The following is a 269,194-nucleotide window of genomic DNA, read 5'->3' as shown; positions in this document are numbered from 1 at the left end:
GCTCACTTCTTAGCCAGGCAGCATCTAGCTTGTATTGCCTTCTCAAAAGTTCTCTCGTTTGCATTGAGGACAAATAGAGTCCCCTTTCTTGTATATTATCAATTGCTTAAAAATCATACCTCTTTAAGGACATAACTCCTCTTTAAATCAAGATTTTCTTGTCTCGATTTCGGGGCTTTGTTCTCATTTCTAACGGCCGTGTTTGAAGCAAGATTGCTGTGTAGTGATTACCAACTTGACTGAGTACAGCGAGAAAGAGTAAGTTGCATGAAGCAAATACCCTCCTTTGAGGCAGGTAGCAAGGAATAACCGATGCCCAGGTTCACTGTAAAGCAGTGTCTTAAGGCTCAGAAGCACTCTCTAGGGGAGATGGCACACTGGTACCACAACCTTAGAGCCCTAATGTAGCCCACACTGCAAGTACCCGGAACTGGAATCCAAGCATTTGTTGAGGAGGGATGCCCCAGGGAGCACGACTTGAACATGTTTTAATGAGAAAAGCTGCCAGTCATTTTGGTGTCTGGATATTTGCAAGAAGTCACCACAAGACAGATTACCCCAGTGTTTCTCCGTAACAAAGATTTGGCTGCTCTCTGGGGAGAGAATGTGCCGCTCAGTCCGGGTTCAGAACGTGGAGGTTTTAGTGGGGCCCACCAGAATTAAGGATTCTCTGAGACATCAGGACAGTCTCAAGACATCCAGAGCTGGAGAGGACAGAAAGAGTCCATGCTTTTCCAGCCAGTCTCCCTTGACTCGGGAAGCGGCATCCCAACTAGCTTCTTCAGTTCTTCTTGAAATGAGAACAAAGGAGAGAGCTGGGCTCCCTAATGGGCCCCTGGAGTCCCTTCCACTCAGGGTTCAGAAGCCGGAGGGATCGGAGGATCCGAGGATCATATCACCTGAGCCCAAGCCTGGAGAACAAATAAAAGTACGGGGGCCCGAGAGGGTGGGTGGGGGTAGGCATCCAAGATGAACCCCAGCAGTCCACACTGCACCATGGCAGCCCACACTGCGCCCCGGCAGTCCACACTGCACCCCGGCAGACCACACTGCACCTTGTCCCTTGTCTTTACTATTTTCTTAAGTAAAGAAGGGTGTGACTTTTCTCAAGCTTCCTCCCTCCAGTCATAGCGTGGGGAACAAGGCTCCTTCTCCGAGCTGCGTACCCCGTCTCATGTTGGCTTCTTGAGGTTGCCCTGCTCTGTTCTTGGGTTCTGTTGCTGGCATCCAAACTCATGTTTTTTCTCCCCTTGTTTTCTTTCTCATTTTTTTCTGAAGCACATTCTTCAGTAGCTTGAAGCAAAAACAGCCTTACTTTTCTGGAAAAGTCTCACACTTCCTGGCTAGTTTGACTCCTTTAAGAGTCAACATCTACAGCCTTGTACTCCACTATTAAACGGTTTAATTGGAACATGGATGAGAATGTGTTTGTAAACATTTTTCTTCCTCAAAGTTTTATAAGAAGACATAAAAAGAACAATTTCAAAGTCCTCCCTTGACGCCGCCCCCCGGAAAAGGTCCTCTCTTGAGTCTAGGGTCTCAGATGCTGTAGACGGCACTGTCCTAAGAACTGCTCTGTGGATTTGGAAGACAAACCCTTCCTGGGAGAGAAGAATTTCCAGGCCTGGGAACCGAGCACTGTCACTGAAGTGAAGGGAATGGAGAATGGGAGTGGGTGGAACAGCCGGAGCCCCGGGGGGCCAGAGAAACCCGGATGAAATAAGAAGGAGAGAGGGAGTATTCAGAAAAAAAAATTCTTCTTTGCCTTCCTTATCTTTAATGATTATGTTGCTACATTTATTTCTTCTTTTGGCAACCTATAGAACTTCAAATAACACATTTAAGATTGGAGAGATTGCTCATAGGTTAAGAGCACTTGTTGTTCTTTCAGAGGAACCGGGTTCCAGTCCCAGCACCCACATTCAGTGGCTTATAATGGCCTGTAACTCCAGTTCCAGGGGAATCTGACGCCTCTGGCTTCTGTAGGCACTGGCCCTTGTGCGCATAACCACATGCAGAAACACAGACATAGACATACATAAAGTAAGTCTTTAAAATACACTTTAAAATTTATATGACTTCAGAATTACTGATAGATTGAGGGGGGAAAGTGAAAAGCTCACGGCTTATATTAAATAATTGGACAATTTGTATGCATGCATGTGTGTGTGTATGCATGTGTTGCATGTGTACGTGCATGTGTATGTGTGTTGGTTTTCACAGGAGAGTACAGATGAGAGAAGAAGGGTTCCGGGGAGCAGGTGTAGGAAGAGTTAACAGCTTGTCTTCTCTATAGCCCATGGAGCCAGGAATCATAAGCAGCTGAGCTTGAAACCCTGAATGAGACAGGCATGAAAGTTCCTGCAGCATCCTTAGCTACAGAACACAGATGCAGTCAGGCTGAGGAAGCCAATGACATCCTGGTCTCCACTCTCCCTAAAGGTGCTTCTTACCAGGGATTTGATCACACAATAAGAAAAGTCATTCATGCCGGGGCGGTGGTGGTGCACGCCTTTAATCCCAGCACTCGGGAGGCAGAGCCAGGCAGATCTCTGTGAGTTCGAGGCCAGCCTGGGCTACCAAGTGAGTTCCAGGAAAGGCGCAAAGCTACACAGAGAAACCCTGTCTCGAAAAACCAAAAAAAAAAAGAAAGAAAGAAAAGTCATTCACACATGGACTCATTGCCCTTTATCCTCCTGCTCACCTCCAGTAAGGAAGGAAAAAAGATTGGGCTTGCTTTTTCAGTTCCCACATGACATTGACAAAAGCTGACCAGTGGACAAGAGGAGATGAAGAGCCTGAACAGAGAGCACTAACAAGAAAAGTACCAAGCCCTTGAGAAGAGAATGACCAATGTCCTTTGAATTTCAACACGGGGATATTAGGAAAGAAACCCATTGAGAAGGACAGACCTTGACGAGGAGCACTGGGGTAGACCAGGAAGGGTGGGGACTCAGGAAACAGAGGATCTTGGAGGATGGAAAGACAGCAACTGCAGAGAAGAGTGGGTGAGAGCCCAGAGAATGCAGCCCAGAGCCCCACAGGGTGGGGAAGGGAGAGGCCAAAAGGGCAGTCAGGACAGATAATGGCAGCCTGGGGAAGGTGAAGCAATCATGGGGTGGGGCCCAGCAGTGAGTGGACCAAGCTAGAGACTTAACAATCCATCTGGGGAGAGGCTGGAAGACAGAGTGGAGGAGGGAAATGAGGATGGCCTCCATCCAGAGAGCTGTGCATGGGGAATATTGGAGCCGTGACTCACTGTCCCACTTAGGAGGGCCCTGGGCTGGACAACTACTTGAAGTCACCAGGAAGCTTAACAAATTCAGAAGTTATTAAAAAATCTTCAGGGTAGAGCCAGCTATTGTGGCCAAATTTTTGTAATTAATGTTGGAACATTCCATTTCAGCCCTATGGAATCTTGTCTTGTCATTGAGAACTCACACAGGACAAGTGACTGTTTATTCCTCTCACGTAAAACCCTGTGGTTTCTTTTACTGCTCATCAGAAAGCAGCCTCCTCACATTATCTTTAAGAACCTTGACTAAGAGACAAATGCCATTGCTATAGAGAGTGACTGGTCCACGTCGTAGAAGATGGGGCCTCGGAAGGGCTATTTAGGCTGCAGCCTCTCCCTCTCCCTCAGCTGGATTCCCCAGTCACAACACAGGGGGGGGGGGATCGAGATAGGAAAAGGGAGTGAAGTCAGAGTCACAGAAGTGAACCGTAAGTCTCTTCTAGACTCTTGGAAATGGCTTTTCAGGATGTTGTGTTGAAAGGGATTCTGGGACTACATGTCTAACCAAGAAAATGTTAACATGGCTTCTGATTTGATCCATTTTGTGGATCAAAATTATCACGACACCCTGCTTCATTCATATGCCATAGGCTTGGGGCAAATTAGAGATGAAATAGAAAAAGGGCAAAATAGAGAAGCATTAGGCTTCCAACTTCCATGCCAGATCATCTCTAAGTACCTTCCTTTCTGTTTTGTCAAATGTACTGATCATTTTTGGACCTGCCTTGGGCTACTGCCCAAACACCTGGTTTTGTTTTTTGCCATCATTGTCCACCATTTCTCCAGGATCTTGAGTGCTTCTATCTGACCTCACTGAAGCCTCTGTGAGTTCTATGGTTCCTGTCATGTGGACCACCCAGGAGCAGTGCTGGAACACACCCCGCTCTCCCACAGCCCATTCAGGAGCTTGGTCAAACCCCTCTGCCGGTTATCTAGAAAGACACCATTATCCATGTGTGACCAAATATGTGAGCTTGTCAGCCTTTCTCTGCTGTTCAGCACGTTACTAAAGTAGGCATCTACCTTTTTTCAAATCTCCTGGTAGCACATAGATCAAGTGTGCAGGCATAGCGCTAAGAGATGCTGGAAACAGCTGCTCATTTCTTCACTGTTGTGACTTGCCTGTGTGTTTCTGGAGCTAACTAGGTATTTCATGATGATTGCAGTTCAATAGAAATTCAGTGTTATATCTTTAGTATCTGTGTTAATAATTTCAAAGTGTGCTTGATAATACTTTAATACTTTTATATAGCTATCTTATTTTCATTTTTCTTCACAAGGTATATACTAATATCTTCAGTGAAGCCAAGAATAAATCAAGGCTATGGACATTGGAAAGTCCCTTAAACCGGTGGAAAGATGTAGGAGTGGTATGGAACCTAATCCCTTTGATCAGAGGCTCACAAAGGGTTCAAGAGTAGGATTTTGCTGGGTGGTGGTGGGGCACGCTTTTAATCCCAGCACTCAGGAGGCAGAGGCAGGTGGATCTCTGTGAGTTTGAGGCCAGCCTGGTCTACAGAGTGAGATCTGGGACAGGCACCAAAACTACACAGAGAAACCCTGTCTCGAAAAACAAAACAACAAAACAAAAAAATAGGATGTCTTTGGGAAACATGAGCAGCAAATTGAGCAATGAAATAGGGAGCCAGTTTTGTTCTAGGTCAACCCCATCCTCTACTCTGAGATCCAGGAAGCTTGGGCGCAGGGGCAGGTCCTGCAGCAGAAGTTGTAATTACTAAGTGAACAGGTGTGGAAATAACCAGATGCCTTTTGATTCTCTCTTCCCTTCTGGAATCCTGTATGATAATGGCTTCTAGTACACAACAAGAGGAGAGTTTTGTAATGAATCATCAAGGTTAATATGAAAACCTGGTGGACATTGTCTGCCATGCCACATTCATCTGTTTCAGATATCAGGCATCTGCATGAGATTTAATTTGAAGGAAAAAAAAACCATTCTGTTACTCAGGAGAATTATTTGGAAGTCATTCTACAAGACTGTTTAACCTCTGGCTGTGTTTAGCTCTCCTGGACATCTGGATAATTTTTAGTCAAAGGATTGCCACTAGCAAGGTAAACAGTGATGCAGGAGATAGGAGTCAGGGTGATGATCATTCTTAAAGCATGGGATTAGACGTCTTGGGGATTCGGTCATCCAGGGTCACAGGAGGTGGCCCACCCAGGCTGTGACAGAGGAAAGCTGAACCAGCCAGGCCCTGTTCATGGGACGCGAGCTGTGCAGATGCCAAGTGAAGTGAATGCAGAGGGCCATGACCCAGAACTCATCTACACCCCTGCTGGGATTCTCCTCTTTGTGATCTGGGTTCACGCCACTCCTGGAAGTGACAATCACCCATCACATTACACAGAATTTGATCTTGTCATTTTAGCACTTCATAAGTGTGAGAAGTGCATGTTCAACCCTGGCTCTTGTCCACATTTGATAAACGCCATCCATTTTACTGGTAAGCCTGTCTCATTTCAAGGCAGGACCTGGGACTGGGTAAAGATTGGGAATAAGAGTGGCCACGGGTTAAAACCTAGTGCAACCATGATGACATTTATCTATAAGCTACTGTCCTCACCATGAACCCATCCTCAAAAGTCAATGAGCAATTCTTTTGTTCTGCACAGGGACAGTCAGAGCTGCTGTTGGAAATATCATGATGTCTCAAAGCATGAAAACAAGATCAGCCGAAGAATGGATGTTCTGCTTCTTGGACCTTCACAGAAACACCAATGTACAATGTTATCTCAGAGAGGAGAAAGGGACGGCTGCATGCTTAATCCCTGATAAACGTGGCCTGGGGCTGAATGCTTGGGTGGAGGGCTGGGCTGCCATGGCTTTTGCGCGGTAATCCACAGCACTGCAAACACTCAGTCTGAGTCCTCCTGGTATTTCCACCTCCCTGTGGCAGTGGTGATCTCAGCACTGTGGGGAGCTGGAAACTTGATAGCACTGCTGTGTGCAGTTATGTGGGAACTCTGGTTTCTGGAACCGAGTGAGGTTCCCAAGCTCTGCTCTTGTACTGTTTGGGCGTGTCTTTCACAAAACACTCTTCATGTGAAAAACAGACTCGGATGCTAGCTAGCATTGTCCGGGCCTATTTCTCAACAGTGACATGAAACTGACCCATTTCTTTCAACAGTTAAAAAAACAACAACTTTCTGATAACTATAAACAACTCCTTTTCTCTACCTGATCCTTGTCTCCTAGCTGATTTGAAAACTCTCCTCTTGGGTAAGCCAAATTATGAATTTGAGGTGACCATGCAGAGAATTAGGAATAAGACTATGCAGAACTGAGTGTCTTCATTATTCATTTGGAAACACAATGTCACTTTGTGCCTTACAAGCTATTCTCCAAGATCCTCAAAGTGAGGATCCAGGTGTTATGTAGCGACCCTTGAGATGGCCCTAAAAACTACTCCTAAAGTTAAGTTAGAGAAGCTGGAGAACATGAGTTTCCTCGTGAGCAGGAAGGAGTGGGAGGCTAAAGAGGAGGGTAAAAGGAGCAGATGGAGACAGAGAGAAAAAGCTGCTGGAAGAACTGGCTAGGGGAACTCAGAAAAGCCTGTGATTTTCCTGCACATCCCCTGCATGCAGGAAGGAGCATTCTGGCATGATCTGAAACATGCACATCAAATCTAAGGAAGACAATTTCAGACAACAGTGCATGTGTCAATTGTTGGGTTTGTCCCAAGATGCCTGAGTGCCAGGCATCTTCCTGGCCAATACCTCCTGGAGGTCCCAGGGCCAGCACTACTGTGCCTACGTATGACTGTGTGTTGGTGGCACATTAGAAGCCAGTTACTCGTCAAATGCCATGGACAGGTGAGCTGGCTTACTTTTGGCATGTGCCCTTTGGATATTTGGCCACTCCCTCTTAAGTGGGCCAGAGAAAAAACTAGTGATAGTTTTTTGTCATTGGCGTTTCCAGAGGTAAGATTTTTGAAGTCTTGGATGATGTCACTTTATAATTATTTGCAAATGGCTTTCACATAAAGAAAATTTCCAAAGGAAAGTGAGTGATTACTTGTCTAAATTTTTATAAAGAGAATCTGGGGGGAAAAAACACTTTGTATTGCAGGGTAGAAAGTCTGCTCCTGACATATTAGCTGTATTTTGTTTTAATTTTTGAAATTTCTTAGAGTCAATATCTCCATATTTACATTTGTTGTCAAATCTAGGCACTGTGTTTGAAACTAGGAAGCCTGCTTACTCTCTCCTCAATCACACTTTAGCCAGAAAGGGCAAACCCAGGAAGATGCAGAAGTCCCAAACTATGCTATTTTTCTGGACAATGTTTCCGTAGGACCAGGAGGGACATTGACAAATAAAAGCCAGTGACTAGCTTTAAAAAAATGCAAAATAGGGGGGGGGGTGTAGTTGCCAGTCATTCAAGAAACATCCTTCAGACCCACACAACCAGCACTTGGGCAAGTATTAATGCCCCTACCTAACAAAAACACTATTGTTCACATACACACTGGTGCTCTGAGAAGAAAATGTGTTGCCCTAGCGGTCTTCCGTGGAGGTGTCAGAGATGGTGCCCAGCGTGAAGGAAGTGCTTTCAGAGGGATGGATCTCTCACAGAGGGGTGGCTCTCTCACACAGTTTCCCATCTGAAAGTTTCAGCCACAAAGAGCTAAGGATTCTGGTCAACTGACTGTAGTCATTGGGACTTTCCATAAAGATGGGTTATTTTTCTACAAAACAAATCAAAGCCCAAGACATGATGACACAAAGGGTACAGCAGCTGTGGGGTGGGACTTGTTTGTAGCCTCATCTGAGGTCAGTGCTAAGCAAACAAGGGTCGGGCAAAAGGGGTACTTTGTAAAAAAAAAAAAAAAAAAAAAAAAAAAAAAAAAAGCCTTGGTGATATTTCCCAAAGGAAGGAATTGCTAAGAACATTATAGCAGTGGGTATGTACTAGATGTGGGGCATTCATTAACAGTGATGACCTTGCTGTCAAGGTACTTGGATCAAGGGCCTTGCTAGCAGTTAGGAAAACAGCTAGTTACAGAGTTTGAGGCATATCTAAGCCTTTTTTTTAACAGCTGGGCAAAAGGCTTTGGAGCACAAAGCTTTTTTATATCACTCTCCAAAAATGACGTTCCTTAAGATGTACCTATTCTAGAGCTGAGACAATTCTGAGAGCACAAAGGTGGGCATGAGCAGTGCCTGAGAGCCAGCGCAGGTCAGGCAAAGCCAGAGACCTGCATGTCCAGCCTCCCGGTCAAGGTTGCCTTTGGGTGCACCTAGTTTTCAACAGCCAAGGGACCTCAGATAGTCTCTTCCTTAGTCACTCATATGTCACCCAATATAATGAATGTCTGAGACATGACAGATTCTTGGCTAAGTGCTAGAAAAGTGAAAGAAGACTACAACACACTCTTCACCCTCGAGGGCAGTGTTTTCCATAGCAGCTCTTCATTTTAGAGCTAGAAAACGCCATGTCTACTTTCTCTGTTGCAGGAATGGGAAATAATAGCTTTTATATGCAACCTTTATGTGAACACCCAAGAATAAGCCAACGTTGATTGAGAGGAAGCAAAGAATGCAGGAAATGAGAAAATGGGATGTTTTTTAGGGAGAAAAAAAAAGTAGACCTGGCCACATACTGCAAGGATAGATAGTATGTGTGTGCAGCTACGAGGACAAGGAAGAGCTGTCATGTTTGGGAACTAGAAGGCAATTTCTTTGTTACAGATTTTTGGTTGAAAGGAAAAGTTACCAGAGATCAAGTGATAAATGATTTTGTGTCTGGATGTAGGGAAGTTAGAATTATTGCTGTATGCATGGTGCTTCTTGGTGGGAGTGATGCAAAGATATTCTAGCTTCCAAACTAAAAAATGTAGTTGCAATTCAAATTAAGCAAAGAAATCAAAAGTGAGCATTTATGAGGACTCTGAAGAAATCTATGGAAATGACGGTGAGGGCAAAGATGGCTGCAGAGGAGGACATCAGACAAGGGTTGACGGCTGCAGTTGGAAGGATGAAGAGACAAGAGAGAGAAAGGAGGAAGAGGAGGAGGAGAGAGAACAGGAGCTGGTGATTGAGCAGACTAGGAAATTCCCACAATGTGAAAGTCTAGTACAGCTAAACAATAGCAAATTACTCTAAAGGCCAGGAGTGGTGCTTCCCACTGCTCTTAAGGATGGGAGGAAGGGGAGGGGGCACTCAAGTCTACAGGAGCTAAGTTATGCAGCCCTCCTCCATGTCCAAACAAGTATCTCTCACTGCCCTAGTAGAAGGTGGTCATTTGCTCTCTGAAAATGCTGGACCAGCGGTGTTCCTCTCTCGGTGATGCCAGAGAACAGAGTGAGGGGCTGGACAGAAACCGAGAGGTAAAGTGAAGGGACCCATCCTCCCATCCTGCAGGCCAGCCTGTCAAATCTCCCCTCGTCTCTATGAACACCACCCCCAGGTTTACTCTCCCGTGGGAGACTGGCCAGCTTGAAAAGAGGTAGCCACCTGGACCTGATGTGGGAGCCCCTCTCATCATTCCACAGGGGAGCGTTCATCGTTAGGTCCAACCCACAAATACAGGGGTCCCTTCAGCACCAAAATAAAGACTGGCAGGCAAAGATTTCGAGTATATGAGAAAATTCTCTAATACAAGAGAGGAATTTTCTTAAAATGAGCAATTTAAAATAAACACCAAACCATAGAAAAAAGAAAGATGATACAAAAGAGGAAAACTTGAAAGCCATTTATTAATCAAGAATGAGTTTATCCATAAACTAGCAGGGTGCTCCATAATAATAATATACAAAAATATAAATCTCTTAAATATGAAAATAAAAATATTTTAAATCAACTAAATGATTGGAAAGTAAAACTGAGAATATTATCTAGAGAGTACAAAAAAGCAATAATGGTAAAAAAATAAGAAAATAAAATATACCACATGTTACTGTGAAATGTCAGAATACTAGGTAAAGATATAAAGAGGAAAATACTAAAAAAAAAAAAAAAAAAAGTTTCAAGGAGAAACTATTCCTACATAATGAATCACACTGGCACTGGACTTCTTAACAGCAGACAGGAAGCCAAAAGATGAGGGAGAAAAATCAAGATCCAGGGAAAACAGTTGCTTGGCTGTAGCTTTGACACCTGTCAAACTCATGCAGCGTGAAATCAGAAGCAAGGCTCTGCCAGAAGTGGGAAGTGTGGTCACATGACTTATGCTGGCCGACATCTGCTTCTCCTTTCTTTTAGTTACTCAGAACACCTCACTTCCTTTCAAATTAGGCGGCCCCTGTGTTCTGATCAAGTGACTGTGAATCAAAGTGACCTGTGACATTTCCTGGTCAAAACATCGAAGACAGAGATAGGAGCCCCAGGCTTTCTGATGAGGCCTGACGCTGAAATGAAGGGTGGACTTCACATGGAAGTAGTTTGAGCTTCGGGGGTAGCTTGGTGGTAGAATACACACACACACACACACACACACACACACACACCTGCACACACACACACACACACACACACACACACACACACACACACAGATGCAATCAAAGCAGTTTGAATGACTGAGTCACTGAGTGGAAGACAGTTGTCCTGTCGAGTTACCCCCATTTCAGACACTTGTGAGCCAGAGAGACATCACATAGTAAACCACTGAGAAATGGGGTGCGTTCATTTTGGTAGCATGTTCTAGCCAAGCCTGACATACAATCTGTAGAAAATATTTCTAACTACTAACTATTCCTCAAAAGGCTCATGGCCACTGTGTGACCCAACAGTTCCACTCCTAGGTGACGGCTCCTAAAACGCACAAGACTTTTTGTAATAGCCATGTGTACAGTATCCAAATATCTTGTGTTCATAAATTCACAATACAGCAAGAAGAAAGAAAGAAAGATTTGACTCCTGGAACAGGTACCAGCACAGATGCCTCAGGTGTGGTGAAGAACAAAAGAGAGCATGCCCTGTGAGCCCTTGGCATGACGCTCAAGAACGGACACAAATGTGGATGGTAGGATGAGGATGAGGATGAGGATGCACTTTGGGGGCAGAGGGTGGTAAGGGGTATAGACTAAGAGAAGTCTGAAGGTGCTTGAGCTGGGGGATAGAAATATTCACTATTCTAAATCCTGGCACAGTCTTCTAAAAATTAGCGTGAAAAATAATGGATTTCATTGTGGCAATTTCATATATACTTTGGCCAGACTTTCTTTGGACCACCAGCTCCCAAATACTGACACGGAGACTTATTAAGGATGAAGGTTTGGCCTTAGCTTAGGCTTGTTCCCAACTAGCTCTTATAATTTAAATCAACCTGTTTACATTAATCCACGTTCTGCCACATGGCTCGTTACTCTCCTCCATACCGTATATCCGACTTCCTCCTTGTCTCACCAGCAAATCCCACCTCTCTGGTTCCCCCTCTCCCCAGTTCCTCTCTCCCTAGAAGTCCTGCCTAGTCTCTCCTGCCCAGCTATTGGCCGTTCAGCTCTTTATTAATCCATTCAGAAGGTGCCTTAGACAGGTGAGATAAAACAGACACATCTTCACAGTGTACAAAAAGATTATCCCCCAACAATACTCTGCTCTTGTTCATTCCCTTCCCTGCTCCCCACTTGATGGTGGTGACAGGAATGCACTGGACACAACACGTTAATGGATTGGCCCCTTAAACTCAGTATGTCTTCTATGTCTGTCATTCCCCAATCGGAAATGAAGTTTGGGAGGAAGCTACTGAAGACTGCTTTACCAAAGCATAGGCATAACCCAAACCAGAAAAACGGGATATGAGAAATCCCACAGATCACAGAGGTGATAGCTCTCCAGAGAGGCTGCTCGTTGGTGGTGTTGAGACCATGGGTTTGATCAGTGACATTGCAAAAAATAAGAAATTCCTCAGGGCTGGCCACATGGTTCAGCGAGTAAAAGGGGATTGCTGTGAAAGTCAGATGATGTGAGTTTGATCCCCAGAACCCACAGTGGAAAGAGAGAAGAGACTTCCAAAAACTGTCCTCTGACCATCAGGTGTGCACTGTGGCACATTCTTCACACTCACACTCAACACACACACATCACAGATAAATAAATAAATATTTTAAAAAAGCAATTCCTGAGAAGATCTGGGTCCTAGCGTGACAGCTGAACAGGCTAGAGGGAAGCCACTGGTGCCTGGAGCTGCAGCTGGGCCTAGAAGAAAAGAGGAGGAAACTGACCACTCACGAGATGTCCTATTCCATCAAAGAATTTGAGGAGACAATAATGACAAACCTAGGAACAGCCAGGCAACAGGAAAAGAGCAAAGGCTGTTGACGCAGAAGCAACCCATGCAAAGTCACGCCAACAGATGCCCACAGTATACTCTATGGCTCAGCTAGAAACTCAGGCAAAACTTTCCAGTTCTACTAGGATCATGAGAGGCAGGAGACGGAAGGAGACAGGAGTAGCAAAGGTTCCTGTGAAGAAAGCAACACTCTCTTGGGCCAAGAGTCGCACATTTGAGGGGGTGAGCGGGGAGAAACGCTGGAGATGCATGCTATTGAGAAACGTGAAAGCAAAGAAAGTAAGCAGTTGAAGGTGGTTTGATCTGATGAGCAGGGTGACTTTTCATCAGAAGCCTTGTCACATTACTGGTTTCTACTGCTACATGCATGAACTCTTTGAGCACCACAGGGAAACAGTTAAAATGCAGTTCAGAAATGCCAAGAAATCTAAGATAAAATAGCTCATTTCAAAGCACATTTTGAACTAATTTAAAACATTAAATATAGGGTTTTGTCATTGTATGGGAGTTTATGTGAGCTATAAATCTCACTGTGATCCCCTTAGAGAGAAAAACAAAACAACCTCCCACCAAATTTAATTGGGTGAGTCAGAAGGGGGCTTTTGATTGCTGGACTTCAATACTTTATTAGCTGGACCTTGGTAGTCAACCTCAGGAGGAGGAAGTGGCCAAGTAAAGGAATAGACCTTGGTGGCTAGCTTTGGGAATGTAACCTAACAGATTAGCATGGAAGAGTGGATGAGGGAAGGGCAAGCCCTGCCAGAGCCATGTTTGCCATGCTTGTGTCTACTAGAGCCCTTCAAATATAGTTTTAGGTTTTTTGACCAAGAGAAAGGCCTAGTAATCTCAGAATAACAGGCAAACTAAGAAAGTCTCTGATTCAGTGTGTGATCAGTGGTAACTTGTGGTGGGAAGTTTTCCTGTGTCCTGCCCAGTCCTGCAGCTGCTCAGTCCCCAGTAGACACACAGAGACTTATATTAATTACAAACTGTATGGACTATGGCTCAGGCTTCTTGCTAACTAGCTCTTTCATCTTAAATTAATCCATTTCTATTAATCTGTATGTTGCCACATGGCTGTGGCATTACCAGTCTGCTGGCATCTTGTTGCTCCTTGGGTGGCAGCCTGGCATCTCCCCTGACTCCACCCTTCTTCATCTCCATCTTCAGTTTGAATGTACCACCTAAACTTATTCTGCCTTGCCATTGGCCAAACAGCTTTATTATCAACCAATGAGAGCAACACATATTCACAGCGTACAGAAAGACATCCCATAGCAGCAACTCGTGGCGTATCAAGCTGCAATTTGAGTATGATGTTACAATGGACAGTCTTTTCAAAGGCAGGAAGATGTAGGCCTAAATTTTCCCAAGATTCCTAGGTTGAGCTACTTAAGTTTTTTTAATTAACCAATTCATTGTTTTATTTGTACGTGTGTGTATTTGTATGAGCATATGCCACTCGTACCACACGTGTGTAGGTGCCTTCAGAAGCCAGAAGAAAGTGTCCTAATTCCATGGAAAAGGAGTTACAGGTAGATGTGGGTGCTGGGACCTAAACTCTGGTCGTCTGGAAGAGCAAGTGCTATTAACCACTGAGCCATCTCGCCAGCCCTTTGTCACATATTTTTAAAAAAGAAGCAATATTACTCACTGTACAGTAGTCATGAGAACTAAAACAGGTGTCAGCATGAGCACACCAGCAACCCTTGAAGATTTTTAAGGCTGCAATAGGAAAAGGATCAAGCTTACACTTAGTTGTAAATGTGAGGCCCTCAACAAGAGAAATTATGTGAGTCGATTATTATTAGATTGCTTTGATTCCTTTGATCTTGCCTGAGGCAGACCTGCCGGCATGCACACTGACTGCCCTCTTCCAAGGGACAAGGGGCATCCATTATACCCACCAGAGTTCACTGATAATACTAGTCTCGAAAGCTCAAATCCATGAGTGATGAAAAACGGCACATGGGAAGAAAAACATATAATTTTAACTTCCTACTTTCAACCAATGTTAAAAACAAAAACCCACTATCGTGACAGGCATTAAGTGTTCCAGAGAAATGCATGGTCATTTTATGATGTCTGCATTTTGTCACTGTGACTCTGTTTGCATTTCTTTGGTCATTGTGCTTGTTGTGAATGCAGTAAGGGAGTGTTGGGTAGGCTCCCGTACTTAGGCTAGACACCGCCACTGTAGAAGCACAGCACTTAGTGTGCTCTTCCACGAACAAGATTGTTTGTGGAAGTCAGACCATCTCTTGACCCATAGGAATTAAGTGATAAACAGGAACTGGAGAGATGGCTCAGCAGTTAAGAGCGCTCGCTGCTCTCCCAGAAGACCCAACTTTGATCCCATGTCAGGCAGCTCACAATTGCCTATAACTCTATTTCTACAGGATTTCTTTGCCCTCTTATGATCTTTGTGGGCACCCTCATACACATGACCAACATTAACAGACATGTACAAATAAATAAAAGTGAAAAGAAATATTTAAAGGATTCCTAAACAAAGCCACCACTGAGTGGTGGTGGTACACACTTTAATGCCAGCACTCAGGAGGCAGAAGCAGGAGGATCTCTGAGTTCAAGGCCAGCCTTGGTCTATAGAGTGAGTTCCAAGACACCCAGGGCTACACAGAGAAACCCTGTCTTGAAAACAAACAAATAAACACACAAAACCCAACTAGATTCCTAAACAATCTCAAGTGTGTTATGAAGCAGAGTGCTGTGTGGACAAGGGTTGCACGGTCCACTGCTCAGTGCTGTGCACAACACTGATGCTATTTCAGACTCAGCGGATGGACAGATACTTGGAGGCTTTTAAAGTAGAGAACAAGTAGCAAGTATGTTTCCTATTGATCAGCCTTATTTCATATTGATCAGCCTTTCCTTCTATTTTCTCTTAAGTGGGCAAATATTTAACAATTACTTGGAAATATGTCCTATGAGGGGCTGGAGAGATGGCTCAGCAGTTACTAGCCCTCACTCTTCCAGAGGACACGTTCAATTCCCAGCACCCACATAACAGCTCACAAGCATCTCTAGCTCCAGTTCCAGGGGAGCCAGTGCCTCTTCTGACCCCTTCAGGCACCAGGTAGGAATGTGGTACACACAGCTGCATGCAGGCAAACCACTCATACATATAAAATAGAAATAAATAAATCTAAATGCAAATTCATGTAGAGTAAAAACGTTTTAAAGCAATTTAAAAATATTTCCTACCCCATTACAAATATGAAGAATTTAAACAAAAATGTCAGAGTCTTACATTTGCATTAACGTGGTAAAACTGATCACAACACAAATTCACAAAGTATTTTCAGGTCCTTCGGCGATATGAAAAGTCTGAATTCAACCTCTCGATTCTTTACAAAATTCTTTACAAAGTTAGAATACACAACAAACTCCATTGATTCCAACAAGACAAGATTTGTAAGAACTTAATTGTATAACCTTGCAGTAATGATAAGGACAGTAGATTCTATCAAGCCTTTCTGGGGGAGCAGACTCTGGGCTAAGCATTTTGCAAAGAGGATATTTACTCTTTAAAGTTAATATCACAGCCAGGTGGCGGCCGGTGGCGGTGGCGGCGGCGGTGGCCGCCGTAAGCCTTTAATCCCAGCACTTGAGAAGCAGAGGCAGGCAGATCTCTGTGTTTGAAGCCAGCCTGGTCTACAGAGCGAGTTTCAGGACAGCCAGGACTACATACAGAGAAACCCTGTCTTAAAAAGCCAAATAATAATAATAATAATAGTAATAATAATAATAATAATGTCATAAACAATATAATTCTTTTCATTTTAACAAAAGCGCACACTGAAGCTAGCGAGGTTAGCTAGCTTTCTAAAATCTTCAATTAATGAAGGACAGGATTTGAATGCAGTCAGTCTGACGCTCAGGCCTGGCCAGCACCATTACCATTCTACAAGCTCAGACTGCCAGAAACTAACAAATTTTATAGTGGGTATTCATAGTTTTTTTTTTTTATTACTTGAAAGCTATTTCTTTTAATGAATGTTGGTTTTTACTTTAAAATATAATTTACATTTTATTATGTCACAGTATCACTTTTTATAGAAAGTAAAGACTGCAAAGTGTGTTATACTATATCTAACATTACCACACTTGATGTATTTCATATAAGGGGCAGACAGTTCGGCAGAGCTCTGCATCTGCTGTGAGAAATGTATGTGTTTGGTACAAATGAAGTAAATCCTCATAACACAATTCAAATCTCCTTGGATTTGGTTGTAGAAAAGAAGAAATACCTGGTGACTGGGAATGGTGACAGGAACCTTCACAAGAAGACTGAATTGAACAGCGCTGTTTCGGGGCAGTTTCATTCAGCTAGGATGATGGCTGACACATCTCCCATCTCCCTCACAGCTTGCTGTTACTCTGATCACAGCTCTTTGGTAGAAGAGGTTTTGTTTGTTTGTTTTTACAGGGTTTCTCTGTGTATCCCTGGCTGTCCTGGAACTCGCTCTGTAGACTAGGCTGGCCTTGAACTCAGAGATCCACCTGACTCTGCCTCTCAAGTGCTGAGTCTAAAGTCGTGCGCTGCCACCACTGTCCAGCTTGTAGAAGAGTATTTATTTCCAGGCTTAAGACCTGGTGGTAGGTCCTTTTCTCTACCAAGTCCTGCAGGTTCAGTTATTTGGAGTTTGGTTAGCTGAGACTTTCAGAAGAGCTGCATATGATTTTAAGAATGTATTCCCTGACAGCTTACAGTTGACCCCATCTCTTTTCTTCAGGCATAATTAGTTCTCAACATTTGGAGGCAAATAGTTTGTGGCCATCAATCTTTAAACTTAAGAGATGTCCACTACATTCTTATTGTTGAAATATTCACATTGAAAAAGAAAAGATAACCCAAAAGCTAGAGATACCAACTGCTTTTTAAATGGGGCTTTTGGTTTTTGATTGAGACTTTCGGTTGTTATGGCCTTATAGAACCCACTGGACAGTTCACCATGCTGGGTACTTAAAGAGCAGACAACAAAGGCCTTTCTTCCATTCTCTGACTTGAGTAGCATTGCAACCTTGGCCACAACATGGCTATTGGTTTTAATATATTTATAAACAATATATAAATATATTATATAAATATAAACAATATATTTAAAAGATCTCAGTAAAATGTCTGCAAATAAAAGCACCACATTTTGTACAGCCTAGCCAGTTGGGAGAATCAGAGGCCCAGCAGCAGCAGCCCAAGAGTTCACGGCATAATCATTTCAGTAACTTATTAAAAACAATTCCTATTTGTTGTTTGTGATGTTCGGGAGGGAGGGGGGGTCCCGCAGCGGGATAAAACAGGCTGACAATTCTTTCCCAGCTCCAATGCATCTGCATCGGGACACTTTTGAAGACTGGAACCCTGTGAGGCACGGAACTCTCTCACACTTGAGGTCCCAAAGTTTTGCAAGTCAAAAATGTTGGACATGCCAAAAACATCACGCTGCACACTACCAAATAAAAGAACACTGTTATTCTTACAAGGGAATGCTTGATGGGACGGGAAATAGGCAAGTCGGGGAAGTTTACTTAATACTGAGACTCATTTGACCATCATGAAGCCAAAATACAATGACAGCTTAAAAAAATAAACAAACAGCTGTTACACAAAACAAAACCACTGGGTACATGGCCTCCGCTGAAACTGGTTATTAGATTTTTTTTTATTTTATTTTATTTTTTTTTTTGGCAAATACAAGAAGTGGATAACCCCAGAAAACCCCCCGGGAAACTTCTAGAAGTCTTCTCTTACGTGTGCCACATGCTTTTCTCAGAGATCATGAAGATTAAAGTGGTTTTAATTTGTGGGTAGAAAGTTCAAACCAAGAAGACTCGTCTTAAAATGTTTCAAACAATTTCATTAAAGGGCAATCCTTTAAAAGTCATATTCTCTTTAAAATGGGCGGGGGTCCGGGTGGGGAGAAAAGAGAAAATGGAAGATGAGAGAAAATCTAGCCCTTCGGTACAATTTTCATTTTGTTTCAACACGGCAGGAGGGCAAGGCCTCTGGCTTCTCTAGGCCTTTTGAATGCCAGGAGTGATTATGCAAAGCCCACACCACCCAAATCTTTAAGGCCATAATCTCACTCTCTAATGACTCCTGCCTGCTTGCTCCCAAAAGTTGCTACATCTCATTGGCTGCCAGGTTTTGAATCCACTGGGAGTCTTCAATTTATAATTGCAAATACTTTTTCCCCCCCATCATTTTAAAATAAAAAACACAAACAACAGTGACATCTAGTGGGCGTCTGGGTTAGTAAAAGACTCCCGCGACAAGAATTTCAAGAATATCTTATTTTACAATTACTTAAAAATTTTCTTTCTCAAAAGCCTTTTCTTTTCCTAAAATGAAAAAGTATTTGATTTAAAAAAATGTCTGATACAGATGGCAAGTTGTGATTTTCTTTCCTTACAGAAAACATTCTTCTTTCCACAGACTATGAATAAGAACTTTCAAGATAAAGCACTAGAAATAGCTGAGGATTCTGTTATTGGACACTGGCGTTAGTGAGGGCGATCACCAACCCTGTAGGTGGGTCTGAAGACAAGGTGGCGTGGCAACCGCAGATTCCAGTTCATATGCCTTACGAGTTGACAAATCTAGCTCTACTTCAATTATTGCCCATCCTCAAATGCCATGGGAGAACCAGGGGAGTTAGCTGTCTGCTTTCCAGGCTGGTGGAAGCCTGTGCCAGCTTCACACATGACTAGATTAATGGGAGGCAGTGGAGATCTTGGTGGGGTTAGAATGGCTGAACCTGGCTCCTTTGAGAGTTTCAAGGTTCAAAAACTATCCTGGGGGATTCATACACTCGTGTCTGCCCACAGGATTGTGAAAGGGACAGAAAGGGAAATTGGTCACTAAGAAATTGAAAGATGGTGTTTAAATTCAGTATTTTCTTTCAAGAAAATGTTCAGCTGTAACCCAAATGCCAGCTGTCTACTCTCCCCCACGTCTTCAGGAATCTCCCTTTTTGTTGTTGGGTTTTTAATTTTTCGTTTTGTTTTTCCAAGACAAGGTTTCTCTGTGTGTAGCCCTGGCTGTCCAGCAACCCCTCTGTAGACCAGACTGGTCTTGAACTGAGAGATCTGCTTGCCTCTGCCTTCTGAGAGCTGAGATTAAAGGCGTGTGCCACCATCACCTGGCTAGGAATCTTTTTAATAACGTGCACACTCGCACAGGGCATAGGCTCTCCTGAAGCTCCCTACAAAACTCCTTGGATCTCCTCCCGATCTCGGCACTCACTGTCTGGATTCCCGGAGCTCTGTGCACCCAGAGCATTGTATGAAGTGTCACTTGTCTCTCTTCCCCCACTTTGACTGGAACCTAATTTTTTCCCTTCTTTTCATCCCCCTCCAAAGCACCACTGGTATGGAAAACAGTGATCGATGTGGCTGACTTGTGGGTAGGAGCAAGGAGCTACGGCACTAACGGCTCAACAGACAGATCAAAATGTCACCCGTGATGCTACGACGTGTGGGATTTGTTTCAAAATATGTGGGGAGGGGAAGGAGTGGGAGTGGGACATTATTAGAGTCACGCAGGGAAGCGATCACCTGCAGGGCCACTGGAACCATGGAAAGACATGGCACTTATGGGACCACTCTCACTTAGGCTTGGGGTTCCTCGAACTTTTTTGTTTGTTTGTTTGTTTTTTGAGACAGGGTTTCTCTGTGTAGCTTTGCGCCTTTCCTGGAACTCACTCTGTATAGCTCAGGCTGGCCTCGAACTCACAGAGATCCACCTGCCTCTGCCTCCTGAGTGCTGGGATTAAAGGAATGTATCACCACTGCCCGGCTTTCTTGAACATTGTTAAAGAAACAAGTCTCTTGGCACGACCCAAGGCAGGAAATTCTTCACTGGCCCTTCTCCCATCGGTTCCCTACCATGTCTGGAGGTCCCCTCTTTCATAACTGAGGAGTCCCTTAAAACTTCCTGCCTCTGCTTTTCAGGCTGCTCTTGGGCCCCATTCTAAGACGAAGGAGCTGATAATCACCCTTACCCTAAGGTTCATCCCAGGTTTGCAGACTATCTCCCTTAGGTAAAAGTAACCCTAAAAGACTCACACATGCTTTAAAAGGCCCCTCTCTTCCTGTGTTTTCTAATTCAAGAGCCCAGGATTGAGTCTTCCAAAAGTGGACATGAAGGACTGTCCCAGGGCAAAGCAGTCAGAAAGATAAGCTCTACAGAAGTCTTGAAGAGAAAGAACACATAGCAAATGGGCAATTATTTTACCTCCTTAACAAGATGATCAATATAGACACTCATGCTGGGCCCAAATAAAACAACCTTTAAAAGCCCACCCCTTAACCCTGCGGCCCTTTCCACTCACTATATCACAGCTCACACAGCCCTGGCTGACCTGGAAGCCTGGGGAATGAGTGCACAGGCAGGCCTGCACTGAGGGCTAGTGAGAGGCAGCCTCTCCATTCCTCAGCTTAGCTGGCCCCAGCACCTTTAACAGCGTTGTCTACTTGGAAAAAAAACACAAGGCCTTAGCAAAGGTCTGACTGAGATTGGGCTGTGGTTCCAACTCCCCAAAGGTGTGTTTCTCCACCAGAAACACTTTCTCCTTTCAAAATGTGCACAGAAGTGTGATCTCCCTCCGAACAGCTACCTAAATTAACACCAAGGTGAAAGCTGTTTCTGATAGATTCACAACACACCCCCACGGTTGGGCACTTCCGGCGGACCTAGACACTTCCGCCTAGCCAGTTCCGGGTCAAAATAGCCATTTCCGGGTCAAGGCGTCTCGGGTGACCAGGACCCCGTGGCTTTGCATGGTTGCGTAAGAGCGCGCAACGCAACCATGTGATCTATGCGCATGCGTGGAGTAGTCACATGGACCTGTGTATGCATGCATGCATGCGCCACCCAGCCTTTATAAGCCAGTGCCATATTCCGGCTTCCTTCTTCTACTCCATACACGCGTCACTTCCGCAGGCCTGAGTACTCGTCTGTCCTTTTTATCTCTAATAAAACTCTCGTTAGTGGATTCTGTCATGTTTCGTGACATTCGCAGGGTAAGAGCGCCGCCAAATAACTAACAGTTTCCACCTCCTCTTCTCTCCCTAAGGGGTAGGTGAGTGAGCTAGGGACTAGGGGGTGGGAGACTGGGCTTTCACCCGGTTTCTAAAATCTCCCTAAGCAACGGAAAAGTGGACATGCCACAGTTGGCATGTGTGATTGTCCCCAAATGCATGCACAAACTTTTTTTTTTTTTTTTTTTTTTGCCAGTACCGCTTTCTTACCCACTCTTCCCAGGAGACTGACAGTTTCCATTCCAGGGAGACTGGTAACATTCCAGGACAGAGCTGGCTGGCAGAGAGAGTTGGGCACAGGGATCAGTTAACTGAAACAAATGAAGACTTTCAACGCAACCTTCTGAAGCTTTATTGCCTCGTCATCAGACAGCTTCTTTGCTTTGGCTGTATATTGATTTTTTTTTTTTTTTTTTTTGGACTATGAAAAAGAGTTTCATTTATTCTGAGATCATCTCAGCCAACAGACAGCTTCTTTTCCGACTTGCATTATTTGGCTATTACAGAATCACCCCAGTCTCCCCCTGGCACAGGACCCTGGTGTGATGTTCAGCTTTTCCCGTCATCTCCCAGCATGCAGCTGTGGGGATTTTATTCCTATTTGCCTTTGCCTCCCACAATACACTTTCTCAGTTTCCGGTCACTTGTCCTGATTCCTCTACCACTTGTCAAAATAGCACCCCTGAAATGATCTGCTTCTCTAGGACGGTAAAAGAAACTCATTGAAAGCAGTTTGAGCTGGACTATGGTGGTGCATGCCTTTAATCCCTGCACTCAGGAGGCAGAGGCAGGAGGATCTCTGAGTTTAAGGCCAGCCTGCTCACAGAGAAGTTCCAGGACAGCCAGAGTAACTCAGAGAAACCCTGTGTTGAACTAAAAAGAAGAAAATAAAAAGCAGTTTAAGAATCAATGACCAGGTGTTTCAAAATGAGGAGCATTTGGGGTTTTTATTTCCTCTAAGTATAGTATCCTTTGTAGCTAGAGTTTTAAATGACAAAAATGGTCCTTCAGGTTCCTGCTTTGCAGAGGAAACTGCCAGACACTTTCTGCAGGACACAGAGAAAAGTGACTGAGAGACTCTAGGTCTGTGGGCTGAAAATGGATGTCCCAACATTGCAGAACTTTGGGTGACTGTCCAGGCAGCCAGATGTCTCTGTCTACTCTTGCAAGACTCCTGAAAGTTGCTTGCGTCCTTCTCCCATTTTTCAGGTAGTATTATAGTCTTCTGGGGTCTTTGATGTGGTTGAAGACTAGATAGTTATAATTTCCTCAGTTACGATAAAAGATAAGTTAGATATAAAACCTTAGACTCACAAATATAGGATAGACAGGATATCTTCTTTAATATTCTAACTAATTGTTTGATAATTGTTTTGTTATATGTAATTTTACTATGTTAAAGTTAAAACCTTCCTTTTTGAAAAAAAAGAAAAAGGTGAAGTGCTGTGGATGATTGACTGATAAATAAAACACTGATTGGCCAGTAGCCAGGCAGGAAGTATAGGCGGGACTAGCAGAGAGAATTGAGTAAACAGGAAGGCTGAGAGGAGGAGACACTGCCAGCCACTACCATGAATACCCACATGTAAGGTAAGCCACGAGCCATGTCGCAAGGTATGGATTTATAGAAATGGGTTAATTTAAGATAGAAGAACTAGATAACAAGAAGCCTGAGCCATTAGGCCAAACAGTTTAAATAATATAAGCGTCTGTGTGTTTATTTTGTAAGTGGGCTGCGGCACTGCCGGGGCTTGGCAGGAGCTGGAGAAGAATTCTCCAGCTACAATCCTTTTTAACAGTGAATGAGGCTATGGAAACACATTTTTGTCTTACTTCCCTCCCTTTGTGATAGCTGCAAAGCTTGTACGTGTATAGTGTGATATAAGTCGTCTTCTCTTTGATTCAGTGTTCATCTCATTGGAAAGTGGGGTTCACATCACCTGTGGAAGGGGGAAGGGATATCAGACCCAGGCAAGAACCCAAGGCCAGCATCACTACTCCTGCCCTTGGGCTAGCATCCCAGGGTCACGATTGCTGCACTTGGGCTAGTATGGAAACAAGCACACCTTGGCTTTCCCTTGTTCATTTGTAACCTCCCACTGTTCAAAGTTGTCTTGGGTTCATTCATAAGCATGGTTTTGGTTTCTGTCCATTTGCAGCCATCTTTCTTTGGTCAGTCCCTGCTCATGATATGGCTGCCAATGACAGCCTAAGTGAGTTGTCAGGCATTAGATTAGTCCTGGTGTTCAGCCCCAGTGATCTGTCTAAACCTCTTCCATGGCTTCACAGCTGGCCGTAGCTTCCCTGGCATTGTGTCCCCTCCAGGGTAGCCCTGCAAAATACCACTGAAAACAAGATATTCTACACATATTTAGTCTGGTTTACTTTGACTTTGCCATTTTCTGATCACGTCACTTGTTTTCATAGCACAATCATATACTTCTATTTGCCTCTCTGCACCACTCTTTCCAGGTTGGCCTCAACTTTGTGAGATCTTCCTGTCTTCGTGAGTGTTGGATCTCAGTTGTGCATCTCAATACACTCGTTTAAACTCTACTCTCCTGGGATGATTGCTACCAGTGACCAAGAGCTTTTGGCTGTGCATGATGTTAGCTACACCATCTCTACATTTCCTAGTGATATTCATCTTTATTTTACAGATTCAATATATTAAATGCTGACCATAGGGTCACAGGGGTAGTGTGACAGTTCATTACCTTAGTTGTCTCATTTGTATCATCTAATAAAAGGCCAAATTATAGTGAATGCCATGTTAGCACCCATACACTACAAACGGAAACATGAATGGATTTTGACCCCCAAATTCAGCCTTACTTTAGAAAGCTGCCACTAGGTGGCAGCATTTTGCCATGGTCACAGTCTGGTGTTCATAAAAGCTGGGACCTACCCAGACATGAGACATATTCTCTTTATGATTAAAAAACCCGGAGAACTGGAAGTTTATTGAATCTTTTTAGTAAGAGCCTAACTTAACTTTGGATGTAAAGTTCCCCATTTCAATTTTCTATGTTTTTTCAAAACTTAAGATACATTTTCCATCCATATTAAAAATACTCATAAGAACTGGCTCAGCACAGCCCTCTGATTTCACCTCGAATGGTTCCTAAGGCCCCCTGAGGTGACATGAGCCACAGACATCAACAGAGATCCCAGCTGCAGCTGGACCACAGACCCAGACATGGCTCTTGGTAGCAGCTTGGGCCAGGACGACATCCTAGTTCTGGATGTTAGCACTTGCTACTCAGGTAGGGATGGCTCTGGTGGCCTCATGGCCTCCAGACACCAATACCTCAGGCTGCAGTCCCAACCCTGGGCTCTTATGTGACCTTTGGTGGCAATATGGGACTCAAGACTTGAGCACAGATCCCAGTCGAGGTAGGACCATGACCCCAGACATGGTCCTCTGCAGCAGCTTTATCTGGAACTTACCATTGGAGGCCCTGGGAAAGAGGCTCTGTCTCTTGGCAGCACCGCAGAGGAGAGCTGGGCCCTGCTCTCAGGAGAGATGGTCCCGCCCCTCACTGCAGGTGAGGAGGCATGGGCCCTGGGGAGCTGACTCCACTGCTCACCTGAGATGGAGGACTCCAGTGGCCAGGACTGACCAGTCTGGTTACCATCCAGGCCCACAGCCAGGCCTTGGGTTGACCCACCCTAACATCTACCCCATCTAGAACCTCATGAAGGGACTGGTCCTGTGGAACAATACCCGCAGGATCTCCAAGACTCAGGGCGGCCACAGGATATCCCAGAGGCCTTGAACCAGACCAGTGACTCATGATTTGTTAGTAAAGCTGATAGGACAAAAGGGTATATACGAAAGTGTGTGTGTGTGTGTGTAATAGATATATATATCACCGAGGTCACCAATGCCACCAGGATGAATGAAGAGCTGTTGGAGAGTAGGGAAAGGGGAAGCCGAGAGTTTTTGTTTGCTTGCTTGCTTTTTTTCTTTGGAGTGGGGAGGTGCTGCAAGGGTGAGGGGAAGATATGGGGGGACTGGGAGGTAAGGGGGGGGCGGCACATGTGAAACTCCCAAAGAATCAATAAAGAAAATTTTAAAAAAATCAGAGGAAAAAAAAAAACTCATAGGAAAATGCAGTTTAAAAGGCACACATAAAAGTTTAATCTTTTTTCTTAGCCATTTTTAATCAGTTTATAGACAATACAAAAAGGAAAAAAAAACTTACCAACTTCAACAGGCAAAAATAAGCAATATTTTAGAGTGTGTTTTCCTAGAGATTTATATTTTTAAAAAAGTTTTACATTTGTGTGTGTGTCTGTATCTGCATGTGTCCATGTGCCCAAGGAAGCAAGAATGTGGCACTGGGTGCCTCAGCAGGAGTTAGATCATGACCAGTAACGACTATGGCATCTGCCCCACCCCCATAAACCCATCTGAAAATTAGGACCCAAACACAATGATCTTTTTAATCAAAACTTGTCTATGATCTTATATAGGTACTAGACTTATTCCATGAGATCTGCTAAATTAAAAAAAAAAAACAACAACAACACAAACTTCCCAATTTAGCCATATAGTGTCAAATAAACACCTTTTAAAGTTTTTCATACACTTTGTAAGGGATCTCTAAAACTGTCAGTCCATGCCTGTTCTTTTTCACTTAAAAAGAGCAACATGAGAACATCTGACTATACAGCCAGCCTCCCAATGGGAAGTCCTGAGCACACGAAGTTTACTTTCTGTTTGGGGAAGATGCCCTGCCACGCCCCTTAGGATGATAGAAAAGAGAGCATTTCTCAGCTAAAATGATCAGGTTGGTTACTGAGAGTGGGGGTGGGGGAGTATAATTTACACCAACAGGAAATGCCTGAACTGTCCAGCCAGATTACAGTGTTACCATTACTAATACTAAACTTGACTTGATCTTTAAGATTTCTATTCTATCACTACCTTAAGGCTACAGTGCAGGCACAGAGTAGGGCTGTGAGGGAGAATAACCAGAGCGGCAGATAATGCAAAGCAAACACCGGTCCTCTTGGGCCAGGGAACTGTGGGATGTGGCAAGGCAGGGAAGAGACCCCTCCCCCATCACACAGGCAGTGAAGCAGGAAGACCAGCTGAGCTGCCGACAAGCAGGTTGTGCTGCTAAGTTCAGGGCTTTAGGTACCTGAGTCATTTCTGTTCCTGTCTGTCACCCCTCCCCCACACTCCTGTACACTCACTGGCTCACCAGGTTGTATTTAGTGCTATCCTCACTCGAGTCTAGGGGGTTCCCAATCCAGGGTGATGAGTGAGTGAGTAGACCTTACAGTGCCAGTCACACAGCACCAAAGCAGAAAAGAACAAGGAGTAACTGACACCGACCCCTTCTTCAGACAGCATCTCACAGTAGCCCTGGCTGGCCTAACTCAGCAACCCTCCTGATTCAGCCTCCAAGTGATGTTACAGCCCTGGGCCATGCCTGACCTCCTTATGGTTCTTTAGTCAGCATATGTAAAAAAAGTATCTGCTAAAGACTTCAACTTTATTGAATAAAAACAAAAAACAAAAAAACCTTACAACCAAGAAAGCAATTAGAGCAAAGCCAGTACTAGGACTATAATTTAAATAATGCAATAGAAAAACTCAATTGTAGACTTCTTTTTACCAAGTCTGCATGTCAGCGCCAGCCCCACAATGCAGATTTACGGGTGACCACCAATCGCAGAAGAGAAAAGTTCCAATGTGATGTAACAAGTCCTCCTTCCTGTGTCCTAGAACATGAAACACTAAAAACTAAAGCTCCTCTTTGCAGTTGAAACAGCGAAATACTTGAAGCACATTTTTAATTCTTTCCAGTGGAGCCGAAGCCTCCTGAGCCCCTTTCAGTGACATCCAGTGTCTGAAGAAAGACAGGAGGAAGGCAAGCCAGTCAGTGTCACCGCCTCTGTACAACTCCCAAACCCTCTGTCCTGACCGGATCACCGCTACCATCCAAAATGCTGCATTCATCCAGATGAAAAACACTTACTGGTCCCCAACATTCCCAAGCATCCCTCCTCTCCACTTATGGCCCACTACCCAGTCTTACTCAGCGCTCACACCACTTACTTCAACTTCTTCTAAGTCCGGATAGAAGATCCGTTCACAAATGAGCTGTGCAATCCGATCACCTTTTTTTACTTCAAAGAAAAAACAAAACACAGATTATTATTGATATTTATTGATGTATTTTTCTATTCTGACTTATTCAATGAGAACTGGGGTCAGTTTTAGGCAACTTAAAATTTACTATATATGGAAATGTATATATTTAACTCACCTTCAAACTTCTCTTTTCCAAAATTAAACAGCACAACACCAACATTTCCTCTGTAATCTTCATCTATGACACCAGCTGGAGGAAGGAATAATGTTTTTTGATTTATGCCATCAGAATATCAGGTGTTTTAGATGATCTCAAAACCACTTTTTCAAACTTTTCCCAAACTTTCTCAAATTCTTATACCCCACAAAGTGAATCTCACTTAGGTCCTACTTGGTTTGAGAATAAATGATATTACTAAAATACAAGAATTTAAAAAGCATGTCCCAATTTTCCATCCTGAATGCTTATCAATCAGTGAGCATTTCATACTTCAAACTGAGTGGAGCAATTATCATCTCCAACCTCACAGCTGACTCTCAGTCCATATGCTAAACAAACTCAGAGAAAAAGAGCTGGGCTTTGAAAGTCTTTTCTGGCAACAGCTTCCATGATATTCTGATTAAATCACAGAGAAACAACACTCCGAAGCCTGGTGATCTGCAAGGGAAAAGCCAGGGTGATAAGCTAAGCAGCAAGCAGTCTTGCAGCTATTAGAATATTCCACTAGCATCAGAAAATGGGGCAGAACTGCCGTTTATTATTTTTCTTTCAAGTCAAAGCACTGTCCGTTTTAAAACCACGGCAGTTCAGTAAACACTGGCTGGTAAGCTTAATGAGTTGTTGTTGCTGGAACAGCACACGTGCGTGTGGCGGTCAGAGGACAACCATGGACGTAGGTTCCTGCCTTCCACCATGTGGGTGTGAACTCATTTGGCTTGGCGGCAGGCACCTTTACCTGACAGGCCATCTTGCCGGCCCAATTTTATCTGTTTGATATTATAAAATTAAATAGATTCTTACAGGAAACCTGAGCTAGGTCCTTGCCATGGCTCAGAAGATACAGGCCCCAGATTTGCCCCCAGCCGTCCCTGAGTCAGGAACTTGATGTGTTTACACAAGCACAGATAATGTGGCTAACAGCCCTCCGTTTCTGTTTTTAACATGGAGATCTAATACAGATGTCAAAGGCAGTTCATTCTGTCTAGACTAAGGGAGAGTCTATTTTTTTCCAGTAGAATGGCAACAAACCTTTCACCAATCCAAATGTTATATGAGGTTGCCTTTATTAGCAGTTTATTAGTTTAGTCCTTAATGCTCAGGAAGAGCTGATAGAAGGATTGGGCCAGCTGTTTTCATACTCTTTAGAGGAAGGTTAGTTAACTGCAGGAATAATGCAGCTTGCACTCAACAAGGAAACTCCTTAGGGTAAGAGCGTGTTTTTCCACGTTGGAATGAATGACCACAGAGGACTGGAGAATTTCCACTGTGGAAGACCTTTGAGGCACAGACTAATAAGCATATCGATTACAAATGAGTCTGTAAAGATAACCCAGACTGACTTCTAAATTCTTTTGGCTGTACTTTATTAGGAAACTATTAAATTACTCAAAACAAATATCACTATGCACAAGGTAAAAACCAGTATTACAGTAATAAAGTTTATAGAAGTAATTAAATTACTTTAATTCTTCCACTCCAAAGAATCAGTTATTCATTGAAACAGCATAAATTCTAGTGATTCCTTTTAGATATGTACATAGAAGGGAAGTTTCAGTATCTCTATGCAGAGAGTATCTTACATGCATAACACCAAACATCCATGCTGCTTTCATGGTTTTTCTATGATACACAAAACAACTCTTGATGTACATTATTAGTGTTATCTCAAGTAAGTCACAAAGAACTTTCCTGGGTCAAAGGATGGACACATATAAGTACTGCTAGATAATCGCAAAAAAGAGGCACAGCCATTCCAACTTCCAGCAGCAAGCAATATTTGAGTGTCTATGTATGCTCAGACCAGATGGCAGCCATCTTTTAATTACTGGCCAATATGATAAATAAAAAAGACATTCCATGGCCTTACTTTTCATTTCCCTATGGGTGGACATTTTTCTTTCCATATGTACAACTTGCATGTCATACATGTTTCTGTATTTTTGTCTATTTTTAATGTGTTTTTAGTTGCAAATATAGTAATTACATACTCACACACACATATACACTTCCGTTGTGTGTCTGTAAAGTTCTCCTGTTGAGAGTATTCAAATAGCTAGGTGTCTTGAATCCTACAAGGCCAGGTCATTTTAAATGCTTGGAACATGAAAATGTGAAAATCTTCTAGCAAGCAAATAAACCAAAACAATGTTGGCCACAGTAGCAAAGGCCTACAATTCCAACTATCTGGGAAGCTGATGCAGAACAACAGCCATGTTCAAGGCCCACCTGGTAACTTAATGAGATTTTGTCTCATGAAGATGTGAAAAGAGGAGCTGGAGACACCATCCAGCAGTTAAGAACACTGGCTGCTCCTGCAAAGCTGAGTTCAATTCCCAGCACACACAGGGCAACTGCAAATAAAGAGAGGACTAGAGAAAAGGGGTGGGGGTGAGGGGGAAAACTTGTGTGAGTTCTTGGGTTCAATCCTAGTACTACTATTACAAAAAAAGAGAGAGAAAGAAAAGGGCAAGCAAACAAAACCCCATAGACTGATCTTCTCTGCATAAAGATTAATGCATTCTACCATCTCTTCATGAAAGTGCACTGAGCATCTTGGAAAGCTATCACTGGAAAAACCAGGCACTGGAACTGGCAGTGGTTAATCGACTTCAGGCAAGGTTTTCTGTGTCAAGACTTTGGCATGTCATTGTTGGAAACCTCTTTACTGAGAACGCTCCACACCTACCAGATGTGAATTCAGAACACAATCTTGCACAGTCAACTTTTCCTTTTGACCCTCACTTCCAGCCCCAGGCTTCTAATAGCATCTCCCTTCAGTTGCCAACTATGATAAACTTGTACCTAACAGAAATTTCTTAGATACTCTGCATCCAAGAACATACCACAATGTGATTTTATGAATAACCTCATAGCAACCACCAGGAAAACTAACTTTCCAACTACATGATTTTCCCCCAGACAGTTGTTTTAAGCAGAGTAAAATTTAGAAACAAAGTTGGAGCGGAAAAAAGTTTCCACATAAAAAAATCCGTTACACCGTAGAAGACAGAATTGTTAACTTGAATTAATGTATGTGCCAAACACTGCTGGATGCTCCACACACATAACATAGCTCTCATACCCCTCAGAGGTAGGCACATTAATTTCTATTATACAGATGAGGACTGTCCCTTTAAAAACCCTTTGAAATTTCACTAAAAATATAAAATCTTTTATAACTTTAACTTAGATAATTAGTATCTCCCAAGTGACTATATTTGAGTTAGTAAATTTTTTAACTTTTATTTTATGTGTATGGATGTTTTGCCTGCATAGATGTCTGTGTACCACATACATTCAGTGCCTGAGAAGGTCATAAGAGTGTCAGATACCCCAGAACTGGAGTTACAGACAGTTGTGAGCTGCCATGTGGATGCTGAGAATTAAATCCAGGTCACCTGGAAGAACAGTCAGTGCTTTTAACTGCTGAACCATCTCTCCAGCCTGGAAAAAATAGTTTTGAAAATTAAATGTACTCACTAAGTCCTGGGAATTCTCAATCCAAGACAGGACTGTAAATATCACCCTCGGGCTACACAGAACAGAGGAACTATTTTGGGATATCTGCCTTGTCCCACAGCACCACCTAGTGACACCATGGGAGATAACAGTACTTTCCAAAACAGGAGGCCAATGGGTAGGCAGGTCTGGCTGGGCAGCCAAGATTCATCATGTACTTAATTAACCCCCACCACAGTGGCACAGAACAGTAAATACAGGACAGTGAGGGGATGGGGCAGTTTTTAATTCCACTGGTGAGAACAGTGTTATTAGAAACACATTTCTAAGCCAGTTTTCTCATTAAAAACAAAAGCAAAAAACCCAAAAATCCTCTTGACATGTTTCTGTAAAAATGGCTACAAGACAATCTAACATACCTATATATCTGAGGGTCAGTGTCTCTGGCGTGAAATACTGGATTAATACAATGAAAGGTCAAGATTTTGGCCCTAAATCAGTGAAGTTATGTGCCCTAATAAGAGATCAGAAACAACATAACCCTATCAGGAGGGCCTACAAAGATGGCTCAGTGATTAAAAGCTGCTCTTGCAGAGGACCCCTAGGTTCAGTTAACAGAACCTTCATGGCAGCTCACAACCTTCTGTAACTCCAGGTCCAGAGGATGATGCTCTCTTCTGGCCTCCAAAAGAACCAGGCATGCACACAATGCATCTATACACAAAATGCTTGCATATACTAAATAAATACACATATAAGAATCCTGTCAGGAAAGTGAAGATTCTTTACATATAGAGGCACAGTTAGAAACCCTGTAGCAAGGACGGCTACCACATCACACTGTCACAAAGGTAACAAGAGAAACAGGTGTCACTGAAGACACTTTTGAGAAATATAGAAAAGCACCATATTTTGTCCTCGCACTGTGGGGGAAAAGTACCTTGCTACATTTTGCAAAATGTTTAAGTATGGCCTTTCTTCCAAAGCTAAAAAAATTTTTATAAGCTAGATCTGTCTTTCTAGAACCTTTGACTTATTAGTTTAGCAAACTATAACTCAATAATCACAAAAGGTTTTCCTAGGCTAAGAATCAATTCTGCACTAAATACAGATTACCAGTACAGCAAGATGTAAAATACCATGCATTTCATGGAATATAATCAGTAGAGATTAGACATTATCAAATAGCATCTGAAACTATAGCATTATTGCCTATTCGGACTTAGAAATTCCTAGAGGTAAAGATACTACAAAATTACATAGAATAAAGAAATAAGTGTTACCTCCTACATCTATGAAGTATTTTACTGCCAAGCCAGAACGTGGAGCTAAAAACAAAATTGGAAAACAGTGGTTATTTTAAATGGTAAGGGGAAATAGATACATTATTTTTGATATAACTTAAGTACCATAGTCTCCTCTAAGATTTCTATTGTCACCTTAACTTCAGCGGATCACTCTTAAAGAACATATTTACCATACAATACCACCAAAGTTGGAAAGACTACTTTAGAAAAACCCAATGCCACTTTAATTCAAAACAAACCCAAAGCCCAGCCACATGACTGATGTGTAGCACAGAGGTGAGCAATGGATTGCTAGGATGAATTGGAAAGCGAACAAGTCCAGCCCAATCTGAAACCTTCTGCTTAGTGTTTATATTAACTTATTATGACGTGTGTGTGTGTGTGTGTGTGTGTGTGTGTGTGTGTGTGTGTATGTGCAGGTCAGGAGACAACTCTGTGGACTGTTTTCCTTCTACATGTGGGTCCCGGGATCAAACTGAGGTCACAAGGCTTTCAGAACAAATGCTTTTCTCACTGAGCCATCTTTCTGGCCCAACTTGTAGTTCAAGATGGGAGAGCTGACTGCAAATCCTAGACAGAAGAAGGAATACCTCAGAGCTTAGCAGAGAACCTTCTCATTATTCAGGTTAAGAGACATGTTTGCATGGAACATGAGTGAGTAATGGCCAGCGCTCTAATATCAGTGAACTATCTATAGAATTTCATCAAAAATTAAACTCTCCTGTACACTTTTTACTCTAGAAACGGGGAAAACATTTTATAGCTCAAACTTGCTGACCCAAGCCTCGGGTCTATCTCAATAATCCCGCTATCTAGTCACCACGCTTCCGAACAATCTAAAGCAGGCGCTTTGTCAATGAGCACTATCTCTTCTGAAATGTTCTCTCATTCCATCTCTTTGCTTTCCTGCTCTGGGACCTTAAAAATATAGTTGGTGATGCCACGGACCAGCAGAACCCATTTTCCTCTTTTAAGGGCCAAAGCAGTAGAGGTTCTACACACACATAACAAGAGTGTTAGTCCAGGTCTCTTATCTGAGGAAGAGTCTTGGTCTTTTCCTACTATTTAGTTTGAGGTTACAAAAAGCATTTATGTTCTTGACAAGTTTTGAATTCCCTCTCTAGACAAGTGACATGCCCCAGAAAAATTCAACCCAGACTCATAGCCCTTCTTTCTCAGCCATAACTGACACACACACACACAAGTGCTTCTCACTCTAATCTCCACGACCCAGAACAAGGCAAGGCCTCTCTACCTTAGAACACAGGCAAAGCATCAGCTCCTCACTTGGTGCCCACACGACACTAAGATGATGAAGGTTCCTCCCCATGAAGGACAGGCATGACAAATAGTCACCTGTTTCTTAAGTCACTCACCTACTCTTCCATAGCAGCCGGAAGGAACAGCTATCTGAATGTCTGTTTTCACAACGGCTTTCTCCATGGGTGGTACGGTATAATCATAGGCACTAAAAAGACATTAAATGAATTATTTATTAAGCTTTTCCTTTCTTCAAGACAGGGTTTCTCTGTGACAGCCATGGCTGTCCTGGAACTCTCTTTGTGGACCAGGCTGGCCTTGAACTCAGAGATCCTCCTGCTTCTGCCTCCCATGTTCTGGGATTAAAGGTGTACGCCACTACCACTTTATTAAACTGCTTTTAACATTCTTTGCTACGATAATGCCTGTAAAATGTATTCAAACATGGCCATCACTTCATATAAACTTGGATCCTATAAACAATCATGACAAATTCCTAACTCATCTAAAAAAGCTTCCACAGAAAGTAGTATTTCCTTTTAGCTTTAAAAAGACGGCTTTAGAGTGGAGGTGGTGGCACACACCTTTAATCCCAGCACTCAGGTAGAGAGAACTCAGTGAGCACCAGGCTATCCCAGAAGTACAAGGTAAGATGGGGGGAGGGCGTGTGCAGGGGGAGGGTGTATATGGACACAGCTTAGCTAACAGTTCTCTGAATTGGACAGTGGAACAAGGAGATGTCTACACTGTCGCTGCTGTATGTTTGGGGAATTAGCACGAGGGGCAGAAAAGCAGACAGAATTCACTAACTTTCTGGAAATAAAATGAAAAGCCAAGCTATCGGGCAAAGAACAGCTAACACTCACTAGGCCCTCTCCACGCCAGGCCCAGTTCTAAGAACCTGCAAATACATAGGGACCCATCTTATTTTTGCACCGATTCTCTTGAATGAGGGTGACCCTGCAGAAGACCAGGGTAAGACAAACACTGCAAGAGGCTGAGAGGCACTCCTTCTTAGGCAGATCAACAAGCCTCCCAAGCTAGGGCCGTGAACTTCGGTGGCTGGGGAGGAAACAGTCACTCACTCAGAGCAGCTCCTGGGCATGGACACTGCTGAGAACCCATTTCCGAAGGTCCACCTGCCAAAGGCTGCTACAGTCTCTATTACTGCAGCTCCCTTCCGGATAAGAACTTCAGACTTTGCAATGAGCAGCACTGGAAGGTACTCTGGAGGCCTGAATTCAGTCTGGTAGAACTAACTGTACGATAGCTCCATTTCTTCACATGGTATTTGCACTCCTCATACAAGAGTCACTTCCAAGGCACAGAAAACACCAGCTTATTTACAAGATGGACAAAATATCTAGTATCTCTCCCAAGATTCGCCATGCTAGATGCATACACACGGATCATCAGGCTTAGTAACCATGGCAGGTGCTTTTACGCTGAGCCATCTCACTAGACTGGGACCCGCTTGAAGTCCCCAGACCTTGCACGGGATGGCTGTATAGAGACGCAAGCAGCGCCACAGATCCCTTTCCTAGACCCCTACGTAGCTTTCCTAACGTGCACACTGCAGACGGTCACCCCTCTGTCAAGAACAAGCCTTGCTCACCGGACCTTCCCCCTTGGAAAGGGTGGCGTGCACGCTGCACAGTACTGCTTTGGACATGTCAGCCGTTTAGTTTCCTTCCGCCCAAACCCCTGCTGGGTCTGCTTAAGATGAACTGTTAAACGTTTGTTTCTGCGAGAACGCGGCGGAGCCACGGCTGCAGCAAGGCTCGGGTGTTTGCATCCATACAGCCCGGCCGTGGCTCTCACCTGTACAGGTCGTAGCCCGCGGCGCGCGCCGACCCGCGGGTGGGAGCCGTGGCGTGCTCCGAGAGCCGCACGAAGCGCAGACAAGCGCCGTCCTCGGCCCGAGCCCGCTTGCTGACGGAGCCGGCGGCGGCGGCGTCTTCCGAGCAGGGCATGGCGGCGAGCGGAGAGGAGCCGAGAGCGGTACGGAGCACGGGAAGGAGAGCAGAGGGCAGTGAGCAAGCGGAGCCCGCCAAGCCGAAAATAAGCTCCCGCCTGGACGAGCCCACCGCGCGGCCCGGGGGCGCGGCCTTCCGCAAAGGGCTCGAGCGCGGCCTAGCGGAGGCACCGAGCGCGCCGGGCTCCCCTGCTCGGGGACCCCAGTGGACCCGCTCCCGCGCTCGGAGCCCGCCCGCCCGCCCAGGCGCACGGCTACCTGAGCAGGCCCAGCCTCCCCCACCCGCGCAGCACGCGCTTCCTCCCGGCGTCCTCCTTCTTCTTCACCAACGCGCACGCTCCTCCCTCCCCGGCTTCCCCACCCCAACCGCCACCCGCGCGCGCGCCCCCCCCCCGCCCCGGGCCGGGACTTCACCGGCTCGGTCGCCGCTTCGGCTCTGCGCCGCCGGCGGGAGCGCGCGCGCGGAGAGCCGAGCCCGCAGGAGGCAGCGGCGCCCCGGGAGCGCTCGCACGCCCAGGAGCAGCATGGCCGGTCCCTCCCGGGGCCGCGGGCCGGCGCTTTAGGCCCCCGCAGGCCCTGAGCCCGCTGCCCCGCCCCGAGCTCCGCCTAGCTGCCTTCCTGCGCGCCGGTCCTCGCCCCGACGTTCCGGGGCGCAAACAAGAGGCCCCTTGCCGTCTACAAACGGACGGGCAGAACGTTTTTAAGTCTCTCGTCCTCTGCCAAAGCCTACGGGAGATCCCGTGGCTGGAGGTCAAAAGATTCTTTGACTTTACAAAGGGGATAATTAAGGAACTCAATAGACTCCCCGGTTTTGTCAGGGGTATACCGCAAACACATGGAACTCAGGTTGTTGACGAAGTTTGACTTCCAGAGTAAGTAGAAGGCCCAAGGCGCTTTTACAGAAATGCCAACTAAACATGTTAGGGGATCATCGCCATTTCCATGCCTTTTCTATAGGCCAGTGCGCTCGTCTGGTGGGTGTGCAACAAACACACTTGCTTCCTGAGGCTCTTTAAAGAATCTGTCGTTAGCCAGGAGGTAGTGCCCACGCCTTGGAGGCAGAGCCAGGTGGATCTCTGTGAGTTCGAGGCCAGCCTGCTCTACAGAGCGAGTTCCAGGACAGCCAGGACTGCTACACAGAAAATTCCTGTCTCGAAAAACGAAAGGAAGAGAAAGAAAAAGAAAATCTGTGGTTGTGCGAGTGCATGATGTGTATGTGTGGTCCTGCAGGCCATGCAGGGTGAGGTCAGCTCCTCTTCCTCCTTCCACATGTAGGTGGGTTTAGAGGTGGCCCTCTGGTGGCCAGGCTTCAGCAGCAAACTCACTTTCCCAGTGAGCCTTCTCTCTGGGCCCAGGCTTTCAATTTTATCTATATGCTCAGAACTTCCTCAGTTTCTAGCAACGGTGAGGCATTCTACTCATTTTCCGACTTGAGCTATTATCCTGCTGCCCTCTGGTTACAGTTAACGGTTTCTAGACCCAGCTTTGGCTTCAGCAAAACTCAATTTATATCCAAGAGGCCATTCTGAAAAAAACTTAAATTGTTGCCCTCCCTCCCCTCAGCACTGTTTACTATCAGAATATTTTTCTATTTACATTTCGTGTTACTACAGACTGTACGTGTATATTGTTAGGATTCTGCTCTCATTCCTCGGGGGCTGGCGTCTTATGTCATCAGCAGGCGCTGGCGACTACCCACCAGGCCTGGCTCTTCCCTCTTTACCTTTCCCTCCCAATAAAGCTCTAAGAACTAACCAGCGCCACCAACCAGCGCCGTTTTACTATCGTATATTTTTTCTGGTCCATTGTCTACTTATTGGTTAGATACAAAATCTACAAGGGAAGGACCCTATAGACTTTGGCCTTTCCTGGTGTCTGATGGTGGGTTTCAAAAGGCCATACCAGGCCCAGGGTCGATTTTTGCCTGCTGCCTGAGGATCAAGATGTAGCTCTCAGCTATTGCTCGATGCTGTGCCTGTCTGCTTCCTGCCATGATAATGGACTGACCCTCTGGAACTGGAAGCAAACCCCCAATTAAATGCTTTCTTTATAAGAGTTGCCTTGGTCATGGTGCCTCTGCATAGCATTGAACACTAAGACAGAGGTCTCGTTCAGTCAGCCAGACCTCTGTGTATTACTTCCTTTCACAAATCTTAGCATTTGTGTCCATTCCTTTACAACAAAATTGTTGTTGGGTTGGAGAGAAGGTTCAGCTGTTAAGAGCTCTTGGTGATCATGCATCAGACCCGGATTTGGTTAGCAGCATCCACACTGGGTGGCTCACAACAGGCTGTAACTCCAGCTTCAGGGGATCCAACTCCATCTTCAGGCTTTGGAGAGCACATGTACACACGATGCATGTACACACAATCAGGCCCACACAAACATATATAAAAAATATATTCCTTTCAATTTTGTACAGGAATGTGTATGTGCTTTGATCATATTTCTCCAATTATTCTGTCTTATCCCATCCCCTGCCACCAAATCCCTTCTCATGAAGTACCTCTCGCGCGCGCGCGCGCGTGTGTGTGTGTGTGTGTGTGTGTGTGTGTGTGTGTGTGTGTGTGTTCTTCTTTGTGGCCCACAGCATTGAACTAGATTTGCTTTCTTGAGCATGGCTGGGCAACCATTAACTGTCTTTAGTTCCTCAGGGGGAGCTGGGGCCTTGTTTGCCAATTGTATTTATTTTCTTAATTAATTCATTATGTGTTTGAGACAGGATCTCATGTATCTTCATGACCCACACTGGCCTTGGAAAGGGTGACTTTGGACTTCTGATTCTCTTGCCTCTACCTCCTTAGTGCTGGGTTGCAGGTGTGATCCCCTATGCCTAATTTAAACAGGAACTGAGGGTGGAACCCAGGGCTTTGTGCAGTCTAGGCAAGCAATTTATCAACTACACTGTATCTCCCACCCCCAGTTGCTCTAATTTTTATATTTATTTATTTATTTATTGGTTTTTTGAGGCAGGGTTTCACTCTGTAGCTCTGGCTATCCTGGAACTCACCCTGTAGACCAGGATGGCCTTGAACTCAGAGATCTGCCTGCCTCTGCCTCCCAAGTGCTGGGATCAAGATATGTGCCACCACCACCCAGCTCCTCTAATTTTTAATTGATTTTTCTTCCTTGTATTGCTTTTCAAAATAAGAAACAGGTATGATGCTTTCCCTAAACTTCTACACACACCCACTCCTTAAGGGAAATACTCCCAATGTTTGGGCTTTTTGTACTGGAATTTACTTCTCTGTTTCTAGATTATGTGTTGATATTTTTTTAAAAATGATATAGAACTTACCTTCTGAATTAGGATAATTCTTTTAAAAGTGTCCTAAACACAGTCCTGGGAATAGTTTCATAAGGATTTTTTAAGCAAGTCTTCTCTTGAAGGACCTTTATCATGGCTCTATCATTCACTACTGAGATAAATAGTGTGATACTTTTAAAAAATATCAGTTTCCAGCTAATTGTTTTTCCATTTGTTTTATAGGAGCTACATCTGATCTGCCCATTATTTTTGTATTGTTTTTCCAAACATGCTACAGGAAACACACATTTAATCTTTTCTCAGTTACGATTTCCCCCAGAGCCTCCTCCTCCATGGTCTGGCTCTGGTCTGTGGTGGTTGGGTGGGCTCTAGCAGGCCTGGGCATGGCAAACACAGGCCTGGGCATGGCAAACACATGTCGCCTTGTACCCTTCTCCCCATTCCCTTGCATTCCCAAAGCTAAGCCACCAAGGTCTCTGCCCTTATTTGGCCACTTCCTCCTCCTGAGGCTGACTACTAAGGTCCAGCTCTCAAAAGTATTGAAGTCCAGCAATCAAAAGCCCCCTTTTGGCTGTCCTAATTAACATGCTCAATCAAAATTAATCACCTCATCCTAACACAGGCAGGGCTTCTCCTGCTGCAAGCCGCAGGAAAACATAATGGAATTCAGCTGCTATCACAAAAGCTACTACTTGGAAAAGTCAAGGACTTCTCCAAGGTGAAGCCATGGCTTAAAGAGTCTTGGTGATATTTTAGCTTTTGTATATATATTTGCTGGTTCCTAAAATGATTTTCTTGTGTGCTTCCAAGAACTCCTAACAGTGTATTTATCTAAAATGCCTGTTAAGCATCCAAGGCCATATGAAACAACACCTGTCTCCTAGGTCAGGTGGGTAGCTTTATTTCTTTGCAATTTAGGGTGAGACCCTCCTTTCTTATACAACCTTACTAATAGACCCCTAACTTCTTACCTAACCACTTCTAGGAATGTAGACTGAGCACACAGACCCCCTTTTTGATATACTAACTGGTCATCAGCACTCAGTTGATCTCCTCTTTCACCACTCCCATTTTCAGGTTGTAAAAGAAAGCCTGGTGGTCATTGCCTGAGGAAAATTCTTACCTGCTGTTATGACCCTGTAGAATTCAAGCCTGGTGATCTTGCCTGACCAGGGGATTGCTATTGCTTGGGTTTATAACTGGATTCCTGGGAGACTTAGGGGGAACATGGAGAATGAATAGACCAAGAACGGAGAGAGATAAGGAGGATTTTGACCAGAGAGTATGTGTGGACGAGATGGAAGATGAGGAAGAGTCAGATGGGAAGTACTAGCTGGGTATGAACAAGATGAAAAGGACCTAGATGAGGCAGAATTAAGAAGAGAGACTTAAGATAGAACTTAGAAGGAGCAGTAGATAAATACAGAGAGAAATCGGGCAAGAAAGGAGCTAGGCATGAGAACAGAACTGAAGCTGTGTAAATAGGATGTTATGCCAGAGGAATTAAAGCAGGTAGACTATAGAGCTCGGTGTGCTGAGATTGTATTTCCCAAAAATAGTCCTCGAGGTTCGTAGTTCTCTCTCCTGAGCCCCTGGGATGTATAATATTAAGGCTGGTCTCACTAATATTATACAAGATTCTCCTTTCACCTTTATAAACTTACACTTGTCTGCTGTGGATTTTGTTGTCTTGAGAGCTATTCTTGGTTCCTATGACTTTACCAGCAGGTGCATAGAGGATGATTAGACATGAGTCTGAGTGCAGGTGTCTGAGTGGTCTGCACTTGGCGTGCTGGGGATGGTCTGTATGTCAAATGCTCTGAGGTCAATAAATAAAACTGATTGGCGTGGTTAGCAGGAAGTAGGTGGACTAACAGAGGGAAATAAAAGACAGGAAGCAGGGAGAGCTGCGCCGCCATGACCAGCAGCATGTAAGATGCCGTGAGCCGCCAGCCACAAGGTATAGATTTATGGAAATGGATTAATTAAGCTGTAAGTTCGCCTGCCCCTATAGTCTGTATGCAATATGTCTCCTGTCTTTTGGTCTCTCATGTCCTGCTGACCTTTGTCTGACTGTGGCGGCAGGAAAACTACAACTGTCTCCACTTCTGTTGTCAGAGAACTTTGTCTCTGAGGTGTCCTTGTGATCGTCATGTCCTTCCCCTTCAGTTGTGACTTTTGTTCTTTTGCTTTGTCCTGGCAAATAAGTCTTGTGCGAGAATCACTCTTGTTCTTGTGACGTCAAGGTCTTCATGTGATTTTTCCTGCTGAAGTGGCGTCATCTCTTGACATTTCATGGATGTCTCTTCATTTTGTCATTTTGCTGGAGTCCTTTCTCTAGTAGTTTCTGAAGAGATTCGAGTGAGAAATTGTTTGAATCCTTGCATCTCTTATCATGTAATAATTACAACTCCCTTTGCCTTGTCCCAGATCAAAATCTCACTTCACTCAAGACTCAGCCAGGAGTGACTTCTGCTCCCATCCTTATCTCCTGCAACACTTACTATATCATTTATTTGTCACTTAGCTCTGGTGTGTGAGCTCATATCTTATCTTCCAGATTAGCGAAGTCATATCATTTCATGAATGCTTCAAAGTGCTTACCTGAGTGTTTTACTCAAACCAAAATGTTGCTTGACTTATAATACCCACCACTTTGATTGTGTCCTTCCATATCTTTTGTTAATTTGGGTATAGGAAGTACTTATTGAGATCACTTTTCATCTGGCGTTATTTTTGACTGAACAGAGAAAGGGCCATTAGCCTAGTGAAAAAGAGTGTCAGGATTCTGAGGGAGGAAACAGGACAAATCATTGTTAATGACAGTGGAGATATAGTTCAAAACAAACATCGACTTTAAATCTAAGCTACTTCAGTTAAGAGCTAGATATTGTGGGGGGACACAAAACAGCTTGACCACATAGCTGCCGTGACAGGCTTAGAAGCCTAGACAAAGCTTCTGGCAGGCAACACCTGGACCCAGGCAGGAAAGGCCATAAGCTGACCCCACCCAGGAAGGCCTGCATCTAAGGGAAATACCTGACATTCCAAACATTCCCTATATCCTTAAACAAATGTCAGCCAATCAGGGTCCTGGACCCTGGAAATCCCCTCACTCCAACCTCTGCTATGACAAAACAAAACAAAACAAAACAAAACAGAACAAAACAAAACACAAAACAAAACACCAAACTGCCTGGGCTCAGGGCTCTGCTCTCACCAATGGCTGTGTAGGACAGAGTCCAAGCTCTGAGCTTGAAAATAAAGGCTCTCTGCTTTTACATCTGGGATTCAGTCTCCCCGGTGGTCTTTTGGGGGTCCCCGCGATCTGGGCATAACAATATCTCCCCACCACAGTTTTTCGGGCTGCAGCTATCGGTCCCGCTAGCTGATTTAATTGCATGTGCCCAGTGGCAGCTGGAGGACTGATAGGAGCTTTGGGAGCAAAGTTTGCCATGCGACCTCAGCTGCTCTAGTATCAGAATCCTCATCCTTCCACCGCCCCTGCAGGTTCTACACGCCCCCAGAAGACTGACAACTCAGTGAACCTGCCCATGCTCTCAGGTGCTAAGTGACTGCTAAATTAATCAGGATTCTTCATTTAGGAGTTGATTGGACCTTTCAGAAGTGCTTCATTCTCGGGGCTGAAGCTTCTTCCCTAGGCCACGCTCTCTAATTTCCCTCCTCCTCCTGGGCTTCCTTTTCCCAGATGCGGTTCTGATCCTTCTCAACTTCTTATGCTTCAAGCTTAAAACAACCTAAGAAAGTCAGATGTGATGGCACACATCTTTAAACCCAGCTCTTGGGAGGCAGAGGCAGGTGAATCTCTGAGTTCCCTAGCCTGGTCTACAGATCAAGTTCCAGGATAGCCAGGGCTACATTGTGAGACCCTGTCTCGAGAACAAACAAACAAAGCATTTTAAGAAGAGACTTTGTTTGTCTTCTTCTCGGGCCTTCCCCTCCTCTTCTGGACACCAGCTCATGCTTTGCCCTGTTTGATGGTTCTCCGTTGCATGGACCCGTATGTGAAATGGTAGATTTATTGTTTTTACCTGCTTGGGCTTCTGTCCTTCACTAGCATAGAAGCACTCTGGTGAGTTTAAAACTGTGATTTGGTGTGTTAGCCGGTGTTCTATTGCTGAGAAGAGACACCATGACCACAGCAACTCTCATAAGGAAAAAAATTTGATTGGGGCTGGCTTACAGTTTCAGAGGTTTAGTCCATTATCATCATGGTGGGACATGGCAGCATGCAGGCAGATATGGTGCTGGAGAAGGAGCTGAGAGTTCTACATCTGGATCAGCAAGCAGCAGGAAGTGAACTATCTCACTGGGTGCAACTTGAGCATAGGACCTCAAAGCCCACCCCCACAGTGACACACTTCCCCCAATAAGGCCACACCTACTCCAACAAGGCCACACTACCTCATAGTGCAACTTCCTTTGGGGGCTATTTTCTTTCAAAACACCACAATTGGTTTCTTTCCAAAGTTCTAATTATTGTTTTACCATTTCTTGTCTTCTTTTAAACTTACTAACATTTATTTCAGGTTTTCTTGTATACGTTTTATTGTTTTTTCTTTTAATTGAAATGTGTGCTTGATTTAGCATTTTTTAAAATATAAAATTAATCTAATTAATTTTTTTCTGGATAACACCCAGTCTTTAATCAAATGTTTGATTTTGTTAATCCTTTTTCATTTACATGAAATTATAACCTAGTATTTTAAGTGCTCGGGGTGCTTAATTTTGATAAGCCTCACTATTTGGGGTACTTTGAGTAGCCATTTTAAACAATGTTTACCTATGGCAATGCATTATTTTGAAAACGTCTCTTGCATGATAAGAGCCTGGAACGTTTGGATACAGCCAAAGTTAATAATACATCTTGAGGTCACTTAAGTTTAAGACTGCTATTCTGCTGTGTACTCAGCCTGTTTGTTTAACCTTTAAGAGAACAGTGGAAGAACCAACCTTACTTGCCTTGGATTTCTGATGTGTGATGTCCTTCTGTATGCTGCGAATATATGTTGCTTTTATTGGTTTGTGAATAAAGCTGTTTTGGCCTATGGCAGGGCAGACCATAGCTAGGTGGGAAAGCCAAACTGAATACAGGGAAAAAGAAGGGCAGAGTCCAGAGAGATGCTATCTAGCTGCCCAAGGAGCAACATGCCAGCAGACTGGCAATGCCATGGCCAGGTGGCAATACTTAGATTGTTAGAAATTATAGCTAGAGTTTTCCTGCCTGGCCCACAGTCAGGACAAATCTTTGTCACCTGCCAGTCCCACAGCCACTCAGACCCAACCAAGTAAACACAGAGATTTATATTGCTTACAAACTGTATGGCATGGCAGGCTTCTTGCTAACTGTTCTTATATCTTAAATTAATCCATTTCTATAATTCTGTACCTTGCCACGTGGCTCGTGGCTTACGGGCATCTTCACATGCTGCTTGTCATGGTAGCGGCTGGCAGTATCTCCTTCCGCCTTCCTGTTCCCTCAATTCTCCTCTCTGTTAGTCCTGCCTATACTTCCTGCCTGGACACTGGCCAATCAGTGTTTTATTTATTGACCAATCAGAGAAAATTAACATACAGACCATCCCACAGCAAGAAATGGGTTAATTTAAGTTGTAAGAGCTAGTTAATAATAAGCTTGAGCCATCAGGCAAACATTTATAATTTTTAATATAAGCCTCTGAATGACTATTTTATAAGTGGGTGCAGGACCAGGCAGGACTCAGAAAAGCCTCCGGCTACAGATTTCCCATGTAGTTAACATATACAACATAAGCTAATATGTAGTTGTAATCTTAAGTTATGTACTCTTCCATTCCTGTGGCACATAGAGAAAAGCATGCTATGGTAATAACTGCTAGAAACAGCAAATAGGTTGAAAGCAACCTTTCAGAATGATTATTCCCCATAAATGTTAAAAATAATATGTGGATGTTGCTGCTTGATAGGATTTGTTTGTTATCTGAGTGGTTGACTTAATCCCTTGTAAAACTGTTAAAGATTTATGTAAAGTATCCCTCATTCCTTCTTCCATGTAAACTTTCTGTGCTTTGTATAAAAGAGAGAGCAAAGCCCTTTGTTGGGGGCATAGACACACAGACAGACACAGGGTAAGAATCACAAGACAACATTCAGTCAGTCACACATCATGCAATAGACAAAGAATGATAAAGGCACAAGGAGAGGCAAGTAGAGAGTTCAAATCTGGCCTCTCATGGTTCAGTTACACCAAGTGGACATGAAGTTAAATTGATTTTTCTTAATGAGACCCCAGTGCCTTGTTGGTGACTGGAGGTTTATCAAACCAATGCATTTCCAACATGCTTTCTCCCTCTTCTTCCAGCGTCTCAGACCTCTGCCCAGCATCACTGGCCAGCGTCATCATTTTTCTACCCAACCTCCTGCGATGAGGGTCCTTTGTAGGAATGCTTTCTCAGATTTGGGGGGGCGGGGTTCGAAAACTCTTGCGTCCCTTCTCCATGGGGGTATATTTTCTTGGACAATAATGCAGGAATGGAAGAGATGCAGGCAGTGATGGAAGACTGTCCTTTTATTGTTCTTTGCTAGCCAACTCCATCTGAATTTAGAGCATCCCCAGATGGGCCAGAGCAACCTTGTTTCTCATGCTGAAGGTCACCCTTGGACATAGATGCCAAGAAAACAGGAAGTCACTTAGGATTCTGACACCAAAATTGAGATGTGTCTCTTTGCTTCTGTTCCGGAGGCCTTTCTACCATGGAACAAAGTCTGGGGCAGGCTGGGGCAGGTGGGAAGTGTGCTTTTGTAAACAGATGGTTACAGTAGGGGAGCTGGACAGGGGACTGGTGATACAGACAGAGAAGTGTGGAATCAAAAACACTGACCACCTGGGTCAATGTCTAAAATATAAAATTAATAAGAAAATTAATTATTCTTGTGCAACTTCAGAATGCCTTAATTTTGCTAATGTACTATTTTTAAATTTTTGGCCCGATACACCATTATGGGGTCTAGAGAGATGGCTCAGTAGACTGTTTGCCCATACAAATGAGAAGACCTGAGTTTGATACCCACCTCTCATGTAAAAAGCAAGATGTAGTGGTGTGCACTTGTTTTCACAGCATGAAGACTCGGAGACTGACAGATCACTGGGGCTCCCTGGGCAGCCATCTTAGCCTATTCAGTGAGTCCAAGGTCAGTGAAAGACCCTGTCTGTAAAAACAAGGTGAGTGACTCCTGAGAAACGACATCAGAGATTGACCTCTGGCCTAAACACACACACACACACACACACACACACACACACACACACACACACACCCCTAAAAAATAATATCTTTGGGAAGCTTTTCAGAATGTTCCCCCAGAAGTGTGTGCAGACATATTTGAAAATATTTTATTAGTGTATAATGTAGCAATCACATACGAATATTCCTATTAGGCTCTCATGAAGAACACAATGAGCAGACACAGGATTTTGAGTTCATGAGACCAGCACAGGGATCTTAAGTATACAGATAGCTGGGGCAGTGGGGGGTTGGTTGGAGAGATGGCTCAATGGTTAAGAACACTGGCTGCCCTTGCAAAGAACCTGGGTTCAGTTCCCAGCAGGAACACAAAGGCTCACAATCATCCATAACTCCAGTTTCAGAGGATCAAGGACCCTCTTCTGACCTCCATGGGCACCAAGCACACATGCAATACACTTACATACACGCAGGCAAAACACTCATAACAATCAATAAACACATCTTAAGAAATAGCTCTGTAGATGGACACAAAATTGACCAGCAGTTAAGTGGCCTAGAAGCTAATCACACAAGTATTTCTCGCTGTACAACTATTTGGACTAACTCACAAATTATTGTCTCGTCCTGCAGAAGTTGATGGGGCTAGAATACTTAAGATAAAATCTGAGAACATGACTTTCTCTTGAATACACTGAACAGTCAATCTAACTTAACGAGGGTGGCCATCATGAAAAGCTGACAATCTCTGTAATTATAGTTCATAGATGAGTTACTGTTATTGAGTTTTAAGGCATCATTTAGCTCTTATGAGTAAAGAGTGTGAAAGGGATAGCTTTAAGAAGAAAAGCAGGAGCCGGGCGGTGGTGGTGGTGGTGGTGGTGGTGGTGGTGGTGGTGGTGGTGGTACACGCCTTTAATCCCAGCACTCGGGAGGCAGAACCAGGCCAATCAAGGCCAGCATGGGCCACAGGGTGAGTTCCAGGAAAGGCACAAAGCTACACAGAGAAACCCTGTCTTGAGAAAAAAAAAAAAAAAAAAAAAAAAGCACACAGGAAAGTCACCAGAGAGCTTGGCTAAAGCTGAGTCCAGACCTCAGGACCCTTTGGTTGCCCCTCCTGGTTAGAGACCATTGCTTTAGGGATTTATTTTTAGATAATTTTGTGTGTTCATCACACTCTAGAAAGAATTCCTTCATATTTAATCACTGTTCCCAGCTCTACCAAACATGCTGTGCTGAACATTTTGACTGGAGACATCATCACCTTAAATACGAGAGCAAGGCCGGAGTCTTATCCCTAGCAAGAATTTTGTGGTATAATTTTATTAACAATCACAGAACAGACAGCATCCTAAATGCCTGCTGCATTCTCAATTAAGCTGAATGGAGATCACCAAGACAAGTCACAAAGATGCACCATCAGCAAATGAGTGGGACTGAAAAGCTAAAGTTAAATTTCTTGTCTAAGGGAAAATCTAAGCAATAGGGAGCTGTAAATGGAGGAGTGTTATATCCTTGAACTGAAACACCCTTGAGGAACCTTGGGCTTTCTCTGTCTTTCCTGGCTCATAGTGCTTCTTTATAGCATGTCTTCCTTTCTCATTGGACTACAAAATTAACTTCATAATGTAGCCATCTCTGTTGACTGGTCTCTGGTCAGAGAGTCACTATATGGTTCCATCTGGCACTGGGGAAGATTTTATTTTTCTTGTACAGTTTTCCTGGACAACCTTCATGCGAACGTTTCGTAATTTACTCAAATTTACAGTTTGAGTCAAAGTAAAAGGAATAATAGTTTTAAATGTCACTTTTGATTATCCAGATTTCCCCAAACACACGTGTATTACTTATAAAGAAGGAAAGGTTTCCTATACTAGGACAGGAAACGGCAGAAAAAAGGACCACAGCACAGATATCCAGCTGGAGACGATTCTCTCTGCCCCCACCCCCATTCATTGCTTTTCTGTTACTGAATCCAAAGTACCCGACAGAAGCAATTTGAGGAAAAGACGGGGTTATTAGAGGCACGCTTTCAGATTCAGTCCATCACGGTGTAATAAAGCAAAGCAGAGGGGTTCAGCGCATGGTGGCAGGGGCTTGTGGCCATCCGTAGTTCTTCACACAGCATAGACCAGGAAGCAGAACCCCTCACCTTCCTTGGCTTCTCCTCCAAATGTCTTCTGGGAACAAGAAGCAGCCACCTCACAGAGCCTGCTTTCACTTTCCCGGATATCTGTGTCCCTCAGGAATACACAAGGTCACATGGTTGTGGTTTGGGTATGAAGTTTCTCCTAGAAAGCTTATGTGTTGAAGACTTGGGCCCCAGTGCTTGGATCCAACCATCAAGAGGCAGTTAGATCATGAAGACTCTGATCAATTCAGTGATTAATCCATTGATCAATTCATAACTCAATGACATTTTGGGAAGGTGGTAGACAGCCTGAGAGCAAGTAGGTCACTAATGGAGTAGTCTTGAAGGTGTTTCTTGCCTTGGGCCCTTTCCCCTACCTCTGTCCTTTCCTCCGAGCCTGCCATGACAGGAATAGCATCTTCTCTTAGCCATTTACTAAGTGTTTCACCTTCTGCCAAAGCAATAGAGTCAGCCAGAGTGGATGAAACTCTAGAAGCATTGCAAACAAAAAGACAAAATAAAAAAACCCACAGAAAACCTTTTCTTTAAGGTGTTATTCTTAAATATTTTGTCACAGTGGATAAAACAAACAAACAAAATGAATTAGTATACTACCTTTTCCAATTTCAACCTGGGGATATCACTGCATCAAAACCAGTAACCAGCAAAAGCATCCTGGGCCTCGAGTGATGGGGAGGTAGATGTCTCCCCAGGCAAGAGTGGAAAACTAGACTTCAGGACAAATCAACTCTCAAGAAAACAAGAGAGAAGTGAGCCATGAGCCGAGAGAAGGATTCCTTTGATGTGCTCAGTGCCTGCGTAACGGCAAGTTCCCAAGGTGGGACTGGAGGAGTTTGACGAGTAAGGAAAAGATGTGGGAAGTTGTCTTGGTTTCTTGGTAGGAAGAGGCCTGCAGGTGAGAGAGTGGCCTTGCTGAGGGGAGAGAAGGCCAAGAAAGAGTCTAAGCTTCTCTGTTTTCACTGTGTGGAGGTAAAGAAACATGAACGAACAAAAGAAAGCAAAAAGACACTTTCTGGGAAAGGGGAAACTTGAAATAGTCCTGAAGGCCCCATGTCAGCTTTGAGGAACTGTAAGCAACCACCGTGACCGGAGGGGCGGAGGGGACCCTGAGCAGCCAAGCTGAGCTCTAGCCATCTCAGAAGCTGGGGGATTCCTCAGACTTGGCGAGCTGCCTGCAAGCTGTGCAGAGAGCTCTAGGGCTGTTGCTTGTGTGGAGTGGGATTTTCAGTGCTGCTGTGAGTAAGCGCTCCACCTTACTTCTGTTAGTGGCCTCAACAACAACCCTTTGGATTTTGGTTTAGGAAATTGGACTTTGGTCAATTGTTACTTTTATCTTTCCTGGTTGCTTTTTAGGAGAGAGAGAGAGAGAGAGAGAGAGAGAGAGAGAGAGAGAGAGAGAGAGAGAGAGAGAGAGAGAGAGAAAGATCTCCCTAAGAAAGTCTTTTACACATCCTAGATACCCAAACAGGGAACTGACAGAACCGAAGATGAGTTGGCGATGTGTGACTGGATGGTCCTGGCTGTGGGTAGCAAGCTGTACAACTGAGGCTAAACATCCTGGGGTAGAGTGCTCTAGGAGGGGCTTCCCACACAGCTGTCTTTCCTCCATGAAGTGCGATAGGTACCTTCTTGCTATGGGAGCGGTTTCACAGTTCTTGCTATCGGTGGTGAGATGTGTAACTAAAGCTGAGCCATCAGGAGTTGGAGTGTCTAAGGCGGGAATCCTAGAGTGGCAGTCTTCCTCTCTATGATGTGGACTGGCATGCTTGCTTAATGAGTGGAGTCCACTTGAGTACAGGGATGCCCTGAGAACAGTTAAAGTACAAGGACTGGGTCTGGGGACCCCACAATTATGGAAGGGAAAAGTTTTCCTTCTCGAGAAGGGTGCGTAGCCAAGCTAAGTCAAGTGAGCAAACACACCCAGCAAGGGCCCACTGGATTTTTCTTCCTAAAGTGCACTGGTCCCTCACAGTCTTATGAGACTGGCTAGCTTAGAGCAGAGTGGTTGATAAGCAGAACGAAGCCTTGAGCAGAGAAAGCGGCCTCCAGCCCTTGCTTTAATTCCAGGACAGTGCTGAATCAGGAGGGACGTTTGCCAAATGGCAATTACAAAAAAATTAAGTAGAGCTTTCTTTGTCTTATGTAACCTTTTGACAGAAAAGGCAGTATATTTCTTTCACATTTCCCACAGTTGTGTAGCGAAATTTCGCAGTGTTTGGAAGTAGCATGGATGGGGCTGGCAGTGTCGGCAAGACGCTGTGGAGGTTGCCTGACCTCGGTGATAAGCAGGACTCCATACAACTGAAGCCTAGGTGGCTGCTCAGCAGGAGCTTAGCAGGAGGAAGTACATGACACAGGGAGGCTCAGCTAGTGCCCTCTGTGTTCACCTCTGATTTCAGGTAAATTAGGTAAAAGAAAGAAGAACACGAAGTGTTTGTCACTTTTCACAGCTGGGGCCAATAGGAGAAGAGTACAAGTTAGATCCGTGCTGAGAAGCACTTCCTGGGGCCAAGAACTTGGAACTCATGGGAAGACTCGGGGAGTGGGGAGGAAAACATGGCAACAGGTGTAGAAAATAACCCTCTGTGTCTGCCAGACCTTTATGAGAGAAAAGGGGAAGTCTGTGATCCGGCATGCATCTGGAGGCCTAAACGTAGATCTGGTACAGGAAACTGACAATCAGGAAATACTTCATAAGACTTCTAAACAAGCAATAGAAAAGCTTGTCTCAGCCTGGTTCCTGTGGCTGTCGGACATGACAACAGATGGAATCCATCTCACTGCCTGACTGCGGTGGGGGCAGAAAAACTGAGCAAGGCAGTGACCCAGGCCTCATAAGATAAAGAAGGTCTAACCTGAGTATGAGGGGAATCAGTCGTTGATGGACTGGCTAAGCAGAGCCATTAGGAACACGTGGCTATCTCCACTCGAGGTCCCTGTAAATATCAGGGGCCAGAGGCCCACAAAGGAAGAATGGGGATTACTGGGGAGACTGAGAGAACCGGTATTTGATCCCCAGTTCACAAGGCCAGAAAGATCGATGTTCACAGGACAGTTAAAAAGAAAGTTGGTTCAGCAGGGAGCTTGGGAAAGAAAGGTATGGAGGACTTGAGTGGCTTTGTTGAGTCTTATGTTGGGATGTGGTATTTTTAAAGTAGGAAAGGCTTTGGCGGACATGGGTGACCTAGAGCAGCATGTGAGTTGAATTTGTAAATTGGTAAAGTAATGAAGAAGGAGGGGGAGGGGGAGAGGGAGAGGGAGAGGGCAGCAGCCAAGAGGTCTGCATAGGTCTCCTCTCTTGCTGGGACCTCAGCAGATTGCTGTGAACAAGGCTGTCATTTGCAGACTCGCTAACAGGTGCTGTCAGGGGCTGTGACACTGAAAAGAGTTTGGTCGAGGAAGGTGTCTAAGGTAATTAGAGGTCAGACAGGTTGGAGGGATTGAAAATTGTTTATTGTGCTAGTCCACCTTCTAACTGCAAGACTTCACATTTCTTTTTCTTTTCTGCTTTTCCTTTGTTTTGAGATTGGATTTCTCATAGCCCAGGCTGTCCTTGAACTCCCTGAGGAAGACTTTGAGCTCATGGGCTTTGTGCCCCTGCATGATGCAGGCACTGGCTGTGGGCTGCCCAGGAGGAAAGGTGAACTTGTTCTTGCTTCCAGCTAGTGCTGGGATTACAGACTGCAGCTCCGTGTTCAACTTTCAATCTTCTATTGCCAGTATAGCAAAGTGCTACAGTCTGTAGTGGTTTGTAAGAAAATGGCCCCCAAAGGGCGAGGCACTATTGGGAGGGAGGGGTGGCTTTATTGGAGGAAGTGTGTCACTGTGGAGGTGGGCCTTGAGGTCTCATATATGCTAAAAATACTACCTAGAGTCACAGACTACTTCCTGTTGCCTGCAAGCCAAGATGTAGGATAGCCAGCTCCTTCCCCTGCACCATGTCTGCCTGTAAGTCACCATGATGATAATGGACTAAACCTCTGAAACTGTACTCCCCCCCCCACACACACCATTAAATGTTTTCCTTTTGTAAGGGTTGTATTGGTCATGGTGTCTCTTCACAGCAATAGAAATCCTAAGACACAGTCTTAGTGGTTTAAACACTGTCTTTAAAAGAAATCGACATTCTTTAGGTCAAAAGTCCAGCCCAGTTATCAATAATCTAAACATAACAGGGCATTAGAAAAGCTGCCTTTCTTTCTAGAAGTTTGAGAGAGAGGAAGCCATGCTTACCTTCTCCGGCCTTTCCTGCCTATGACCTCCCTTTGTGCTCAAAGCTCTGAGCAGCAGATGGAGTTCTTCTGCTGACATCATCTCTTTGGTTCTCTGGCCACACCCAGGACTGGTTTTCCTCTGTGTACTTGTAATTGCAGTGTGTTTACCCAGACTGACCAGGATATTATCCCTAACTCAAGCTTAGTACCCAAGCCACACATGTCGAGTCTCTTTTGCCATTGGAAGTAATACACATACAAGTTCTCAGGATCCGTGTGTGGACATCTTTGAGGAACAATGTTTTACTCACCACAAAGACTTGGAACATATTTTAAGCAATCAATAGCACACTGATGTGAGATAGAAATAGACTAGAAGAGGTGGAGGAAGATACTGAGATCAAATGTTAGTCATTTGGGTAATTTCACCCCTTTCCAATAATTAAAAGACCGACGATCTGTCTGTGTGCTGTCTTCAAACAGTTCTGTGGTGATGAAAGCAGGTCTGTGAAGCAGTGAAAGCTAGAGATCTGGGGTCAGTGAAGCTTTAAAACACAGGCCTGGCAAGTCTGGGGTGTAGCTTAGTTGGTAGAGTGCTTGCCTCGAATGCATGAGGCGCTGGGTTCGATCCCCAGCACTAGATAAACTAGATGCAGTGATGTATGACTGCAATTCCAGTGCTTGGGAGGGAGATGCAGGGGGAGCAGCAGTTCAAGGTCATTTGGGAGGTAGGTGCAGGAAGATCAGTTCAAGGTCAGTGGGGGAGTTTGAATTCAAACTGAACTATATGACCCTACGTGTCCATAAAAACAGAGCCTCAAACCACCCCCGAACTAACAAACCTAGGCTTGACCTATCCCTTAGTGTCTAAGGAATGGGCCCCATTAATAAACGAGCTCAGGCCAGTCTGAGAAGGAGAGGGATTTTTGTTTTTGTTTTTGTTTTTGAACTATAGTTTGACAGTAATGTCCCTTTGGCAGAAATGGTGATGTCCTTTCCCAGACTTGTTAGTGAAGAATTTGCTGTGGGTGAGCTGGGAAGTCTGTCAGAAGACAGTCCTCAGCCCTCAGCCCTTCAGAGAACAAGTTCACACCTCCTCCTGGGCAGCCCACTGCCTGCATCATGCAGGAGCACAAAGCCCAGACCCTTTCCTCCCATCTTGGGCTACTTTGAAGGAACATTCTTGCTCCAGGTAGCTGGGCGAGCCAGTCCTTAGCACCCACATACATCAGTGCTCACCATTCCCCTGCTCCACTTCCGGCTCCTCCACCAGCACAGGTCCATTGCGAGGAGGATGTGTTGCTCACTGAGACACAAAGTCTTGCCTTTCCCAGAGACCTGCTCTAGTGTTTCAGAGGAAGCAGGGTCATCTTCACCAGGTCCCTAGTCATTCAAGTTTCAGATGATAGGGTGAGCTGAGTGCAGGTGGACAAGGGACACCCCTGCCCGGGCCTTGCTCCTTGGTCTCTTCTTCTGTCAACTTCTAAGCACAGCTAAGCTTGGAACCACTCATCCCGAACCCCGGCTTTAAATAAGTGCAGGTGTGGCCACGGGATACATACTCAGGCTCACGTCCATGTACCACTGCAGAGTGTTGTTGATTTCAATGACAGAAAAGTAAAACACACTTTGTCAAAGCAAACACATCTTAGTGATTTTATTTCAGGTCGATTTCCCCCACAGTTTCCCCAAAATAGTCAAAATATGCCAAGAAAAAAAAAAACAAAAAACAAAATAAAAAACCAAGCCATTTATCAGATAAACAATTTTTGGGTTTTTTTTTCCTGTGATTAAATATTATAGACACACTGTCAAGAAGAAAAATCAGCACCTGTATTCTTAAATTTTATAAGTTTCTCCATTCATATATTATTCTCTAAAGCCCATATAAGAAGTACAGAAAGTAAATAAATGTAGGGTCTGGATGTATTTTTAATAGTGGATTGAAAATTTATGAGATTATTTTTCAGTGAGACATCTATTTTGATTTCATCTATGCAAACCACTTAATTAGAGGAAAAAATAGGCAAAGTAGTTCTAAGATAGAAATTTAAAAATATTTATCAGGGAAGACAATTGATATTTATATGTTAAGAATCGACTGTATTTCATTTTAGTGGAGCATGTGTCTCTCGCTCACCTCCCTAACCTACCTTCAGTGAGCAGCAAATGCAAGCTATGCGTTATCAGAGATCACTTGTAAGCATATTATCTGCTGCATTAAATAAACCTTATTTAGGTAACTGCTTTGAACGTTCTGTAGACTCTAGCCCTTCGTAAAGTTTTCAGTTATTGATTTTTAAATCTTCATAAGCCTCTCAGGAGGCCAAGCAGAGTCAGGCCGCTGACCCAGCAGGTCTTTTCCTGTGATTGGCACCTGCTGTCACCCTACCAGCCTGTCAATAAGCGCTTATGGAGAGCCTGCTGTGGGACTGAGGTCTGCACCAGGGCCATGCAGCAGACTCCACAGAAACAAGAGATTAACTTTGCCCGGAGCTCACATCCAGATTAGCATGCCAGCCATGCTTGATTCATTTCTTGTTTATCAGCAACTCGGACAAAGTGTTTCTCTAGGAGTGGCATGGCCTTTGATGCTCCTTAAATGAATGGGAAAAACCTCTCATTAATAATAATTCTTTTTTTTTAAAAGACAAAATGTATGTAGAATCACAGGTAGACTAGTCTTTAGAGGTTTGTATATTATTCATAGATGAGGTTTTACAACACCAAGTACCAGATGTTTTTCATATTCAGACGCCAAGTTACAACCTTTCTCATCTTTCCCACTTTAAGAGTAAAATGTCAGGACATTTTTGTGATTCCCTCTAACAAGCAGCACAGGAGGGAGGTTCCTGGTCAGAACTTCTAACCAAGCCGTGTACAGCACATCCGAGATGGATCCTTTTCTTGCCACTGGAAGGCTCCTGATGACATGGAAGAAAAATTAAAAACAGAGAAAAATCACGGTGGGAAGGGACATTGTCTGCACTTCTGAATTAGTAAAAACTTCTGAAATGTTTATCACGTCCCCCTCAAACAAGAGCACTGCAATTATTTTAAATAGAGAAATTAAACTGATGTATTCTTCAGATGATGCAAACATGTATAAATTAGAAAAATGGCTTAGTCATTATACAGACAAGATAAAACTGTAACTTTAAACAGAGAATTTAATAAACTGGTATATGCCTTATGGGGGAAGTTACCCTTCCTTCCAATATCTCCTGGGACTCTTTGTGTGGGGGTGCATACATTAGAAGTGGCAGTCCTCCAGGCCACACCGTACTTGAAGATACATATATTTTCATATATAGGCCAGTTCATGGGTAAAAATAAAACAGTTGGACATTTCCCCATATTTAGCACCAATCTTCATTACATGAGTAATATTTTCAGGAGGTAGACTCCTAACATTGGTAGGGCCCTGGGATAAAGAATGAAAATGTAAAAGCTCGTAGCTTTTTGCCTTTGGTGATCCGCTCCCACACTGCACAGAACCCGGTGAATCAGCCATGGACACACATAGCTCAGAAGTACCCACTCAGGAAATCAACCATGGACACACACAGCTCAGGAACACCCACCAAGGGAAGATGTTTGTGAGCCCTGTAGCCCAGTTGGGCTATTGGGAGGGAATTTCAGAGTTCCAGGCTCCTGGGGCCTGGCCCAAATGGGCGGGACTAGAAGGGCAGCTTCAGTCCAACATGGACACAAGCTTCTGGACCCACGAGTGTTGTAGAATCACTAGAAAGTCCAAGCAGGTCCTGCTGCAGTTCACAGGACTCAGTCATTCCTATCCTAGGGTGACATCTATCATCCTTCATTGCCTAAACTCCATATGCTCCAACTTATCTTTGAAAATTTTTTCCTACTGGAAGAGTCCTGGGCCTTTAGTCTGATCAGCCCACTCAGCCTTTCCCTTCCTCCTACCAGTCACAGGTGCCCCGTACACTTACAGTACAATGAGGTTGGCGGCTCTCGAATGTTCCTGTAAGAGCTCGTTCAGGCGAACTTGGCGGTAACTCTGTGGACAGTATTTAGGAAGAGTTCAGTGCAGGTCTGTCAGAGTTATGAATGAGAAGTTATCTTCTTACCTCAAGTCATGAATATGCAGAAGATAGGATTCTTAAAAGTCATCATTTAAAAAAATAGAGTCTACTTAAAAAGTGAAGACTTAGTGTTGTAAAGCTTCATGGGAAATTGTAGAACTGTAGTGTAAGTCTCAATTGTCACTGTGACATGGTGGATTACTAGATTCTAGGGGTGCAGGGCAACTCAGATGGCAAAACCAAAAAAGACGAGAACAGAGGGTTTGGAAACAGGCTTTCCTCTGAAGAAAACCAGCTGAATCTTGCTGTCTCTTTGACAGCCTAAGAAGGTGGGTTCTGTTCTATTCTGTTTTCTTCAAGCTCTCTGACGATATTAGCATTGCTCTGGTTTCAAGTAAAAAGCCACCAGTAAACTCATTGGACAATTATTTTACAGTGATAGGACTAATACCTACTTTTGCATTTCACTGGTTCAGAACCAGGTTCATACGTCTGACTTGCTTAGTTACATGCTATGTCTGTTAAAACTGGGTACTTAATCACACGCACAACTTATTGTTCTATTTCAGCGTTGTTTTCACTAATGCTGGAAGGATTTAATATTTTCTTCCTCCACAAGCTCTGTGGTCCTTGTCCTTTAATGTCCAATGAACATGTTGAGTTTTGTGCATAAATCTTCATCCCTGTTCTTTTTGTCATCATTACTACCTAACACTTCAATTTAAGCTCAGGCCAGAGAGAAACGTCTGGTTGTTCTCTGTTCTCCTCAGGCTGGCCCGGGGTTTGTGATCCTCCTGCCTCAGCCTCCAGAGTGCAGGAATTACTGGCCGTTGAGCTATCTAAGAAAGTTCATCATCTTACATCCATCTCACTTTGTGCAACACACACACACACACACACACACACACACAGGCACTCACGCACCCATGCACATGCACACGTATACACAGAGTTATTTTATTATTCCTGTGTGTGTATGTGTGAGAGCTGCAGTGTGCTTGTAGATGTCAGAGGACAGCTTTTTATGAATCTGTTTTTTGCCTCCACAATGGGATCTGGGGACTGAACTCAGGCCACCTGATGAGCTATATCTTGTTAGCCCAGGCCCAACACCTGTATTCATTATTGCAAACAATACATCATACATTTCTGTAGATATTTGTGTTCGTTTTTTCATAGCTGGGTTTATTAGGTTAAAGGTCTTTGTTATTGTTTAAATTGTGGGTCAATTTACCTTTATCCACATTGTATACCTAATGACTTAAATTATTTTAGATTAATAAAAATACATTTCAAAGGAGACCTCATAATATGGACCAATAACTTGTTTTGTTAACTTAAAAATGGGTTACTTTATAGAAAAAAAAATGAAAATGTTTTCTAAATGATTATATCCAGTAATATGATGGAAAAGCCCCTGAAAATGCAGGTGCCTGGGTTGCTGAGGGAAGGCAGCTTGACCTGATGTAACCTTTCTTGAAATCAACCACTGTTTCCTCTTTCATCTAATTAGACAGTAAAGTGAAAACGAAGGAAGACAAGTCCTCACCTTTTCCTTGACGGCTTCCAGTTCTGCATCTGTAATTTTCCATGGACTTTCTCTTTTTAATTTCTCAGCAGTGGTCAAATCTTTGTGGCTTTCATGGAGCCTATAAGGTTCAATCATCTCTTCAAAGACTTTCCAGCTGAAATTGAATTGTAAAAGAGGCCTCACAGTGGGAAATGGACTTATTATTTGACAGATGCAAAGAATCAGAGCTGAATGGTATGCAAATCTTTCAAGAGTCATCTTTGCAGGGAATGTGCTGTGAGAGAAACCCTGGACCTAGCCCTCCCTCCTTAGTCAGAGCAAGCAGTCGGTGTGTTTGAGGCCTGGTGAGTTTGCAAGGATCATCGATGTTATTAATTCGTGAACACGTAGATAGTAATTATTCCACAGATATGTTTTCTGCATAATGTAGTTAAAGACCCACTTATACTGTAGACAGTGAGTATCCATGTGCTTGGAAGGCACATCAATGGAGACATCTATCAGTTTCTGTAGTTGGGAGATGACCTCCATTCATTGAGCGCTGGGGACCCTCCTCACCTGCAGTCAACTCACAATGCCCACTTCTGCCAGGAGGCTTTGGGCAGACAGGAAAATAGCCTGGGCTCTCACAGGCTTCGCAGTGTTAGCACAAAATGTCTGCGGAAAATAATGGTGTCCTTGTCCTGGTGTTGGATGTTGCTGTCTGAGGTTTCCAAATGACTATTATTCATGTTTGTGTTAAGCGAGAGGACAAAAATCAATAACATTTAATGCCTAAAAATCTGAGGCCATCTTAGGGCATCTAAAAATAAATCATTGAGGAGAAAGCGAGAGGCAGTGTCTGCGAGCTATGGAACATTTAAAAATTGCAAAAAAGAATCTCATTCTTGTCGTACATGATAATCTCCTAAGATTTATTCTTCAAACCATGGCACAAAGTGAAGCTTATAATTTATGGAAGGAGTTGTCTTCAGAGCTCTGCTTAAGAAGCCCTCAACTATGAATAATTTTCTTTGGTTTTATATAATTTAGCTTACTTACAATTTAGTAACTTTGGGATGAATGATAATTAGAATCCATACGCTTTGGGTTAAGAAATTAAAATACGAAGTGATGAATTTAATTATCTCATCAGCTGGCCTGATTTAGGATTTTCAGATAAGAGTGCAGAGATTACAAAGGAGTAAAATTGTCTCTGCCAGTAAGCCTCTGGAAAGGACTGAAGAGGCACTGAATGCGGCACACTCCTATCGGGCTGACTCACACAGAGAGTGGGAGCTGACAGGTAAGCAAGAGAACTGATGTGCCCCTATTATTCTTTCAACAATACGTTCATTTGCCGTTACTTCCGACAGTGTCATCCCTGAGAGGGCTGTGGTGACAGTAAGATGCAGGGTCTGGCCTCAGAACCTGGCCAGTTGCTCCAGGGCTTCCATTTTCCTTCCTGTGTAGCTAATCTGGCCTATAGAAGGGAATGACAGTGGCCCCTGGGAGCCCCGTGAGAGCCAGAGTGATGGTGTGGGTTCAGTGCCTCGGGAAGGCAAGGTAGCATTGTGCTGACCAGCCCCAAAATTGGTTTCGGGATGGAAAGCTGTGTTTAAAGTCTACACGTTCCTTTTTTTTTTTGTTTGTTTGTTTGTTTGTTTGTTTGTTTTTTGAGACAGGGTTTCTATGTAGCTTTGGAGCCTGTCCTGGACTAGCTATGTAGACCAGGCTGGCCTCAAACTCACAGAGATCCACCTGCCTCTGCCTCCCAAGTGCTGGGATTACTGGCGTGCGCTACCACCACCCGTCTAGTCTACACGTTCTTATTTCAGTGCAGTTTGGGTTTCTCTGCACCTCATCCAGAGCCTGGCTAGAAAACACAGCATAAGAATGTTTTCCCTAGAAACAGAGGTGGAGTGGAAATTAGTAGTTGTTTCCACAGTATCCAGGGTGAGAACTGTTCCATCAACAACATCAACCAATTCTAGCAAATTTCTATGCTTTCTGCAAGGACTGAGCAAAACCCAGGTAGTTTTGAACCAATATACACCCAGTATTGTGGTGCCTACCATGAATGGCCCAGTGGTTTAGGGGGACAATGAATCCTGAATGGAGCATAAGAACCTGACTTCAATGACTAGGGAGAGACACTTCTCTCCTATTGAACGCACAAGTATGGAGTCCTAGTTGCTATTGTCAGTCACCTTGCTTTTATAAGCTAAACAAACTTTCATTGATGGCTTTCTATAAGAAGGGAGAACAGGAAGAATGAAAGAGAATCAGGCCTTTGTTATAAAGTTTATTTTCTAGGTCATTTAGCTGAAAGCCAGCTTACGCTTGTACTTAATTGTGACAATAATTTCTGTCATCTAAGTCACTCTGAGGTTTTCTTTCACTTGCACTGAAACATGCTAAGGGAATGATGAGGGAGACCAGAGCAGGACTCTGGGTCTCCTGGAACTGGAATTATAGATGGTTATTAGCCAGCATATAGGTTCTAAGAATTGAACCCTGGTCCACTGGAGAGCAACCAGTGCTCTTAATGCTGAGCCATCTCTATATGCCCCAAATGATTTTTCTTTAAAGTATCTTTTAATTGACTCTCAGCCAAGTAACATCTACTGTTAAATATAAATGAGGATTAATTCAGTTTTTTTTAATTAACTAATAACTACCCTGTCTTCATCATTTTCTTCATACCAAAGTTCAACACGATTTTAACTGCACAAAACTTTCTCCCTGAGAGAGGAAAGGGAAGGAGGAAAAGTGTGATAATAATTCAAAATTTTACCCTTGGTCTACATAAGATTTCCTCTTTCAAAGTAATTTGTTGGAGTTGTTTTTTGGACTACTCTAGCATCTAGCATCTTTAAGCTAAATTATCTAGTAGCTAATAGCTTCAATTTTTTCCTTGATTTCCATATAAAGATTGCTGTCTTTGGCCCATGACTTTTAATTCAGTTTGTACAATAAAAACGGATTCTAACCACAATATGTCCTACGTTTCTCTAGGCTCAATTATTTTCTCATTTAGTTGGCTTTTGTATTGTCCTCACCTTTGGCCCTCCCATACTTAGAGATAAGGTTTCTATGACAAAATGCCTCCGACATGGCTAACCAATATTTCACAGTATCTGCAGGATTTACTAAAGGGAATTGAAAGATAATTTAACACTAGCCTTCCCCAAGCAAATCACTGACAAACTGTTATCCACTTTGTATAATACCAGGTGAGCTAGACAAAAATAGTGATCTGGGGACAGTTGGTAATGGTAGTGAAGACTGCCAGCCAAGAAGGCCACCATGGGCACTGAAATTGGGACAGTATTCTCTTGATGGTTTAGCTCGATGGCCTGGGGCTACATTCATCTACAAGAGCTTTCTCTGTTTGAGTGTACTACCCAGAGCTAACACCAACATGCCTGACCTGCTGCCAGAGGCCACAGGTGCCATGGACCAAACGACTGCTTTCTGTTCCAAGCTAGGGCTACTTTCAAATCCTGGGACACGAGTTACCAGCAGGGTACATGGCACTTTACACATCAATAAGGGCGAAGTGTGGTAGAGGGTGAGAGAGGAGAAGGCTCGTCTGAGCACTCTTTCTGGCAGATGGCCTCTTTTTCTCAAGGCAGTGTACATTAGCCACCAGAGTTCTTTAATCTTAGTAAGGATGCATGTGTTCCCTCTGTATCTTCCTTGCAACCTTGATACAGCAGAGAGAAACTCTGTGAAACTTTGAAACCTAATTTATTGGCTTCTCAAGGAAGGGAAGTAGTTCTCTTTGCAGGAGGATAATGACATTGTGTGAGGAATACCAATGGTGTAGGCAATAAAATTTAGACGCAAGGACAAAAAATGAAAATGCCCTGAAAAGAGGACAGTATGGGGCAAAGGTCAGTGTAGTAAGACAAAGTTTGTCTAGACTATGACAAGCAGGTTCTCCCAGAATGGAGAGGACAGTTAATAAAGGTAACAGATCTCACATTCAGTGACAGAACAGAAAGGGTAAGAACACAGGGTGGTGGTCACAGCAGCTGTACAGAAGCTCGGCTGGGTGATACAGAAAGAAACAAAGCTTGAGTAGAGAAAACCAGGTTGAGGGGGAAAAAGACAAGGGAACAGAGAAATAACTGCTTGTTTATGAAGATAAGTAATGAAGACAAATTCTGGCACTGCAAGAACTGGGTGACTAATTTTTGTTCAGCACTGAGCAAGGACTTGAAGAGATACAATGGTTACCACTCCCCCAGACAATGGACAGTGGCTTGACCTTGACACATGATGATATCTAAACCCTGCCACTAAGGGGTTCATGAAGGATCATCTCTATCAACTAGAGCCACAGAATGAGCCTGTTGGGTCACATGACTGCAAATGCCACGGAGGCATTGACTCAGTGAGCTACAACTCTTCATATGACAAGAGACTGCATGACCATCCACTTCTGATCAGAGTGATTTTTCCACTTGCCAAAGGGAATGAATGATAAATTCGTTGTTTTACTTATGTGTTTGTAACCACAGAAGCCTAAGAATGTCAGGCATTCGAGGTATGTATGATACAAGGAAATATTATAGAGCATATCTGCTTAGCCCTATCAGTTTCTTCTTTCTTATCACAGTTAAGGTGCTCTGCAAAGTGTTCTATCTGACCCACACATAGCCCTAGCAAGCTCACAGACACCCCAAACAATATAAAGTTCAAGTTTATCTGGCCAATAGAAAGTGCATCTTAAGTCTTAATATTTTTAGATACTTATCAAGCTCACACAGGAAACACTGCTACAAGAAGGGAAGAGGTGAGAAGATTTGGAGATTGTAGAACTTATCAAGAGTTGCCAGAGGAAGCAGAAACAGTGGTCAGTGAAGATCCAACAGGGCTGTAGGACCCAAGGCACTTAGAAGCCTTCATGTCCCATTAGGGGATTTTCTTTGTGGGCTCCAGTCTATTCTAAGCCAAATGCATTATATTGTATCCACAAGGAACAGTAAATATAATTTACTATAAACAACTGAAAACTTCTTGTCATAGCTAAATTACAAGTCTAAGCAGTTCATTTAATTTATAATTGACCACAATTCCTGGCAGGATGCTTGCATCTTTGGGATATCCTGTGAAAATATAACCTGTGATACCAATAGTTCTCAGAGGCTGTTGCTATGAAACCGAAGGTTTGTCATCGGCTATAGTTCACACTGTGAAGCCTAAAACCCCATTGTGGTGAAGTTTAGAGGTGGGGCTTTTAGGGGGAACTTAGCTTTAGATAGAGTCCTAAGGATGGTGACCCCATGAAGGAATTATTACCCTAGTAGAAGAGGAGGAGATATCAGAATTCTTTCTCCATCATACGAGGACATAGAAGTGACCAGCTTCGGGCTAGAAAGGGAATCCTCAACAGATACACACCCAAAAGCATCTTGATCTTGGATTGCTCAGCCTCTCGAACTGGGAAACAAGTGTCACTTGGCCAAACTGTCCAGCCTATGGCGTTTTGTTGATGGCTGATATAATAATGGAGTTGAGAAATTCAACCATTGATAAGGGTTAAAATGCTGCCGTGCTTTGAAGGCATTTAAATGATTATTCCTACTTTGTCACTCTCTAGTTTCTGGTAGGGAGACTTCAACCACCCTCTAGGTCTCAGATAGTTTTAGAGGCTCCCACAAAAGTTCACAGGCCATTAGCATTGAGCCCTTTAGTGCCTGAAACCTAAATTAGCCCTGGGATGGGGGCCCTTTCCTCGGGTTTCTTACCATAGCCCTCTCCTCTCTATTAAAATGGTTTTGGTGGCTCTGTGTCATAGTTATTGAAAAGCATTTCTTTAATATCTGTCTAGAAGACATTGCAGCAAATGCATTACATTTTCAACTCTTGATTAAGCAACACAAAAAAGAGCGAGAGACAGGAGCAGGGCCTGGGAGAGGAGTCTGTTAAACAATTCACACCTCTCTTTGTTTGGCTTGATGTTGATGTCTCCAATTATATGGATGTCCGCAAATTTTATCCTAAATTTGCTGAGAAGAGAAGCCATTCTGAAAGAGAAAGAGAGAGGGAGAGGGAGAAAACCACATCGTTAGTGCCTATGTGTTTGAGTTAAGGCATCAAAAGCAATCAGTATAGCTTTCAGATGGAGACTTTTCAGTTTTGAGTTTCGTTAACATATTTGTTGGAGACGTTAAGTATGGACAAAGCTGCTCCACCGAAGGCATAAAGCAAGCCTCATAGTCGATTGAGGTGGCACACACCTGCTCGCCCAGGGCACAGAGGTAGGAGGACTATGACTTAGAGCCCAGTGTGACACACTCGGAGACATCTTGTCATAGAAATAAAATCCAAGAAATAAAAACAAAGAAAGCCTGGGAGATCCAGAGAATAGAAAGAGCAAAGGGAACTCTGCATTCATCTTCATGAGAGAGAATGTGAAGTCCTCCTTGTCATCAGATGGAGCACCCTACTTCTTATTGATGGAAGTTTTTATAAAGTTGCTGGTAAACTAGTAGTTACAGTGTATGGCTATATGTTGTTCCCCAACCCTGGAAATTGGTAATTATAACTTAAAGTTACAGAAATCTTGTAGGGTGGTTCAAAAATTTCTAGTCTTATAATTTGCTTAAATTTTGTCCAATTTGGCTTGTTATTCTTTTCCTTTCCTTCTTTCTCTCTCTCTCTCTCTCTCTCTCTCTCTTTCTTTCTTTCTTTTCTCTCTCTCTTTCCTGCTTTCTTTCTTTCTTTCTTTCTTTCTTTCTTTCTTTCTTTCTTCCTTTCTTATCTATCTATCTGTCCATCTACCTCTTAGGAGGAATCAATAAATGTGATATTATTGTATGAGCATTGTAATATATTCATTGAAAGTAAATATATAGATATACTTATATCCTTATTATAAATGTGAGTATATGTGTGTGTTTACCATAATTCCATTCACCTGAGAGGGAAAAGAAATACAAAAATTGATGGAATGAGACTTCTGTCATTATTGCACTGGAAGGTACAGAGTTCAGGACTTTAGCCTGTCTCACAGGACTGAGAGCTGCTCATGGTGTCTCCCCGGGTTTCCCATGACAACTATGAGTGCACCAAGCTCCTGGATATTTGTTATTCTCACATTTACACATCAGCTCCAAGTGGGTACATTAATGAAAAATCTACAAAGATACATGATGCAACTTTACTTTAATTAGAAGTCTCTCTCTCTTTCTTTTGAGACAGGGTCTCATTATGTAGCCTTGGCTGGCCAGGAACTCAACATGTAGTCCAGGTTGGCCTTGAATTTGCTATGTAGAGCAGGCCAAGCTCAAACTCAGAAAGATCTGTCTGCCTCTGCCTCTCCCCAGTGCTAAGAATTAAGGCATGTGCCAGCACAGCCAGCTAACTCAAAGCACTGAAAAGTAAAGCAGTGGAGCAGCCCATCCTCAGAATGACCAGAAAGGCGAGCCTCAAATTACTCACGAAATTTTTTCCTCTTCAATACGGTTGATCTTTCCTCCAACGTAGATTCTTAACTTACAGTCTTTCCATTTTTTTCTGAGAGTCAAGATATATGGGATAAGAAGTGTTAACCCTGGAATAAAGAGTATAAATTACAACAGAAAGGATGAAAGAATTGAGAGAAAAAAACAAGAGTATTATTTTATTCATTATCATTATCATAGCTATTAAATGATTTATGGCCTTCAGGAATTCAGAAATGGGGCTGAAACAACCCCTTTTCATATGCAGCCATTTTGTTCTGCTCCCCAGTGAACATTTTGGACAACTTACCTCCGTCATCAAATAACCACCAAACATCAATCGTGCCTTTTCCTTGTTTCTTTTTAAACTGAGCACTGGCTTCCACCAGCTTCTGGTTGAGCTCCCCAACATGCATCGACTGGATGGTGTTGATGTTGCCCTCTGAAACGGAGGACACAGTGATACATCTGTTTTGTCTTTTGAGGACAGAAACAAGGTGACTTTCCAATAAGCCTACTGAGGAACAACATTCATGGTGTAATGGATAAATTCTGAGCTCCGTTCTACAAAGTCAAACTCCACGATTTAGCTTAGCTAAGGAAAGAATTGCACTCAGTTCCACCTACAGTTCTTGCCATAAAGCAGTGTGTTATTTTTGGACCTCTTTTATTCTCATAATATTTAGTATTACCTTAATCCAGCAATGGAGACATTATAATTCTAGACGTATGGTGGCCTCTAAAACTTCACAAAGATATAACTTCAAGACCCCACAAGCTTATATTTTGAGTCATTTCCCCCACCTCGGCTGATGGTGCTATTTAGGTTGAGGAGCTTTTAGCGGGGCTCAGCACAGTTGGGGGAAGTAGTTCAGTGCGGGGCGGGCTGTAGAAGGTTACAGCCTGGCTCCTGATGTGGGGCCTGTGTGCTTTCTGGTGTGCCCTGATGTGACGAGTATCAGCCTTGAGCGTCTGCTGCCAGAGATGAAGTCACAGTGGTCGTCCTTGTCTCTACTCTGAGGGTGAAAACTCTGAAATCATGAGCCGTTGGAAATCTTTCCTCCTTCAAGGTGATCTTTGTTCTGTCTTGTTTCCGGTCAGGAGACCATGAAAGGATAAGCAGTGTGTGTCTATGGGGGTTGTTTGGAGGGGCGCGCGCTGGGGGGAGCAGTGCCACATGTGACAGGCATGTGGGAAGAAGGCTATGGGGAAGGGGAGGGTCCAGGAGAGGGGAGGACAGAGTAGGAGAGAAACAGTACAAACAACGTCTGTTTGAAAAAACGCTATAATGAAACCCAATTCTGGACGTGTTAGTAAAAACGGTCTCTTTAGAAGAAGAGGCTGCACAAGCAGCTTTCCTGTGGGATGTTGTAGCCTGGATGTGGGATGCTAGGCTCCAATTACGAATGCAGCCTGTGACAATACTCAATAGATCCCCAACCTTCTGAAATTTTAGAACAGAACAAATGTTTACTTTCAATCAGAACATGTGGTGATTGAATTTTCTGGAGATCAGGAGTAGGGGACTGGGAAGGTCACTTAGGTGCCAAAGAGCTGGCTTCAAAGAACCCGTGAAAACACAACATGAGTGGTGACGCGCGCATGCGCGCCTGCCACCGCAACCCTGGGGAGGTAGAGAGGGGTGGATTCTGGGGTCTCATTGGCCAACCAGCCTGCCTTGCTTGGAGAATTCCAGGCCAACGAGAGGCCCTGCCTCCAAGTGGATGGATGGCTTTTCTGGGGATGGTGCTTAAGGCTGATGATCTCTGGCCTCCATACACACGTGCAATGTTCACCTACACACACACACACACACACACACACACACACACACACACACGTACATACGTACATACGTACACTTTTACACACACATTAAAAAAAACAAATCATCCTTTCGTTGGAGAGTTCACTAATCTGAGCACAGTGTTGTCCTGAGCTCCACAAAGGCCTGGCTTGCAGATCTCTGTAATCCCAGATCACATCTGTTTCTTTTTCAGGAGTTCTGTGAATGAAGCTAAAGCAAAAGCTTCTGAGCTGTACGAATTTTTGTGAATGATATGAAAAAATCTAGGACACGTAGAGATTAAAAACTGCTTTGAGTTTTAATTAAGGATAGATACATATATAATATTAGATAAGAGATGAGTAATATTTCTCTAAACTATGACTTGGTTTAAAATTATTTGTATTATTTTATTTGTGTGTGTGTGTGTGTGTGTGTGTGTGTGTGTCTGTGGGTAAACATGTACACTATGTGCACTATGTGTACTATGTGAGTGCAGGTGCCACATAGGTCAGAGGTATTGACTCCTCAGAGCTGGGATTATAGGTTGTGAGCCATCAGATGTGTGTGTGTGTGTGTGTGCTGGGACTTGAACTCACGTCCTCTGAAAGAGCCGTGATTGCTCTTAACTGCAGAGCCATCTTTCCAGCCCCAGATCTATTAATTTTTATGTGTATGGGTGTTTTACATGTGTGTGTGTCTGTGTACCATGTGCATGCACTGTGCCCTCAGAATTGAGAAGAGGATGTCACATCCCCTGGAACTGGAGTTTACAGTTGTGAGCTGACATGTGGGTGCTAGGAATTGGATTTGCGTCCTCTGGAAGAGCAGCCAGGGCTTATAGCCACTGAGTCATTTCTCCAGCCCCATGTTTAATAGTTTTTGACTCTGACATGGGTACGGTGGAGGCGTGTCTGGGGAAGCAGGCCTACTTCCTATAGAAGCCCCCGTTGCCGGGGTTTCTTTGGCACACCGTCTATATTATTTCTAATTTCCTTGCCTTTGAGACTCTGTACTTCGCGGCTCTAATGCAAAGAGGCAGTGTTGGGGCAATGCTTAGAGCCGAGCTGACAGCCTCTTCAGAGCTTCCTCTCTGATCTAGAGGGTTCTGAAGACGCTTTGTTCTGTTTCCTCTGTTGCTGTGTTCTGGGCCTGTCAGTTCTAACGCAAGGATCACATATTGTTTTTATATCCTTAGGACTGCCGAGAGAGAAAGTAAATTTATTTGTAGAATGGACTAAACTCTGCCCTTCCGTCCATGCAAATCAAAGGATCTGGAAGAATCATTAGGAGAGCCTGCAGGTTTAGGCTTGATCTAGAGCTCCAAAGAGTTGTCACCACCTGGAGCCCAGGGTGCTGTAGGCTCCCTGTAGAGCAGTGTTTGAACTCCTACGTATTAAAAGTACACAGCATTGTGGTTTTGTTTTTCTGAACACCATGGCAGGTTGACATTGGGAAAAGTGCGTTTTTACTAAAACAAGAGCTGTGTCGGAGAAGTAGACATCCAGAAGGAACGAGCCTTGCTTACAGGAACGATGCGGGCCGAGGCTTCCCCCTCCCGGTTAGAAAGAGGAAAGGGCTGAGCTTTGGCTCTGAACTTTTTGCAGCTTTCTCAGGCCATGCCATTTCATAGAGACTGATATTGCAAATAAACCAACAATGGAAAAGGAAAATTTTTTTTTTAAGTCTTACTGCTAATTAAAAAATTTAAACATTTATTTAGTTTGCACATGTGTGCTGTGGCATGCACATGGAGGTCAGAGGACAACTTGGGGCAATCAGTCTTCTCCTTTCACCCTTGGGTTCCAGGGACAAACTCAGGTCATCAGGCCTGGTGGTAAGCACTTTATCCTGCTGAGTCATTTCACAGGCCCCTTGTTAATGATTTTATACCAATTCCAACTTCAGATTCAAACATATAATTCTCATGGGAAAGTATGTATGTATGTATCTATGTACCTATGTACATATGTATATATGTATTGAGGCAGGATCTCTTTACATAGCTCTGGATTATCTTGGATCTCACTCTGTAGACCAGGCTGTACTCGAACTCACAGAGATTTGCCTGCCTCTGCCTCCTAAGTGCTAGGATTAAAGGTGTGTGCCACCACGCTGGGAGGGAAATGATATTTCAAAGTGCATGGGAAGGGGCTGGAGAGATGGCTCAGAAGTTAGGAGTGCTTGCTGCTCTTCCAAAGGATGAAAGTTCGGTTCCCAGCAGCCATGTACCCATCCATGTCAAGTAGCTTGTATACTAACTAGCTGGGGCTCTAGGGTATCTGGTGTCCTCTTGGAACTTGTACATACACATAAATTAAAAATTAATCATTGAAAAAACTTGGTGGGAAATATTAAGCTTCCCATAGCCTGCAGCATACAAATTGTGTTGCTCGTCATTCTCATATTCCAGGTACATTTTCCACCTTGGGCTACACACACTAGAACAAGCCAACAGCGTTGAACTATTTACAGTTAGGGCGTGGTCTTTTCAGCTCTGGCTGTCACCCTAGACCAGGAGCTGGCAAAGCTTCCGTTTGGATCCTGCCACTGGACTAACAATGAACCAGTTTCTAGTCTCACACCAGCGTGTGACAGTCTCAGGGGTTCTCTGTATTCTGATTTTCTACCAGCAGAGGCCACTGTGGACCTCATCAAATTCAAACTTAGACTTATTTAGGAAAGAAGGCAATTTTCAAAAGTAAATAAACTAAAAAAAAAAAAAATCTCCCATTTCTATAACTTTAAACAAATTCTCTCATGTTTGATCCTCTGTCCCCGGGATGTCTTCCAGACATGCAGAGATAAATTTACCACTAGACCGAAACTACAGGAAGCAGTTAGTGTCAATGAACCACCCGCTCTCTCATTCTGGTCAGTTATAAGGATGCCCTTCCGGAAATAGGTTTCTAGCTGTATCCATTTGCCTAGTGCACCAGCCAACTGTATGCCCCTGACATGTCTGCAAGGTAAGGATTGTATAGATAAAAGTGATGGGTATTATTAGTTCTTAATTTTCTATTCCTCCATCTCAGCAGACATTTCTATTTTGAGGCACTCAGTCTACATAAACACTAGGTAACTCCCAGTCCAACTACTTTAAAATATATTATTATTATTATTATTATTATTATTTTACAATAAGGTGCCATAGAGTGCATCATGATTTTGGTGCCTGCCCAGACTCAGTGTCTTAGATGTTTCTTCTGACCTCTTTGTGATGTTCAGCTCTGTGCTCATCTTGAAGTCTTGCTCCTAGGATTGACAAGTGCTTACCTTTTTTAGGGGCTGGCTTGGTAATGTTCAGCTTGCCCGCTTTCTGAAACAAGCCTCGTATACCTCCCTTCCCCTCCTCACGCTCGTTGTCTTTGATTGCCGCCTCCAAAGCCAGTCTCTCCTGCTCCAGTTTCTCCAGCTCATCTGAAGAGAGTAGACACGGACAGCGACTTCACTCAGAGGAACACAGTTTCTAGGGCAATCTCATAAATACGTCTAGCATTTCATAGAATTATGCAATAAAATGGCTATGCAATGGTATGATTTTCTTTCCCCAGTCATTATTAAGAGTAATGTTTTCAGTAAATTGTATTCAGAAAGTAGTAATGGCTGCTCAGAAAAACAGCTCCGTTCATGACGTCATGGGACTTTGATTTGTGAGGGCAAGAAGAGCTGCTTTTTTTTTTTTTTTTTTTTTTTTTTTTTGCTAAGACAGGGTTTCTCTGTGTAACAGCTCTGGCTGTCCTGGAACGTGATTTGTAGACCATGCTGTCCTTGAACCCACAGAGATCCTCCGGCTTCTGTTTCCCAAGTGCTGGGATTAGAGGTGTGTGCTACCACATCCAGCTGAAGACTACTACTTATTTACACCTTTATACTACCATCCAGAAAACGTGACCTAGTGAGATGCTGTTACTGCTTAAACACTGACTTATCCATCAAGTTACCAGGTAAGATTTTCAACCAGCAGAAGTAACAATATTGCAAAAGTATGCTGGACATGCATGCTAGGCATGCATCCCACACAGCAAGGCCTCTGAACAGAAACAGAAAACCAAGAGCAGGAATTACAGACAGACACCTGGGCATGCTGGTGTACACATGTAATCTCAGCACTGGGGAAGTGGAGGCAGAAAGGCCAGGAATTCAAGGTTGTCCTTGGCTACACATGTGAGTTTAATGCCAGCCTAGGCTACAGTGAGACTCTGTCTCAAAAGGAATGGGGGCAGATTACAGAAATATAATCAGATCTTAGAATAAGCTTCTCTGATCTTTGAATACAAAGTACAGAGAACAAAATACCCAGCGCTAATTGTGTCTCTTAAGTGAACAAGCAGGACAAAAAACAGCATTACAGACTGAGTGACCAAAGGCAAAGAGCCAAAGACGAGGCTTCTGGGAGGATTTCGGAGTCCAGATGGCTTGAAAAGTCACTGGAAACACTTGAGTCTAAACCAAGAGTCAAACTGTGCAAAATTTTCTCCAGAAGGTTCAGGACCACTGTCCAGGCTTTGATGTTGCATCTGGCTGCCTTTTAGCTTTTCTGGGTTCTGATAGTGTTGTAAATTCTCAGCTGATCTCCTCTCTCTCTCTCTCTCTCTCTCTCTCTCTCTCTCTCTCTCTCTCTCTCTCTCTCTGTCCCCTCCTTCCCCATCTCTCGATATAGCATAATACAATATATAATCTCTCCTTGACCTTAGCAAGTGGGAGGTTATGCTGCACTAACAGGCATATTCTCAAACTTCCATCAGATTTTCTAAATCTCATTGCCTGCTGAGAAGTCAGCCTTGGGAAATAAGCCCCGCTCCAGGGAGAGAGAGGGCAGAAAACCCAGATTCAGTGTTACAAAACCCTGCCAGGGCTTCTGTAAATGTCAACCCTCAGAAGCCATTGCCTTATCTATCTGTGAAGGGACAATTCTGCCTTAACTAAATCTGTCCAGCGACACAGAACCACCTGGCCCCTCTCCAGGTCTTAGCAATTAATCTTCTGCCAGTGGCATGAGATTTAGAGTCAAATCAGCCATGTGATCTCCCCAAAGCATCAAAGGTTCTCATGAGGAGCGGCCCTAGGAAGGCTGGGAACGAGCCTGATGGTATTAGAGATCAGGCTGGTCTGTGCCTGCCCTGATATTCAAAGGTGAGGGCAATTTACATTGCAGTGGGGGCCACAACCCAGAGGAGCTCAGCAGCCGGCTTCCTGTGACTTCAGTCATTGCTGCCATGTCTCAGACCTCCTGTGGAATGGGAAATCAGAACATTGTCCTTTTCCACCCTAGGAGCTTCATAAGCAGAATAAACAACAGTGTGCCTTGGAGCTTCAGGAAGAACAGAGCAGCAATGTATTCATTAGGCAGGGTATTTATGCTCCTTTTGGTAATGGATCTTCTCAGGCAAAGCAAACTAGCTATCTTGAGAAGGCCAGGAGTTGTTTGAACACCATTTATTGCACACTCTCTGGGTGCTGTGTTTATTCCTTGATGAACAGCTCAGAGATGGTTACTACGATTTTCTTCATTTTGTAGCTGAAGAAACCACGGCTCACAAAAGTGAAATCATTTGCGTGACTCTCATTGGGCAAGGACAGGACTCAAGTACAAAGAGGTCAGTTTGGCTGTCAGTCTCTGTGTTTCCCAGCATGAAGACCTTGCGGCTACTTATGATTACTTTACATTGTTTCTATTAACTGCCAGCCTCTTCGTCAGATGAACTAAAACATTTGCAGGCACAGGGTGCCAAGCCAAACCACACCCCCAATGATGGTTCTGGAACATATCATTTTAGTGAGGGCTCTAAAGACCTGGGTTGTATGGGAGGCTGCCTCAGAGTTCCAGCTGGGACATTCTCTTCCAGGAGGTTGGCTGTGAATTACTTGGAGGCAACTGTAAGGACTGCCCAGAGGAGGGGGCGGCTCACTTTTCTTTCTCTGACAGGCTCTAGCACACCCTGTGTTCAGCTACTAATGGTGCTCTGCTTGGACAAAGATAGTTTAAATCCTCTTTCATAAAGGAGGCATCTGGCTGAGCACACCCCAAGTGATTCCAGCAGTTTGTTCCACCACAGCCCATCCAGGACAAGCAAACTGCAGAACCCCAGGCCCAGGAGCCAGTTCCTATGCTTCAAATTCATTAGCTCCCTTGTAGAGCAGACGGGCTGGTCAGATCTGTTCTGAAGGCTAAAATCAGCTTGCTTAGTGGTCTTGGGTCTCAGGGCCACAGGTGGCACCATCTCGGCTGCACAGTGGGCTTGCAAGTCTTCATCAGCGATGACTCCTCATCGTTTACTCTGCAGGAGGTGATGAAGACCCCACACTGCAGCTCTCACATTGCAGGGTGAAGCAGAAGTGCCCCTCGGATAATCTGGGTTTAGATTATGTCTGGTGCACTGCATACCTTGGTTGGCACCGGAAAGGGAGAGTAGACTTTGCCAAGACGTTTAAGAGGGAGACTGGCCAGCTGAGTTGCAAAAGTAATCATAGTCACAAAGAGGGGGCGATTCAGGGGAGCCATGAGGTTGACATTAAAGATTACTTATTCTATACCAGAGCCACCAACATCACTACTGTCTTTTAAAAAAAACAAAACAAAACAAAAAAAACAGGGTTAGTCTTCTTCTCTAGCCTAGAAGTCTTCATATAGCTGAGGCTGTCTTGAATCTCTACCTCTTCACCCTTAGTGCTGGGATTACAGGCCTGTGCTCCTGGGTTCAGCTACAACTACACTTTGAATATTCAGGAATGACAGAGTCTTCACATGCTTTGGAGGCTGGTGTGCAGGGAGAGATGTTTTAGTCCTCATTTTGTTATAAAGGAAACTTGGACAGTTCAAGGGATTTGTCCAAGATCATATAGCTAGGAACACAGGTCTTCTGCTTCCAGTTCTAACATCAGCCCACGGCACCACTGTCTTTGAGTCTTCTGTAGCCTCTGCTAGCCTCTTGATCACTGTGTAGCCTAAGCTGGCTTTCAACTCCTGATTTTCTTGCTTCAGTTTTGTCAGTGCTGGGATTACAGGAATGTAATCCACCACACCCTTTACCAGTGGTTCTCAATCTTCCTAATGCTGCCGCTGGCCCTTTAATACAGTTCCTCATGTTGTGGTGACCCACAACCATAAAATTATTTTCGTTGCTATTTCATAACTGTAATTTTGCTACTGTTATGAATGGCAATATAAATCTCTGTGTTTTCCAATGGTCTTAGGCAACCCCTGTGAAAGGGGGTCAAGACCCACAGGTTGAGAACTTTGCTCTTTATCACTCTTCAGTGACCTGATTATGATATCTGTCTGCCCTTCGCTTTTATAGATTTTGAGAGAATCTCAAGGCTATAATGGTGAAAGTAGATGACCTTTAGGTTGTCAGCTGAGAGTAGGGTTTGAATAACTTTCTTCCTGCATACCCCAAAACAATTCTAGTGAGCTCAGATACCCAAACTGCTTCGCACAGTGGTTACCACTTTCCCTAAGTGCTTCATAAACTGACCACAGGGTAACCGATCAGAGAGACTACATTTTGAAATTCATTTATTGCCAAAATGGCCTCGTGTTCTAATGCCTTTTTTTTTTTTTTTTTTTTAAAGATGCCATTTAGGGGCTGATAATTCACCATCTGCTTTGACTCTTAAGGCCAGCAGAAGGAGGAGCAGAGAAAGCCAGAGGGCAGTCATATTCCCCTTCCATTTTACAGCCTCTCTTTTTTTCTTTATTCATTATTAAATTATAACTCTCTCCTTGGTCCATCAACTTGAAGCCACAAACGCTTAGATGAATCAGTTGCGGATCCCCAGGTGAAGTCAAGCTGGATGGAAGGCAGGAAGCAGTCCCGCAGCCTCGCCTTCCAATCAAGCAATTATTTACTGCTAGGCCATCTGTCTTTATTTTGCTAAGCCACTCGATCAGACACAGCAGTATCACCGTGCTCTGAGCGGGTCATAAATCGTGCAGTACTTACACAGGGTACCCAATTGCGAATCACACTCTATCACTTTGTTTACTACCAGAGCAATCTGGATTCTTTGTTATAATTGACAAACTTGCTAAATACCTCTGGGATGTGAAAAAAAACATGAAATGCCATATTTTTTTTGTGTGTGTTGTCAGGCAATAAATTAATTTATTAAGAGGAAGTATTAGTCATCAGTATCGGGTGAGTTGCTGTGGTGAACAAGAATGTTATGAGCATCAATCTTATTTAAACAAAAAGTTATTCTCATATGAGTCTGTGACATAGTACAGAAACGATTGTCATTAGCTGGTAAATTACCTAGAAAGCTGATTTCTACTCACTGCTTTAATAACTGCAGTATATGGGCTCTGAATTGCTAATGTTTCCCTTAAATTATAATCTGTGATGACACTGCGGGGCCCATGTTGGGAAAGCTATGATGATAATCATTAACACACTGTAATGCAATACTGAAGATTTATCAGGCTCTTATTAAGCCCTATATTACAGTATAATATAATAAACTGCAAGTTTGTTTCTTCTAATCCAAAAATCTAATATAAGGCTCATGCCATAAATTGCTGGAGCTTCATAACAAAGCATGGAGCTGTGGCATCAAGCTAATTTCTATCATTATGTTTTTTTTTCACATGTTCTCTGTATATTTGTGTGACATTGCATTTCTGATTACCTAGATAGTTGGTACTTAAAATTATTTTGTCAGCATCCAACTGTATTTTCCCTTTCTTGGCTAAGAAGCAGAAATACTTCAAACATCAAAGTTGATCTGAATAGTACTTGTTCTTTGGGAAAATTAAAGGAGCTATAGTTCAGTGCCAGGCTTCTTTGAGACACATTACAGAATCTAGTGGCTATATTGCTTCTCAGAAATAAACCGATGGTGCATTTTGGTGCCTGGAACAGTAAGAAGTAGAGGTGATGTCTTTCAGCTACATCACACATATCAGCTTGAAGGGACTAACACAATACACAAAACAAATGCCTAATGTAAATACAAATTATATTTTTTCGTTCTCATTTTTAGATAGAAAACAACAGTACTGAAGCCAGAATTAAAAAAAAAAAAAAAATCGAAATAGATTGGATGCAGGACTTGGAGGATCTGAGTTGGATCTGACCAGAAAACCTTCTCCCCAAGGACTAGCTTTCATTGTACTAGAAGGTACTAAGCAAGTTTCCATGGGAGGGAAGCAGTCAATCGTCCTATACAGCTGTGATGCCCATGAAGTACAACAGTGGCTGCAATGGTAAGATAGCCCTAAAGATGCAATAGTGGCACTCACGTTTTGGTAGTAACCAACAGCCGTCTAATTGGACATAAGACCCTCTCAACAAGAGGGAAGTCATGCCCAGTGCTGGAAACCTGGCCAACTACCCTGGACTAATTAAGTCATGGATCTTAGAGGAGAACCTACTACTGTTACTTCACTAAGCCAGCATAATCCTTAACTGCATCTTAAGGGCTTGTACTTGCATCCTTAAGTGTGGTCTTCATCCCTCATATGAGAAGCTTCTCTTTATAATAGATGGGGAGAATTACAGAAATCCACAACGGATGAAAATGCAGAGAACAAATGATCGGGGTGTCCAGCCCCAGTGGATACAGCCACAACACAACTTCTTCATCCAAGGCTCAGGGAACCATCTTGGAAGAGGGGGCATAATGATTGTCAGAGTCAGAGCATCAGGAAATCTGTGGCGGGAGTGTGTCTCCTAGAAATGGCAGGGAAGTTTCTCCCATGACACCCCAACAATATAGCTGCCCAAACAAGACCTGAACAAGGATTTCAACCCTATAATTCTGGAGGAACTGCTTTCAGTACAAAGACCTGTGTCATGTTAGTTATATTTCATTCACTCTGACTGAGCTTGTCTGCGGTCCCTGACAATGTTGATTATTCCTATGACTCCTTTGACACAAGTCACCTGGTCCCTTTCTGCATCCTTCATAGCTGCTTTCTTGGGCTGTATTTGTATACTTGTAGTTTCCATTTCCACCTTATCTACAATGATTTCCCACCTTCATTTACTGGGAATAGCCACAACCCACCATGCATTAAATAGATCTGAGCAATAGAAACTTGTTTCTCACAGTTCTGGGAATGAGAATTCCAGTATCAAGGTGTTAACTGAGATAATGATCCCAAGGCCACTTGGCCTAGTCTGAGGGCAGTGCTTCCCACATGGGAATTCCTAGCTCTGTGTCCTATTTTCTTTTTGTAAGAACACTAAAACAGTTGAATTGTGGTCCATCAGTGTGACTCTATTTTACCTTAATTACATCCCTAAAGACGATCTTTGCAGACAGTTCTAATCTGAGGCACTAAGGTTAGGACTTTGGCATATGAATTTGGTGGTTTGTGAGGCACAGTTTAGTCGACAGCATCTAAATCTGGATCTGAGATGTGGGTAGATTAAGACTATTGACTACCTCCTGAACACTTCCAAGAGGATTTCTCACTGCCTTAGAGTTGAGATAGACATCTCTCCTTAAGGTTTAAACCTTTTCTTACACTTCCCATCTCCTTCACTAGCCTCAGCACTCAGCCAACCAAGGTATTTTTTCTTCACAGCTCCCTGTCCTGCATCTTAGATACTCAATCAACCTCCAATGCTGCTCTTTATTCCCGCCCCCCCCCCAAGTACTTCTCCACTCTGCCTTTCTCTCTTCATCCCTGAAGGAACTTTCCAAGCTTGGGCTGTCATCTGCTCTAGCTTCCATTATTGTAGAAATCTTTCTCAAGTACACATTTTTACAGTCTTTTTCCTATTGGAATATTTTAAAGCAAATTAGAATCATCAATACTCAGTCCTAGAATGTTTGTATGAATCTCTCCACCCTTGAATTCTAAAAGTTAACTCCTTAGCCTATAAAATAGTGGGTTTCTTTTGATATTTTCATACATATATTATTGTGTCTTGCTCATATTTATTCCCCCACCCCGAGATTACCTTCTGCTGTCTGTCCTATCCCCTCTCACTGGTCCCCTTTCTCTCTCCAAATATACCCCATTCTGCTTTCATGTCACATATATGTATGCATATGTATGTATACTTAAACCTAGATTTCACATATGAGAGAAAAAGTGACATCCCTTTCTCCATCCTGTGCTTCTTTGAGTCATACCCCAAGTGACTGAAATAGTATGGACTTTATAAGCCAAGTTTGACCATTATACCATGACTTATGCTCTTCTGAGGGTTCTCATTGGTGGCAGACTACAATCCACCCTTTGAATATGGCAGAAGCAGCTTGGGAAACCCTCAACATTGCCTGTTTTATACTTTCCCCTTCAGTGGTACTGATCTGCTCTGGCTGTATACCCACCCACCCATTCCTGTTCCTCATCTTAGTCTTTCTTCATGCTCACCTCTGGGAAGAGATGTTTGTTCTCAAGTATCTTTACTCTTCTGTCCCTCAACAGTGCTTACTTAACTTCTACTCATCCACTAGACCTCTGTCTTAGGGTTCTTATTTCTGTGAGGAGACACCATGACCATGGCAACTCTTATAAATGAAAACATTTAATTGAAGACGGCTTGCTTACAGTTTCAGAGGTTCAGTCCATTATTATCATGATGGGGACCGGAGCATGGCAGCAGACAGGCAGACATGGGACTGGAGAAATAGCTGAGAATCCTATACCTTGCAGGCAATAAGAAGTCAACTGACAGCCACACGGAAGGAAGCTTGAGTAAAAGAGACCTCAAAGTCCGCCCCCACAGTGACACACTTCCTCCAATAAGACCACACCTTCTAATAGTGCCATTCCCTTTGGTGGCCATTTTCTTTCAAACCACCCCAACTTCGAACCATATTTCTTCCAGAAAGCTTCTTTGGAATTAGATGCTCCTTCTTTACCATAATTTCTTATTCATACACAATGATCACACTAATATCCATTTCCCTACTATAGTGCTAGTTTCTTAAGTGTAGAAACCAGGCTTATTAATATCATATTATCATTAATACCAATATCTTTACCTGCACTCTGCATGCTATACAATAGGCATCCCAAAATATTCCCTTGTCTTGATGTCATTAGAGGACTCAGTAAAGAAGCTCAGCTGAAGAGAATGACTTGTGTTCTCTCCAAATCTTTCAGAAACTCTTCTCATTGGCTCTCCTTACTTCCTATACCAAGAGGATATGTTTAAATTCGAAGACTAAACAACTCTACCAAATTCTGTATAGTGAAGCAACAGGTACTGATCAGAATAAGTGTCTCTGCCTGTGTGTTACTTAGTGGTTCACAGACATGACTCATTCAAGTTCATTTCCATGTCAGCTACAAACCAGTTCTCTGTCACCTGAAAGCAAAATACATGCTTCTCCTTGGGGGAAAGTTCTTCATTTTCTGAAACATCTTGTAGAAATTAATTTGGCAGGCTACTTTACTGAAGGTGTTCATTTACCTCAATGTTGGCTTTGTGGTATTACAATAAGAAAAATCATTGGCTACCCTCAGTTAGTGTACAGCTCTAATTACAAGGACAAAGACCACGTGTGTTAGCCATGGGAAAGCACACGTGGAGTGTACATATACACTGAGGGAGAATCAGTTTGTCCACGCTGAGCACTGTTCTGAGCCCATGACCTAGAACAATTCACCATCTGTTGAGTGGATAAGGACAATACTTACCTTGCACCTGGAGAACTGGAGAAATGTCAAACCCCTGGCTGATTCTGACGATCACCACACCGATCTCAAAGTCAAAGGCATCGCTGAAAGGGGAAGCAACCTGTTAAGTGTTTCCAGAGTTTTCTTTAACCTTCACACAGGGGAAAATAGTAAACTTGTCTCTAGTATTTTGATATCACGAAGCATTAAAATTCACTTTAGAATACAGCTAAGAGCTGGTGTCCTCTTGGGATTTGTTTTTTCTTCCTTTGTGCCTTTAAAAGTAAATTCTGGGTAGAGGTAAATGGATGATTCACTATGAAGCTGATTTGTTCTAATAGTTGCACCAGCTAAATATTTTTGTATAGGTTCTCTCTACATACTTTAATTAATCTATTATTAGATCAAAACAATCTGATATATTTAGAATGAAACATTTATAGATTGCAAAAATCTTTTGAAATTATCAGCCTTCCTTCTCTGCCACTGGGAAGACATCTCCAGTGACAATGGACACCAAGTTCATGGTTTTAAACATCTGCAGTATAGCAGTTGGGAGGCACAGACAGGTGGGTCTCTGAGTTTGAGGTCAATGTGCTCTACATAGTGACTTCCAGACAGCCAGGCCTACACAGTTGAAACCCTATCAACAAGCAAACAGAACGGTTTCCAGTTTCTTCTAGGAACTTTTGTTACAGGCACTGCACAGAGCAGTGCTTTCCCCTGGAAATCCTGTGTACTTGTGGAGGCTCTAATGCCTTATCTGCCTCAGCCTAAGGAGATTTGGCTATAGACAAGAAGGAGAAGCTCTTTGGTTTATCTCAGCTCCTGTTGTACACGTTATAAATCTGAAAGCAAGCCTATCACTTATTTGTGTTAACTAAGTGTTTCCCTCTGGAAGGTCCCTTGTTGGCTCATCTGCAGAATTGAGACCCAGAATTCTTTATGGTCAGGCCACCCTCTGCAGCATCACTGTAGTCTGTGATTGACTGGTCGGGCCACCCTCCACAGTATCATTGATGTAGTCTGTGATGGTCCACCATAAGCAACAAGCTTCCAATAAGAAGTCAACCTGAACTTTCACAGAATGATATGAAGAAGTTCCACTCAAAATTCAAAATGTAAATCATCTTCACTTTGCAAAATAGGTGTATTTTAACACAGAACTCTATATAAACAAATCTTGATTCTATTTAAACTTGATTATGAAAAACTAGACAATTAGTTTCACAAAAAAGATATTGATTCTTTTATGGGAAGATTGATGGGCTTTAAAGGACATCTTAATTCCCCAAGCCTATGAATATATTTCCTCACAAGACAAAAGGGACTTTGCATATATGACTAGGTCAAGAGCTTTGAGGTGGGGAGCGTTTCCTACAACATCTGCCTGGGCCAGATATAGTGACAAGGGGGCTTGAAAACGAAGTTGAGAGACAGAAGAGGTCTGTGTGATGCAGCTGTTGCTGGATTGGAGATGGAGAAAGAGGGTCACCAGCCACATCCACTCATGGGGAGCTTCTAGGAGCTAGAAAGGCAAGGTAGGTCTTTATAGTAGAGCCTTCTATGGACAATCTAGCCTGTCCACTTTGATTTGGGCACAATAAGATATGTGTTAGATGTCTAAGTCGCCATCAACAGTAAAACATATTTTAAGGGAAATCAACCATACTTGTGTACAGACATTTAAAACCTTTTACTCAAAGGAGTCTGGTAAGAAGACACTATATGATTGGAATTGTAGCTCAGCGTCAACAGTGGGTGCCTCCCTTCCTCCTGCTTTCTCTTTGGTGGTGGAATTATTCAGTTTTATACTAGTGCAAGCTTGGATCACCTTAGTTAATATTGAATTTGACTACCAAGAAGACCAGTTGCTAATGTGTTATAAAAGCCAGGGCCTTCCTCAGTTTGATGTAACTAAGCTCAATCATTTTGATCCTTGGAATTGAATGTTTGGGATGATAGGGAGGCTGATCACAGGAATACTACATCAAATACCAGACTGTGGGCATGTACACAGTTCTTACATCTTATATGTTATATAAGATAGATATATAAGACTATATCTTATCTCTGTTTGTGTTTCTTTCTCCACCCAGTTTGTTGGCATTACAGCCAATGCAGGATTCCAAAAGTTTTCAGAGAGAATTTCCTCCCCATCTACCTGTCCTTTGCCTTCAATCTAGTAAACAGACTTTTAGGTTATGCCTTACATTATATACCTGGGTGATCTATATACCTTAACATTTGCCTTTTCTTGACTCCAATATCACCCCACCCCACCTCCTCTGATACTCCAACTCCTCCTTCCACTTCTTATTGGTGGTGTGGGGTTTTATTTTACCACTTTGGTGAAGAATTTACAGGAGCAGGAGAATGTGTCCTTCTCCAGCAACTGAATCTGATATAAGAGAGCTTTGTGCGAATAGGTTGTAGGCTGCCCTTGTTAGTACATTATAAACAAGGGCTCGTCCTGAAAGCCATCACTTACTGGATGATTCCCACGTAGTTCTCAATCTCTGACAAGGGAGCTTTCCTCCAGTTTTTTTTATATCCAATCACTAGAGTGTTTGGCTTCATTCTCCCCAAGCCTGAGGCCTAAACAGAGGACATAAACACATGAGCAATCCTCACCATGCCGGTAAAATACTACTGCAAATGAAAAATGATGTCAAAGAGCACTAAAGTAATGTTCTGAAGATTAGATTACATCTTAATGTATGTCCTTCATGCCCGTACCCAAGCATAAAATAGGAAGATCAGTTCTAAATCATCTCAGCCATAAATGGATTTTAGATGACAGGAATGTAGCTTTGCTAAATTAGCAGTCATTTGCATTACTTCTGACACACTCATTAAAATGGTTCAATAATTTAAAATCAAGTAAGGGTTGGCTTAACTGTCAATGTGCATGTTATAACTTAGAGGTTCAGAACTCATTTCCACCTGTGATGTCCAAAATGCCATCAACAATAAAATCCATGTTTTGGAGATCTCTGTATACCAGGACCATTGAAAACTTCCTTATATTATTTGCTGAAGAATGACTGAGCTCTGCTTCCCTAACAGAATGCTCTTGCATGATAGTGTGTGTCCTTAGCAACTATATTTCATACAAAAAGTTTCAGTCATTTTTAGATGACAGGATATGGCTTCTAGTTAATCAGATTTAATGTGGTAATATTACCAAGTCCGTACTAATTGCAAAGTGACGTCTGAGGCACTTGCGATAGGAGCTTGGGATAATGTAGAGGAGACAAGATACACACAAACAGGTGTAACACAAGAATAAACACAGCAGAGGAGGCACTAGGGAGACTTGTTCTTCAGCGGACGGCTCACAGCTTCATGGAGAGGTGGCATTTATTTATTCTGATTCTTCAAGTTTAACTGGACATTGACAGGTAAAGATAAAGAGAGCTGCTAGTGAAGGAAGGTCACCTGGGTCATGAAGATGCTAAGGAAATGGCCAGCACCAGCCATTCTAGAGGACACAGTCATGAGTAGAAGGACATAGGCACAATCAGAGATGACTAGCATGAGCTTGACCATCCACATACTTGATATATGCATCATGTGAATCTGTATGTTCATTTTTTTTACATTTATTTGTATATTTCTTTACTTTCTTTTTTCATGACTCTTTTATTATCTTAAAAAAATTAGACAAATTTATTCATGTCTCTGCTGAACCCTGGTGCTGTGGATATCACTCTATGTAAATAAAACACTGATGGCCAGTGACCAGGCAGGAAGTATAGGCGGAACAAAGAGAGAGGAGAATTGGGGAAACAGGAAGAAGGAGGAGAGAGACTGCAGCCACGGCCAGGACAAGCAGCATGTAGAGACTCTGGTAAGCCACCAGCCACGTGGCAAGGTATAGATTTATAGAAATGGGTTAATTTAAGATAAAAGAGCAGTTAGCAAGAAGCCTGCCACGGCCATACAGTTTATAAGTGATATAAGCATCTGAGTGATTATTTTATAAGTGGATTGTGGGACTGCGGGGCTTGGGGAACCTGGAGAGAAGCCCTCCAGCTACAAATGGCGCCCAACGGCTCGAGTTTCCACCTTAAACCTGAGAATATTTAATAACCAATTCTAAACAGAGCCAAAACCAGGTTCCTACTTCTTGTCTTATAGGGGCAGCTAGATGCGACAAAACGCAAGTTTGGACACTGGCGGGTTCCTGGCGGGTGCGTTTGACCGGCAGTATGGCAGAAATGAGGCATCTGCCAGCGGCAAATTAAGCTGTGTGGTAGATTTAGTCTTTACTAGTATTTAAAAAAAAAAAAAAAAAAAAAAAAAGGTTTCTGGGCTACACGCTGCTTTGATAAAAGCTTAGACCCACTATTTCTGAGACTTGATGACTCCCAGAGCTGGCGGAAAACGTACCACTGCCATGTTGGGAAGCTGAAGTGGGCGGAGCCAGCAGCCACAGCGCCATTTCAGGCTTACAATGGTACAGTTTAAAGCAATAGGCTCAAGGCTCAAGGTAATATAAAACATAAGCCACATAAAGATGGCTACCACACAGAAAATCTGGATTATGTTCTCTTTGATATTCATAACTAAAGAAAAACATTTGATTACAAAAGCTGTTGAGTTATGCCAAAATGTATATTTTAAAGGTACCTTGACTTCAAAATTTGGATATAAGGATATGTTACTTTGGAAAAGAGGTTCTGCTTTTGTTTCCACAGAAAGCCAGAGGCTGTGGACTTGTTCCAGATTAAGATACATCAGGTTTCACCAGCCAAGACCCCCTGAAAGGACTCCGATGACACCATGGCCCAGATGATCCAACATCCAGATCGGTTTCAAGGCAACTGGTTCACACAATACAGCCTCACGGACTACCCCATAGGTCTAAAATTTTCTTTGCGTCCCCATAAGATACAGCGCCCCCCTCCAGCAGGAAGTAGTAAGAGATGCTACGCCCAAATTCCCAAATATACCAAGCTGGCTTTAGAGGTGGAATTGGCTCACTCCCCTCTAAACCCAGACATATTGCTTTAAAAAAAAAAAAATGGTTAAGTGATTCTTGTATCCCAAATCAGAAGAGCCCTCTGGTGTGGGACAGAGAAAAACCAATATTTTTATTTAAAACAGGTTGATTATAAATGTGATCTCTTTCTAAAAAACAAAAGGGGATATGATATATAGGAGGATATGGAGATGATAAGATAAAAGGGTAGATTAATGAACCTACTTTTAAAGAACAACTTGTTTAAAATGTTTTACATTGGTATAGATTTTAGTTTATGTTTAAAATGTTTTACATTGGTATAAATTTTAGTTCATTGATACAAACTTAAAGTTAATTTTGTTATACTGTATATATATATATATATATATTATATATATATATATATATATTTCTATTCTTGTTTGAGGTATTATGTTTATATAACTCATTTAAAATTGTAATGGATAATTAAAAAATAGATTAATAATTAGTCATCTATGATAATCATATCTGTAGCCATGTTAGTTAAGTCTTCTAGGTATACATAGATATATTTCAGATAGATAGGTAATCTTCAAATACTTCATAGACCTGGAGAATATGGCATTTAAATAACTTAGAATTCTGTTGACGTGAGACACAATTGCTCCTGGCTGCACCAATTTGATCCCGAGAGAATGTTGGGCTTCTAAGACATTTCCATTTGGAAGTTTGTCTTTTTGGCACAAAATGGCCTACTGGGCAAAGAACTGCCCTTGCTTTGATGGCTGACAGTACAAATGCAATGCTGTCCTTTCTGGACAAGCGGGACACAAGGAAAGCGACCACTGTACTCTGCCAAGACAGGGTAAGATGGTCTCTTAAAATTCCTGCTTCTAAAAATGGTCTGTCAGATACTCTAGGCCTGTAGCCAATTTGAATGCACCAACAATGCTGAGAAACATTAGGTGACTGTCCAGGCTGCCAGCTGTCTTGGTCTACTCTTGCAAGATTCCCGAAAGTTGCTTGCATCCATCTACCATTTCTCAGGTACCATTATGTTCCTTCTCAGGTCTTTGATGTGGTTGAAGACTAGATAGTCGTAATTTCCTCAGTTATGATAAAAGATAAGTTAGCTATAAAACCTTAAACTCACAAATATAAGATAGATAGGACATCTTCTTTAATATTGTAACTATAATTCTTGCTTGGTAATTGTTTTGTTATATGTAATTTTACCATGTTAAAGTTAAAACCTTCCTTTTTAAAAAAAGAAGAAAGGGGAAGTGCTGTGGATATCACTCTATGTAAATAAAACACTGATGGCCAGTGACCAGGCAGGAAGTATAGGCGGGACAAAGAGAGAGGATAATTGGGGAAACAGGAAGAAGGAGGAGAGAGACTGCAGCCACGGCCAGGACAAGCAGCATGTAGAGACTCTGGTAAGCCACCAGCCACGTGGCAAGGTATAGATTTATAGAAATGGGTTAATTTAAGATAAAAGAGCAGTTAGCAAGAAGCCTGCCACGGCCATACAGTTTATAAGTGATATAAGCGTCTGAGTGATTATTTTATAAGTGGATTGTGGGACTGCGGGGCTTGGGGAACCTGGAGAGAAGCCCTCCAGCTACACCCTGGGCTTTTTCATGCCTCCTCACCCCCTCTCCACTCCTTGCCTCCTGCCGAAGCCTTTTTCCCTAAAAAGCCACCACCTATTTTGATGGCCTTCTTCTTAGCCCACTGAGTTTAACTGTGCTCAGCTGCACGGCCATGGATATATGTGGGTTATTAGCTGGTACACAGTCCACTTATCCGTGGATATACCACTGAAGAAAATGACATCCCTCCCCCAGCACCCGTAAATTGCTCATAGTCCCTCTGTAAGGGGTGAGGCCTCGTGAGTCCCCTCCTCTACGCATGATGAAATGGTTACAGGTCCAGTTTCGTATAGGTCTTGTGCAGGTAACCACAGTTGTAGTGAGTTCATGGGTGTGATGCCCGTGTCATGTCCAGAAGACACTGTTTTGGGGCAGCCCCAGCCCTGACCCTTGCGTTCTTTGTCCTCCTCTTCTGTGATGTTCCTGAGCCTTGGAGGGGATGATGTTGATAACCCCTTAGGGCCCAGTACTCCACAATCATTTATTCTTCATACCCCGACTAGTGGTGAGTCTCAACACTGAGTAACACTCATTGCAAAAAGAAGCTTCTCCAACGAAGGTGGGACCAGCACTAATCCATGACTATAAACATCGTGTCTAGTAAAAGAAGAACAGAAGTCTCCCCTCTAGGATCTATGACCTCCCTACTCACAGGCTCTAGACCAGGTTTGCGCTAAAAGTCATGAGTTCCCTTCTGTGGAGCAGGCCTCACACCTAATCAAAAAGTGGTTAGTTTTCTCCCTAACTGTCATGCCACCATTACACAAGTGGGGCATCTTGCCAGACAGGCTATTATTGTAGAATTCCTGGAAAGAGGCTGTGACTGCAAAGGCTGATCCACTGAATCCAGGATGTGGAGAGGTTGGAACGCTGCAGGTTCAGAGCCAAATGACTACTGGTTGCCTCCCTCTGTGTGCCGTCTAACATGTTTGTGGTCTCTGGGTTAATATTTTGAAATAACACAAGTGCTATATGCAGGGGGTCTCTTGGATGGTTTTAACTTATTCTTTTTCGTACTTTTACAGAGATGAGAACTGGGGAACAAGTTTCTGCCATCACTGTGGAAGTAGAAGAAGGAAGGGCAAAGGAAAGAACGAGAGAGAGACAGAAAACTGCAGACTCCAGCATGGAGCTGTAGAGATGATCACATTTATTTAATGTTCTGGAAATAATTCCCAAGGCTAGAGAGATTTTCCGCCCCGATCCACATGCATTTATTAGTGGACTCTAGCAGCTGCCCACCCGTCATTTGCAAAAGAAAAAAGAGAAAAAGCGACTGCCTGGACCACTGCTACCTGCTGTACAAGACGCAAAGAGTTTGAAGTTTTAATAGGATCCTGAATGTCCTCACACACCAGAACAAATTTGCATTTCAATGAGTGTGGGGGCAGAATGGTGCTGGTAGCCAAAGGCAGACTCATTTTCTGTTTCTAGTGGATCGTTCCTAGTTAAATGGAACAGAACCTCGGCTTTTGCCTATCCCAAGGAATTTGAAATGCATTCCCTGACCACCTGTCTTGATCTCTGATGCTTCCCTGGTGAGTGGCCTAACTCCAGCCATTGGTTTGAGGAGCTTCATCCACTGGACACTTCTTCTGCCTCTGGGCTCCCTCCCTCAGTGCCTGCCTTACCTGAAGGAGACTCCGGACACCATCTCTGAAGCAGTCTGCTGCTACTGCAGCATAAAAAGCTTTGATTTTGTTCTTTATAAGCCAGGCCTGTTTTTTAGCCATGCCGCTGTTCATCTCTTTCACACACAGCTTGCGAGGTCCCTGTATGAGGCAATGAAATATGAGTTAGAAGTCTCGCTGTTATGCATCACACTACTTTTGTCTTCTAAGTGACAAAACCAGCCAGTTAAGCGTCATTGAATGAAGAGACGGGATTGAGGGAAAAGTACCTCTTTAAATGGGGTTTGCCCAGAACCTTGGAGAGGACCTATGCTGCTCACATGATTCATTTTTTAACCCCAAATCCAGGCTTAATAACACCTACTTAAACAACTGCCTCGTATACAGAATGGAAAGAAAGGCCGAGGGCGTGGTGGCACACAGGGAAAACACTCAGAATGTGATTGAAGAGGCTCAGGATGAATTCACAATCAACCTGTGATTCAACAGTGAGAGCCATGTTTATGAACCTCAAAGAAATCTCAGTTAGATCCTGATTTCAAGAAACAGACAGAGCTCTTGGGAACCAGCACATGATGAACTGCCAGTTCTGCCCCAAGTCTCACACACACTGAGTCCTATCGGACCTAAGCCCTGCTTCTTGGTGTAGTAAGAATTCCTTCATACCATTCTTTCTCTGCATTGATACATCGATGATTGGACAAGTTAACACTTCCTCCTCATTCATTGACTTTGGTGGGAACAAAAGATCACGCGTGTCAATGATGTAAGAGGAGTGAGACCAGCTAAGAGAAGGGGAGGCAGCCATGGTGGTGGTGAAACATCTTGTAATCTCAAGGTTTACTTCTTAAAACCAACATCTAACTAATAATTCTTCTTCCATAAAGGTCCAAGTTAGTTCTCTTCTTCTCATGTCTTAATGCAGTTCAAGAGGTGTTTCTGATTACTGCCTCTGAGTTTGACAGGACAGATGAACCACCTACTGTCTCCAGTCTACAGAGGGATTTGTATTTGGTTTGGATGACTTCTATCACTGTAAATGGAGGTTCATAATTTCACTGAAATCCCAGGCCGAATTCTATGTTGTGTTTGCGCTGGTGCTGCTGGACTGTCACTGAGTTGGGAGTCAGAGTGCTGGGTTGAAATGTGGCTCTGGACTGATTCACTGATACTACTGGTGTCCTTTCTCGAGGGCAAATACATTTATACAAATAAGGCAGTTTCTGGGTCATCACTGCCCAGCATAACAGCTCTTCTCCACAGGTTGCCATAGAGCATTTGAAATGTAGTTCATATGAGATATCTTGGACGTCTTAGTACACAAATATATGTAAAATCAATCTCATTAGCATTACGCTGGTTGCACACTGCAATAACGTTTTAGACATAGTTGAGTTAAACAAATGAAATTGTTAAAAATAACTTGACCTATCTTTTCGTCTTTTTAATTGACAACTAGAAGATTTTGAATTATACATGCAGCACATATTATATTTCTATCATACAGCACTAGTTGAGCTTTGAGGCCCCTCCCTTTTTATTATTCTATCTAAATTGAGTTAATTTCTTTGAATTGTTAGCTGTTTGCCAGTATATGTTCTAGAAGTTATCAATATTCCAAACAATTTAATCATCTTACATTAGTCAAAAAGCAAGACCCTTCAACGAAGATAGAAAAGGTAGAAACATCAGGAGGATGGTTATTGAACCAGAAGACCGGGACCTAAGTAAGATATGCTATTATGGGGGAAGTTTCACTCGGGGCTCCAGAATGTCAGTGCATTTTTAACTACCAGCCCTTCCTTGGGCATTCAAGGCTTTACCCACTATAAGAGGAGGAAAGAATATTGTGTTGAAGATCATTTAATGTTGATGACAACCATCAGATAGAAGAACAACCAACAGCTGAGAAAGATGTTAGACCATCAGAGTTCAAGCTGCAATGATTGTAAGCTCCTGGGGAAAATGGCGCTTACTTAAAGAAATATAGTCTAACATATGTCTGTTAGTATTACAAAGATCTGGATTAAACATTAATTGTGACAGAGAGATTTATTTTAATGACTGAATTTGCCATACTGAAAAGTCATAAAAATATTTCATACAGAATCTCTTTTGGCTAAAAGGGATTATGATGTCCTTGTAGCATACTTATTAATATGAAGCTAGACTCTAATGCAAATGTAAGAAGGCTAAAGCCAACTAACAGGAAGGGAGATATGCTGGAACATAATTAACCAGTATTCAAATATGCCATTATTACAAAAATGGGTTTTACCATCCAAGTAATATATTACTGAGATTAACTTCAGTCAGCATTCCCAAACATGAGCACATGAATTAATTCCTCAATTTGAACAATGGAACTTTGAAAAATGTGTGTATTTATATATCAACTTATGTGTCTATATGTTGAGAGTCTCATGACTGCTTTCTTGGCTTCTCTGGTTGGAACTACCAGAAGGCCAATTTCTCCCTTTTTCTGATTTGGGCCACGAACCATCTCACCATATACTCTAGTGCCCATTCTTAGGTCATTTCATTCTTCCTATATTTTATCGTGTCGGTATTGTATTAACATCTTGATAGAGGCTCGCTGACATGAAGAGTTTAGTGTCTCTTATCTGAAATTTTGAGGCTGAATAAGAAAAAGATAAGGGGAGGGAGGGGGAGGAGGGGGGAGCTTCAGTGGCTGAATATGAGTTAGGTGAATAGGGGTCTAGCAAATCCACCGTCTGGACTTGAAGGTATCTGCGTTTTGTTGAAGACCGCATATTTCAGGAATGAAAATAGCAACTATCATATTCCCCCAGTAATAACATCAATAACATTACCAATAACAACAAATAAAGTTAATTCAGTATTCACTATTTGACAGACACAAAATAGTGCTTGAAAGCAGGTATACTTCTCACAATGACCCTAAAACAGGTAATTTTTTTTCCCATTCAGAGAGACTAAACTATATGTGTAAGAGAATCAAAGCTAGTAAGTGCCAAAACAGTGATTCCGAACTTGACTGTTAGTTTCAGCGACCCAGGGGAACCAGCTTCTTAGAGTTGAGAACAAAATTGTAGTTCCCTTTCCATCATTGCTACTTAACATTTACATAAGGCTGGCTTAACTATCATCAGTATACTTTGGGGAAATAAAATTCCAGTGGTAGGCTGCCTCCCCTGCATCCCTTTCCATCTGTTACCTTGGAAAGATGATTGACAACTGAGCTTTCATCTAAAAATTCTGACAGCATCCATAGCCTCAGGAGTTCACAAGAAGTAACTAACCGGGACGTCTTTAATTGATGCAGTAACTGTTTTCTGTTCCCAAGAGAATTTCAGCATGGGGGAGTAGGATTCATGGGTCTTTCATGGAGACATCAGCACAGTAATGTGAAGTGTTGCCCAGCATATGTGTGAAAGTACCAGATCACACACTTACTTCACATGAAAAACGTCTACTAGGACCGTAGTCCTTTTTGCAGTTAGAGAATCAAGGGTTAATTAAAAGCAGGGTTTCTTGTCTCTATGGAAGACCTTTTCTCCCTTGCCAATATATGACTGTTGATATTTCTTGTTCATTTCTTCAGTCCTGAAGATATTTTATTGCTTGCTAAACCAAATTTTCTCTAAATTGCTAGAGAAGAAAAACACCCCAAACTGCTTATTCCATCAAAACCGGTTCCTATATTATATTGGTCAAAATGAAATCCACTAATCCAGGGCACTAAAGTTGATAATAAGAGAGAAAGGCTCTTGATAAGTTTTTAACAAATTCTCTGGAGTCACAGTTGGCCATAACTTAACCTGTCAATCTTCCCTATTCAGTAGCTCTCTCCACCCCCTACTGGATAATTGTATTTAGTAATATTGTTTGAGTTACTGTCGTCTAAACACAGAAAGGAAAGAGAATGGGGCCAACTTTCATAGCATTTAGGATATTGCTAAGTTTAAAAGATGTTTGAGTGTTTCTCAGGATGCAATATGGTGAATTAGTTCACTGCATCATTGCAGAGTTGTCTGCCTCTGGTCTCAACTTCCTCACCCTCGTTCCTTGGCAGATCCTGGAAGTGTAAATAGTGGTCTTTGATTGTGACAGCTCTCCCAGGGATCAAGCAGTCTTCTTGGCCTAATAAGAGGCACCCTGGGAGGCCTCCACTGACATCCCAATCGCCATTTTCTTGTCAGGGTGGCCCAGTACATGATTTAATTTTCCTGTCTCATTTTCGCAGTTAGTAAAATAGAAATAAGAGTTTCTTGGTTTTCTGTGTCTTACATGCTTGCAGATCAAATAAGAAAATGGGAAAATGCTTTGAAGAATATGTAAGTATGTAGTTGTGTAAACATGTATTGATAAAAATTTAAACTGAGAGAGACACAGAGAGAGCATGGGACAGAGGGAGAGGAGAGAGAGAGAAATGAGAGTACACGCAGAGGTAGGATAGTATGGAGGATTTAGATGTATTTTTTAATTCTAATTTCAATGCTTTCTCTCCATTTGGAGAATTGGTAAATAATTACTGTTGACTTTTTAGCATCTACTCTGAAAACCTCCAGTCACTTGTCAATCCTGCACACATCCCTGAACAGCAGGGAAGTCTCTCAACTCTGTCAAAGTCACAGAAAGCTTAGCTTAATTCCCCAGGTATATGTAGTGTCATCACAATTATCCAGACATTTAATCTACATTCCATGGGTGGCTATTTAAGGCCGTTATGTCTGGTTCCTTCTCGCTGGCTTCTGTAGACTAGTGAGTATTCTGGTCTAGTCCTTCCCACTCTTTTGATTTAAACAGTTATTAACCCAGATGCCTTCATTTTTATCTCTGAGACAGTTCAGTTCTTCTTGACTCAAAAGCCATTGCTTAAAAATACTTACCACTTTCAGTTGGCCTCCTAAGAAATCAGAAATAATTTCATCTATCCATTTAAATTCATGATTACTTTTTCTGCTAGTCCTGAATCAAGGAGGAGAACTCTTGTTCAAGCTATTCTGTCAATTTCCTATTGTTGGTATCTTCTGTGGTACCTAAAATAGCCCAAGGTGAGCACTTCCATGGGGTGAACAGTTCTTTTGGGTGAGTACTTCCCTTCTCTTGAGTGATCACTTCCCTTGGGTGATCACTTCCCTTGGGTGATCACTTCCCTTGGGTGATCACTTCCCTTGGGTGAGCACTTCCCTTGGGTGATCACTTCCCTTGGGTGAGCACTTCCCTTGGGTGATCACTTCCCTTGGTGATGCACTTCCCTTGATCAGGGTGAGCCACTGATCAGAGTCATTCAGCACTCCCATTGCGGTGCAGAACTTCGCATACAAGGCCGCTGTTCTTGGTAAAGGCATGGGTTATATCCAAGAGAGCAGGTCTTGCCATAGGTCCCCCCGTTAAGACAATGCATTGGGGTCTGAAAGTAAAGAAGACATGAGAACTGACCAATGCAAGAAGCATGTGAGCCCAGAACCCCTCAAAAGAAAGAAGAGAAAGTTAAGAAAAATAGGAAAAATGGAACAACCGCTTCCTTAATCATTTCCTAGATTTCCCACCAGAATTCTTGAACTATCTTGACATCTTAATAGTTTCATATAATTAATCACAGCAAAAGAACGAAGTAGGGAAAGGATAGTCTCGGGCTCCCCTTGCCTTTCTTTTTTGGGCACTACATCACCCCAAGTCTCCACTCCAGCTTCCCTCTCTCATCAGTATTTTATTTATCTTCCTTGCTAGTCTGTGTTGTGAGGCACCATTATAATATATAACTAATGAAGACCTAAAATTGCTACTTCTCCTAAGGGAATTCATTAAATCATAAAGCCTCAGATTGAAAGCAAATAAAACCAATCCCTCTGGCAGATATTCCTCTGAAGTCACATCCTTCAGGTCTTTCTGTCTCCAGGCATGGAAAAAGACACAGCAGTGTGAGGAGCTGTGACTCTGGGTGGACAGAGCTCAAAACAGAAGGGAAAACCTGTTCATTTCTGTTCTTGGTAACAGCATGAATTATATCCAAGAAAGCGGGCCTTCTGCCCTCGTGAAATACGGTAGCGTTGCTATTCATGTTTGAAATGGGCCCACAAAGGTACTTGCAGCTACTCTGGTGAATTTGGCTCCTCTGAAGGAAAGCCACTTTAATGTGGCATACCAGGGGACCCCAAAAGGCAACTTTACCTGAAATTTTTCACATGGTCTTCCACTGTGGTTAGTTCCAGAGCATTGTCTAAGGCACTCACATAGGAAAGAGCCTGTGTGGAGGAACCCCAGTTCACATCTGTGGACAAAGGAGGAAATTGGTACCTCCCAAAATTGACCTTTTCTCTGTATGCCCTGAAAAGTTTTTAATAAACCTTTCTCTCTTGCAATTTTTCTTGCCTATGCAAACAATGGCGAGAGCCCACATTAGAGAAAATACAACATAATGTCTCCTGGAAATAGTGTACTCCCCTCTCATGAGCACCCATGTGAATCCTTAGGAATGAGCCTTTCTTCCAGCCAGGGTCACAACGTAAATCTGCAGCCCCAGAAAGCTTGCTGAATAAGTAAGGCTGTGTGGTGATGACCATGCAGGCAGAAAGTTCAAGGCCATCACAAATTCTTAAACTGGGAACAAAAGAGAGATTTCCGTATGCAGAGGCAGTGCACAGTCGTTTCTATTTTGAGTGGCAGAGCTGCCCAGCTTGGGAATTCTTGCTTGTGGGGCTCATGAAGAGAGTTTTAGGCTCTTTAGCAAGGATCTCCATCTGACCTGCCAGAAACAAGCCTTCAAAAGAGGGAGCTCAGAGCTCACCCTGCTTCAAAAGCAGTGAGTTTAAATATTAAATGGCTTCGGTAAGTTTTATGCTGGGAAGTCCCAGAGATGAACTGACAGATCCGCCCCAGAAGATAGTCTCTCAGTGCTTGTGGTGGGGATAAGGGATATTTTATCTGAGGATCCAACAGAGTGATACGAAGTGTTGTCTATGTACCAGACAAGCAAACCTTAGGACATTCATTCTTATATTATTATTATTGTTGTTGTTGTTGTTATTATTTGTGTGTGTGTGTGTGGTGTGTGTGTGTGTGTGTGTGTGTGTGTGTGTGTGTGTGTGTGTATGTGCACGCACACTCAAGCATGCATACCACAGCACATGCACTGGGGTCAGAGTTTTGTGAGTGGATTTTCTCCTACTGTAGGCTTCAGAGACTGCACTCAGATCCTCAGGCTTCCATGGCAAACATTTCACTTACTGAGCTAACTTGCTGGCCTGATAGTCATTCTTTTAGGGCAAAGACTCTACTAGTCAATTTGATATTCATACGTGAAAGAATGAACCTCGAACCACACCATATACTAAAATTAACTGCAGTAGATAATAGACCTTAATTATCAAATTATCAAAAGCTCTAAATGTTTGTGGCCTTGGGTTGAGGAAAGATGTCTCAGATTTCTATTTCTCTCTCTCTCTCTCTCTCTCTCTCTCTCTCTCTCTCTCTCTCTCTCACACATACACACACACACACACACACACACGCATACACACAAATTACAAAAGATAAAAGATAAAAAAGAAAGATCAATTAGTTTTGATAAAAGATAGGAACTTGTATTAATAAAAACAAACTATCAGGGAAGTGAAAAGAGAAGCTGCAGGCCTGGAGAAAATCGCCAGAAAGCATATACTGCAAGAGGAGTCTGAATACAGAAGGAAGCCTCACAGTTGAGTTAGAAAACCATGTTAAAAAAAGACAAAAGATTCAAACAGCTGCTTAATAAGATATATAAATGGCATGTAAGATTTTCAGTGTCATTAGTCACTAGGAAAATGCAAATTGAGTGACAGTGGCTAGAATTACAAGTCTTTTACAAGGACTTTAAAGCCAAGTAACAATACTGCATGCTGACAAGGTGTGGAGTGACTAGGAGACCTTTTCAAACTGCTGTTTGGAATGGAAAATAATACTGTTATTCTGGCAGACAGTCTTGCAATAAAGTTATATACACCATGTATAAACAGTCTTACTCCTAGGCATTTACTCAACAAAAATGAAAACACAGATCTACTTCAATTTTATATATATATGTATATATATATGCTATTAATATATAAAATTATATATAATAATATATATATCCCAAATTGAAAATGACCCACATGTCCATCAACTGTCAATCAGTGACAGAGAATTGTGGTATGTCCATATATGAAACACCACTTATAAATATCAAAGGACAAATTGCTTATGCATGCTACAGTATGGATAAATCTAAAAATTCAATACTAATCCAAAGACATCCATAAAGACTGTATACCATGATTCTATTTATATGATGTTCTGGAAAAGACAGAGTTATAGGTACAGAAGTTAGAAAAGTGGGTGCTAGGAGCTAAGTTCTGGAGGAGGAGCCTGAACACACAGGTGTCTAAGGGGACTCTTAGAGAAATCCTATACCCTTATTGTGACCGTGACAGGGCCTTTATAAGTTTGTCAAAACTTAAGGCTGTATATCCAAAGGGGGTGGGGCTCTCCCAGCTGTAAATTGTACCCATGGTTAACAATATATAAAGTGATAACAACATCATCATCATCATCATCATCATCATCAACAACAACAAAATCCCTTTAAAGTAGTTGTTCCCATCTCTGCCTGGCTGGCAGAGTAAGGTAAGGGAAGCAATGGTGGCCCTGGGCCTCTCAATGCTGAACTGAGAGTCCCTGGATGTCTCTAACCATATTCACCTTTCTCTTGGGTTCTTACGTTAAGAGCTGAAGTTCAGGCCACAGGGCCCACCATGCCCAGATTTTTCTTACAACAGTGGCCTTACTTTTTGGTGGGTTGGCTGTCCTTCCAGGATGTCTCATGCCCCTTCTTGGTCTCCAAGAACTCTATTTCTACTAAGGTCTTGAGACTTCCCAAATGTCCCACACCCTGGGACATTGCCTGCATCCACAATTCGCTCGTGTTCTTCTCCCTGGAGTCTCATTCTCTGGCTCTGGCATTACCCACTTCCATGTGGCTTGATGTTGTTTTAGAACTTAATTCGTTCATTCAACAAATATTTACTAAACTCATGTAGAGTAGTTGGCTCTGTGAATACAAACTATGAACCAAGAAACAATTCTGAGCAACTCCAAGGTTGCTCACGCCTCCCCTTTTCCCAGCAATCTGTTTACACTGCCTTTGTGATGCTTACTATATTGTATTATAATTCATTGCTTGGCTGTGAGTTTGAGAACTCCTTGAGACAGGGACCCTATCTCACTAGGACATTAGAAGGAGACAGAAGGGGAGGCCTGTGAGGTTTGAGGTCACATGCCTGTGGCCTAAATGTCAGCTCTATCACACCCTGACTTTTATTTTGGCATGTGATCAACTCTTTGAAATTTCTCCTCCTCTGAATTGAGCCTCATACCATGAAATGTGCCGGGTACTGTGCAGACTGAATGAGTCACATGGCGTGTACAGTGCTCCATGCTCTTGATTACCGTGGTCCTTATATTACGCAGCATTGTAACAAACTGCCTTGCACACAGTGCTCGTAAGCCTGTGGAAGCTACGTGATAAACAGTCGATGGATGGATAGAGGGAGCCGGAAGCCCATCCTAGGTGGCCTTTGTTCTCTTACCTGGCTTCTTGTAAGTCACATAGATGTAGAGGGATAACTCGATGACGTAGGTAATGACAGCTGCCCACCAGTTGATGACAAACATGACCGCACAGCACAGAACTGCTCCAAAAAGAGACACCCACATGTTGTAAATCCCGTACGCCGGCCTCCATCCTGGAAGGAAACATCACATAGGAAAATTTTTTGCCTGTGCACTACGCTGTGTTATAAGAGTGCAGATAATATGTCTTCCTCTGGCATAAAAATTTAAGTTTTTAGGTCCATTTCCTAACTCTTAACTTTTTTTTTTTTTTTAAATCTTGGATCCTTGATCTACAAAAGTCTTGTTTGTACCAAAGATGATGCTGTAAAATTTGGGAAATATGAAACATCTGGAAAGTAGATGATCACAGACTGGACCCATCTGTGCTTCCTATGTGTCCTGATTGTCCTCCCAAACTACCAGAGCTTAAGCAAACAAAATCATCACCACCAGGACTGGAAAGGAAGAAGGTAAGTTGGAAAAAGTGGCGTCTGGGCAACAGGTGGGCAAAAGAACTTCCTGTCTGTGAAAGAGCCAGTCATAAAATGGGCCTTTGCTCCATTTGCAAATCAATGGAAACAGCCTGCCTTACGATCATCCTAAGAGGACAGTGTTTGATCCTTCACAAGCAATAATCTTATAGAAGAGGAGAAATGTTTCTACCAGTGGTCCTTAAACCCAACAGATGCATAGCATTATGTTTTATAAAGTATCTGCCACAGTTATACTATGCACAGGCTTCTATGTTTTTTGAAGTGAAAGAGACTAGGAAAGCATTCAGTCAGGATGGGAAAACCTGAGCTGGAGGACGACGCATTTGGTCAATGGGTGAATACGACTTTAAATCTGGAGTCACTGAAATCCAGTGGAACTCTGTCTAGAGCGGAAATTTCCTCAATGACCACAAGAGGGAAACAGCACTCCAGGAAGGCTATTAGAAAAGCCCGATTTTTTTTTTTTTTCTTAGTTCTGCTTCCTTCTAAGAGACAGCCTTTGGAGGTCAGGTGGACAGGGAGGGGGTGGGGTAGATTTGGAGAGTCATATTTGGGGTTTATGGTTTTTTTTTTCTATTTTTCTTCCCCCGTTCCCATTACTCCTCCTTCCCACTCTTCTGATAATTATTGTAACTGGCTTTTTTTTTTTTTTTTTTTTTTTTTTTTTTTTTTTTTTTTTTTTTTTTATCTTAGCAAAACATGACATGGGATCACAGATTCATGTTAAAAGATCAACCACACTAAACTGAAAATCTTCAGTTACGTTCTATACTTTCTTTAATCAAGTAGCCCTGCCTGCATGGACACAGGCTCCCTGGCCCCCCTTTCTGTAACTCGGTAGCCTTTTGTGGACACAGGCTCCCCGGCCTCCTCTGCAAACCTTGCTGTCAATAAGGCTGAGGAAGGCGGCAAAGCACAAGAGTATTTATTTAGTATCTTGGATGAAAGTTCTCATGGTGAAAGTCTGGGAGTCATATAGCCGTCAGATGACTTTCTGGAAGCAACAGAAGGAATTTTATTGGGCAGTGGAAGCCAAGAAGAGATGAAGGATGATGAGCTAGAGGAAGGCTCTTGGGTGTGGAATTTTAAGCCATTTAAGACCAGAGCCCAATTGTGCACTGATGTCCCTGGCGTGCGCAGGGCGGTCGATCTGCATTGCCTGCACTCAGCAGGTAATTATGGGAACTGCTCATCCTTCTCTTCTGCACCATGGGCAGGAAACAAATTGATAGTGAGGAAGTCTCAAATATATACATTTATTCCACTTCTGTGGTCACTTTTACCCTGGAAATAAATAGTGGTGTTTTTCTACTGCTGAAATAAATGTGGTTTCTCTTGCAATGAATAATTTATTGCCACAGGAGAAAATTGACTTTACGGTTGGTCAAAAAGGCCATTGCTCCTATGATTCTTTTTCTATTTTGTAAGTCATCCCCCAACTCACCAAAATGAAGTAGATTATGCTGCTGACTAAGATATAAGAAAACATAAAAACACAGATTGAACACTTTTCACAGACGTATTTCATTTTATTGAGACAAACTAGCTGTTTGCTTAGGCTTCTGTTTCTCATTTTGGCTTACCTGGAGATTTGGCGTACGAGGCATGGAAGCAGGAGAAATTAATGAGAGCGTAGGAGGCCAGGAAGAAGTTGGAGATGATGGGCGCGATGACATTCAGCTCCGCTGGAAGAGAAGCAGAGTTAGCACGTGTACAGCTGTGCACAGGGGCTGGGCAGCTGCTGAGGCCTGGAAGCTCAGCTTTTCCTGGAAATCGGAAACATAGCTAAAATCTGTCAAAGTTTAAGAAGTTAGCGATTCTTTCTTTGAGGATCTATCTATCTATATCTATCTATCTATCTATCTATCTATCTATCTATCTATCTATATTTCCCCCCCCCCCTCTCTCTCTCTCAGCCAAGGTTTCCATGGAGCAGAGACTCAAGAAAACCTGCCAGTCAGAAAACAGACAATCCAGACCTCTGTCTATCCCAGGACTAAGTGCATAGTGAGTTACATGGCATGCGTGCGTGTGTGCGTCGTCTCCACGGCATGCGAAACACACTGAAATAGTGGCTCCCACCAGCCATCGCTTTCCATCACTTTCTGCAACCGTTAATGTTTGCATCTGGCTCTATGGCAATTTTGGATGCACCAAATCCTGTATTCTTTATCTGCTATGTAAACAGTCAAGAGACTCTGTAGGATGGAAATTCATGTGAGTTTAAGGAGATAATTTTATGTAGGCATTACATTAAATCAATGATTTAAAGGGGGATAATTTAATGGGTACATTTTTTTTTTTTTTTTTTGTTTTTAGACAGGTTTCTTGTTAGCTTTGCGCTTTTCTGATGGTACATTTTAAAAAGTTAATTGTGTGATCATTTAAATGCAGAAGAAGGAGGCTGGAGAGATGGATGGCTCAGCAGGTAAAGGTGTGTGCTGCCAAACCGACGCCATGAGTTAGGTCCCAGGGACCCTCTCGGAAGGAGAAAACCAGCTCCCACAAGGCGTCTTCTGACCTACATGTTAGTACGGGCACACGTGTGTGCATGTGCGTGCACGTGTGCACACACACACACACATACACAAATGTAATGAAACATTAAATGCAGCAGAGGGCAGTAATTTGAAGTCTTAAACATTATATAGCATTACTGGAGTATCTCTCTATATAAACCATTTTTTATATTTCTTAAAAATTTAACAAATTTAAGCCTGTGCGCACGCCTTTATCACACTCGGAGCAGAGCAGGCGGATCTGTGAGTCAGGCAGCTGGTACAAGTGAGTCCAGAAAGCCAAACTAAAGAGAAATTCAAAAAAAAAAAAAAAAAAAAAAAAAAAAAATTAACAAATTTAGTAGGAGTTATATGTAGCCCTCCCAACTTCATAGACATCGTATAAGGACACATATATTATAGTTGTTCCCAGGGTTTCACATGCAAAGAAGAACCCTTAGTTTGGGCCTTAAGGGAGAACAAGGATAGTGGAAGCTGACAAATACACCTTTTCAAGACCTTGTGGCTACTTCTAGCTTCTTGGGAAAGAAAACCCAAATTATAGTCCAGGTAAGTGGTTCTCAAAAAACTCAAGTCTAGGAGCGATTTGAAGGGGAGGATGAAAAATGTAGATTCCAAATCCTCAGCGATTCTAACTCAGGAGCCCTAAGTTTGGACCTGCAAAATCTGCACTTTCAGAGACACCTTGGTGCTTCTGAGCGGATGGCCAAGTAGCTACCTATGAAGAAACACTGGCATAAGGATTCAGCTTGCCAGGTTAGAGCTATCGGCTGGTGCCTAGAGCTGGGTGGGGGCGGGGTGTGTGTGTGCCTCCCATGGTTAGGATGCACTGAATTGCAGGAAGAGTTCAGTTGCATTTGGCTGGATGGGCTTCTAACCCTCAGGTTCCAAGAACAGACAAAAGCCTACAGCCTCCCTCGCACCCTCCAATACCCTCTTCACTTAAGGATTTCTCGCTTCCTTCTTAAACAAACGCTAGCATTTCCAGACAGAGTCTTAAGATAAACCAGCTGATTTCTCAAGCTAAAAGCAAAAGCCTGAATCATAAGAAGAATCTTTGGCTTTCCAACAGGGCAAGAAAACTGCCCACCGATGAGAATGAATGCCATGGCTATCACAAAAGTGAGAAAGTATCCTCTCAGGGGCTCGTTGTTCTTCCCATAGCCCTTCGCGAAGAACTGCAGTCCTTTGAAGATGTTGTCCTTGCACAGAGCCTAATGGGAAAAAAGAGGAGACATTTGTCATTTATGTCTGTGCACAGTCGTTTTCTCTAGGTGATTCAGAAAAGAAGATTTGGGAAAGATTAAGCGATGCACAATCTGAGGCGCAAGTTAACACTGAGGCTCATCATTCTTTATATTATCGGAATCGATCTTGACTATGTGGCAGACACAGCACTTGAGCCAGATGCAAACATTAACGGCTGCAGAAAGTGATGGAAAGCGATGGCTGGTGGGAGCCACTATCTCAGTGTGTTTTGCATGCGGTGGAGACAGAGCAGGCACGCACGCACTCACGCACTCACGCACGCACGCACTCATGCACGCCCGCCCGCTTCCATGGCTGTATTATTACCTGGAATACTTTGGGCGCACTGACGAGGGAGGCCAGGGCTGAAGAGAGTGTTGCTGAAAAGATCCCCGCGGTGATGAGGGGCCCGAACCCTGACACCATGCTCATGACCTTGAGAAGAGAGAGGGTTCGGGTAAGGCAGCTCACCCAGCAAACAGTTTGAAAGTTAATTGTTCTTCAACACGCTTTTTCCTTCTCCACTTCCTGCGATTCACACTCTTATAAACTAATGCTCCACCACTCCCCCCACCCCACGCTTGAACTTGTAATACTTCTCTTTTTATTTACCAAGCACCAGATACCCACCACGAAATATTTAGAAAACACTGGAAAAACTAAAGAAGGGAGTACTTTCAAGGACTCTCCTAGTGCCTCCCCTGCACTCCTCGTTGCTCTGGTGGGAGGAAGCTCTACCCCACAGCCGGTGGTGTGGGGTATAGGTGTGCGGACAGCTTGTCTGCCTTCAGTCTCCTTACAGGCACTGTCTTTTCTTCTACCAAAGAGTTGCCAAACCTTTGCTTTCCTTGTGCTCTTTAAACATGACTTTATTTTTTGACATAATTGAGATACTCATGATTTGCCTTGGAATAACAATGAGAAGAATACCAGCACCAACACGGTCCCTGGGAACAGATTTTCCATGATTATGAGGAGCCTATCAGCTTGAGTCATATTTTGGAATAATGATTTCAGCTGAGTTGATGTGTCTGTGTTGGTTGTTAAAATTAGACAGATGCAGACTTCTCAGTCCATTTACTTGTTACTCTCTTTACCAACCACGTAGGACAATTAGTATGTTTTAAGTCCCAGGCTTTCCCATGTTGCTTTGCCCTCCTTTTTGTCCCAGTTTCTCATTCACAACTTCTCCTTGCCCTGTCTCTTGGCCGTGTGCGGCCACCTTAGATTTTTCTAATCTAAAGCCTGTACACAAAATGCACTCCAAGTGCTAGTTAGCATCTCCAATCCAGCATGGCATCTCACAGAGTTGACTGGAAGCTATGGAACAATGTGATGCTCCCTCCTGGTGGCACAGCTCACACCTTACCACAGTGCCTGAAAAGCACAAGAACTACCACCACACCATGCCTGCATGATCTCTTCTCTCCCACACCACCTGCTCCTTGCTTGATTCAAACCAATCAATATATAATCAATTGCAGATCCAGAAGCCTTACTATACTTGATATCCTGAAAATGCAGACAATAACAATAAACACCCCGCCCCCTCTCTCAAGGTGCATACCTGAAAATTGTTCATCAGCCCATACTGACATGGTTCATGTTGACATCTCGAGAAGTCATAGCCCAGCCCGCAGGCTGCAGATCCGTTGCAATTCATCCCAGAAACGATGGTGTCATTTATGCTTCCAGTGGCGTCTCTGACCACACATGCCGCTGAGGGAACAATGTTTGTCTGTCATTGCTTTTTTTTCCCTTGCTCCTTTTCAGTGCTAGGGACAGAACCCAGGGCCTTGTGCTCGTGAAGCAAACGCTAGCAAATGCTGTGGCACTGAGCTAAATCCCTGACCCCCACATCATCTCCTCATCTTGGCAGCCTTTGTCAGTGTCCTGCTCTCTGAGGGTCTGGTTCTAAAGCATGCTTAGTCGGCATTGAGTCTGAACATGTATATTCAGAGCCTGTGCGGACTGTCAATTCTTAAGACACAGTCGCTGGAGCTCCCAGCCTCCGAGTCCTGTGGACACCCTGGTTTTCACTCACACTGCCTTGGGTGGTCCTTACTCCCGAGGCTATCTTGTAGGAGGCTTGGGCGCTGAGACTCTGATTTTCTGATCTAAAATGGGTCCTGCTTTGGCATAACATGCACGCAGCTCATATCTAGCTCAGTTCTACTGACCCCACGATTTTTAATAACTCCTGTTGCCTGAGAGGTGGCAATCAAGAGAAGGCACTAAGAAATCTAATCACTAAGAAAATGTGGCCTTGCTTTCAGGTAATTCTTTGCATGTGTTTCAGAAACAGAGTTATAATTCTACTTTAAATGTAATTTTAAATGTTTTTTTTTTGAGATCATAATGTAATAATATCATTTTGTCCCTTTTCTGTCCTCCCTCCAAACCCTCTCACATACCCACTGTCTTGCTCTTTCAAATTCATGGCCTCTTTTTTGTTTAATTGGTGTGTATGTGTGTGTATTTTTAAACACATGAATACAATGTGCTTAGTCTGAATACTGTTTGCCGGTGTGTTTCCAGAGCTGGCCATATAGTACTGGATAACCAATTGCTGTGCTCTTCCCTGAGGAAGACGGTTTCTTCCGCTCTCACACATTCCTTCCTTCCCTATTGCTCTTTCCCTATTGTTGAGGCTTTGTGGGCTTTCCTACCCGCCCCATCCACATTAGCATGTCTATGGATGCCTCCTTGTTCAGGTCACATATATGTAATTTTAATTGCTTTAATGATAAAGATAGCACCACCCAGTAAGATGGTGGCATAGTTTCTGCCTATGTGAGCACTGCTGAAAAAAAAAAATAAATAAAAAATAAAAAAAAGTTAGACTTCATCCCAAACAGAAATATAGGCAAGGCTTTGGAAATCCACAAAAGAGCTGAACAGAGATGTACCACTGAACGGAGTAGCAAGCCCAGCAGAACCTCCTTTGTGCAGTTCCCTGGCTGGGTCATGGGACTCAGCAGCCACTCCCAAAGATAAAGGTGAGGGTCAGGCAGCTCCACCCCCAGCACTAGCACAAGCCAAAGCCCTCATGAGCTTGAATCCAGTTGTAGTATTTGGAGAGTCAGTGATTTCTCCAGCTGATGAGGCGGCATCGGTGAGAAAGACACCGTTTTGTCAATGGGGTTCAGGGCAGTGGGGCTTAGGAGGCATCGTGAAGATCTTCCCTTGGGCCTGTTACAACCATTGGTGAGGACTGGTGCAGGGAGGTAGTTGTGGACAGCAGAGAGCTGGATGTGGATGAACTGAAGAGTACAGGTGGCCAGGGAGAGATTTTATCAAGCCTGGCGTTCAATGCCTCTGAAGCTTACAGGTAGATGAAATTCTAGAGATAACCGTGGTTTGCTGTGTTAGAGCCCCAAACTCAGAAGTTGTAGGGGTGCACCCTCCGGCAGATGATTAATGCTTGGGAGGCCTTGACGGTACCAAGTCAGGTCCTCCACGTGTACCCATCCCTGTGCTGTGGCTGCTCCCACGTCCCCAGGGCTCTTAGGAGACATCCTTCTGCTGGAACAGGCACCTCAGGTCTATGCTCGGGGCGTCTCAGGAGAGTGAGAGGACCTGTCCAGCTTTCAGAGGGACAGAGTGGCCAGCAGCAGCCCCTGGTGCCCTAAGAAGAACAGCTGCTAGACAGTGAATGCTGGCAGACATCGTGCGCTTGCCCAGTACAGACTAGGCAACAGTGTACACCAGAGGAGAGACAAGAGCCCAGATTCAACCGACTGCCCTCCCCCAACGCTTGTAACTAGCAGCTTCTATTCTGAAGACCTGGCAGAAGACATTCTAATAAAATTTTCCCTACTGTGTGATCCCTTTTTTTCCTGTTCTGCATATTTAGCAGTATCTTCACTGTATTATATCTTCATACATTCATCTTATTTTAGGCATTTTTTTTGGTCCCCACTTTGGGGCAACATTTTCCCCTTCTTTGTTTCTTTTTCTGGCCCTTCTCTCCTTCCTTTTTCCCTATACCTCTCTACATTTCATAGTATTTTGAATTTGCTTCATTGGCTTTTTTCTTTTCTTTTAAAAAGAGATTTATATTTTCAATTATGTGTCTGTGTGTGTCTATGTGGGGGTATGTGCTTATGGGTGTGGGTGCTCACAGAGGTCCCAGGCATTGGATCTCCTGGAGCTGGAGTTACAGGTTGTTGTGAGCCGCCCAACATGGGTGCTGAGAACCAAACTTGGGTCCTCTGCAAGACCAGCAGGTGCTCTTAACACCTACCTAGCCATCTCTCCAGCCCAGACTTTTTAAAAATACTCTTATGTTTTTTATTTTTATCCTCTTTATTATATTTATTCAATTTTGTTTTTGACAATTGGGAAATATTTTTCTTTACATTTTTTTCTATTTTTGTTCTCTTCTCCACTCCCCTTCTTTTTCTTTTAGCTCTTTAACCTTATTTCTTTTATTTTTCTCATCTTTCTTCACCTTCCTGCATCTCATTCAGTTCTCATTTATAGAACATTCTGATGTAATGTCATTCTCAATTCATGGTGGCTGGTGATGTATTAGTGGCTGTAATTGATTTTAAGTGGATTTCTGTGTTTCATGTGGTTTGATGTTATTGTGAGTAGAGAGGTTTGTATCCTCCTTCATTGGTAGTGAGGAATGAGACTGCAAGAGTAGCTAAGAAAGACCTCCCCCTCAAAAAAAAAAAAAATCCAGAAGAGATATCTAAACCAAGAGATGCACTAACCACACAAACATAAGAAACTTCAAAAGGCCCGCAGCATGACTTTTTCAAGAGATAGTAACTCCATGAGTGCTAAACCCAAAGATACAGAGATGTGCAAAATGCAGCATGATGATTTCAGTTTTCTGGTAAAAATGATCAATAACCTAAAAGAAGATACAAACTACCAGATGAATTTGATTCAGGCCATAGAGAGGAACATCAGCAAATAGAAAAACAAACAAACAAAAAAAAGCAGCAAAATGAAGGAGGAGATGAGCCACACGGGTGACAAGTCCACAACACAGAAAACTCAGCAAGGAAATGAAGATTTCTGAAAAGCAAAGCAAACAAACCCAGATGCATTGAAAACAAAAAACTCACTGAATCCAATAAAAACCCAGCAGGCTCGGTCACTAAGAAACCTGCCAAGCAGAAGGAAGAATGTCAGAGATGGAGGCTGGGGTGGATGGAGCATGGAGGTCAGGTATTGGCACAGGAAACACAGTAGCAAACAAGCATCACCACATCTAAGGGCTCTGAGACACTAAAGCTCAGAACCTACAACACAGAAGAGGCCAGCACTAAAACATCGAGAATCTACCAAATTATACCCGAGACTCTCCAAATTTAGAGAAAGACACAGATATTCCTGCACCAGAAACACTCAGAACTCCAAATAGACACAATGAGAGAAGAAATCTCCATGATGTCAAAATGCTGAAAATACATAGCAAAGAAAACCATCTTCAAAGCTATAAGGGGAAATAGCAACTCCTCTACAAAGCAGAAACAACACAACACCAGGCATCTCAGAGGCCACCCTCAAAGCCAAGCTTAGAACGAGATATTCCAAGCCCCCATGCAAACAACTGTCGACCAAGATTGCTATACCCAGCAAAGTCATCTTTTCAAATCGATGGAGAAATAAGGGCCCCCAAGACAGGCACATACCATGATTGTGAAGTGTGCCAAACCCATGCTGCAGAAGAGGCTTAAAGGGGTATCTTACACAAAAAAGGGGAGGGAGAATGATGTAATTAGAGTATAATATCAAAAATAAAATTTAGAAAAAGACAACAAAGGACAACATATGCTGGTAGGGATGTGGGGAAAGATGAACTCTTAGTCACTGTTGGTGGGAATGTAAACCTGTATAGCCCCTATGGAAACCAGTATGAATATTTCCTAAGAAACTGAAAATAGATTTAATATAAGACCCAGATATACTCTTGGCTATATATACAAAAACCTCTAAGTAGATGTATCTCAGAGATATGTGTACATCCATGCTTATCACTGACAATAGTCAGGACATGGAAGTAGCTTAAGTGTCTGTCAACATACAAATGGATGGAGGACATGTGTGATGTTTACACAATGACATTTTATGCTGCCGGAAAGGAAAATAAAATTATGTCAGGGGCAGGAAAACGGACACATTTGAAAATCATTATGTTAAGTGAAACAAACCAGCCTCAGAGAGACAAATACTGCATGTTTTCTTTCAGATATAGAACCTAGATTTACAATTATACATACGTGTGTGTGTGTGTGTGTGTGTGTGTGTGTTTGTAGGCCATAGAACGAGAATGGAGATTATGAGAGAAGATGATGTGATATTAGGGGAGGTGAGAAATAGAGAGAGTAATGGGACACAGGAAATAGCAAAGTAGAAGCAGGAAATGACGTGGGAAGGAAGAGGCAAGGAGAGGGCGTGGGAAAGAGCAGTGGAGAAGGGGACAGTTCAGAACCAAGTGAACTGACACGCACTTCTGTGGACGCTGTGATGGCATGCGTCTCTCTGTATGTTAACTGAACAAAGAAGTAAATAATAAGGCGATACTTTGGGAAAAATATTAATATTTCCTAGCTAGCCATTAATATTAATGGCGAGACAATCTTCTTTCTGTTTCATCATTTTCACACACTTGAGTACTTCCACTGTTTTCTATTATAAACTTTGTAATGATGAACATCTTTGTGCATTAACTTTTTCTTCTAAGTTTTAAAATATTTCTCCAGGGTAGAGTCTCAGAAACAGAACTGTGAGCACTTAAAAAAACTTTATCTTTTTAAATGTACTTATTTGTTTTTTAATGTGTGTGTATGCTTTGCCTGCATGTGTTTATGGCCTCTATGTATGTGCCTGGTCCCTGCAGAGGTCAGAAGAGAGCATTGGAGCCCTGGAACTGGAGTTACTGATGGTTGTGAGTTACCATGTGGGTGCTGGAAACTGAACTTGGTTCCTTCTCAAGAGCAATGAATACTCTCAAGAAGAAAAAAAATGTGTCATTTGCTAGAAAATGGATGGAATGGAAATCATCATGCTAAGCAAAATAAGCCAGACTCAGAAAGGTAAATATTGTGAGTTTTCTCTCATATGTAGAATTTAGATTTGAATCTGGATCTCTATATGTGTGTATATCTCTGTACATACCTTTACATACACATATACATATACATGATGTGGAAGTAGAAGGGAACTAAGTTGTGGTGGTATTGTGTTCCCAAAATATTATGTACTCTAATAAATTTATCTGGGGTCAGAGAACAGACAGCCACTAAATACAAAGGCTAGAAAATGGTGGCACTCACACCTTTAATCCTAGCATTCCAGAGATAGAAATCCCTCTGGATCTCTGTGAGTTCAAGGCCACATTGGAAATAGCCAAGCATGGTGACACATGCTTTAATCCAGAAAGCCAGCTTTAATCCCAGGAGTGTGTAGAAAGCAGAAGATATATAAGCGTGAGGACCAGAAACTAGAAGATTTGGCTAGTTAAGATTTTGGCTGGTTAAGCATTCAGCTTTTGAGCAGTAATTCAGCTGAGACCATTCGGATGAGGACTCAGAGGCTCCAGTCTGCGGAGACAAGACAGCTGAGGATCCGGCGAGGTGAGATAGCTGTGGCTTGTTCTGTCTCTCTGATCTACCAGCATGGACCCCAATAACTCGCCTCAGGTTTGATTTTATTAATAAGAACTCTTAAGATTCCTGCTACACTAAGTAGGGAGAGGAAAGATACTAAAGGGAGGGAAAGGGGTTATAAGAAAGTGCTGTGGGAGGGCAAGGATGAGAAAATACAAAGATGTGTTGGGGATATTTGATCACACTGTGAACACCAAGTTTGCATTTGGTTAATTAAATAAAATTAACCTGGGGTCAGGAGGCTCTGTCAGCAACTAGTTGACAGAAAGTAATCATCAAGCACGAGAGGACAACCAGGAGAGAGACACACACACACACAGGAAGTAGAAGGGTGGGATTTGGAGTGGCACGGCGTTTTCTGGTTTGGTGGACCAGAAGCACTGGTCTTCTGTGGATGCCAGCAAGGAGAGGGGTAGCTGGTTACTGCTCAGCCTTTCTGAGCTCACAGGTTTTCACCCCAGCTTTTGAATCTTGAGTCTTAAATTCATAATCAGAATGATAGAGATTAGTTAAAGCTACCTTAAGTGGCAACGACAGGGCCGGTGCCTGTGGGAGCAGAATTCTCACTAGGCTGAGGCCTGAGTGGCCAGGCCCTGCTAGATAAGCAGGCAAGAACTGTGGAGTTGCAACTGCTGGCTGAGATAGCAGTAGACTAAGGTGCAACCACTGTGTTGAAGTTGAAACAATGATGCATATGAATAAGATGTCAAGGGAATGAACCAAGAAGAAAGATGGAGTATATATTTTAATTTTTTACTTTCCTTATGAGGTTTTCTGACTATAATCTCTGCCATTGTGTATTTAATGGTGATTGAAATATATGGATATAATTGTAAACTATACACAAGGATTTAAATATAAAAGACAGATTCTTTGTAAACCAAATGCCAACTAACTAAGCTGTTCATTTGGCTTTCCTACTCCACTGTGTGTGGTCTCTTACTTATTACTACTACCTTTAAAGACAGCCCCCAAGGTGGCCCATTGGTCTGAGGGTATGATTCTTGCTTATGGAGTATGCTATCACCGGTTCTAATCCTAGACAAGCCATTCCATTAGGAGCTGGGGACATGGCTCAGTCAGTAACATGCTCACTGCACATATATGAGGACCTTTATAGGAACCCCCAGGACCCATGGAAAGGCAGGCATGGTGGTATGTGTCACTGTGCTCCTATAGTGAGGTGGGAAGGGAAGACAAGTGATTCCCTAGAAGACAACAGGTCAGAAAGCCCAATGTGCACAGCAGTCAACAACAAAGAGACTGTTTTAATTGAGGGTGAAGACAAGGATCTGGACAGACAGATAGAGACAAAAAGAATTCTTTAGAAGATAGTTCCTGGCCTGGAGAGATGGTTCAGTGGTTAAGAGCACTGACTGCTCTTCCAGAGGTCCTGAGTTCAATTCCCAGCAACCACATGGTGGCTCACAACCATCTGTAATGAGATCTGGTGCCATCTTCTGGCCTGCAGGGACACATGCAGGCAGACCACTATATATAATAATAATAAAAAAAGATAGTTCCCAGGGGTGGAAATGAAGTGCACCCTGCTTCCATAGTCACAGAATTCCCAGTGAATGTCATCATAGCTGTGAGCAGTAGCCTGCTATCCTCTGTGTACACACTTGGGATGATGGCTGTTGACTGATAAGAAAAATTATCCACCTAGATTTTGCCTCTTTGTACTGTTCACTTTACACCCAACCATCTTTTTGGGATCATGTGCTTTGTGACCTTCACGATAGATCTGCTCAAAGTCCTGAGTCACTGTTAACACTGATTCCCATGATGGGTGTCTTCCTCCCCTGCCAAAGTACAGACACTCAACTAACTACTCATTCCCTCAACTTTTCTGTTTCTTAAACACACACAGGTTCACTTAAAACCACATTTGGAAGACACAACCTCAGATAGCTTGAGTGCCATTCTAAAGTCATTGACATTCAAACACATTGAATCAGAAAACGTCTACCTGTGTAACTCAGCTCAGAATGCCACAGGGCAGTGAATGACTTACCAGGTTCCTCACAGAGAAGCAGCAAGATAGGCAACAGTCTTAACTTCTTGCTTTTTTGGTTTTCTTTTCTTCAGAAATAATTTAAGATATATTGCTGTGGATGCTGTGGATGCTGTGAATGTGTTACTCTGATTGATTGATAAATAAAATGCTGATTGGCCAGTAGCCAGGCAGGAAGTATAGTGTAGGTGGGATAAGGAGAGAGGAGAATTCTGGGAAGTGGAAGGCTGAGTCAGGAGACGCTGCCGCAATGAGGAGCAGGATGTAAAGTACTGGTAAGCCATGAGACTCGTGGCAAGGTATAGATTTATAGAAATGGGTTAATTTAAGATATAAGAACTAGATAGCAAGAAGCCTGAGCCGCATGGCCATACAGTTTATAAATAATATAAGCATCTGTGTGTTTATTTGGGTCTGAGCAGCTGCAGATGAGATAGATTTGTCCTGACCTTGGGCCAGGCATGACCAGGAGATAACACCAGCTGCAATATATGGCTTTCCCATATTTTCTTATAGTAAGCAGAGGACTACTGGAGTTTGTCATTTGGTCAATAGGCCATCAAGCTCCCACAGCTCTCCAGCCTGGGCCTGCATTCCTCACTGTGCACCAGAGAGGGTTTCTTCTCTGCATGTTGGAAAACATGTTCCTTCCTTCCCACTATGGCATAAGCATGCCATGGCCCTAAGAGGAGATGTGGCCGCAGGCAGCAGGTAGAGCCAATGCTTGCCTTGTGAGCAGCTGGAAAGGCACATGGGCATGCTCTGCTCACCGAGAAGCATGGGGCTGGCTTCCACACTGCTAACAGCTGGGGCTGTTCTGATTTCCTGGCAGCTTGTGTCAATGACACTTCCAAGTTAGAGATGAGGTAGTGTTGTGACTTCCTCATCTTTTATACTTTCCTTTGCCAGGTTTGGGTTTTGTTGATTTTTTTTTCTACTTTGCTCTGTTCTTGTCCTCACTTACCTCACAGGACAAGAGAGCTGAGTGCTAGAAGCAACAGCTTTCTCAGCAGTACAGTCACCAAGGGTGGCAAGGCGTGGCCTTCTTTGGACCAGGGCATAACGGCAATTTGATAGGCTCTTTTAAAATACTGAGCTGAAGATGCTTGCATTGCATTTTAATTGCATCAAAGGCCCCCAAAGATACACATCATTAAGTATCAAGAAAGGAAGTAAAGTTGCTACCTTAAAACAAAACAACCTCCCCCAAACTTTCTATGTACTTATGTTCCATTGAAAGGTATTAGACAGGAAGAACCACTGGGCTCCCTGAAATTCTGACATCAAACACGTTTTACTCACCAACACAAATAGCAACACCTATGTAGGCAACAGTGGTGATGAAAATGGCCAGCATGGTTCCTCTGGGGATGGCATCCTGGGGATCCTGTGAAAAATTGTGTAGAGGAGAAAGCAGAACTGAGCAAGAAACAGAGTGCTAGTAGTTATTTTTGTATTTTCAAAATGTTAAATTATGCCTCCGAAGGCAAGCTCTCAAGAAACTATCTAGCAAATGGCAAAGTGAACAGTCTTCGGACAGAGTATTTAGAATGAATAATGGAATATAAAACTTGGTGCTGCATATAAACCCACAGAGCTTGCACCAACCTGCACCAGATGGGATCCTAGAGCTGAAAGGAAAAGTGGACATATGCCCGCATCCCTGACCCAGAAGCTATTTCCAATTGATAACCACTTACAAATGAGAAATTAGCTTTCTCCATGGGAGTCTCACTGGGGAAACCAACCACTCTGAAGGTAGGCTCCATGTGCACCAGTAAATGGCCAACAGAAAATGAACTCGATGGCATCTTTGGAGGTTTTTGTCTCATAAGTCAGGTTTTTTTTTTTTTTTTTTTTTTTTGCCTTACCTGTCCTTTGCATATATATATAATGACTTGCAGTTTAGTGTTTTTATGGGATTCTTATTCTTATGTGTGTGAACATGTGTATCTCTATGTCTATACGTGTTTCTTGTGCTTTTTCTTTGGCTCTTTTTCTTGCTTGGTTGTTTTGTCCTATATTTGCTTGTTTTTGTTTTATGTTATTGCAGTACATGTCATTTTATTATTATTATTTCTTAGATGCCTGTTTGTTTTCTAAGGAAAGACAGAAAGGGAGGTATCTAGATGGGAAGGTGGGGAGGAATTGGGAGGAGCAGGGGGAGGGGAACTACAATCAGAATATGTTATATAAAAAGATCTATTTTTAGTAAAAAAAGGAAAAGAGAAAAGTGGTTCTATTTTTTTTTTTTAGATAGGGTTTCTCTGTGTAGTTTTGGTGCCTGTCCTGGATCTCGCTCTGTAGACCAGGTTGGCCTCAAACTCACAGAGATCTGCCTGGCTCTGCCTCCCAAATGCTGGGACTAAAGGTGTGCGCCACCACTGCCTGGCTGTGGCTCTATTTTTAATAAACAAATCCAACTGTTAAAAAGAACAAGACCAGGGGCTGAAGAGATGGCTCAGACGTTAAGAGCACTGACTGCTCTTCCAGAGGTCCTGAGTTCAATTCCCAGCAACCACATGGTGGCTCACAACCATTTGTAATGAGATCTGGTGCCCTCTTCTGGCCTGCAGTCATACATGCTGTATACATAATAAATAAATAAATAAATAAATAAATAAATAAGTCTTTTTTTAAAAGGAACAAGACCAAACAAACAAAATCTCACTGCTGAACTGAAGAGAGCCCTCCCTTCTAAAGAGAGATGTTGTAGTAGAACAGACCTCTCCCTCTCTCTCCCTCCCTCTCCCTCTCCTCTCCCTCTCCCTCTCCCTCCTCTCCCTCTCCCTCTCCCTCTCCTCTCTCTCTCTCTCTCTCTCTCTCTCTCTCTCTCTCTCTCTCTCCCTCTCTCTCCCTGAACTGTGAAGAAGCATCAGATACAGACATATCTGGCATGTTGATAATATCTGGGCATATGTATGTCTTATACTGAGCTTAGGCTTGCCTTTAATTAAAACAAAGAAAGAAAAACAAAACAAAGCAAACAAAAAACACAGTTCTGGCTGAGCAAAAAGGATCATCTACTAAATTCTACAGTCTCTCTAAATTCTTCATTTCCACAAGTAAGCTCAGTAAAGAGGCAAGGCCAACCCTATACCAGAAAATAAGCTTTTCTCTTGCTTATAAATGTATGTGCATACATTAAATTGAATCCACATGATACTTAATTTACCATGTTATACCTGGTTTTGGAAGGGATTGGTAAATTATATCAAACTGACTTTCAAGCAGCATATTGGATTATATTTAATTCAATTTAAGAATTATTAAACAGATATTTTGATGCATGATTTTCTTATACAGGCAGTTATCTAGCATTCAGAAAGAGTCAATAAATACTGAGCAGAGAAAAGTAGAATCCCAGTAGGCAGTGGTCTCCTGGCTGGGGGACACAGGTCTCATCAATACAGGCAAATGAAGTTGGAACATTTTTTTTTTTAACTTAAATATGATGATCAAGTCCATTGAAAAGATCACACTTGGTGAATGCAGACACAGCCCAACCACTGGAAATCATGACTTAACCAAGCACACCTGCGCCACATGGGTGCATTATAACCAGCTTTATGGAGCCACTAATCCATATGCTCCAATTCTTCTAGGAACATCTGCATATGGGGATTTTGCTGGTACACATTTACCTAGCCTCTTCCTTCCACACTATTGTCTCCAGAGCAAATGTGCAGGTGTGTGCAATACAACAGCTCCTGGGAGGGAGGCGAGGGTAGTGTGGCTGAAATGGGCCCTACTTAATCTAATTCACATGATGTTTTACCTTTCATTTTATTGCTTAAGAATGTATTGGGAGCTGGAGGTAGCTCAGTAAAGTGTCTGCTGTGTAAGCATGAGGGTCTGAGGTCAATTCCTAGAATCATGTTTAAAAAGAACACAGGAACAAAAGCAAGTGTGGGGCACACTTAGAATCCCAGCACTGGGGAGGTGAGATAGGTGGATGCCTGGAGCTCACTGACCAGCCAGTCTAGCCTGGTTGATGACTCCCAGGTTCCAGTGAGACTATCACCCAACCAAACCAAACCAAACCAAACCAAACCAAACCAAACCAAACCAAAGCGAGTAATGTGTGGAATGACCTGATGTTGACCTCCGGCCTTCACAAGCACTCATGTATGAGCACCTCCCAAAAGCCCCACAAAAGTTTCATGGGATCTGGGTGAAGTTGTAACCGACTGAACTGGAGCATAACAGGATAGGAGGCGGAGTGTGGAAGGCAATCTTGTGATGCAGACATGAAGATGGCTCTCCCTTGCAGCTGCCTCCTAAAAGCTCTAAAGCTGTGGAGTCCACCTTACATCAGGGTCACCTTGACTCTACGGCACTAACGGGTAACATGTGATGTCAGTGTGTTGATGTATGAGCCTGTACTCTAAGATCAGACCGAAACGGCAATGTTTAGTCTTGCTGCTGACAGAGGACGCTTGGGAACTGGGCTCATTCTTAGTTTTCACCCTCCTCCAGAATTAATCCCAAATCCAAGCTACTTCTCCTTCCCATCATTAAAAGTGCCCCCAGCCAGGACAGAATAAAAGTAAGGAATCAATTAGGTTTCTGCTTTTTTGGGTGTAACAACCACATCCTAATTTTGCGTCTTAGAAATATTTCCCAAATCTTCTCCTAGACCCCGATTTTCAGGGCAGCTCCTGTCCTGCTATGGCTGTTGCACACAGAATGCTCAGGATGGGGCTCTGTGCACCCATTATGCTGTTCCTGGTCACTCCTCCCTGCAGTGCGAGGAGCCGTCTTGAGAAGGAGTCTGAGTCTGGAAGCAGAGTATTCATCTATATCTTCGTATATTGAATAAACAATATTTCCTAAATTAAACTGACTCGACTATTATTAATTATTTTTATATTTATTTTGGTTTCACCTTCAGAGAAAAATCAAGTCTAGAGATACAGAAGTTTCCTTGCCATTGTCCAGAATATTTCACCTTTGGGAGCTAACATGTTTGGCTACTCTGGCTTTTAACTATGCTCTGGTATCCCAGATAATTTTACTTTTCACTTCCCTTTTTCCTGGGCCTATGGGCTGTTGGTTTCTCCATTTGCTGAATAGTTTCTCTGTCTGTCTGTCTGTCTGTCTCTCCTTCCTCCCCTTTCTCCCTCCCTGAGTGCCCATGCCCCCCTGCACATTTCCTTAGATTTCTTGCCTCTCTTTTATACCTACCTGGATGAATTCATCCATGCAGTAGCTTCCAGGCTTGCCTTCCTTCCTGGAGCTCCAGACTCCCTTTGTTCCCCAGACTCTTGTGCTGTGATGTCCTACTGCTGTTTCAACCCCATTAGCTAAGTCTGAGGCTCCTCTCCCTCATCTACTATGCCATGAAATCAATTCAATGAGGTGAAACCAGTGTTGGAGAATAAAATCAGATAGAACAGATGTGGAAACATCAGAAGGCATTGCTTTTGGTTATGACCTATGATGCTTTCTTACTGTGGCTTAGGGTAAGAGAATTCTTTCCATCGCTCCTAACTCTAACAAAGGCTGTCTCCTGCATGGCCTTCATTCAGGCATTAGGTAAGATGAATTGACTAAGCACCTTGGTTTTTTTGGGGTTTTTTTTGTTTTGTTTTGTTTTGTTTTTTGGTTTTTCGAGACAGGGTTTTTCTGTGTAGCTTTGCACCTTTTCCTGGAACTCACTTGGTAGCCCAGGCTGGCCTCAAACTCACAGAGATCCGCCTGCCTCTGCCTCCCGAGTGCTGGGGATTAAAGGTGTGCACCACCACCGCCCGGCTAGCACCTTGTTTTTAAGAAGTCTAAAGAAAGCATAAGATTTTCCAATTTAAAAGCCTATCTGTAGCTTCTGGGAGCTTAAATCAGTGTGCTGATACTTTCCTAGTTAGTGAGAAAACAGGAGTTCATAACTAAATTTCATTAAGCGAGGAGAGGAGCTGAAATGTTTTGCACAAGTTTGTGACTTTCTGAGCTTTGACATGACCTCTCCATGCCGCTGTCTGCTCAAGAATTTACCGTGGCAACGTGGTTGCTAGCATAGTGAATCTAAACACCTTAATTCACTCGCTCAGTCAGTACCTGTTGAGGCCGTGCTATCTCAGAAGATACACAGTGAAAATGCCCAAAGGTCAAGTCCCTACTTCCACAGAGTTTGAGCCTCTACAGCCTCTTCCTTTCCTGTGAAGATTGAGGCTCTCCAGCCTCACCAGGTTGTCTCTAGTTAATGGGCAAGAGACTCCCTGCTGTACTCAGGCTTCTCATGTCAGACTCTGCTCGCTTTGCTATTGTCGAGTTGGTTTTGTTTGTCCTCAAATGTCTTGTATTCTTAGTCATTACGATTTTTTAAAGGAAAAGAATGATTCTGATAGTAAGTCACTAAAACATGTTCATTTTATTGAAAAATAACTTCCTGTGAATATACTCTGCTTTTGGATGCCACTGAATATGGGTTTTAGATTTATACTATATTATCAAGAGCCTAGATTTAAAATTAAAGGAGAGAGAGAGAGAGAGAGAGAGAGAGAGAGAGAGAGAGAGAGAGAGAGAGAACAACCAAGAAATCCTGCAGAAACCTTCACTCTTGAGTCTCTGGGACCTAAGTCATATTTAGTCTGTACAGCTTCTCATGCTACCAACAACTACAGTCCAGCCACGAGGGTTACAAAGCAGAGGGAACTACATACCTCCAGGTCTCCAGAGATGTTGGCACCAGCAAGGATCCCAGTGGCAGCTGGGAAAAAGATGGCAAAGACAGAGAAGAAGCCTTCACCCTTCGTGAAGCTTGGCCCAAAGTTTTCGGCAAATATGGATGCTGAAATGCAAGCAAAGGGAACATCATCCTGTTGGGTTTTGCCACACTGTAGAAGCCTACGTTCTTGACTTCTGTATTTCCAAATGGAAATAGATCCTTAGAATGGAAACAGACTTAACCCTAAACTGTTGGTTACTGTTCCCCAAGTACCAAAGTATCTATCATTTTAGATACACATTTAGGTCTTAGACCTCTAGACAGCTCTGAAAAGGTCATTAGAGGCCACACTTGTTTATTTTCTTTGAATACAGAAGAAATAGAAAAAAGGGATAAGGAATTCTCCTAGAAGGAAAAATTAGTCTTCTCCAGTGGAGTCTCACTGGGCATACAAACTACACTTATAAGAGGCCCCATACCAAGCAGTGGCTGGTCAATACAAAACAAACCCAATGGTATTTTTGTGGACTTCTGTCTCATATTGCTTTGTTGGAATTTTTTTCTTTGTTGTTGTTCTTACAGTTCTTTTGCTTGTATATTAAGGATTTCTGATTTTGTGCTTTATGGGTTTCGTTTTTTTGTGTGAGTCTGTGTTTTTTGTTCTTTGTTGTTTTTCTTTTCTGTTTGTTTGTTTACCTGTTTTCTAAGGAGAGAGAGAGAGAGAAGGAAAGGGCATGGAGTTGGGTGGGTGAGGAGATGGGTAGAATTGGATTAGGGAGGAGTTTCAGGGGAGGGAAAACTGTGATCAGAATATATTGTATGAAAAAAAGTTGAATTAAAATATATAAAAACAGCCAGGTGGTAGTGGCACATACCTTTAATCCCAGCACTCGGGAGGCAGAGCCAGGTAGATCTCTGTGAGTTCGAGGCCAGCCTGGGCTACCAAGTGAGTTCCAGGAAAAGGCACAAAGCTACACAGAGAAACTCTGTCTCAAAAAACCAAATATATATATATATATATATATATATATATATATATATACACAAATATTTCCAAGAAAAAATAATTTTTGCAGGAGCACGTTAGCACTCTCACGAACATACTACACATTCCCCCTCATAACCACATTCTCACATGTATGCATCTTTAAGCAACCTGCCTTTCCAGGCCTTTGAGAAACTCAAATAGACCTGTGGGAGGGAGCCACACTGTAAACTTGTTCCTAGTGTTCTAAGTCTTCTGCTCCTCCTCCCAGAGTTCCTGTCTTAGGTCCTTATACCAAATTCTCAGAGAATGAAAATGGTGATGCGCTTTGTCCGTAGGGCAACACCGACCTACAGATGGTCACCAAATCACTTGAATGAAAAGATGGAAAGGAAGACAAAGAAGAAGAAACCACACAAAAGAAGAAATCTGGGAGGAGAAAAGGGGGAAAGAAAGTTGGAAACATCAGGAGATGCAGAGTCAGGGAAAAGATAGAAAAGGAAGGACAGTAAAGCCCAAAGTCAATAAAGAAACCACAGTAAAGATCTGGTTTTAAAAAGGGGGAGGGGGTCACAGGTGCTGATAGCTGAATACATAATGAAGCAAATTATATATATATAGTTTGTTTTTTGAGACAGGGTTTCTCTGTGTAGTTTTGGTGCCTGTCCTGGATCTCGCTCTGTAGACCAGGCTGGCCTTGAACTCACAGAGATCTGCCTTGCTCTGCCTCCTGAGTGCTGGGATTAAAGGAATGCACCCGGCTGCAAATGATATTTTTTTAAAACCTCGGCTGTGTATTGAGTAAGGTAGGGTAGAAAATAGGAAAGTAGAAGTGGACTGGGGAGACAAAAGTCAGCTTCACACGCTATGATGTTACCACAAGGAAATATGTAAGTAATTCACCCATCATTTCTTTTAAGTGTCTGTTTTGCCTTGTATATATGTATGTATACTGCATGCCTGCCTGGTGCCTACAGAGGCCAGAAGAGGGTGTTGGATCCCCTGGAACTGGAGTTAAAGATGGTTGTGAGCTGCTGCGAAAGGCTGAGCAATCTCTCCCGTCCCCTAACCCATACTGCTTGAAAGTTTGACAGTGATCGGCAGCAGGTTATGTCCCAGCCAGCCTGGATGCTACAAAGTCTCCCGGGAAGACAAGAGGACTTGATTGGACCTAAGTGCTCAGCAGTGGCTGATTATTTCTCCCAGCTGCAGGTTCCTTTCCTATTGTAGTCTCTGTTCCTATTGTCTAGCCACTGAGTGATAATCCAGGATTCAAGGACTTTCAAGAGACCTTCTTATCTTCAACTGAAAAAGATTGACTTCTCGAAATTACTTTTACATTTTAAATACTATTGGTGAAATTATTAAGGCCACTCCACGTCCTCCAGCAACAAAATACTTTCCATAGTTCCTTTTCAAAGTTTCCTCAGGAAGTTGTCATTATTAATCTAGTGGGAAAAATCTGAGAAGCAAACAGGATATGTACAACCTTTCAGTTGATAACCAAGAGTTGAAACACAACCATGGCTCTCCTGAATTCAACTCTAGGCCCTTTCCTGGACTACACTGAAGTTCTGGTGGCTGGAGATGGGTGAGTGAGGTAGCAATGGGGGAGAACAATGTAGACACATGAACTGAGAAACGACTGCTTAGCCCTGCTTACCTTGATAGTTGAAGAAGCCTCTGGATCTCTTCTCGTTGTTGGATGGGATGACAGTTCCAATGAAGAAGTTTGCAATGGCAATGAGAAGAATGACCAGGAGGATCACTTGAGCCTGAGACACCACAGGAACAGGACCAAGTTAGAAGCAACAGCGAAATGGACATTCTCACCTTACAGCTGAAGCTTAATATGTGGCCCTGCTCTCTGCTCAGGGCTTGAGGATGAGACCTGGGTTCCCAGTGTTCCGTGCTGCTGGTCTGCACAATAGTTGTACATGAAGATGCATCAACTTGCTGCCTGTGTCACCACAGTGGCAGAAAACAAAGTGATGCATGGCCCGACGACCTGGTACATAACCTCGAGTCTTGACCAGACTTGGTACTTGTCGAGAAATATTGTTTACACCATGTGAAGATGTGTTGCTGTGATTGGTTTAATAAAAAAAAAAAAACAAAAAACTGAATGGCCAGTAGTGAGGCAGGAGAGAATAGGTGGGACTTCTGGGCAGAGAGAGGAACTTGAGATGAATCTAGGCACATGAGAGATGCCAGGGAGACACTAAAGAAGTTGGACATATGGTATAGAGGAGAGGTAACCAAGGCACGTGGCAATGTAGATTAATAAAAACAGGTTAATTTAAGTTATAAGAGCTAGTTGGGGACAAGCCTAAGCTAAGGCCAAGCTTTCATAATTAATAATAAGTCTCAATGTCATTATTTGTGAGCTGGCAGCCCAAGGGGAAGTCTGACCACTGAGTTATGATGTCCACCTTGCATGTACTCATACCTTTTGCTGTAATGAAAAGATGACAGCTGTTCTTTGTGAATTAGGTGTTCCTTTTGTTGTGATTAACTCAGGGCCTGGCCAGCACTTGTTACAGTGTTATTTAGAGACACCCACCTTCGCTTCCCACTCCATCCCAGCTACTGAGATTCCTAGCAGGATCACCACGGTGATGGAACCGATTATCCGGATGTCATTGGTTGGATCCACCATCATTGAGTCACTCTCCTGGGGGGAGGAAATCACTCAAGTGATTAGAGATAGCTCTTTGCATTCAGGAGTTTTTATAACATTCAACAAGAAGAAAAGATAGTGTATACAGATGCCTAGGGGCATATGGGATAATAAGAAAATAAGTGTTTGTAAGTTCTGGAAGGCAAAAAAAATTCTAATTCTAATTTTACTTTATCTGTGATATAGGCCTTTGATAGGCAAGGCTAGGGGCTAGAAGGTTTAGAAATTCCTTCTAGTCACAGCTTCAGGAGACATTGCAGCACTAACTCAAAGTATGTATGTCCACACCTTTTCTGTTGTGCTTCCACAAAAGGACTAGCCACTTTCATGTGCCAAGGGGAATTTAGAAAAACAAAAACAAGTGGTTTACACTATGAGTATTGGAAAATAAGTGTTGTTCAACTTAACAGAGAATACAAACTCAGTAATATTAAGAGAACATACCTTAAGAAATACACAATAGGCTCATTTATTTATCTAATTTCCACATAGACATACCTTCACCAGCAGAACTCAGCTAGGCCTTTAAGGTGAGGAAGCTGAGGTGTTACCACACTGCATAGGCTCTAAGAGCTTGTTCCCAGAGCACTGGGTAGGGCGCTTAGCTAAGAAAGGCCTCATTTTCTGCAGCAAGTTGTCCTCATGTTTGACCTTTCTTCATCTTTGGAAACCTTGTGAGCAACCGTGGTGTGTCTACAGGAAGTGATGCCTGCCTTCTTTCTGAAGCTTCTTAGTCTACACACTCTCCACACATATCCTTTTTATCTGATCTGCACAGAACTCGTGTGAAATGCACGGAGCAGTGAATTAGCTCCTCTTTCCGCTTTAGAAAACAAGCCTCAGACGTCAAGGAACTGGTCTAATGCCTCCCAGATGGTAGGATGAGAAGCTGAACTGAAAGCTGGACCTTCTGACGTTATGCCTGGGGCTCGCTCCTCCCTGATACTGAACTCTCCTCCTCATATCTGGACATGAAACTATCCCCTAGGGCCCTGTAAAAGAAGGTTGAGTTACTTTGTCTATACAAAGAAGTACTTTCATTACCTTAAGGAGATCTACCACAGTCTCCGCAAACCCCACCACGTACATAGCGACAGCCACTGCGTTGGCGAAAGCAAAGATCAAGCCTATAGACCCTCCGAACTCAGGCCCTAAGCTCCGGGAAATCAGGTAGTAGGCGCCACCTGCAACAAGAGAGCAGTGTCTGTCACTGGAGGAGATGCCAAGATCTCCAGTCTCTAGAGTTAAACTCCAACTCTTAATCAGCCCAAGAAGAATATTATGGATTCTTATTCATTTAATATGTCCTGCGTCATCATAATGAGTACTGGTGGTCAGACCCACCTTGTACTCTGTACATAGCCCGAAAGGTACATGCCAATAAAATTCAAACTATTGAAACTTACACGTTAGAATCCTGATTTAAATTAATAAATAATAACGATAAGCTCTACTCAAAAGCTTTGTCTTTAAAAAAAAAATCATTAGAGTATCCAAATAAATAATGTAATTGAAGTAAAGTTTTAGATTCAAAATTTCCAGAAACCGACAGACCAGGGTAGAAAATGAAATGGTAGAACTCATCCTTTTCTGGTAATTATGGCACAGACCTGTTATCCTTGCCCTTTGGAGGTAGAAGTAGGAAGATTAAGTTTTCAAGGTCATCCTCAGCTATAGTAAAATTGAGGCTAGCCTGGGCTGCATAAAGCCCTGACTCAAAAGAACAAAGCAGTTGTTTTCTTTCTTTTTTTTTTCTTTCTCTTTTTATTTCTGACTTCCATTCTATCGCATGCAGATTTTTGGTAGCTGATCTGTAAAAGGAGCAGCTGTATCGAGGTGTGTGTTACCCATTCTGTAAAGCAGCCTTGTTTTCTGGCTTTAGCCTAACGAAGCTTGAATTCCCATAGTAAGGATGTGGAGTGGAAAGAAAAGCAGGGGGAGGGCTGGGAACCCATGTTCTTCCTTGAACGCTAAAGAATAGTTTTGTGTATGTCCACCCATTTCGGTGACATGAAAACTGAGGGGGACCACTTCAGAACCTAGAGTCAGTGACTGACACTAGAGCAGTCAAGATGAGAGACAGGGACACCGTAATGACTTCTTAGGTGGAGCTAGTCGTGGGAGTCCTCAACTTGAAACATGGAACAGACTCAGAACAAAAGCGCCTTTTGCAGAGGAGGAACTGTGCTCAGTATAGATAAGTTCTCAAAATGGAATTTAATCTGGTAGAGCGAATCCCTTGACTTTGCTCAACAAATTGGCTAGACAGTTACGTGGGCCTAACAGTCAAAACAAGAGACAGATGGGGCTGGAGAATTGACTCCATGGTTAGGAGCACTTGTTGCTCTTGCAAAGGACCCAGGTTCAATTCTCAGCACCCATGTGATAGCTCAAGACCATACGTAATTCCAGTTCCAGTGGTTCTGATGCCTCTTCTGACTGCCTCAGGCACCAGGCGCACACAGGGTGCATACACATAGATGCAGACAAAATACTCATGCACATAAAATAAAATAAATCTTTAAAAAAGCAGTTAATAAAATGTAAGCTGAGAGAGGAGATGTGTTACGGGGTAGGGTGACCTTTTAGAAAGCCCCCGAGTAGGGCTTGGGGGTGGGGGTGGGTAGCAGGGGTGGTACTCATGCCTGCAATCAAGGAATTGGGAAGGCTAAGACAAGTGGATTGTGGTGGACGCAAGGCCACTCTGGCCCTGCAGAGTAAGACGTCTCATAACACCAAAACCATGCTAGAGATGGCTCAGTGGCTGAGAGCGTGTATTGTTTTAACAGAGGACCTGAGTCAAGCAGCTCACAATCACCTGTAAGTCTACCGCCATCTTCTGACCTCCTCTAGCACCAGTACTGATGTGAACATATCCCTGAGGCCCTTAGGACAGTGACAAACTTCATCTACTTTGTGTTCTACCCTGGCCTGCCTGCTCCTGAAAACTTGACAGTAATTCATTGTTTCATTTATTTACTTTTTAAATTTTCTTTTTCTTGATGTTTTCATAGGAGCAGAGTGTTTGGGGAGAACCTGAAGGCTGGGTGCAGGAGTGTTGGCTATGTGGGAATTACCACCGTGAGGTAGGATGTTGGGGAGCACCCAGCCGGAGAGGACCAAGGAGGGAGCCAGCTGAGCTCACCTGGTACTGAGAACCCAGTGGGACTCATTACAGGAAATGGATCAAAGGAGCCCTTTCTCCAGGTCTCTTCTTGTTTAATTGAGAAGAATTTTACCTCGTTATCTGAATTTCGCTTTGTTTTGTTTCAAGTCTTGGGGCCCAGCTAGCAACATAAAATCTTCACAACCAGTTATTAAACACCGCTGGACAGGAATGCAACCAGAGCTTATAATCAAAAGTAAGTCAGTTGGCTTACCTCCTCGAACTACTCCATTTGTGCAAATAGCAGACATAGAAATACCTGTGAGTGTCGTCACTACTACGCTCAGGCCAATGATGATGACTCCCAGACCTGCAAAACCCCCAACAGAGGTGTTTGACTCCAGTAGGTAGAAAGATCACCAATACATCAGGAAGTGTCGGTCACAGAAGGTCAGTCTCCCTGCAGAAACCTGAAATGTTCTGATTGGTCCCACTCCACGACCGGGTAGGAGGCACCTGAAATGCACTGTACTTTAAAACTGCAGCCATACCGAGGAGTCATTTCCCGAGAAACACCAGCAATAAGACTGATCTGGAAAATAAGAGCTTTCCCCAAGGACTCCGCACATCTGGAGCAGGACCTGTAATGTGCCAGGATGCTGTCAGCCGTGACCTGGGAGAACTTGGACTACACTCACCGTGCTTGCTCTCTGCAATCGGCTCCTCCACACTTCCTTGTGCCCATCAGTAACCAAATATATAGAGACTTGTGCCTACCAGTAACACGTGATGAGGATATTAGGTATCTTAGAGATTTTTACCTCCACGAACAAACCCGTTTGTTGCTATTGCAGAAGTTGACAACCCAGTGATAGAGGTTACCATGGTGGAAAGAAGAATTATAAGAACTCCAAGACCTGTTAGCAATGAAAGACAAAAGATATTACATGTTACTCTTCTTCCTTGGACTCCCTATTCCTGCAACCTCTACTGCCTTTTCATTTATCTTTTCAGGTCTGTGCCTTGGGCCCCAGGGGGGTTTCTTTCCATGAAGATGGAGTTAGTATGCTGGCATAAAGATCAAGTCCAAGAAACACTCATGATGATGAAGGGTGGCATCCAAGCGTCCCACAGTCTAAAGTGCAGCCCTGGAAAGGAAAAGCCGACTTCTGCTGATGTCCTGGGAGAGAAGCTACCCTGGCTGTGAAAGAGGAAACATGACATCTGACCTTCTCTCTTGCTTGAGAGGAACCTGAATGAGAAAGTTGGGGATTTGACAAAGGTTAAACCCTTCTTCATTTTTCTTGCACCCCTTTGCCTGGGGGAGAAAAGAAACCAACTCACGTTACCTTTGAAAACACCCCAGAAAGGTCAGCAGTGAACTGTTGGAGCCTGTGTTGCCTTTACCTTACAAATGATGATCTGACTCACAACTTTAATTACCTCCTCTGACATATCCATTTGTGGCGATAGCAGAGGTGGATAAACCAGTGATGGCTGTCACTGTCACGGCTAAGCCGATGATAATCACACCAAGACCTCAGTTGAGAGAGGAAAAATAAGTGCGATTAAATGGTGGAACAGCTCATGGGGTCATTTACATAAAAGCAAACACATCTGGGTAGTCACTGAAGGACCGCATTTGAATTTAACAAGCTGGCCAGGAAATCATCATTCAGGTACTAAGAGATTCAAGATCTGGGATGTGCAGAGCTGTGCTGCCCCCGCCCCCAAGTGAACAATTCAGACTGGTCAAAGTGTAGGATGAACCTGGTCTTGGATGAAGTTCTACACAGCCCTCAGCTGTTAGAATAAATGAAGGTTATTCTAACTTTCCAGTTAAATGCCTTCATTAGCAAATTGTTCATTAGGTAGGTGGGTAAATCGGACAGAGCCAAATTTAGGTACACTAACTTATTTGCTGTGTGTCTTCAGAACTGACTTATTTTCTGATACCCAAATGGCAGTTAAGTTAGAAGGAGTGGATGTGTGAAGTTGCTGTCACAGTGCAGGGAGGGCAGGACTCACTGGTGACATTCTGTCAGTGTAACCACAGCACTCATAAGTCCTAGTGTTTATGGAAAGCCTTCTGCATACCTAGCTGTGTGGTCAGCAGTGGGAGAAATGCAAGGTGTAAATACAGCAGGATGAAAGAGCCACCCTTGAGGATACTATAGTTCAGAAGGGCGGTGATTATAAGGAGAAACGCATTCAAAGGAAAGGCTTGCATACTTTTAGTTTCAAGAAACTCAGGTGTGTGTGTGTGTGTGTGTGTGTGTGTGTGTGTGTGTGTGTGTGTCACTTAGGCAGGCATAGAATATACTAGAATATATCACTGTGGTATAAGGAATTTTTTTTAAGCAACACAGGTGAACGTAAGGACACAAGGACAGCTCTCGGCTTTCCTCTTTACCCAGGTCAGGGACATGCATGTGTGAATGTGTCCATGCTTTCTTTATCTGGAGGACTGATGCTCACACACAGAGACAAGGGCAGAGCCTCGTCAGCCTGTAGAAGATTCCTCGGGAATCCACAAGCCTTCCAGACCAGGCCTTGTCTTCTAATAAATTTCTCTATTCATTTCCTTCCCACAATTGGCCACCCTAGAAACTCAAAATTCCCTTCTCTTTGTCTAGTGGCGTTCCTGCACTTTCCTTGTTCTTTTGTTAAGGTGATGTCCAAGTGTTCTGGCCACCCCTCTGAATCACCACCCGCCACAGAGTCCTCCGTGTGTGTACACAATGCATGAATAAACACGTTCTTTTGTTAACCTGATGTCTGACAGTCTAAAGCATGAGGCCACAGGCTATGAACCCAAGATGGACGGAGGAAATGTATCTTCCCCTCTCCCCTGCCACCTTAACACTCCCTCCTAAGAAGCTGATAGAGAATTCAGGGAGAGTATGGCGAGTTCAGTGACTCGGGGTGTTTTACTCTGTGTTGTTGAGCATTCTCCCACACGTAAAGTAGTCATTCCCACTTTACCACCCCTGCCACGGACCCTTAGAGTGGAGGTTGAAAGAAGCAGTCACACTAAATATTTTGTCCTACAGAGACACCCCGAGGAGCATCACTTCTCCTGTGTGGCCTTGGGTGCTGGTGCCGTGAAAGGTGGTTTATTCCAAGCCTTTGCACATTATTTTGCTTTTAGGAGGTTTGAGGACGGACGTTTAGCACAGCCTAGACTCTTTAAGGGCTCACACGTTTGCATTGTATGACGTTGCTCCCACTCTAACTTCATTATTTCCCAATCGTTGTCTCCCGAGCCATTCCCACCTGTCGTGCCCCATACGTTTCTGTGACCTGTTTGAACGCCAGTTTCCAATTCAAAACAGTGAGAGGCTTGATTTTTTTTTTCTCACAAACAAAAAGTCCTAGGATGAGAGGCAGCTGAGAGAACGTTCTGTTTGTTGATTCCTCAAAACGTGGCTCTTGCCTGACCTGCTGCTGGAAGTGCTGGCGATGCCTATTAAAATGCCCACATTCTGGGTTCGGAGCTTTGAAAGCGAACCCCAGGCTTCTGCACCCTTCTATTCCACGTCAGATCATTCTTGCTCACTCTGTAGTGAGATGAGTCATCTAGCTTCAGCCCATCTCACCTGGTATCTTCCCATTCAGCAAGATTTTTGTTTTTTAGCTATATCTTCAAATAATTGATTGGGAGATAATTAACTCATTTTCCTATGCTTTAGCTGCAAAGTAAAACCCAGAGTGTAAGTGACTTGCTTTGGGTCACATTCACTTTTCACACCCAACTTCCCTGTCTAATGTTGAGTTAATTGGAAATGATACTGTCCCAGCAAGTTGTTCAAAATGAGGAACAAATGGACAGCATTGTCTACTCAGTCTATCACATGTTTTTAGGAATGGGCAGCCCAGACACAGAGTCCCAGAATGGCTGCCTGGGCTATAACTTTGGTCACCAGATTCCTCCTGGCTTATCTCCAGGGTCTGAGCTTGAAAATATATAGTTTTTTTTCTTTCCATAAACTATGCCTAAACCAAGAAGAAAATGCTTGTATTTGCGTCTTTTCTTCTGAAATATAGAGAGAAGTAAGCCGAACACAGTGTCTGTTGGATAGTTCCCTGGTAGTGTGTGTGTGTGTGTGTGTGTGTGTGTGTGTGTGTGTGTGTGTGTGTGTGTGTGAGAGAGAGAGAGAGAGAGAGAGAGAGAGAGAGAGAGAGAGAGGAGAGAGAGAAGCTGTCTCATTAAATGGTACCAGGGGCTGAGTCTTAAAGAGTATGAAGCTCATTAAGAAGACCCCTCCAAACCAACAGCCCGAACTCAAAGATGCTGACACTTGAGCTAGTGCCGGATGAAGATTTCAAAAGTTCTGGCAAAAATGGTCCAGGACCTGAAGGATGATATGAATTCAATTCAGACTCTAGAGAGGAACATCTGCAACACAGAGTGGGGAAGCCAGCAAAATGGATGAGAAAACTATCAGCACACAAATCCCAAATGGGACCATTTGGTTCAGTTAGCTCTAGGTCTGTAACAGTGTAGATTGATAAGATGTTTCTACTAATCACTAAATTTCATGCTCTGAGATAAAAGAGCATGAGAAAAAGCAACACCAACAACTCCAGTCAACAGAAAAGTCAATGCACACCGTTAGGTTAGAGTGATCATTACTGACTTCTAAGCGTGATTCCAGTATACAAATGAAATGATTTTGTTTAGACACACTAATGTCTAAAAGTGAAGCAAACTGCTTAGCAGAGAGAGGATCCTTTATACCTTTGTAATAAACGTGAAACTGGGTTGACTGTGAAGAGTTGTGTAAGATCTGATTAAAGTGCAGATTGTTGCCCAAACATATGGGTGTTAAATACATACATTAGAAAGAATTACTCTTGCCTTTGGCTGTCTGGGCTCACACCTCCACACAAAGAACTGCGTCTTGATGATCTCAATAAGTTACTAAACTGCCCTTAAAAACCTAATTTTGCATGAAGCCCCGGAGCAAAGCCTTGGCAATATTAAGCTGCAGATTTTCCATGGCACGGCATCTACTTATTTTGGACCCTGCGGCTGCAGGCATTCATTTGCTACGCATCATCAAACCGGCAAGCAGCCTTTCTGTCAGGCACCTAGCAGCTGCTGAACAAGAAACATGGAAAAAAACGCTGGGGCTGGCTCAGGGCTCCCTGTTGGAGGGGAGCCTTCCCGCTCCAGCTGTCCACTGTGCGTCCTAAAGTGTGTGGAAGGAGGTAGATAACACCAGGTACCTCCATACACAAATTGAGATGTCTCCCTGAGCAGCAGATGAAGGCACAGCTGAGCTCCTGTGTTCTCCATACCAATACTCTCTTCTAAGTCTCCCCTCGGCACTCAATCCATGTTTTTCCGAGGAGCACATACAACAGAACACTGTCGATTTGTATCACAGTAAGTTAGAAACTTAGGTAAAACTTAGGTAAAAACTCAAATAAGTTTTTCAAATAAATTTTACATTCTTCATAAAAACGCTTTTTACAAAACTGAATTTTTAAGTGGAGTGTAATTGAAAAGCATCAGATAATCACTCCTGGAATAATACAATATTTTTCTATTCAGAAAAAAAAAAAACTGGTTACCTACATTGTAAGTAATCACTTGCAATGACTGGAGTCATTTCAATTATCAGTTTAAGCTTGTAGTTGGGATATTTTATGAGCACTTGCTGTTTACTGCTGGTATCTGACAGTAACACAGATATTTTCTTTGGAAAATGTTCACAATGCAGCCTTTTGACTAGTCAGGTCGTATATACATTTTTACCACTTCCCCACAGATGGTTTTTGCTAAGTGAACTTTTGCCAGTCTTCATAAGTGGAATAGTCTGAGGCAAATAAAATGCGAACATCAATATATCCCAAAGTGTGGCCATAGTTATTTGAAGCAGATATGCTTTATACACCCATATGCTTGAAACTCTATAGAAAGCTAGAGATATTCGCTTGACCATTCCCCAGTTGGGCAAATGGAAAATTCCAGTCTCACAGGAGTTAGCGTCTCACCTCTCCTCCCTGGCATTGTCAGAGGCAAAAAAAAAAAAAAAAAAAAAAAAAAAAAAGTTCTCAGGTGTAAATGCCTTCTGTGACCTTCGTCTTCTGCGCATTGATAGAGAACCAAGTTTGTCATTAAGCTTACAATTTACATAAAAATCATTTAGGAGGGGAAATTGCTCACCGATTCCGGCTTCTCCAACAATCCAGGAAAGGCGAATGAAGAGCATGACTCCCCAGATGTTCAGCATGCATCTCACCTGTGGATGGAAGTGAGGATGGAGAGGGTGCGGGACCAAGCCCGACCAACCCCCTTAGTAACTCTGGTGTCCGGGGCTGCCTAGTGAATCCTGTCCGATCCCCCAGCAGATGGCTCTCCTTGGTAAACACGGAAGATTTCTTACCAGCACACCTTTCACCCATCCAAACTTCACAACCCCAGCTGTGTCTTCCTCCTTGTTTTCCGCTTGTTCATCCCCTGGCATCCCGTCGCCATTAGCAACCCTGTCAGCTGATCCAGGGGCCACGGTCACATTCTGCATTTTTACCAAGGAAAAACAAAACAAAACAAACAAACAAACACAGTGGTGGATCAAATAAGCCGTTTCTTAAAACTTTCAAAGCCAAGTCAAAACAGTGGCCATAAAACTCTAGAAAAAAAAGTATTTAAATAGCTTCAGCAAATAGTGTTGCTATTGTTTCTTACCCCGGGAGCCAATGAGTTCCCTTTGTGAGTCATTTCAACCATGGCTAAGGCTGGAGGACGGTAGACAGAACCGAGGCCATCCTGCCACTAACGACATAAAAGTGGTCAGACTAAATGAATTTAAAATGCAAAAGGATAAAAACAAGACAACAGATTCAAGGGAGGAAAGCCAGGCAAGGCCAGGCGAGGGTCGTTTGTGCTACGCGTTGGAGCACAGAGTGATAAACCTCCTGGGTGCAGAGTAGCTGGAATTCTTTCCCTGTGCTTTGTTTCACTCAGTTACTTGGAACAATCCCTCCTCTCTTCCCTCTTTCCCAACCTCTTTTCAAATTAATATTTAGATAAGAACACAATCTCTCCCCTCACTCCCTCTCTGACAATACTTAACTCTGTTAAAATAGTTTCTTAATAAACTACAACTTTGCTTAAAAATAAGTTAAGTAATGACAATAAACTGTTCATGCAAAGTCTTTAAGAGGGGCAAATGGTAAAATCCGTAGAAGTGTTTTTTTTTTTTCTGTACTCGCAAACAGCAACTTCTGGCAGTCTACAAGAGGCTAAAGGCATTGCGTGACTGCAAGAGTACTCATCCCATATCGGAACTCTCATTAATTTTATTTATTTATTTATTTTATATGTACAGATGTTTGCCCACATGCACATCTGCATACCATGTGTGTGCTTGGTATGTACAGAGGCCAGAATAGACCTCAGATCCCTTGGCGTTGGAGTTATGGATGGTTGTGAGCCACCTTGTGGGTACAGGAACCGGAACACAGGTCCTCTGCAGAAGCAAAAAAATGCCCTAAACAGCTAAGCTTCTTAACATAAATTTCTTTTTCATTGTCTAAAATGTGAGACAGGTTTCTTATTAGCTTTGCCCTTTCTGGAACTACTTGGTAGCCAGCTGCTCGAACTCACAGAGATCCGCCTGCCTCTGCCTTCCAAGTGCTTGGATTAAAGGCGTGCGCCACCACCGCCAGGCATAATTTTTTGTTTTGTTTTCAATAGACCCCGATCTCCTCCCTCCACTCCTCCTAGTCCTCTTTCCCTCCACCTCCCCTCTCTCCCAGATCCACTGCTCCTCCATTTCCCTTCAGAAAAGAGCAGGCCTCCAGAGATACCAGCCAAACACAGCATAACAATATACAGTAACACTAGGCACAAACCCTCACATCAAGGCTGGATGAGACAACCCAGCAGGAGGAAAAGGGTCCCAAGAGCAGGCAAAAGAGTCAGAGATACCCCCACTCCCATGGTATGAGTCCCACAAAAACACCAAGGTGAGCAGCCATGATGTATATGCAGAGGATGGGACCTGGCTAGGCCCTCTGCATGCGGGAGGCAGTTGTGTAGCTTTGTCTGTGCGAAGGGCCCCTGGCAGTGGGATTACGATCTATCCTTGGTGCATGAGCCGGCTTTCTGAGCCCATTACCTATGATGGGACACCTTGCTCAGCCTTGATGCAGGGGGCAGGGGCTTGGTCCTGCCTCAAGTGAATGTACACGGCTTTGCTGACCCCCCATGGGAGGCCTTACCCTTTTGGAGGAGGGGATGAGGGTTGGGAGAGGCTGAGGGGGAGTGGAAGGAGGGATAAGAGGGGGCTTTCTGGTTGGTATGTAAAATAAATTTAAAAATTTCTTAAATAAAAATATGCAAAGGACCTAGTGCAGACTATGACTACCACTTCAGTCTCTGTGAGCCCCTATGAAGCCTGGTTAGTTGATTCTGTGGGACTTGTTCTCCTGGTACCTCGACCCCATTGGCTCCTACAGTCCTTCCTTTTCTGCTTTCAGCTCAGGAAAAATTTCCTATGGATTCATATCTCCTTGCTTGGGAAATTTTAGAATGTGCTTGCATTGTGAGGAAAGTAAGAGGTTTCATGACTGACAACCAGTAAGATTTACTCAGTAGAAACAAAAATAACTATGCATAGATAATTTTAAAAAAAATTAGTATACAATTTTATCTCTGTGGACAGTTTTCAAAAACTTCCTTTTAAAAGATCTTTATTTATTTGTATGATAGCCCTTGAATACAATGTGGAGAAAATACATTTATTTCAAATTAAGAATAGCTCTCGGTCTCTAATTTTTCTTCTGCATATACCTGAATAGTTTCAGGTATTTTATTTAGTCTTTTTGTTTCTTACCCACTTTTCATTGCCCCCTTTATGCAGGGTCCATTTAAAAAGGGAGAGGAAGAGGATGAATCTCAAACCAAGTTCTTTTTTTTCCCTTCCCCTTTTTGTTGTATGGAGGGCTGAATCCAGACCGCTTCGCATGCGAGGCCACCATTCCATCATTCTCAGCCCATAGCCAGGGCCTCTTACTACTATTCTATGACAGTAACAAGGAGAAATTGAGCGACAAAGGATGCTGAAAATTACAGTTACAATTTAGTTTTGAGTTACTCAGAGAGTATCTTAATCGTTTTAAAAAGATCTATTTATTTATTTATTTATTCATTTATTATGTATACATTGTTCTGCTGCATGTATGCCCACACACCAGAAGAGGGCACCAGATCTCATTATAGATGGTTGTAAGAATGTAGTTGCTGGGAATTGAACTCAGGACCTCTAGAGGAGCAGCCAGTGCTCTTAACCTCTGAGCCACCTCTCCAGCCTGAGAGTATCTTAATCTTAAGCATCCTCAGTCCCTACTTGCACAGATAATTGAAAGCTGACTTTACATACTCAGGCCAATGTAAAATAAAGGTAAACAAAGTCCAAAGATATTGAGGCTGATCTGGCTGGGCAGAAATGGATCGTGAGCTTTGAACACAGGTCAATCATGTAACTAAGGAATTTCTAATAACTACTTTTGATTTGTTTTGAACTTATTGTTCATGCTAAGGATTGAACCCGGGGTCTAGAGCAGTGGTTCTCGGCCTTCCTAATGCTGCACCCCTTTAATATAGTACCTCATGTTGTGGAGACTCCCAACCAAAAAATTATTTTTGTTGCTACTTCATAACTGTAATCTTGCTACTGTTATGAATTGTAATGTAAATATCTGTGTTTTCCAATGTTTTTAGGTGACCCCTGTGAAAACGTCATTCAACCCCAAAGGTCTCAACCCACAGGTTAAGAATCACTGGTCTAGTTCTTGCTGAGCACATGGTTTGCTATTGAGATTTGCTCTCAGCTCCTAGTAGCTACTATGAAAGAGAAAAATCATCAGATGAAATAGCTTAGGTTTAGATATACATAATCACATTTTAAAATTCTTATAGGAAACTGTATTACAGGTATTTGTAATATAAATGTGTGCTAGCAGTCATGGTCCCTTACTTTGTAGAAGGGCTGGAATTATAAGGAGTTTTTGACTGTGCTTTACTCTTTCCAGCTTGTACAAAATATCACCATTCAAACCTATAGTCAGTGTAAGTATCAGACAGGCTTTATATAAGTATTTTTCATATTAAGTTGTTAAAATCCAATGTTTATTTTACATTGACAACACATCTTGGCTTAGACTAGCCTCATTTTCAGTACTCAGTAGTCATGGGTTATGTATGGGCTAGCTCAACACAGGCCTATGCAGTACAGTAAATTTCTGCATTAGGTACTTTTCACACACCAAGTAAAAAGTGTTTTTCTTTTAATGAATTCTAGACACATAAAGCAGCTAACAGTCACCTGTAGCTTTTACTTTCATTTGTATGTGTTGCGTATAATGTGTATGTGTTTCTGACATGTTTGAATGAGTATAATACGATGTATGCATTTGTGCTGTGTATGATGTGTGTGCATATGTGTACATATGTGCACATATGTGCATATCTGTATGTGTTTGTGTGCAGACATGAATGTGTTAAGGTATGTGTGTGAAGATGAGGATAGGACTGTGGGTGTTGGTCCTTGCCTTCCATCTTGATTGAAACAGGGTTCTTTGGTTGTTTGCTGGTGTGGATGCCAGGCTGACTGGTCCCAGAGCTCCTGGAGAGGCAGTCCCCTGTTTCCACCACTCTCTCTTGCCAGTGGGACACAGCCCTAGGCATCCACACCAAGTCATGCTGCAGGTGCTTCCCAGCTGGGGCCACCTCTCAGTCACAGCTTTTACTTCCTGTGACTGAAAGTTACACTCTTCAAAAGCATGGAAGTTACTGGTGTGCTAATATGATTGTCAGAGGGATTGTCTGGTTAGAGAATTCATTTCTTCAACTTAGTTGGAGAAGTCACCTTTACAATTACCTGTATTCTAGTTAATCACTATTCCCAATGCTGGGGATTGGGTGAGAAAGCCTTAGTCACTTGCCTTTTTAAGATGTGGTTTTGGGAATAAAACCTACGCTTTCTGGTAAAACCTGATGAGAAAAACCTAGGAGATTGCTGTGCTCTCTGATGAACTCCAACGGTGACTGGGACCTTGAGATTTAGAGAATGAGAGCGGTAATAACTACAAATAACAACAACAACAACAACAACAATAAACCAAACAACTCCCCCCAAACCACAATAAAGGAGAATAAAAAAATAAATTGCATATTTAAAAATTTCCATTAAATGATTTTTTTCCCTGATGGATGCATTCCTGATCACAATTTCATGGTTCTTTACTCCATCACTTGGACTTTAGAACACGATACAAAAAGAACATTCTACATGCAGAGTGGAGCAACCACTGTACATGGAAGTTAGTACAGCAATGATTTTCTTTTTTCTATTTTTTTTGGCTGGGATTAAAGGTGTGTGCCACCGTTGCCTGGCCCAGATAATTTTCTTACTTGTTCAAAAGCAGAGCCAATGTAGGGCCGACAACTCTCTTTTCATACATAAATGGACTTGCTAGTATTCTGAAATTTTGAGTATATTTATGTCAAGGGCTGGGGGCCAATGACCTTGAGTATATATTTCCTTTTGTGACTAATGTTTAATAGTAAATTTACAAGAACTGATGCCATTTTCTTGACTCACTGTAATATAAAGGAGCAGAAAGGCTCTCTACCTTATAAACTATGCATGAAACTTAATTTTGTCATGAGATTAACCCAGGGCATGTCCTGCAGTAAGCTACTTTTGCTTTCTTAGGAAGTGAAAATGAGAATACATCCAAGATTTTTTCTTTAAATACTACCTGGATGTAGTTAAATGCAAAATAACCTTTTATGTGGTAAAGCAAATCTTGGTTTCACTCTTTGATAAATGCATCCTTTGTATGCCAGAAGAGTAGCAAGTTCAATGTCTCATCCAAATATTAAAGATGACATGAGTGCTGGTTTGTGGGAACCTCAAGGTTGCTAAGCTCTGCCTAGGGATTCACAGACATCCGGATGCTGCCAATGTCTCAAAGACGAAAAGCTCTGTGATTACATCTTTCCTGTAACTGTTCTTTCTTTCACAATTTGAATTAATTTGCTTGTTTACATTCTGTTTCCATAAGAGATGGTCCTTAACCGTTCAAAATTGCATTTTTAACTTTATAGAATGATCATCCATTTACCAAGATTTCTACTCGTGTATTGCAGATTAGGTGAAGAGAAAATAAAGTGCATTTAAGGAGAAAGGAAGACTTCCAATACTAAAAAATGAATGCAGCTTCAATCACATGCCATCTAAGGGGAACTGAAAACAGAACGCTTTTTATGAAGTAAAATGCAAGATAAATCCTCCTGAGAAGCCAAGTGATCACTGTGCGTTCTTTGATATGGAGAGATCTTCAAGGTCAACTATGTGGTGAAGAGAGCAGAGCACAGAACAATGCAAAAGCCTCGGTCTTATTCCATCTGTTCAAAAAATGATAGACCACACCAAACAGCTTCCAGAGTGCTGTGTCAAAGGCAGCTCCAGCATTTCAGCTGTGTGGCCATTGAGAAGGCATACTGAAAAAGAAACCGTGCTTCCGTTTTTATTTCCTTGCTTAAAGATCTTCATAAGCCAGGGCTTTAGAACGTACCCAGAAGCTACCTTTCTCTTTAGAATATTGGTCCTAAGAGTCACATTCCTCCTACTCAGCTGCAGCCCTTTTCCTTAATGGTGCTGCAGACTGCACTGTTACTAAGCCTTATCATTTGTTTGCTTCATCTTGTTTTAAATTCAAGCTTTAATTCTTAGACGGTGTCTTACAAGGTTGTCCTAGCTGATTTTGATCTCATTCTGTAACCCAAGCAAGCCCCGAACTCTTAATTCTCTACCCCCATTTTACCTATTCGGAAAACCCTCATCATGTAGTTTCTGACTTGGAAATCCTGTCCAGGTATATATAGCTGGGATTGCTGGCCTGAATTACCCACCAGGCCCTGCTTCCAGCTTCTTCTTAATAGGGATTAAGGATTTTTATTTGTTGTAAATTGTGGGGATGGATGAATGTTTAAGTTTTAATAACGAAGGGGGCAGCTTTACAAGTTATGTGTAATGTACAGGATTTGGTAGGGTAGAATTTCATGTCTTTTTCTGGACACTTTTGGTTTTTTTTTACTTCTTCAGACAACGGAAAACTCCTTGTAATGTTGCACTTCTCTTCCTGCTCCTCCCACAGCTTGGAATCCCCCTGCCTTCTGCAGGTCTACTGTTGCCTTTCCTTCCCCTTGCCTGTGCCCTGCCTTTCCTCCTTCCTCCCCACCTCATTCAGAGAAGGAAACTGACAGCAGCTTGTCTAGGGTTTCAAATTACCATCCTTAAAAAAAAATCTCCGTAGAAGCTGATACTGTGTCTGATGCTTTTTTTTTTTTAAATTAAAACACCAGATATCTCAGATAAAGCCTAAAGTTAGCAGATTGCCACAGATACAGCACAGAGGACAGAGGAGGAAGTTTGTGGGGTGAGGGTATAAGAGGGCAGAGTGGGAGCATGGGGTCTTCCTCTGGAAGTACTAGTATTGAGTTGGGTCCTATGCAGCGCTGAGAGTAAATTTTGGAGATGTTTTTCCTCTGGGAAGTAGGTGAGAAGAAACTAAAGGAAGAGCTATTGCCCTTTCCAGATTCATTCCTAAGAGAACCCATCCTGAGTGGGAGGTTGGGGATGATGGGAGACTGTAACTTTTTCTTTCTTTCTCTTCTTTCTTTCTTTCTTTCTTTCTTTCTTTCTTTCTTTCTTTCTTTCTTTCTTTCTTTCTTTCTTTCTTTCTTTCTTCCTTCCTTCCTTCCTTTCTATCTTTCTTCTCTTGCTCTCTCTGTCTCTGTCTCTCTGTCTCTCTGTCTCTCTCTCTCTCTCTCTCTCTCTGTCTCTCTCTCTCTCTCTCTCTCTCTCTGTCTCTCTCTTCCTCAAGACCAAGTTTTTCTGTGTAGCCTTGGCTATCCAGGAACTCACTCTGTAAACCAGGCTGGCATCAGACTTAGAGATCCTCCAGCCTCAGCTTCCAGAATGTTGAAGTTACAGGTCTGAGCCACCCTGCCCAGCTTGTTTAATTTTTAAGAACCAGCATTAATAAATGAATGATTATGAAATAAACTGTACATTCTTTGTTTTCCTGAAAGCTTGGGCATGAGTAAATAAACAATATTTGAATATGTAATATCCAATTCTCTTCCTAGAGTGTGTAACCATGTTCCAAAAAGTGATATTCACAGGTGGGGAGATGGCTCAGGTGGTAAGGCACTTGCTGGTGAGTGTGAGGGCCTGAGCTTGAATCTCCACACTCATGTACATAGGCTGGTATGCTCTCCCACCTGTAATTTCAGCACTGAGGAGCTTGAGACAGGGGATCTCCAGGGGAAGCTAACTGGACCACCTGAATCATCAAACTCTGGGTTCAAGCCAGAGCTCAAAACATAAGGTGGAGACATCGAGGAACATGCCCAGCATCACCCTCAGACTTCCATATAGAGCTGCATTCACATGTTCAAGCACATACAAGGAGGCACACATGCACAGCTCCATGCAAAGAAACAAACCAACCAACCAGTGATGTTCGTTATGCGCTGACAGAAAGGCAGGGGGATAGTCGGTCAACAAATCTTAGAGGGAGCCACAGAAGAAATCGAAGCTTCTAAATGATGAGTACAACATTAGAGTCTTCCAGAGACTTTGAAACCCTTGTGCATTCTTTAGGAGATCTGGCCACTGTGCTTCTGAGCTTAAATTAGTAGAGCCAGGAGGCTCAGGCAAAGGTATGAAGAGGATGAACACAAGGCTGAGTCTTATGCACTTCTGTTCTTTCTTTAAAGAATACAAAAAGTAGTCATCACTCAGCCTCAGCTACCAGAGTAGCTGTGTCTCAAGGCCACACCACGGCTGCACCGCAGGCTGGCTCCCACAATATGAACTACGAAAGCACAACGGTTTGTTTAAGACTGGAGTGGAGTTGTTAGCACAAAGGTGACTCTGAGGTGGAAGCAGCTTAGGATTCAGTGTGGCGTGTTCAGCCGTGTGGGACTTGAGCCACCCTACTGCAAACACCAGAGGACTCTTTGCCTTATTTTCCAAGCTCAGTCGGCACTTCTCTCCCAAGTCAGTAAAGATTTGTGAAGCCCCTGTCCATTTTCTGTTTCTTGGAAACAGGAGACAGCTGTGGAAGGAAGATGGATGGCATGGACCAGCCCTCTTCATGTGACCCCTGCATGTGCAGTGTTGTTACCCCGAGCGAACGGCGCGCGGAAGGACACTCACCAGGCCCTTCCGGCTTACCTTGGCCAGCTGCTCGTGGATCTCCAGCAGGCTGGGCCGGTTGACCTTGGGCCCGCTCACGCTGCCGGTGTTGCGGTAGTACTCAATCTTGGGGACAGCGTCCATGGTGTTGTGGCCAAAGGTTTGTAGGTAGTACGTGTTTGTGTGGGAGTCGTAGGCATGAAATGTGGTGTCTGTTTTAGCAGAGTCTCCATTTTGGAGGAAATTGTCATAGCACTCCTGATTCCCAGGCCTGAAGCTGATTCTCAGTCTGTTTTGGGCTTCGTCTCCGAAAGAGGTCTCTTCGTAGTGTGGGGGGTCTGCGCCGTCACTCATGGCTGCACCGCTGCCATGGCCCTCGTTTATAACATGCACTTGAAAACGACTAGTGCTGCTGGGCACTGAGTTGGAAGGAGTGTTCACTGACATCTTCTAGAATCTACTTTGGAACTAACTTTTATGTTTATTTATTTTTTAAAAATCTCTATATTACTGTTTGAAAACAGACAATAATGTGGTTACAATACACAGCATTTGGCTTTGGTTCTAGATGACTCAATAATTAGACATCTGCTGTAACGTTGGTGTATTCTCTCCCATTTAACCTTCAGAATGATCTTCAAAGCTGTTATTAAGAGAGAAAATTAAATTTGTTCCAGGCTATACATACAAACATATTTAAGAAGGGCTGCGGTTTAAGGTATATTTATCTCTTTATTTAAATTTGTTTCACTAAGAATTACCTGTCTGGGAATCCTTGCTACCTGAGCAACGAAATCCTAACAAATAACCAGGGACTGGTTTCTGCAAACAGAAATTCCAATGAAGTCACTAGCATGTGACTGTTTGTCTTGTCTGCTCGGAAGGCACTGGGACTTTTAGAAAGCATGTTAGTACTGGGGACAGTAGGGGAGTCCGTGGGCCATCTAAATGCCGGGGTTGCAAAGTATTTAATGTTGATAGCATTATACACTGTCTGATACATAAACCAGGAAACCTGAAAACCTTGAAAAGTGTATTTTGCTAGTTACAAAAACCCACTCATCATCAACGATAAATTTGTCTCAGAAAAACTTTCATATGTGTAACAAGTAAAAAGTTACATTTTAGAATGTGCAAATTAAAAGAAAAAAGAAGTCTGTCAAGAGGATGAAATTTTAGAATTCTTAGTAGCCTTTGAAACATTTCATTTGCTCACATATTTGTGCTTTTTTCACAAATAGTATTATGTAAACCTTAAAAAATGAGTGTTTGGGATATGAAAATAAATTATAGCCCTCAGTAAAGACCTATATTCTACTTGATCCTTTTAAAGAAATATTTTGTGAGTTCAATAGACCCAGTAATTTTCCCAACTCTACAGCGATGTGCCAGTCTTAAATACTGTCTTTGGAGTGATATTTCTTGGTAGGTACCTTAAATTTTGATTTTTTTTCAAAGAAAGTTAGAAAAAAATGAGAACAATATAAACAAAAACTCAACTCTTGTGCAGTGATTTAAGGCATTTCCTCGAATTAAAAAAAAAAAAAAACAAACAAACCACAAAACCCAAACACACATAACTTAAACTCTTAAATAACCTTCCCTGGTGAAATTACCAGTGAAGCCTGCATCTCTCAGCTTTTTAGAACATTTAACACCTCACAGTCCCTGACGTCTTTAGTCCAGTCCTCAGAGTCTGCTTTTTGACATGGTATGAAGTCAGGATTTTGCCCAGCCCAGACACTTACCTCACTATCCAGCAGCCTTCTTCTGAGGAGTGTGACCCACTTTAGCACGGCACGGGCATATATGGAGCCTTAGCTTTCAGCCCACAACCTTAGGCTCCTTCTCATTGGTTAAAAACTTCTTGAAAGAGATGACTTCTCAGTCATTGGCCTGGAATAGTGGGAGAAGCCCTGCCAGTCATTAGCCCTGGGGAACCGTAAGTACCACATCAACTAGTAACCAGTAGTAAATCATTAATCCTTTTAGACAGTAAACAAAATAAGGTTTCTTTAATTCACAGATTGCTCAAGAGCAAATCCTTCAAAAATATTGCTTCAGTGGTTTGGGACTAGATAAATTTAGTCCCACACTCTGGCTTTCTTTCTCTGTCCCTGTCTGTGTCTGTCTTTGTCTCTGCCTCTTTTTCTTGCAATAAGAATTGAACCCAGGACCTCACACGTGCTAACTAAGTACTCTACCATTGAGCTCTCCCACCCCATTCCTAAACGTTTTATTTTGAGACAGAATCTTATTAATTGTCTAGGTTGGTCCTGAGTTTACTCTGTACTCAGAGTGGTCTTGAACTTGCCATCCTCCTGCTTCAGCCTCCCAAGTAGCTGGAAGTAGGCCTTTGCTCCCAGGCCTAGTTCATCATTTATTTTTTGATAAGACCCAGTGACCTTATATTGCTCAGCATAGGAACCAAAATACTAACCTCAAGAGATGGTCCCAATGTTTTGTGACTAGGAAATGGTACCTGAAATCATTTTAGCTTACTAACTTTGCCTCTTCTCTGCATAGGAAGCGAGCAGATTGAGAATAGCATCAGTGAGTTATTGAAAAGATTTCTGCCTAGTGAGATAACTACTTTAAGCTGCTCAAATCAAACTGGATACACTTCCCAGTGGTTGGGTACACTTCCCAGGGGCTGGGTACATTTCCCAGGGTCTGGGTACACTTCCCAGGGGCTGAGTACATTTCCCAGGGTCTGGGTATACTTCTCAGGGGCTAGGTACACTTCCCATGGGTTGGATACACTTGCCAGGGGCTGGGTACACTTCCCAGGGGCTGGGGTACACTTCCCTGTGGCTTGGTACACTTCCCAAGGGCTGGGTACACTTGCCAGTGGCTGGGTACACTTGCCAGGGGCTGGGTACACTTCCCAGGGGCTGGGTACACTTCCCAGTGGTGCTACTGCATGGCTTTTCTGTCTCCCATGGAAGATCAGTTTTTAATCACATCTAGTATTTTAGTTTCCTCAAAAGAAGTTTCTGCTCCCATCTGTGAGTTGGTGATTAAGACAACACATGCAATTCCTCCATGCAGGTTCTGTCACTGGTTTTCAATCAGGATGACTGAATGAGTCCTCTTTGTGTCTAATAAGATTCTATCCAAGTGATTTCCAGTTGCCTGGGTGGCTCTGCTATGGTGTGATGTAGTGGGTAAGTGTGAGCTGTGAGTGAGGAATGCTCGATTTTAATTCTGGTTCTGTCACTTCCAAATTCAGGAGACTCATTCACTGTGTGTGCTTTCATGTTCTCATATGCCAATGTGGATGATCACAATAATGGCATGTAGCTTGCTGAGTTGTTGTGAGGATTAAATGAGCTAATGCATGTTTATGTTTTAACAGTACCGGTTTGTCTATAGTCCTTGCTTGTACTACTTTATTAATATTTATTATCGGTTTGTGATTTATTTATTTTTTTACTTACACCGGTGATTCTGAGACCAGCCATTAAAGACAGAAATAGGAATCCTTCCTATTAAGATGAAGGAAAAGGTAAGTTGATAACCAGCCACAGGATTGTACAAGGGACATGCAGATGCCAAAGGAAAGCCCCTTCAATGCTCTTAGCCAGGTAAATGCCATGGTACTCAGTCAGGCTAATGTCTATTGGAAGTAGTATCAGAAGGTTCTTTCAAAAGCAGAACTACAAAGAGATAGCTGTAACTCAATCTCCTCTCTCTTTTTCTGTTTTTACAATTACTTATTTCTGTGTAGGTGGGTGAGTGCACATGCCATGTGGTGTACCTAGAGATCAGAGGACAGCATCAGCAAGTCGGGTCTCTTTTTCCTCTATGTCTGTCCCAGGCTTCGAACTCAAGTGCCAGGCCTGGCAGCACGTGTCTTTACCCCCTGAGCCATCTTCTCAGCCCTAATTTTCTCATAAGGATGACTTTAATAGAGTAGAATTGTTTACTCAGTGAGGGGTGGAACCCCTCATGTAGAAGAAGGACATTCAGCATGGGAAGTTGTCAGATGTCAGATCCAGCTGGGCAGGGTGGTGGTGGTGGTGGTGGTGGTGGTGCTGCTGCTGCTGCTGCTGCTGCTGCTGGGCTACTGACTTAATAGGTCAGTAGACTGCTGAGATGACGACCCCAAACAAGTTCCGTTCTCTCTACCAGGATGATTGACAGCCCCCACTTGCCTTTGGAACTACCTTCTTCGTTCTTCAATCTTCTTCCTTTAGCAGAGGCTGAGTGCCTCAGAAGCCAGCCTCTTTTTCTTGTTCTGTGCTTGTCTGACTTCAGTGTGTATGAATTAGTTTCAGTCTCAGTCTTCCATCAAGCAGACATTTTCATTTGAGGCTGTTATCTCTAACTGGGAAACGATGGCCTTTGTCCTTTAGTAAGGGGATTGAGACCTTCTAGAGAGGCTGACAGATGTTTAGGGGTTATGGATGAAGTGACACCATCCATAAAGTCAACCTTGGATGGCGAGCTTAATTTAAGCCTTTGAGGCAGGCGGCTCAGGGACCAGAACACGTTGTCTGGAGTACAGGTGCTACCTTTCTTCCTGTTCTCCCTAACATGTTCTTGGATGTGGTAATAGGAGCTGATCTGGGTATGATATCAGTCATCTATTTGTAAACACATACTAACATTTCTTGAAGTTTCCATATTGTATTCCAACTCTAACCAGCCTTTTATAGTTATCACTTCTTGCTCTGAAGATACAGATGGTGATGACCATTCTTCTACCCCCATCTTCACAAAGGACTAAGATGCACAAATAAAATAAAAATAAAAGCCACAGGACAAACACTGTCAGTGTGTTCTCTTTTTAGTGAGACTGGGGATGGTAGTATGCTGGGAGTTGATGCCCTGAAATGGTGGTACATTCTTTATGAATGTGTTGTGCCTTCCTTCCTTCCTTCCTTCCTTCCTTCCTTCCTTCCTTCCTTCCTTCCTTCCTTCCTTCCTCCCTCCTCCCTCCCTCCCTCCCTCCCTCCCTCCCTCCCTTCCTTTCTTTCATCCTTCCTTCTTCTTTTTCCTCCTTCCTTCCTTTCTTTTCTTGTTTTGAAATAAAAATCTGATCTTGTAAAATGAAAAGTCTTGGTGAATGTTGTCTCTGGGGCAAATGGAACCTTTTGTCTGCAAGTTGGTCACGAATCTTAGGGAGCACTATGGAAGCCCATGCCACAAAGACGATGCCTGGTATTCAGGCACAGGTGCCTTCCAAGAGGTCAGCTGAGCTCAGTTTACTGAGTTATTCTCGGGCCAGATTACCAATTGGATGTGAGGTGTTCTTGTACCACCCGGGGCACCATGAGCCTCTTTGATGTGCAGGGTTCACACAGAAGAACCACAGCCAACACAAATGTTTTATAAATCCACTAGGAGAACAAACAAACAGCAACAAAAATTTCTATCAAGAATCTCTCTGTGCCTGCTGTTTTGGAATGCCACAGACCTGAGCAGCTGTCTTGGTAAACGTTGTAGAGGCCAGGGTGCTGGCTCAGTGGGAAAGGTGCCCGCCTTGCAAGCAAAGGCACCTGAGTTCAGATTTCCAGCACCCATGTAAACTCAGGTGTGGCAGAGGCATGTGTAACCCAGTGCTGGGTTGGAGTGGTGTGGAGACAGATGGAGAGCATGGTATTTTTTTTACGTGTTCTGTGTTTTTCTAAGTGCTTTTCTATTTCTTATGTCTCCATCCTCTTGCGAGCATCCTTGAGAGACACAGGATAGGCTTCTCATCCTAGTTTCACAGATGTGGAAGACTGTCTGCCCTGAGGTCACTTTGTAGGTTATGAAGCGAGATGAAACTAGTTGCTAGGTGAGCCAACATCAGAATCCTGACTCCTGATCTGGAAAATGTGCAACTCTTCAAACCTCACTTTGGCTCTCTGGTTTTTCAGGGACATGTGTGGCATATTTAGGCTGCTAGAGTTAAAATGGCCATTCAAGTCCTCTGGTTATCTCTCCCCTGAAGTCCACAGAGATTAGACCACTGGCTCGGGTGGTATGGCTCCGGTGGTGGCAGCACTGGCTGTTGGGACTTCTTGCCTCAGTACAATCGTCCCTCCTACTGGGTGATGCTGGAACTCTCTAGTGCTAGCCATGAAGGAGGGTGATGCAGTCAGTGTCCATGTGAGGCAGGACTGGCAGGCACTCTAGACTACAGCATTTTACCACAGGAGAGTCTTCAAGCCCTAGAGGAATGCTGGGAATTCTGAGAACCTTCACATTTCTGCAGAGTTGGCAGGTCTGGGTGTTAGTTTTCTGAATGTGTTCCACTGCGAACTTTCTGACCTATGATCCCTGTTTAAGAAATACTATTCTTTCTTTTGGTGGTCCAACGGCCTTTGAGCCTAAGTGTTGTGGAGCAATTTCTTCTGAGATAAGGCTTCATCTTGGAGGGAAATTCCTTAAGACATGGAATGTTCTAAGGAGAGGGAAAACATTCCATCCTTCAGGGAAGCTTGCTAAGTTTAGGGAATAAACAACCCAAAGGCTTCAGAAAGTCTCTGAAACTGACCAGATACCCTAGTTCTCTCCTTCCCCGACCACACAGAAGCAATGAGGACTACCGAGAGGCACTCTCAGACAAGCTGATCTTCCTGGAAGAGGCTCAGACCATGTGAGCTGCCTTCCAAAGGCTGTTGCGGGAATCTTACAAAGTTCTTATTAATAAGATCAAACCTGGACCAGGTATTGGGGTGAATTCTGGAAGATCAGAGAGACAGAACAAACCACAGCTAACCTCACCTGGCCAACTTCTCAGCTGGTCTTGTTTCCTCAGACTGGATGCTTCTGTGTCCTCATCCCAATGGCTCTCAGCCGAACTGCTGCTCGAAAGCCTGAAGCTTAACCAGCTAAAAGCTTAACCAGCCAAATGCTTCTAGTTTCTGGTCCTCACACCTTATATACATTTCTGCTTTCTACCATCACTCCCTGGGATTAAAGGCTTGCTTTCTGGGATTAAAGGCATGTGTCACCATGCCTGGCCATTTCCAATGTGGCCTTGAACTCACAGAGATCCAGAGGGATTTCTACCTCTGCTGTGCTAGGATTAAAGGTGTGAGTGCCACCATTTTCTAGCCTTTGTATCTAGTAGCTGTTCTGTCTCTGACCCCAGATAAGTTTATTAGGGTGCACAATATTTTGGGGAACACAATACCACCACAAGAGGCACTCTCCACCCTGTGGAGCTGTATGCGGGCTGTGCCCCAAGCTCACCCATGTTGAGGTGGACCTTTGGTAATGAAGCTGTTGTTGAGTCATTTCTGCTCATGTAAGTAATCTTTCACCCATATTCCTGTAGGTAACCCATTCTATCAATGGTTCTCTATCTGGGGTGAATAGACATGTGCTCATGTCTCCCTAAGAATAATGTCACACAACACAGGATTCACTAAAGCTATGTTGTGGTCCTGGTATGGGACAAGAAGAGTCTTGCTTTGTGGAAGCCCCCAGCTAACTCATCCGTATACAGAAAGGAGCAGACAGCAAGGGCAGGTATTAGAGGAGGGAATAAGGTGGCAGAGGTCACACTTCTGCTCTCTGCATGGAAACCTCCACTGAGGGAGACCAGAAAAACATGAGATTTTACACAGCATGGTGGATAAATCAATCACAGATGTTTATTGAATTTTGTGAATGAAATGATCCTCTCTGCAGCAGCACAGTCAGGCTAATTACAAATGTGTCTAACATGTGTCCCAATGGCAACTGGAAAAGGCTTGAAGCTGGAACCGCCATCAGGCAAGCGCATACTCAAAGGTCCCTTTATCAAACTCTTCGACTTCGTCTTCCCACGTAGAAGAGGGCATGCTGCTATATGGGTCTAAGAGAATCTTGAAGCATCTGATGATAAGGAGCCCCAGGAAAATGCACAGGATGCCCACAAAGGCAAAGCCAGTCTTTTGCTCCAGCGTCAGGGAGAATGCAGAGACTTCGTTGACACTCATCTTAGCTGAAGAATTGCTGCAGTAGGTGCTACTCATCGTTCACTGGTGCATCGTGGTGGCTCTTGGGAGTTCCTGCAGGAGTCAGTTCTCCGCCTAGGTACAGAATGGACCCGGTTTAGTTTCATTCTTGTGTGGCATTGGGCAAGAAATTATAAAAGCAGGTATTTTCAAGTCCTCTTAAATCATCAAGTATATCTGAAGACATCAGATACAGATCAGAATGAAATTGGCACTGGAGATGTTTATTCCATTGTAGTAGTGCAGAGTGGTTTATGGACACAGAAATCCATGCCTGCACAGTGCCATAGAAAGCCAAGCATGAAAATGATAGTTGCACGATTAACTCTCAATGCCTTTGGTTTGCTGGGAGGTAGTTAGTTGTCCCTGCTTCTTTGATCTGAATTTTCACTGCATTTTTGCATGTGAATATCATAGCATAAATAAAAAGTCTATAAGCTGTCCTTGTTGTTCAAAGTCCCAGCTTCAAGGTCTCTCTCTCCAGGGCCATTTTGTCTATTCTTTAAAAAGCTATGACATACTCTTTGTTTCAACTCTTGTTTTCATAGCTGCATGCTTTGAGCATCTTCTCCATTACATGTGGCCCCATTATAGGAAAGCCCTTTCACAGGAGTCACCCAAGACCACTGGAAATATCAGATATTTGCATTATGATTCATAACAGTAGCAAATTTATAGTTATGAAGTAGCAATGAAAAAAATTTTATGCTTGGGGTCAACACAACATGAGGAACTGTATTAAAGAGTTGCAGCATTAGGAAGGTTGAGAATCACTGCCTTAAACAAATATAAAATCAAGTAAAGTTGTGTGTTCTCTGTAATCCAGCTAACTTTAAGACAACTCCCAGGTCTTCCTAGCCAGATTCTCATTCCTTTACCCCTATCTACGATTGATATTCTAAAACTACAGCTAAAATGTTAAGAAAGTTGACTTTAACTAAAACGGAGCTCCTTTTCCATTTCAGAAAGCAGCTGAAGGCGCTGGAAAGATGGCTCAATGGTTAAGAGCACTTGTTCTTGCAGAGAATGGAAGTTCGATTCCCAGCACACACATATTGGCTCACAAATGTCTATAACTCCAGTTTCAGGGCATCTGACTCCCTTTTCTGGCCTCCAGGCATACACATGGTGCGCAGACATATAGGTGTGAAAAACACTCATACACATAAAATAAAAATTAAAAAAGAACCCACTGAGATAGAACAAGGGATAGGTGGGAATGCGTGGAGAGAGTAATAAGGCTTATAACTTTCAAACTTAAAAACACAGTGATAATCAGTTTTTATGAAGGTTTATGTTACAAAAAGAGCCCTGTCTTCAAACTACCAGTGACAGAAATACTCCCTACTTCTGGCATGTTGGTTGGTTGACTTTTTGTTCAGTAAAAGGGAAAAACATTTTTAAATCCCTTTGTGGAGCACCTTTCTACAAGTTGTTTTTAAGTGTTCTAGCAAATAGAAAGTGTACTTTGCCTTTTTAAAGAGTTATCTTTTTAGGCTTACTTAAGTAACTCAGAGTTATCTTGCCAAAGGCTGAGTTCTTTTGTTATTTATCCTGGAGGAGGCATAGGATGCAGGATTAAATAATACTTTCAGCTTCTGAATTTTTAAAATTTTGTCAAGTTCATGGTCCTTGTAAGCTACATTTAACATTTTCAGGGGTGTCTAGGTAAGAGGAGCCAACAATACTCAGCAGTTAAGAAGGGGTCCTACTCTTGCAGAGTGTCAAAGTTCAGTTCTCAGCTTCCATGTCAAGCAGCAACACATAAACACGGGTAACTCCAGCTCCAAGACACTCCATGCCTTTGCCTCTGAGGGTGGCAGCACCCAGGTACATTTACTCACACGTGTGAATGTAATTTAAGATACTAAAAGTAAACCTCTAAAAACAGAGGGGCCGATAACATTGGTTTACTATCGGGCACTATGGTGTGTCCACAGTGCAGGACCTGACTGCCTGGCCACTGGCAGCATTCCCAGCAGGTGTTATTATCTCCTTTTATGGGTTGCCTCAGCTACAGAGAACTGCCCTACCAAGGGTATGTTTCCTCCTGGGAAGGATGCTATTCAGTGAGGGAGGGAGTGATGTGACTCTGACTGTCTTGACTCCAAGGGGGAAATGCTAAAGAAATAGCCTAGCTCTGGAGTTCTACAGGGTGTCAGCTGAGGTTGTCTTGGGGGCATATCCCAACTCATCTCTGTCTACACCTGCTTCATCCTCCATCCATCTCCAGGTTAGGAGCCCAAGGGCATTTAGACCACTGAACTCTGCCTCCACCAAGTCTGATTACTGCAACAATTTGCTCACAAATTTTAAAATCACCTGAGCAGTTTGAATGATTTGTTCATTTTACCATCATGTAGAAATGGCCCAAGCAGATTAATGTCATAAATTTAGCTAAATGTGGTTGCATATTTACTTTTTTTTCCCCCCGAGACAGGGTTTCTCTGTGTAGCTTTGCACCTTTCTTGGAACTCACTCTGTAGTCCAGGCTGGCCTCGAACTCACAGAGATCTGCCTGCCTTTGCCTACCGAGTGCTGGGATTAAAGGTGTGCACCACCACTGCCTCACTTTTTTTGTTTTGTTTCTTGAGACAGGGTTTCTCTGTGTAGTTTTGGAGCCCATCCTGGAACTTGTTCTGTAGTCCAGGCTGGCCTTGAACTCACAGAGATCTGCCTGCCTCTGCCTCCCAAGTGTTAGGATTAAAGGCATGGGCCACCATGCTCAGCTGCTGTAGTTACATATTTTAAAGACATCATAGAGTAAACATATGCACTGTTTCATAGCTGGTCAGACAAAGACAACCTAATTGCCCTTGGATTAACCTACAAGACTTTGTTATTCTTAGTAGTAAAAACCTACCAATCAGCTAAACAAGCAAACCAACAAAAAGACATTTTCCAGAAGCAGTAATCAAGTATGCAGCTCACATAGTTCTACTAAATGAAGATAAAACCCCTTCCCAGCTAGAGGTACAAAAGCCCCCTTTCCTATACAATTTGTCTAACACATGCCATATAACACTCTGTTCTTAGATTTCTAGACAACGAGTTAATGAATTGATGAAAAAATAACCACTTTCTAAGCTGGCATATCATCTCTATTCAATAAGTATTTGAACTGGAATAAATTAAATATGTTGGCAGATACAATCTTTGAAGACTAAAGTTTTTTTTAATCTATTTTTTTCAATATCCAGAGAGCTTGAAATTTCATTTATTAGTAGTTGACATGAACAAGAGACCTTCCATTTGGTTTCAAAAACTAGCCTTGAAGATAAGCACCGGGATTCAACAGCTCTCCCAGTGTTCCTGCTCTGTCTGGTTAAACTGATGTAGTGCAGCATTCTTAAAAAGACATGAGTTTTCATGTCCAGAGATGGAGAATGTGGATTTTTCCTACTAACTGTGAATTTCCCTTTGTTTTCTCAGGAAACTATATAATAATCATCTTCTGTAGACATTAATCTGTACCAGAAAGTACAGATGTCAATTTTATATTTGATCACTGTGATTTTTTAGCTTAAAATTTCTGGTGTAGTACTCCTTCTTCACCCAATCCTTGGATGTTAGCCTTAGCCAGGAAGGATATTAATGAGATACTTAAAAATCTTCTGAGTGGAGTAGGGATGTGAATGGTGTGTGGATAAAGAACGGCTTACTAAATGAAAAAGGTTACCATGGCAACAAACCTAATTTGTAGCACTCTCTCAATTACTAGAACAAATATGAGAAGAAATGCAGTGCTATTTGAACACATGTTGAAAAGTGACCCAAAACTATCAGGGCAGTGTCAGGAAAGTCTAAAGGGTTGAATGAGTTTAAGACAACATAGAATATTTTCTTAACTTTTTCATTGAAAAAAAAAAAAAGTAAAGACTGACATAAGCCAGCACTTTCCTTGATGAACTTGGTAACAATGTGCCATACTGAGCAGCATGCCTATGTAGAAGAGGCAGACATAATTATTTTAAAGTCATAAATGATGAAGACATGACTTCTTAACCTACTCTGGTTTTTATAGCTTGGAGATATGCTTTCAAAATGACTAACCATGAGAAAGCTTCCAGAGTTATGAGTACAGGCAAACATTCTACCTTTCAAAAGTCGGAAGAGGAAATTATACGTTAGTAATGTGTGACTAATAGACATTTAATAGGTAACGGTTGCCACTGAAGGCTCTGACGGTCACGTGGGTGAGAAGCAAGGCTGTACTGCTCAGCTTTCCATTGTAGGCAAATGTCAAATTGTCAATTTCAAAGAGAAAAGGCTCATTCTGGGTCTCTGCTTTGGCAGTTTGAGCCGTGGTCATGTGAGCCTGATTTTGGTTCTAGAGTGTGGCACAGGAGGGCTCCTCACTTGTGGCTGGAGGGAGGAGGGATTAGGGTCTCACTGTCACTTTCAACATCATCTCTGCAGTGACAGGACTTCTTTGGACAAGATGCACCTCCTCCTACAGGTTTCACTGTCTCCCAACTGCTCTGCAGCTATAACTAGGTGCCAGGATTCACAGACAGGCCTTTGAGGGGAACTTCAGATATCAACAGCTAAATTCATCTTCTTTTGCTTGTTTGCTGTTAACATGATGAACTAGGGAAACAGGACAGCATGGTTTAGTGACTTTGGCAATTCATGGACCTTCCCTTGTACTCTTTGTAAGGGAGATGCGAGATACGCCTGGCTTATAGTGCTTTATGTAGATTCAGTTACTGAGCTATCCTAACAAATACAGGGTTTTTATAATCATGAAGACAGTCTTCAGTGTAGTATCACAAATGTCTAGCCTTACCTACACACTCTTACATGCTTCAGAACAGTGACTAGGTTGAAGACATTTAAGTGATGACTATTAAATTCAGCATAAAACTTGGCTGAAATTATATGTAGTTCTCAGAGTTGAGATTTAAAAGAATCTAATGACTTAAATTCTGAGATGGAACCTGATGTTTCTAACAGAAACATTTACAGAAGTCTTGTGTTTGAGAATGAAGGAGAGAAATACGTTAACTGAAAATGGGGGAGATGTTGCTTGATAATTTTCATGAAATAAATATTAAAATTGAAATTCATCAATAATTCATATAAGTTGAAGACACGAAGTGGTTGCTTGAAAGGCAGAGGCAATCTTAACCTGAATAGGAACAAAGACTCCAGAATGGAAATACCATTATTATGCCCCAGTCAAACACAAATGATTTAATTGATAGTTGTCATCCTTGTATTCAAAATATTTATTGCGCTGTTGTCACATGGTAGTAGATATGGCCTCTTTAGCCTCCAACTAGCAAGGGAGAGGAGCCATGTTCAAAGAAGAAAACAATTCAGTCTTCTACATGAGTAATGAAAAAGAAATCAAACTATGCTCAACATTTACTGCCTTTCTCCTATGCAGTACGTTACACATATTTTATCTCCTCAGCAGCCATATTGGTAAATTTAATTATTTTCTACATATTTAGAAGAAATGGAAAACAATGGTTCATGTAAGCATCAATGAAGGTCTGTATGAATAAGTATGAGTAAGAGAGTGTAAGTTTGAAAGCCACTTATAAAGTTAGGATTTGACACCTGACGGAATGCAATGAGCCGTGAAAAGAGACCCATCAATGATAGCTCCACTCTATTAAGCTTGAACAAATGCAAAACCAACATTTTTCACTAAGCAGAAGGGAGAAAATAAGAAACAGTTTAGATTTACAAAGTAAATGTAGATTTGGGCATTGCCAACTTGCTATTCTCATGTAAAGAGTCAATCCAGATAATTTTGTGCAACACACAGTTCCTAGTGGGGAGAATACTTTAGTTATGATTATCAAGTAAAACTGATATAGATGAATAAATGCAGAATAGAGAGATCACAGTACATAGAAGTATTTACAACTTTCAACTTAAGAGAAGGAGACATATTGAAAGGGAATACTGAAGAAGACAATAGATACATCTAGACATCTATAGTGTTTTCTAGTGTAGACTTGTTCTAGACTGATCCAGGACAATTTTGTTATAAGTTCAGCAAGATGCTGTTTGCTATTACCAGATAGGACTTGAATATAGGAAAAAAAAAACCCACTATCAATAAACCACAATACATACTCCTCTTGCAGAGGGAAAATAAGATCTCCCAGTGGACTTATAAGAAGGACTCAGGATCATGAATAAATCCATAGTAGGAATTAAAAAAAACTAAGAAAGCCAAGATTTCCAGATGGAACATTAAAAAACTGTCTAATTCTGTGGGAATGGAAACTAAGCATGGGCAAGCAAGGACTGAGAGCAGAATTATTTCACCATTATAGAAATTTCTAGAATGTTAATAAATTGAAGGAAATTTTGATATTTGGATGGTAATACAATTTGACAAAACAAGTTTTACTTCCATAAGAGTTAAAGGCTCAGAAGGATAATGTATTCAAATTTGAATCATTCTCAATAAGGACTTAACCAGATATTTGATTTTTTTCAAAGTAAATCTAAGTCAACCCATGTAATGTCTAAATAACTGTAGCTTACAGTTTTAAACAAAAATTGAGTTGAGAAAGGATGATTTTGTTAATACATTAAAAGGAAAAATTTAGATTTTAATGTTCATCTTTAAACCAAGTGCCATATAGGAGAATAATTGGAAAGGAGACGGACAAAGGTCTAAGAGAAGAAGCCTGCTTATTGATGCCAGCTCTGTATAAATAGGTAGATAAACACAAAACAGAAGCATATTAGTCTTCATATCCAAGACATGATGTACTGAGCACTCAAAAACACTGGTATTTGAAGCCTAGCTTTTTCAAATAATTCCCCAAACTTTTCTATATTATTTGACATATAAAATGGATACCGTGCCTCATTTCAATAACAACTAAGTCTTAAATTTTTGAGAATATATCATTAAGTTTTCTGAGCTTTGTGCCTTTCTATTGATGTGGAGTACATTATATAAAATATTACTAATGACAACATCATAAACAGAAGTCTTCAGTTACAACACTGACTACTTCATGATGAATAAGGTCTCAAAAACACTTTCACATAGGGAGTAAGAACAAATTTTTCATTTACCATCACTGGGAGAAATAGGGAAGCAAAGGTTCATTAGTTTCTATAGAACAGATCTTGTAAAGCTTACCTCAGGAGGAAAATAATATTTTAATACCTGAGAAATAGGTTCGCTGAGAAATAAAAAAATGAATGAAATATGAGAAAAATAGAGTACAAAGGAACAAAACTATGAATTGATAAAAAAAAAAGCCCATATGAAAAAAGTAGTTGTGAAAAGAATAAGTGAATTTTAAAAAGAGTTGAATGTAAAGCTGAATCCAGGTAAATTTACTTTAAATGTGATATACCACAAAAATGGATAACATCTTCAACACTGCTCGGCTTAAATATCAGAGTCTCTCCACACAAAGACTGAAGTATTAAAGCGTATTTTTATACTACTTCTGCTACTGACAAAACGCTGCTTGGAACTCCAGGCACTGGGATGAATGATTAGATACTTTGGTAGTGAGCAACCAGATTCAAAGTGTCTCTTTTCTTTCATGGCAAACGTCATGTTTGCTCTGTAAGTCCTGATGAGTCATAGCATTGGGCCATGGCAGGACCTGTAGATATCAAAAGGCCCAATGTTGTGGAGTTGCTTTGTGGCTAACAACAAATAATCGATGATGGTGACCACAACCCCCCTGTGCTCAGTTATTTAAATCATGTCACTGCCGGCAACCCACCAAGGAGGGCATTTTTACAGCTCCTTCTGCATGTAGCCTTTCACATCCATGAGTGAATATGGTAGGCAATGCTTTTTTTCTGTGAACTGTTTACTGATTAGGAGCTATCAAGTTTGCTTTTTCAAAAACAGTTATTAAATGTGCACACAATAACATGCAATTGCAGAAGCCAATAGTAAAATGTAGGCATCTCCTAAAACAACACATGAACCTCCTATGTCTTTATTTTAATCAACAGGTTTATTACCCTCCTGCTTATTTATCTAGTAATAACATCACAAACACCAAATCTGAAATAGTTACAATTGGAGTGCAATAGGATATTCCAGGTAAAGAGTATTTTACGACTAGTCACCAGACAAAAGTCTCTAGTGAGAGGATACTTGTAATTTCATGAAATGAGACATGCAAATTCAAGCTTAAAAAATAATGAGCCCTTCTGTAATAAACAACAGACTCTATATCAAATGCAAAGGTTGTTAAATTCTATTCAAAGAAGGAACAGCAGGAAGCATTATTGAGGCCATATCTGCACAGAGCTATCATTTAGGAATGGATGTGTTGGAATCAAAGGAAATCCTTAAATTACAAACCCAGATGTCTTCATTATGCTGAAGTACATGCATTTTGGTTTCCTAGAGTTCCAGAACCTCAGGATCTTCAGGAATCTACCCCCAGAGCCCCGGAGACGTCAACCTTGAGAGATTTTCTTTAAGAGAATATTTGGGTGGCTCCTCAGACACCCATTCCTTCCAAAGCACTGGTAAGCTCGATCTGGAAATTCTCAACATGTCTCACCAAAGAAGCCTAGACCAGCGTTATTATTCTACCTTGTGTTGGTTCCAGTTGTCTTCTACATATTAAGCTGCAGGAAGCATGGAAACTTCCTACAAGACATCATGGGAGAAGCATCAGCAATCTGTATACACACAACACATTTTCTTTCTTTCTTTTTCTTTTTTGACAGCATCAGCAGCTGCAGAGGCATTCTTTTCTTTTCAGAATTTGAGCACACCAAAACCTACAGACTCTCCCTGCCCCCCACCCAGCTCTCTTGCTTCTGAAATCCAAGAGAATAAGGACACCTTCTCCCCGGGACTAGCGCTGGAACCCTGTTGGTGATTGCTGAGGAAGGGGGAGAAAGTTACTTCGCAGGCAGCAGGGATGGATGGGCTCACCTTCCATGTTTGTTGCCATGGAGATGAATTCCAGCCAGTAGACTTGTTGGTAGGTTTGTCTGTGCTCGCGGATCGGTTCAATGTAAACGGCGTGTTCTGAGGACCTGCGTGGAGTCACAGGACCGTGGGTTGCGCTTTTTCTGGCCTACGTGTATAGATGTCTGTGTCTGGGTGAGAGACAGGACACAGGCAGCCGCGGAAGGACGTGCGCGCGAGTGTTTGCAGGAAAATGTGTGTGCATTTCTCTGATGTGGCAATGTGTAAATATTTGCGCGCAGGTGGATGTGAGAGCAAAGGAGGTGGGACGTGAGATGGGGAAGGGATTCTAACAGCAGCAACAGGGTCTGTTCTTCAGGTTCATTAGAAAGAGCAGAGGCAAGGACTCATTTTCACTCACATCGCACCCTGAAGCTTAGCAATCAGGGTTCGTCACTATTTGAGCTTCCTAGGGTAGTGAGGGTTTAATTAATTCATTGCGAAAATCCTTGCCTCTGCGATTGTCCCCAGCTGTGCCGAAGGCATTTCGCTGTGCGTGAAAACAGCAGGCTCGAGTTGTTAGAAGGCGCTACGTTTTTATATCTCCTTTGACCAGACAAAGGGAAAAAACGGAGTGAAAGGTGTACTGGTTTAACTGAAAACTGATGCGTCACTTAGTCGTTTTAGTGTTCCTTTCCACTACCCACGCCCCTTTCCTCATAAGCCCCACCCCACCCCTTCCCGCAGACGCCTGGAGCTGTCCGCAGTGCTGAAACGCTGAGGCGAACCTTGCTCCTGCAAGAAGACGCCTCACTAGCTGTGACAAAAGCATTAGGTAGAACGGTGCTGGCTTTCTAGAGCGTTGAATATACACACAGCAAACAGACAGCCACGGAAGCAAAGCAGAACACATCAAAGCAACAGACACTTCTGGCCTCATCCCTCCTCGAGGTTTCTCCACATTCAGTTTTAGTATTTCTTGACTGTGACCATATTTTGACTCTATTCCCAGAGCCTACCCTTGGCAAGCACCTGTAGATTCCCTAAAAGCTTAATTGCTCCTCTTATGAGCTATCAAATTGTTAATATTTGTGGAGAATGTAGATACAGAGTTTGGACATTATTATTTCTGTTGTTGTTATTTAGCTGAGACCACCTAGTGTGAGTGTGACCAGATTTAATAATGAAGACAAATTTTATGGCTACCTTAAGTATCATTACTTAGGAAATCTAATGATCTTACAAAAAATTTGCACAGAGAATAAGTGTCAGCGGAGTGCCCAGCCACAAATGAAATCTACATCACCCCCATTCAAAGCTCATAGACCATTGAGTAAGAGGAAGAGGAAAATTATAAGGTGGATGAGAGCAAAATGGTGTTTTCTGGAAAAGACAGCTCTGCTTCACTCATGAACTCACAGTAGCCACACAAGACCTGCACAAGATTAAGCCAGTCAACATTCTAACATAGTGTGGGGAGGGGATCACTAGCATCCACCCCTAATTGATGAGTTACTGACATTTAATAGCTTCAGAGTTGGGGGTGGGAATACTTTTTAAGGATGTGGTCCTGGAAAGCTGATCAAATTTCTGTAGATAGCCTCATACCTAGGTGTAGGAGTATATGGTCAGCACAAATTGGACTCTGAATTACTTCTTTTTAAAGGAGTTGAGAGGAAGTGAGGCTATTATGGGTGGTGGGCCTGGGAGGAGTTGGGGAGGGAAATGAACATGATCATATATTACATAAAATTCTCAAATAAATAATAAAATATTATATATTTTTTAAAAGTTGCACAAAGTATATTGGGAGTTCATAGAAGACCATATTTTACAAAGTTGTCCCTCTTTAAGTGGAAATCTATTAAAAAATCTTAAGAGGTAGCTGATCTAATTGTTTATTGTGAAAGAATGGGGGATATATCTTTTTTCCAGGGGCATGCTCTTGGCTTTACTGACTTTTTCAAGTGTGTTAAGGGCTATATCCTTTCTTAATACTCTGAACTAAAACAGTTGATTGAATTTTAATATAGTTATAAATTTCACATTTGTGAGAATTAGAAGATGCTAATTCAGTAGGTGTGAGATTATGTCTCAGATTATTCATTCCTACCATGTGTCTGAACTGATGGTAGAGGCTTCTAGTCTTACAACCACACTTTAAGTAGCCAGGTACTAGAAGTATTGTATTCTAGCAATGCAGTTCCTTAGAGAGTCCAAACAATGAGGTGATTTTCTCTGATCTATATTTTAAGATTGTTGTACTGGCTGGAGAGATGACTCATTGTTTAAGAGCCCTTGCTGCTTGTAATGATTTGAATGAGAATGTCCCTCATAGGCTCAGACATTTGAATAAATGGTCCCCAGTTGCCTTGTTTTGGGGAAGGATAATGGGGTGGCCTTGTTGGAGGAGGTGTGTCACTGATGATTGGATTTGAGATTTCAAAATACTCTTTCCATTCCTGGTGCCTCTGTCTCTCTGCCTCATACCTGTGGATCAAGATGTGAACTCTCTGGTGGGCTGACCAACCCTTCAACAACCCAGGCCCAGAACCAGGGTTATGAATTGGTGCACCCTAACATCCACCCCATCTGTGATCTGCTGGAGCACGTGAAGGGACTGGTCCTGCAGACCCAAAGCTGCAGGGCCTCCACGACATAGGACAACAACAGGATAACCATGGGGAGTCCCAGTGAGGGCCCAGCATTGATAGTGCAGCAGAAACCAGAGGCCTTGAATTAGACCGATAACTCTTTGCAATGAACACTTGCAAGTAATGATACAAGGACAAAATGGTTGCTGCATGACTCACTGTGTCACACTACAGCTTCCATGATTTATCCTTTTTGTTTTTTTTCTTTTCTTCTTTTTTTCCCTTAAATTTTATTTTATTTTTTGGAGAGGGTTGCAATGGCAGAGGGCAGATATGAAGGGACGGGGGAATGAATGGTGGAGATGCATGATGTAAAAGACACAAAGAATAAATAAAAGGAAAGTTTAAACAAAAGATGTGGGGCTGGAGAGATAGCTCAGTGGTTAAGAGCATTGGCTGCTCTTCCAAAGGTCCTGAGTTCAATTCTCAGCAACCACATGGTAGCCCACAACCATCTATAATTCTATCTGGTATCCTCTTCTGGCATTTAGGCAGAACATTGTGTACATAATAAATAATTTTTTAAAAAAGAAGTGAGTTCTCAGTTACTGCTCCAGTGCTGCCATGCCTGCCTGTCTGTTCCCACCGTCCCTGCCATGATGGTCATGGACTCTAACCCTCTGGAACTGTAAGCTCCACATGAATGCTCTCCTTTATAAGTTGCCTTGGTAACGGTGTTTTATCACAACAATAGAACAGTTACTAAGACACTGATCTTCCAGAGGATGCCATTTTGGTTTCCAGCACCCACATGACAGGTCTCAGCCAACTCTAACTCCAGTTTCAGGGGATCAGAGTCCCTTCTCTGCCTCTTAGGGCACCAGTACACACATGGCATACATGAATGCAGACTATACTCCACATAAATAAAAAATAAAAATAAAGCCTAAAGAGGAGGCTATTGTAAAAACTAATCTAATTTAAATAAGCCCAGAAATAATTATTCTTATTACGTTTTGATTGTACACTATTAATAAAATATTTGTGAGTCTGATTAATTTTATTCTAATTTTTGTGGTAAATGGACCCAGGCTATGTTTGACATCTCCCTACTTACGTGTGTGTGTGTGTGTGTGTGTGTGTGTGTGTGTGTGCGTGCGCTATGATATGAGTCCTAGAGATTGAACTTTGATATTCAGGTTTGGGAGCAGGTACCTTTAAGTGCTGAGCCATCCTGCCAGGCCACTCTGTATTTCCTCAGTGTTTTCAGGGCTCTTAAACACAAGCATTTTTAAAAGCCTGGCTTAAGGGGTCAGAACCAAGTGACATGAATCTGATGTAGAGATGAACTTCATTTCAGGAATCATTAACACAGCTAGAGATTTTTAATTGCATTTTATGACTTCAAATATGGTTCTATGGTAAATGCCCATGGAGTCTAATCTTAAACACCAGTGTGCTAGGGTTAAGGAGATGGTTTAGTAGTTAAAGTGTGTACTACAACTAATAACCACTTGTAACTCCAGCTCTAGGGAACCTGATACCTTATTCTGGTCTCTGTGGCCACCCACATGCAGGTGGCATACACTTTTACACACACACACACACACACACACACACACACACACACACACACATAAAAACAAATCTTTGAAAACACTTGGGTGTTACACATCTATTCTCATTCAGTCTAGAAAAATGGGACCGTGTTATCATTCGACTGTTGATATCGCAAGTCCATACATAGGTTTTGAAGATTGTTCTGGGTGGTTTTCTATTTTTTAAAAAGATTTATTTTATGTGTATGAGTGTTTTGCCAACATGTGTGAATATGAATCATGCATGCCTGGAGCCCACAGAGGTTGAAAGAAGGCATGGGATCCCCTGGAATTTGGAATTGTGGATGGTTGTAAACCACCATGTGGGTGCTTGAAATCAAGCCCAGGTCCTAGGCAAGGGAAAAAGTACTCATGACTGCTAAGCCATCTCTCCAGCCTCTTGGCTTCCTATTAAAAAAAAAATCATACATCATTTAATACAGTGCTTCCAGTTAATGCTTTCGAATTGGTGCCAAAGGAAAGCTTTAACTGCAAATTAGGTTCTTTGGTGTTAGTTGGCACATGACCTTGATCTTTTCAAGCTATATGGAAGATGATGATGCTCTTAAAAGTCTAAAAAGTGGCCCATTCAGGAGTGTGTGATTAAAAATCCATTATGTTCCATGTCCTTTGCTAGGTGCTGGGATCCAAAGATAAATTGGATTTGTTATCTGCCCTTGAGGAGATTTGTTATTGTAAAGCAGTGTAAAAAGTCTACAAAGTTATATTTCTATAGAAATCAATAGACTACTACTGTTTTATTTTCCATTGCAAAAGCATTGGCGAATTAATCCAACTTGCAATGAACACATGCCCTTCAAATTCTTGTGCAACTTTCATAGAAACTATTGAAAGAAATGGCCTTCTAAAGTTCACCTATCCTTTCAGAGACTATGATCTACTTTCAGAATAAAAAGCCAAGTTGTGATTGACATTGTTTGTCCAACCCCTGACAAAATCACCTTTAACATGCCTTGGCACTACTCTGGACTTGATCTGCAAATACGCTATTGGAAGGATTCCTGGTTTATGCAAACTGCTTGATTTCTTTATAGACTTGTTATTAGATATTAGTTGACACATATATATTATAGATAATATGTATGTAGCTAGTCAGCACATCACCTACTACTTTTTCTTTAAGATGCTGAGAAATTTAGAAAGCAAGTACTGCTTGAGATGCAAATGGAACACTCATACCCACTCCTTATTTAAATCAAACCAGAGTAAGTGTTGTGCTTTTTTTCTTATTTATTGTCAATACTGTGTGACTGATCACGTTTATTGCTTCTTTTACTTCCCAGGGATACAAGAATCAAATTAATAACTAAAAATTATCAACTCATACATTCTTTTAAATTTGTTTGTTTTCTCTATTTAGTTATTTGGTTTTTGAATTTTTTTAATTAATTTTTTTAAAAGTTCAGATTATAGTCACCTGTAAAAATAATCTCATAAAATCAGAAGTGGAGTAAATAAATTAATGTCATTCACTCACAGCCAAAATGATGACTGTTAGGTGAATGCATATGACAGGTTTATGTATTTATTTATACAACTTTTAATAGGGTATTGAAGATAGAAAATATATAATTTAATTATTATGGAAATAAAAATCCAAATTATAATATTAAATATTAAAATGTTAAGTTGTCAGAAAAGAGTTTCAATTTGGTAATTACAAATTAGTTTAAAGCACAGTGTATTCTGTTTCTTCTTTTAGACCCTAGATACTGTCCTTTATGACAAGGTCTTTTAAGTTAGAGATCAGAAGTGTTAAATTTCTCTCTCTCTCTCTCTCTCTCTCGCTCTCTCTCTGTCTGTGTGTGTGTGTGTGTGTGTGTGTGTGTGTGTGTGTGTATACTACTGGTGTCTTCATTACTCTTTAAATCATCATCATCATCATCATCATCATTTGAGACATTGAGACAGAGTCTTGTACTGAACCTGGAGCTCAGATTCAGCTAAGCTGACTGTCCAATGTGCTTCAGGAATCCTCCTGACTCCACCTTCTCAGCAGTGGGGCTACAGACATGTACCATCACCTCCTGCTTTTACATGTATGCAGAGGATTCAAACTCAGTTCCTTCCATTCAATCATAATTCAACTTTGCAACTGACCCATCTCCCCAGACCCAGGAGGTGTTCTTTTCTAACTACCTGGTAAGAAAATGTGGTAACTTATAGGACCTTAGAAAGCACAGAAGACAGCCTCACTCAGAATGTATTCTAGCAAGACTGTATTGCAATGAAACAGAAAGCATGACCTTCCTCTACTGAATCAGCCTAGGACTCTTTCTAGGGGGAAAGTTTTACTTGCTTGGAGCCTCTTTACTGGTGATTTTTGCTCCCAAGGTTTTTATATTGGTATGATTTTCTGGAGTTACAATAAAGCCAAGATGTTACTTTCTTCTTTTCTGTGGAATCTACATTATCTGGTTGGTAGTTGGCTGAGGTAGAGTCTTCTAATGTAATTGTTCCTCTTATTCATAGCACAGGTAACTCAAACATTGGGTAACAAAATTAATATGCTGAAGAAATGTATAGACTAATTTCGGTATAATTACTTTATTCAATTTATGTTTTTACGTTTAAAATTTTAATAATCTAGTAATCTGTAGAAGATATTTAGACAATTATTTGTATTTTGAAGTTAATTGCTTTTAGAAACATTCTCCTATCAATCTTGAATGTCATTTTTACCTTTGCACTCCACCAGATACTTTAATCTTTTTGAAGAAGGGTTAAGGATGCTTTTGAAATTTTAGTAAGAGATATCTGCTACTTCTCCAAAAGAGGCACACTTGCAGACATTTTGCTCCCAATGTGGGCACACCCTGTACTCCCTAGAGGCTTGTTCCTGTCATCCGAGCATCATTCAAGCAGACCAGTTAAAAGCTTCCGTGATAAATAAATGGAGCAGAATCTCATCCCTGGTTTTGCAGCTCAGTATCGAGTGCTTTAAAGTTCTGTGCTTTTTGTTTTAATTACACTATTAGCTTCCTTTCTTTCCTTTCTCCTTAACCCCCTGCCCCCCAGGTCATTTTATCATCCGAGATCTCAAGAATAGCTAATGGTGATCTCAAGAATGTGCTGAAATGGGATGGGAGAATTTGGTAATTGGATGATTGGATTAGAAAATGTCTGTGTCAGATTTTGTCAAGAGTGAAGAAATTATCTGAGTGAACTCATAAGTGAATTGAGCTGATGATACTCCAGTGTGGATAATGATCGAATGCTGGCCTGTTTGATGAGTCTCATTGACAACAGGACATTTTGCTAGAAAATTTTCTGCAAAGATAGATGTGCCCAGTGTTTCATCTCCAAGTGATGATTAAAATGAAGTTTCATTTAATTGGTTTTAATTTTACTGTCCACATGCTTCTAAAGAGTTCCATTTAAACCATAATTCAAGCCCTCCACTATACTCATTGTTAAATAGAATAATGTTACTTTCAGCACAGTCTCCACAAATTTTTGAGCCATGAATTTGAGGAACTGACTCAAATTATTTCAAAATCTATCTTCTTTTTCTGTTATAATACATGATTCTATAATATCAGTTAATACTAAGTGGCAAATGGGGATGTCAACAGATTGAGGATAATCATTGTTTTATACTTGTTGTTCTCCAGTATGTTATGTTTCGACTACCAAGTTAAAAAATAGCTAAACTCTAAGTCCACTTATACAGCTGGATGAGGACAGCTCTGAGACCAGTCTGACGCCCAGGGCACATTCATGCATTCCCCTTTCCCCTGGCTCAGCTGGACTGCCTAGGCTATCTTGAAAAGTCTCATTTTATGATTTTTTCCTTACCTTCGTATGAGTTTTTCACAACTCAGTCATCCCTTATCTTCTCACTATTATTTTTGTTCTTAGTCAAATCTGTGAAGTCTAAATATATCCTAAACTACATTTTAGCTTTCATGCTTTAATTATGTTACAACTGGCCTTAGGTTTGTAAATGCTTTTGTAGTGATCTTTCTGTATCAGAGCTTGTGCTAAGGGGCTTGGGAATTGCACTGCATAGGACTCTTACCTACTAAGCATTGCTCTCACCCTCCTAACTTCACTTTCTTCAAAAATCTCTTCCAATCTAAATTCTGCCAACGAAGCACAGTGTTGCAAAGTTTGGAGGAGGCAGAGGAGAAACCATTTGACTCAGCAGCAGCTGCAGTTAGCTTGGTGGGTCTCAGCAAAGGGCAGATAGGGTATATCTGGGCACCAGGAGTCTTCAGATCTTCACGGTCCACAGGGACTAATGCTGGTGGTTCCTCTCCATTCCTGCTCTTTCTAATTTTTTAAACTCTAGCAATAATTCCTCAACTTCCCCCCTCCCAGCCCAATGAGTTGTTATGGAAGCATATAGGGCCCCGAATGAGGTCCTTCCTCCTATGAAATATCCAAATGACTGAATCAAAAGCTTGGCTTTTTTCCCTCTGACACCTGAGACAGAAATGAAAACAATGGGAATCTATGCGATCAAGTCTGTTTCTATCACATCACACAGTTTCATGTATTTGAACATATTTAAATTGTGAATTGAAATACACTGACATGAAATAAATTCAGTCTACTCTTTTGTAATGTATCATGACAATATAAATCACATTTGTAAACTACTGCAAGACCATTGCTTCCAACAAACTATATTGATAAGCATCTGTCAATAATGAATGCCTCTTGTTGAAAGGACTGTGATAGAGATAAGCTTATACAGAAATCCAATTGGCATGCTGAAAGAGAAGTTATTTTAGTTCCCCAACATGAAGTTTGGTTATGGCCAGTCAAAGGCTTATACAGTGGTTCTCCAAGTTAATAGAGTTTCAGGTCTTATCATCTTCCTCTGTAGCTGTTTACATGGAGATCTGCCCTTAGATTTATTGAATCATGATTTCCAAATGCATGCTCAACTTTCAAGACCCACAGGGAGGAAGATAAGCAAATAACTCATCAGAAATTAAGCACATCCAGAATCCCTTGACTACTATTCCTCACAACTTAGTAGATAGATCTGTGTCATGTGCACATGCACATCACTTACCTAGGCACATCATCACTCTAAGCAACCTGCTTTTATTCTGTAAGGAGAGTAGAGAATGGACATAAGACAGGGAACTTGTAGTGTTCTATAGCATAAAGCAAAAAATAGGTCAAAAACAAATGTGAATAGTGTCATCAGAAAACCATTTTAAAGTAGTGTCTATATAGCTATCATATAGAGGAAAGTATTAAGCAAATCAGTCTTTTCCATTGAAAGTTATTCTCAATATGATTAAGCTCAGTTGTGTATAATAAGGAGATGCCAAGAAGTAGGATCTCTGTGAGTTCGAGGCCAGCCTGGTCTACAGAGTCAGTTCCAGGAAAGGTGCAAAGATACACAGAGACACCCTGTCTCAAAAAAAAAAAAAAAAAAAAAAAAAAAAAAAAAAGAAGGATGAGCATTTGTAAGTTGTTGTAGAAAGTGAGGCAGGAGGTAGAATGCCAGCCAGGGTAGTTATTGTGGCCTCATGGCCTCATCCTCATTCTATTTTCCTGCTCTTTATCCTTAGCTTCCAGTTACAAGGTAACTTCTGAGTTCTACATGATGATTGTCGCAGTAAACATAATTTCTCTATTCTAAGCCAATGACAGGAGACAAAAGAGGATGGAAGGACCATGGTCCTTGCTAAATGACTTTCCTCTAACGCTCCCTTACGTGGTCCATTCAACATTTCTCTTAGATTTTACTGACCAGAGATATACTCTCACAGAAACATGTAGCTGCAAGCAGAGGAGGAAGCATGGGCTTCTAGTAATTATCATTATCAATGTGTTTCCCATCAGCAGATGAAAGGAATGATGGTTGATTTTGTCAGTTTTCTTCTCTATCAGCTTCTATTGTCTCCGAATAGTCAGAACGGCATAGGGAGCGACCCTCGCAATTCCTCATTCTAAGAAATCGATTTTCTCTTCCAAATGTTATAATTTAAAATTGAGAACAATGCTGCAAAATATAAATATTTAAATTAAAGGCAACAAGGAGAGGTAACCCCCTTACTGTGAGGGTGCCAAAGAGGAGGGTGAAAATATGAATGTCCATGATTTGGGAAGGAGGAAGCAAATTCTCCCACACACGAAGGAGCGGGAGTACCTCTTCCTGTGCAAAGGAGAGTGGGCAGGCATCTCCAGAACGCACTCTAATCTGCCTTTGGATGGACTTCCTGGCTGGCACTGAGGTGATGGTAGGCTGACTTAAGCTAAGGAATTAGAAAGTCGTTGAAATGTTTCTTTCTTTCTTCTTTTTTTTTTTTTTTTACATTTTTTTTTTTCTTTCTGATCACTTGGTAGCCCATGCTCGACTCAGAATCGTGTCTGCTCCGATGTATTAAAGTGCCCCCGGTTTTTTTTTTTTTTTTGAAATGTTTCTTTCTGTTATTTAGTAATAAGCATCTATATTTCCATCATAGGATGAACTGCAAAAGAGAACAGGGTACAGAACTGTGGATTGAACCCCGTTAGACAAGTGCTCTCCCGTTGAGATATAGTCTTCAATCTACAAACACTTACAAGTTGAGAATTTTTTTTTTTTTTTTATTTTTTACATTTTTGTTTTTGCTTTCTATCATTTAGCTACTCTCGAACTACAGAATCGTTCTGATCTAAAACGGTACACAAAGTTTAGAATCTTAATGCTTCCAAATTCAGCCATTTAATTTGTTGTATGTTCTGTTTTTTTTTTCTTTTTTTTTTTTTGTTTTCTTTTTCTTTTTGATGGTCATGTTCTGATCTTTCTTCTTTTTACTTCCCCCCAAGACAAGGTCTCAGTTCCCTGGTTTGCTTCCGTCTGTGTGATAAAACACTGACCCAAAGCAATTTGGTACAGCTTATATATAGTTCCTCATGGAGAGAAGTCAGGGCAGGAACTCAAGTCAGGAACCTGGAGGCAGGGAGTGATGCAGAGGCCATGCAGGAACACTGCTTATTGACTTGTTCCCTATGGCTTGCTCGGCCTGTTTTCTTGTACAACACAGTAAGTACCACCTGCCTAGGATTGGCATCACCCACAGTGGGCTGGCACCCTCAAATCAATGGATAAAATGTTTCGCAGACATTCCTACAGACAAGTCTCAGCTGAGGTTCCTCTTCCTAGGTGACTCCAGTTTGTGTCAGGTTGACAATAATATACCAGCACACTCAAGTAGCCTAAGCTGGCCTTAAACTTACTACATGGCTGAGGGTGACCCAGAATCCTAGGTACTCCTGTCTCTACCTCCTGAGTGTTGGGATTACAGGTGTGTCCCTCTATGCCTGGCCTGGAGTTTGCATTTTAATTTTTACAAAGAAAAAGGCTGATGGTATCCTAGCTGCCCCTCCATTTCATTTTTCCCCCCTTTGGTGACAGAATTCCCTTGTCAATGAGACACTTACCAATTTAACACCCCCTCCACAGCTCAGTGATTCCTGAAAAAGTTTTGGCCCATCACTGAAAGTATATGAGATTTCTCAACAGGATGCTTCCTTCTGCTGTGGACAACTTCCAACCTGCAATGCAGAGAAGATGCCCAAATAGCCTAGGGTCATGGAGTCTTTCTAAGGATCAAAGCCTCACACTAGGATGGTCACAAATTAGGGAAGTGGAGCCTGGGCTCATGACTATGAGGCTAGAGACCATCTCTAGGATATCAGTGTACTTCATTTTTTTTTTTTTTTTTTTTTTTGTCTTTCAAGACAGAGTTTCTCTGTGTAGCCCTGGCTGTCCTGGAACTTTCTCTGTAGACCAAGCTGGCCTTGAACTCACAGAGATCTGCCTGCCTCTGCCTCCTAAGTACTGGGATTAAAGGTGTGTGCCACCACTGCCCGGCAGTTATAATTCTAATTTGCAAGAAGGCTTCCCTCTCTCATATTTGTATGTAAATACACATTCCAATTTTTGAGAAAGAAAACTAAGTGGTCCTGTGACTTTATTCCAGAAATATATTAGTTCTTTTCTATTGTTGTGATAAAACATCATGGCCAAGGCAACTGACTGAAGGAAGAGTTCATTTGGTTTTATAGTTCCAGAAGGGTAAGCATCATCATGTCAGGGAGGCATGGCAGCAGGCAGGGAGGCAGCAGGCAGGGAGGCAGGGAGGCAGGGAGGCAGGGGGGCAGGAGGCAGGGGGGGGCAGCAGACAGGCAGGCAGCAGGCAGGCAGGCAGGCACAGGGAGGCAGGGCAGGGCAGGGGGCAGGCAGCAGGAGGCAGGCAGCACACAGTAGAAGCAGAGGCACACGGCAGTTGGAACAGCCAGCTGAAAACTTGTAGTTTGCAGGAAGCAGAGAGAGTGAATGGGGAATGGCATGAGTCTTTAGACTCTCAAAGTCCACCCCTAGTGACATAATTCCTCCAACAAGACTACAGTCTCCTAAGTCTCCACAAACAGCACCACCAACTGGGGGCTGATGTGTTCAAAAGGGCTTATTCTCAGTCAAACCACTACAAATATACTTGGAGCAATTGTGAAGGATAACAATTTTTCAGTAGGAACTGTGAGAAGAAACTTGAGCATTTGTTAACTAAGTGTTTTCCAATGTGCATACATACACTGAAAAAAAAAATCCCAATGAGGGGAGGAATTGAATTTTACTCTATCCTTTGTAGATTTCAAGACAATTAAGTATGATAGCAACAGTGTGGGTGAAAGAAAGGTCAGTGGACAGGGCAGTTTCTACTCTGCATGGAAGCTGCTTCACTTAACTGGGTCTTTCAGGACCCAGCTCTTCTAGGAGCCCCTCACAGATCCTCAGTTGAAATTGCCCTCTGCTCTTTTTGCATTCACCAAGATCAGGACTAGCGTGTAGGCAGGGAGCCATTTGTCTTAGGCACAAAATTTAAACCCCTGCCCTCCAAAGCTCAGTCATTAAGATAGATCTTTTAATGGACTATTCAAATCGGGATACTACGCAGTACGGGCAAGTCTCATGCATGGATGTTTAGTTAAATTGTGCTTTTATCTCGATTACAGCTCTCAAATAGTGGTATTCACCAAAGTCTTCCTCCAGCAGGGCTCTAGTGTTCCTTCTGCATCTTCAATTATGTTTTGGCCATGAAGAACTCTTGAAAAGTGCTGAAATGAGGAAAAGGATTTGCAGGAACCTACTAGACCAGGGACTGACTGTCAGATTGAGTTTCTTGGTGAAATTCAATGATAGCAAAAGAATAATGGAATGATGGGTACTTAGAAAGTTATTGCAATTTACTACTTCGTGGAAAAATAATCTGCCTTAAAAAATGGGAGCCTTAAGAGATAGAGACTGCAATACTGTAACACGTGGCCCTCTGTGACCTGCTTTCTTTAAAGCCTTACTCTGGGAGGTATTGCTATCCTCACCGTGAAGGGAGGTTGAGAAGTGAAGGGACTTACCCAAGGAGGAGTTAGAAGCAGAAAGTGGCAGAGGTGGGCTCTAACCCCGACTCTCTCTGCCAGGTTCCAGTGCCTGTCCAGTAACTGCAAACATTAGGCCGCAGGGTTGAATGAAGAGAAACAATGGAGCGCAGTGGCACCTGCTGTGTTAGGACACCGTGTATGTGGGCAGTTCCCTAAAGGCAATGTTACGGATCACTCCCTCGCTTATACAATATGCTTGTGGTATGCCTCTCGCATTTTAATGGAAGGAAACGTTTGTGAAGGTCTTTGCATTTTTTTCAACTGAAAAAGATCATTTTAGTGTGAAGTGTAATTATAGCACTCAAGTTAAACTTATGAGTTTTCGTATTTAAGGAAAAAAAACCGTATAACCAAAATTCAAAATGTGGGTTTGTATCTAATCTTGTACAAAATATATTTTCATTTATCAGAGTTTCAATGTGTAATGGCTTTGGTTGTCCTGGAACTTGCCCTGTAGACCAGCCCACTGGCCTCGAACTCAGAGATCAGCCTGCCTCTGCCTCGCGAGTGCTGGGATTAAAGGCGTGCCCCGCCACCGCCCGGCTTTACTTTTTAAATATTTGTTTTGATTCCACGTGCATGTGTTTTGCCTTCAGGTATTTATGTGCACCACGTACAGCCTAGTGCCTAGGGGGTGTTGGCTTCTCTGCACGTGGTGCTGGGAACCGAACCTGGGTCCTCTGCAAGAGCAGCAACTAACGGCTGAGCTATTCCTCCCGGCCCTTCCTTGTACAGTGACTCTTAAGAAAATTATGGATTGCCCACAGCGGAGAATTCAAAAACTTTAACTTCCCAGCTGGATTGCTAAGGTCTACAGAACCCTTCAGCCCTCCAAGAAAGTAGTCAACTTGGTGATCGCCATCAGCCATGGACGCACTGTACTGCAGGTCCCCCCGGGGCACTCGTGGGCACCGCGGACACGTAGAGCATCCCCCCCCTCCGGAGAGGACGCGAGCGCCTTTCCGTATTCAAACGCCCCTCCCCCGGAGGACCCCCACCTCCGCGCCCCTAGGCGGCCCGCGCTCTCCCCGCAGGTGGCCGCGCAGGAGCCCCGCCCCCCTCCCCGCTCGCTCCTCAAGTCGCGGGGCCTCGTCGGCTCTCGCGAGATCCGGGCCGCCGAGCGCTCGGGGCCTTTTCAAATCGCGATCCGTTACCGCTCCGCCGGCCCGCCGCCATTGTAGCGCTCGGAGCCCTCAGCGCGGCCGAGGCGGAGCCCGCGGCGGGATGGCCGATGCCGACAAGCCCGAGGCGGCCACGGGCGACGACGGTCCGCAGCAGCAGCCGCCGCCGCCGCTGGCCGAGTCGCGCCGGGACCCGCACCCTGCCGAGCCCGAGAAGCCGCCGCGCAGCAGCGCCAACGGCGTTAAAATGTATTGTCTCCCCCGGGCGGGCAGGGCGGGAGGCGCGGGCGGCCCCGGTGCGGGAGCAGGTGCGGCGCGGGCGGCCCCGGCCGCCGGCGCGCGGAAAACGGGTCCCCCTTTAAAGGCCCGGGGTTCGCCGTCCGCTCGGGGGGAGGACCCGGGGATGACATCACCGGACCTTTCCCCTCCGGGCCCGGTTCCGAGCCCCGGGGAAGGGCCGCGTGTGCCGCGGTGGTTTCTGAAGTGTGAGCGCTGACCGAACCCATTGTGTTCCCCCCCGTGGTTGGCTTTCTGAAAAGGCCACTGGGTCTCCTCCACCCACGCGGCGATGTTGGTCGTCTGTGCAGGCTCTCTTTTTTTTTTTTTTTTTTTTAAATACACAAACTCAGTTGTGTGGTGGCCTTCATTGTGCTATCGTGCAATATAAGACGATATCATTCAGTTACGAGAATATCGTTCTGTATCTGGCAGGGCTGGGCATGGAACCCCAGGGCCTCGTGTATATATGCCAGGCAGGCGCTAGGCCACAACATGACACCCCCCCCCCCCTTTCCCCAACCCACAAAATAAGAGTGTTTTTAGAAGAGAACCCACGACTTGCAGGTTGGATGTGTCACCTGGGTCTGTAGAGAATAAATGGCGTTAATCCATAGATCTTCAGTTACCAGGCAGTAGGATAGGGGCATAATACTGCGTTTGCCTCTCCTTGTCACGTGGGGCGATGTGAAGGCAAACATTTATTTTCCTGTCTCCCATTCTGTAAAACTGAAGTTGGAAATATGTCAATTATTTGGTGAAAACATCCTTCACTGCTCAGTTCTGCCCCAGTAGAAAGCAGTGAACACATGCTCACATGAGGAATGTCTTTCTGGCCTTGTTGTGTGGAAGTGCTTGAGGTAATGATGGAGCATTCACTTGGAATGGACTGAATTGAATTGATTGCAAATTAGATAAGGCAGTTCTCCTCAGCATCATTATGACAGTCTTGATCTTAGGATGATATCATTGGATGTATTCTCTTAGCCACTGACAGTGTATTTAACAGGAATTACCCCATTTCCCTGGGAAGACCCATCCTGAGCTTTGGAAGTCCAATGGTGGTTGTTTTCTGAAGGGTATATTCATTTTTGAAATGATCTGTGTGGAGAGCACCTTAATAATGTGCCATTAGGCAGAATCCATTGTGTTACCTTTGAGTTGGCCAGAAGTACCTTAAATAGGGACTTTAGCTTCTCTGCCCACCTGGTGACATTTGGACAGGCATCATTTTCAGAGCAGAACCGAGTTTAGTAGGTGTCCGAGATTAGAACTCAGTGCAGTTTGTTCCTGGCTGGAGCATGTGCATGTACTATTGAGAAAGCAGAAAGCAAGTGAATCTGCTTTCGGGGATTTGCCATTTAAAATAGAAATAAAAAAAAAAAAAAAAAAAAAAAAAAAAAACCACGAAACAGTGGAATGACTAACACTGCATGTCTTTGGGTTCTGTGTTCATAGATTTAATATGATTTGAAAATACCCCATATTGTATCTGTATGGAACATAAGCATAGTATATGCATTGTTTTAGATATTATAAGTAACGAGATTAAAGTATGTGTGAGACCATGTTTAAGTCACATGATAACACTGCCATTTTGAGTAAGGGACTAGAGCTTATGTGGACTTTTTTTTTTAATCTGTGGTGCAGAATGGGCTGAGGGATGGCAGGTATGTATCATTAATTTCTGTCTAAGCTTGAGTATGCCACCCCTTTACTCTGGAAGAAAATAATCATTGAATCCTGTGATGTTGGTACTTGTGAAGCTGGTCTCTAAACCTCTATTAGATCTGAAAATATAGTGCCAACAGTTGCATTGCAGGATGGGAAAAGAGGTGGGAAAGAACCATTTTCTAATTTAAGGAGAGAAAATATGGGGACAGGGTGTCAACAGTAAATATAGAATGTTTCCATATTATAATTCATTCTCTCCCCATTTTCCCACTGTTGAGTAGAGACCACTATACTCCTAAGGGGATTAATGTTATCAGATGGGGCAGCATGAGGTACTCACAATGAACAAGAAGAGCCTTAAGTCTTATGTGCATCTACTGTGAACCTATAGGGGTGGTTGACAACCCCAAACCTTGCACTGATTACCATGCTGTTAGTGATAAGAACTCGTTAAAATAATTGTGATGACCAGAGGCTGCTTTACAACATACACTGCTTAGAAGTGAACTAAGTGCTGCTGTCAGCAGAAGGGACTGTGTTTAAATTAATTCATAGTCTTTTTCATCTTTGTACCTTGAGACCTTAAAGTTTAAAGGCCTAGTGAGTATCTGTTGAAGAAATACAGGAAGAACTTTTGTGATCATGGAACCTCATGCAAAAGATTTAGTTGGCTTGTTCTTTAGGCAGGAATTAAAGCTACTGTTCCCTCTTTCTACGCTTGAGTAAATTGGAAGGAAAGCAGCAATTGTCTTGTGATTCTTCATTAGTCTTATATAATTATAAATGTATTTATATTGTGCTATTTATAAAATATCCAGCATTGGGACATAGTGAAGTCTTTACTAAAAAAGCATCAGTTTTATCATGAGTGAAGATCACAACTGTGATGTTTGTTCCTCAGCTCTGCTGCGTTATAATTGAAAAATAAAAATTGTATATATGAAGATAACATGATGTTATGACTTACTCTAAATATTATACGATGGTTATTATAATTGAGCTAATTAATATATCTGTGACTTCATGTAGCTAGCATTTTTTGTAAGTATTATAAATATGATGCATTCTTAGTGATTTTCTAGTGTACAGTGTGTCATTATTAACTATAGTTATACTATATATTGTCTCCAGAACTTATTTGGCAACTGGAAATTTATATTCTTAGGCAGACATCTCATTATACTTCTGGTAATGATCGTTGTACTCTGATTCTATGAGTTTTGTTTTTTATGTCCTGCAGTATTCGGTTTTCTGTGTCTGGCTTATTTCACTTAGCACACTTTCCTCCAGGTTTTTTTAGGTTGATGCTGATGGCAGGCTTTCCTTCTGAAGACTGAATCAATCTCAATCTCTCTCTCTCTCTCTCTCTCTCTCTCTCTCTCTCTCTCTGTGTGTGTCCGTGTGTGTCTTTGCATGTGTATATATACATCCAGAATATATACATGCCCACACCCATCTTTTCTTTAACTTTTCATTGTCAGAAGACTTCTAGTTATTTCAGTTCCATATCTTAAGTTATTGTAAACGATATAGTGAATATGAATTCAGATATTGAGATGATTTTATTCCCTTTGGTTATATACAAAAAGTGGAAATGCTAGGCCATTTCATAGTTTGGCTTCTGATTTTTCAAGAAACTTTTAGTTGCTCTTTGGTTATCCTTTAAGTAAACAAAAAGAAAATATCCAAATAATGTATTTTTAAATGAATGGTCAAGAGTATTGTAAGCAAATGTTTGTCACAGTCACATAACCTTCAGCCAGGTGAAGAATAGAGGAACTTAGTACTTCAGAATTCTGTGCATTTTCACAGTGGATTTCATCGAGGATACTTATCAAAAGACTAGATATCTTCTTACCTGACCCCAAACTGGAAACATTCAGTGAATTCAGTGGGAGCACATTATTATGCAGATAGTTCTTCAGGGGAATTAAAAAGAAAGGTTTGTTATGTCTGCTGTAGCTAGGAACCAGAGAAGAGGCCTTGTACATTTTGGTTGCTTGTTTCTATTCTCAGAAATGCCACTCTCTTCACACAGAGACACATTCTAGAGTTGAGCAGTTGAGAAGACCCATTTTAGGTCATGCTGTTTTTATGAAAGAGTAAGGATGATAAAGATGTTCCTGTCAAAATCTGAATAGGTGGTGAAGCAAGTTTGGTACTAATGTTTCTTTCTTGATTTTAAGAGTATTTCTCAAAGATGGTGTCACCATCTGTTCAGAGTATGGATTCTGTTTATTTGTTTTTGAGATAGGGTCGTGGCTAGCGTGGTGCTACATAGTCCAGACTGGCCCTCGGCTCTTTACCATCCTTTTGCTTCTAACTCTTGAGTGTTGGTATTACAGGCATGCACTCATTTTCAGTGAGTCGGGTTTGTTTGTGTGTGTGTGTGTGCTGTGTACGTGCAGGCGTGTGCACACGTGTGTACTTTCTGAGAGGTTTCTCATTGAACCTAAAGCTCACTGATGAGGCTAGCCTGGTTGGCCAGTGAGGTTCAGGAATCCTGTCTCCACCCCCAGCTGTAGAGTTACAGATGTGTATTTCCATACCCAGCTGCTTATGTGGATGCTGGAGAGCCAAACCTTGGCACTTAGTTTTGCATAGCAAGCACTTTACCAATTGAGCCATCTTCCCAACCTCCAGAGTGTGGGTCCTTAACTGACAATAGAAAAATTACAATTTATCCACCACATGTTATAGTCAGTCACCGTGCTGGATACAGTGTGGATACCAAAGGAGATAGGGTTTATTCTCAAAGACCTTATGTACTTTATTTATGGCAGTATTGTTGCCCTTTAGGAAAGTGGTGTAAAATTCTCATATTAATGCAGTAAGAAGTTTGTTGATAGCTTTCTAAAATTGCTCACATTAGAATTTATAGCCTGGATTATGACATTTGGTTTGTTGTTAGAATAATCTATAAAGTTTCAAAAAAATTATTTTCTTGCTCATTATTCTTAGAGATTTTGATGCATTAAAGTTTATAAAAATTGCCTTAACAATATTTTGTTAATGAAATTACTTTAGGCTGACTAAAGCAATCCGTGAGTTAAATCTCCTGTTGTTTCTGTAACAAGATTGCTTTCAAGGTCTGGGGAGCTAGCACATTTGAAAAAGTGCTTGCCTTATGTGCAATGAGGACCTGAGTTTGATCTCCAGAGCCATGTGAAAATGCTGGGCATGGAAGTGTGTTCTTGTAATTCCAGTACTGGGGAGAAGGAGACAGGAGGATGCCTGGGTTTCTCTGGCTAGTCAGTCTAGCCAATTTGGGGAGCGTCAGTTGAAAGACAGACACTATTTCAAAGACAGGAATGACGTTCCTGAGGCTGTCCCCTGGTCTCCATACATATGCTCACAGACATGAATGTGCACCTGCACACATGCATGCACCTGTATACTGCTTTAAAAATATAAATTGTGTTTTTAAATATTAATTCAGATTTTAATCTGCAGGGATCACTTTAAGTATATAACCATTTATACACTTTAAGTATATATCTTATTTATTCCTATGTTGGTATATGACATCATAGTAGTTGCGTTGTGATTAAAGTCTTACCAATTATTTTTTTCCAATTAGCTCCATTAAAAAAGACTGATAGACTCTACCTCATGATGTGTTTAATTATCTTCCCCCTCTTCAACTCTATCCTTTCATTGTAGACAGCATTACTAGTAAGAGACAATTCTGTAACGTATCCTAGCCTATGTTCAACATGAAGATAGTAGTAGGATGCCTTTTAAATTTCCTGTGCTTATCAAAGTAGGGAATAGATAAAGCTTGAGTGTATACATGTGTTAAAGTAAGTAGATAGATGTGACTGTATATTTTGATTTTGATTTTAAGGGAAGGAGAAAATTCTAGGGAAAATTTGTTAATCTGTAAGTAATAAAATATTTCAGATTGCCGGGCGGTGGTGGCGCACGCCTTTAATCCCAGCACTTGGGAGGCAGAGCCAGGTGGATCTCTGTGAGTTCGAGGCCAGCCTGGGCTACCAAGTAAGTTCCAGGAAAGGCGCAAAGCTACACAGAGAAACCCTGTCTCGAAAAATCAAAAAAAAAAAAAAAATTCAGATAATCATTTTAGTTTGTTTATTCATTTATTTACTTTTTTTTGGGGGGGGCAGAATCTTGACTATGTAGTTCTGATCTAGCTGGCTAGCTTAGAACTTACTGTATAGATCAGGCTGTCTTGAAAATTGTGGTAATCTTACTGCTTTTGTCTCCTGAGTGCTTGAATTATAAGTGTGTGCCACCATGCATCAAGTAGGAGTTAGGTTTTAAATTTTAATTTAGTTAAAACATTACATTTTTTTTTTATTTTGCACATTGGTGTGTGTGTTGTGTGTATGATGTATATGTGTGAGCGTGTGAACCATGAAGTGCCTATTGATATCAGAGGACAAATTTGTATAGTCAGTTCTCTCATCTTCAACATGGGTTCTGATTTTGAACTCAGGTCATCAGGCTACTGCAGCAAGTGCCCTCTTGCTGGCCCCAATTGGCTTTTAGAGTTGAAGGAAGCCCAAAAAGTTAATTCTTCCATAAATGTCATATTGAGATAACTTATGTGTTTCTGCCGTAAGGTCTAATAATATTTATTAAGTAGTATGCTGGGAAAAACTGGGTTTTGGGATGCCTACAACTATTAACAGAAGAAAAATGCCAATTGTTAACTGAGAAATTGATAAGCTTGAACAGTATGGAGCTCTTGGGCTGACCTCCAGCTTCTTTACTGAGTTCTAGCTTAATTGAGACTTTTGTGAAATGACCAATGTGAATGATTGATACACAAGAGTTCCATTCTTAGAGCTCAACTGAAGATGCTTTTATTTGTCTTGTAATTCACAGGGAGAATGATGAATCAGTGAAAGAAGAAAAATCTGATTTAAAAGAAAAGTCTACAGGAAATAAGAAGGCCAATCGATTTCATCCTTATTCAAAAGATAAGAATTCGGGTACCGGAGAAAAGAAAGGTCCAAATCGGAATCGAGTGTTCATTAGCAACATCCCCTATGACATGAAATGGCAGGCTATTAAAGACTTGATGAGAGAAAAAGGTAACGATTTCTACAGTAACTTACTGTTGAAATTGTCATAGGAAGGGGAGGAAATGAGCAAACTTTTTATTCCTCTTAGCCACACAGACTCAAAAAACAAAAGACTTTACTTTCTTGACATGTGAATTAATCTTTTCTTTTTCTTCCACTTGGCAATTTCATTACAAGGAAGTATGGATAAATGAAGTATTTTTCTTTTTGCCATTTTAGTGGGATAGTGAAGCCAGCATCTGCATGCCACCAAGAATTTTGTTAAAGTGATTGCTTTGTCTAGTTGAAGTTTTTATAGATTTTAAAGGACTGTTGCATTAGTTAAGCAATGCATCTAGCTTGTTAATGTATGTATAATAAGGTCGATTTTTTTTTTCCCCCAAAGATGTTTTTGGTGGAGTCTGGAATCTGGCTGTGGAATTCCTTTTGCTTGCATTGTCTCGACTGCCATGATGCTGTCTTTGCAGTTCTGTACTAAATTTGTGTCACTGCTGCTGCAGTTCGGTTTTCAGAATAACCTGGAAACCTTCATCTTATGCACATGCTTGGTTTTGGGGGAAAATAATTTCAATACTTGATCTTGTAAAAGTTAGTTCTGTTATCTCTTGAAAAATTGAGGTTTAACAGTCCTGCAAACTATGTACTTGGCTTTGAGGATGATCTAATATATATATTTTTAATTGCATTGGTGTATCTGTTGTAAGGTGACAACTATTTGACTGGTTTTATTCACTGACTTCATTTAGAAGTGTGTGGCTTGCTGTGAAGCATGACTTGTAAATTTAGTTTACTGATGGCAAACATGATTGAAGACATTCAGGTAGGAAGTCACCTTAAAACAGCTGTTGTGTGTAGGCTGACCAAAGTTATTTGAAAAGTGCTAATGTTGTTAATATGACAGGCTGAGGGATCATTTGTATGTATATGTGCATTTGTTCACCAACCACATCATGCTGGCCAAATATCTGCAGTATGAATTGGGTTAATATGGTTGTTAGCTTTTTTAGAGAATGTGGATGATGTAATTTCTGAAAATTAGTTAAATTTCTATAGCTATTGATAGGAGGTATGTTGATCTGGTCCTGATTGCTGGTGAATAATAGGTGCTTTTCTGTAGAGTTGTGCACAGGTGTGCAGTAAAGCAAGATACTGGTGTTTAAATGTATTGTTTCTTGGTATCTTCCTTTTGTATGTCTTATGTAGTTGGTGAGGTTACATACGTGGAGCTCTTTAAGGATGCGGAAGGAAAATCAAGGGTAAGTGCTGTGGGCCATAATCTGCTCGAGGTTTAAAAGTTCCTCAGCAGTTTACTTTTGTATCATACTCTATCAGACTTTTGGAAACTTAAGTTTCATTTTGTTTTACTTTAAGATTTGAGGTTTTTATACTAGCAAGTCTGATATGCCAACCAAACCAGCTTCCTGAAAGGGATGATGGGTTTTGCAAATATTCATAAAGGACATTCATTTTTCTAATGCTTTAAGGTATGCTTTTTCTTAGCTAATAAAATTTTAATACAGTTTTTTTGTTGTATTTTGATGTCTTCAGGGATATTTTAAAAGTCACTGAATTGATAATATTCCCAAGAGTTTCATGAGAGGCCTGTGGCTTAAAGGTGTTAATTTAGAATATAATTTTGAAACTTTTATTGACAAGCTTAATTTGGTAGCCTTCAGGACCATGTAAGGGGCAGTGCTCTGACCAATTGGTATGAATGATGTCTATGACTAAGTTGACCTAGAAGGCTGATGATAGATTTTGATTTAGCAGCATGTGTATACCGAAGAATATAATGGAAAACTCTTAATAGTGTCTAATCATATTCATAAAATGGTTGGGTACATGAGAAATACAAACTTTGTCATTATATTCAAGTGGCACTTTGAATAGTAATCACAGGAATTATTTTTAGAAAATGATTCTGTAAGTTTACTTAGTATGATTAATTTTGTTTGACATGCTTCCAACTAGATGTTCCTAAATTGCGTGCAGCCATTTTTAATCTAATAGATAACTTTAGTAAACATAAAATTCATGGGGGCTGGAGAGATGGCTCATCAGTTAAGAATACTGGCTGCTCTTCAGAGGACCTGGGCTCAATTTCTAACACCACATGGCAGCTCACAACCATTTGAAACTTCCAGGGGATTTGGTATCCTCTTCTGGCCTCTGTTGGCACTAGACCCACATTGTGTATAACCATACATGCAGGGAAAACATCCATATGCATAAAATAATAATTGTAAAAAAAATCATGTTTATTTGTTAGTTTAGTTAGATTTAAAAAGTATATTGTATGCATTACATCTTTTGAAATACTTATTACTGTGTAAGAACATGTGTATTGGAGCCTTAAGTTTCTTCCTTTATTTGCTGTTGACTGAATTTGTACAGTGGTACTAGTTTAATTTCAAGGAAAGTCACTGTCACTTGAAAGTAAGAACGTACTCCAAGCTTATAATGTATTAGATGGATTTAAAAATTTGTAGAAAATGCATGGTCACTTGCTTGTTACATTCCGGAGGTGTACAAGAAAAAAGAAAATGTGTTCTTGATTACTTTTAATGACTTAAATATTAGAGTCTTCCATTAACTTCACCACTAACCTAAAATGTTTTTTTTTTTCTTTTGCATATATTGACAATCTACCGGATATAGGGTTGTGGGTAAGAATTTTTTTTTATAAGTATCTTAAGTCAAATTAATCTTGTGATTAGGAATAAGAAATCGTTGTAATAAGCATTTCTTATATATTTTTTTCCCTATTAAGTGTGGTTGAATTCAAAGATGAAGAATTTGTAAAGAAAGCACTAGAAACTATGAACAAATATGACCTTAGTGGAAGACCTCTGAATATTAAAGAGGTAAATATTTTTTTGTATTGAATTTAAATATTATATGAACCTGCTTCTGTTCACTTTTCATTTTTTCATATTTAGTTGTCTGACAACTTGTTTTTTAAGGATAGATGCTTATTAAAGAATTGCAGCTAGTGAATAATTTTTATTTTTTTATTTTTTATTTTTTTTGGTTTTTCGAGACAGGGTTTTTCTATGTAGCTTTGAGCCTTTCCTGGATCTCGCTCTGTAGACCAGGCTGGCCTCGAACTCACAAAGATCCGCCTGCCTCTGCCTCCCAAATGCTGGGATTAAAGGCGTGCGCCACCACCGCCCAGCAGCTAGTGATAATTTTGCTTATAGATATTTGCTATTAATCCTTACGCTATTCTTTATATTTAATTGATTTCGTGTCATAGGTAGGTGAAGGTCCCCAATTTAAAGAAAAAAAAGATCAGGACCCATAAATTTAAAGATGACAAACTTAAGGTGAAGATTTTGCTGTAAACTATTTCAGCTTTTAGACTATTATTTAATTTGAAAATTTAATAGGTGTTATAGTTGGTTACTAGTTGCTTGATAGTACACTGAGCTTGTGGTCTTGAATAAGATTGGTATTCATCTTTAATAAAATTAATTTAGATTCTATAAGATTAGAATTTAAGAAGTATTATAACTTAGGTGTATAACTAGAATTTAGAATAATCTACAATGTGAATTTTCTCTTTGTGTAGAGTTGTGATAGTATAAATAGATTGGCAAATGATCAGAAGGTACTTTACAAAATACCACTTATAGGAGTAATTGATCTTGGTAATAAGGAGCTTATTTTATTTTATGTTGTGAATTTTACCATAATAGTTTGAACATAGACCCATTTGTACACATATTCTTGCTAAATCTGTATTGAAAGAAATAGGCAGTTGGGTAGTGGTGGTGCATGCCTTTAATCCCAGCACTTGGTAGGCAGAAGCAGGCAGATCTCTGTGAGTTGGAGGCCAGCCTGGTCTATAGAACGAGTTTCAGGACAGCCAGGGCTACACAGACAGAAACCTGTCTCAAAAAACTGAAAAAAAAGAAAGAGAGAGAGAGAGAAAGAGAAAGAAAGAAAAAGAGAAAAAAAGAAAGAAAGAAAAAGAGAAAGAGAAAAAAAAGAAATGGGTAATATTATTTTGAGTCTTTGAAATGTGCTAATACTGATGCTGTTCATTGGCTGGCATTCAACATTCAACAGGAGAACAGTGATTTCGAGTTCCAGCTAATCCTTTTCTAGCCAGGTGACAAGGCATGTGGCCTTTCTTCTCTAGTCTTTAGTACTTATTATAATACCACTGGTAATACCTAATGTGACTTTTATGAAGATCAAGTGTGATAAATAGGTTATAACTCATTCTCTGTCACTAGAATAGCTGAATGACCCAGGCAGAGTAAATCACTTAAGCTTGGTTACATTTCCTTGTAACTGAGATAGGAGAAATACTAGAATCTCAGTTAGTGTTGTAAAGACTCAAAGTGTTAACCAATGTTTTCTAGTTACTATCCTTGTTATATAATTATGTAAAGCTGTTAGCATAGTACTTATAATAGTCTAACTGTATTGTAAATGTAAGCTGCAAAATCTATTCCGATTAGTGATGGTTGATATCTTGTTCTTTAGTATGATGATAGCTTCAATGGCTTGTTACCAAAATAGTCATGTGTCCTACATTCTTTACTGGAATTAACTTCCAAATTTTTTGAATCCTGTTTGATCCTGGGATTATAATTATCTAAAAAAGATTGACAGAGACCTGGAGATTTGTTAGGGAGTGTTTAAGTTTTGTGCTTTGACTAGTTATTTATTTGGCACTTTTATGAATAAGCAGGCTTTAGAAATGTGTTGGCATTCTAAATAATTTATCCCAATTTATAATTCTTTTTTTTTTTTTTTTTTTTTTTTTTTTTTTTTTTTTTTTTTTCGAGACAGGGTTTCTCTATGTAGCTTTGCGCCTTTCCTGGAACTCACTTGGTAGCCCAGGCTGGCCTCGAACTCACAGAGATCCGCCTGCCTCTGCCTCCCAAGTGCTGGGATTAAAGGCGTGCGCCACCACCGCCCGGCCTAATTCTTTAATAATTTAATGATCATAATTTGTTATTTTATGATCCTGTTTCACTTTAAAGGAAACAAGTATAAAAGCTCCATAGAGACACTATAGACATTAAGCATACTGTGTTTATAATATCTTTCTGTTTTTAATTGACAGAATTGACTGGGTGTTAAAGACTTAGGTCATGTGATTGTGTTCCTTTAATTTGCAGCATATTGTAGAGCTTAGATCTGTTGTGGAGACCCTAGAATGAAGGTATAGGATGCCTCTATTTTAAAATATTTTAGAAGGAAAAATAGAGTCAAATTTCACTTTACTAAATAGTGAAGCATCTATTTAATTATTTGGCTAATGTTTAGTAAAAGCAGTCATTTTTCTGTTAATATCTAATTTATAAATCAGTGATTGATAAAAACTGCTCTGGACTGCTTGCATGGTTATCTAGTGAAGGTGTGTTTGCAGTATTACTTAGTAGGCCTTTAGAATTCTATCCAATTGCATGAAGATTAGTAGGAGTTGTACATGTATTAGTAGGTCCACTAATAGTGTTAACAGTTAGTGATTGGCAGGCTAGACAGCAAGGGGAAAAGAGGAATAAAAACTAAGTAATATCATATGTGATTTATGTGTATATAATGTCTGTAGTGTTTATGTGTGACGAAACAAATATACTTATGTTAATACAAACAACCTATGTATTTTAATAGTTGAAGGAGCTCTCTCTTTTTTTAATACTCCTGTGTAGGTAACCACTATTCTCAAATTAATTTTTTTATGTCTCAAACCTGAAACATTTATGGCTGTCTTAATTTCTTTTCTTGTCACTGTAATAAAATACTAGAATAAAATCAACTTACAGGAGAGTTTATTTTAGCTCTCTGTTTGCAGTGTGATCCATCATTGTGGGGAACTGAAGGCAGCAGGACTCTGCGACAGCTGCGTCCATAATCAGGAAGCAGAGAGATAGGAATGTGTGCTCTGCTCACTTCCTTCAGTTTATGCACTCCAGGATCCAGTACAGGGCACGGTCCTGCTCACAGTTCAGAGTAGTTAGAATTAATGTAATCAAGACCATTTCCCACAAGCATGCCCAGAAATCATTTCCCAGGTGATTCTAGATTCTGTCCAGTGACAGAATGAGCACTAACCATCCTAACTCTTTATTAACTTAAACGTCTCGCAGCATTCTTTGATAACAATTATTTCTTCACTTTCATCATCCTTTCATTTCTTTATCATGAAGAAACAAACACATTAGAGTCCGGCATACTCATTCTTCCATTCATTCTTTTTTTCCCTTCCTTTTGTCCTTCTAGCTATGAGAGAATTTATTAAAGTCATCCTTCCTTATTTTACTTTATTTTTTATCAGTATTTACAGACTGAAGAACAGCAGAGTTTTTCATATAACATTTTTATTCTTTGAGAATTTCATATATATATCCACTCCTACCTCCCTGCTCGCCCGGCTCTCTTTGTGTCCCTTGCAAATAGCTTTTCAAACCTGAGTCCGGTTTGAGCTACCCATATTCTCCTGTGTGTGTGTGTGCGTGTGTGTGTGGGGGGGGGGGTGAGTGTGCATGTGTGTGTGTGTGTGCGTGTGCGCGTGTGCACGGTAGGGAGGGGCCGGGAGGTGGTGGTGGTCATCTACTGTTTTATGACTGACCTGCCAGGGATCCTACCCTTAAAGAAAACTGACTCTTCCCTAGAAGCTATCAACTGCCACTAGATCCCTCATGGGTAGGAGCTCTTGAGTCCCTTTTCATTTCATGTTAGGATGTTAGCCAGACTGATCTTGTGCAAGTGCTATGAGTTCATGAATGAGAAAGTAGAATTTTGGCATAATAATTTGCATACAGATGATAGTCCTCTTATTTTAAGTAGTCTTATATGTGTTTTGTTGTTGACCTACATAGTGGAATGAGTGGATGAAACACATTCTTATTTGCCTTTTCTTTTAATAAAGGATATTTCTTTTAAAAGTTAATGAACCTAAAAGTACTTGCTGTAATTCTTTACTTGGATACTTGGCCTTCTGTTATCCCTTCCCTTTTCCCAACACAGGTCCTTTCATTGTTGAGGAAGCTAAGAGATTATAAAATGGATTATTGTATTTTGTTCAGGAGTGAAGTTAACCAGTGATAATAAACCTTCCACTATATCACTATTCCTGAGTTTATAGTAGTGTGTTCTGCTAGTAAGAGGCTGTGAATTAGTCAGAATCTGACATTCCTTGGCTATCTAGTGGTGAGAGTTCACCTTTACTGTTCTGTGGAAAGAAGAGAGGTACAGTGAGTGTTTTGCTACTCTTTGAGTTAAGGGCATTTATATGTGTATACCACACACTTCTACATCAGTATAAGAGCAAAACAAAACTAATTCCAGTTTCTATGTGGCCTCAGTGACTGAAAAAAGGTACTTAACTCAGCTTTGGAGTCCGAAATCTTTTGTCTAGCCACAGGTTTTTATGGGACTCATTTCCTAGATGAACAAAGACAACAGAATAAGTAAAAGCTTAGTCCTCACAGATGTCAGTACTTTGGTCCAGGTGGGTTAGCTGCTGTTGAGTTTAAGCTACTTGAATTGTATATATTCACTGTTGTATTTGTTGGCAATTAATATTCAGTGTGCTTTGTAGGATCCTGATGGAGAAAATGCTCGCCGGGCACTGCAGCGAACAGGAACATCATTTCAAGGATCACATGCCTCTGATGTGGGATCTGGGTTGGTGAATTTGCCACCTTCCATTCTCAATAACCCAAACATTCCTCCTGAGGTTATCAGCAATTTGCAGGCTGGTAGACTTGGTTCCACAATTTTTGTTGCTAATGTAAGTTTAAACTTTAATCTTTTGTTATTCTGATACTTAACTCTCATCATGACATTGTTTTGTTAGATATATGCTGATAGGTTTGTAGATCATTCTTTTTATTTTTAACTTAAGTAAATAAAGATATAATTATTCTAAACTCAAACTGAATTTATGGACATAGTAGTCTGAAGTTAAATTTTAAATACAACTAGTTAGCATTTTAAGACAGAACTGTGGAATTCTTGGATGTAGAACTTTTTTAAGTCAGTTATGTGTATTTTTGTTTATCTTGGTAGTTGAATTTCATTTTTGTAGTCTTGGTGCTTAAGTGCCTGTTGTGGTTGGTTTGCCATTTGTTTTATGCTCTTGAAAGTTAATGAAATGGACAGCGGTTTCCAAAACCCGAATTTTCCTTAGTCAAAATCGATGCCTTGTTTCACATGTATGCAACAAGATTGAGGAACTGAAAAATGATTGGGTGATTTTAAATGAAGGTAGATGTAGCTGAACTAATTTCAACAAGACCTTTTTGATTCCAACATCATTGGTATATTGTTGAACAAGAATTACAGTTCATAGTTATGAGTTTGGAAAAGATTATTTTATATTCACAAGCAGGGAGGAACATTTGTTAGGAATGTAACTTTATACAATTTTATATTAAGCTTGACTTCAAAGTTGGTTGGAAGAAGCTAAAGGAAGTGTTCAGCATAGCTGGAACTGTAAAACGGGCAGATATTAAAGAAGACAAGGACGGCAAGAGCAGAGGCATGGGCACTGTCACTTTTGAGCAAGCCATTGAAGCAGTTCAAGCAATTTGTATCCTGATTTGTATTTTAGCATTAAATGAAGTTGGTGAGGCTTAATACCTTTGTATGTTTCTTGTTCATGTTATGTAATGTTGCCTTGCTTAGAAATTAGGCTCTTGTCTGTAGCACTAAGACTTGTTCTTTGTTAAGTACTAGAGTCACTCTTCAAACTTGAATTAGCCATGCTACCCAGGGCTGCTATGAAGTTGTTTTCTGCTCTTCCTTCTTGCTGCAGCAAGATGTGTGTGTGTGTGTGTGTGTGTGTGTGTGTGTGTGTGTGTGTGCGTGTGTGCGTGTGTGTGCGCGCGCGCGCGCATATTTTAACCCTTACTCCATTGTATGTTGGTGCAGTTGCTTTAAATGAAACCTGATTAATTTTGGTTAATTAATTTATAAATCAGAGGAGGAGACTAGTATAAATAAAGTCTAATAATAAAATTGTAGAGAAAGTTTCAGACTCTTCAAATATGATAATTTGTCTGCAAATATAATTTTATAGTCATCATAACTGGCTTTCCTTGACTGACTCCACAGCCATGTTCAATGGGCAGTTTTTATTTGATAGACCTATGCATGTGAAAATGGTGAGTTCCTCCTTCTCATCTCAGCCTTCACTGCTTCACACCTGTCCCTAGCACAACAGATCTTGTTCGCTGTTTTTAACTATAATAAACTTTTTTTTGCAATTAGGATGACAAATCTGTCCCTCATGAAGACTACCGCTCCCATGATAGTAAGACATCACAATTGCCACGTAAGTAGCAGTTGTTGTTGGAAAGCAGCTGGAGTTTTTTGTTTGTGTGCTGGTTTTGCATTCTGTACAAAGCAGAAGTCTGTTTTTAGGCCTGTGCTGAAGTCGCCCTCACACTTCTCACTCTCTTGAAATTCGTTTGGTACTTTGGACAGTGTGCTGCTTTTGATTTGGTAAAGACGAAAAGATATATATGGGACATTTTTTAATTTATTTTTTTGTTTGTTTGTTTTTGACCACCTAGTTAATGAGTACTAATGTATTTGGTGAGTTCATGTACAGGAAGGGGGGAAAATCCTATAATTTCACCATAGTTATCCACCATTTTTAACATTTTTTTACCTATATTCTTGCTCTTTCCTTGTGTGTATGTGTATGTATGTATATGCATTTAAATAACTTCAAACTACTATATCAGTTATTTAGAGGTTGGGCTTAACAATAAAGTACAACAATTTTCCATGTTGAAAACTCTTTCCAAATATTTTTATTGGTGTTTTCATAATCATTTTGCTGTTCTGTGTTTTACATGTTTTAACCTTTATTTCTTTAATAACCAACAGAGTATGATGCAGTCTTAGGAAAATACCTTGCATTCAGAGAGTTAACTTTTACTGGACCCCACAGCCAAGTTAATAACACCCCTTGAGAACATTCAAGACTATGTATTTAACCTGCTGTCCTCCTGTGTCCTCAGCCTGTTTAAGTTTAACCTTTCTCTAAGAGAAAAGTATAATGACCAACCTCACTATGTGTTGGGTCTCCCATGCAATCAGCTTTTAAAACTTAACCTACCTTTAATCTTAAGTTTTGTATTCTTGCGTGCCCTTGATCCAGAGTAATGTGTCTATATCTGTTGTGGTAATCATTTGCTGAAAACAGCCAACAGGTTGAAAGCAACCTTAAAACAAATATCCACCATCAATGTTGGAAGCAACATAGGATATTACTAGATAATCTGTTTGCAGTGTTGTTTACTATTCTGGGTTAGTTAAGTCTCTTCCCTTGTAAAAGTTCTGTTAAAGATTTCTGAATAACCTTTTATCCCATCCCATGCTTTTGTGTTGGTTGGTGAATGCAGGGTAAAGTTCTATGTTAGAGATAGGCAGACGTAGGGACAGTTAGACATCAGAACAGTATTCAGGCAGTCACAGACCCGTAAAACAGACTGGAGACAGTCCAGTAACTACAAACTACAGACAGATGGAAGATACAGAGACAAGTGGAGAATTCAAATTTGGGCTCACTCTTCATCATATTAATCTAAGAAGTCTGTGTTTTCATTCCTTAATGTGACTTTGATACATTTGGTGCTTCTGAGATTATCTTAAATCTGTTAACCAGCATAACAGTAAATTATACTTTTGTATAAAAATATTGGCTGTTGTTCATTATTTTCTTAAGATGTCTTAAGCCATGCCTGGTGGCACAGGCCTTCTTCCCAGATAATCTGCCTTCTTTCATACCACCCATGTATATGTTGTGTGTATGGAGAATGAAATCTGTATTCTGCATATGAGAGACGACATGCAGTATTTTGTCTTTGTCACTCCCGTTGCTCCTTTTAGTTCTTTTCCTCTTCCTTTATAGCCCTCTTCTACTTCATGTCACATGTTTATGTTTAAAGTCTTCATGAAAGAAACTGGTGTTTGAGTCTAGTTTATTTCATATAACGTTGGTAATCTCCGGTTCTATTATCCTGAAAATAATGTCATTCTTCTCTGTGGATGAGTGATACTTCATTGTGTATATGTACCATACTTTTCCAGTTCAACAAAAATCTCCGTACTTTGTCTATAGCAGTGCCATTTATACCTTAAACAGCACTATAATAGAGTTTTAAACAGAAGGAAAAGAAAAATTTCATTCTGGTAACAGATCTCCATCCCATAAAAATTTTTTTTGTTTTAAACCTTACTTTTATTCTAACTGGGCCAGTGCAGTGTAACAGATAGGCTTAGTGACTATTCATGTCTGTTTCCTTTATGCTAATGGTTGATGGCATTACAGGAAAGCCCAACTATTGTAATAATTGCCTCAAGGGATGGTGGACTCTGGGAATGCAAAAATGGTTACTGCCACTTCAATGCATAGAAAATCGAATCCAGATACACACCTTGAAAACTAGGAAATAGCTTTATGACCTCTTTCCTACCTACTGTGCCCTTTGGCCTGCACTCTGCCCCCTTCATCGCCTAAGATTACCACCCTCGGTCTCCTTTTCGCAGCTTTGCACTTGACCCAGCTTATACCTGTTTACTTTAGTCATGTACACATTATGGCTGGGGGCTGCAAGTGAGGGAGAAACATGCAGGGCTTTTCCGAGTTGGCTCATCACAGTTAATGTTATATTTTACAGTTCTCCATTTTTTCCCTCCAGATTTCATTTTTCTTTATAGCTAAATAAATCTCCATTGTGTATATTAGCATGTTTTTGTTATCTCTCCATCTTTTGGTGGATATTTAGGCTGTTTCCTTTTTTATTTTTTGTTTTTTGTTTCCCATGGTGAATAGAGCAGTAATGAACATGGATGTGTAAGGATTAGAAGTTCTTTGGATATATGCCTAGGAGTGAGTGGTTATATAGTTCCAATTTTCTTTCTTTCTTTCTTTCTTTTTTTTTCTTTCTTTCTTTTTTTTTTTTTTTTTTTTTTTTTTTTTTTTTTTTTTTTTTCTTTCTTTCTTTCTTTCTTTTTTTTTCTTTTTCTTTTCTGAGACAGAGTTTCTCTGTAGTTTTGGTGCCTGTCCTGGATCTCGCTCTAGACCAGGCTGGCCTCGAACTCACAAGAGATCTGTCTGCCTCTGCTTCTTGAGTGTTGGGATTAAAGGCATGTGCCACTGTCACCCGGTAGTTCCAATTTATTTATTTACTTACTTAAAGAGCATCAGTATATATATAAAGAAAACAAAAAACCTGAATTTAAAGACAAGACATAAAACCTAAATTTAAATATATAGATGGCAGAGTTCAAGCAATTTAAGGTCTCAAAAATTCCTTATATTTGCTTAATAGATATGAGGACATTTATTTTGTAAAGGTAAATAAATGGTCATGATAAAGCCAGGCAGTTAACACTGATTTTTTTTTTTTTTTTTTTTGAGACAGGTTTCTTGTGTAGTTTGTGCTTTCTGAACTCACTTGGTATCCAGCTGGCTCGAACTCACAGAGATCGCCTGGCTCTGCCTCTCGAGTGCTGGGATTAAAGGCGTGCGCCACCACCGGCCGGCTAACACTGATTTTTAAAACGTTGTGGATTTTTAAAAGATGTTTTTTATATATGGGTGTTTTTCTGCATTAGCTGTGTGCAGTGTCTATGGAGGCCAGAAGAGGGCGTCAGATCCTAGAACTGGAGTTATATATGCATGTGATCTGCTATGTGGTGCCGAGAACTGAACCCAGCCAGGTCCTCTGCAAGAGTAACAAGTGCTCTTAATCACTGAGCCATCTCTCTAGACCCTTATTATTATGAATTTAAAAAATGGATTTGGTGTTGGTTGTTTGAGACAGGGGTCTTGTTATGTAGCTCTGGCTGGTCCTGAACTCAATTCTCTCTCTCTGCCTTTGAGTGATGAGCATGCTGACTGAAGGCTGTGTCCACTGCTCAAGCTCAGTCTTATGTCTTCAGTAATTGTTGACTTTTCAGTTTTATTTGTACTATTTTGAAAGTAACACTGTTTTTAGTGGTTCCTCAATCTGGGCAAGATACTCATTTTCAGATGTGTATATGTACTGTGTGACTATCTGAGGATGCCTGACAAACGTCTCTTCAGCCCCAAAGGGGTAGCAGCCATAGACTAAAGAAAGACTTCACCCAAGTCTCATTTGCTGAATTGGTGAATTGTGGTTATTTACAGAAGCATGGGCAATGTACAGGTAGCTATACCAGCAAGAAATAGTCATGCGTGTCATTCCTACCCCACTTCCAAGCCAATAGTTAACTCCTCTGGGGTATAAGTGCCATCTTGTTGAGCTCTCTTCCTTACACAAAGGAATATTAGTAATTTTGGGGGTGTCTCTAGTGGGTAATCACAAATGCTCTGATCTTAAGATGATAGTGGCCATATCGTTCTAGAGAAGAGAGTTTACAACAGTGTAACATGAAGTAATGTATTCCACACTTTCTTGGTGTGTGTGTGTGTGTGTGTGTGTGTGTGTGTGTGTGTGTGTGTTGTTTTGCAGGGGTTGGGAGTGGGTAGGTGTGGAAGTGAGGCCAGAAAACAGCCTTGGGTGTTTTTCTTGAGGCAGTATTTATTTTTTTTGATACAGAGTTTCTCACTGCATGGAACTTGGAGTAAGGGAGGCTGGCTGGCTAATGAGCCCTAGGGATCTGTTACCTCACAGCACTAAGATCCATGTGTTCACCACCATTCCTGGCTTTATAAACGTGTGTATTCTGTGTATTGAAGTCAAGTCCTCATGCTTGCAAGGCAAGCTCTTTACTCACAGAGCCGTTTCATCGGCTCCTTTCTTGCCAGTTTGTTAGGCCTCTCTCAGTACCTTCAAGTGGAATATAAGCTCAAACCTACTTTGTAAAATTCTGTTCATTCATAATATGGTGCTTTCTAAACGAAAACAAGAACCCTTGCTGCTTGTAACCTTGTAGGATACTATTATAAGCATACAGTTAGTTTGAAAGGTTAGTACAAGTTAGTTTTATATGTGTTTTGGTAATGTTGTTATTTGTGATTTAGGTGGTCTTGGAGGCATTGGAATGGGACTTGGTCCAGGTGGACAACCTATTAGTGCCAGCCAGTTGAACATAAGTGGTGTAATGGGAAATTTGGGTCCAAGTGGTAAGTTTCTTCTTGAAACATTTCTAAGTCATCTATTTGCAACTTAATAAAGCTTATATTTATTATTAGTTTCATCGTCTAGAGAACTCTGTTTTAGAGATGTTTAGGGTGTCAGTTCAGTTTGAAAAGGAAATGACGAAACCTGGAGAGAGCGGCTGACATGAAAAGGGGGCAGATGCAGATTGGGACTGCTTCTGGGGCCAGGCATGTGAAAGCTTGCCCTTGAGTGCCATGCATATTGAAGTGGCTTTAAGATAGAGGAATTCTTAACATAGTGCCCTGTACATTGTGGAATACAGGGTTTGTGGAATGGGTAGCAGCATGCCATAGCATAGGCAACTTAAATTTATTTCATTTGGAAGGTTGCTTTGAAGTAGCTATTTGCCTGCTGCTTGCATTCAATTATCTTTAGAGATTGGTTTTCAAGTTCAGCAAACTTTATTCTTTCCGGTTTGAGAACTGTAACATGATTTTGCTAATGTTATGTTTCTTAATATTTACTGTATTATAAAAAGGTTAAAATTGTAAAAATTGACTTATTTATTTAGAAGTTATAATTAATCCTGATGCCAATCTTAATCCTAAAAATTATATTTAATGCATATAATATGAAACATGTAATTAACATAAGTACTATTTTTAAAAAAATAAAGTATTTCTAATAAAAATGAGAAGAGTGATTCTGTTTTTGGCATCTCTCTATAGTGTTTGAGTTAATTTAGATAGCTGTACTGCTGTTTCTGCATCTCTTTGCTGTGATAGCATGCACCATGTAGTTTATGGGAGTTCCATGTTGTAGTCATGAGAGGCTGAAAGAAAACCCTGTAACCCACAAGTATTTAGTGATGGAGATTATTTTGATCTCTTGGCCCTTCAGAGGTCCCCAGACCATCCTTTGAGAATTGCATTTCATTTTATGGGCTGATAAATTTGTCATAGTTTCCTTTTTGTTGAATTGATGCAAACTTTATAAATTATAAGGTAGTGATGGAAGTCATTCTCAGTCTGAGACAAAAAAATGTTCAAATTCTTGTTAATTTTTGGATATCATACCCTTCCTTTCTAAACACACGCTATTTGTTATTAATTTGACCAACCTGTTAACTGCTGTGTTTAGAGGAGTCTGCTTTGAAGTCTCATTGCTAAATCTGCTATAGTGACATCACTGTATCTGAAAGAGTGCACACTCGTTCTAGATGCTCTCCAGCTGGCTGTTGTTTGTGCAAACTCTTTTCTTGTCTGATGATCAGAGGCCTGTTTTGAAGACTGGTGACTAGTCAGCCACTATGACATAGCTCTGTAAACCATCCTTCTATACCCTGCACCTGCTTCTCTAGTGTTCCATTGTGACTAAACCAATGGTATTTATTTTGCTATAATGTCATTCGTTAGTCACAAAATAAGATTTACTGAAAGTACATACTGTGTATTTTATTTGAGGTATGGGAATGGATGGTCCGGGTTTTGGAGGAATGAATAGAATTGGAGGAGGTATGTATAAGTATTTGTTTTTGCATGTACTCATCGCCATTTTAAAGAAACTAGAAACTGAGAATTTTAGAAAAAAAAAGTCATGGTTTATTGTTGGCTCATGTTCTAAATGCTGTTAGCAAAACTTGAGCCTAAAACACCCATAAAGGAAGGTGATGTGTTAAGTACCTGCAAAAGGTGGAATGGAGGAAGCACTCACTGGTGACTTCACAGTTCCAGAATGTACCATTCATTCATCTACAGAGCTACAGTCAAGTCTCAAAATGATTCTCTATTTCGTAGGAGTTGGGTTTGGTGGTCTGGAAGCAATGAATAGCATGGCAGGATTTGGTGGAGTTGGCCGAATGGGAGGTAGGTGAATGAACTCTGGGGGTTTCTATAATCTTTACTTTCCGTAGTACTGAGATACTCATTTTGACACATGTAGGAAGAGATGCTGTGGGGGTCTTCAGAAGGCACTTGGGCACTAGAGCACACTTGTAAACATGGCAGGGAGGGGTGGGTTGTGTAGTGAGGGTAGGAGGTAAGTTGGTATGCCACAGACTGTTTTGTATTGATAACTTCTGCTTTTGTTTTTCTTCAGTTTAGCTTAGACTTACTCCTGAATGGTTTTCCATGTACTGATATACTTGAGAAGGGTTAATTTGTTGCACGTCTTTTCAGAGCTATACCGTGGTGCAGTGACTAGTAGCATGGAACGAGATTTCGGACGTGGTGATATTGGAATAAATCGAGGCTTTGGCGATTCCTTTGGTAGACTTGGTAGGGCTGGTTGCATACTTTTTTTGTTTTGCAGGTCATATTCTTAAAAGATGTTCTTTTTGGTGAAATTTTCTTAAGTTATAACTTACATATTTGTTACTAGAAGAAAACACTTTAGGATTTTAATTTCATGTCTCTCTTTTATAGTATCTTAAATATTTTAACTCTGTTTCCAGAAAATTTTATGAATGTTTAGTTATTTGTGAGTATAGTACCTTGGGCATTTTGAAGTGTCATTATTTAAATTAATTAGTATATTATCTTTCCATCCTTGTTTAGGCAGTGCAATGATTGGAGGGTTTGCAGGAAGAATAGGAGCTTCTAACATGGGTCCAGTAGGAACTGGAATAAGTAGGTTTAAATTTTAATAGAATTTACTGAGTAGTATTTGAGTGCTTGCAAGGAGTTTGCAAGAGTAGTTATTGTAGTACAGTAATATTTGCTCTTATGTGTTAATGTGTCTTATCATATTTTGAGAAACCTTAATGAGTTAAACATTTCTGTTTGGTTGATGTTTGAAAATTAACTTTGTTTTTGGTATTTCTCAACTAACACCAGAATGTATATTCAGTAGCCAGTCCAAGAACTGTCTTTGCACATCCCATGTCACAAACAGCTGTTGCTTGAATACCAGCCTCACTTCTGTTTTACTTTGTACCAGCTACTAGCTTGTTTCATCTGTAAGCCTTATGCCTCTGGCAGATGGAGACAGAACACCAAATTTTAGGGACTTGCTGAAGTTGAGGGATAAGCACGAAGAGATGGTTATTTTCCTCTCTTCTTAGACCTTTCAAAACCACGAGCGTGTTGCAGCACTAGAGAATGCCAAAAACCTTGCATCAGCTCCTATGTAGTAAACCTCACAGAAAGCCTGCACACATGACTGAATTTCTGACAGGTATCGCCAACTTGGCTGTGCCTGGGAAATCTCCATACCTTGCTGACTTCCTTTGGGTGGTGAAATTTCAGGAAACAGGAAGTAAACTTACTAAGCATGACTTCTGAAATCCCGTCCGCTGGATACATTTGCTTACCATGTGCTTCTCATTGTATTTCCTGCCACCCTTGAACATTCATTTTCCACTCAGGAATTTCCTTACCTTCCTCTTTTATCTCTGTGTTTGCATTTCTGTTTCCCCAGTTACACTTGTTATTAACAGAAAGCCAGTTGGGAAGTCATAGTATGTTTTGAGGATTTTCATGTCGAGATATTAGGTATGAGAAAGAAGAGTTACATTTTCAGATTGAGATCAGGATAATTAAGGGAGACTGGAAGTGAAACCAATGCATAAGAGGAGATATGAAAAGGAACTCAATTCTCAAGCTTTGTTTAGAGTAATATCAGTTTTTGTTTTTCCCTTCGCAAGTTCTGTGTAATATTGAGTTACTAGGTTACTGAAAGTTGAATTGATATCAGAGTAGAAGTTGTGTGGGAAACAGAGGTGCACATACTGAGGTAAAAGGTGGGCAAGGAAAGGGATGAGGTGTAAGGGAGTGTGATGGAGAGCAACATGTATGCTAGAGTTGCAGCAGTTTGTATTTCTCTTTATAATTTTGTCTCAAGTTGTTATATTTGCTATTATTGCAAAAGTAAATACAAGAATTAAAAATATTGTAATATGAAAGTTATTGGAGGAATTAAATATGTGATGTTTTATGATTATAATTTTATAGAGGCACAAATATAATTGTATTCTGACTAAAGTTAAGTTTTCTCAACTAGCCAAATGTATTCCAAACTCTATTACTTGTTTTGTTTTCTATATGAAAATAATTTTGTTATAGAAATGAATTTTTCTTACTTTTTCAAAACTAATTGTTTTTTTTCCTTCTTCTGTCTTATCTTTCCTTTTGCTGTTTTTGTTTTGTTTTTAAAACTTGAAACTCCCAAATCCTCCTGCCCTTCTTCACATTGCAGGTGGCAGCATGGGTGGCATGAGCAGTGTGACTGGAGGCATGGGGATGGGATTGGACCGCATGAGCTCCAGCTTCGACAGGATGGGGCCGGGGATTGGAGCCATACTGGAAAGGAGCATCGATGTAGACCGAGGTTTCTTATCGGGTCCCATGGGAAGCGGAATGAGAGACAGATTAGGCTCCAAAGGCAACCAGATATTTGTTAGAAATGTAAGCAAATAAATTTATTGGAAAGTTAAAATTCTTTTTATATCTTTTCATGTGTGTGTCGAATATTTATTGTTAATAATTATTAATTTTACTATTTTCATATATATTGAAAATATAAATATTATGTATATAATATGTTACTAATTTCTCTTTTCATTCTAGCTACCTTTTGACTTGACTTGGCAGAAACTAAAAGAGAAATTCAGCCAATGTGGTAAGTATACCAGTAGCTGCAGATTATGCTGACATTTCTTTGGGAGACAATTTGATTTTTAAACTTTGAAACACCATGTTTAGATCTTGGTTTATCCCAGTCATATTCTTGTCTGGCTTAACTTCAGATAAGTAATAGTTTTGTTGTCTGGTGACTTAGAAGAAACAACAAGGCTTAGTGAAGATTTGACAGGATAGCTCATCATTACTTGTTGTAAAAAAGTTGTGTTTATTACCAGATTTTAAAGAGGTTGATATGTTTTTCCATTAGAAAGTTTCTTTTTTTCTCATGAGAAACATTAGTAAAAGGCATGTCTACTTGCTTGCTGATGCATAGTTGATGGAAAGGTCTATTCTGTGCACTGTATTGCCTGCATACTATAGGAACCTTAAGCTGGTAGCATAGAACCCTGCTAGACACAGATACATTTTGGTGGCTCTTCTAGTCCTTTGGAAACTCTTCTTGGTTATCAGGAGACTAGCTACAGACCTTAGTTATATAACTTAGGTCTGTCTGTTATTGTCTGGTTTATTACTTTCAAATAAAGCTTTTCCTGTGCCATACTCATTTTTGTTTTAAAGTATCTTAATTGATTAAAAACCCCCTCGCCCCACGTGTGTTGTGTGTTTGTGTGTGTGTGTGATAATGAGAGAATTGAGTGACTGGCACAGAGCAACAGTTTTCCTCTTATTATATAGAATTCTAGCCTAAAATCACAATACTAAGATATTCATGTAGCACATTATGCTGAAAGGGGGCTGAAAGTAGTACACTGGCCTCTTATAGTTAACAGAAACTATCCATCTGCCTGCCTCTTCTCCAGAGTGTTGGGATTAAAGGTGTGTGCCACTATGCCCAATATCTTTAGTATTTTAAGGCATGAAAACAAGTTTAGTGTTCTTCCACAAAAATAACCTTCCTAGTTGAGCCTGGTGGTACAGCCTGTATTTCCAGCTATTTAGGAGACTGAAGCAGGATGCCACAAGGCCTGCCTGGGCTACAGAGTCAATTCAGAGTCAGCTTGGACAGTTTATTGAGACTGTCTCATTATAAAAATAAAAATCCAAGAGGGAATAGAAGACATCAGGAGAACATGGCCCACCGAATGAACTAAACAGGGCTCACATGGGCTCACAGAGACTGACAGGGCAATCATGACCTGCATGGCTCTGCACCAGGTCCTCTTGCATGTATCTTATGGCTGTTAGCTTAGTGTTTTTGTGGGACTCATAATAGTGGGAGTGGTTGTATCCCTGACCCTTTTGCCTGCTGTTGGGTTGCCTTGTCCAGCTACATGAGGGCTTTTGCCTTGCTGTATTGTATTTTGTTTTGTCCTGTTTGGCTTTTGTTTCTTGGAGGCCTGCTGTTCTGAAGAAGCGAGGTGGGGGGTGGAGGGGAGTGGGGGGTGGATCTGGAGGAGAGGGTAGATGGAGGGAGGGTTGGGAGGAGTTGCAGGTCTGTGGTTGGGATGTGTTGTGTGAGAGAAGAATATTTTGAATAAAGATAAAATAACAAAAAGTTATTCCGAATAAAAAATAAAATAAGAAACCAAAAGAGACTGGATGTTGGTAAGTGGTAGGGTGCTTACCTATCATGCATGAGGCTCAAGGCAGTTCCTAGTACTGGAGGCAAAAGAAAGGAAAGGCCTTTGTGGACTACTGTCAATAATATTATTATCTACTGGGCTCTCATAGCTCTTCATCCTTCATTTCCCTTTAGCTTTTATTTTAATGATTTACTAATTTTCTTTCACCCTAGATGGGGGCTCTTTAGGGTAATTCTTACCTGTTTTAGCTAGTACCTCTTACTATTTTTGTACACATAGAGGATTACAACATGTTCATAAGTACTCTGATTAAATCTTCATTCACTTAGTCATTTACTCATTACATCTATGCACTGGCTTTGGAGATGAACAAAATCAGATATTGAAGTTTTTAAAGAACCTACACTGTGAATCTGTCTAAGGTATTCTGTTGATGGGCCTTTTATTTTACATTAATTTAAAGTTCAAAGAAGAGGCAGTTCTTACAAAAACCTTGTCAAATCAAGTGAGTTAGCAGTTGTTCACCACTCAGAGACAACAGCTTAGTGCATTATTTGTAAGGGTGGTGTTGGTAGCCTATGTAGAGTAAGGATATCTATCCACTGTGTAAGCAGGTGCTCTCTTGAGGGCAGGTAGGAGTAACACTTAACAGCCAAAACTAGGGCTGGGGTAGCATTGACAGATAGTGACAGGAAGGCATTTTGTGAGAAGAGAAGGTATCCAAGTCTGCATTTAAACATAGCGGCTCAATTCTATGGGACTCATATTTTCCTCTTCTCCTTTTGAATTAGCCAATAGTTAAAAGGTTAATGAGTTTGGTTTTTTACTTCCAAATTAGCTATGAAAGCTGCTTTTCGATTTTATATTTAATACCATATTTATATAACTCCATATCATTCCCCCCCCCTTTTTTTTTAAACCAGGAGTTACATTGATGGCACAGAAAATAAGTACAGTAGTAGAGAATTAAATCTCTATTATTGCCAGAGTATTGTCTGACATGTTTGGACTGAACCCTGTTTCCTGCCATACCACATTATTTATACATCTCAGAGTTTTTCTGTTTTAATAGTGTTCTTTTAACCTGACAAACAAATAATGACCTCTAGCCACAAAAGTGGGTTTGTTTTATCGTTCATTTGCTGTGTTTTGTTTTCCTGAGCCCATGCTAGCTAAGTAAATGTTCTTTCTTGCTCAGCAAGAATCTAGTGGTACTCTAGACACGTCTGCCAGGAAATAACTCACTGGCAGGTGCCTTGCTAATGTAAGCCCCAAAGGCAACAGTTTTGAACTCTGGATAGTAATGTCATAGCTTTATTTAGGCAGATTTTGTTATTTATTTATAAATGTATTACTTTGGCTTATTTTTAGTTATGGTCTATGCCAGAATTTCCCCAAATATATACCATTTCCAAAAGCCTGAACTAAATAAAGTGGAAAGTTTTCTTTTATTGTGTGCTAAGTAGTTCTCACACCTGCTTGTGACTGTAGTGTGTCTAATCTTATGGCAAAGCTTAGTCCTATACACTTGATAAAATGCCAGTCTTGTTTTTAATTTCTTGAAATCCTATAAGACAGTAGGCCTTTTGAAGCCTTACTCAGCATGTAAAACGTTAGGCAGATTGAATTATTTGAAACTTTTTCTCCTAAATTATTTTAGAAAGAAAATACCTTTATTTGTGGTTTCATGGGCTTAGAAAATGTATTATTCACCTCAGTGCAGTGGTGAATGCCTGTAGTCTTAGCACTCAGAGCGGCTGAGGCAGGAAGACTGCTTGGGCTAGCTGGTAAATTACAGGCTACCCTGGGCAAGTTAATGAGACTGTCTCAAAAAGTTTAAAGTAAATTAAAACAAACCCCAAAGTTGGTAGAGTCATATAGCTCAGTATTAAAGCACTCGCCTGGTGCATGCAAAGGCCCTGGGCTCAGTCCCCAAGTTCTAGAAATAACCAAGCCAGCCAGCAACTTAGGATTCTTTTCTTACTTATGGTAGTCTAACTGTAGAAACGTGTGTGGGGGCTGATCTCCAGAGTGTAAATATCCTAACTGAGAAGGTTCTGGTATCTTAGCTGAGAGGTCTTAAGGGGAAGGTGAGACCACTGTGAGGTTAGGAGTTTGGGTGCCTAAGTGATGACTCTCTAAACTGACAGGAACAATCTAAGAGGAAAGTGGAAAGAGAAGCTTGTCTGAAATATTGAAAGATGGTTTATACAAGAGAGAATAACATGTTTTCAAGATTCTAGCTCAAGTAAACCCCATTGTAGCTTATAACCCTAGGCTGTGGAACTTAGAAAAACCTATGTTTTTAGCAAAAGCTAGAATAAGGGAAGACCCTCTAGCTTCAAAGCCTGTAAAATTCTTCATAGTCTTGGAGATCACTGTAAGTGCCACCTTGTGCCAAAGCATGCTGCTTTAATGGAGTTGCTCCTTCTTGGGTGCCAGTCCCCAACATGCTGGAGGATTTCGAAGTTGCACTGTTTTGTTTACCACTGTACTGGCTAATTTTTGTCAACTTGACACAAGCTAGTCATCGGAGAGGAAGGAGCCTCAGTTGAAAAGTGCCTCCGTAAGATTGGGCTGTAGGCAGCCCTGTAGGGCATTTTCTTAGTTGGTGACTGTTAGGGGAGGCCCAAGCCCAGTATGTATGGTCTCATCCCTGAGCTGCTGGTCCTGGGCTCTATAAGAAAGCAAGGCTGAGCAAGCTGCAAGGAACAAACCAGTAAGCAGCACTCCTCCATGTCCTGTACATAAGCTCCTGCCTCCAGGTCCCTGCCCTGCTTGAGTTCCTATTATGACTTCCTTTGATGATGAACAGTGATTTGGAAGTGTAAGCTGAATAAACCCTTTCCTTTACAACTTGATTTGGTCATATGTTTCATCATAGCAATAGTAACCCTGACTAAGACAGCCAACCACTAATGTTTCTTTTAGCATATATATCTCAATGTCATTCGGGGAGTTTTTTCTACTAGAAAATAAAATAACTGTTTCCTTTTTGTTTTATTAGTTGTGGGCTAAATACTGTTTCAGTCTACTTTAATTATTATGTAATTTTTTGGGATTAGTCTGTTTTATAACTCTTAGGGACACACTCAGTTTCCTCGTTTGCTTTATAAGACGTGGTTCTGAATCAGTCTGCCATTGTCTCTGAGTATTTAATTAGTGTTGAGAAGGTGAAGGGTTGGTTATCAGCTGACTCTGAGAAGAAATGCAATAGCAGAAAGTGGATAGGAGCACGAAAGTGGCCTGGGATGTTGTAGATAAGAGGTTGCTCAGCTCATGCCCTTAACAAGGCAACAGTCTTCCTTATTCATTAAGAGTAATATTCATTACCTTCACCTGGAAAGGGTTTCATTTGACAGACCTTGCCTTTTACTTTTCCTCTTTCTTCCTTTTTGTCCCTTTGTAAAACTAAATGTGTATGACTGTCTGGTTTTGCTGACTGACTGAAATTAACACATAGTAATCTAGCTGCTGTAATATTCAAAGTCTAGCATGATCTGATGACAGGTACGTCCTTTGTGGGGGAAGTATTACATAAGTAGTTGTGCCCTTAAGTTACGGACTATTTAGATTGGTTATCGCGCATCCTAGTTTCCTGAGCTAAGCTGTTGTCTTACTGGTCTGTCTTTATTGACACGTGATTATCACTCCTCTTTACTCTCAGAAGTCCTCTGGTTTTACTGATGGATTTTAAGGCTACTTTGTGTTTTGATGTTACTGATCGAACAGTAACTATAGATTTACTCTAGAGTTAACAGTGATTAATTGTATAAAAACAGTTGTCAGGTTTCGTTGTCCTTTCCAGAAGCTCTCTGAGATTTCCCTTTAACATTGTTTTTTATCTTTACTGTTCTAAATCTGCTGTCTTTTATAACCATTTCCTTATTGGATTTTATAACCATTTCCTTATTGGATGCCGTCCTTAAGATTTTGAATCCAAATTATGATAGTGAATAGATGGCTTTGTCACAGTAGTTGAAAAGTAGAATTCTGGGCCTTTTGTGACCTGGCAGAACTTAGATTTATGGACATTTGCTCTTGTAAGGATAAAAGTGTGAAATGAAGGTAAAAGAGAAGGAAGAAGATTCAGGAAAGTGAACAGTGAGCAACTGTAAAATTTTGATTAAAGGTGTTATCTTGTTAGGGGTCATGATGAGTTGGTGGTATTTATGCTAGCTAGCCTTATTGCTATAACATCCACTACAGAAATTGGGGATTTAAAACCAAATTCAATGTCCAGTTCCAATTTTATTAGCCTAGTATGTATATATATATATATGTAGTCATTATATAGGAATTGTATTCAGACTATAAATCGAGAATTCTCATACATGTATTTTATGTTATTGATATGTTTAACTAAATTACCTATGATCTCCATTGCTTTGAGGAGTTTAAAGCGTGTCTAGTGAAATGGAATCCATTTAAATGGACTAGTAATTATGTAACTCTCCTTTTACAGGTCATGTAATGTTTGCAGAAATAAAGATGGAGAATGGCAAGTCAAAAGGCTGTGGGACAGTTAGGTTTGAATCCCCAGAGTCAGCTGAAAAGGCCTGCAGAATAATGAACGGCATCAAAATCAGTGGCAGGGAAATCGATGTTCGCTTGGATCGTAATGCATAATTTCAAGCATGGTTGGAACATTCCTTCGTCTGTTTATTGAATCTCCTAGTAAAAGTCATTTTTTTAGTAATGTTGTATGCTTACAAATGCTGTAAAAATGAACTTTTAAAACTCCCACCAGCTTTTAACAGTATAATGTTGAAAAATATACTGTGATTTTCGTTATCTCAAGTTTGCGTTTCTAAAGTTGGCAAGTCTGGTCATTGAGTTTCAGTGGATGGACACACCATTTTTTAATGAAATAAGCAGCCATTTTGTTGTTTCCAGTAGTAGGGTTTGTTTGTTCTAATTTCCCCAATCTTATTGTAAGTTGACATCCCTCTCACCGCCCCCCCCCAAAAAAAAATCTCTGCTTTGTATCTAATTGTTAATGAAAAGAAAGGGCTCAGACAAATTAGGATATGATTTTGGTTTGGTTTAAATTACTTTTCTCTGCTTTTAAAGAATAGTAATTAAGTATTACATTCTAAAGTTGAGGATGTTTCTTATTTGACCTAAATGAAGACCTGTTTTTTTTTTTTCTTTTTTTTTTTTTCCTTTTTTGTCCCTCTACCATTTCCACCTTTCCCACATAACACTATTAAAAGTATCAAATTCCACAGCCCCTTATTCTGTTACTTCCAATAATTCCAAGTTCATAGAGAACTGATAAGGTAGCAAGTCCTAAGTATAACACTAGGCAGACCACCCCCAACTTTCTGTCTAGTTTCCAGCCATTAAAATGAACTGCTAAGAACAAAAAAATAATTGAAGTGTTGAGAGAGATGGTTATGTAAGTGAGGCCCTTGCTATTCACTTGCACAGGAGCAGATGCATTGGTAAATGCAGTCTTAATAAACCAGGGAAGACCTAGGCATAGCATATCAAACACATTGGATCCCACGATGTTAGATATAGCCATGTCTCCTTTACCTGCAAAAGAACAGCATGTTGTTAAAATGTGCACACCGATATTATATTTTATTAATAATCTTCATAAGAAAAACACTGGATACTTTTTGTTGGTTAGTTTTAGAAAACTGTTATTGTTAGAGCAAGAGTCTTATTGAATTTGTATTTCCTTGAGTTAGTATTTAAAGTCTTAACATTTATTTAATAATTACCTTTATTTATTAAACCATTTTTAATAAGGTATGCAGCTTACTTGTTGCTTTTCATTTTCATTTGACAGTGAATTACCATCTAATGCACATTTCAGATAAACAGTCTTTGAGGGATTGGGTTGAGGGAATTAACCTTTATTAAAAACTAAATGCTTCCTGTGAGTCACTTCTTTTTTCTTCAAAGTATGTTACTGAGGAAGTATTATTACCTTTAATTTCACTTGCTTTATTATAATCAAGCTTAAAGGACAGCCAGTGCATCTGGGAGACCTCCAGTCTTACCTTTTCTTGCAACTAACACGCTGGTGACTGTGTCTGGTATGCTTGTACCTGCTGCCAATAAAGTAAGGCCCATTACCGTATCTGGGATTCCTAGTAGTTCCCCTGTCATAGACACAGAGACTACAGGTTACAAATCACAAATCTTACATGAAATAGTTTTTGAAGACAGCTTGAATGCTTCCTCCCTATTCATGAAAAGTATTTAAGTAGATTGAGATTTTTGAACACAATGTATGTTTATGTGGTTTCTAGATGGCAAAGTATTTGAGACAGGTTGATCGTTTGGGTAACAGGGCAACACCCATTTTTAATGACAGTATTTGAAGATATCGAGCAACCAAAATGCTTGCAATGAGAACTCCTCATATTTGGCATCTCGGGGAAGCTGTGGGTGATCCTTTACTTACTTTCTCTTTTCTTCAAGTTTATTCAAGTAGTTGAGAGTTAGGCATCCTAGAGAAATTTTATCCATTGTTAGATTGAAATTAGGACTTTGAAAGGCTACTTTGTTTACTGTGGGTTGTTTTTGTTTCTTTGTTTTGTTTTAAGGAAGTACATAGATCTCTGAGGTAGACAGGGACCTCCTTTCCTGCCCGAGTCTAACATAGAGCACCAATTTCAAAAGGGTGGGGACATTGCAAACATGGTTAGAGTAAGTGTTGTGCTGTTGGTCGTCTTAGTTACTCATCTGTGATCTTGTATTTGATTCTACTCTTCCTATTAATGTCAGCTATTTGGACTGGCAAAAAGTGGATACAGTGAATATGCAAGCTACCTGGACATTCTTACCATCTTCATAAAAAAGAAAACTATTGTTTTTATTTGTTTGTTAGCATACAATTATAATAAAGTTAGTTATCTGGGAGAAGTTGGGGTCAGCCAGTTTGGAGAAGGGGCCAGGTATTGATTATTTCAATTTTGCAGTCCTTGTGGTTTCTGTTGCAATTCTTTAGTCCCACCAGTGTGAAAACAGCAATATAGACATGTAAGGGGATGATTGGACCCAACTGTGGTCAGTGAATTTCACTGATAAAAGCAGGTTGGATGACTTAGCATATCAGAAGGTGATTATTCATTTCTAATATGTTAGTTCAGGTTGCTTTTTGAGAAAATCCTAATTTTCATTTCTATTTATAGTCAGTTTTTCATTGGGTGGCAGAGCATATTATGGCTAAGCAGTAAAACTTACTTGTGAAGATACTAGAAGCCTAAAATTAAACTCTTAATACTCACTTAGTCATCTGCATTGTGTTTTCATTGCCATATTGTAAAGCAAAAGAAAACACCATCTAGTTAAACAGCAAGCACCTACCTCTTATCCCAAACCCTAGTCAATTTTTTCTTTATTTTCCATGTGGATTAGAATTCAGTATGAAGAGTTCTCATGAATCCTGTGTAATTATAAAGATAGCTTATGAATTAGACCCCCGGGCTGTGTAATAGTGGGAAATGCCTTTGGCATATAACTCACAAAACCTGAGCTTGTTGGGCTATGATATTAAGCTTCCATCTTTTGTAAACAACATTAGTTTTTAGTCTTGCTGAAAAGATGTATGCTCCCGAGACTACTTTAAGTGAATATTTGCAGTTTCTTCTTACATGAAATAATTTTCTTGTTGTTCTATTATACTTAAACTACATACCTGTTACTGTGACCATCCAAACCAGGATGTATGTGAATGCAGATATCCATAGTGCAGACATGAAAAAGGTTATCACAAAGTATTTTTTCCAAAACTTTCTTCTGCAATCTGGTGTTGTCAGAAAAAGTAATGTAATAATAGGAAGAGAGAGTACCCAAAAAATTCTTTTTAAGTCTGCTTCAGGCATGCTGAAAATACTTGGTGGATCTGTTGTGGAAGAATTAAACAATTTTGAGTTTTCTCAAATGACCAATTATATTAGAAAGGCCCATTCAGAATGCTGTGTTGAAATAAGTTTACTTTATACATTTTTGAAAGACTATCTACCACAGTGGTTCTCAACCTGTGGGTCACGATCCACTTTGGAGGATGAGCTACCCTTTCACAGGGTTCACCTGGGACTATTGGAAAACATAGTTATTTACATTAAGATTCATAACAGTAGCAAAGTTACAGCTATGAAGTAGCAAGGAAAATAATTTTATGGTTGTGGGGTCAACACAACATGAAGAGGGTCACAGCATCAGGAAGGTTGAGAACCACTGATCCTAGAACATTTGAATACTTCATTACTGTTATTGCTGGTCAAAAGAAACTTAAACTCTATGGTCAGCTTCCCCTTCACCGAGGGCTTGACTCAAATGTCTTGAACTGTTTCCTAAATGTTGTAGTGACAGTGTTTACAGAGTAATGGGGTGAAACTCCTGCTTCACTGCAGTATGGATCATTAGGACTTTGTGCTTTTAGGGTTAACTTGGCTCCCACCTCCCCAAGCTGTTTCACTCCCTCCCTTTTCCAGAATCGATGCGGCTTAGGGAATGTTCCGTCTAGTTCTCATTGTGTCTCATCATTTACTGAATAAGTGCTTCACAGTTGCTAGAAGGAATCGAGGGAGAGTTGGGCCTAGTGGCCTCCTGGTATAGCTCCGAACTGTGTGCTCAGGGGACAGGGATGGCAAGTAGATTGGATAAAAGTGGGACCAGGCTGCGGACTAATTTATATGGCACTTATGCAAAGATTGGATCAAATCACAAAATTATAACTCATAGAAGTTTACCAAGACTCAAACAATTAATTTAAAGATTAATTTAGAAATAATTTTAACATGGCTATTTTGACTGATACTTTTGAGGGTTTTTTATTGTTATAAATCTCTTCTACCTTAAAGACATACAAAGTATGTTTTGTAACGATGAAAAAAGTCATGTCACTTTTTTTAAAGTATTAAAACTGGAAGCTTCCTTCCTAATCACTTAACTGAAATTGGAATCGCTTTTGTAAAGTTTTCTGGTCAGAAATGAGATTGGCATATTGAACATCCCAAGCTCATGGTTAGTTTCTGCTTCACACGGTTCAGTCACACCTGCTTGTTTTCTTTATATTCCTCCAAACCACCCCCTTTCCTCAACTTCCACTTGTTACAGAGATGTTCTCACTTCACCAGTGAAGACTCCAGCCCCAGCTTTAGCTCTGCTTCTGGTTCTGCATGGCCCTCCGCTGCCAGTGTTTGCTGATGCTTCCTCTCTGTGGTCCCCCACCTGGGCTCGCTTTAGCCTCACTGCCTTCCCTGCTTTGTCCATGTCCTGTTGTCTTGGTTCAGTCTCCTGTGAACACTGTGTGCAGTTCTATGACTTCCCCTCATAACCTGCCTTGCAAGACTCTTCTGCACTTCCTTCCTGTCCACCCGTTCCTCCGCTTCCTCACTGTGCATGTGTGACTGGCACTCTTGTCTGTCCGCCACATGAGCAAGCCTTTGCTAGTCTCCTGGCCTCAATCCATAGAGCGTGCTCACATCTCTGGATCATCTGTGCAATAAAGGTATCAATTGTTGCTTCCTGACTGCAATAGCAGATTATTGAGTTAAAGCCTTCCTATCCCACGAGACCCAGTTCAAATGCTCTTTTCTCCGTGTATATCTCCCATTTGAATGTCCTCTAAGTTTATTCAATCTGCCTAATGTATGAACCATAGTAGTAACAGTTTATTTATTTTTATGGAACTTACACTTTGAAATTTTAGCTGATTTTGGGTCTGAGGAGATGGCTCAGTGAGTAAAATGCTTGGTGTGTAGGCATATGAGTTCAGATCCTCAGAATCCACGTGAAAAAGCATGGCAGCCCATCTGTGTAATCCCAGTGCTATGAAGGCAGAGACAGACAGATCCCTAGAGCTCACTGGCCAGCTGGTCTAAACTAATCAGTGAGCTACAAGTTCAATGAAAGGCTGGTCTCAGTGAGGTGGTGAAGGATCGAGGAACAGCACCCGGTGCTGACCTCTGTCCTCCATGTCTGTGTATATCCCCCTGGCCCACACTTTTAGATCATTTTAAGAATGTTTATTGGAAGCTCTTAAAGGCCAGAACTTGCACTCCACCATCTCTGCCTCCATAGTGTTTCATAAGCATGTGCTAATTACCGACTTGAAATGAGAACTGTTTCTCATGGCTAGATGGGATAGTGGGCCGGGTGTTGTTGTTACCTTCAGAAATAGGACTAAGACCATGTAAACCTAGAGAAAGTTGGGAGTGCCCAGAGTCTTCCTGAAATATTCCACTGTCTGTCCTTGATTGGCGGCGAGTGAAGAGCTGGCTCTCATCTTCCCATCCCAGCAGTGTCTGCTGTTCACTTCTCTCCATAACTCTGGCAAGGCAGGGGCAGCAGGGACCGCACTTCTCCATGACATAGCGGCTGATCTTAGTGTCGAAGCACAGCAGTAAAACGTAGAGCCCGTAAATGAGCAGCAGCAGCGCTCCTTCATACCTGGAAATGAGAGTGTGTGTGTAATTGAGCCAATCTAGAATAATTTTAAACAATGTTTTCTAACAAAAGCAGCATTCAAAAAGTCAAGGAACTTTTCTGAAACACTTTTCCTGCCCAGTCTTGGTTATAGTATTGTTATAAACTCATTGATAAAAGCCAGACAGTTTATTTTTCAAAAAAAGATTATAAAATCCATCATCTGTCTTTATAGATTCCTTTAAATATGCCTTGGTTTTTCAAACTAAAACTAATAATGGACATTTTCTAACTTATTCATTGACATACTTACTACATTCCTCAAATATTTAATAATTAGAAAAGAATATACTGTTAGTTTTCTGGTGTAGGAACTTTGTGTGAAATATTCAAAATATGTTAGATTTAGATAGAACTTTGCAATTTGCTCTCCAGAGATTTAGAAGAAATTTGGAGGTGGGAATTTACTGGCTTTTGAGACAGGGTTTCACTGTGTAGCCCAGGCTGGTCTTGAACATTGTATACCCTTGATTGGCCTCAAATACTCAAATTCACAATTCTCCTACCTCTTCTACTTGAGTTTTGGGGTTTTAGGTCTGCGCTATTTCCTCCTTTGACTATTTTATTGTAGCTGAATTTGGCTTATACTCACAAGAGATCAAAGATAATTCTTAAAAAATGAACTTCCAACTTAAGGCACCAACAATTGTCTATTATTTGGCTTCCCATCACTTTACTGTAATTATTAGCTACTTTCATCACATTTGAATATTGTTATTTTATTTCATAGCCAATGAATCACTCCTCTTCTGTAGCTTAAAAAAAAAAAAGTTTTTGATTTCCCTAATGAGGGAATGTATTTATATGTGCTTGGGTATTGTCATGCTCCCTGTCACAGATGACAGCTGAATCCCAGGGTTCTTTGTTGAATAGTAGCCTGGCTTTCCATTTATCTTGTTTTTCTCTCTGGGCATCGTCTGGACACATACATGTGTGGCCATATGTTTTATATTTCTTTATTTTGTGGTGCCCAGCATAATGATAATGTTTTGTTAGAAAAACAATCCTAGGTAGGACAGTGATTCTCAACCTGTGGGTTGCAACCCTTTTGGGGTTGAACAGCCCTATCACAGGGGTCACCTAAGACTTATCTGCATATCAGATATTTACATTAGGATTCATAACAGTAGCAAAGTTACAGTTCTGAAGTAGCAATGAAAATGTTATGTTTGGGGATCACCACAACATGAAATGTATTAAGGGGTCACAGCGTTAGGAAGGTTGAGGACCATTGGCCTAGGAGATGCTTGGGCCGATTTGGGAAGTTTCTATCTGCCCACCGAGTCCCTTGCTTCTTCATTTTCTTCGGCCAGGTAGGTGTGGAGAGACTGTGGGAAAGCAGCAGGTTTCTAGTATTGACATGTAACGTTCTTGGTGGTTAGAGAAGGCTGCAGTTCCTTCTGTTCTGGGAGGATGGGAGAAACTATAGGAATGCAGGGGCTTCTACTTGTTCTCCAAGCTTTTGTGACTATGACCACTTCTAACCAAGGCCAGGTAGGCAACAGCCTCGTAGAAGGGAGCACCAACAGCTGGAGCTTGAAGTGACAACAAACTGGGAAAGTTCTGAACAAGGAGGCCATGGTAAAAAGGAAGAGTGGCTGCCTCCAGTGACGAGGAGAGGGAAGCTGGCTGACAATGGGAAGGAAAGAAGAAGAAGAAGCCGTCAGGAGTTGTGTGAAGACATCAGCTGAGACTGGAGCAGCTGCTGAAGTGACAGGTCCTTGAGAAGTGAGTTGAAGTAATGTTTTAGACATCAGACTGCAAAAAATCTCTGTAATTATGTTTCACATACAAGTGACAGTTATTTGAAGCTTACCAGTAAACTTGGTTGTCAAATATTATGCCAAAAACCGCTCCTACACTAACTGCGTACACTGCACAGTCTCGGAACAGGGGCCAGCATGAGAGTGTTGAAACCTGGAAAAGGGTGGTTTGATTTACTGTCTGCATTATAGCCTAAGTCATTCAAGAACAATGCTTAGTATAATACCGAAATTGCTTGTATATTTGTGGAAAAATATTGTTATGTTTTACATAGAGAAAAATGATTTTAAAGAACAATTGTTCTAAACCTGTACTGACTTTTAAAAATTTGATTAATAAAAGGTATTTGTGGGTTAAATAAATTGAATGAATGTTTTTCTACTGGTTATAAAGTTTGATTGAATGCATTCCAGGGCTGTGTTGTTCATCAGGCTGTTTAATTTTAGAATCTGTCAAGACAGTACATCTCACTGAATAGATCTCTTACCATGTGGGATAACAAGCCACAGGCCGCACAGATGCCAAGGAGGTTGTAAATGGCAGATCCTAGAATGGTGCTGATGCCAATATCTCCCTTTGTGAGAAATACACCTAGAAGTAAAATAGTAGCTAAGTTAAAGCTGACTTGAAGAAACTAAAAACACACCAAATAAGCAGCAAGTTGAAGGAATATTTACCCAAGAAGGCGGTAACTAGTTCGGGGGCGGAGCTACCTGCTGCCATGAAAGTTGCACCTGCAACATCCTGCGACAGTCCAAGGGCTAGAGATAAAGGAAATGATTACTAGGGCTGATGAAATGACAAGTGTATACAACCGAGCTGCATAAAGATACTCAGAAAGTATGCCTTTACATTATACCTGAAGCTGGAAAGTGAAACATTCAGGTTAGAAAATAGAGGAATCTTGTGTCTTGCTTTCTTATGAATTCATTACTTAACATTTTTACAGAAAGGAGAGGAGGGCTGGCGAGATGGCTCAGTGGGTGAAGATGCTTGCCGTGTAAGCCTGGCAACTTGAGTTCAGTTCCTGGAACCCATGGGAAGATGGAAAGAGAAATCTTGTCATTTGGCCTCAACAGGTGCACCATGACACATGTACATGCACATACACACATACAAGATAATAAAATGGCTTAGGGGGTAAGGGTGCTTACCACTAAGCCTGGTGGCCTGAGTTCTATTCCCAGAACCCACATAGCAGGAGATAACTGAATGAGAAAGTTGTCCTCTGACCTCAACATGTGCCATGGCATACCTTTACTCCCAAACAAATAAATAAATGTAAAACTAGCCAATTCAGAGTGGATGGTTTCCAGGTGTAGGTGAGCTGCAAAAATAACTCCTTTGAAAACCACATTACAGTAATTCAGGATTCCTAACCTAACTTGGAAGAAGAAAAGTTCTTAAGATCTACAATGAGGCTGGATTGAGTTTACACACTTCTAATACCAACATTATCTAATGGGAAATAAGAGGAAGTCAATGAAAAGCTTGATCTAGCATTACAGAAATTACACTAAAGCATGAGAAAGTCCTGTGCTATTATTTGAGTAGTTTGTGGGTATCTTCCAGACTTAACATGCAAATCCATTTACGTAACTGATGTTAGGAAGACTTGTGTGGCTTTTTCAGTGTTAGAGCTGAGAGGTCTATTTAAGGAAGGAAAAAAAGCCATAATGAAGAAACAACTCAGTCTTTTCTTTCAGAAATCTCCAGGTACTGGTAAGTTTAAGGTGGAGGTAGTATGCTAGATGGTAAATTACTCAACTAGAACGTGTGTGTGTGTGTGTGTGTGTGTACGTGTTTATGTGTGTATGAATGTGGAGGCCAATGTCAGTGTCAAGTGTCTTTTCCTTACTTATCACTTTGAGGCAGTCTCACTGAACCTGCCACTCATTGGCTAAACTGACTGGTCAGGAAGCCTCAAGAATCCTGTTTCTGCCTCCCCTGGCTTTTCATATTTGGTTCTGGGGATCTGAACTCCGCAAGCTTGTGTGCCAAGCATATCATCCCCAGACACTAGAATTCGGGTTTCTAAGACTTGATGGCAGTCCTTTCTTGATGAGAACTGCTTTTACCGTTCCTACTGCTTTGTGCCTAGTTTTTTGGTTTTCAAACTCTGGTCTACTTGGGTCAGTCTCTGTCATAGGTGGCGGTGTTTCCCTAGGCTTGTCTATGAAGACTGTTCTTGCTTGCTCTTAAGTACTCATTTCGTTTCTGCTGGAACATTGATTTTTGGCCTTAGAAATTCCTTGTTTGGGGTGTAGCAGATTGAATTTCCCAAAATTTACTATAATATTTTTATTCCACATCCTTTCCAATAAATTTTCTGTCTTATTAAAGAAGGGGACTGAGCATATGGTTCAGCGGTAGAGCACCTGGCTAGCATGTGTGAACACAGACAAGTCTTTATGACTGTTGCTTTGACTAATTGAGGGCCATGGCAGAGTAAGAATGTTTACAAGACCAGGACACCAAAAAATGATAGAATTTCCTCAAGTGTCCTCTCTTGGGACATTTGTTTTAGTGCCCTAGACACCATGTAAGTCCAGCTATCTTGAAACCTCCAAGTAGGAGAGACCTCATGAACCCATATTGAAAGACAAACCCCCAACATCCTTGCTTTCTCAGCCTCCAGATTTTGAGTCTTCCAGACTTAGGTACCAGGCATGTGGTAGAGTAAGCCTTCAGTGATTGCATATCAGTCCTCTCACTATGACTGCAGTAGAGACCCTAAGCAAGAACCTGCTAGCTGAGCTCAGTAAAGCCCCTCAGACTATGAGGGACAATAAAAACGATGTTTGGGAGGCAGTGTGTTAAGCAGCTGTCATCGCCTGCCCTTCTTTGCTGAGTACCGATGCCAACTATGCCAGGTACTCAAGTGCCAGGATGTGACAGTGAAGAGACAAAGGCTCCTATGCTTGTGGCTTTATAGTGTGGGGGAGGGGCAGCAAGCAAAATACATGGGTTTTAGAAGCAGCAAAGAGTGAAAACAGAGAAGATCTAAAATGTCATGGAATAAGAAGTAGCTTCAGAGGGGAGGCTTTGAAATGAAGGTGTTACCCCATGCATGTGGGTACAAGTATTATAGGCAGGTTAAGTGCCTACAGCCATGCTGAGGCAGCATCTATAGAACCTGTATATTTGAAATGGACCTGAGTCTGGAATGAAGAGTGCCAAGGGAAAACAATAGGTGGTAAGATTGGAGGTACATCACGGATGGCCTTGGGAACCCTACAAACTAAGCCTTGGCTTTTCTTCTGAAACACAGAGAACTTTAGTGGAAAGACCCGGCTACCATGTTTATCCTTTGGAACTATCTGGTGTGAGGCTCTGAACAGATCTGCTGAGTCTTCTGCCTCCTGATACCTTAGTTGTGAACAGGGTTGAGAGCAGTTGGAATGAGAATCCAGTCCAGGCCTCGTCTATTCCTGTTTGCCTTTGTGTCAATTATATTTGGCTTCAGTGAACAATGAAGGGAGAAGAAAGAAATGACTTGTGGACTTTCATAGTGTTTCTTTTAGTACTTAAGACTGACATACATATGGGACATATGTAAATCTTACATACCCTGTCCCCACACGTTCCATACCTCAGATCCAACCACCCATGCATCAAAAATATTCAGAGAAAAAATTGCCTTCATTCTGAATATGGACAAGACTTCCCCTGAATACAGTGTAGAGCTATTTGCACACACTGCATGTTGTATTAGTTATAAACCACTTAGAAATAATTTGAAGTACTTCGGAGGGTGGTGAATACTATGCACACACAATAGATAATTTTATATGCCAGACCTGAGTGTCCTCAGAATTTGATGTTCTTGGAGATGTCCCAGAACCAAACCTCCAAGAGTACTGAGTTATGTTTGTTGGTCTTATATATACAACGTAACCAATATGTACATTTATGGATGTATATGTATTACTAACTAGCTGTAGAATTTTAAAATTGAACACAAAGGCAAAGCAGATTGCTCTATAATTCATTGTTTCATTTTAGAAATGAAGGCACTATCTTACAATATGTCATTCAACTTACTTTCATGTTCATAATATCAATTCTCCTCAGATGTGAGTTTTGGAATTTATATTTTACAAAGAAACAGCATTTGCCCACTATTCACAAGTCCCTAGCTTTAATATTAATACATAGCACATCCAAACAAACAAATCAGAACCTGGGAGTGAAGAAAAAAAAAAATCTAGTCTTATGGTTTGTAAAGCTTGTAAATGTGGAAATTATAGGTGCAGACCTATGTGGGGGATAGCATTGCCATGGCTTCATGCTGTTGGTACCATAACTATCTCTATTTGATGCTCTTTTTTACACCCCCCTTCGCCCCCATTTTTGGAATAGTCTCATGTATCCCAGGTTGGCGTTGAATTCACGGTGTTGCCAAAGATGACCTTTAACCTCTGATCTCCCTGCCTCTGCCTCCCAAATGCTTGGATTGCAGTTGTGCCAGCACGCCCAGATTGTGCAGTCCTGGGATTGATTGAACCCAGGGTTTTGTGCAAGCAAGGTAAGCGCTCTACCCACTGAGCGCTCGTCAGCCCTCTATTCTGTTCTTGAGTAGGAGAAAATTAGTTATTGGGAGCCAAGAATCCTTGACAGTTTTCTAGCACATTTCCAAGAACTTGAAAGTTAGAACTCAAGAAACTAGACAGCAAAATATCAAATAATCCAATGGAAAATGGGCTACAGAGCTAAACAGAATTCTCAACAGAAGAATCTCAAATGGCCAAAAAATATTTAAGGAAATGCTTAACATCCTTAGTCATCAGGGAAATGCAAATCAAAATGACTCTGAGATACTATCTTACACCTGTCAGAATGGCTAAGATAAAAAACTGATAACAGCTTATGTTGGAGAGGATGTGGGACAAGGGGAACACTCCTACACTGTTGGTGGGAATGCAATCTTGTACAGCCACTCTGGAAATCAGTATGGTAGTATCTCAGAAAATTGATAATCAATCTCCCTCAATACCACTCCTGGGCATATACCCAAAATATGCTCAACCACACCACAAGGACATTTGCTCAACTATGTCCATAGCAGCATTATTTGTAATATCCAGAACCTGGAAACAACCTAGATGCCCTTCAACTGAAGAATGGATAAAGAAAATGTGGTATATTTACACAATGGAGTATTATGCAGCAGTAAAAAACAATGACATCATGAAATTCGTAGGCAAATGGATGGAACTGGAAAGAATCATCCTGAGTGAGGTACCCAGATCCAGAAAGACAAACACGCTGTTTACTCACTCATAAGTGAATATTAGATAGGATAACCAAGCTACAATCCACAACCCCAAAGAAGCTAGGTAAAGAAGAGGACATTAATCCATGGGACACACATGGATTGCCCCAAGAAGGGGAAAAGGTTAAGATCTCCTGGCTAAACTGGGAGTGGGGAGTAGAGGGGAGGGGATGAGATGTGGAAACATGAGGACTTGAGATGGCCCAGTTTGGGGAGAGACAGGGAGGGAAAGCAATGAAAGAGATATCTTGACAGTGTACCATTAAGGGGATGGGGAGAAATCTGCAGGTAGGGAAAACCCCAGGAACTCACAAGACTGTCCCCAGCTAAGACTCAGCAATGATGGAGAGGGTGCTTGAACTAGCCTTCCCCTGCACTGAGACTGGTGTCTACCCTAATTGTCATCACAGAACCTACATCCAGTGACTGATGGAAGCAGATGCAGAGACCCACAGCCAAGCACTGGGCCAAGACCCTGGAGTTCAGTTGAAGAGAGGGAGGAAGGAGTATGGGAGCAAGGGGGTAGGGGGGTCAGGATCACGATGGGAAAAAACCCTCAGAGACAGCTGACCCAAGCTAGTGGGAGCTCATGGACTCTGGACTGACATCTGGGGAGCCTGTGTGGGACCACACTAGACCCTCTGAATGTGGGTGAAAGTTGAGTGACTTGATGTGTTTGTGGGTCTCCTGGCAATGGGACCAGGACTTACCCAGCCAGGTACACGAACTGGCTTTCTGGAGCCCATTCCCCTATGGTGCCATGCCTCACTCAGCCTTGATGCAGGGGGGCCGGTAGATCTGGCTCCAACTTGGCATGCCAGCCAGTGTTGACTACCCAAGGGAGGCCTTACCTTCTATGAGGAGGGGATGGAAGTGGGCTAGGGGGAGGGGGGTAAGTGCGAAAAGAGAAGGGAGGGGGAAGGGGTTGGTATGTAAAAGGAAAGAAATTTTTTTAAATAAAAATATTATAAAAAAAAGCATTACAAATTCTTAGGCTTTGCCTTCCACAGCCAGTGAGGGAAGACACTGGAAAGAAGACAGTGTTTCATCTTCCAGGGACAGTGCACACCCAGTGACCCATCTTCCTGTAGTGCCGCCTGAAGACGGCTTCATTACACACACTGTTCCAGAGAGAGACGGGGTGGAGTGGGCTGTGTCCGATGGGAAAAGCAGTGGCCCTTGGGAATTCTTGGGCTCTCAAAAGGCAATGTTGCTGGGCTCTGATCATAGTTGTGAAAGGAAAGATTCCATTAGATGGCTGAATACAACTTCAAGGGGATTTTTACAAATCCTATTGTACTGTTGTAAGAATATTTTGTAAAATGGTTTGTACCTCTGAACTTTACAGTAGATTGGCATTGTCTTTCTTGACCTTTGGGTAACATTTTCCTCTGCTGTAGTTTATTATTAAATTGTTCGGTTTTCCCTATTGCTATTATTCTTTTTCTCTATTTTTCTGAAAGAACAACCACATTTACTTCAAGATATAGTAGACATAGATGTCCAAGGTATGCTTGCTCTATAGGTTCAGGTGCCAACATATTGTTTATATAATGTACAACATTATATTTTATATAATGATTCTAAAATCCACCAGATTTTCTCCTAAGTGTATTCTTTTCTGTAATGCCCAGTTGGAAATTTTGTGATAGTTTTTGGGAATACCCTTCCATATCATGTAGTAGAAAGAATTAAACTAAAATGGAGACCCAAATTCTGGCACTGCCGAAGAATTTGATGGGAGACTTTAGAGAGGTCACTCAGAGAAGCCTTATTTCACCAACTCATGTTTTAAACTGAGTGGATTCTGAAATATCTCTATAATGCTTTTAAAGGTCCGATTCTGCCGAAGTGGGATTTCCCCTAAACCACTGGCTGTTTTATTACAGCACATCCACCTGTCCTGTGAACCTTGTGGTTACTGTTGCCCAAGGTCAGAGGCGGGATAGGACCAATATCTTTCTGCTGCCAAAGAAATGGCCCTTTTGGCCACCCCCTGAGAAAGCACTTAGTACACAGCCCGACTTTTATCATTTCTGCCTGCTCCTGCACTGGCATCGTGGAAGCACACAGAGTGCTCAGCTTCTACTCTAGATGCAGATGCAGTGCAAGGACATCACAGTTCAGGCCGGAGGGGAAAGCACCCGAGGGGCCGCTGCCAGGTTCTCAGGAGCTGCGCTTGCTCGCACAGCAGGGAAGAGGAAGGGGCGCTGGTCTGTAGCTTTGTTCTTTGAGACAGCTTTTGCCTCTGTAAATTTCATGAGGCTTAAGAGTCAGATAATCCCCCCAAACTGTAGGCCATCCAAATGTCAGACTCAGAATTACTAAATCTTAACTTCACCAGTTAGAGTTGACTCTACCTGGAATTAAAACTTACCTTTTTTTTAAAAAAAAAAAAATTATCTACCTCTGACACACAGTGTAGAACATAGGCAAATACTGGTTCAAGGCAGAGGTAGTGAAAGTCATTTTAAAAAACAAAGTAAATATTTGAAGTGTTTTTCTAAAACATAGGAAGATCATTTTCACTTAAAATGTGTTAGCATGGTGGAGAGATTAGATGCTGTAATTGAATAGCATATTGGAGTAACATTTAAATAAAAGATTTTATAGCTAGCTCACTGGAATTTGGGCTGGAGCAAGTGACTATTAAGAGCTTCACTGTACTTTCTATGTAGACATTTTAAAAAGTAAAGAAAGTTGTTCAAGAGTGATTCCGTGTACCTGAGATACCTACAAGACAGCAAGAGGATATCGCTTCTATACTGTATTCTGTTTCTACAGAGATGCATATCTCATCTCTGTGTAGGCTGGAGAGGGGATCTTAGTTAAGCTGTGTGTTCATGTGTGTACTATAAAGATATACATTTGTTTATATTTAGAGATTGCTTTTTGAACAAAGATTACTAAAATACAATAATATGATAAGGATGTTGATTCAAGAAGAAAAAACCAAAGGAACTCTCAGTAGTGTAAAGTTGCCACATAGGTTGTTAGGTGTAAAGTCTTAGAAGCTTACATCTTGCCTTATGAGACTGTCTGGTGTTGTTCACCCTAAGATTGGCATCAAGCTGTCATAGATGCACCATAGATTTGATATTTGCTCTAGGCACATTTTTATTGACTTATTTCCCTTCTACACTTTGATTTTTCCTTGGTAAAGGAGTGTCAAAAGCTGTCTAAGTATATTCTGTAATAGCGCTCAGTGGCTATCCGCTTTGCACACTTTACGGCCATTTTCTCATGTACTTAGGACACAGAGAGGTCTTTGAACTAAACTATAATTAGCTGTTCCACAGCTGACCTACCTGAGGCAGACAGATGTTAAACACTGCCCAAGAACTAGCAGTTTGCAGAGCTGGGAGTTGGACCCAGGCATGTCTGTCTCTAGGCTGGGCACTTGTAATAGTTTCACTCTGGCAGTTATGCCAGCACCGCGTGTGGTCGCTGCCACGTCTCCCCCTCCAGCCCTCCTGTATGCTCAGCAATGTCATAGACCTTCCACTGAGCACATGAACATATAGGAGGAAGAGATACAGGGGGGGGAGCCCCAAGAAGTCAGACACAGCTACAGGCCAGTGTGACTGACTTCACACACCAAGCGTGACAGTCGTTGACAGAGCGTCTTGAGCCAGTCTTACTGAAATGACCACACCCCATCGAGGCCCCATCCTCCCTTGTCATTTCGAATCCTTCGCCTCATCTCCGTCTCTTGCACCCCCACCTATTCCTTAGCATCCTCCAAGTCAGGGTCTAGTGAGCACAACTGGCGGGGATGAGGAAAGTCTTTGGGTTTAAGACCTCAAATCCTAGTTCCCCTGGCTCTAGCTGAACTGATCTTTTACCTCCCTTTACAGAATCTACATTCTGTTTCTCTCCACAGAAGCCAGATCTTCTCCAGTTAAAACACTATGGACAGCTATTCTCCCGTATAATAACTTAGACCTCGGTGTTCAGAGAATCTCCTGTAACTCCCCTTATAACTCAACCTAAATGAAAAGAAGACAAAACAGAATTGGAATCCGAGAGTGAGAATGGGCAGAGGAGGAGGGCGATGATGGCGGAATCAGAGGAAAGGGGTAGAGGCAGCATCGCTTTCTGACAGTGGTTTCACACAACCGAGATACTGGCGGACTGTCTCTGGCTGTCCAGTAGAGACAAATGCATGCTTTTCCAGGGCTGATGGCTATGAAAGGGGCTGTGCGACTTTTATGACCCTTTTTTCTCTAGGAGAAATAGCCAGCATACCAGAGATGAGCAGGAACACCTGTTGACCTAGCTGGGGTCCTGCCATGTTGTCAATAAGAGGTGCTGTTTCCCACTGCTTCTGCCCCTTCCCTAACCCGCACAGAGACGGTAGTCTTGAGGTCCCTAGACTTTCACCGTGCTGAAGACTCTGCTGCTGACCCAGTAAGCCACTGATGACCGGGGGAGGGAGCACTGGGGTGATGGATGACACTGTACTGGGACAGGGGCCTGTCAGTTCTCCCATCACAGCCTCACTTCAGCTAGAGAATATATGCCATCAGGAAGTTACAGCATTATATGTGACCATTGAGCTCCGTACTGCTGTGCAGTAATCCCATCTGTATATTAGGCAAAATGCTAGGCTGAAAACCCAGACATATTGGAAATGTTTATAAAATTAATTTACATCCCTCAATAGGTTCTAAGAGTCTAGACCTATTCCAGTAAACAACTCTTGCTTTTGCAGTATACTTCATAGTTACAGTGAATGTCTCATACATGTTTTTGTCAAAATTTTCTGTGCCCTTGGGCAGAAAATTGCTTGTAAGATTGCTAAAATAGAACTGGCCTTCTGAAACAACCATATGATGGTAACTAATCTCAAAAGAGGATGTGTAAAATTACAGCACATAGCAGGTGACATCCATCATGCTTGGGTTGCGGAACACCAGGGAGAGGAGGACTCTCTTGGTATTGGCTGTGTGCTTTTAGCTTCACATTCCTCCTCAGTAAAACCAATGTATTAGTCCCTATTTTATAAGGTTTTTATGTAGATGAAGTCATGTATATATAAATCCATACACACACATATATATGTATATACGTGTATATATGCACACACATATGCAAATGCACGATGTACTTGGTTTCCATGATTGCATCATGATAGGTATCTGAGTAAGGGGCTGCTCTGGTGAATGTGGAATACTCATGGGATATTCTGAGGATGATGGTATTACTCATTAGCTAACGGAATGAGTAGAAGTGTACATCTGTGCTTGTCAAGGAGCATGGAGGAAAGGCTTGCAGACGCTGGAAGTTCCCGTGGATGGAAACAAACTGTGGGGATTGTTACTTATTGCTGATGTTGTCCTTTGACATTTCAAAGCAGACCTTGAAAGAGGAACGATAAGATTTTAACAAGTGGGTAGCTCCTGTGATTGGCAGTCATTTTGATACTCAAGAGCTGCGTCAAATATTACAGCTGAGGAGGATTGGCTTTTGTGTCATGTCATGTGGGCATCCATTGGTCACACATTCCTAAAAGCTACTGTGTTTTGTTGACAACAGTGATTTTTCTTGAGAAATGCATATTTGCCAATGATTCAAAGAATTGTGTAAGTGGTTGGTGGACCTGTTAGGAGAAATGAGGGAATCACTTAATGGAGAAAATATGGAGGGCGTGTGATTTCTAATGCACTAAGTTATGTCCTCTGTAGGAATGGAAGTTTTTTTTTTTTTTATTTTGCCTTTTACAAGCAACTTTTATAAACAGAAATCTTGCTAGATTTATTCTGCCAGCTCAGCTGAGTCACTGAACTTTACAATTCTTAGTGAAGTGTGAGCAATATTTTACATTTTCGGTTTTTCACATTTTCTAACTAAATGTGCATTACTGACATAAGCATGAAAAGGTCATTACAGCCAGGATTATGGAAACAGACATATATATGCACTTAGCATGTGAGAAATGACCAAGTTTGCAAAAATGATGTTTTCTACGAAGATGAGTTTGGGTGGGAGAACTAATGTAAAAGAAAACCAGGAAGAAACAGTACCTTCTGGAGGCTGCAGTTAAAGAAATCTTTCCAAATATAAGACCAAAGGAAAGCTGAAAAAGACTTCCTTATTTTAAAATATTTCAACTTCAACACTATGAATGTGCACAATATAAAAGGAAATGACAAACCATGGAAAATTATAAAAATTATGTTAGTGTTAGTATCTGTGTGAACTTCTTTTTTGGGGATGGTTGAGACAGGGTTTCTCTGTGTAGTTTTGGTGCCTGTCTTGGATCTTGCTCTTTAGACCAGGCAGGCCTGGAACTCACAAATATTCACCTGGCTTGCCTCCCAAGTGCTGGGATTAAAGGCGTGCGCCACCACCATCCAGCTCTGTGTGAACTTTTTAAAGTCTTGAAAAAGTTAGTAAGAAAAACAAGACAAACACTCCTCAACCACGTGCAGGCAAGAAAGCACCAAAGTAAGGCTTTGATTTTCCATAAACACAGCCAACCTTACAAATCGGAGAAATATGAACTCTATAGCATGAAGTTTTAGTTTAACATAATTGACAAAGCTATTAAAAGTGATATTCAGGGCTGGAGAGATGGCTCAGAGGTTAAGAGCACTGACTGCTCTTCCAGAGGTCCTGAGTTCAATTCCCACAACCATCTGTAATGAGATCTGGCGCCCTCTTCTGTATACATAATAAATAAAATAAATCTTTAAAAAAAAAAAAAAAAAAGAAAGAAAGAAAAGATGATGGCATTATTGATTTGAAAAAAAAAGTGATACTCATTTCCAGGAATGGACACTGCTGTATGCTATGGAGGTTGGAATTGGCATACCCTTCATGGAATATTTATCATAAGGCTTAAACATGCATAGCTTTATCCTTTAATCAGAAAATAATCTGAGAAGTGTGCAAAGATTGTATACAATATGGGCATATTACTTACAGCAAGCCTATGAGATTAATAGCTTAAAATGATAAATTTTCACTGGACACTATAATAAGTAAAATCTAGTGTTAGGTTCTCAAATTGGTCATAAGATAATGAACTGTCATGCTAACATTAAAAAATCATGCTTTTGAAGATATGCAATATGGGAAAATATATACAATAACATATATGGGAACAGTAAAGACCCTTGGATAGATAGGTGGATGGATGGATGAATGGATACGTATATAATAGCAATACTCAAGGCTGACAGAAAGTACTCCACAAAATGGTAGGTTTAGGGATGTTTAGGGATCTTCAAGAGGTGCAAATGTAGGTGGGTTTAGGCTTGTTCCTGCATTTCATTAAGTTAAAATAATGTGCTAAAATAAGCCAACATTAAAATAACTGTATTATCAACATAGAATACACTACTGATATAAAAAAACTACACTTGCGCCCACTTAAATATTAGTAATGATGATAAACTTCTTATTGTTATGGCACAAATGGAGGCTTCATTCCTCTGCTGTTACAGGTGCTGTTTTAGTTCTGTTTTAGTTCTGCTGCTGCTGTATGTGAAAGGGGAAGATAACTTGCCTAGCATTCCAGGAAGGGTGGAGGGTGGGAGGATGGAGAAAAGAGAATTGACAATTCGTGTGTGTGTGTATGTGTGTGTGTGTGTGTGTGTGTGTGTGTTTACTCGAGTGGGCAGCACATGTGTGGGATGGAGCCAGGGAGGATGCTGTTCTCTGTGGTCTTGCAATAGGACACAGCCCTTAACTTTGACTTTTCAGTGAAATGAAGGCACTCAACTATTTAACTTTGAGACAGACTACAGACACTGACCCTTCTGTGTAGATGGTGTAACCATCCCTTCCCCTTGGTTTAGGGACCAGTGCACCCAAAAAGGCCTATATCAGAGTTCTGGGAACTCTACAGTGCAAGAGGCCTCGACTATCTGATCTTGTTTCCAGAAAATATCAACACTTAATGCTTAATATCTAAATTTATTATTATCTGATCACTGAGTTCACTTTATATGGAGCTTAGGATTTACTTAATTTTTGGTTCATGAATATCAGTTTTCTTATTTTTTTTTTTGGAGCTGAGGACTGAACCCAGGGCCTTGTGCTTGCTAGGCAAGCGCTCTACCACTGAGCTAAATCTCCAACCCCTGAATATCAGTTTTCATAATAGCAGGATGCCAATAATGGAGTAGAGAGAAAGGAGTCCTCAGTCATGTCTGCTTATCACCTACTCAGAATACAAATGAATAAATAAGGTTTTGAAATAGGGAATGGAGTACCAGGTATCCAGTGTATCAGGAGCGCACCAGGGGCACATTCTTGGGCCTATTCTCTAACGGTCACCTAGGTAATAAACAGACAGGAAGCTGCTGGAAGTAAGCAATGTGTAATAATGACTGTAAGCTGTGCTCCTGCCTGAACTCCCAGGATGAACCACACAGGACCCCAGGACAGACATTGGCACTCTGCCACCGGCTGAGATGGACAGAGCTGTTTCAACCCGATCTGTGTGACAGTGCTTCTGGAAGGTCACGGGAAAGCTTCCCAGTAACTCACAGTCACTGATGATTTCCAGGGAGGGCAAGAAGTACTTGTCACAGACGATAGACACTGCCATGAACATGTAGAGGATGATGAGGAAGTAGATTACTATGCCTCCGTCTGTGCTCTCCTGCTTTGTGAAGAACCCTTCCGGAAACTCCGATGCTGGAGAGGCAACACATTGCGTGCTGTTTCCTGCGAAGGAAAAGGAGATCACAAGATGTTGAGATGTTACACATCTCAAGTCCACAAAGACAAAACTGGGATATTTGGATGGAATATGGAGAAATCGGTGGCAATGTGAAGTATGAGTATGATACAAAGTCTTTGAAAGAGATTATTTCATGAAATAAGCTGATAGGGAAGAATCAAAGAATTATTACAGCACTTCTGCTTGTTGCTTCTAAATGGTATTTCTGAAACTGCCCAAGAAGAAACCATAGCCCCGATGAGTAAAGGTTTCTGGCCACCGTCCAATGTCATTTTCTGTTGTCAGAGCCCAAGCTGTCCTCGGACGTTCAGAGAATCATTCCCTGCTGCAGAGTTTCTAGGAGGGAAGAATGCTCTGATCATTTCTCCAACAAATAAAAGTGCAGCCCAGTCCACCCTAGTCTCTGTGAACTACTGCATAACGTTTGAGAACGCACTGGCTCATCAAGAAGCAGCCACAGAGCAGATGCAGCAGGAGTCGGGCGGGGCATGGGGGGGGTGGCATTCCCCTCTGTCCCATATTTAGATGTGAGACTGGGGTGTCTGGACCCACTGCCCACCTACCTGTGGCCCTTGGGAGACGCCGGGGTAGGGAGGCACCACGGACAGGCAGGTATGCAGAGACCCAGAAGATCGCGAGCAGCAGGACCCTTCTTGTCCAAGCGGGGCCCCATTTCGTCTGCATTTCAGGCATGCTCTTTGCAGTGTGTGGTTCAGGAAGGGAGCAACCGAGGCTTATGCTGAATCATGTGAGGAGTCTCCTTCCTGCCCAGTGCCTGCCGGGGGGCACAGCTTAGGAGGCCAACACAGGAGCCTAGCTCTTCTGATCAGAAGACCCAAGCCCCAGGGAAGTTGGAGGAGTAAGGGAGGGGCGCAGATAAGCATCTCCGGCTGTTTCCACACGGGGTCTCTGAGAGCAGGCCCAGGCAGCCTGCATCTACGCTCATGCTGGATCTATTGAATGTCTTCATACTGACACTGCCTCTGACTTCCTCTAGATTGATGAGGACCTGGGATTGCTTGACACTGCCCCTGCTTTCTCTCCAGCCCTTGCTTCTAGGAATTGTTTGGGCTGGTGTATATGTACTGCTTGGCTACCAAGGCACCTTTAGTATTTTTATTTGGATCACTCATCTTCATCTCCAGTTAGAACTAGTGGCAGAAAGGTCAATAAGGTGGCAATTGTCCCAGTGGAACTGGGGAATGAGGGCAGCATGAATGAAGGCAGCAGCAATGGCATGGAGAGAAGCCCACATGCCATGAACTATGAAGGAGACAGGATGGATGCTGTTTGATCATAGATCAGCTGTGCTTTTTGCCAGAAGGAGCTGTATAAAATGCTAATTGGACAAGGCAGCCAGAGTTCAGATACATTCTGTAGTTTGCCAAGATCCTGGAAAACCTGTGGCAGTGGCGTGGCTGATCTGAAGGAGGATCTGAAGGAGACCTCATAGGTTGAGTTCTAGCAATGTGTATTAGCTGTGTGACCTAGGGCAAGGCACTTAACCTCTCTGTTCCTCCTTCCCACTATCTGTAAAACAGGGATTACCTACATTTGGGTTGGGTGAGTACTACATAATAGATGCATGTAGTCTGTTGAGGACAGTCTCTTTCATGTGGCCAGTGTTCTGTCATCTTATCACTGTCTGTCTGTCTGCCTGCCTGCCTATCTATCATTATTTCTTGGGTTGAGATAAAAAGCTTCCACAGAGAAACTCTTTGCAACTGTTATGGTTCCTTTGCTTTGTACATAATATTGGTGTGGTGAGAGCGAATTATGTACATGTATGCAATGATCAAATAATAAGTTAACTGAAAAACTTTGAAAATCGATGTGTCAAGCCTTAGATGGAGAAACTGCTTCAAGCTGCTTCCTGCTGCTCATGAACCTGGAATACTGGGGCTTTGCTGGGAACCTTCCTGGTGTAAATTCCCAGACCCTCAGCTCTCTGGTTGTGCCGTGTGGTGCTCAGGCTGGGACGCCGAGATATCCAAATATAGACAAGAAGAGTCTGTTCTCAGCAAGTGGAGCAGCAGCTGCCCACATGCTCACGGGAGCAGCGCCAGGTAATGATGGGGCGGGGACAGGGAGGCAGGCCGCTTGCTGCTGCTGCTGACTGGATGTCCTTCATGATGTCCTTCTCAATACACAAACCAGTTCATACAACAAAGCGTCACTCACAACTGGAGTGTCAGCAACAGCAGAAGCCCAAACACAGGGAGACCTTACCAACACATGTCACCCAAGCTAGGAAAGGAAGTGAGTGCCAGAAGGTCCAAGCTCATGCATGACACAGAGCAGAAATTCATGGCACATAGTAGGCACACAGGGAATATTAGGTGGTTGACTAAAAGAGTAATGATTCTTGGAAAAGGTCCCAGAAACATGCAAGTGCCCAGTCTAAATAAAGCAACCTATTAAACATGAATTTACCAAGAAAAAGGCGTTGGAGGTTAGATTTGCTTTAAATATTTATTACTCCCTTTTGTGTCAATCTTAAAAATCTGTGAAACAAAATTAGATAAGCCACATAAGTTAAGTGTACAGTTTTTGTTATAGTATTGTGTATATATATTGAAGATCCTTGTAAACACCCTAGGTTAAGAAATAGAACTTTGTAGCCACCCCTAGTGCCCCTTCATGCACCTCGGCGTGGGCTTTGCTAAGGAAACCACTCTCCTGAGCTGTGCACTGGATGCTTTGGTGTGTGTGTTGTGTATCTGATCAGCAGTATAATGCCCCTCATTGGGGACATCTTCAGGAAGCCATAGTCTAGTCCTCTCTCCATTGATGCCCTCTATGTGGGTTTTGGGATGGTGGCCTCCTTTTCTTCCCCCCTTTCCTTAGTTCTCAGCCACTGTCCTGACATCTATCTCCATGTGTCATCCTTCAGACTGCTCCCGGGTGTGCCCTTTGGCTGCAGGTGGGCAGTTGCCTGCCAAGGCTTCCTCACACTCACCCCGATGCTCCTGGCCGAGTGCAGGTAGCACGCTCTCAGGAACCACACCCCGTCTGCTGTCTCTCTCTGCCGTGCGAGCAGCCTATTCATGCTCATTCGTTAGACGCTTGGGTTCTTTGGAGTGTGTGAGAGGAGAGGCTGTCAAGGTGCTACATCATTTTCAGAGGTGGTCCCTACCACCTCCTCTTTGTACCCAAAGGTGAGCAGTTAAAGATAAAGCATGCCCGAGTCTTTCCCACCAGCCACTAGTCCTCAAGGCCTTGATCTTCCTCCAACATCGCTAATTAGACTGAAAATGATTTGAGTTAACTAATCCGTTTAGATTTGGTGGGCTCTGATCGGCTGCACTGGTTACTCCCTTTGAAGGCGGAGTTGCCTCAGCTAGGGGGAACCTCTTCATCACGCCTTGTGAGAGTCCTGACATGGTCTCAACTGCGTTCAGTAGCTTCCTCATCAACTGGTAGAAAAGGACGTTCCAGGCTTACCCTAGCGATTAGCACTTTTCCTCCAAAATGCTTATTTACTCTTTAAATTGAAAGCATTTCAAGGCGGGGGGCTGGGGAGATGTCGGATAAAAGTGCCTGCCACCAACCCTGATCACCTGACTGTGATCCTGGGAACCGTATGATGCAAGGCGAGAAGGGACTCCTGCAGGTTGTCCTCTGACTGCCACATGTGCACCTTGACATAGGCATGTGCACACAGATAAGTAAACAAATACAATTAGAGCAGCTTAAGAAGCATTGCCAGACCTCGGTCTAAGAGTACATATTGTTAGAGATGCTTAATTGCTACTGCTTCCAATCTCTCTTCTGTTTCTTTCTCTGTGTCTCCGTCTCTGTCTCTCTCTCACATGCAGATTCATGGCCCTCTCCCTCTGTTGGTTTTTGGGACCCAGGGCTTCACTATGTAGTCTAGCCTGGCTGTCATTCATCATGTATGACATCCATGACCCTCCTGCCTTATCTGACATCACAGGTAGAGTTCTGACAACTCTACTTCCTAATAAAGTAACTCGAGACTCCCCGTGACACCTCGCTTCAGTTCACAACTAAGACTGTACATCAAGTCTTTTCTGCTCTTATCTGATGCCCCTTCTTTCATCTGCAAGGAGCCTGTTCTCATGAGCCTGGGGAATAATGGGATTAGGCTGGCCTCATGCTACCGTGAGAGAGTCCTGCCATGATGAACACATCCAGGAGGGACCCCAGTGGAACTTCCAGGGAGTCCAGCATTCTGATGCCCTCTGCTCTCCCGCTGTTCCGTGTGAGCACCACGCTTCACCTGAAGAGCTCAAGCATGAGCATACAGCCTTAGCTCTGTCATTCCCGGTAGCTCCGTATTGGCCTTGGACTCACAAGTGTGCATGTTAGATGTTCTCCAAGTCCTCAGGCTGATGTTCCTTTAAATATCTGGTGCCAGAAACTTATTTTCTCGATTTCATGGAAGGACAAATGGAATGATAATGTTTGAGTTCTACCATGCTGAGAATTTTTTAAGGGATTCCTTTTTTTTTTTTTAATTGAAGATTCTTCTCTCACACAATGCATCTCCACCACAATTTGCCCTCTCCACTCCTCCAAGCTCTCCCACCCACCCCCACCTCTCCCCCAGATCCACTCCTCCTCTGTTTTCTCTTCAGGAAAGAGCAGGTCTCCAAGAGAGGACAGAACAGAACAAGATACAGTAAGACAAGGTGAAAGACCGCCTATCCAGGCTGGACAAGGTAACCCAATAGGAAGAAGAGTCCCAGGAGCAGCGCTGCTAGACAGAAACTGTTCGCTCACACTGTTCCCTAGGTTATCTTAAACATGTTACCTTGTTTTCTTCCATCATGAAGCACTGTTGATGAGAAGTTGATGATCTCTTTCTTTCCTTTATGGGCCATGTGCCCCCTTTTTTGCATACTCAAAGGATTATTTTCTTGACCTTTAAAGCACTGAATGTTCTGAGCTCATTTCTTCAGGGTGCAATGTGTTCTTTTTCTGTATCATTTTTGAGGGTATCTCTAGAGTGTTTGTTAAAAGTGTTTTTCTATTCTCCTTTCTTCGGATTTCTTCTTTCACAGACTTGAACAATTTCTATAATTCCTATCATAGATATCGAGTACCCAGCATTCCAAATTGCTCATCAATGCTCTTTCCCTTTTCTCTTTGCTACACTCCCTTCCACACTTTCCTTTCAGATGAGTTCTCCCATGTAGCACAGGATAACCCCATTTCCTCCCCTTCTGCCTCTGCCTCAGTTTCCCCAGTGTTATAGTCCTGTTGTATCACTACACTCATTTTGTCTACTTACTTTTTCCTTTCCACTTTTCTCAGGATGTCTTGTGATGTCATTGGTTGTGTCTATTGCTCTTTAGTTCCTTCTGGCTTAAGATTCATTTTTGAAGTCCCTCCCCATTTTGTATCACCTCATTTCTGAGTTTTTCCTTCTCTCATTCTGGTTGATGTTTGTGTCTTCTGATTTCCTTTGTGTCTTCGAGTGTAGACGCCACAGCTCCGACTGTTCCAGGGCGTGTCTCAAGCGTCTTTGAAGGGACATTGCGTAGCTCCTCTTCTCATCATGTTTTGTGGGATTTCACCTGTTCTGACTTTTACACAAAATTACTTTTTCCTGAATTCACAGAAGAATGTTCTTGCTCAGCCTGGCTTTTCTTAATTCATGAAACTCCCTCTTTCTTTGTTTTCTTAGCATGTTTATCTTGTTTAGAGATGGCGTGTCTTGGAGCTCAGGCTGTCCGGGAACTTGGTGTGGAGCAGAGGATGACTTTGGACTTTTGCCTCCCAAGTGCTAGGATTACAGGCATGAGCCACCACTTCTGGTATTTGTCCAGATGCTCAGTCTCCAGCTGGTGGCGCTGTTTGGAAAAGTTATGCAATCTATGGGGGGGGGGGAGAGAGCTTTGCTGGAGGATGTGCATCATTGGGCATGAGCTTTGAGTTTTTACAGCCTGGATCCTCTTCCTGTCCTCTGTCTCTGCTTCCTGTGTGTGCATGCGGTATGACAGGCTAGCATCTGTTTCTGCCACCCCTTCCCTGCAACTGTAATCCACAGCAAACCTCCTGTCTCTTAAAGTTGCATCCATTAGGGTATTTTATCATAGCAACAGAAATGAATACTGCAGGAGGTTGGTGCATTTTGGTCAGGTTGTAAAGAGGAAGTCATTTTTTTTTTTATTTCTTTGAAAGCAAGCTGCCAGAATTCAGTGCTCTCTGCTCATGTGTCAGTTTTAGATAAAGGCTCCGGGTACCTCACATTCACTGATGCAGACAACCGCTCTTTGTGCTTGGTCATCAAAGCCAATGGTTGCAATGCTCATTAAGCAGGCAGTGTTGGTGTGTGTTGCTCAACACCCAACTCTAAAGAAGAAAGGTTTTCTCACTGGCTCCTCAGTAGAAGTACCCGTGACTTTGAAAATTACTGGTGGCGTGGTATTTACTTAGGCCAGCCGAACCAAAATTTGTAAGGGGCCCAGGCAGGAAGCTTAAAGTAAGATCTTCAGGTAACACTAGAAGATGGAGAACTACTGTGGTGGGCTTTACCAGTTCTTGCTTCATATGTGATGATGAGTCAGTTTCCTAAAATCTGAGGGTGCATTCTCCGATTCTCCACGTGACAGTCAAGATGTGACTTGAACAAGGCTTGTCTGATGCCAGAGAACATGAAAGAAAACTATGTTGTGCTCCTTGGTGACGAGTTTCACCAGGACAGGGAGGGCTCTGTCTACTTGCCTTCCTCCAGCTCTTCAGTGTTCGGCATGGCGGGCGCCCTGCAACTGTGGGTGAGCAAGTGAAAAGACAGAGGAATGAAGTGGGCGATGCATTCATTTCTCACTGGGTGTCTCTAGAAAACATCCTCAGGACCTGTAAGAAGACATCAGATCTTTCCTGCCGTTTATCTGACATAAAATGCCCTCAGCACAGTCTCCAAATAGTTGTCTGGGGTGTCCCCCTAACTCGGTGGCTCAGACAGCTCTCCAGCTCCACCTGCTGATGCATCGAGTAGGTGCTGGGCTTTGTGATGAAGAGCAGACACATACGGAAGGAAAGTTTATGTATGCTGGTCACCCTGCTTTTATTACCTGCACACCAGTCTCTGAAACGAGGGCTTTCATAGGCTGCCCTGTGACAACCAGGACTGAGCACGGCAAAGGGGAGGCCACGCCTATGCCTATGCCCGACTCAGCTTGTTAATAACTCCTTTTGGTTTCCCAGCTCCTGGTTAGTATAGATAATGCATTTATGTAAAAGGGCACTTTTTTTTTTTTTTTTTGTAATTGTCACTTGCTATTTAAATCATAGATTCAGGTCTCACAGGTAGCATTTAATGTGCTGAGTGACTGTCGCCATGTCCTGAACGGCCTGAGTGAGCACTGAGTGTGAGTGCGTCGCTCCCTGGAGTCCTCACTGTCTCCGCAGCTGCTTTCCTGAACCTTCTTTCTCTTGTACTCGTCACTAGGAAGCAGTTTGGGGTTCAGCATGAACAGGAGCTTGAGATCCGACCCCTCAGTCTTTGATTTTTGTGGCACTGCTAGCTCAAGCCCCAGCCAAAGCTGGAAGTAAGCCAGTGCTCAGTGTTTCACATATTCGCACCAGCCCTGTCACCTTCTGCAGACCCCCATCCTTAGTGAGACAGCCAGGAAGCCCACTAACACCGAGCATCAAAACCAAGACTGAGCCCTGACGTTGGGCATGCGTGAGCAGCTGCAGTTTGCAACTCAGTCAAAATGGGTTTTGTAACACGAATCTTAAAAGGTCTTATTAATAGAAATGAACCCGGAGCCAGGTATTGGGGTGAATGCTGAAAGATCAGAGAGACAGAACAGGCCACAGCTAACCTCACTTTGCCAACTTCTCAGCTGATCCTGTTTCCTTAAATTGGAAGCCTCTGAGTCCTCATTTAGAATGAATGTCAGCTGAACTGCTGCTAAAAGCCTAAAAGCTTAGCCAGGCTCTAGTTCCTGGTCTTCATGCCTTATATACCTTTCTGCTTCCTGCCATCACTTCCTGGAATTAAAGACGTGAGTCACCATGCCTGGCTGTTTCCAGTGTGGCTTTGAACTCATAGATGGATCTCTGCCTTTAGAATGCTAGGATTAAAGGCGTGTGTGCCACCATTTTCTGGCCTCTATATCTAGTGGCTGTTCTGTTCTCTGACCCCGATAAGTTTATTAGGGTGCAATAAATTGGGGAACACAATGTTACCGCAGGGTTTCATTGTTGTGCAGTGATGGTAGTAGACTCAGAAACTCACATCTGGCTAGAGTGCCAGTGGACTGCTCAGCCGTTAATGGGACGCCTGTACCACTCCAAGGCTTAGAGACCATCACACAGGAGGAAGAAGAAAGGACTGCAGAGCCAGAGGTCAGGGTCTGGGTCTGGGAGGTACAGCAATCAGAATGCACTATATACAGGCATAGAATTGTCAAAAAATTCAAAAAAGATAAAACAAAAACCCTCAGGTAAACAAAAGCCAACAACTTGTAGACTTTTAGGCCTTCTCAAAACTTGCACCTTCCCCTCCCACCTCCCCACCCTCAAGATAGAGTTTCCCTGTGTGGCCCTGTCTGTCCTGGAACTCACTCAGTAGACCACACTGTCCTCTAACTGCCATTGTTTCCCGAGTGCTGAGATTGAAGGTGTGAGTTACCAGTGCCTGGTTAAGCTTGTATTTTCTCCTTTTCTTCCACATCCCAGTGGATGTGTAGGGCACATCCCAGTCCTCTGAATTATTGGGAACTATTCCAATTTTGTATACCAGGTATTATTTAAAATACATAACTCAGTTCTGGAGAGGTGGTTCAGTGGTTAAGAGCACTGACTGTTCTTTTGAGGACCAGGATTCAATTCCCAGCACTCATATCACAGCTCATAGTTATCTGTAAGTCCAGGTTCTGGGGTTCTGATGCCCCCTTCTGGCCTCTATCAGCATTACACACACGTGGTGCACAGACATACATGGAGACAACACACACACACACACATTTTTAAAAAATGAGCATTTTAGGCCTGAAACAACTTTAGAATTAGGAGAACCCGGGTTAAATGCCCTCTTCCATCCTTTCTGAGGCAGTGCATGAGGACAGTACATTTTGCACTCAGTGATTCCTGGGAGCTGGCTGGTAGCCTGGCTCCCAGGGAAACTGAATGTGCTGGGCAGAAAACTTCAGCTGGGGAAAATTCAACAGATTTTTGTTGTCTGTATTTAAATTCAGTGAAATTTGACATTTTTGATACTTGTTACTCTCCGCTCGTCTGGGCCCATCTCGCTCAATCTTAGCTCTCAGGGCTCAGACAATGCTCTCCCAGAGCGTCTCTATTTTGTGGTTTAATAAGTGATCTGGAAAGTGGCCTGTCTCCAGCCTGGCTTTATCATTTTCTCTTCCATCTCTACTTCATTGTGAGTCCGGAGGAGGGGTTGAGGGCACAAAGAAGCCGAGGACCCTGAGTCGAGCGTGCTGGGGTGTAGAGATTTATTTTCTTTGCTTTAATATAATAACGCCCTCAGGGTCTGAGTTAGCATAATCATTTTTTCCTCTGGCTGCTGTATGAAGGCTGCCATCCCGACGAGGGGAGATTGATGCTCCCTCTGCTCTCGATGAAGGAGTTCGGCAGGGATTCTTCAGAATTGTCTGGGCTTGGAAGTTCTCCCCTAGGCTTGGCAATCAAGAGTCACAGAGCTCGTCCAGGCTGAACAGGAGAGATTCTGGTTCTGAAAAGAGAAACCCAATACAGGCTTTGTAATTCTCTCCATGCTGCTCAAGCTCTGCAAATTCTTAATATCCCCCGAAGGCCCTCTGTCACAATCAGCTGCAGGTGGACCTCGTGCCTGTTGTTTGGGGGCAGGGTCAAAGAACTGGGGGAGAAGGGGATTGATTGCAAACACTCCATGACCATGCGCTAGACCTTGCAGGCCCACACTCTCCTCAGAATGGAACAATATCTACCGAGTCAGCCTCCTGAATGCATTGTCTGAAGAACTTCATGAGAAGAAACCTTGCGTTCATGCTGCTGGCGTTCCATCTGGCTACCCAGACTAGAACAAAACTCCTGCTTGTTCAAACTTGAAGACACACATGCCTTCACTCAGTGACCCCCGATCTCTATCCCTTGTCTTTTTCTTCAAACTGGAAGGGTTTGAAGAATATATTCATGAATTTCATGAATAAGAGCTTCCCTGACCCCTTGAAGGAATGCTATCCCAGCAGCTGGATATACAGGCACACATGGACTACAGCATCCAAACCCTTCAGCTAAGGCCTCAGCTACAGAAGGCTACCTCACCTGAGATCATGCCAGCACAGGCAGCTGTAGCCAGGGCAGGGACATAACGTTCAGCCATTTCAGCCTAAAATAGACAACCATGGTGGGTGAGACATGAGAACTCCCTGCTGGCTTGGCTGAGGCTGAAACTTATCTGAGATTTGGGCTTCCTCTATTTTGCTTTTATTTCACAAGTGCCCCACCATCCAATGTACCCCAGTGACAACTTTTGGAGAGACATTTCAGTGATGAGCACTGTCCTTCCTGAGTTCTGTGGAGGTCAGCACTCAGAACTCGAGATTTCTCTTGTGGCATGTAAGCAATGAATTTTGGAAGCCATAGATGCTATTGATTCAATGGGTGGTAGCCACAGGGCTAAAGGAAATGAAGACAAAGTCAGAATGAGATTAAAAACATTATTCCCAATGTGTTTGTGTTAGAGGCTTGTCTTGGGTACCAGGCCAGCTCTGGTTGTTGGAACCCAATGGGAGCTGTTCTTGGGCCTGGTTGTAGCCCAAGAGTCCTTCCAGTGGTCCTCATTGTTTCTTTGTCCATATTGTCCTGGGTATCACGGAAGGCTAATATGCATGGATGGGAAGAGCCAACATCCATGATGGTGGTTGTAGTGTGGTTACAGTCTTGTTTCAGCCTGTCTTTTGCTCGATGTTTCCTATCTTCCCTCCAATCCACACAATTGTTTTTGTTGCTCTTGGGGATCCTTCTAATTCTGAGGTTGGCAGATTGTCCAATGGGATACAGAAGGAAAAAGAGGTTCAAGTTAAAAGACAACTTCTCCATAAGCCACTTCTATGCTTACTTTTGAGTGTGACAGTTCAGCCATCAGCCTGCCTGCCTGCAGACTCACACTCATGTCCCTGGGTATGTGGCTAGAGGTGAACCTTGAACTACCATCACTTGGATTTCCCATTGAAGGAGAGTGACTTACCTGCACCCCATCTAACATTCACACAGCCAGTAACTCCAAGCAAGCTCAGCTTATGCTGTGGGAAGTCACACTCAGGGCTGCCAGGAGCGTGAGGCTTTCCACTATCGTTTTTTGGGGAGACCAGAGTAAAATGTAGGGTTTCTAGGCAGGTCTTAGGAGTCTTATTCCCTGAAGACTCATGCTATTTTTTTTTTATTTTTTTTTTTTTTTGCATTCGTGTAAGTGTCAGATCCTGCACTAGTTACAGTTTCTGCCATGTTGCTGATTGCCATTTAAGAGCCATTCTTCATGATCTATGGATCATGTTTTTTTTTTCCTTCCAAAAACTCCCAGAAAATCATTTGGTCCTTCCACAGGGCAAAGCAAAAGTTTTATAAGGCAAATATTATTTATTTTAGAAATATATAACTGCTTTAAAGTTACTTACATGCATATGTATAATTTGGGAATTTCATCTATATGAACAATGTATTTCAGTCTTTTTTTTTTAAAAAAAGACTTATTTATTTATTATATATACAGAAGAGGGTGCCAGATCTCATTTCAGATGGTTGTGAGTCACCATGTGGTTGCTGGGAATTGAACTCAGGACCTCTGGAAGAGCAGTCAGTGCTCTTAACCACTGAGCCATCTCTCCAGCCCTATATTTCAGTCTTATACCATCCTCCCACTCCTCCAGATCCCCCTTCATGTCTCAATGTAAGGTAATGTTCCTATGTAATGTTCTCTTTTTTGTTTATTTATTTTGTGCAATACTGAGTGCAGTTAGCGCACCCATATACACTTGGATATGGTCACTCTCTAGTGACCTAAGAGTACCTACCAGAGAGCACAACTCTAAAGGAAATTGCCTTTTCTCCTCTAGCAGCCCTCAACTGTCAACCTCAGCTAGGGGCTGGGTGTTGTTCTAGGATTCTGATGGTAAGGGGACCCATGCTTCTCCTATATAAGCTGACACATTCTTTAAAAAATTGTTTATTTTGTGTGTATAGGTATGTGTGTGTGTCTGTGTGTGTGTGTCTGTGTTTGTGTTTGTGTGTGTGTGTGTGTGTGTTGTGTGTGTGTGTGTGTGTGTGTCTGTGTCTGTGCTGTGTGTACATGTATTTGGGTTCCAGAAACATAGGACGGAGGGAAGTTTTAGATCCTAGGAGCTGGAATTTCAGGTAGTTGTTAGCTGCCTGACACACTGCTAGGAATAGCTCGCAGGTCCTCGGGAAGAGCAGCCAGTGCTCAGAACTGCTAAGCCATCTCTCCCCGCCCCCTCCACCCTATACGCTGATACTTTTTTGTGAATCTTCTAAGTGAGTTTCCCTTTTTGCTTTAGAGCCAGCTATATCCCCCAGATTAAACTTTAACCAATATCTAGAAAAACACAGCAAGTATTTTTTTTTCCAATGAGATAACCTGGGGTATCACGAGGCTTCCTTGAAAACTGTTTATTAACAAATTTGTATTTTATTTTAGATTATTCACTTAATGAATTTTTAGATATTTCTATCAATATAATTACATCACTTTCCTCCTTCCCTTTCTCCCTTCCAGTCATTCCCATGATCCTTTTGTTCAACCCTTCTCACGTTTTCCCCACTCCCTTCAATTGATGACCTCTTTTTTATTATTATTGTTAGTTACATATAAATACATTAATATAAAAATTCAACCTGCTGAGTCTGTTTGGTGTTGCTTATGTGTGTATGATTTCAGGGTTGACCACTTGGAATGGAATCACTAATTAGGGGGCTCATCCCTTGGAGACACTATTTCTTCTCCCGTTCTCAGTAGCCGTTATTTGCCTGTAGTTCTTATCTGGGGGTGGGGCCTGTGTTTTTTAAGAACTAATTTTATCCCTTGTTTAGCTAATTACATTTTTGACCTCCTCATCTTTGATATTTTTTTCCTGTGTTTCTTTTCCTGCTCTGCAATCTGTCTCTAAAGTTAAATGTGAAGCATGTTTTGCTAGGACGGCTGGCTTCACCTGCTCAGCTGTCTGGTAATCATGTGAATCCTGGGCCATCTTCAGGAATGATAACTGCAGATCTAGAGTAGAACCAGTTAAACCAATTCGCGTTTCGGAGGATTTGACCAGCCACTCTTCTCAAGGAGAACTTCAAATTTCTACAGCTCAGAATGTTGACTGTGTCACCCATGTTTCGGGGATCACCAGAAGAAAAGGTCCTTCCGCACTGGTGGATTAAGTCAGAGGCCCCTGTCAGAGACCTCACGGAGCTAATCTGGGGATTTATAAATTTTGGAGCACATGTTTTGCTTAGGTCATTTCATGAGTGTACAGAAACAAGGACTGGAAGGCCCTTAAAGGAATGCAAATGCGTAAGGACGCAGAAATCAAGAGGGCAAATGTGAAGACAGAACACAAGAGGAAGACAACCAAAATTCTATAGGACAAGTACAGAATCTCCACGGTATATGGGAAACAAAAGGGAAAACACAGGTAGACTGCATTACCATGTGAGTTCTACAGTCCACGGTACTGGGGAGTCACTGAATACACTGAGTAGTGTTTTAAGGTGTCACTGTGTGTGTGTGTGTGGGGGGGGGTTCTTCCAGAACACTAGGCGAGACATTGACTACATTCATGAGTGTTGCTTCAGGTTACAGGTGTGACTCCTTCAGGGACAGATCAAACCACGGGAGTGCAGCTCAGCAGGGCACCAGCACCAGCACACACACACACACACACACACACACACACACACACACACACACACACACGTGACCCTGTCACCAGACCTCGGCCTGCAGTGTGGTGAGGGATGGCTGTGCGCTCCTTTCTCCCAACTCTGTTCACTAGAAACATGAAGTGCTTCACATGGAAAGAAGGAGATTCTCCTTTGTGTTTACCATGAAATAGATCAATAAGCAAAAAAATGCATTGAACTTTTATTAACAACTATACAAATCTTTGGGACTAGTAAGTTATGTGGGTGCAGGTAATCTTATATATTTTTGTAAGCTGAAAGGCCTTTCTTGCAAGAAGCTGGGTCATTTATTAGGAAATATAAAATATGACAATCTGAAGCCATACTTTTACTATTGGATTTGAAATGATAGGTAATGGAATGCTTGTTGACTAGTGCACATTGCATGCTTCTAGTACTCTAGGCAAGTTCCCAAGCTTTCCCTGTCTTTAGCTTCCCATTCCTTTGGCCATCTGATGGTTGATGCTGCCACTATCCCCATTTATTTACCCAACAAGTTTTCAAGTTTCTACGAAGTGCTGAGTGAGACAAAGACCTGGCTATCTCTCTTGGTGCTTTTCTATTAGCGGAGGACAAAAACTGAGGCATCTTACAGAATCCTGATAGTCCCAAGTGCCAGAAGGAATGTCAAACGCCACGGCGATGATGGAGAGTGACAAAAAGGGCCACTTCACACAGCGCGGACTGCAAGTGCCTCTCTGAGGGGAAAACGCCCGAGAAGTTGGCACTTCATAAAAGAGACAAATTATTTGCCCAGGGTTACACAATAGAAAATGGCAGAGCTGAAATTCAAGGTCATGGATGTTGGACTCTGGAATCATCCCGCCTCCACCTTTTGGGCTAATTCTACCACTGGCCCAGAATGCAGTTGGGAATGCAGAATCCTGATCCCAGAATTCCAAACTCCTTGCTGCCTGCAGATGCTCAGTGGTAGGACTGCCATGGCTGCCGCAGGGTGCTCGGCTTCAATGTCATGGAAAATTGGTGCATATGTCTATGATTTGAGCTAACTTGCAGAGCAGCAGGGTGTGGTGATATATTGTGTCCCCCAATATTTTGTGCATCCTAATAAACTTACCTGGGGTCAGAGGACAGAACAGCCACTAGATAGACATAGAGGCCAGAAAATAGTGGCATACATGCCTTTAATCCTATCACTTGGGAGGAAGAGATCATCTGTATCTCTGTGAGTTCAAAGCCACACTGGAAACAGCTAGGCATGGTAACAAGAGCCTTTAATCTCAGGAAGTGATGGCAGGAAGCAGAAAGGTATATAAGGCATGAAAACCAGGAACTAGAGTTGGTTAAGCTTTTAGGTTTTTGGCAGCAGTTCAGCTGAGATCCATTCCGGATGAGGACTCAAGAGTCTTCCAGTCTGAGGAAACAGGATCAGCTGAGGAATTGGCAAGGTGAGGCAGCTGTGGCTTGTTCTGCTTCTCTGATCTTTCAGCTTTCACCCCAATACCTGGCTCTGAGTTTGTTTGTATTAATAAGACCTTTGAAGATTGTACCACAGCAGGGAGTATGTTCTGCTGTGGAAACAGTGGATGGGGCATGCCTTGGGATTTGGTGCTGTGTGGTGTCAGCACCACCCAAGCTGAAACCAGCTTACATGGCATGAGAGCATTTTGTGTTATTTCTTAGCCTGAGTTCTGCAGGATAAGTAACTACAGTGGAAACAGGGTCCCCACATAATCTCCTTGTTTATTTCCTTGCCATGGTGTAGTCACTGATGGAAGGGAATGCAAAAACCCTATTCCCTGTACGCTTATGAGCCCACCCTTGTTCATCCAGAGTTCCTGTAACCTTTTCTCCTCTTCCTCCAAGGATGGGGGCTAGGACATGGCTGATCCCACTGTACTAAGTGTCTGGTAGGACTTTTGTCAACCTCTCTCCTTGTCAGAACTGGCAGCAGGCACCTGACACACGAAGAAAAGAACATGCTATTGAAGGTGACTAGATTTTGATGAGCCCCAGAAGAGATTCTGACCCTTAGATAAAAAAAAAAAAAACAACCCCCCAAAAAAACCGATGCTCTTCTAGTGATTTTGAGTGTCTGAGGTTTTTAAAGAAATAACAAATGAAGCAAGAAAATGCATAACCTATTCATTCTTTTGCCTGTTGCACATTTACCAACTCCATATTAAACATCTCTTATAGCATAATAAATCTAAATCCAGAAAATATTGAGAATTCATTGTAATAAGGAAGAGACAGGCATGAATAATATTTTCCTTTTCAGTGTGATAAATATTGCAAAATAGGCATAAACAGAACAATGTGTGTGGTGGGGAACAGAGTGACTGCTGGGGAATGAAAAAAAGGCTTCACAAATATGATGTTGTAACAAGTGGACTTTCACAGGTAAGAGGAACTGTCAGGGGTACTAGCAAGGACAGCAATGTTTAGATACAGAAGGAGCATACACAGGACTCAGAATTCAGAACTGACCAAGTTCGTTCAAGAAGCAACACAGTGGCTTCAAGATTCCCTGCAGAGATGTAGAGGGTGGAGCTAAGAGGAGATTGAGCCAGATGGAGAGCTGGGCCCCTTGTCCTCCTTTGCAGGAAGGCGCTACAGACTTTGTAACAGAAGCGTGGCAGAGCAGATCTAGTTGATAAAGAACCTGAGACTCAGATGGTGACTTGAAACAAGATTTTAGAAAACAGACTATGATGTTGGCGTCAATGGCAAATGCCTACTCCTTAGCTAAGGGTTTCTATTTTAGTTGAAATATGTGTACATAGATATATGTTTATATAGTTTATTAACGTGATCAGTTTATTCATGGGTGTGCTCATGTGCATGATGGACAGTGTGTTGTAAGGGCTTCAGATCCTTAAATCACAAGTTTGATCTGTCAGTGAGTTGGCTACTCAGCATTAAGATTTATGTTTTGGACCCTCATCCAGACAACGTGGGAGTGTAAATCGGAATGACTCTTCTGAAGGGCAATTCTGCAGCCTGGATCAAAACAGCTTTTGAAATCTGAATAGCTTTCACCATAACTTCCTTTTGAAAGAATTTCTTTCAAAGGAGTGATCACAAGTGCATCCATAGTGTATTCATTCATTGTAGTGTTGTTAACAATACTAAAAACTGGGGAGACTCTGCATTTTCTAAGATGCTGTAACTGAATGCCCTGTAAATAGAAAAATGATTAGATAGGAGTTTGTTTGTTTATATGAAAATATATTCCTACATTTAAAAGTAAGCTAAAAAAAAAAGTCAATATACACAATGATACATTCCTGTAAAAATTAGAAATGTGTCCTATGTGCATGTAAAAATACATACCAAGTTATTAATCATAGTTATTACCAGGTGATAGTATAATAGGCAGTCCTTCACTTCTTCTATTAGCTAATCTACATCATTTCCAGGATTCTTTGTTTAACAATAAAAATGGACTAATGAGTTATTTGTGCAATGTGAGGCTCCGCTGCATCATTTCCCACATGTGTGTAGTCTGGCTGGTTGCCTGGTCACCAAACCTATTTAAGATTCTTCTCTTTTTCCACTCAGGACCATTTTGCAAATAATTACACGGGAAAATATTAAAGTCTTGAGACCGTATACTACGGTTGGAAGATTTGTGCCTTGTGCTGGCTGGGTATGTAATGGGCGTGACAAACTGGGCTTATCTCCCTTCTGGCAAGTGCTAATCTTTGCATTAAATATAGATGGCTGATTTCCAAAATGTCTGTCTCTCGAGTAACTGAGGACCATAATAAGTTGGACAAAGGCTGGACTACTTTTCAAATCACCTGTGCTATGTAAAAGTTGTACCCAATATCTGAATGTCCTTTAAAAGTGATATGGTTTTCCCATTCTGTTCATACAGATGGCAATAGTCTTGGATGAGACAGTCCTCTCAAGAGAGCTGTATATCTGGCCGGGCGGTGGTGGCACACATCTTTAATCCCAGCACTCGGGAGGCAGAGCCAGGTGGATCTCTGTGAGTTCGAGGCCAGCCTGGGCTACCAAGTGAGTCCCAGGAAAGGCGCAAAGCTACACAGAGAAACCCTGTCTCAAAAACAAAACAAAACAAAACAAAACAAAACAAAACAAAAACAACAAAAACAAACAAACAAAAAACAAAAGATAAGTGAGAGCTGTATATCTAGCTTGCCTCCTATTTGACTTTATGATCAGGTGGGCATCCCACAAACCCAGTGTCTAGCACTTGGTGACATAGACCTAGTGTCTAATGTGTAGCCAGCATTCTGTAACTTGAGTTTCAGGACACTCCTAAAAGTGTAGACCTCAGACTGAGAAGAGATGTTATTCAGCCCCCTGCCCTCCTTTCTTCTCCCCTCTTCCCCCCAAAAAACTTAGAGATCATCTTTTTCTAGACTAATTCTGGTACACATTGATTTCTTCTCTGCATGTCTCAGGTCGCTCTTATCTGAAAAGATTTGATCTGCCCGTGGACACCCGCATCCTATTTATGTCTTCATTGTGGAATAAGATATTGGGATATTAATTGGTGTGCGCCTTTCCCTAGTTATTGTGTTCCAGTTTCATGGCATATAAGGTTATTTGTATTTCCTAGAAAATATTTCTTTCCTGGAAAGTTTTGTAAGTGTTGAGTGGAACAGAATGTTGGAGGCCAGGTAAGAGTGGCAGACTTCCAGATCCTAAGAAGTGACTGAGGTCACAGTTCAGACAGCACCGAGATCTAATGCTTGGCAATGTGTGTGTGTGTGTGTGTGTGTGTGTGTGTGTGTGTGTGTGTGTGTGTGTGTGTTTTGCTTCTGAGGAAAAGGCTGCCAGGGCAGCTGGGAAAGATGGGCCTGAATGATCTGTTGGCAGGCAGTCAGACTCTGAGAATTATGTTAGATCTGAAAGAGAGAGAGAGAGAGAGAAAAGAGAGAGAGAGAGAGAGAGAGAGAGAGAGAGAGAGAGAGAGAGAGAGAGAGAGAGAGAGAGAGGAGATCTGGCCTGGCTCTCCTTTCAAGATTTCTTGTAAATCCCGTAGCTCCTGGAGGAGGAGGCAGATGGAATCAAGTCTGAGAGGACATATATACCCATCCCTGAATGACTTGAGTGTTGAGTTGTTTTAAGTTGATGAAAACAAAATGATTTTTCTGTCTCCTGTGTCATTAGCTCTAAGTCCCTCAAATACACTTTTTAGACTTTGTTTCTCATCAATATTGCCCCAACATGCTGCCTATGGCATATAGATTTCCATCTTTTGTGGCTCCAAAGAGAGATTGATTAGACAGCTGCATTCCCTCTGTGAGGATTAGTAATTTGGGAGCCAGAAGCAAAATATTTAAAAGATTGGAGTTATTGATGAGGTCTGCAATTCTTATGTGTGAGAAAAGTCACTTTCAGGTTGGAACTAAGAATAGCTAATCCATTTTGAGGCATCACGAGATTCCTCGCATCCCCTTAAAAGAACACCACTCCACCCCGTGTGCATGCCAGCATAACAGCTCCAGTAGTATCCGTATCCTTAGCTGCATTATTGAAAAACACTGTCATTGCTCTTTCCTTGGTTGATGCCATGGCTGTGACACTATAATGCCATTTGGGATGAGTCACTATAGGTCTGGGTCTCTCTCAGTAGTTGTTGTCCACATAGCAAATGGGGCTAGTAGTGTGTGCTGGAGCCCTAAGGATGACCCAGTGTGAAAAGGAACATGGATTGTACACCTTGCATAAGGACTGAAAGCAAGGACTCTGGCTCCACACTGGGTCAGCTAGAACACATTCAGTGACTTCCAGAGTCCCTGAGTAACCTCAGCTTGTCTGGAATTAACAAGGACTAGTGCGAAGTACAGGGAGGGCATCAATATGTGCGTTCGTTCTTTGAAGGAATATTTATAACATAATCTAGATTGATGAGTGGGATCTGAGTAGAGAGGAAGGGGGAACACAACCCATTAGTACTGAAATTAAAGGCAGTTAATTTGATACTTTAAGATATCTCATATGTAGCCCAGTCCATGATATTTTCCCATCACACTTTAAGCCTTTGTTCAAGGTAGTGTGGACAAGGTAAAAGCTCGTCTTCTTGTTGTCGTTGGGGAGAGACTTAGTTTCATTCACTTTCTCCTTTCATTCCCTTTAATGGAAGATTTGACAGACCCAGTGCCGTAAGTCTGAGCCTTCTCCAGAGGTGAGGGGTCAGCTCATGCTTGAGACAGCATTGGGTTTCCTAGTCTGCCTGTGCAGAAGAGCAAGGCCAGCAGGGAAGAGGCGGGCACAGCACAGAGCAAGGCCAGCAGGGGAGAGGCGGGCACAGCACAGAGCAAGGCCAGCAGGGGAGAGGCGGGCACAGCACAGAGCAAGGCCAGCAGAGGGCACAGACAGAGCAGGCAGCAGGGAGGCGGGCACAGCACAGAGCAAGGCCAGCAGGGGAGAGGCGGGCACAGCACAGAGCAATGCCAGCACAGAACAGTATAGTGTGATGCAAAGGAAAAGGAGGACACCACATAGAGCCATGGTCCACACTGTCTGCTGTAAGATCCTGGATACCAGCGATGTGACGGCGGCGGCGTATAGAGATGGAGACTTCAATGAGGACATTCAGCCACCATTGGCACCACCAACAAGTTAGTAGTCTTATAAAAGGCCTTTGCCTTTCCTTTTTTTTTTTTTTTTCTATATGAGGAAAGTGTTCCTTCCTTCTGCCCAAAGCTCCATCTTGAAAGTGGAGAGCAGGTCCTACCAGATGTTGGATTTGTCAGCAGTTTGATCTTGGCCCCTCTAGCCTTCCCAACTGTAAGGAATAAGTTTTTGTTCTTAAAAGGTACCCAGTGTCAGTTTTTTGTTTTTAAAACAGTGCAAATAGATTAATACTAGGCTACAAGGCAGACTGAAGCCATGGAATGTGAAGGGCATGGAAATCAACAGGAACTTGCTGTCCATGCATGCATGGATCAGCAATGAAGCCATTGGTAAATCGAGAAGGGGCCTAAGGTGCCTGCCAGCCAAGCAGGCTGTTACAATATTATATTGCACAACACCTACACCCCATGGCTGATGCTGCAGCTGTCCTGCTGCCAGAACCCTGCAGCATGTTAGTTATCCTGTTACTCCAAGTACCCATCCCACTAAGGAGGAGCACCCCATAGTCTGCATTTTCCAAAGAGAAACTTAGAAGAGTTAAGGAAATTGGCCAAGGTTGCTTGCTAGAAATCAGTATAATATTAAAAGTCTCATCCCAGAACCACAAGCATCATTCTGGAATCAACCTGATGCTAGGAGAGAAGAATAGGAATGTTTACAGGGAATTTCTCCCAGTGTTGCTTGGTTTACTTGCAAAGGAAGATAATTTAATGACTGCCATTAGGATGAAGCAATGACTGTATTGGAAGGATTCATGCCTTGCATTTCCCAAGACACTTTCTTTTGTCCTTTGTCATCAGTAGTGTGTTGATTAGATAGTGACATTTTAAAAAAGCATCAATAATGAGTTAAAATAGCTTTCTGGTGGAAAAAATTAATAGCCTCTAAAAGAACCACACCCTTGTACCTTGCCTGCAGTTGACTCAAGACAGCAAAGGAAACAAAATTTTTCAGCAACAAAAGATTTGTTGGCCTGGTATTGGAAAATAAATAAGCCAATAAACTCCTAGTGCAAGCTTGTTGGTTGTGTGTCGGGACTATTATTCAGCAGTCAGGAAACATGAGCTCGCATTCCTAATGTGCCTTTGCTTTCTAGGCACATATTTCGAGAAGTCTTTGGCTTCTCCTAGGAGGAGTAATGCTGAATTCACATCCTGTGTTCAGCTGTCATTTACAAGTTCGCAGCTACCAGAAACACTATCGACAGAGAAGTTATGAGCAAACGCACTGTAATGAATTGCTTCCCATGACGCCATGACTCCAGTGCAATGGATCTGCTGAGGACATTCTTGGCTTTAAAGAAAACGTACTTATATTTTGATAAAAAGCAGCGCATTCGTGGCTACCCAAAGCTCTAAAGGTACTAATCCTACGTCCTGAAAAGTAGTGCTTCCATCCCTTTCCCACCTCACCTCCAAGCGCTGCATACTAGTCTTTGCTGGTGTGACCTGGTATCTGGGTTCAGATGAGTTGATATTGCAGTACTTTGACCTGACAGGGTATCATACTACTTTCCAGCAGCGCCCACTGCACCCGTGAGATATTTCCTAACTAAGACTTGGACCACTTAAAGAGGAAATCTTAGGCTCAGGCACAGGCACAGGCACAGGTAAGGATGGGGAGGAGTCGTGGGTGGAGAAGGCATCTGTATTGTGCACGGTGCCAACTCATTTTTTTTTTCTGGATTTTTATTTATTTTAGTATTATTTTGTAAAAATATTTTTCTTTTATTTTTGAGATTATCATATAATTACATCACCTCTTCCTCTCCTTTCTTTCCTCCAAATTCTTTCATAGACCCTCTTTGCTCTTTTTCAAATTCTCTTTTCACTAATTGTTATTGCATGCAGATATGTATACGTATATATTTAAGTGTATTCCTAAAAACAGCCTGCTCCATCTGTACAATGTTACCTGCATGTATGTTTTCAGGGCTGACCGTTTGGTATTGTAGAACCCATCGGTATATTCGTTCCTGGAGAAGGCTATTTCCCCCACTTTCAGCATTCCCGTAGTTCTTTGCGTAGGGTTGAGGCCTAGTGGTCTTTCTCTCCTCCACTTTAGCACATCCATTGCTCTTTTCCTTGTTCTCATGTCTCGGCCGTCACGTTGGGGAGACTCTATGGGTATAACTTCTGACATTGTTAGAAGACAGTTTCACAGCACATTTCCTGATCTTCTGGCTCTTACAATCTTTCCAAACCCCTTCACAATGTTCCCTGAGCCTTAGGTGTGGGAGTTGTTTCATAGATATTTCCATTCGCACTGGGCTCCAAAACTCTGCATTGTGATTGCTGGTGGTTTTCTGTAGTGGTCTCCTTCTCTTGCAAAGATGAGGACAGAGGCTTTCTGAAGCCATGGAAGTGATGTAAAGGACAGAGGAGAGCTGTTGCAAGGACTTCTCAGATGTGACAGTCAGGAGAGGGTCCTAATGGATTAGGGTAGGCTCTGCGTCTAATGGTGGCAGATTTCTGAGAAAAGGTGACCTTTACCCGAGTGCTTCAGAGAGACAGGACCAACAGGATGTGTGTGAGCATAGGTAGGCTCATTTAAAGGAATAGGCTCACGTGGCTATGGAGACTGGTAAGGCTCAAATCTACAGGTCAAAGGGCAAGCTTCCAACCCAGAGAGGAGAGGAGCTGGTGTGACAGCTCAGGCTGAAAGGCTTTCGGCAGTACAGGTCCTTCAGGTTTCAGGAATCAGTCTTTTGTTCTGTACAAGCTTCCTGCTAATTAGATGTGCATTAAAATGGGCAACCTGCTTTCCTCAAAGTCCACTGGCACAAGTACTGGTCTTCTCCCCAACACTCATAGAAAAATCCAGAATAACACTAGATTAAACATCTGGGGAACATGGTTCAGTCAAGTTGACACAAAAGTTAACCGTCACAGAGACACACAAAGAAAGATGGAGGCAGTGTGAGGACTGAAGCAGAGACTGGAAGGCTGGGTACTAAGGAGGATGATGAAGGGCCTGAGAGGCAGGATGTTTTCTCCCTCAGGACCTCTAAGAAATCCACTCGCTGTGTTTTCATTTTGAAGAGCTGGCATCCAGAACTGTGAATAAATGCACTTCTGCTGTGAGCTACCAGGTTGCTGGCCGTTTGTTGTCGTAAAGCCTGGGAAAACCATTTGTAGATAAACTCCTCAGAGGCATGGCTGCTTTCCCCGTCAGAATCAGTCTAGGGCACTGCCGAGAATGGACCGGGAAGTTCACAACGCCAGGCACAAAGCTTAGTGTGGAACTGGGAAGAACCAGGGAGGGTAAAGATTAGCTTTGATGTGGAGTTCTCAGGGTCTACCACACACAAAACTCAAAGGCAAGCCATCCTAAAAAGAATGGCAGTGGATATACCAGAAAACAGGGTCAACTTCCCTAAGTAGGAAGCCATGTTTCAAAGTCAATAAGAAAAACATGTCCTTTGAAAGGCATAATTGGGAAACAGTCAGTATATAAAAAGAATGACGAATGACCAGTAGACAAACATGTGGCCGGCCCAGCTCACTGGGATGCTAGCTGCCTAAAATCACATTCAGGATTTGATCTTTTGAGTACATCCCACGGATGCCTGTTAAGATCCATCACCAGAGGACTTGAGGGAAGGCCTTCACTGAGCCAGAGCCAGCCAAGTGTGCACTGTGTGGCTCATTCTCTCAGTGGGAGAAACTGATGCAAGCCTAGAGAAGAGTTATGTGGAAATGGGAACAACCAGTCAACTAAAGAAAAGCCATGGCTCCATTGAAGCCCACTTCACCCTCAGCACAGTGACGTGCTCTAGAAGAATGTAAGAATTCCAGGGAGGAGGGAACCCTGGAGGCTTGAGAGTAGTAGTTTGTGTTGGAGTGAACTGGTTAGTTCAGGTGCTTTCAACTTGGGGCTGTGTTGTGGAATATTTAACTATGTAAACATGTGCTACATTTACTTAAGCCGCAGAGTATTACTTTCGCTGTGCAAAGATGTGTTGCATTTGTTTAATTGTGAGAAGATGTGTTGCTGTTTCACCTTGCCTGCCTAAGGCACCCGATGGCTCTAATAAAAAGCTGAATGACCAATTGCTAGGCAGAAGAGGGATAGGCAGGACTGGCCGGCAGAGAGAATAAATAGGAGGAGAAATCTAGGCTCAAGAAGAATGAGAGACAAAGAATGAAGAGAATGAGGGAGGGAGAGAGGGAGGCACCCAGGGCCGGAAGCCAGGTGGCTACCAGCCAGCCAGCCAGGAGAAGCAGTGAAAATAAGATATATAGAAGGAAAGAAAGGTAAGAAGCCCCAAGGGAAAAATGTAGATGAAGAGAAACAGGTTAAGTTATAAGAGCTAGTGAGACAAGCATAAGATAAGGTGAGCATTCATAACTTTATTAGTTAAGTCCCCATGTCATCATTTGGGAGCTGACTAGTGGCCCAAAAGAAAAAAAAAAAGAAAGCATGGTATAGGACTGGACATTAGAATCCCCAAGAGCTTTAAAAAACACACCCTGCCTACTAGACTGTTCACAGCAGCACCATTTGTAAAGACTCCAAACTGGGAGCTTTCCAAATGCACACCCATAGCAGTATGGATAAATAATTAGAGAGCATTCCCTTAATGAAGCAACATTCAGCAATGAAGACAGACATTGATCACTACCAACAGGAGGTACATCTCTGGTCAAATGTTGAGTGAAAGAAAATAGAGAGGAAGCCCCTCCCCAGATTTTCATAGTTAGGCAAAGTGTTAATGGCGAGAGAGACTGGGAGTGGGATATATGCACCAATACTCTCTGTGCTACCTGTATTTTTTTTTCTGTAAAATCAAAAGTTTTATATACAGGGTGTGGATTTAGTTCTTTGGCAGAGTGTCTCCCTAGCAGGGCTCCAGAGTCAGCCCCCAGAAGTGCAAAGTATAAGTTTACATATGGTTATATTTCCTATTGCTTTGATAAAAATACCCTGACAAAGCAAATTAAGAGGAAAAGGGTTTATTATAGCACACAATTGCAGGTTACAGTCTACCATGGGTCAGAGGTCACAGCTTCAGGCACTTTGAAGAACTGATCATGGTCAAGATCCCAGAGCAATGAGCTAATGTGTGTAACTAGTTATCAGCTGGCTTTCTCTACACTTACAGTTCAGAATCCATGCCTAAGGAACAGTGCCACTCACAGTGGACAGGTCTATCCCACTTCAATGTGTTTAAGATAATCTCCCAACTGACATGCCCACAGGCCCACCTGATCTAGACAATGTCTCATTGAGACTGTTCCTGGTGACTCTTGATGTATCAAGTTGACAACTAGAACAACCATACCAACAGTGTACTGTATGTATGATTTGATTTACAACATCCACAAAGATGGACACAATTAGTCTGTTATCAGAAGTCAGGCTAGTTACCATTGGAGGACTGGTAGGCTTGGAAGGGCAAGTGAGGAGACTTTTGTTGTGATGGTCCATCTACTGATCTCTGTGGTAGACACGTAACTCTGTACTTTTGTGAAAATGTATTGAGCTGTATACCAATGTGCCTTTTTCTGTGCATGTGTTTTATGTGAAAAAAACAAAAACCCTAAATGGTATTTTAATTCCTAGTCCTATCAAGACTAGATTAGAATGTCTATATGTGGGGGGAGGCTAGGTAATTTTTACTGTGTCCCCCTGAACTTGTATCTGAGATTGTCTGTCATTGCTCTTTGTCTTGTAGGCAGAGGAGCCAGACACCAGTATAGGAAGGCATCATATATCCAAACTTCTTCCCTAAGAGGTAGAGCGCAGGGCTCTTGGATCCCCAAAGCTGTGAGGGACTGAGGCTAGCAGGACTCCACAATAAACATGCATTTTCAGCCCAGGAACCATCTTCTAATTCTCATTTTCTGTTTTTCTGGAGGTGTCTATGCTTCTGCCCAGGAGTTTAATTCTCCACCTTATGTTGTTCTATTAGGGGCAAGAGCTGTGAACAAGGTCTCACCATGCTTCCACAAACAGAGTTAGAAAGCAATTAGTCTCATGTGTCCCAAGAGTTATACTTTATCTAATTTTCTTCCTTGTGTTTTACTTGAGATTTCAGGAAAGCATGGACAAAATAAACGATAGGAGAAGCACACTTCAGCTTTCCTGACAGGGACCCCTAGAGTGTGGAAGATAACTTCTAGTGTGTAATATATCCAAATGTGCAAATCGAGGGGAAGTGAGATTTCTTAGGGGCAAGGACTAACAGGTTCTGGATTTATGGAAGGGCTGTGCTCCGAGGGCAAGTGTGTGTATGCACGCATTTTCCTTTCTTATCCAGACAATTCAGTGGACTCCCTAGTGGGCTCCTACTATCAACTACCCATTACGACCATGGATGACTTTATAGTTGTATTTTCATGCGGACACATTCCATTCCTTGGTCTCATACTGGATTAGAATGCGCCAACGTTGATGACAACTGATCCTTGCTGAGTGGCCAAGCTATACCAGGTACTTTCTATGAATTATCTAGTTTAAACCCACTTCAGTCCTATGAGTGTTTACTTAACAGTTGAGGATGTTGATGCCCTGAAAGAATAACTTCTCAAGGTCCCACCAGCCATGTCAGAAGCACAGCTAGTTGTGTTAAAGCAGTCGAGTTTCACAGTATAAGCCTTTCCTACGGTGGGATGATACTTCTGAAGGGATGCTCCACCTTGCAGTGGTTTGATCCTTCTCTTCATCTGTCTACACTCCCCTAAGTTACACCTTGTCATCTTGCTCATTCTTTTCCCCTGAGCTAGCTTGCTTCTTCTGATAGTCACAGTTAGTTGGAGAGGACACCCCCTTGCATCCCCTACTTCTCATTTCTAGAAGAGTGTAGATGGTAAGTTCAACTATACTAGGATGCTTGGGAATTGCTGTGTGATTCTTTTCAGAGTAATTGGGCTTGAGGAGAAACTCCACAGTATGAACAACACTTCACCCTGGTGTGTTCATGAAGGTGACACGAACTAATCCAGGTCTATCAGAATACGACCTATTTGGGTAAATTTTACGGTGATGCAGGCATATCTGTTTGTGCATTTATTGACCTTTTGCTGCTTTGGCGCTTGCAGAGTGGAAACACAAACAAGACCATACGAACCACAGTGGCTAACACCTTGGCTAGCTGGCCTCAGGGAAAGGACTTTGGCCACCCTGCGTGTAACTCAGGGTGGACTCAAGGGCAAAGCTGATGTACAGGTGTTCTATGGTGCCAATTTTTTTCTTCTGTGCACTTCAGGTCCTTCTTGTAGGAGAATGTGAGGCAGGAGGGCACATGGAAACGGCATCACTCAGGTCATTACTGACTCTGTTGGCACTCAGTGAGCCATGGCAGGGTAGGGGGCAGCAGTCCTCACTGAATATTCATTGGCACCTTGGTAGTGGAAGGGACACCGTCCTCCTCCCAGAAACAAGTGATATATTATGCACTGAGTTTTTTCCCCATGTACAAGCATCAGGGCAGCCCCAGAGGATGAGAGGCTGACATCTCTGTGCTGGAACTCATGAGGAGGCAGGTTGGGGTGGTGCTCGCACACCACAGCACAGGGCATATAATATGTGAGCTTTGTTTCCTTCATTGAGCATGGATTTTGCATTGAGGAAGACATTTAAGGCCTCTGAGCTCAAAACAGCAAAATCTGACATTGACCTGAAACACTTAAAGTTAGCCACAGTGTCTGTGTTTTTATTTCCTTTTGGATAAGGGCCTAGTCTTCTACTGTTTAGCAGTAAGGATGGTCTGCAATTGCAGATAACAATAGAATGTAAGGATACTGCTTTGAGCTCCATTCTGGAAAGCCATTAAAGATGAATCCTCAGCTCTTCTACACATTCCACTGATTAATATGCAGAATGAGGAACTTTATAATGGTGGAGCATAATCCACAGGGTCAGAATTTCCCTAGCTGGGGCTTAGGATTTCGTATTTTCTCCTGGATGCTTTTGGTGGTTTCAGCCAGTCAATAGGTGCTCATTGTGTCTCTGGTCTCTGTGAAGTTGGTACAACAATGGAAATTTGGAGATTTGCAACTGAGAAGATGTTAACTCATGTTAGCTTGGGTTCTCTAGAAAGTAAAAGTCAAGGCTCAAGCTTGTTTTAGGGAGCAGGGCTGAGGGAGTGAGATGGAAAGAGGGGTGAAAAGGATGTTTGTAGAACTAGTGTCCTCCAAGTGAGATATTTCTGCTGGATTTCATGAAATAATTTGAAAAAAAAAAGTATCAATTGGACTTCAGGATGATCTCTACCCTGAGGAGGTAAATGGGGGATTGTCTACCACTTCCTGTTTCCCCCATCAGCTCCACAAGAGTTCTGCCCTGCATTCTTCGCTGCCTGTGGATCCTTAGCTGTATGAACAGCCCCTGAGTCTTGCAAAGTCCCAGAGCAGAGTGGGGCAGGCACAGCTGCTTCATCTGTGTCTGCCTCTGGCTCTCAGAACTCCCTGATTCTGCATAAGCTCTGGCTTTCCAGCTAGCACCTGCAGCTGTCTGTGGCTTTCTCTGGGTAGAGAAGTGTGATGAGTCCACGGGCTAGGGTGTTAATATCCCTGGGAGCCATGAGGTAATGGGCGAATACTTTGCTGCCTTTGTTCACTGGATAAGCCCATTATAAAGCATGTGCTGAGTGGGGTTCTGAGACTTTGGGTAGAGCAGAGTCTAAGTTAGCTACTGCAGCAACTTATCCACCAATACGTTTTTCATCTGCTGTCTTCCGGTTCCTCTTTCATCTTGCTATTCCTTCATCAATGGTCCCAGGGTTTCTGGGGGTGTAACTCAGTGGTAGAGGTGATAGAGCACTGCCTAGCACATGTGAGATGCTGAATTCAATCTCACACACACACACACACACACACACACACACACACACACACACGCTCGTGGTGGTTAGGGATGGAGGGAGAGAGAGGGGGAGCGGGAGATTTTATTTAAAATCTAGAGTAACCCGGCATTGTGGTACACACCTGTAGTACTAGCACTTGAGAAGCAGGTCAGGAGGATCAGGAGTTCAAAGTCATCCTTGGCAACATAATGAGTTGAGGGCATCCCAGGCTGCCTGGGCATTAACATTACTAGACTCACCTCTAAGCACTTAGCACCTGATCCAGGGAGAGCCCAACCTAAGACAACAGGGAGGCTGCTGTGAAGGTGAGATTGTGGCAGTGTAGACCAGTGGTGAGTACTACCATATTATGTCTGTGTAAAATTGCTCAAGGGCACTAGAGCTGGTCACTAAAGACCACTGAGGCAAGCAGTCAGGGGAGGCTGAGAGGATTAAAGCCAATAGCTGTCATACCCACTCGGTAAAAAACCATAGCTCAGTAGCTTAAGTAGGCTCCGGGTATTTACCCTCGTAGTGACCATGCTAAACACAACGTCACATGTTATCAACGCCTTAAGTCTCACCATCTGTCAAATGGTATCTTTAAAACCTCCAAAGATGATGTCCCATGGGGGGAGTGGAGAAATGATTCAACTTTTAAGCATCCTAACTGCCCTTACAGAGGTATGGAATTCTACTCCCAGTACTCACACAGTGGCTCACAACTATTTATAACACCAGTTCCAGGAGATCTGACACCCTCTTCTGGCCTCCACAGGTGCCTGGCACGCACATGGTATACAGACATGCATGCAGACACGATACCCATATACAAGAAACAAATATAAAATTTAAAAAAAGATCAAATCACTGGTCAAAGGTGATACTAAAGAAAGGACAGCAGTGGTACCCGAACCGGTGTCCCATCTCCCGCCCCCACAGGTTCAAGCTGATGTGTCTTAGTCACAGCTATGTAGATGTTCATGGCCGTCATAGCCAGCCAGGCAGCCTGTTCCACTGATGTCTGCCAGAGCCAGTCCCTTAGGTGAGTGTCAGTGTGTGTGCACAGGATGTAGGGAGTGTGGGAGTTGGGAGAAATAGGATGACATAGACCATTTTCCTGAAGTGGCTCGCAGGAGAGAGAGAGAGAGAGAGAGAGAGAGAGAGAGAGAGAGAGAGAGAGAGAGAGAGTCCAATTTTTGCAAGCGGAAAGCGGGCCTGAACGATGGTTCTCAGTTAGGGTGTTGTTCCAGGCCCGGGGGCTGTTTCTAAATGAAACTCTAACTAGCCATCTAGTAACACAGAACAAAGCAACTCTTGAGCCACTTAAGCGTAAATGAATCAGAGGCAGAGAGATTAAAGTTTCCCTCACATACTCGTGAGTTGAAAAGCATAGTCTCCAGAGAGGCTGGCTCCCATGGGCAGTTTCCACCAAGTCAGCACATCGGAGAAAGACTGAGTCTCAGCCAAACCTCGGGCCCTGCTGGCCTCTTTGCCACAGCTCCTTGCTGAACTCGGGAGGAATCTGTCTTTCTGTCTTTCTAAATTCCTGCTGTCTGTCAGAACCGAGGGTCCATTTCTGTGCGAAGATTCACTGTTAGAGTCTGGGCCGCTTCTCAGTCTCAGGGACTCTATTCTCTTTCTTTTTACGTCAGTTCCTGTATAGTGTTTCAGCGAGTCTTTCTCCCTCTCCTGTCCTCTCCTGTCCCCACTGCCCCACCTTTGACAACACACTTGAAACAGGAGCCCTGGACTTGCTTTGAGTCTCACCCCAATCTCTCTCTCTCTGCCTCTAGCAGTCTCTTTGTGACAGGTGCAGAGCAGGCAGGGAGATGACATCACATGGAGGATGGGAGCACGCGGAGCACCGTGGAGTCGGCCCTCCCTCCCACCATGTCCCTGTGGGTTCAGCAAAATCTCCATCTCCCCCATTGTCTTCTCCTCTGCTTGAACAGAGACTGTGGCTATCAGTCGCTCTCCAGTGCCCTGCTTTTAAGAACACACCAGTTAGGAAGTGATTAGAATGATGTGGAGTATCTGGATCCTTCTCATCACAAGATTTCACAGTAAAAATTTGTCCTTGTGGTAGTTCAGTAAAAAACAAACAAACGAACAAACGAACAAACAAACAAACAAACAAAAAACCAAGCAAACCACATAGGACCAGCCCTGTGTCCCAAGTGTGTGGCGGTGGGACAGCGTTTACAAGGAGCAAACAGGCTGATGGATGCGGGAACACATCACAAATGGGGCCACCTAGCCTTTAGTGTGCTCAGCTGCAGACGATTCTAGTCTCAAGGTAGGGGAAATGAAAGATCCAGAGCCAGGAAAACAGACTCCTTCTCTTTGCATTTTAATGCCAATGGATACAGTTTCCAAAGCCTGGCCACGGTGCTTGCCAATTCCTTCGCACTTGGCTTTGGGTTTTAACGAGTACCCAGAGTGCCGTCTCACAAGCTTTTTTGCTGAGCATCTAGACAATACCTCCGGGGTGCTGCTGTGCTGTGGCAGTCACTGAGTGACTGCCTGGGACACTGCAGAGGCTTCTACTCAGCCACTTTTGTTCTGTGGCTCCTGGCAGGCAGTTGGATCTGAGAGTGGAACAGATTTCGAAGAACGTGCATTCCAACCTGTGAAGGGTTCTGCTGCGTTGGTGGCATATGCTAACTTAGACTAGTGCCCATGGAGCAAGCTGTGCAGGCTCAGGAAAGGATTCTGATGCGGGGCCGCCCTGACATGCTGCTGTACGAGTGGAAGCCATGATAAAGTTGAGCAGCAGATGGAAAACTCCGAACCTTTTATTGGCCATATGTCACTTTTGAGTGTTGGCCAACAAACTAAATTTGTAGCTAATATATAATGATTTAAGCAGAAAAAAAAAAAGAGCATTCGTGCTTTGATTCTTGAGGCTGCTCCTCCAGACTTCCTCAGCTCGCCAGAGTTCCCGGATAATCTCCTTTAACCTTGTACTGTTTCCCTGTATCACCCCCAGATGGCTTCATCTCCACAGTCCATGTGTGAGCCACCCCCAGACTGACCTGTTTCTCTCCTGCTTCTTCCTTGAAGGCTGACGTGTCAGACTTTTTGTTATTACAATGATTTTTCAATTTGATAGGAAATGCTCCAAGGCATGGGCCATCAGTGTTCTGCCTGCTGGATCATGGCTCTGGTCTTCTCCGATGCCTCCACCGGTGCCAGGCTCTTGCCACCCCTACTGAGTGCCTGGGATGGCTTCCTGTTCAACCCGAAGTGAAGTGCTCGTCCTTGCTCTGGACTTGTACGAGGGCAGCCCTTCCTGATTTTATGAGGTTGTGACCTGAGAGGGAACTCCCCTGGAAAAGCGCCGCTCTTTTCTTGTCAGAATCATCTAGGAGGAAATGATGGATGTTAGGAATAAAGAGACCAGGCCATCTTCTGGCTCTTTATTCCTTTTGGCTCTTCAGTCCTGTGCAGAGAAGTGCCAAGACTCCATCCTCAGCTGCCACGGACAGACTGGCTGGCCTCACTCTTGCGGCCTCCCGGGAGAAGAAGCTCCTTGTTTTGAAGTGTGGGTTATGCACTTGTTTCTGAGCTTGGTACCGGGAACAGCCAAGAAAGGAGAGGGGGCCATGTGAATTCAAGCCCACAGACCTGTCAGCCACCAACTCAACAGCTCGGTCAGGAGTGTATCATTGCTGCCGTTGTCTGGTTACAAGAAGACTCTATGTTGATATCTTAACCAGCCCCAACCCAAGTTTCCGTACATGAATTCCCACAAAATTCAGCCGTCTCCCAACGTTATGAGAAACTCTTGGAGTAACATTGTGAATGAAACACTGCAGAAGAGTGTGTCAAATGCAACGATTGCTGCAACATCTGGAGGAGAGCACATTAAACACGGAATAAAATTCACATTCATCATGGGTGCTTGGCTGGCCTTCTGTTTTTATGAAGAGAGGAAATAGAAACATCTTTCCCGTGGGGATCTTCAGTTATCTGTTCCTGTGCTGCCCTGGACACCTCACAAAGAATTGTAGCCTTGGTTTTTGTATTTGCAGGAGTTGACTGTACTTTTAGGGCTGATGAAGATTTTTCCGCCCTCAATCAACTTTACTTTGGGGAGTTTGCAGTGTGGCTAGAACAGCCGTGTGAACGGACAGGTGTGCATGGCCAACCACCCCAGCATCTTCTCCACAGGCAGAAGATTGGAAACCACCCAAGTGCTCATCAATGGAGACCAAAGTTACTGCACAGCCACACAGTGGAGTGCAGCTGCAGAGAACAATGATGTGCTCCATACCCAGAGGACCGAGCCCCAAGGCATATTCCAGTGAAAGCCAGGTACAGAACAGAGTGTCCCTGTCCAGACAGTGTTTGCTTATGCTCGGGAAGAGACTCTCTGGAAGGATGTATAAGTGAGTAGGCTCAGAAGATTCAAGAAAGGGACAGAGGAGGCAACAAGGCAGTGATTTCTTCATCTCTTGGGATCTACTCTTTATATCCTCTGTTCTAAAGAAATCTTTCTCTCTTGGCTCATCTCTGACACATTCTCAATGCCCCAGGCCCTGGCTTCCTTGATTTCTCTGTCCTATGTTGAGCATGCACTCCTTCAGCATGAAGCAACTCCAGTCCAGTCTAGTCCCAAATTCTGCTGCTTAGGGTGCTGGAGGTAGAGCTGCGCTCTCTGACTGCCTGCTGTCTTTACACGGATATTACAGTGGCTGTGTGGGAGAGATGCTACAATCTACACTTTCCAAATGAAGAAGTGGAGGCCTACAGAAGTCATGTTGTCTTGATTTATGAGAGTCTAAGGTGTTGGTGTCAAGATTTGAACTCCGCATAGCTTATCTCCAGTGCAAGTTTAACATGATGTTTTATGTGTGGGCCGCACAGCAACACTTTCCCACCCTTCCTGCTGTCTGTCCTCCTCAACTCTGCTTTGGCTTCTTTCTACCACACTTCCCATGCCCATGTGCACACATCGTTACTGGCTCTATTTTCTTCTCAAACAAGAGTGTACCCAAGGTCCTGGCCCATCCTCCTCTCTCTAGTACCTGCCTCTCATCTTCTCAGAAGAGTTTTGACTCACTCAATGGGTTTACCTTCCAAGCCTGTGCCTATATATTCAGACACTCATTTCCACCCATCCATTGGACATTTCATCCTATTGAAACCCAAGAAACATCTCGCCTGGGACATATTCTCCCCACTGACATTTACCCCAAAGAAATTAGCTGAATCTTCAGTCCACATAGGAAGGATCAGTGCTGGCTCTAAGATCAGTGAATTAATCAGAAGCAGCAGCAACAGAGCAGATGAACTTGGAAGCAAGAATGGAGGGCAAGCAGGCAAAAAAGCAAAATGATCTCCTTCTTCCGTGGGCTTTTATCTAGGCTGTCACCATGAGGTGCTGCCTGCATTCAGGGTGGAATTTCCCACAACAATTGAGACAATCTCTTATGGACATGCTCACAGGCCAACCCGATGCAGACAGTCCTTCACTGAGGCTCTCTTCCCAGGGGAGTCTAGGTTGTTTCAAGTCGACAATTACATCTAAGCACAATTCCACCCCCTGTCAACTTGACACACAAACATATCACTTCAGAGCCATAACCTTTCACTCCTTTCTCCTCCCCATCTTATTCTCATCCTCCCCCTCCCTCCCCCTTCCTCCTTCCCTCTCTCCCTCCTTCCTTCTCTCCAATCCTGGAGGATGGAACCCAGTATCCCACCACTGATCTCCATCTCCATTGTTTCCTTTTTGAAATTAAAAAAAGACCAAAAAAAAAAAAAAAACCAAAACAATAGTACAAAGTGTTCCTAAGTTGCCCGATCAGGCTTTGAACTCATTGTGCATCCCGGGTAGGCCTCTGGAACTTGTTATCCTCCTGCCTCAGTCTTCATGAGCTACCATGCCTCACTCCACCTCTAGTCTTGCTCTTATCCAACAATAAGTAACCCTCAGACAGTGCGGCACCGTGAGATCATTGTGAGCACTGTCAAGTGCCAGCAGGGGTGTCAAAGATGAAACTTCACAAGCGAGAAGTCCAAGGGTGCACGTTACTACAAAGTGCTAAATCTCCATGAGCTGACTATAAACCCAACAGAGTCTGAGTGAAAATACTCAGAGCTATTAAATATTTCCCTGAAACTGGATACACTGGAATGAGAGTTTTAGAGGAGAAACAAGCATACCAAAGTATCCAGGAGAATCCAGAAAAGGGGGAATAAAGTGAGAGGAGCCACCCCTCAGCAATGGTCAATAGCATAGATTCCTGTCTGTGTGTGGATACACAGAACCACAGGATCAACAGAAGTGAATCTGACCTTGGTACTGGCGAGGATTTAGTGCTCAGCAAAGATTGACTCTCTTCATCAGTGCAGAATAGTTTTACAATTCAATAAATAATGCTGGGACAATTGAGTAGCCATCTGGAAAATAATAAAGTTGTATTTCTCCAACTCTTCCTGACGAAATGAGTGCCAGATGGACTATCAACACGGAAGTCTAACTATCAAGGGTCTAGAAAAACATTGAAAAGCTATTCAATGGTCCTGCAGTTGAGAAGGCCTTTTGAAGCATGATGAAATTCAGGAGCCATAAAAGGAAAGATTAATACATTTGGCCATAAAAATCAAACATTTCTCCATGGTAGGAAACACTAAATAAAGTCAAAAGACAATTCATGTGGAGGTAAAAAAATATTTGTAACAACCAAATCAGATGAAAGGCTAAATCTGTTAAAAGACAACACACTTCTAGAAATCAATACAAAAAAGATCAGTGCTGTATTGGAAAACATGCCCGGGTCCTTCACAACTGGCATGTATAATTATAGCATTTTAAAATGAATAGTCCAAGATTTTATAAATGTATTTTTGACCAGCTTCCTTTGACACACATGTAGGGAACTATATACACCAGGATGAAAAGTAGTAGAACTCTGAAGAGTGAGCTTCAGAATCTCTATCAAAATCTATACTATGTGAAGCCCTTTACATATCAACTGTATACTGGGAATGTCTCTTACCATCACAGACTTGCACAATTAAATAGACCTGTGCCTGAATACATCTATAAATATGTAAATATATTTCCTGTAACATTGAACATGGCAGGATGTTTTATTAAAAATACAAAAGAAAAAGTGAAATAAAAAAGAGAAACAAAGCACAGAGCCTACTGTGCTGCATTCGACTTGTGTTCATCTGTTCGTCTCCTGTCTCTTCTGCTCTCTACACTCCTTCCCCTCTGGGTTTGTTGTTTGCCTGCTGCATGTTCCCATTCGAGCTTCCTGTTCCTCTCTGTGCTGGTCTTATTGCTGACAAGACCCCTTCCCACAGCCCCTCATCCGCTGAGTCCCCATTCTGAAGGCGTCTCTGGGTCCTCCTCAGCTGCCCATTCCAGTTGCAAGTCTACCTGCTCTCACCTTCCTTCCTTCCTTCCTTCCTTCCTTCCTTCCTTCCTTCCTTCCTTCCTTCCTTCCTTCCTTCCTTCCTTCCTTCCTTCCTTTCCCTCCCTCCCTCCTTCCTTCCTTCCTTCTTTCTGTTTGTCTGTCTTTGTGGCGGGGGGTGGGGGTGGGGGGAGCACAAACAGAGTACAACTTCCTTGTGGGAATCCATTCTCCTCTTCTTCTTTGTGGGTCCAATGTCATCAGTCTTGGTGGCAAGTGCCTTTACCCAGTGAGCCATCTCACTGGCCCCTGCTCTTACATTTGACATCATCCTTTTGCCACAGGAATTTGGGGTAGCCTCTTTAACAATGGTGACATCTTGAGGCTCTTCCTTTGATGCAATACAACATACATTAGACAAAATTAGCTTACATTTTATACCCAAGACAAAAATATCTTCTTTGTTCTTTTTTGATTGCATAAATAATATGCCCATATTTTTAAAAAATGGAAAACCTCAGGCCTGCCTCCCATATGTGTACATGTTTGTGATGTGTATGGTATGCATGTAAAAGATAAAAGAAAAATAATTTTCTTTGAGTAGAATTCTCAGGCAAAGAATATATTTATGCTGAAAGTTGACATGTGTTATCAAACTGATCTCTGGAAAGATTCATAATTTATTCAGTAACATTGATTGAGACCCCAGTATGTACCAAGAACCATGGGCTGGGTCTTTGTGGAGTGTGGCATGTTGCTGAAGAAAGTTTCATAGTATTGTTGAGTTGGTAGAGATGAATTGACTCAGTTGGAAGTTCAAGGAGGACTTCCTGAAGGAAGAGGAATTACAGGTAAGGCCTGAGGGTCAAGCAGGGGTTAAACAGGGAGGTGAGTGCTCTGTAGCTGGCTCATGTAAACACACCTGGACAGGAAGTAAAGAAAGCTTGCTTGGAAATGGGTAAGGGTTGGGGGTGGACTGACGAGGTTGTAAGGAAAAAGAACTGACCACAGGTGGGCTTAGAGGTCATGACAAGGATCCCACTTTATTTTTAAAATAAAAAAAGATTTATTTATTTATTTTATGTGTATGAGTGCTCTATCTGTATGTACAACTTTAAGACAGAAGAGGGTATCAGATCCCACTATAGATGGTTGTGAGCCATCACGTGGTTGCCGGGAATGGAACTCAGGATCTCTGGAGGAGCAACCAGTGCTCTTAACCACTGAGCCACCTCTCCAGCCCCACTACTTTATTTTTAACAGGAAGAAGAGATTTAAGTAGGGCCTGAAGATCATCTTTATAACTTGAAAGATAATTTTGGTTAAGTAGAGAGAACTGAGTAGCAGAAGCAAGATGGAAGACATGTTGATAAGTTAGAGGTCATTGCAGGAATCCACAGAACAAATGAAATAGCTTCAACTAATGTAATTTTGGTCAAGGCATGGTTAAGGCATGGTCAAGGCATGGTCAAGGCAGAAGTACAGGAGAGCAGATGATTTTATGATTTTTAAAAAAAATGAATATATTTGATTGTTTTTGCCTTTGCCAATCTTACGGTGTGTGTATCAGTCTACAATGTATTGTATATATAATATAGTATAAATATATAAATTTATAGCATTATATATAATGTTTCTTCTTTTGATAAGGATTGAAGTTGAACATCTTTTTGTATTTTACTGACTGTTTTCGTTTTCACTTATTTCTCTTGAATTACCTATGTGTACCCTTCAGCCATTTTTTCACTGAGGTGTGTAATCTCTTTCTTTCCAGAAGGTAGTCAAAGATCCCATGCTGCATTTTCATTATCATGTGCTTGCTGTCTCCATTGACTGATGAGAATTTCTTAGGTTTTATTTATCACTTAATTAAATATGCAAATAAATTATTATCATGTTGATAAAAGACAGAGCTTAATGAGAATCCAAGTACAAAATCAAAGCAAGGTTAAACCAACTTAAAATACCTAATGAATAACTGACAGTCAACTATATACATGATACATGTTGTCTGATTTGGGGTGTGTATGTGTGTGTGTGTGTGTGTGTGTGTGTGTGTGTGTGTGTGTACACGTGCGTGTGTGTGTGTGCACCATAGCCAAATAAGACAGTCTCTTCCTTCATTATTTCTGGTTTGGTATGATGCTTGAAAGTCTCCCCCATCTGAAAGTTATAGTAAGTTATCTTGTGCTACTTTTACAACCATATATTTTCAGATTATATCAAAGAACATGCAAACCTGACATCTTTACCGTTCTCCATCCTTTCTACCCCCAGCTTTACCAGATGGACAATAAAAAAACAGTGTTGAGATGGTGCTTCGGATGTAAAACCAGCAATGTAAAACTGGCCCTGTGTCAGCTTTTGCTACTCTGAATGGCTTTGACTTTGCAGCTAACATGGATACAGATCAAGGTCCTCCGTAGGTTAACACGCAACTTTTTTGTATATGGGGCAAGGGACTAGCAGACCATGAGTTTTCTGAAGTCAGAAAATGCAGCATCTATTTAATTATTTTGGTCCATATGTGGCTTGGCTTCATTAACAGCCTCAGCCAACATAACGTTTCAAGGCACTGCTCCCATGAAGACAGCATGAATTCTCAGCACAGTGAGGAGGTAGAGTGTTCCTCAATGCTAGGAGGCTCTTAGTGCGAGTAAGCGCTCATCAGAAGCCACACAGCGTGGCAAACACATCGACACAGGCAGAGCCATTTCTGATGACTTTCTCTCCTCTCCTCTAAACTCTCTCCAAAGAGAGTAAAAAGCCTACACAACAAAATACAAACCCCTCCCCGAGAAGTACCAATAACGGGGATAATGTTTTTCTTCAAATTTCCCTTCAGCGTTTGCATTCATCATATTTGTATCTTTGATGTTTTTATCATGGATTTCTGGGTATAGCACAGTCAGTCAGTGCTGGAAGAATCCTTGGACTGTGTGGAAATCTTCTGATTCCTGACCATGCAGTACTTAGCTGTAATCTAAAAAAAAAAAAAAAGGATTTATTTCCCTTTCTAATTCTTGTTTGTATTTTTGGACTCTTTTGGGAGCATACCATGGTTACACAGACTCTCAGGTCAAGTTCGTCTTAGATTCTCTGCAAAGAGTTTACTAATTGAAGCAGCGCTGTCTTCAGTAGTTTCTTAGTAGAGACTAAACTATCTTGTTGCAATGAGTCATTGGTCTGGGTGGGCTGAAATTCTGGCTTTAGCCTTTCTGTCCTGGGTGGCCAACAGCTCCTGGTTCACCTGGAGTAAAGCTCTAGCTGGGTACCTTCAGCCTCCATGTGAGTGTTTACCTCCTCTCTGAGCAAAAGGGCACAGGAAATTGAGATGCTTGTGCAACACTGGACAAAGACATTGGAATGGCTTTGGTCGCAAGGGGCAAGCTGTTTTGACGCTCAGTTTCCTCATCCGAAAACATCACAGAAAAGAACTCTGGATGATTTGGGTAGAGCAACCAGTGCAGATGTCCAGTGGGTGCTCCATGGTTGGTATTAAGAGAATATAATTCTCCAGCTGTCCTGCTACTCCAGGCTTCCTGTCTCTCTGGGTGGTTGATGGGAAGATTCCTTGAGCATCAAGGTCAACAAAAGGCAGACTTTGTCCTGATTTCTTGCCACAGTAAAGTTCTCAGAATGTAGATTCCTTGCTGTTTTGAAAGCCTGGATGATGACTCCCTGGTATCTCTTCAAATGCTTCAGCCTGTGAGTTATGACTTCCGCTGACCTCTCTGCAGGGTGGGACAAAGGCAGGCAACATCTGTGGTCCACAGTAAAGAGCCAGCCGATCAAAGCTGCAGCTGGGTTAATGATGCTGTGGTGTTGGTGTAGCTGTCTTGAGGGTGATAAAAGGAAGAGAGAAAGTGAAATAAGGAGAAAAATATCCCAAATTCCCAAACAAAGGCAGATGTTTTGTCTTAGGAAAGAAGCATGAAAGATAGCAATTCAGAAATTTGACAGGCTAACAGCAAAATGAATACTGAACTGGATTAAAACAAGTTAAAAGACATTTTACAGTAAAATTGACCCCCTCAAAGAAATAAAATCTAAATCCCCTCTATTCCTAAGCTTCTCACTTTCTTTCTTTCTTCAGTATAAAAACTACTCTTCCTATTATTATCCCACAAGCTTGGGGTGGCCTGGTCCACATATGTGATGGATGGAACCTCCTCTTGGGAATTTTAGAAATTCTACCTGTTGACTTGTCTGGCTGCCACAGAGACCAAGGTCAGTGAGTCCTAGTGTGGTGACAATGTAAGGAGGGAGTGGTGCCCTGAGTCTGCAGGACAGTGCAGAGAGCCCTGAGCTTTGTGAACACATGTTTCTATTCTCACGGGCCCCTTACTCAGGTATGACTGTGGGAAAACAAGTCCACTTTTTACTGTGGTCCTCATTCAGACCTCAAAGTCACGTATGGGTTTGCTGTGTATAGTTACGTTGGTTAAAGGTCTGCTCTGGGGCATGTAGGACTTCAAATACAGACTGTGTCCTCTTTGCCAAGACTCCACCTACCCGAAGGGGTGACTTTTTGAATTAGGCACTCTCTTAACATGGGGCAGAGGTGAGATCTTGGAAGCTGAAAGCTAAACAATGCAGATATGGCTGCAGAGATCAAGGCTGGCTTCGGTCAAAAGAAGTCTGAGTCTGCCAGAGTCAATATGGAATGGTTCAGAAGGTGGGGAGGAGCGTCAGGGCAGAGGGAGCCAGGAAGGGATCTGCAGAGCACAAGGGGAGTATCCCTCCTCTCAATGCCAAGGTGACTTGCTGTCTGGCCTAGCCTTGGTTCAAGATAAGGTTCAAAGAAAGCAGATAGAGGCCTGCACCCACCCCCCTGCTACAGGCTGCTGGCAGATGCTGGGTGCTGGCTGGAGCACACGTGCACGTAGGGGGAGGCTATGGGAGACTGAAGCTGGCAGGCTGGGAGAAGGTAGAGATAAAAGTAGGAAAGAAAATGAGATAGACTCCAAGTCTCTGTTTTTTAGGTAATGAATAGCTGCAATTCGTCTGCTTTTATGTTGTCTGGAGTTTGTCCTGTACAGTGTCTACTCTCCACACTGCACTGACTTCCCACTAGGTGTGAAGATGCCATAGGGCAGAAAGATGCATCATGGGAACAGGGGGCAACTGAACACTGCCGTGGTATTAATAAAGGAATAAAAATGAATGAATGAAGAAAGAGGGAGGAAGCCTTTCTACTTGGAATTCCCTAGTTCAGTTTTCATTAGCCAGTCAGATGGATTATGAACTGCCTACAAGAACAGGACATCACATATGACTTTAGAAAAGACTTCAGGGAATGAGGCAGAGAAGAGCTGATCAGGTTCTAGACCAGGAAGAGCCTCTAGAACAGTGGTTCTCAACCTTTCTAATGTTGTGACCCCCCATATTGTGGTGACCCCCCCAACCAAAAAATTATTTCGTTGCTGCTTCATAGCTGTGATTTTGCTGCTGTAGTGAATTGCAATGTAAACATCTGTATTTTCCGATTGCCTTAGGTTGTCCAAAAGGGGTTGTGATTCACAGGCTGAGAACTACTACTCTAGAAAGAGAGTGTTCCTGGTGTTCAAAGATATAGTGAGGACCAAAAAGGAAATAAAGAAACATCTCTTCAAAGTGTAGTCAGACCTTTTATAACTGGGGAAGGGGGTTGATTTTCTTCATGGAAGCCATAGGAGGTAGTCAATGGCAGCTTCAGGGAGACACTGTGTGTGGGGTACTTTTTTTAATCCCATCAATGGGGAATAAGACCACTATCACAGTTTAAAGCCAAATTTGAAGGAAACTTTAATTAAATACTGGCCAGGTGGATAGGCTCTGGCTGGATCCATACCCAGGTTCCTGGGAAAAGGCTCTGAGTCATGGTTTGCAGCAGCTTAAGAAGGAAAACCCATAATTCATTGCGTTTCCCATCAGGCCCAATCAGGGACAAGCATACATCCTGATGTACCTCCAGCCCCCTTCTGGTCTCCTAGGGTATTGTACATGTGTGTTGAACAGACATGCAGGCAAACCATCCATACACATAAATTCTTATTTTTATTATTGTTGCTATTACTTACCTACTATAAGTTCTTTCACTTTAAGGTACTTTTATTTTTCTGAGACTGAAATAAATCTCTGGTATCTTGACTTGATACCTGCATTCCAGTCTTTGAGAAATTCCAGAGTTATTCATGTAAATGTAAGAGGAGATGGGACACCCTACCAGCCCAGCCTGGAGCCTGCTCCGTCCTTCCTGCAGCTAGCACACCTTGGTCACACACGCCATCTTATCCTGTGTGAGAGCCACTGCTATTGGAACACCACATACTCATGCATATTCCCGGGAATTCTGGCTCATCCTTAGTAGGCAGGCATCATTTCTTAATCAGCAAGAGAGAAATTCCGTCTAGAAAAGGTCACAGTGCCTAGGCTTCCAAACAGACCGACTTTGATCTTTCTAATTAATTCCATCTTCATATTTACTATTGGAATTGCTGAGATTTTCTCAAATTCTCAACTTATTTCACAAGACTCTTATACACGCAAGGAAATGCAGGTAAGCTTACAGGAGGTCACCTTGAAAAACATTGTCAAAGCAAGACTGGTGTGGGGGTTTGAACGAGAATGGCTCCCATGAGCTCATATGTCTGAATGTTTGGTTTCCAGTGAGTGGAACTGTTTGGAAGGACTGGGAGGTGTTGCCATGTTGGAACAGGTGTGGCCTTGGTGGAGGAGCTGTGTCACTGGGAGTGGACTCTGAGGTTTCAAAAGTTCATGCCAGCTCCACTCTCCCTCTCTGACTGCTGCCAGCATATCAGGATGTAAAGCACTCAGCTACTTCTCCAGCACCATATCTGCCTGTGTGCCGCCAAGCTCCCTGCCGTGATGATGGTGGACTAACCCTCTGAAACTGTAAAGAATCCCTCTATTAAATTCTTTCTTTTATGAAAGTTGCCTTGGTTGTGGTGTCTCTTCATAGCAATGGAACAATAACTAAGAC

At 42.3% G+C, this 269,194-nt stretch overlaps 5 protein-coding genes and 1 non-coding gene across 13 annotated transcripts; 2 read left to right on the top strand and 4 right to left on the bottom strand.

Annotated features, from left to right (window-relative positions):
- Positions 1-25,755: 25,755 nt before the first annotated feature.
- Positions 25,756-36,157, bottom strand: Dut (deoxyuridine triphosphatase). The gene is made up of 6 exons (XM_028858267.2): positions 35,791-36,157; positions 34,086-34,177; positions 32,686-32,730; positions 27,899-27,973; positions 27,688-27,758; positions 25,756-27,478 (listed from the first exon to the last, which is right to left on the bottom strand). Exons 1-6 carry the CDS (start codon positions 35,940-35,942, stop codon positions 27,422-27,424), a joined length of 492 nt encoding a protein of 163 aa, XP_028714100.1. The 5' UTR covers positions 35,943-36,157; the 3' UTR covers positions 25,756-27,421.
- A 17,233-nt stretch (positions 36,158-53,390) lies between these two features.
- Trnas-cga lies at positions 53,391-53,465 on the top strand. The gene has a single exon. It is a non-coding gene; the product is annotated as a tRNA-Ser (tRNA).
- A 989-nt stretch (positions 53,466-54,454) lies between these two features.
- Slc12a1 (solute carrier family 12 member 1) lies at positions 54,455-142,474 on the bottom strand. Its single transcript, XM_028858266.2, has 27 exons — positions 142,379-142,474; positions 140,670-141,273; positions 131,799-131,930; positions 131,579-131,654; positions 125,678-125,773; positions 123,342-123,481; positions 122,181-122,291; positions 121,281-121,392; positions 118,628-118,755; positions 113,271-113,355; positions 103,891-104,042; positions 102,651-102,758; positions 102,166-102,289; positions 100,140-100,241; positions 98,038-98,193; positions 94,604-94,703; positions 93,755-93,842; positions 88,445-88,585; positions 82,699-82,805; positions 80,229-80,311; positions 70,901-71,044; positions 66,149-66,280; positions 65,837-65,948; positions 64,333-64,419; positions 58,421-58,556; positions 56,779-56,846; positions 54,455-55,746 (listed from the first exon to the last, which is right to left on the bottom strand). The coding sequence occupies exons 2-27, from the start codon at positions 141,075-141,077 to the stop codon at positions 55,611-55,613; spliced, it is 3,264 nt and encodes a 1,087-aa protein (XP_028714099.1). The 5' UTR covers positions 141,078-141,273; positions 142,379-142,474; the 3' UTR covers positions 54,455-55,610.
- A 5,749-nt stretch (positions 142,475-148,223) lies between these two features.
- On the bottom strand, positions 148,224-158,159 carry Ctxn2 (cortexin 2). 2 transcript variants are annotated; one of them, XM_028858276.2, is made up of 2 exons: positions 157,467-158,159; positions 148,224-148,642 (listed from the first exon to the last, which is right to left on the bottom strand). In XM_028858276.2, the coding sequence occupies exon 2, from the start codon at positions 148,583-148,585 to the stop codon at positions 148,340-148,342; it is 246 nt and encodes an 81-aa protein (XP_028714109.1). In that variant the 5' UTR covers positions 148,586-148,642; positions 157,467-158,159; the 3' UTR covers positions 148,224-148,339. The 2 variants fall into 2 exon arrangements, with proteins under 2 accessions (XP_028714109.1, XP_028714110.1); XM_028858277.2 differs by lacking the exon at positions 157,467-158,159 and adding an exon at positions 157,119-157,425.
- A 13,987-nt stretch (positions 158,160-172,146) lies between these two features.
- Myef2 (myelin expression factor 2) lies at positions 172,147-211,974 on the top strand. 7 transcript variants are annotated; one of them, XM_037205188.1, is made up of 17 exons: positions 172,147-172,415; positions 178,968-179,176; positions 180,371-180,423; positions 181,826-181,833; positions 181,938-182,031; positions 186,729-186,920; positions 187,568-187,721; positions 188,246-188,295; positions 188,402-188,465; positions 193,155-193,256; positions 194,697-194,747; positions 195,030-195,098; positions 195,411-195,509; positions 195,789-195,860; positions 197,428-197,636; positions 197,799-197,850; positions 211,338-211,974. In XM_037205188.1, exons 1-17 carry the CDS (start codon positions 172,270-172,272, stop codon positions 211,391-211,393), a joined length of 1,680 nt encoding a protein of 559 aa, XP_037061083.1. In that variant the 5' UTR covers positions 172,147-172,269; the 3' UTR covers positions 211,394-211,974. The 7 variants fall into 7 exon arrangements, with proteins under 7 accessions (XP_037061083.1, XP_028714101.1, XP_028714102.1 ...); XM_028858268.2 differs by lacking the exon at positions 211,338-211,974 and adding an exon at positions 203,862-205,290; XM_028858269.2 differs by lacking the exons at positions 194,697-194,747; positions 211,338-211,974 and adding an exon at positions 203,862-205,290.
- On the bottom strand, positions 204,522-226,450 carry Slc24a5 (solute carrier family 24 member 5). The gene is made up of 9 exons (XM_028858275.2): positions 226,146-226,450; positions 225,387-225,566; positions 212,290-212,373; positions 212,100-212,203; positions 211,665-211,765; positions 209,532-209,812; positions 207,054-207,260; positions 205,411-205,512; positions 204,522-204,937 (listed from the first exon to the last, which is right to left on the bottom strand). Exons 1-9 carry the CDS (start codon positions 226,273-226,275, stop codon positions 204,615-204,617), a joined length of 1,512 nt encoding a protein of 503 aa, XP_028714108.1. The 5' UTR covers positions 226,276-226,450; the 3' UTR covers positions 204,522-204,614.
- Positions 226,451-269,194: the final 42,744 nt, after the last annotated feature.

Source organism: Peromyscus leucopus, chromosome 4 (assembly GCF_004664715.2).
Source record: "Peromyscus leucopus breed LL Stock chromosome 4, UCI_PerLeu_2.1, whole genome shotgun sequence".
Lineage (NCBI taxonomy): Eukaryota > Metazoa > Chordata > Mammalia > Rodentia > Cricetidae > Peromyscus > Peromyscus leucopus.
Note: the sequence above shows the minus strand (reverse complement) of the source record. Positions and strands in the feature narration are given on the sequence as shown.

Excerpts from the sequence above, each read along its gene's own strand:
- Ctxn2 (XM_028858276.2), bottom strand. The coding sequence starts at position 148,585 with ATGAGTAGCACCTACTGCAGCAATTCTTCAGCTAAGATGAGTGTCAAC.
- Myef2 (XM_028858268.2), top strand. The coding sequence starts at position 172,270 with ATGGCCGATGCCGACAAGCCCGAGGCGGCCACGGGCGACGACGGTCCG. Across the intron at positions 186,921-187,567 it reads CCACAATTTTTGTTGCTAAT|CTTGACTTCAAAGTTGGTTG; the intron begins GTAAGTTTAAAC and ends TTTTATATTAAG. Across the intron at positions 195,510-195,788 it reads CGATTCCTTTGGTAGACTTG|GCAGTGCAATGATTGGAGGG; the intron begins GTAGGGCTGGTT and ends ATCCTTGTTTAG.
- Dut (XM_028858267.2), bottom strand. The coding sequence starts at position 35,942 with ATGCCCTGCTCGGAAGACGCCGCCGCCGCCGGCTCCGTCAGCAAGCGG. Across the intron at positions 27,759-27,898 it reads TGGAAAAGAGAAGTTTGAAG|TAAAAAAAGGTGATCGGATT; the intron begins GTGAGTTAAATA and ends TTTTCTTTGAAG. Across the intron at positions 27,479-27,687 it reads CGGACTTAGAAGAAGTTGAA|ACACTGGATGTCACTGAAAG; the intron begins GTAAGTGGTGTG and ends GTCTTTCTTCAG.
- Slc24a5 (XM_028858275.2), bottom strand. The coding sequence starts at position 226,275 with ATGCCTGAAATGCAGACGAAATGGGGCCCCGCTTGGACAAGAAGGGTC. Across the intron at positions 211,766-212,099 it reads GTGGCTTGTTATCCCACATG|GTTTCAACACTCTCATGCTG; the intron begins GTAAGAGATCTA and ends ACCCTTTTCCAG. Across the intron at positions 209,813-211,664 it reads TTTGACAACCAAGTTTACTG|GTATGAAGGAGCGCTGCTGC; the intron begins GTAAGCTTCAAA and ends TCTCATTTCCAG.
- Slc12a1 (XM_028858266.2), bottom strand. The coding sequence starts at position 141,077 with ATGTCAGTGAACACTCCTTCCAACTCAGTGCCCAGCAGCACTAGTCGT. Across the intron at positions 80,312-82,698 it reads AACTACGTGGGAATCATCCA|CGATGCCTTTGACTTTGAGA; the intron begins GTAAGTGATGGC and ends TTCCCCTTTCAG. Across the intron at positions 71,045-80,228 it reads TCCAGTTCTCCAGGTGCAAG|ATGAGCTGGAGAAACTGGAG; the intron begins GTAAGTATTGTC and ends TACTCTCTTCAG.